At 39.0% G+C, this 285,436-nt stretch overlaps 7 protein-coding genes across 10 annotated transcripts; 4 read left to right on the top strand and 3 right to left on the bottom strand.

Moving 5' to 3' along the window:
* Positions 1-135,204: 135,204 nt before the first annotated feature.
* Positions 135,205-138,663, bottom strand: adcyap1b (adenylate cyclase activating polypeptide 1b). 2 transcript variants are annotated; one of them, XM_072364201.1, is made up of 5 exons: positions 138,364-138,663; positions 137,847-137,951; positions 136,815-136,949; positions 136,293-136,397; positions 135,205-135,739 (listed from the first exon to the last, which is right to left on the bottom strand). In XM_072364201.1, the coding sequence occupies exons 2-5, from the start codon at positions 137,948-137,950 to the stop codon at positions 135,556-135,558; spliced, it is 528 nt and encodes a 175-aa protein (XP_072220302.1). In that variant the 5' UTR covers position 137,951; positions 138,364-138,663; the 3' UTR covers positions 135,205-135,555. The 2 variants fall into 2 exon arrangements, with proteins under 2 accessions (XP_072220302.1, XP_072220303.1); XM_072364202.1 differs by lacking the exon at positions 136,293-136,397.
* A 4,397-nt stretch (positions 138,664-143,060) lies between these two features.
* Positions 143,061-167,521, top strand: yes1 (YES proto-oncogene 1, Src family tyrosine kinase). Its single transcript, XM_072363142.1, has 12 exons — positions 143,061-143,464; positions 153,191-153,481; positions 155,168-155,267; positions 157,008-157,106; positions 158,095-158,198; positions 158,865-159,014; positions 159,323-159,478; positions 161,622-161,801; positions 163,374-163,450; positions 164,190-164,343; positions 164,952-165,083; positions 166,799-167,521. Exons 2-12 carry the CDS (start codon positions 153,196-153,198, stop codon positions 167,005-167,007), a joined length of 1,647 nt encoding a protein of 548 aa, XP_072219243.1. The 5' UTR covers positions 143,061-143,464; positions 153,191-153,195; the 3' UTR covers positions 167,008-167,521.
* Positions 167,522-168,592: 1,071 nt separating this feature from the next.
* clul1 (clusterin-like 1 (retinal)) lies at positions 168,593-172,286 on the bottom strand. The gene is made up of 8 exons (XM_072363143.1): positions 171,964-172,286; positions 171,565-171,713; positions 171,295-171,465; positions 169,954-170,392; positions 169,590-169,712; positions 169,300-169,514; positions 168,962-169,140; positions 168,593-168,770 (listed from the first exon to the last, which is right to left on the bottom strand). The coding sequence occupies exons 1-8, from the start codon at positions 172,064-172,066 to the stop codon at positions 168,755-168,757; spliced, it is 1,395 nt and encodes a 464-aa protein (XP_072219244.1). The 5' UTR covers positions 172,067-172,286; the 3' UTR covers positions 168,593-168,754.
* A 4,100-nt stretch (positions 172,287-176,386) lies between these two features.
* Positions 176,387-219,022, top strand: LOC140269169 (collectin-12-like). Its single transcript, XM_072364194.1, has 24 exons — positions 176,387-176,863; positions 180,283-180,333; positions 197,898-198,020; positions 200,558-200,644; positions 200,793-201,836; positions 201,978-202,520; positions 202,651-202,802; positions 202,891-203,000; positions 203,116-203,258; positions 203,327-203,361; positions 207,249-207,348; positions 209,257-209,341; positions 209,552-209,627; positions 210,975-211,070; positions 211,162-211,308; positions 211,498-211,588; positions 211,750-211,945; positions 212,303-212,397; positions 213,356-213,444; positions 213,678-213,765; positions 213,889-213,943; positions 214,058-214,211; positions 214,529-214,656; positions 216,046-219,022. Exons 1-24 carry the CDS (start codon positions 176,857-176,859, stop codon positions 216,275-216,277), a joined length of 3,927 nt encoding a protein of 1,308 aa, XP_072220295.1. The 5' UTR covers positions 176,387-176,856; the 3' UTR covers positions 216,278-219,022.
* Positions 219,023-220,287: 1,265 nt separating this feature from the next.
* tmem236 (transmembrane protein 236) lies at positions 220,288-224,282 on the top strand. The gene is made up of 4 exons (XM_072364499.1): positions 220,288-220,541; positions 221,144-221,216; positions 222,430-222,553; positions 223,603-224,282. Exons 1-4 carry the CDS (start codon positions 220,288-220,290, stop codon positions 224,238-224,240), a joined length of 1,089 nt encoding a protein of 362 aa, XP_072220600.1. The 3' UTR covers positions 224,241-224,282.
* Positions 224,283-227,571: 3,289 nt separating this feature from the next.
* Positions 227,572-267,090, top strand: cacnb2b (calcium channel, voltage-dependent, beta 2b). 3 transcript variants are annotated; one of them, XM_072364282.1, is made up of 14 exons: positions 227,572-228,853; positions 255,723-255,788; positions 258,006-258,128; positions 258,564-258,703; positions 259,426-259,487; positions 259,578-259,603; positions 260,503-260,583; positions 260,707-260,765; positions 260,876-260,985; positions 263,467-263,618; positions 263,762-263,857; positions 264,261-264,434; positions 264,721-264,751; positions 265,113-265,192. In XM_072364282.1, the coding sequence occupies exons 1-13, from the start codon at positions 228,806-228,808 to the stop codon at positions 264,733-264,735; spliced, it is 1,152 nt and encodes a 383-aa protein (XP_072220383.1). In that variant the 5' UTR covers positions 227,572-228,805; the 3' UTR covers positions 264,736-264,751; positions 265,113-265,192. The 3 variants fall into 3 exon arrangements, with proteins under 3 accessions (XP_072220383.1, XP_072220381.1, XP_072220382.1); XM_072364280.1 differs by lacking the exon at positions 264,721-264,751 and having other exon boundaries at positions 227,580-228,853; positions 265,113-267,090; XM_072364281.1 differs by lacking the exons at positions 227,572-228,853; positions 264,721-264,751 and adding an exon at positions 240,328-240,848 and having other exon boundaries at positions 265,113-267,090.
* A 528-nt stretch (positions 267,091-267,618) lies between these two features.
* Positions 267,619-284,566, bottom strand: LOC140269167 (macrophage mannose receptor 1-like). Its single transcript, XM_072364192.1, has 29 exons — positions 284,455-284,566; positions 283,853-284,209; positions 283,504-283,671; positions 283,092-283,247; positions 282,799-282,918; positions 282,394-282,531; positions 282,109-282,291; positions 281,105-281,259; positions 280,008-280,121; positions 279,783-279,898; positions 279,470-279,618; positions 279,186-279,385; positions 278,810-278,933; positions 278,534-278,601; positions 278,273-278,414; positions 277,327-277,490; positions 275,272-275,333; positions 275,046-275,146; positions 274,280-274,422; positions 273,973-274,078; positions 272,553-272,755; positions 271,220-271,337; positions 270,708-270,937; positions 270,013-270,178; positions 269,558-269,722; positions 269,358-269,474; positions 269,041-269,199; positions 268,423-268,452; positions 267,619-268,348 (listed from the first exon to the last, which is right to left on the bottom strand). Exons 1-29 carry the CDS (start codon positions 284,516-284,518, stop codon positions 268,083-268,085), a joined length of 4,284 nt encoding a protein of 1,427 aa, XP_072220293.1. The 5' UTR covers positions 284,519-284,566; the 3' UTR covers positions 267,619-268,082.
* Between the last annotated feature and the right edge of the window lie 870 nt (positions 284,567-285,436).

Here is a 285,436-nt window from a genome sequence, read left to right as displayed (position 1 = left end):
AGTAGTTACACAAGAACTTCGGTTTTTCAGCGCTCGAGGCATAATTTCACTGTCAGTAAAGCACTGACAGTGAAATTATGCCAGCGCTGTGGGAAAGTGTGACTTTCCGCACAAATGACGGCTTTAAGCATTTACCTCCTATTTCAGTGTGGTTACTGTCTGAATGTCTTCTGATCAGACAGATCATGTTAGCTGATACAAAGCTGTTTATGATGGGGCGAATTAGAGCTGAGATGGTATTGGAAGGAGGGGTCTCAGTAACCAGCAAAGATCGAGATTTTAAATAAAGACAGTGAGACTTCAAAAAACAAGCAAACAAACAAAAAAAAACAGTAAAGATTCCGAGGGATAGCAGCAACAAACATGACTCCAACCCATTCTCACCCCAAAGAACCTTTTGCCACAGAACATGTTTGTTTTGTCTGAACTGCTGTCAGACCAAATATAGCCTTTCCCAGAATAACACAGCACTGTTTCACCAAGAAGCCAGTATCAGGTCAGCAAAGTGAAAGACACTGGAATATGTTATGCAAGAGGATGATATCTGCTTTAAGTTTAATTCTGGTTTACAACATGAACAAGCAGCGGGGAAAGCAAGTGTGCCATTATTACCCTCCACGCCTTTGCAAAAGATCCTGAACGAGATTATTGGATTTTTCTCTTCATTTCATGTCTGAAGTCCCTTCCTTATTTTTAAATATATTTTCATTCATGATCCCATCTCATATTCTGCAACAAACCCCAACACGCGGGCTATTCAGATATAGAATTTTGTCGTTGATAGATTTCATGCGAGTCGAATTTGTTACAAATTTGTTGTCTAGATTATTTCTTTAGTCTCCAGAAGAGGGCAGCACAGCAGCAGTAACGACAGCAAGAACTCCTTGTAGTCATGGCAATTCCTTTCCAAAGTGCTGGAGTGAGAACAGGATATTTCATTACTGAGGCTGGATTTCCAGTTCCAGCACCTTGTCATGCTACACTCATGTCAGTTATCTCCCACTATGCGCTCTGTATTCACCATCCCTTATTTATTACTGAGAATTTTACTGGAATCGTGTTATCTCTCAGGCTAAATCACTGTAGGCCGTATTCCATCTCTAGCTGTTTTTGTAATTGGTAATCATTTCCATTTACAGTCTGTTGTCACAAGTGATCATTTTGTTTTCACTGCTTTAACTGAAGATGGATTTCAGCTGTATCTCTTTACCTAGTTTGCCGTTGTGACATTATCAGGCTGTCTAAAACGTCTATATTCTACTCAAGTCAAAAAGAGTCATTAACTTCATGTATGCCCTGACATTCATAGGGGGCAGAAAGCTGGATGAGTCATGACTGAAGGAAAATACCAAGCCAAACCTTTTATTAAGGAAATAAATAAGAAAACATTGTTTCACCCATAAATCCGACGAGCATTTCCACATTTCACCTCTTCTGGATCGATTTCTTATTTTTCAACTTTGCAGAAGTTGGAAAATGGCTTGTAAGTGAACGAGCCTGTGTTGAGCCAGGGGAGGATCCTTTGCGGAATGCGAAGCATTTGTCATTGAGACATGCATTTTGCAAGGCCACCTCTCGCTACACAACAACAGCTATGTTTGATTCCTTTCAAATTCAAAATAAACCCACTGAGGGTGTGACCTTGATCTTTACCTTAAGTGCTGGTGTGCTTGTGGGGGTGAGGTTGCAGATACTGAGGGAAAAGAAAACAGATTTTTTTTTTTAAAGGACTATATTTGTACTGTATTGCAGACCTATGAGACCCAAAATATTCTGAAACGCACTGCTCCAAAGCATGTGGATCCGATTACATTCAGTCAGAGCTAACTGTAACATACAGGCACCCTGTGGACTTTGTGGGCACTGAGACTTCTTAACACTTACCCTTTGTTTCTTGCTTCTGACTTGTCACGTAGGGGGAGTTAGCAGTGCTGCGGGGATCTCTTTGATTTGGCAGGCAACAGCTATACGCACTGTGTGCATCATAGCAGTACAAGGGCTACACTTCCACTGGATGACTCAGTGGGAGAACTCGGGCCTTCATGCACTGCCTACACAGGTGCTTTTCAGTGCGGGGTCAAAGGGCCGCCTAAGGGTTCTGTGGTGGGGTTGTTTAATTTTAATCTCATATGGTTCCAAACAGTGTGACACAGAGAATGAGACATGGTACTTTGATTACACATTCTGTTTTATTCACTCACTGTGAGGTGGTTTGGAACTGAGATAACTTGAAACGAATTAATCTGAATCCTTGGATGGACAGATGCTTGACAATTTGTCCCTTTAGAATCCACACCATCATATATGTACACACACGTAAACACATTTTATAGCACAATGAAGCAGTTGAGGACTCCCAGTCTCTTTGCTTGCTGTTACTCCCACTCTCAGAGGCTTTTTGAATATGTGCTCAGTGTAAGGGAAGCAGAAATTTACTACACCTCAGAGAATCAACTCTTCCATATAGTCTTCCAGCATTATTTCAGATCTATCCCTCTTGTCTCCTCATCTCTCCTCTCACTTCTCCTGCATTATACCAAGCAAACAAAGGACTCAGAGACCAACATGACCGTCAATTTGTAGTAGTCAAGTCAATGAGAATAGAACCCTAATCTGTCAACCTTTCCATTATCTGTAACACTTGCATTTGTGTGTGCTTAGCTTCATTAGTCTTTGCAGATTATTAATTGGCATAACACTGTGAATTACCTTCTTGTGATCAGGTTAAAGGCTGGATTTTTCTTGTTTTGCAGAGGTAGGCACAATTCACTGAAATGCCATGATCAGAACATAAGATTGAGAGAAAGTTCAAGCAAAAGTCATGGTCAGAGACAGATGTGAAGACAGGCTTGGAGACAAAGAGAGGTATAGTTGGTGGATGTACACAAATAATTCACCCACCCACACATGCACACGCACGCACGCATACACACACACACAAAATATCCCCCCTTGAGTATCTCTCACATGAACATAGACATGAACCTGTGCATGCAGACACGCACAACAGATTAGGGGAAGTGATTTATTGGTTGTAAAATGTTAATATGGCTATAAGCCCGGCTCATGAATTGTTAATTATGGCCTTGACATACTCGTCACCTAAAATGTTAATGAGGTGAGATTGCGTCGGGGCTGAGAGGTCTCTGTGAGCTGCTGAGCAAATACAACAGATGAGCTGAATCCACAAGACCCCCACACGCTATATTAAGAAGCGCTGAGGGCACCTGAGATGGGTTGTGCCAATTCGACCACTGAGTAATTAAATTAATGAATGGCAATGTGTGAATTAACCATTGAGCTAGTGAAAGGAAATTATGGATATAGTCTATTTCTACCCCTCGCCGAGCCTATATTTGTCCTGTTTTGATAAAAAAAAGAAAATGGAAGCAGTATTTATTAACTATTTAGTATTTATAATTTGAAGTAAAGATCAGAAATTTTCTGATAATGCTTGATAATATCAGTCCAGACTGATAGTGACTCAGATCAAAGATCTCCTGTGCTGTTAAGTGCTCAGTTGAGGTACAGTTGATCATGAAAATGAAAAAATTAGGTCTCATCCCTTTTTTCCAATTTAATGATAAGAATCCTCCGATTTCACTCATGAAATTTAATGGAAAAAAAAAACTGCTGTGGAGCAACAGCCGGGTTGCAAATCAGATAATTCTTAATCAGGTACACATGTGTTTGATTTGTCAAAGTCCCCTTTATGAGACAGCTTAAGAGATTTAATAGTATTAGCTTTACAATTGTGTGCAATGGCATGACTGATTATCCCGGTCGCTGTCGCAGCAAAAAGGTTTGTGGTTTGAAACTCGACTGGAGTCTTTCTGTGCCTGCGTGAGCTTTCTCTTGGTGCTTTGGTTTCCTCCCACATTCTTAAGGCGTGAATGTTAGCTGAACTGGTGATTCAAAACTAGATGCAGGTATAAGTGTGAGCATGAGCTCCTGTCTGCTGTGGACTGTCAACCTGCACAGATTGTAGCTGGTGGGAGATGATTTGCACATTTTCAAACCCATAGAAAAAAATATATGTGGATTATCGGCAACTGTAGTTTTATTTTTTTGTGTGTTTGTTTTGATAGCTGACCTAGAATATGGTGGTAATTGCCCCAATTCAAAAGAAAAAAAAAGTTGTGCAAGATGTAAATGGGAACATAATGGAAAGATTTACAAATCTCATAAACCAATATTTCCCTCATAATAGCAAAGTATACGAAAACATCAAATGTTGATAGTGAGACACATGTTTTAGATATTTGTTTAACTTAGATTTGATAAAATGAAATTTTATGAATTTTATGAACAGCTGTCAAAATCTGTGAGTATATCTTAATACCGTGGAGTTTTTTTAGGGGGGTGGGGGGCACATATAGTAAGGTAAGAAATAGAGTATGATTAAACATTTAAACATTGGCAATATTGAAATTTGGAACAGCATTTGGGTCACAGAATCTAATGGGATACTGGATTTAGTCGAACACCTAACTCAGCTCTAACTTTCAACTCAACAGATGCAGTGCACTTGCAAGGAACCTCACCAACCTGATCATGCAGTTGAATTAAAACCGTTCTAAAACAGTAGAGATAAAAAAGTGAAGTAGGGTTCATGGCAGGACTGCAGGAAGCAAGTACAATCTTTAACATTTTGTATTACATTTATTGTTGTTGAAGTTTTTTTGTGCTTACTTAAAGTGCATTGTTTAATGCAGTATTAAACAAGTATTGTTTAAGAGATAAAAAACATAACTGTCATCACATTCAATGACTAATGCCCTCACGACAATCTCAAACGGCATTTATTACTGTCATGATAAATTACCACAATCCCATTTTCTCCTTATACACTTGACATTTATTCAGCCAATGCAGGACTATTCCCATTCAAAGAAATAGGATTAAGTGACAGCTTGCTGCTTTGTATCACAATTATTTTTAAACTGCTAAGCTCTTGTTCACACAGCTTCATACTGATTGTTAACTGCTGCTTATCAACGAGAGACTGTCTGCTCCCAGGCATGAATGTGTGATTGTACAGTGTGTGTTTGTAAAGAATCTTCGGCACAGCGTAGCGGACAATTCTTTGCCTGCTGGTTATGTGTGCTTGGTTTTCAGTTATCCAACTTAGCTCTTTATATATTCTCTGCAGTTGCTATGATGGCTTTGCTGGGGAATATGATGGCTGCTGGAGACAACATGAAAACAGAAAATCTGCACTCAAAGATATGTATTTCTGATACAATATTGCCCACTTTCATCAAGATATGTATACACAGTACAGCATAAAGTATATGTCAAAGCTTAGAATTTCTGATAAACGGGAAAAAAAGCTGCTATTATAATTAGATTTTCTGTTTTGTAGTAGTGGCCATCAGTGCAGCTATCGCGTGATACCTTTCACAGATTGATCATTTTTATGATTGCAAGTGCACTGCAAAGGTTGAAATACAATGTCATGATTAGTGATTTAGTGTGACCATTTCTCATAGATATACTTGCACACAGTTTCTCTCGCTACTCTACGCGTATGCTACTTCATTGCGGCAAGCATCCTCTGTGAATTACCTCAGTTACTCCTGTCTTTTTGTGTAATGTTGATAGAATAAAAAATGTTGAGATCAGAGCTCTATGGGAACCATACAATTTATTAAAGGACTCACTCTTCTCCTTCGTCATCTAACTGAAAGTGGTTGTTGTCATATGCAGTTGAATAAATATGAGACTGATCTGGTGCTTCCTTATTGTCATATATTTTTTCATACTTTCTGAAACTCTCGCTACCTAAATAATAACAAACAGCAAGACCTAGAGGAGTCTCTAACCACAACTGTGTGTAACAGTCTCTTCTACAGGGAGGGGCTTTGGAGACAGAGCTGAAGCACAGCAGAGAGGGTTGAGAAGGGACCTACAAATTTTAATAATCTAGAAAACATTTCCATATGCACTTCTGTTCGTGGATAGAGCATAACCCATTGTGCTTTAATCAGACTGTTCTCTTGAAATATCACACTAAGTTATAACACGTGAAGTCCTTGTGTGTGCTATTACTACTCGTGTCTTTTCAAGCTATATACTGAGAAGGAATGACATCCTTCTATGTACTTTTATTCTGACCCCAACCTTTTAAAGTGTCAAGTCAACAGTATAAAATACACAAAAAGCTTAAAATATGCATAATTTAAACATTTAATATGCCTGAAATAAAAAAAGTTTGATTAAATTAAATTCAGGTCAATTATACTTTGTTAATCCCTGAAGGGAAATTATATTGCTGCGGGATTAGCTATTATAAAATATATTTTATTGTTATATATTGATAACAAAATTAATAATAAATCAGCTGACAAATATGCTGACAAATATGCTGACAAATATGTAGAAATATGTCCTCATATGGGGATCCAAGCTTGTCCATTTTATCTGTCAGTAATCTCCCACTTCCCATGATGATCATGGGAAGAAATAGTTTAACCCTCTTTCACCTTTTTCCCTACTTTAGTCATGTTCTGAATCCTAGATGGCTCCTCTTAAACTCTTATGGGTTTTACTAAGCTCAGTCAGCTGCAGAAAGATACAGCATGTCCAGAGCTACTGCAGCAGGCTGCCTGCCTCTAGGGTGGCGCCATTCTGGAATGATATTATATTCTGGATTTATATAGAATGCCTCGAGATCATGCTGACTTTCAACACTTACAATGGACTTAAATGGATTCTCTGTTCAGTATAAATAATTTAGTAACTCTTTTGATGAACAAATTCATTGCACAGTTCAACTGCTTACTGGTCAAAATTGGACTGGATTCTAGAAGATATTCTTTTTACTTGTTTCCAGAGCTGTGTGCCAGTTCAGCAAGGAAACATGAAAACACAATTTCATATTTAAGATGGTAACTTCTTGATCAGGCTTCCATGGTGGTCACACAAGAAATTTTGTTGACAGAAATTATACACTCTCCAGATAAGTTTACAAATACATGCCCAAGACTACAGTAATACAGCTTTTACAGAGGACTCCAGATTGGGGCTGAACATAAGATAACTAAAACAAACAGATATTAGTCCACTGCACCAAGTAGAGCCTTCATGATCTTGGCTGTAGCTGGGTTTAGCGAGTTCATCTTTTCATAGGCTCCGTCATAAAGAAAAAAGGCTCTTCCTTCACATATAAGCTTTTCTCTTGAACTTCTCAAGTAGTCATCTCTCATCCTCTTTGGTGATCTTCTTTTATTTAATATCTGTTTTTTAATGGCTTTGCCTTTATTCTTTTGGAAGGCAGTCGAATCCCTCCATTTCAACGTAATTTAGTCAAGGACTGCTCTGAATCAGATGCCAATGATGTAAGTCTCTCTCAGAGTTTTTGCTTTTGTTTTTCATAGGGAACAAACACTTCACCTTCTCTGCTTTGTGTAAAAGTGTGAAGAAAAGGAGAAAAGTGTGAGGAAAGACATAACCTTGGCTTGAATGCATTCATTGGAAAATGTGACGGCCTTCCAAATACCTGATGTCTAAAGTTTGGTTTCACCTAAAACTTTTACAAAGTTTGACATTTTTTAGAGCACACACATTGACATTTAGATATGAAGCATGGGTTTCATTAATTCAAACTCTATGAATAATGATTAAGTCAACTTAAAGGCACATGCTTGTCATTCTCGCTCATAAAGTCAGATGTGTATTGATCCACAACTTCCTGCTGCAGTATGAGTCAGAATGATGTTAACATTTTTGTCGGGTGTGTAGCGGATGGGACTGGTAGTGATGATGTCAGCATGACATCAGACACGACTTGTAATGCTATGACTTACATGAACTGCTTCTTTTTACTGTACATATTCCCTCAGGGTCTTTATTCTTCCTCCCACAAGCCTCCACACACACTCCCACTGTGTGCAAAGCACCCAGTAGAGCCACACAAACGTAGTCATTTCTTTAGTAAAAAACACCACAAATCTTCTGTCCTTTGGCAAGACGAAGAGCAAGGAAAAAAGAGGGAGCAAAAATGCAGATCACCAGTGGCATCTGATCCATATTAGTGTGGATGTAATTGATTTCCAGCAGGTCTTCATTGTAGCTATGTTTTTAGGGAATCTGTAGACAAATTATCAAATGGGTTGTCATATAGGAAAAGCAAACAAAGACGATATAGCTATAGATGCTGGTTCTTATTGCTCCTAAGAGACTCACACTTTTGAAACCTCTAAACAACTATTCTTTTTTGCCAAAGCAATTGCCAGTCATTAAAACAGAAGGATAGCAAACTTACTAACACGAGTACAAGCTTAGTCAGGACTGTCTTGTAAAGTTGTCCTTGCCTGTGGCCATTGAAGTACTTGTTCTTTTCCCATTTGGGTTTATTGAAGGCATACATAGCTGTTATTGCACCCATTCAGCACCACAAACCTGTATTTACACCTCTGTCAGGCTTGACTCAACACAGCTCCTGGTAATTTAGCTCTCATGCTCTTTTGGAAGGACAGTGAAGCATAATAAGAGCATGTGGCAGAGTTGCCTGAGCGCTCTGCAGCCTTCCTCATGGATTACACTCGGGTCTAAGAGGCAGCTGCAGACTCGCACGCTACTTGTCACTCCTGTCTATATCCATAGACCTTGATACTGTGGCCAGCATGAACATGCACTTCTCCTTTTAAGACAGGCTTTGTGGCTTACTATGAAGTGGACTGAGCCTCTCCTCGACTTGATGTCTCTCTGAGTTCTGACATTTTTTTTCTTCAAATTGCATTTAAAGTTTACTTCATATTTAAAAGTAAGCAAAAGTCACTGGAAATATTAGTTGTTTTTTTAAAAAGTTTAGTTAATACATCATGCATTGTTAATGAGTGATCGTGTTAAATATTCAAAGCTGATTTTACCACAGTCAAGCATTCTCACTCTCTAAACCGTATAAAATGCTAATATTGTATTCATATTCATGACTTCATGAGGGAGTCTTGTTTAAAAACAATTTGAGTTTATTTGTTCTACAGTTATTTGTCCAAAGGAAATTTGAAAAGTGTGTCAGATGCATTCTTATGAAAATCACTGATTTAATAAAGAAAACTTTTTTTTTTTTTTCTGGTTAACAAGCAATCTCTCTTAAAGTGCATTAAAGTGCATTGAGCCGGGGCAGCTTGTCATTGGAGCTCCTTTTATGTATATTATTTTTTTTTTTTAAAGAGAGAATATTCCCTTCCATCTAAAGAAACCTAATGCTAAATTTAAAAGAAAGAGGAAAGAGTGAAAGAATGCAGTGTACCACATCTGTAAGTCTCAATCAGGAGGCATGGTAGCACAGGCAGGATTTTAGAATCTGAAATTCAGTATTGCCATTTCTTTGTGAAACTATCACTGGCTCCCCTAAGTACATACATATTTCTCTTTTTCAATGTTCAGGAAACAAATACCCCATCACATCTCTAAACCAGGCAGACAGAGATGGAGAGCTAGGGAATTTACAGCCAAGGAGTATTCTACAGTGTGCTAGAAAAGTGGCAAAAGCAATAATATCTTTCTTTGTTGTGTCAAATAAGTACGGTGGATTTGACTGTCATTACAAAAATCTCCAGAAGGTGGCAAAGCTGTATCTTGATCTCTAAAAGTTTGGTGAGAATATCTAAAACAAAACACCCAAACTCACTGAGTTTAGTAACAGGCCCAAAACATGTTCAGAAAATCTACTTGTGGATGGCCACAATGCTTGCATCTTGAGTCATTATCTGGATATAATCTAATCTACTTTTTTCTAAAGTGCATCATATGGACAATTTTCAACTGAAAAAGGATAAGTTTGGTACAATCCTTGTTTGCTTTAAAGGTAATTTTGCATTTACATAGACCTGCAACTTGGCTTGCCAAGTTTTGCTGCTGGTCTCTACATCAGAGGTGGAGAGTAAAAATGAGCATGACTCTATTAACATTGCCAACTCTTAGAATCAGGCCCAGACAGTATATGCAGCTCAAGCTTTAAAACTTTCAGTGTTAGACTTAATTACAAGTTTCTTCACCTGTTCTTGTGAGTACTCTTCTGTCTTTCAGAGTTGTGCCTCAGCCAGGACTTTATGTGGCATAAACCCCTCAGAGTGCAGGCGCTGCTGGCAGTAAAGACTTATCTGCAACACTGGAGACAGTGATTAGAGAGGGAATCAATAATACATGGAGAGGGACTGCTAATGTACCACAGGGACTGACAGACAGACTGCGACGCCGCAGATACCCATGTCTCATATATGCTGGTTTCACCACATTCAGAACAAGCACATGACGTATGAGAAGCAACAGGGGAAATAAAAGCTGGGAAAGAGAAAGGTTAGACAAATTGAGATAAAAGAGCTTGAAAGTAGAGAAAAAGATCTGCTGGAGTTAAAAAAAAGAAACTGAAGAGTAAAGAGCCTAAACTTTAATAACAATGGAAATTATTTTCTTGACTGAAGAAGAAGAAAACCAAATGATGGGGCACAACACAAGGAGCTTATTACAAAACCCTTTGCTCTGAAGAGGGCCCCATCATCCTCATTCTGACATAATGTTTCAAAAATCAATATGATGCTGTGAAACTGGCCAAAATGAAATAAGTGTGCAAGCTATCCGGGAAATAAGATTGGCAGGCAGACAGAGACATGCCAGCAGTCTCTAGGGACAGATGCTCGCCAAGCGATCTCTCATCCAGAGGGACTGGGGTTAATGTCTCCTCTGCATTAGCACACTAGCACCACATCAGCCTATCTGACCTCAGCTCCAGCAATCCTAGATGAACCAGCACACACACCAACAAGAAGATGAACAATAGAAGTATGAGAGAATGATGATGTAATTAATCAGTCACTGGAACAACTGCGTGCAGCATTTTCCTGCCCCCACCGTTCTCCCTCTTCATTACACCCCTGCCTCTCATTTTCAAGCACTGCTTATCATTAGGCTACATATACAAATACACAAACATAGTTTATGGACTTAGACACAAAGATATTTGCCCACAAGCAAGGGGCTGATGTACTGACACAGCCTCTGTCTGAACAAAACCTCATTACTGGGTTGACACTCCAGACTCATGCACAACGACACCACAGGTGGCTCGTTACTGCTCGCCTTTCTCCTCGCAGCTTGAACCTCTACATCAGCAGACCAGCCCCTGTTAGCTCCCCATTCAGCATCTCTGCCGGTGACCTCCTGCTCATCATGACAGAAACACTGCTAAACAGCGATTACTCAGGCCAGTACACAAACATATATCTATTCTATATATATATTCTTCCTGTCCTTGCACACTATTTGGTTGTGGAATGTCTCCTTTGTTTTGTGGAGGATACAGACATGGCACTGAGCAGGCTGAGAGGTTAGAGCTGTCTGTGTTGAGACAATGGCAGAAGCGTTACCACGGAGACACAGGTGAAGTTACTCAACCGTTTTAACTCCTAACCTCAACTCAGATACCGCTAATGTGAAGCTCAAGAGCCACGGAAAGCTAATTCTTGTGTTCACAGGTCTATTATGGAAGAGTGAGTCAAGCTCAGCACATTTGTGCCCATCTTCAATTAATTCATCCCGTTCAAAACTCAAGGCCACAGAGAGTGGAGGGAGTTTATAAGAACAGTCTTAGACATTGTTATAGAATCAAAGAAAAGGTGAAGGCTGCACCATTCAAGTTGCAGAGTACATAGAAGTTATGTAAATATTGAAGCTGCAACTAACAACAACTTTCATTTTATCTATTTAATTAAAAGTTACAGTCAGTTGCCTTAAAGTCCAATGTGATGACTTGCTGTTTTTATCTAGTCATCTGTCTGGTCTGCTCATTAGTGGGATTTTTTTCAGTTCCAGAAGTTGCTCTAAATCAAAATAAATAATAGATTTTCAGAACGTAATCCAGGTATTTAAAGTTGTGAACGTGCCATCTCTTTTTCTTTTCTCCAGTTGTGGTTGCAGCAGCTGAACATTTTCTAAGAGAGTGTGTTTTTGAGTTCTGAAGTGCTATTTAAGTTGAATATATGGCCTGGACACCTGCTTGTGACTTGATATGAAAAGGGCTGAGGAAGCTGTTTTCTTAACTTTTCATATTGGAAAGGATTGATGCAATCTAGAAAATTTGGCAGGGGGGCAATTGCTGACAATTTGGTGTGGACTTCCACATTCACCACTCACACACGAACATCACAGTGGGAGGTTCTCAGCTGCAGATGCCGTCTCACTGCTGGAAATGTCAGGGAGGGGATGCAGAGAACATCTGTCTGGAGCGCACAGGAGGCAGGGCATGATGCAAAAAGTGTGTTTTTGAAATGGATGTCTTTTGTTTACACACTGTCAAGAGTGGCAGATGAGGCTCCTTGATTGCTTTTTTTTATTGTTATAACAATACCACTTGTATTTGAATGTACAGAATATAACAGAAAATCCACAGAATAGAAAAATATGTGTAAAGAAACACAAGGCCTGGCAGAAAAGATCACCAGGCAGCAACTCTTTGGAAAAATTGTCACTGTGAAGCTGGCTGGAAAATGTCCACTAGACTTCCATGGTGACTCTTTGCATTCTCAGATGCCAACCCTCTGGAACATCATTAGAAATATTTAAGGCAGAAGTGCATGAATAAAGATAACTACATGGCAGACAGCGTGTAACATTAATTGGGTTTCCATTTGCCATTGACATTTTTTATTTTCATTTTGAAGATTTGAATAGAAAATGGGGAATGAGTATGGTGAAAATAAATAATGTGCTTCCACTAATGTGCAGAAAACTTTATAAGCTTGTCTGAGGTGGCTTTTAGACCTTTTAAATCAGCCTTGATAAATAATAAATGGACTGTAGCCATTTGTGTTTTATTATGTTTTTACAAATGTTTTCTTTTTTCTCCTAGTTTGCTTTTTCTTGTTGTACAGCACCTTGGTGTTACTTGTTTTAAAATTGCTTTAGAGATAGAACTGATACTGCCATTTACAATATGATGTGATTTACCAGATGATTCCAGTCTGACTCCACGAACAATAAACTTACATGACAGATGGATGTTGTCCCAGGATTAGTATTCCAGATAATCCCAGAGATTAAAATACCTCCTGAAAGAAAGCTCTTGCTCCATTTTCCTCTTGAACAGTTTTTTTCCTCTTTCTTTTTTCCTGATGAAGGTATGTTTCCAGTTAGAACAATTACTTCTTCTACTGAATTTTAGAAATTAGTAATGGAGCCGGCACTGCTACTACACAGCCGAGCTTCTTTGCTTCAAACCAGTCTATGGAAACTTGCGATTGCGACAGATTTGCTTTGCAAGTAAAAGAAAACCTGGTTGAAATTTTGAGTTGGTAATGACCTCTGAATGAATCTGAGGGTCAAAGACAGGTTTCCACCTGTATTCCATTTCCTTTTTTTAAAATTACATTTCTGTTTTTTAATTTCTGTGAACTAACACAGAATAAAGTGTGACAACCCTGAACAGAACACCCTTGAATTATGACATGTCAGTAACACCATAGCAAGCATGTAAGGTTGTCAAAAACAGGCTGGCTGGCACCTTTTCCATCACTCATGCACTCTCTCCTCGTTATGTGCCCTCTTTGCCGAGCTCCATGATTCATATCCCAGGAGAAGGTGTTTAAACTGTAAAGAGCCGTTTGTCTGTCAGAGAGGACCCCCTCCTGCACAGTCTCTGCTCAGCCCATGATGACATTTTCATTTGACCCATAGCCAGCATTCCTGTAATGAGAATCCATCAAAAAGCAATCTCCTAAAATAGAAAGAGATTTCAATTTGAGGATGCTGATATTGATATGCAAAATATGTCAAAAAAGGCCTTTCAGAGTTAGATACAGTGGGAGCCATGTGATGATGCATGGGATTGGTTTGTTCAGTGTATACTAGAATAGAATTATGCTAATGGATATGGACTGTGAAAGAGAATTTTTAAAAGGAGAAAAAAAAATTAATCTCACATTCGATTTTATTGAAGATGTATGAAATTGATTCCTTCCCAAGGGTGTTTCTAAACTAAATCAGTTATATATTCCACATAATTGATCCATAAAATACCACTTTGCTACGTCAACTCCATAAAGCTGTTTTTGCAGGAAAGAAGTGTTGGAAGAGGACTTCAACTAATGTCCCCAACTTCTGTGATTTGACAAAGATGTTTCTTTCATGAGCTATAACTGCTAGTTTTCTCAACTTATGACTGCTATAAGAAAAGAGATGTCTCCATTTCCTTGTGCTCATCCATAGATTGAGTTAATTTTTCCCAGTATGAATTCCATAGTGCAATTTCTCATTTGATCTTGAAAACTGGGTCAAACAAGAAATAACTTTTCACAAAATGAATAATAGAAGATTGCAGCCAACTTTGCTGTTATCATGACCATTGCATTGATGTAATTAGTTCTCAAAACATAATGTAGAGGAAATAAATAGAGCCAGATGGCATATGATACAGAAATAAATACAGGGATTGATTGATTACCAAAAGTAAAGAAAAACATGCATTTAAAAAACAACAACTTGTGATTGTGAAAACTGAATTGCAACTTAAATAAACAGTGGTATTAATACATGGTTATAATTTATTAATAGGAATTATTATTTCACTTTCTCATTCTCAAATGTATTTAGTCTATTGTAACTTTTGTTTTCAGTCACTGCTTGATAGTGAAATATAACTAGGTTAGATTTAGACACCAAAAATATGTGATTAAATTTAATAAAATGTTCGCTTGGAAATCTAATAGTATCTGAAAAATTACAATAGAACAATTACAATAGAACATTTTTGCTTTTCTAGACACCCTGACAGCTAAAGAGGCTGTTCCGGCAAACAGACATGAAATTACTTTGACTTTTTTTTTACTTAATGCAATCAGTGCAGAAGAAGCTTTTCGTGTTTTTTTTTTAATATTGGCACATAAATATTACACATCATGTGCATCCACCAGGTAAAGCAGTGTCAAGACATACAGCTCATTTCACACATTTCTGTTAGATTAGACTGCCTGCACCTGTGATTTGGAGAGACAGGCTGTTCTGATGTACGAGTATGATGCCAAAATGCAGCCTCCATGCAGAAACTTTACACAGACACTTAGCTCATGGCATGCAAACTAAATAAGTTGTAAACTTTGTGTTTTCTTATCAGTGAAAAACTAGAAAACTTCTATGCCAGCATGTGCATGTGTAAGGCTATGATGTTTCTCTCTGTGTTGATGTACATATAACCTGAACGTTGCTGTGGTTTGTGAGTTAATGTGAATGGCACAGGATCAGATATCTCTGAGACCAGCCTGTATCTAGAAACAGCAAATCACACTCTCAAATTCTTAAAAAGATATCTGAGGAACTGTCTGTATATTTTATGAGATTCAAGAACATTGTCAAGCAAAGAAACCATCGGTTGTTTTGCAAAGTACAGTTTTTTTTCTCCCTCTTGGTAATGAATTCCTTAATTTTAGGCATTTCATAAAAAGGCAATTATTAAAATGCACATTCTGTTATGTCCTACGACATTGTTATGTCCTGGTTTTTTTTGTCCAAGTCTTATTTCTATAGAGACAAATTTTTAAAACTTTAAAACTCAGTCTCACCGGCCTGTAAAATTTCAAAGAAATCCAAAGAGATCTTTGATATCAGCAACCACTACAATTTAGATTCATGGGCAGTGAGGATGTGAACAAATGTGTAGGACTGTTTCCCCCTGAGCAAAGGAGCAGTTTGGATAATTTAAAGCTCAACAGGTGGTTGTGCAACTATAAAAGAATGATCTAAATGTAAGATATCACTATTCATTTCAGCTGCTGTGAAGGAAGCAATTTGTTACAGAGGAAGTGAAAAAAAAAGAGAGAGAAAAAACATGCAATGGTAATTTTCATTTAATTTTCCTCCACGGGTAAAACCAGATGAAAACATTACATGCTCGACTGTCATCGGAAGGTTTCATTTTCTCCTGAGCCTCGGATGAAATCTAACTTATTGCTGCTTCCCTCCTCCCCCACACTGTGCGTAATGAGAGAATATTTCCCCAGAGTGTGAAAGAAGATCCAAGCCGTACTTTTAGAAACTTTATTAAACCAACCCAACCAATTATATTTGTGTTTGCCTTCCTTCTGATGAGTGACAATCCATTCAATAAAGATGGTAAATGTTAATATAAAACCATAATTTCTGCTGAGTTCGGTTAAAGATCTGTAAAGTATTTCTGAGTTTCCAGCAATGATGCCAACACTAGTGTCATATCTTCTTGCAGGCTTGGTTTAGCTGTAAAGGATGTAGAGATGTAAATGGCTAGTTGGAGCAACACATCAATACCTCTGACTAAGAGGAATTGTATTTTAATACAAAAGTCTGGCAAGAATCCAGCTGGGGCAGAGTCTGTTATTGAATTGCCCAGATAGCCTGTGATCAAACATGTGGGTGGGAGATTGCATTCCTTAGCTGACATTTATCTATTTATCTTTACAGCAAAAAGGGAAAAATGGTAGGAAAAAAGTCAGTCAAGCTTTAGAAAGAAGACAGCAATGGCTGCAAGCTGATAGATGAGTTGTCACTCGCTGTTAGTAAGGACTTCAGCATTCAGCTTCAAGAGATACCCAAGGTTTTCTCACAAGTTGAAAGAGCAGAAACACAGGTGACAAGAAGAACATGGACAGAAAATGTTGCTATGGATGCACATGTGCATGGCAACCCTTGATGTGACAGTTTCATATGTTCAGACCGTGGCACAGCTCTGTTGAAAGAAACGAGTTACTTTGTTGATGCTCAGATCCATTGCTGGTACTGTTAAACCATGCAATCTTTTTTTTTAAATTTTCAGGTCGTCTGATAAAAAATAAACAATATATATCTCTAATCGAGTGCTTCCTTTGTTTTCAGTTACTTTGAACAAGCTAGAAGACATATGGTACTTTATTGCCACTAGAATTCAAACAAGCATTGAAGCCCAGAACCCCTTTAATACTGTGAGATAATGCCATATGTCAGAGCTGTTGTTCCTCATGGAAAAAGTGTAGTTCACATTCCCTGCATAATGGAAATGCATCAAACTGTCACGATTCCCACAAAAGAGGCTTGGAAGAGTTTCTATACTGTAACATCAGAGGGATGTCAGGCTTTATGAGAAGTTGGTTCACTTTTGTAAAAGTTTGCTTGTATGTGTTTAAATGGGCAATTTATCCTCTTGATCTCTAAACCAAAGAATTGATGCTATGTAGAGAGTAAAGCAGCCTTTCAAAAAAAAAAAAAAAGTTAGGTTAAAATGCTCACCATCAGCAGCAGTGGTCCTCTCAGACTGAAGCAAAGATCCAGGATAAACCCACATTTAATTGGGGGTGTAAATTAAATAATATGTCCAGATGTCTCATCTGCTGGACTGGGTTCCAAACCAATCCTCTGCTTTCATTTTGTAGGAGAAGCTGAACAAAGGCTGTATAATAACTGTAGAAACTGAATAAAACTTTAGTTAATACTGGGAACATGTCCACGTACGTCCAGCTATAGTTTCTGATGAAAATAAAGCTGGAGCTGAAAATTAGACTATGTGGATATGTGTGCGGTATAAAGGTACAGTAGGTGTTTGGTTTTCAATTCTGTTATTCAGATATTTGTTCCTTTAAAATGTGGAAATACTTTGTCCCAGAAATGCATACCTGACATCAGTCTCACTAATAGCAGTGAACAACATGCATCAGTTCACCTGTTTTCAAAATGTGTCTCCTGCTCTACCAACTTTTCTGCCCCATTTGTAGAGTTCACATCATTTTCAGTAACTTTTATGGAAATACATGCCTTAGTACTTTGACACCAATGCGAGGCCCTTTGCTACTCTGCTCTCTTCAGTCTATGGTGAAGAGCAGTGAGGAGCGACACCGAATTAATTCTTTGCACATGAGCAGTGTTCTCCTTTGTGTGTTCCTTCTAGGAATTAGGTAGCACACCACCTGAGAGAAAGAAAAATTACGCTTTTTGGCTTCAAATTCTGAGTGTGTTAAGTCTGAGTCTGAGTGACACGTACAGTTATAAAAGACAGCACTGCAGTTATCTCCAACTTGCTTGTTTAATTATCATCCACAGATGTTTCTGTTTCTTTAGTCAGACAGCAAAAAGTATCAAAAACTGTGATTTAGATCAGCTTATTAAGACTAAATGTCAACTTGTGGTCATTTGAAGAATCTCCGGTTTGATAAAATCCTGAGTTTATAACTGCGGTATATCTGACAAAATAATTACTCAAGTAACTTGAAGACAACTTCTGTGTACTGAATTCAGCTATATTTACGTGCGTGATGATCTACCTCAGAGAAAGTTAGAAACAGTCAAATATTTTGAACATTTTACCACACAGTCCACAGTGACATGGCAATGGACATGCTTTGTTTGATAAATCGAATCCACTCCTGTACATGTATTGCGGGACAAGACAAGCGGTGCAATTTAAAGTCGAAGTCGAGATATATCCTTGGCTTTACTCAAATGTGCATGTAACTGAAGTGAATCATTTCAATAGCACTCAGTCAGTCTTATTTAGCATTACATGATTTAAACCATGTAACTTCCTGAGATAGAGAAGGAGGTAACAAGGTATGAAAGTCCTGGTGTGGAGGTCAGAGTGAACAATTGGCACACAGCTGGTGGTCAACGCCAACATTTGTGAGAAGTTACTGTCTGCTGCACAATGTAGAGTTTCTGCATCAACCTTGTGACGTCCGCACATGCAGTGGCCATCACAGATCGGCCTTCATCACAACAAGTAAAACAATGACTATATTAACATTCTTTTTTTCTTTTCTTTTTAAGTTGGTCAGTAATGCATTCTACAGCAATCTAATGTCCTTTCAGGGTTAATAAAGTATCAATCAATTCCATTACATTTTCAGAATATAGCATTGATACAAATTTAAGGTTTATTGGGTACACTGGGTTTTATAAAACTTTGTTGTTGCTTGTGAGCTACATACAGTACTGTGTACAGACACTGAAATGAGAGAGAAACAGGAGGAGAATGAAGTCATAAGGTTTCAAATGCAATCTGGAAAACTGAGTCAGTCCATTAATCTAAAAGTAGTAGCAGAGGAATATCAGACTGTTTTCTGTTAAACTTGCTCCAACTGTGGGCCAACTAAGATTGAGAGACTGTGGCTCTCTCCCAGTGGTCATAGACATGAGCTGGATGGACCCATCTTATCTCAGTGCATCAGTTTCAATGCTCTCCCACTGACAAATCACTATCCAGAATGGGTGTGTCATCGCTGCCCTCTCCGTCCCTGATTAGAGAATGCTGAAAAAGTGCTACAGTTCTGTGAGCTTCAAAATAGGCAAAACAGAGGGGCTTTTTTCCCCAGGATAATGGAGCACTGAAACCAACTGTGCAGGGATACATTAAAGAAAGGGTTCATATATTTTCTACGCAAATGCATTCTTCTACCTAACCACCCCAACCAGTACAGGATAATTCATTCTTAAAGATTAAAAGAGAATTATAATAATGATTTTTTTTTAAAAAGGCGGTACAAGTCATTGAATGCTTCCCATGTTTGTCATAGAGCAATATGTTTTGCAGAAAAACAGAAGCTTTATCAGTCTCTTCCTCTTTGTGCAGGGAACACAGGAGCTGAAATTTTTCCTGTAAAAAGAAATGTATATTTTTGACTTTTGACAGAATTAGGTGGAACCAAAGCTTTGGTGAAAAGCATGAAAAGCACACAAATCCACTCACATTAAGCCCAGACATGCACCTTTTTTTTTTAAAGATACCTTTACTCATTGTATATATATATATTGATACTACTTATAATTTTCATACTTATAATTTTCCCATAAAAACAAATGATTTTTTTGTCTCATTGTTTTGAGACCAAAAGTTATTTATCTTATTATTTAGAGATACAGAGGCTCATCTTGTGGTGATCATGGATCATTTTATATCGAAGACGAGAGCAGCCTTGCCTGAAATGATTTCTTTTGATGCCGTCGTCGCAACGTTATACGTGGATTATTCTGATCACAAGATAACAAAGCTAACTTTTGCATGATCACAAGTAAATTCATGTAGTTTTCTTGTGAAACGTTTTGAAACTCATCACATGAAAAAGAAATAAACAAGACAAACAACCATGCAAGCTCACACCAAATCCAAGGGTCCATTTAGAGTCAGTAATTAGCCGAACTTGCATGTTTTTGTCTGTGGGAGTAAACCAGAACACCCAGTGAGAATACACGCATGCAAGAGGAGAACATGAGGTTTGAAGAGAATGAAAGCAAATATTTCACGGGCAGAGTTGCAGTTGCAGCTGTCAAAGTGCTAGTTGTGCGGCCAACCTTTCAAAATCCTTTTTGTTTCGGTGGTCCTTCAAAGCTCCCCAAAGGTGATCAACTCAGTTAACCATTCTTAATTAAGTTACATAACGGTTCTATTCAGTTACCACTGCTGTTTTTCAAGTAACAATTTGGCCAAAGACTTTTGTTGTTATTCAGGCTTTGTGCTTTCTGTCCAATTTGGATCGTCTGTCTCGACGTAAGTTAAGTCTCATTAGAGACTTTAAGACTAGAAAAGGCTAGAAATTAGACTATGAATTTACATAGCTGTCAATAGTGTATTTTTCAAGGGTAAACAAGACATTGTATATACTAAATAGAGATAACTGAAACATTTTTCAGTTTAAAAATTCTATGTGTATGATGAACTGCAATGATCATTTTAAGAGACGTTAGATGCAAAAAATATTGACCTTTATGTAACAGTTCTCATTAATGAGGGCTTAATTCAAACCACAAGAAAACGTAGAAGTCAAGAAGCAGTAAATCTATAAGTGTAAACACAACAGTATTTGAATACATTAAGAAACTTGACAATAAATTATGAATATAACCACGAGATAACTGAGGATGCGATGTGTTGGATGTCATGATCACATGTCAAGACTCCAGAGATGTTACATGAAGGCGCATCTTGCCATACCTATTTTCCTCATTAAAAATTGTAGCAGTGACTGCATTAACAAACTCAATTCGCACTTTGTCTGAACTCCACATAGCACAACCTGCTGTTACCATGGTAGCCATGGGAGTCATCAGAGTGTTATACACCATAAAAGGAATTTCAACTAAACACTGTGCTAGAGTCCTTGAAGCCAGTCACATAACTCACTGAGTTTTAGGGCTGTGGAAAGTTTTGTAGGTGTGAATTGTGCTTAAATGACGGTTGAGTCTTCAAGAAGATTCTGTACTGTGGAAAGGTTTTACAGTTGATGTGATAATCTGCAATGAAAGGAGGGAACATCAGGGGAAATGAGGGGCTGAAACATATGGAGATAATTGTTTCCTCCATTCTTCCGGTCTGCACACTTCTCTGGTCTTCTGTGTCCCTTCTGTGGCTGACCGCTACTCCTCAGAGACCTGTGTTTGTTTGAACACACAGTATGTATTTAATGTATCATTGTGCATGTGTGTGTCTACATTATATTGCATGGTAATCAATTGTTATGGATTAACACATGAAAAAAAACAATTAAAAGCAAATTTAACCTGTCAGTGATTACAATTGTTTTATATTGCCTTATTATCTAATTGGCTGCATTTCTTAAACCAAAACTTTACAAAAACCTCTTGGTAGATGGTACATTTTACGACTAGCAGGAACTACACACAATACTAAAAATGTTAACGTTAATGAAGCTGTTTGGAAAATATTCAAGCAATGTATTAGGGATGTCAGTAGTTAATCACTGTACCATACATATCATGATGAGCCACAGTTATACTCCAATTTTGTACACTTATCTCTTCTTTATTTTTTTAAAATACTGATTAGAGATCCTCTTATTTCTGTTTGTTACTTACATCCTGCAAATCTAGAAACTCTGTACTGTCAGTTGTCTACGTGAACACAAGATTAAAATGCAAGTATGCTCTTGTGAGACAATCTTAGTTACATGTTATACCCCATCTCATTTTTCGCCTTTCACTTTGCCTGAGAGGCAGGTATATTTCTCTTCCCTGTCATCCTGCCTGTCAAATATACTCAGTCAAAGTGCTGGAACCTTACTGGGGGAAATATGAAGCACCTTGGTATCAAAACTATAAGTTGCTCATGCAAAAGTTTTTGTGCCTCCACATTAAATCCCCATGAAATAGCTCGCTCAGTGACGTTTGTTTTTCTATGTATCATTTAGTCTTCTAGGAAACTGAAGGAAACTTCTCTGAAGTCTGCTCTTATCCAAACTGAGATCACTGCATACAATATCACTTTAATGATGAAAATATCATATCTAAGAAGGACATCACCAGCTCTTTCATTTAATATTAAAAGTTTTGCAAAGCATCTCTATGAAAAGCTAAAAAATTTCCAAAAATCTCAAAAAACAGCTAAACCTAAATAAACCAGCAACAGTTAGAATTACTTTGACGCTTAATGCATGCAAGGCGTGGCTCCACATGCTCTCAGGTCATCAGCTGATTATTTTATTCAGCTTGCAACTCCGTGATCTTGATTACATTTTCCAAACATCAGGTAGCTAAAAGAGCTAAAAAGAGAATGAGCGTTTAAACAGGTAGCAGGAGATATCAGTTAATGCAAATGTCTTTCATTTCAGCTGCATAGATATCTTTCAACTGAACACCAGCACCTCATAAGTCATATAAAATCTCACCAAACGCCATAGCCATCTCGTTAATTTAGTCTAAACATGTCATTCGGTTTTGAAAGGTGATGGGCACGAGGATGAGGGATTATGATGGGCTTCTCATGACATGGCAGCACTGTGAATATTTCCACCAATATGGGGTGGAAGGGTCATCCATCTTTCTGTGGAGACAGAAAGACAAATAGGCCAACAGTCTCCTGTGACTGGCTGTCATATATCTATCTCATCATTATAGAGCTGCTGGGGACCAGCACCCCATCAACCCATGTCACACTGCCAGTATTTTCACACAGCCATAGTACGCAGGATCAGACCCAATGATGTTAGATGAGAGGCTCTTCAAAATGTGTTGAGAATCATAACAAAAAGGCAGATGTTCAAAGCTTTGGGGAAAAAAAGCTTGTTTGCGCAGGTGTCGGCTTGAAGCTTTGATGAATTGTTTCATTTCACAGGAAATCTCTCATCATCTGGAGATTTGTCTTTAATTTGCTTGTTTGCTCTTTTTTGCTTTACAAATTCTTAGCAACTGCAAATTTATCTTCTATAATATGAAGATTTACTTGATTTTAATTCAGCATCATAACACACTGACCTGAAAACAATTAGTAAATGAATCGAGTAACTAAACAGCAAATAGAAATTAAACATAGATAAATTAATCAATTATAAATTCAATCATTAGCTGGCCCTAGTTTAATTAATTTCAAAGTCCTTTAAAGTATTGCATGGAACAATTTAAATTGCCTCATTTCTGAAAAGAGATTTACAAATAAACATGACATTTGAGGATATTAAACTGGAGTCATGGACAATTTTGTAGTATATTCTAGCATTTAACCAACAATTAGCCTGTTAATTGTTAAAACTACAGCAAGTACCCAAAGTTCATAGCAGTTATTATATCACTATGACTGTTTCAGTGGCTTTTGAAGACAAACTATTTTGGCCTACTTTGTAATTGCTGTATAATAAGCTCTCAGTGCTTTTATGATACTCTCCAAACTTCAGGCGTTGGAGAAAATGGCAAGGAGGACACAGTTAAGAATAGACTGAGGCTGCGAGGGTCGATCTGAGCAATCGGCCCATCAATGGGCATATCCTGCCGTCCTGATCGTTTTTGTTTCTGGCCGGTTGCTCGGTGTAATCACCAAGCGCAAAGAAATCTCATTATCCCAGGTCCTGATCTCAGCATGTCAGGCTGAATAGCAAATACAGCCAGCTACTGTGTTAAAACTTTGACCCCGGCATTAATTGGGCATGACTTGTTGGATGCCTGCCCCAGGAGGGGAGAGGGATTTTCACTGCGAGGGATTCTCCTCCCCTCAGCAGCTGGTGGGCAGAGTAAGCAGGGTACCAGGAGGCAAAGGTCTGAGAGTTCATCATTGTGGTGCATGACCACTGGAGGTGGCATCCTATTCCACTTCTTTGATACACAATGTGAGCAACCAGGGTATAAACCTCTTGTGTTGGAGCACTGTCTCAGGTAGCATTTATTGCAATAAATGAAATGCCTATCTATTTTTCAATAAGCCAATCCTCTATGTAAAAGGTCAATGAAATGTATTAAGACAAAGAAGGCAATAACAATGCTAAGCTATTAAGCAGGAGCCTTTAGAGGGTAGAGCCAAATTCTGAAATCACTGTCCTGTGGATATCACAAGGCTGCCTCTGTGTGTGCTTCTATTAGCAAGCTCTTATGGATTTTACGTATTTATCCACGCATGTGCACATCCACAGCAAAGCCTAAGGAGCAGACACGGTCTCCCCTTGAGATTAGAGTGCAATAAAGGAGGATGAACGTGTCCGGAAAGCTCTAGAATGCGTTCCAGACACTGCCTTACTGGAAATCAATCCACTTGGTCAGGCCCCCTGCGTACTGGGTTTAAGTGGGAGTGACGAAAGGATAGAGTAAAGGAACATAAAGAAATAGGGAGGGGAAGGATTTGAGGGAATGGGGGGAAATGAGAAGAAAAGCTAAGTGAGGAAGGTTGGTTGAAAGCATTGTAGTTAGCTAGATTACTGGGCTACCTCTCAGCACTCAAGTCTGAGCAGAGGGCACTGTGAGCCAAAGGGGACAAGAGGGCATGGAGGCTGCTGCATGGTCTTGTTTGTTTTCTATAAGCATCTCTGGCTGAGGCTGAGATTCATTGAACTCCCGGGTCCAAAACACCAATATTTCAACTAGTTTAATAACACACGCATACAGAGGTGAGTCAACTCTCTTGGTAGGGAACAAACAAAAAGTGAGAAGAAAATAAAAGAGATTTTATTTAATCCTCCTGAGAAACTTTTCTCCACTGTCTGAGTGCTTGTTGTGGCGAGGTTAAGAAGGCCAAAAGTCAACAGTCATAGCTGTAGTGTGGACGCATAACCTGGCAAGCATGAAGTCTCAGTAGAGGAACATTTGCAAGGCTTCATCTCAGGACAATCATTTTCAATTGTTCTTTGTTTTAAATGTGTCAGAGGTGTTAAATGCGCCTCTCTAGCAAACTGCATGCTGATTGTGTCTACGCTGTCACGTAGTACCCACACTGAACACAAAGTGACAGAACACAACGAAGATGTGGGTGCTCATCCAGAAGGAGAAATCTGCTGTGGAGGTGTAAAACACATATAGTGTTCAAGCACACATTAGAGTGTATTGTTTTTAATTTCTTCAGCTTTATTGATGTGAGTTAATCAACAAGAGGAAAAAAGTGACAGGTCTGTCTTGGTGACATTGGTGTGCAGACATATTGGCAACTGGCTGAGCTCCATGCAGCATACTGATAACTTAAACACTGACCAAGGACAACAGCAAAGGAAAACTGCTTGAAAAGCACTAACATTATCCTGCATACAAGGGCTGAAAGTTAATTTCTGTTTCAGATGTTATATGCATTACAATTTTGTTTCCAAACCATCAGTTCATTGTTTGAAGGATGAGGTCAGTTCCCAATTGGTATTATCAATGAATCCCTTGAACTCTTTTGTGAATTCAGTGGACCGTCTGCAGCTCTCAGCCTTTAACCCCACTGACTCTGGTGAAGGATTTCAATGTTTTAAACAGGTTAATGAATATATAGTTTGATCTTGATAAATTCTCTATAATTCACAAAAATATTCTAATTTCCTACATTTTGTAGCAAGTTTCACTCTTTAGTTTTGGTCATGGGTTGGGGAGTGCTTTTATCTATGGATGAAAACGAGCCAATTTCCATTTCCAGCACACCAAAAAAACAAGTTTGTCCAAACCAGGAGCATCTGGGACTTGGTGTTTGGCTGTTGCATTTGTTGTCAGGAGAACCTGTTGCTATATCAACAACTAAACAAAATGGAAACCAGTGTTCAATTCTTCCTGGAGACTACATTTTTTATTTTCCTTGTTTAGCTTCAGGGGCCTCAGTTGTGAGTTCTTCTTGAGTGCAGTGTAACAAAAACTCTAGGTTTTGGCTTCATGATTGGTTTGGCTTTGGCAACAAAACTGGCTAGGGATGACAATTTGGTTGGGGTTAGGAAAATACACCCTTTCACAATGTTTTTTCCACATGTTGAAAACAACATTAATGGATAACTGCAGGGTGTAAAATCTGACTTCTGAAAGTCTTGTCACAGCATGAAAATGTGATACATCGGGAGTGAAACTAAGCTCAACATGTTTTTTCCAAAGTGGCCTTGTAGGTTAAACTTAAGACAAGCAGCATTTTCCATGATTGCTGTGATAATAAACACGAGAGAAATGAAAAAAAATTGTTTAGTCTGGTGCTTTTGAGCATTTCTAGATATATCTGGATTTCCAAGACAGTCTATACTTGATTGGTGGATGAGTGCACTAATGATTTAGTTCTTCTTGAGTTCCCAGTGGTCAAACTGATGCATTTAATTGCTTGTTTTATCAAGCAAAAAGCCAGAGAAGTTCATAATAATATTCAGTCAAACAAACAGCAAGGCCTTGCATTAAATTCACAGCATCGACTGATCAGGTCATTTCAGCAGCATAAATACAATAGTTCCATTCATTACTCTGCAACCAATGCTTATGAATGTATTTAATAATACTCTGTCTAATACGCCCATACATAAAAAATCCTCTCATTGCAATATGATCAATAAAATATTTTTTTCTGGTTTCATATGATTCTTAATAACACCAGTTCCCTTTGTGTTGACTTTGTCTCTCACAAATATTGTGAATTTTTATTAAACAATGGATTGCTGTAGTTGTTGTCTTTTGATTAAATTCCATGAGGCTGCTACCCTGCAATTTTATGGTCCCTAATGGAAGATGAAATGTCAGTTGTGGCATTATGACAGATCATAGTAATTAGATCAGTTGCCATAAAAAAACATTTCCACCAATAATAAAATCCCAGGTTTCATGACATTTTGAAGTGTATTGTCGTTTCAGGGCCCTCTGGAACATACACCTATATCAACTAAATAGTGAGAGTGGCAAGCTAATATTTGGACTGTCACGCATGTCATTGTTTAGTGGCAGTCAGTAAATATTGATGTGTGACTCAGGTATTGATATTGATAATAAACTACCAGATAAAAACTGAGAAAGTGTTGGATAAGAGTAAAGAAATAGAAAAGACTTAAATAGCATGTGTGTGTTCTCTGTGTGTTAGGAATAATGTAATCGAAGATTTTCACATGCACCATACTGGGGTTTATTCATAAGCCAAGCTGTCGCTTGTCATTTGGCCAGGGCCACTTAGAGCTTCTGGGAAAGAAATGATCCATGTCTCCATCTGAATAGAGGACCACATGTTGTCAAGTCAATACTTTGCTATTGAAATTGCAGACAAAGACGTTCCTGTGAGGCAAGAAAGCTTGACCTTCAACAAACTGCAACTCTTTCACCACACTGTTAACAGCTCTGTCTATCTGCTCACACGTCTGCCTGCCCTTATGTTCACAGAATCAAAGGAAAACATGTTTTAGGTTTAACCAAAGTCATGGCTGCCATGATCTGTGGGTTCTTGTTATGTTTTCAGTTCTGTTTTAGTGTCATTTAGCTGCACATTAGATTTTAGTTAAGTTTATGTTAGGTTTTGATGTTGTATGACTTGTTTTTGTCTGTTTCTTGGGTTTTCTCAGTTAGTCTTGCTTTCGGCTCTGCCTGCACACCTGGATCCTATCAACCCTTGTTTGTCATTAGCTCCCTCTCCATAAATACTCCCTGGTTTATTTTGTTCACTTGTGTCTCCTGCATGTTGATTAGGCTTGTGGTTTCAACTATGCTTAGTGTGTGTTTTTAAGGTTTAGTTTAGTAGAGTTCATGTTCTTGCTGCACCTTTGGTTTATCTAATAAAGTTGTGGTTTATCACCTGCTTTCCTGCTGAGTTTGGTATTTAGGTCCTTCATCACCATGAAAAGTATCACTAGCTGTGTATAGAAGTTGGATACCAAGCATGTACATCTGCCCACCCTTATTTTGCTTGAACATTTCTAGCATCAACTCTGCTGATATTTTATAGCCTATTTTTTCATTTGTGGTTCTTTCTTCAAGAGGGGGTATATGTAAAATACAGCTAATATAAATAAGTTTTTATGTTATTACATTACATCATTTCAGTTACAGTCCATGCAAAAGGTTATAGTGTGCAGAAACAGGACTGTACATGAAGTCTCATTCCATCCTCCATGCGTGAGAGGTTAAAGATACCACAATGATGTCTTTGGTAAATTGCGCTGTATTCTCATATGTTCAAGGTGTGTCTAAAAAAGCAGCAAAAAATAATAATCTGTGACCAGTGGCAGGTATTGTATCTGTTGCTTCCTGTTTCAGCCTTCAGTGTTGTAACCTTGAGCGATAAGAGGATTTGCTTGAGGCAAGGGCTCGAGGTAAAGCCTTGGGCATTGCTGAGACATTATACATTGTCAAAGAGAGAATCATGGGAGTATGTCATCAATCATTACTCCACCAGTTTGCTTTACCTTTTTCTCATGATCAAAGATAGTAATTTCATTATGACTCCAGTGCTCTTTTTATACTGTTTCGTCATAAACTACCCAGAAAATTCACCCTGAGTCACTGCATTGCACATGTGAAGTTATTTAATATGACCCGAATGAAAATAACAGCTTAAGGATCTGAAACATGTAACAATAAAACTGTAGGGGGATAAAAAGTGTGTGACTGTTGGTAAGTCTGAGGCTGGCTCAGGAAAACCATCATATCCTGGTGTCCTGCCATGGCCTCTTGACAGTCCACCCCCATGAACACAGGTAGCCACAAATGAGCTCATTTAAAACGAGACTGTTGCTGGTGCAAGGCTAAAAGTCAGACAGCCAGCTCTGACAGGTGTCAAGGCACCCAATAGCATCCTAACTACTGCACCTACACATTTCTTCATGTACACCGTGGGCTGTGTTTTAGAGCAGGAAATGGAAGTTTTAAGAGTTCTATGTGAAGTTGTGAAAAAAAAATAAAAAAATCATACCACGCATTTGAGGGACACTTTTTTTCAAAACAGATGGCTGTCTTTTCGTTATTATTTTTATGTTTCATCAGGAATTTTCCACAAGGATATGGTGTAGCCAGTGGGGAAAAAGTTGCCAACTAGGGAGGCGTAACACTAATGAGGCAAGGCTGTCCTGCTTTGCTTTAAACAAGAACACGTCTTAAAAGTGTAAGATGCCCACATAAATACTGTTTTCCTTTCTGATGCAGTTATTGTCACAAAGGATGTCACTTTTTTTACACTGAGCACTTTTAAAGGGGTCTTTCAACAGAGCTATGGAGTAACCAGTCGAGAGGAAAAAGTTGCCAGTTGGTTAGACTTGTTCTTGTGGACAAAAAGTTTGTCTTTGAAAGCCCAGATTTGTGGCCTCTGATTCTAAAGCATCCACACCTTGATTATTGCAAATTTACTTTAACTACCAATTGTAAACATAGTAGAAAAATTTCTGGTCCAGTTTATCTTGAAATAATTTCTCATGTCTTGAATAGCATGATTTGTTGTATCTGTTTGTTAGCTTGTATTATAAGAGTCATGAGAGGCTGATATAAAACATTTTTCTTTCCCAAGCTGTCTGTTTAGGAGTAAGCTTCCAATATTTTGTGTCACCTGGGAAAATCAGTTTGAAATGTGATCTGGTTGCTCAAAGTACAGGCTTCTCTTTAGGCAATGCTTTGCACTGTCAGCCATTCATCTTAGCTGGATTCCCAGCTGCTCAGGACTTGCTGGGGAAGGCATAAACCAGAAGCTATGATCAGCCCACTCTATTTACAGGAGCTTGACTAGTTATCAAAACAAACAGGTTAGTTCAGTGGTGCAGAGCTGTGTTTCTAATTAATTTAGCTTCCTACAACGCTGGTATGGAGAGTTATTTCTAAACAGCACGTAGTTGGGTAAACCGTTGATCACTACATACCATAATAGCGAGGCTAAGAGTCCGATATGTAAGGTTGCCATCTCTCACTCACCAAGTGAGTCTTGCAATTCCCTTTTTTCTCAGACTCTGTCCATACATCCATTTTCTTACACAGTGAAAAACTGATGACTGATAAATAATGAAAGAAGAGAAAGCACTCATACAAACAGGACAAAGCAGCACGGCGCAACATGAGCAATGTTTCAGAACAATATGGAAGAAAGTGGGAAATATCCACTGTAAAGATGCTGCTGGAATATTCTGAGACCAGTTTTTATAGCCGTATCCCCTGGAAGTGTCTAGCTAACTTATCATAGCCGTGCCAGTCAATTGCTGCAATGTCTACTCTCTGCCGAGGTAGCAGAGGTAGGCTGAATAGTGTGTGTGTGTGTGTGTGTGTTTCTATGGCAACGCTATGTGTCTGCGCTGCCAAGAAACTTTCTCAGCTTTTCCATTTAATACATATAAATTCATGGTCCTTTTAGCTTGTATTTGAATTTGAAGATGACCTAGTAGGTATTGACAATAGTTATCCTCAAGTTTAATACTGTATAAACAAGTTTAATTATCCAATTCATACATTCTGATCAGTATACAGTTGTATATGTTGTAAGGCATCATTGGGTCATTTGGAGCTGCAGCTTCAATGTTTTTTTCTGAATACACTAACTAACTAACTAACGACCGAAAAATTTTTAAAAGCAAATCCATTACAGTCATGTATTAACCCTTCCAGAAATGATGCTACAATATAATATGCTTGCTGAAAAATTAAGCTCTGTTTGATTTTTTTTCATTTCATAAAAGATTCATCTACTTCACACAACCACATACTGTCTATATCTGGCACAAGCATATATAGCCCACTGCCACGGATGGAGAAAGAGAGCGGGAGCCCTGGCTAACAACTCCTCACATCTAGTATTAGTTTGGTTGTTTTGCTGGGTTTTTCTAAGGCAGATGAGGCTGGAGGAGGTGGAGAAGTTCTCTCCTGTTGCTGCAGCAGCAGAGCGATGCTTCATCTGCAAACTCAGGTTGGTGGGATGGAGAGATCTTTATCGAACAACAATAGCTCAGTAGTTCTGAAAACAATTTTTGGAACAAAGCTAACCATTAATGAAAACAACTGCCTCCATCTTTACAAATGAGCAAGACTTTTGGTCAAACTGGGAAATTCTTATAATACAGCAGATGAATGTCAAAATACACTATGAATATTGAAGAAAAATGTCCAATAAAATAATACAGGTCTCAAAAAATAAATAACCTTAATATGAAAACAATATATAAAATAAATTAATACGTAACAAACTAGGATCCAGCTAAATTACTTAACCAAACCCAAGAAATTTGATAAGATTTAGACTGGAGGACGAATCCAGAGAGGATTGTGGATAGAAAGAGCACAACAAAGGGATGAGATACCATAGGAGTTGGACAAGTGAAGGATCTATTACGGTAGATAAAACACAAAATGAACAGTTTGTCATAGCTCAGAAGCATCCATGCTTCAATTTATTGGTAACATTTACAAGATTTATACCTTCTTGAGTTTTGATGGGACATCCAGCATGTGCCAGGTATAGTTGATTTCCACATTTGTGTTATTGTGAACAGTGAGCATAAACTAAGCATCAAGGGAGTTGAGGGACATCAACACCACCCCACCTCCCACCAAGGCTTTTTCGCTCCAAACTGAAAACACCAAGCCTGCTATTATGTTCAAGCTCAAATTTATTTGAAAGAAACATTAAAAAAAACTGCAGATAACCAAAGTGCTGTGCATTTAAAAGGGTAATCAAGGCACAGATATCAAAATAAAAGACAGGAACATTAACACAGCTAGAATAAGCAAAAACAAAAGGTAAAATGGAGACAAAAAAACAATATTTGAACTCTTATATGGAATTAAAATCAAGACCAAAAGGAGGAAGTGCCAGAGCTTGCCAAAAATGCAGGTACCGTTTGTTCCTTAATTTTGAGGGCTACAATAGCAAAGGCCTGTCTCATCTGTCTCATTTTGATCTTAAGACAACTAAAAGGAAATGATCAGTAGATCTGAGTGATATAGAAATGTGTTTGTAGGAGGATTAAATGTGTTATAAGTCAACAACAAATCCTAAAACCCCAGTTATCGAATGTACAGGACACCAGTACTGGGGAAATTTGCCTACACTTACATGCTAAAACTTGGTGTTAGATTAACTTCAGCACTCTGGACCAACTGCAGCCGTGACAAGGAGGCCTGGCCAACACCAATATAAATGGCATTACAGCGGTTTATTTGGGATATGATAAACACATCAATAAGCCTTTCAAATTTATTAAAAAGGATTTGACTTTAAAAATAACCTTCAAGTTTCTATTTCTATCATTTAAAAACAATATTCAACCAAGCTATTGTTTCACCCATATCCATATACGAAGCAATGACACCACTGGGTCCAAAGATCATTACTTCAATTTTTTTAAAGTTCAATGCCATTGAACACTTTATTTCTAACAGTGGTTTTAGTGAAAAAGATTATAAAATGTAAGTAAATCTGAGTATCATCAGCATAACTGAGATGCCACATTTTCACCATGGATGGAGCTAAGGGGGAGCATTAAGATGAAAAATAGCATTGGCCCAAGTATATAACCCTGGGGTACTTCACAAGAGAGGGGGGCCGAAGAAGAGACACTCACCCAAGCTGACAGCAAAGCTTCTGTTAGACAAGTAAGACTCAAACAATTCTAACGCAGCACTTTTAACCCACGTAACCCACCAGACCTGAAAATTACACTATAATTTTGTGTTTGTGTTTGTGTTTGAGTAGAACAAGCATATGTTATATCAATATCTGCTTCACAGAGAGATTTAGTGTTGCTGGATGACCTGGAGATAGCAGCACAGTATAGTTTGTTAGAGAGTGTTTCTTCCTGTAACAGAAGTCATACTTTCAACCAACACCAGACATGAGAAAACAACCTTTCAGTGCACACACACACTTCCAGAAGCTGTGTGGGTGCAACTGATACAGAGAAATCTCTCTGTTATCATGCTGACAATGAAGTTTTTTTTTTCCCAAGGACTTGTGGTCATACAATTTGTAGATATAATAAAGTAACGAGCTGAACTTGTTGGAGTATCTGGCTCTTGGACAGATGGACCTAGGGAATTACCAGTAGTCTGATTCCACTTTGTGACATGGTAACAAAACTGGATTCAGAGTCCAATTTGAGGTCCAGTTTCTTGCCTATGCATATTTTGATGTGTGAACTGGGGATAGCAGCTACTGATCTAGTAACCTTCCAGTTAAAGGAGAACTTTCCTACCTCATGCGTTACAGCCGCTTCCAAAAATTCAGTGATGCAACATGACTAGGTCCACAGATGACATATTTAACTGCCGGGAAACATTTTCAAATATCTCGAATAGCGTGAGTTGTCTGACAGAGGAACCACCTATCACAGATGATCCACAGCTGCTCAGGCTGATTCTTAGGTATGTTTCTGTTTAATTTGCTATTCATCTATTTATTAAATTTTTTTTATGCTGGTTTTCCTGGGACTCTAAGGTTTCATGGAGATTATAGGTGTGCTGTCAGATTAGTAATTCCTGTTCTTGATTTATCTTATTTTATTATTCTGACCGCTTGTTTTGTGCGTATCTCTCATACTCTCAAAACAGATCTCTGGGATTTAATCTTGATTTATTCTCAACGTGAACTCTGGATTAACATCTTGTCTAACATCAGTTCCTAAAAACATTTCAAATCACAACTGATCTGCTTGTGAAAAATGTGATGCTGTGAATGTCTTCCAATCTATAAATTTGGGGGTTCTGGAGTACATGAATATATTCTTTGTTTTATTAGTTGAGCAGCCTCAGCTGGCCGCATCTGCTGTGCTATAGACATCTGAGGCTGAACAGATAAGAAATCTTGACTATCTCCTCTAGAAATAATCCTGAGAAAAGATTATTCCATATGTGACAGAGAGCTTTAGTTCTACTTCATCAGCATCTAATCTACATCTACATAATGAAGTATTTTATCTTGTATTTTAAACACATCCTGACAACACTATTTCAGAAATTTCAGTGTTGACAGTACAGTCAAGCTTAATTTACCTGATACTACCTCTGGCACAGAGTGTCAGTATGAATTAGGAAAAATATTTTACCCATGTTCTTTACACTGGCAACAAGTCATGTGATAAGTGTCCACTCTGAGTAAAAATGTGCAGGGAAACATCTTGACATTTTCAAGCCTGTCTGCTTCCAAGAAAACAGAGGCCACAAAGAATCAACTCAGGAGTCTAATTAGGGCCGCAAAGTGCTAACAATGGAGCTCTGAGATACCAAGAGACATTTTGGCTGCCAGCTGGTTTATTTAATGTTTTTTTTAATTTGTCTGTTTTGCTTCTCTGTGAACATAGTGAAAAGTTTAAATGTGGCATGCACCAAAAACCTCAAAAATAAAGAGATGTCCTGTAAGCTGTCAACAAGTGCAGGCAAAAGACAACAAGGTGCATCCAATTACAGGTTTCGAAATTATCGTGATAAGGCTGAGTACAAAGTAAACAGATTATGAAAAGTAGAAGGCTGGTCTGTAAGAGTGCCACTTAGTTAAGAAAATATTTCTCAGTATTTTCTTCCTGATTTCCAAAAGTTAGATTTCTGTATTCTCAGGGAACTACAATCAAAACAATTACAACTACAATTCAAAGCATCAAATGCGACAAGAGTTTTAATTATTTTCCTTTTTTGTTATTTAATGTTCAGTGTCATGGAGCCAGTAGTGTCTCATTTAAATATATTGCAAAAATATCAAGTCTTAGACTGCGAGAAGGAACATTTGTTGAGAAATTAAATTCTGGTCCCCATGTGTTTGTGTTTTTGTATTTATCTGTAATAGAAGCATTGCTGGAGCACACACTGGGGCTGTGTGTTTGTGTGCATGTGTCCATATATGTGTGTTCTTTAACTCCCCTGCTGACAGTGTGTGGGTGACGGATGGCAGTTGGGCATACTGGCTGTTATGTCACACAGACACACACTCTCACACATATTTGGTTTGCAGTTTCAATACCCAGCTCTGTTCTATGAAAACAACCGAGATGACAGTGCTCTTAAATTCAATAGTGCTGTGTCACACCTTTTTCTTCAAGTAGACATCTGAACAGTGCATGTACAATTTTTTTTGTTGGTTAATTTTGTAAAGATGAACTAATATGAATCTGAACCGGATTTTAAAGTTAAAGAAGTTATTACATCAACATGCAGACCCCCTAAACCAATTTTAATCTACTATAAACCAGATGATGGCCATATTCCATAAATTAAGGATCATGCACTGCACAGTCAGTTCAATATTTCTATGTCAGCACAAGAGTAAAATGTTCAAATGGGATCATGCCGCGACTATGCTGCCACATTCTGTGTTGCACCAAGTGAAATCTGCATGCCATTTGAACAGTCGCCCCAAGCATCAGATACACCAGTCTGATCCAGTGGCATTACATAGTTTATGTCTGGAAATCAGCTGAATTTTAGAACATTGGACAAAGGTCTTCAGAGCACAGCTTAAGTACAGCAGCAACATGACAGATCTGAAAACTCTGACCTGGTGAGATATCATGGTGAATATCTGGATACTAATATAGCCTGCACAGTCAAGAAGGAAAAAAAAACATGGAAATTGAAGACCCTTTAAACTAGAACTTAGCCACAACTTGATGAAGTGAAAGGAAATTACAGCATCTATTTAGAGTTTTAGTTAAATTTTAAGAATGTTAGTAGAGTGTTTCTTATTTATGAGAAATATTAAATGAGTATTCTTGCAGTGACATGTAAATAGCTACAAGAAGGACGCTAGATACAGTAAGTGAGAATGACATTGCTGCATTCACTGTACTTGGCATCTGATCATACTTGTATGTTCTTGTCCTGGTCGCGTATGTGTGTTTTTATAAATGTGACTGGGTATCTTTTGATAGAGTGACTAGAAATAGAAGCTGACCTTAAAAGTGTGATGGATGAGTGGGTTGGATGCAGAATACTAAAGCCAGCGGCGTCAAGCACCAGCCCCCGTTGGCTTAGAGTTTAAGGTCAACATGCAATGACAGAACTGGGAATGGGGGAGAAAAAAAAAGACGGTTCAACCTGAACCTCCGATCCCTCACTACAGCTATGTCTCAGCCTTCTTGTGTTCTTTGCGTAGCCAGACATGTCACGGTAAATTAGGCAAACTCACTTGCCAGTAATTGCTTTCTGGGGAAAGGTTTTTAGGTTGACATTAGGAAAAGGGTGGCTTCCTTCTCTTGTTAATTAAGTCTGTGGTTAAAGTCAAAGAACATGGCAGTGTTATTCCTTCAATGAACAATGGCATTAAGTGGATCTGCACTTAAAAAGTTTCCGCTTCTCTTTGTCAGGTCACTAAAAAGCTGCCAAGCCTACCTGCATGTTTTGTAAGGATTTGCATGTATCATTACCAAGAAAGATTAAAGGATAATGGGTTGAATAAGCAGCACTGTAACTCTTGATGTGATTGCTGCCAATTTGATCAAAATGAAATAGAGCCATTGTTTCAAAGTAGATTGGTCTGCTGGGTGTGCAACAGCTTGCGGGTGTTTAAACTTTTATCCTACCAATGCATTTTGATACCTTGACATTCCTAATTGTTGGCAAAGGAAATAAAAGAGGAAGCCCACACTAATATGTTTCCGTACATGCATCCATTATGAAATCATTATGAGGAGCAAGTTCAAAGATATTGACTCACCAAACAGTATTCAGATTTACAAAAGGATTTCCTAGAGGCACAGCTCAAATGCCTATGTGTCTGTGTTTGTTCTTGTATACTGTGTAAACACAGACACATAAACTAAAGACCTGATTGTAGGTTCAGGGTTAGGCACTTAGCTGCTATGGTTTGGATTAGGGTAAGTGGCTAGGAAATGCATTTTGCCATTGATGAATCGGGACACGGATGGACAAATAAACATAATAAATGTTTGTGGATGTGAGTGTGTGAGACTCAAAGGACAATTGAAGTACACTTTCCACAGTAGTACTATAACCTCCTTTGCTGCTCCCGAGGGGGCAGTGGAAACGAGCTGCAAACTGAACATGGATGGGCAGTTTATTGACAGTTTGATTTATATCGATATTTTTTCCAAGAGATTTTCCAAAAGATTTGTTGATATCCTTTCTGAAATTGTTGCTTGCTTCAAGGATCTGAAGATGGCATATCAGTTTGATTGTTTGATTTCTGTCGTTACTTCACTCGTTCACACATTTGCTATGCTGACCAATCAGAGTGACCTCTCTCTGTGACTGATCTAATGCATATTTAACATGCTTAAATTCCGCTTAAAATGTTTAAACTTATTGAATTGTCTTAAAAAAGGCAAGAGTAACGAACAACAGCTGATTGTTGGGTTGACTCAAGAAGTGTTAAATTATATTTTGATTGATCTTGAATTTTTGTTTCATGCAATGCGCTCCATACATCTCTTCAATGTCAATATGTGTTCCAAGAAAGAAGGTGGTTTCATCATTTTCTCTCAGCTTTTTTTCCAGAGTTGATTTGGTAACTACTCAGGAATTTCATAAATGTATAGAAACAAATGGCACTTTGTACACCAAACCATGAGAACTTCTATCTGAAATTGGAATAAATCTATTATGTTTGCCGAGCAAAATGCAGACTATGTGTTATATGTAATATAGTCTTTTTTGGGGGAGAGTGCTAATTAATGTGGTATTCCTAAGACTTGTGTAAGAGTTGATTGCTGATTCAGGGGTCATTTGATTAAAAAAAAAAAAAAACTGTCCTGCATGGTTGTGTTGCCTCTGATTCCTGCTTTCTCTGCCCATACAAAGCATGGGACAATGAAGCCAATCTGGCAAAGAAATGTGCTGGACTTGATGGATCATACAGAGAAGAGGGTGACTGTAGTTAAAATGAAATAACCAACAGTTTACAAAACTTTCAAATTGGCTTTTGTTTGAACTTTAAGACTTGCTGTATGGAGGTTTGAAAATGTCGGCTCTTAACTGATATTGAAAGAAATCTTTGTAAAATTTTGCTCTTGGCTGTTCTCTCACTTTGTGTTCTAGTTTATGATACAGAGGAATTTTCTGTCACAAATGTAAGTCAGAAAGTTAATTTTAGACACTGCAACAAGTATTGTTAAAGACCAAGCTATCCCGTTTCACTGGTGGAGGCAAGAGATGAGGACCCAAGTGCAGACACGGAGCGAGAGCTGGGAGGCAAAAATGAATTGAAACCATTTATTTTGAAAAAAGGCCGGATACAATTACCAAAACAACACTAAAACAACAAAATCCAAGAACTGACAAAAATTAATAAGAACCGGAATGAACTGGGGAAACCACTAGCTAGTAAGTAGTAACAGCAATATGAGGGGACAATCTGAGGAAAACAAAGGATCTGACAAATGATGTGAAACTTCAATGAGACTAAATACTATGGGGAGAGTGATCGGTGAGTAAGTGCGGCTGAGGATGAATGAACAGAGGTGAGGGGAATGGAGCTGATGACTGGGAGAAGGGAACTAAGAAAAAAAAGTGACAAAATGGCAAAATTGAGACCAGACAGAAAAAACACAAAATACACAGATTGTGACACAAGCACACTCTCCAAAATAAGCCTCCCCTGCAACTGCCACAGGAAAAAAACAAACAAACAAAAAAACTACTCGAAACCATAGAATAATTTTATAGGGTAAATTCTTCATGATGTTAAACCTCCATCCCAACTCTATAAGCTGTCTGCTGTGGTGTGAAAACACACACTGTGTTTGTTGGTCCGTCCATCATCATGTCCTGGCAGTGTGCTTTCCCACTCCCTCATTAATTTGTCATCCATTTCTTTTTACTGATGTCTGGACTGTTGGCCATACTGGAACCTCCCTGTCTCTCTTGACTTTTAGTGCCTCATTTCAGATCAGTGTTTTTGACCTCCAGGAGATTTTGCTTCTCTTCTTGTCTCTTTCTTGTTGGTGCATGTTGTCTTTATCTGTCTGCAGCTGTGCTTTGGTTTCTTTTTGCTGTAGGTGCATGGTGTGTTTTCCCTCGTGGGTCTCCTCTTTTCAGTTCTCCATTGTGAAGAGGAGGTCGTTTAGCTCAGGTCCTGTCTGTTTGCCCAGTGCCTGCAGACAGTTATTTACCTACAGTGTTGTCATTGCTTGTATATCTTCCTGAAGATGGGAACCCTTGATATTTCATTCAATTTCTCCCTATCAGTAGAGGTTTGTAGAGACTCTTGTTTATCTGAATTGATGCTAATGTATTATCATTAGGTGTTGTTAATTTTTGTAATTACAGTAAAGTACATTTTATCTCGCCAGAGTAAAACGTAAAAATTTGGCTGCCTGCAATGTAGGATCCTCTTTCCCACCATCTAATCATCCAGCATACGTCTCTCAAAGGTGAGGTTTTCCTTTCTTGACCCCATTGAAGCTATCTAGTAAACAAGTTCTCATACTTCAGAATGTTCTGTCAGCAATTTACATGGTCCAAGAGTTAGTTAGGTTTGGAAAACAGATTCTAACTTTGTGATGTGAAGATTCTCTGTTATCCAGGTTACTTTTTTTATTTCAAGAAAGATTTAGGCAATACTCATTGCAAGAGATAAAACAGTTAGTTAACTGATTTGATTATGTCTTCTCCTATGATGCCTGTGAATATTTACTGAATTTATTTTTATTGAAAACAAAAAGTCATACTTTCTTTTTTTTCCTGTTTTGGACTGTTGATTTAAGTTGTTAATCAACTGAGCAACAAATTATTCATGCTTCACCTTTCAAAAACCCTCTGCTCACTGCTTTCCTTAGTACAACAACATGATTGCTTTCGGTAAATAATAATGGTCCCTCAGTATAAGTCACAGAGGGGCCTCTCAAGTGGTTTGTGGGTTAAACTAATTATAGAGCACTAAATATCAAGTATAAAATTTTAATTTTGTATTATGATTGTTTTAATCCAGGTGCACTTCTCTATCATTCAAGAACAATTCATTCCTAATAAAGATAATTAAGTAGTCTTCTGAAAATGACATCTTTTTAATCCAACCCTCCAGTCTCAGTTTTGATCCAAAGGAATGGTGCTTTTCTTACAATATATATCACCTGTGCCTTTATTTCAATAAAACCTAAGTGGATCCACTTTGTGCATACTAATTACTTCTGCAGATCCACAATACATTTTCTTACCCACCAACCCCCTTTTCCATGAATATATAACAAAGTCGATTCAATTATTAATGACAGTTAACCACATCACAGTAAATAATTAACATATCTAATTTAAAGATAATTTAAAGATATTATTATTATTAACTGTGCAGGCCATATGGAATAGAAAATGTATATAATTGTACTTTTCCTGGTTTATTTGGAACTTAAATTCTTAAGTTTCATGCTCAAGAAAGAGGATAGTACTAATAAACTGGTGCAAGAATACAACTTTGGTGAGCTTGCATACATGTGACTGTGTGTACAAGTAGGTGTGTGTCTAGATTGTGAGGCCATGCCTGTTCTCACAGGTTTATGGTAAAGCGTAGACTAAAGAGAATTGAAACAAAATGTCCAGATACCATCATGCTTAACATCTGGGAAACAGTAAAGCTGCAGTCATTTTTGGCTCACTGACCACATTCATCATGCCACAATCTCATCGCATATCAGTGAAGTGGTAAAGAGAGAGGTTGGATCAAATACTCCTTTGTGAAACAAGAGCATCCAGCAGGCCTAAGGGATGCAGCCTTAATGCCTTTTGATAAGCAGATAGACAAGAAAAGAAACTGACAGATGAAGGAATGATGGGTGGATAAGTCCTTAGAATCAAAGGATGGCTGTTAAGACACAGTGCTTTTCAGGATTTACAGGCTCTCACTTTTCTCTGGGTGGGCTTCTGTGTTGTGAATGGTAATTGCAGGTAGAATTAAGGGCTTTGGGTGCACTGATGTCATCATTAGTCGGGTGAAACATGAACTTTTAGAGAATGACGAAACAAATAAATGGCATAGAAAATTAAACCACTCCTTCCCAGAGGTTAATTTTAAAAGTCCGATGCTGCTGTCTCCCCAGAAAATTGTGAATGACTTTTTGAGTGTAGCAGCAGCTGGATGTCTTCACATTGTGGATATTTCCTTTTACACAGTGACTATGGCCCATGTTTATAAATCATTTTCTATGACAGGTTTATGTGAAAATTGACCTTATACTGTGACTGTAGACTGAGTTTACAGTGTCTGAGATATTTTGCCTCCTAGTTCAATAGCAGTGAGAGCTGGTTTTATTTTTAAACTGTGGTGAATATTTGGTCAACTCATTTACTCAGGTTGTTAACACATTGTCATCATTACTGGCTCAGAGGGATATGTATTGCATGCCACAACCTATGCCATAGCAGATGCATGCTATAATCAAAGCCATAATCAAAGTAGTCCCACCAAATATTAGTAACTTTTTAAAAGATTTTTGGCTCACTGTGTGAGATAGTCGGCTTGTTCAAAGACTGTAAACAGAGTCTTGAAATGTTTAAAATTTTGTCTACCAGTTCATATACATTTATAAAATTCTCCATGAAAGTATATTGAGTTCAGGCTGTAGTCTAATTGTATGCAGTAAACACAGTGGCGCACATTTTGAACCTTCTTTTACAGGTGTGTGTGGGAATACATCCTCACATCCTTTATCACCGTGTAGCATGGAAACTGCTCTGCTGCAGGCAGGAAGGCTCTGTAGCAGGTAGTGAAATCAGCACAGAAGACCATTGGTAGCAGCTTTCAAACAGTCAAGGACATTTACATTAGCAGATGTAGGAACAGGACTGCCAGTATCATGAAGGACTCTTCCCACACTGCTCATAGACTGTTTACCAACCTCCGCTCATGTAGAGGACTGTGTAGTATAAGCGCCAGAACAACCAGGCTAAGAAACAGCTTCTTCCCAGAAGCTGTCAGACTCACAAACGCTGCTACATACTGAGACTCATTCATGTGCAATAACTGTCACGCACTACAGACTCTTTCATGTGCAAAAATAAACAGTCATATTAATCAATACTTACCCACGCCTTCACTAGCTCCTTTCATGTGTAATAATACTCTTTATGTGCAATAATTCTGAAGACTTGAACTCATACTTTATCACATAACCATACTTTTCTCTATTTGTACTTTTTTGCACATTTTTGTAATAACTCTACCAATAAATCTACATATTTATATTGTTTTTTATTCATTGTATATTTTTGATTCTTCTTTGGTTTTATATTTCTATGGCCTATTTCATGCTCCCCTCAGGGACCTAGGTACCTACATTCAATCAATTTCATGTACCTTATGCGCTGTGATGATCTTGAATGTTGTGCCTTTCTCCATCAATATTCACTGATGTGGTTATGGAAACATTCTGATTCACTGTAGCTAATATTTGCTTATTGAAGAATGATGTCCCTCACTGGTGCATGTAAGTGTACAAAGGCTGGGTTAGTTGTTTGTATTGATTTGGTCAGAGTTGTCATTTGCACAACTGCTACAGGAGTGTTTTTCTGCCTTAAAGTCGTGCAAATCATTGCAAACACTGTCTTAGATCAACCCCAATCCAAGAAGACATGATCCTGTAACCTAGGGGACTCAAAAGGATCTACAGCTAACTTCATGGTACCAGACACCACAGGATACTCTGAGGGGCTCCATGTCCATCACAGCAAGAGAGAGACCTGCTCAATATTGAACAGGTGATTTTGATTTTGTGGCTGACTGGTGTATACACCAGAATCAGTGGTATTCCAAAATCAGTCCAAGTCCCAAAGCAGAATATGTCAAAGTGAAGGTTTCTTTTTAACTCCCCGAGTCTGATGAGATGGTTAGACTTGCATCTCATCCGAATGTTACAGGGTACCAAATTTGAACATCGACAGGTATATCACAGATGTAATTCCACATGTGTATGTGCTTGCAAGACAATCCATGCTTTTTAGGTCATTGGTCTTTCTTACTTCAAACTTCTTGTGTTGCCCAGCTTTCTGTGTTACTGAGTGGTGGATTTGCATTGTCATTACAGTGGAAGAAGTTTGCTAATTTGGTTATCTACTGTCACCAGAAAATAGCTTTTATTCAAAAATCAATAACTAACAACTGATATTTCAGTAAATCTTGTTCTGTTCTTAAATGACTAAAATCTGCTTGTTTTCTAACAAAAGTTGATGACAAGTTATTCTTATGGAAAAATATAGAAACTAATGGGTAGGAATGTCTATCAAACCTGCATTAGTCAAAGATGTTTTTCTTTTTCTTTGGAGGCACCAGATCTAAGCATCTCATGCATTTTGTAAATATTGACATGTTTTTTCAAGTCTGTGAAGTCAAGTGAAATATGTCTACATCTTTGAATATTTGTTTTTTGTTTTATTTTTATTATTATGTTTAGACTCTGTCCTGTATCTTGACTGTCAAGCAGCTGCATGTCATTAAAAAGTCAGAGCTTTCTGTGAGAAAAGTTGCTTTTTTTTTTTAGAATCACAGAATACTGTTGAGACTGAGGGAATTTAGTAGTTTGCAAAGCTGAAAGTGCAGAGCTACATAAGCACCAATAAAGAGGCAGCAATATAAAGTAGAAATGGGAATCTGCAAACAGAGGATAGTTGTGCAAACATGTCTGTGTTTTTCTCATTGTCTCTTCACATGATATCAGCACCCAGGAAAGAAGATTAGACCCTTAATAGGTTTTTAATAAGCAATGAAGTCATTGTGAGGTAATCACTCTCATTTCTCTTCCTTCCACTGTGCAAAGTGATAGCTGTGTATGAGAATTTGTGAACTGACAGGCCTATCCTAAACTGATGTATGTATGTGTGCGTTTGTCTGAGAATGTTTGGTGTGTGGGTGGTTGAACTGGCAGTTGGAAAAAGTGTGCACGCGTGCCTCTCCATGAGCACACATCGGTGCGGTTGGCTGTGTTAGACTAAGTGGGATCCGTTTCAGTGTTGACGGTAAGGCGGGGTTTCATGTGGCAAATCTAAATCGTTGCCAGTACATCCATGAAACTGGTAGCAAACAGCAGACATGGTGTGATGATAAACATGAATAATAAACAGGGTTTTTGCAGACGCAGTGTTGAGAGACACAGAGGGTGCGAGAAAGCCGAGCATCCACAGTGATTTGTATGTGGGCAAAGACCATCCTCTGAAGGTGAGCAAGCTGCCGTCTGATTGCCTCACTTTTTAATCAAGGTACATACAGCTTCGTATCGGCAGGAGATTTATGGTTGAATTGCTCACAGTCAGTTACCTGAGAGAAAGCTCCATACTGTCTCAGGCAACTGGACCAACAGAAAGCCAGTCTGTGTGCAAACACACAAACCAAATTAAGTTGCCAAATTACAAAAACAAAATGCTTTCTTTCCCCAGTAGTAGCATCTAAGCCCTTAAATGTAACACATGGGATAAATAAAACAGCACTTTGATTTAGCTTTATTTTCTCGATGGTTCTGCCATTAAACACACAGACAGCAGAGCAGAATTCACATCATGACTTATGTCGCACTTAGTTATTGAATCAACATATCTTTGCCAAGAGAAAGCTGTTAGGGCTTTCAGCTGGGACTGCAATATAAGTTAACAGTTTACTCTCCTTTCTATCCTCATTAGTGAAATCTCGAGGCTATGGTGCTGAAGATTATTGTTCTGTTTTTGTGTCAAGCACTTTGTGGGAACCATTAGAATACAACTTCCTCTCCAAGAATCTGTCAAAGCCATTGTGGACCAGTGTTTACTGCTCGTCTGATATTTTTATGTTGTAGTCATTTAAAGGATGAAGTGTTTGTTTTGGTGTTGACAGAGCCAGTGAGTTTACTTTGTGTGAAATGCAGTATAAGTGGGCTTGATATTAAAATCAACTTTCCAAATTCTTGAAGGCACATATCTTGTTTCCAGTATTAGACATGTCAAAGTTTATATTCTATTTGCAAAATGTCCCAGTACCCTCAACATTTAGAGTTGATGCTGTGAGTATTTTTCAGGCATACCAGCATGGTTGTCTAAAGTATATTATTGTCCATAAATTAAATTATACAGCATGGCATTTCATTGTTGCCTTTTTGTGGTTCAGCATATTGCCACTAGAGCTCACTCTTAAGCAGAACAATAGACTCGATGAGTGTAACATTATTCTGCACAGTCTCCAAAGCAGTACTACACTTTGATACCTTTACATATCTGCTTACATATGGAAAGGCAGTTATACTTTTGGTAGTGAGATTCCTCCATACTATATTTGGATCCATTTAATAGCACTCCTGCTACTTAATGTACCTATTAGGTTAAGTGCCTTGCAACCCTTTCAAGCCCATGGTAGACTGCAGTATTCGTCTCACAATAGATTTTATTCCCTTAACTTTCCTGCAAGATTGAACTCTTTGCTAAACATAATTTTAATTCCCCCTCCTTATTAAACATTCCAATATGCCAAAGTCACATCTCATGAACTGACTCACTAATCCTCTAAAGATCTTTGAATTGCATTTAAACCAAATAAAAATCCTTATTTTCTGTGGTTTCTCCACAGCAATTAATACATTTAACCATTCAGACCCGAGGCGTCTTCTCAACATCAGAGCCGGTATACCTTTTAAGTTGTTTCAGGTGTGAATATGTTAAAAGTATTGTTACACCATACTAAGACTCAGCAAAAACCAAGAACATTCCGGTGCTTTTGTTTATCCAGGAATATTTTTTGTGAATTCAGGTGCAGTTTTTGGAGTTGGGCAGTTGGGAAGTAAAAACAAGCAAGTCAAGGCACTTCTGAGCCAGAGAGAGTCGCTCTGTCACGGAAGTAATATGACAAGTGTTCACTTTTGCCGTCACAAGACCCAGGGAAACGATCCCTTGTTACAAGGCAATGACAAGTTCAGGCAACAAAGGACAGGTAAATTGACAGGCCAGTGGATAGGGAATGAGCTGAAATCGGTTTACGGAGTTGGAGAACACCCTTGGGAGAGTGTGGGTAGTGGGTAGCTGGAGAGTAAGAAGGTGAGAGATAGACTTAGAGAAGAGTAATAATGAAGAATGAGAGTGAGTGGGAGGGAGCTGTCAAAGCAGAAAGAAAGTGATCAAGTAGGTGTGCCGCTCTGAGGGAGGTTGGGGGATGAAGGGACATGGTTGGTGAGAAAAAGGCGAGAAGCGACTGTTTTAATAACTTCAACTTACCACGGGTCAGTTGAGATGAGATCTCCCAAAACACAGAGGTGGCTTAATAAAAGCCTTGCACATCACATTGAATAACTCACTATGAAAAGCTGCTCAGTCTGTGACACATATGAACGAACATGGGGATCTTCTCACCTTTCTAAGGGCTGGTGTTACAGCCGTCAAGAGGAGCAGAGAAGAAATCGATACCAAACAATGGCAAAGTGACTTTATTAGTTCTTATTTGACCAGGTTAATGAATCCCACTGCAGTGACAAAATGCATTAAAATAGGGCTGTATGGATTTCTCCCTTTTCAACGTTTCCATAACTCCATTTAAGTGTTTTTCATCTCCTCACTCACATTGACTACCACTGCCATCGCAATTCTGTAATGCCCCTGGGTGAGTAAAGCTCCTTGTTGGATGAAGGCTGTAACGCACAACTATTTTCCACGTTGAGCTGCTTACATACGTGTTGACAAATCATGGTAAACAGTAGCGGTAATGGTTGTTCAGTTGGGTATTCTTACAAAGGTCAGTGTATTCAACTAGTTTCAAGGTAATAACTGAAAGGGAAATACAATCATTACATGCAGCAAAAACAATATTTTCAAAAGATGAAAAGACTATATCTACCTGTTTTATCTCCCTGTAAAACCACATTGCATTCCCAGATGAACTGACTCCTGTAGTCAGGGGTGAAACCAATGTCTAAATTAGCTGCCTTCCCCAGCTCTCTGGTTGTTTGTATCTGGGGTCCTCTGGGTAATGCCGCTCTGCAGAAAACCAGAAACAGCTTTACCTGATTAGGGCTGGGGACAGGTTAAAAAATACACATCCCATCTCATGACTATTTCATCAGCTCACCTTTTAATTAATTATGACATGAGAAATGCTAGCAAACTATCACCTTGAAATCAGTTCAGTGGGCCAGATCATGAGGACAGCATCACTTGGTGTTAAAAATTAGCTTTTAGACTTAATCTCAGAATAACAGTTTGGAGACATTTGAAACACATTTTTATTTAAGGTTGCTTCAGTAGTATATCATTTATGATACAATACATTTTTCTGAATTTGATTAGAAATTGATACAGTTTGCATTGTGTGCCATAAAGCTACCCTCAATAAACTTAAATGCCAAAGTAAGAATGTGAAAGAAAGGCAAATAACATTGTCTCAATATATCATTGACTTAAGAAAAGACAAGCTGTTGGCTTATACTGTGGTTTTCAAGAAAGTTCAGAATAAAATACAGAGTACTTCAAACAAAACAAAAAGGGCTATCAGAGTTATTTTAATACCAGATGACTTGTTCTTTACCATGGGTGGTCTCTGTGCTGGTTCTCCACCAAGGTCTATTTAATGGAGTGCTGATGAGCTGCCTGCTCCTTTGGCAGGATAATCCCTTTCCTGCAGAGATCCTCTTAAGTTACAGATAGAGCAACTAGTTGTTTGCTTCCCTAATCAAGGACTTACTATGCAAGCTTCCTTCAGCTTGCATTGCATGTCATGTGAATTATAGGAACTACATGTGCACAGGTGTGCAACTTTCTAGAAGAGGTCCAATTAGTTTAGCACAAGTGGATTCTAATGTGCTGCTAAAAACCTAAAAAAGAATTAAAAATATAACAAGGCAGCAGCTAAAAGTTGACAAAAACTGAAACTGGTGACTGATCATTTAAGATTTGCCATTTAGAGGCCCACTAGGTTGTGCTACATGTATATGTGTTGCACTGACCCTGTGTGGATTGCAGAAAATCCTAATAAATCCAATTATTTTTCAAAAAATCATTGAAGATGTTCACATAAATCATGTAAATTCACGCCCATGATTAGTGTATGTAAACTTCTGACCACAAGTGTACCAAATGTAACAAACTGAACACCCTCCACATATTCCCATTAACAAAATATGTTTGGGGTTAAGTGGCGCCTATGGTAAAAACATGCAATGGTCCATTAAAAATCATTGTTTGGTTTGTATCACAGGAGAAACTGTAGTAATATGGCTGTGGAATATTTGAAAGTATTCCTACTGTGAGAATCTGGTTGGTTTTTGTTCTCCTGGCTTAAGTTCATCATCATTGTTCCAATAAAATCCCAAACAAATGACAAGGAGATAAAAATTCTCATCTTACAAAGTAGATAATTACAGCATTCACATATTTAATTGTTTGTTTGATTTAATGTTTAGCTTGTAATACTGTAAAGCCTGAAATGATATCCAAAGGTTTTACCTTTATTTTATGTGATTTCTGTACCTGAATGTCCATATTAGATTTCTGAAATACAAGGTAGACTTACAGACAAAATATGCTTTAATTAACACATCCACCAACAGGCTGTCATGTTGTCTTAGATCACACACACACCCACACACTTCTACCATAAATCATAAAAACTTCTCTTGATTAAATAATTGCATTGATTTCTATAAAAGGTTCTCTAAATACTTAAATGTGTTTTGTGGATTGTTGATTAAATGGTAAAACTGTACTGTAATGAAATACATAATTTCTGGTCTTAATATCAAATATGTTACCAAATTGAAAATTGGTATTTAATTTTTTTGAAAATGTCTCATGATACCAAATCATTCCTATTTACAGAAGCCTATGCTGACACAGAGTCAGCCTTTTAGAACAACTCTGCGTGATGAACTACATAATATAATGCGCTCTAATCAGAGGTGGTTGGCTAAAGATCCGCAGCCCTTATCGCTAAATGGGAGTCTGTAAAACAACACTTTCATTTTAAAAGAATTATACAGACTGAGAATCTTAATCTCCCAAGTTTATGCTGGCGTCATCATCATAACATCTGCACTGTGTTACAGTTTTTACCCAAGTACAAGTTCTCTGTACTTTACCAATGAGAGACTGCTTCTCTTCTCCTGCCTCATCTAAAAAACTCTACCTTCAGACATTTTGGGGGCAGACATTCATGTATGTCAAGAAATTCTGGATGAGGTGGTATCCTACATCTCAAAACAACACTCCGTGGCAAGTGCCGTTCAAAATATATTAGTGTTTTCCTCATGAAGGGGCACAGAATTATATTTTGGGATTTTAGGCTGAACAGGCAGCCCTGGCTTTTCCCCACTTGTGTTTCCTTATCTTCAAGTTGAATAAGTCATTCAGTCCGCTTACATGTACAGCTCAGATGAGCCATGGTTATAGTTCAACCTTTCTATTAAACTGAGCCACCGTCTTTGACCCACTATACATGTGTGGGAGAAGGATCAATTACACAACACTGTGGACTATGTGAGAAAACTTCAAAGACTTTCTGCTGCTTCTAACTTTCTCTGTGGACAGACTTTTTCTTGAAGTTACTTAGATGGTGATTTTGTGTAATGATGCTGTGGTTTTAAAAGCAGGATTTTATTAGAACAGCCCAACAGTCTTTAAATGCTTTAAGTGACTGTGAATTGGCATGTAGTTTTCATAGGCTGATTTTCAGTCACAATTTCTGATAAAAGAAACTTAAAGATATGTGAATGAGGGCAGCTTTATTATTATTAGTACTAGTAAGATGATAATAAATCAAAAAAAAGTCTAGATAAAAAGGTCATGAAAAACAGCCAATGCTTGGGAGTCTAATGACGATCCCCCTTCTTCACTCCACCTGCCTGATGCAGGCTGTGCTTAATGTTGTTAAGCTAGCACAATAAAACTACATTTTTTGCCATGGAAAACAATCTCAAATTGAATTGTGGTTAGAGAAAGAACAATATTGTGTGTTTTTACACCATGTCACTTCTGCATCAGACAGTTTACTTTGTTACAACATTTTCTCAAATGCTTGAGGTCCATGTAGGAACACGATCTGTGGTCTGTGCCAACACAAAACCCCACCAAAAAAAAAGAAATAAACATTTAAACGCTTTAATCCCTCTTTAGTCTGTACCTAATTTCATGGACATCCAATAACTATGGACAGTCTAATAGATTTGACTGATTCCTTTATCTTAAAAGGCTAAAACTAAACATCATTTAATTTTCTGCTCAATACTTTAAATAGATAGCGATAAAAGAGGTTTGGAATAATGTATTTCATAAAACTTGAAAGTCAAAGCGTGATGTGCAGAAAAAAAAAGTAATCCCATATAGAACTGAACTATAAAAGAGGCCATACAAGGAAAGTTCAAAGGTTTTCCGTAGTGCTTTTGTAAAAGGCCACATAAAAGTCTGTGTGGGTGTTGTGTTTATAGGGTGTTCTGCTTTTAAAATTAGAAAGCGAAGTAAAATTTTATTTATTTCGAAAAAACGTAAGCACGCCCAAGTGTCAGAAGTAATGTGGAAGTATGTTATGTTTGTGCTGTTTGGAGAAAAGGGAGTTCAAATTATTTTGTTGTGTTATTGGTTTTCCTGACAGCTTAGCCACATTCTTTATGTTGCTTTTGTGTTTCTCCAAGGGTAACAGAGCTGAAAAAGAGAGGAGAACTGTCTGTATCACTGAAAGGATGACTTGGATGATCAAAGGAATGTAAATGCACTGCTGATTTAATGAAACCATAAACTGATTGGGTTTTCTTTTTTTGTTTTTGCTTACTTACCGTGCAGCCAGCATTATTTGGTACCGATGTGCTAATAGAAATAGTATGGCAGCTATTTGCACAGAATCTCTCACCACTGTTCACTACTATGTCTTGAATTAATTAGAGTGAAAGCTCCCTCAATAAGGCCACCCCCACACCGTCTTTCCCTCCTCTTGATCCCAGCTTATCTAATCAGCTGACCAGGGGCATTTTCTCGTTGTACGTCTCCACTTAAACGGATCACATTTTGTCGTGTGCTCATCACCAGTATGGCTCCACATCACATCCATCTCAATCTCCAGCACTGCTCTTCATTCTGTCACCACCCCACTTTTCCAGACTACATCAGGAAACATTGCAGTGCACATCACGGCTAAACTACTCTCTAAAATTTGATGTATTTCTGGTGGTGGGGGGGGGGGGTGTCTTGCCGAAGATGACTGATCTTTTTGTTCTGTGGGGACATTTGCTAAGTTGACTGGTTTTGGGGCCGAAGGACACTGTCTAACAGCACAACTGAAAACATTCACAGGCATTTGTGACTGTTCTTTAAGAGTACAAAAGCAAGCTCTAATGCTGCTTGTTTGTGTGGTTGTCCTTTTCATGTGATACACACAGGTTCTAATCATTTGGAGTCTCATGGCTTTATTTGAAGTTGATTTTTTTAAAGTTCAAAACAATTCTGTACTAAAGAAAGGGAGGGTAATTCTACGTGGCTTTTACGTCACCTTTTGAGCACCATATCCCTGAGTCCTGTCCTTTGCCCAATGAACTGCAAATAGAATTTAACTGACAATTATGCTAAAGGGTTTTGATGAGCCTTTGTGTGACAAACAGGGAAAAAGAGTGAAAAAGTATGCAGTATTTTAAGCCTATTTCTAAAGAAAAAAACATTTCTTTGGTTGTATTCATGTGGAAGTCTTTAACATATGCGAAAACAATTAAATCAACTAATAATTTATTCACCAACATAAGTACATGTTTTTTGTGTGTTTTCAAGAAAATCAAGAGCTTTGTGTGTGGTAACCTAGGACGTGTGTTTGTTAGCTAGCTTCATTTGGTAGTAAGCTTGTTATTCTGTCTCACAAACATTAGTCTTTTGGTGATCATGTATGAAGTATTATCAGTTTATCTAGCAAAAATACAAAAAAAAAAATATTCAAAATGTACCCAACTTTCACTTTGATTTAATTTGATTTGGAATGGGAGAAGATATGACTCAAACAAACAGGTATTTTTCATTCATGGCAACTATTCTATCGTCTGTTGTCCTTGCACTCCTGCTCTCCAGATTTGATTTATCCCTACACAGGATAATACATTCAATAGTAGTGGACAGAAGCAGGCAGTCTGCTTCTGCTTCTTTGAATGTGGTATGGTGACAGCAACAGGCATGTTGGGTCACACACTGAACCTGTTCACAGTAGTTCATGCACACATTCTGAGAGCACATTGTTTAAAAACCATCCTAAAACACATATTTGCTTTTCAGAAGAATTTAAACAGATGTTAAGTATAAATAAATTGCAATTAAAGGGCATAAAGCATAATTGCACTGATCGAATTATTGGTTTACAAGTTTACAGTGACATCATTTTCCTTCTTTATTTCACAAAACTAAGGAGCAAGAGAAAATCAAAAACCTACTAAGTATCACTAAGCGTTTCTAAGTGGCCAGACAAGTGTTTTTGATGTGTGACTTAACGTATCACTTATGATTCCTTTCCTTATGATTTAACTGGGCCCCAACATGCTGTATTAACCTACCTTAAGGCAGATTAATGCTTTTACTGTAGGGATTCCTTCAAGAGGGATAGCTTCTTGGTCTCAGAACTTTCCAAGGATCTAACCTTCCCCCCACTCAGAGGACGCTGGGATTGCCCCTTGACTGTGGGTAAGTAGGTACATAGACTAAATAGAGAGATTAAGCCTTATATGTATCAAAAAATGCTATCAGTATGGAATTCTTCCTTGCCAAAGAGGGTGCATACTTCATCTGAAGAGGTCAGGTGTTTTTGAAGAAACAAGACAGAAGATTTAAAACCGTATGTCAAACATTGGCTAACAAAATTAATTCCTGCTCTGGGTTGGAAAGAAAATGATCAGCATTGAAACTCAAAGTATGCTTTACTTTGTCTGAAAGGTCACCTCCTATCTGTAATTTGAACCTTATTAAAAGCCTTCTGTTTCGACCTTGTTCATCATCCTTTAGAAAAATACTGCCTTTTGAATTTTCTACTCAGTGAAATAGGAATGTGTGTTGTACCTTTTCAGCAATGTATATGTGCTACACGTTGTGCAGAGACAGAATAACGAATATTTTCACAGCTTCATGATTTATTCCTTTCTGTTGACTTCCATCAAGGTGATTCAATTAAACCAAAAGTCACGTCTTAGCACATTACTGAAGTAAACAAAGAGGGACGTGGGTGAGAACCACAATTCATCCAAGCTTTTCAAAAGGTTTGCAATCATCCTTGGCGGCGATTTTCTCTTAAATGTCATTACAGTTTAGGAAACATCTGAATGCCGCAGTGCAGAAGAATGGCGTGTCCTTGGTGTTGCCTAACAACCAGAGATGTTTTGTCCTAATTGAACTTCTATTCTTCCCGATAGTAAGGTTTGCTGCTTCTCTGCCTCACGTAGTCAAAGGCTTCCAGGTATGCAGGTCTGACAAAACAATAAAAAAAAAAACCTTTACAGATATGCACCACTGAATGAGTTGTCTCTTTTGTGATGTTCAGTTGATTTAAATGTCACCTAATGTACTTCTGAAATTGACCAGAATATATTACAGTTAATCAGTTTAATTGTTATGCTCAACAAAGTTTTCTTTTCCGATTAAAATGAGTGATGAATTTTCTTATTTTTAAGCCATTGATCATTTTACATTGTCTATGTTTATTGACCTTTGATGGCCACCTTTTTGCAGAAAACTCTCATCTGCCAAGATATTCTGCTTTCTTTTATCATTTGATATTAGAAAAATCAAGTAAGCAAGTTTAATGCCTGGAGATACAAACGATGATGTCCAAATGTAAATATGGTTTTCTGTTAGATTTTTTCTGCTTTTTTTTTTTTGTAATAATTATGCTAAATGTTTGCTGTTAGCCGCAAAGTCAGCTGCAGAGTCTGTTGCACACTTTTTTTGGTGTCCTGACACATAAGCTGAAGAAACATGACTGACTGACAACAGACATCTTATTGTTATTCAGGAGTTTTTACTTAAGTACAACATCAGGAGGACAGTTCTTGTAAGAATATTTGCATTACTTTTTTCCTCATAGTGCGTAACTATCATTTTGGCCTTGAAAATCAAATAAGCAGTAATCAAATCATCCAGAAATTAATCTGTTATTATGGAGAATTGAATCGTCCGTCACTGATTTTGTTGCAACACAAGATCAGCAAGAATTTACGTTATCCATTCACGTTATTTTGAACTGAGGATTTCAAGACAAACATTATACCTGATTTCTGTTTGTCATGAAGAGAGGCTCTTCAAATTCATGGAAGCGCCAGAGAGCTAAACACCATTTAGTAGCCAAATTAAGTAGCTGAATTAATGTAACTAGCTTATGTTAGAGACGTGGTAAGCATATTGCAACATTCAAAGCACCGTATACCGTAAGTTAATGCATTTTCTGAACATTGTGCATGAAAGTCTTAATTTATAACACACTCGTACTGTAACAAGTTACTTTTAAATCTTCTTAAAGATTAACTTAAAAACAATGATACCTAACATGGTTTATAAATCCAGATCCATGTCAACTCAAGCATGTTGTCATGATTTAACAAATAGTCTTTGGAAATAGTCTTTTAGATGAAACAAGTGGATTGTGCACGTCATTGTCAATTTCCCAGCATTTAGAGTCAGTCGACTCATTAAAGAAGTTAATGATTACAGCCAGATTTGTCACAGTTTGAATGCAAGAATAAAACAATGCCATACAGTAACTTTGGTGAAATTCATCTGACAAAATAACTGTTTGTTCTACATCCTAAGTATCATAATGTGAGTATCCACTTATAGTTCTATAGTAGCCAAACTACTGACATAGGAATGCTAATAGTTGGCAGGAGTGTGCTTATAAATCAAAGTGTTCTGCAAATTAAAAAACTGACCTTCAAAGTGCTTATGGGAAGGGTGGAATTCTGCACCACATATGATGAGATATTTCACAGTTAGTGAAAACTTTAGCCTGCTAGAGGTACTCTGGTCAAGGTTCTTATAAACTTTGCTTTAACCTTGAAGGATCACAAGCACAGCTGTGCAATTTGCTCTAATAATGACACAGTAGTTCCATGTAGAATAGTAGAATAACTGCAACAAGAAAACACAAGTCTTTTTAACTTTGAACTGCTCAAGATTCAGAGTCAACTTTTAATAAATACAAATCAATATGCTGACAACTTTTAAGATAAGTCAAGAAGTGAATGTCATGATGACAAGCTTCTTATGCAGCAGACTACTCCTGTTATCAGCAATCTGACCTCCCCCTGTAAACTCCTTTCTATTTTCAGGCTTAGCCCACTCACAGTCTTGGCAGCAAACTCAAGCAGAGGTTAAATGAGATATCACATATCGCATCACTCGAGTCTTCTGAGACACCAACACACTGCTGCATCATTCAGAGATGAACATGGGTAGTTTGAGAAGAATTTTCTGAAAGTGAGAGGGGGGTGGGGGTCCTCACAACAACAAATGAGCCAGCAGATTTGGATTAAGGTTCATATTTTCACATCATGTTCAATCAAACCATTTTCCTTCAAATGAATGATCCTGCCAGTAATTGTTCATTCATGTGTTTCTTTGGTTTGTACTGTGTGCCGTGAAAGGCTGCTGTGTTATGTTATTTTGATATTTTACCACCAACCTCTGAAATATCAGTCAGAACAGTACAAATCAAGTGCTCATAAACTTTGTTAGAGGAATTTCCGCTGCCGTTGCGGTGACCTTTCTGTCTGCAGGGATGTTGGATTTTTGGCAAACACACGACACGCAGTAGTAGTGGCACATTCTGAATGACTTGCAAATACAATAGTTTATACTGGCATAGATCCTGAAATGTTGAAACCAAACTTCCTCCCTGCTGACAGCTGTTTCAGAGTGTGGCATCAGTGCTCTCTTTGAATGAACCAGAAGAAGTGTGTGTTTAGTTTGTGATAAAATGTTTTGTATTCTTCTGATTACCTCTCAGCCAGCTGCTCCCAGGAGTACTTGCATCGAGTTTGCTTACAAACTTTTAAACCCGGCTGGGATCTGCATGCTGTCGCATGGATCTGTTTACATGGTGTTCAGTGGCCCCATGTGGATAAGTTTCTATGGCTTTTTGAATTCCCTGTGTGAGCTTGCCTCTGCTGATCTCTGCTTCTGTATTTTAACTTCTCTCCAGTATGTTCAGTCGTATCTCACAGATCCCCACGAACATGAAAGTGGTTGGAGTAATGGATGTCAGGTGACAATTTGGGCGGGAAAACTATCATTTCTCAATAAAACGTCTGATAGTAGTGTGTCACTTTAGAGTTTCATCTTTTTTGCTAATAAATGGTCTATACAGTAGGCTGTTAATTAAATATCTATTATTGATATTTATTATTATAATAATTATTATTAATAATAAATTAATTATTAATAAATCAATTATTATTTATTATTATTAATATTTCTTATATATACCTCTATCTCTATTGCAGAAGACGGCGAAAGCATATTATTTGAAGTTTGAAACATTCAGTGAAATATATATAACACACATGAGGTTGCATTATGTGCAGAATTGATCAAAAATTCACTTTCAGAGGAATTAATTAAACATTCTGAACCCCTGACAATGTAGCATGTGACATTTAAATTGTATCACGTGACGTTATCCATCAACTCTACACATTCTGACATTTGGAGAGTTCTGTTGTGTTTGGTGCAGAGTCAATCATGCTACTGTTTTGCTTTCTCTTCGCTCACATATTTTATCATTCCCAGACAAAGGCAGCAGTGAAAAAAAATGGAAAATCGAGGAATTTCACTCATGAGCCGCTGGAGAGCAAAACTAAAGAGTAAAGAATATTGCACTTCCTTTATACTCTCTCAAGGTTAGAATCCTGATGTGAATGACAATCATCAGTTATTGGAAGGATTTGGATAGCGAAACTGGTTTCTAATTAAACATATTTCCACAGTCCCTAACTGCTGAAAAAACTGGTTAGTGCAGGTTTATGAAATAAAAAGCTAAATATCAATCTTGAATGTATAACTGTCTTTCTTATATTTCACCTTAAACTATTAAATGTAATTTTGGTTGAGGGAAAGATAGAGAAAGTTGAGAGAAAACTGAGCAATATAAAATGTTTCAGACATAAAAATTGATGCTGTTGTATGTCTCATGCAATTGTACATCTTTTGGTTTCTAAAACAAATTATGTAAAGGCTTTTTTTTTACCAACTTGTAGATATTTTGTAGATTAATCTTTTATTAATAAATGTTGTTTATCCCAAAGGCAAACTTGTATGTAATCTTCCACACTGCATTTGTTGTATAAACTTATTCTTTGGTATGCATGAGCTGCTCATCCCACCACTACATGTTCCGTTACAGGAAGAAATCACTTATGCATTTGATATTTTTATTTATTTATTTTCGTTAGATCTTTAGTTTTTTCATGCTCGCATCATTGACATCTCGTCCTGGTTGGATGGGGATTTTTAATACTGGATTGTGCATCGAAGTTGTCCTCATCACACTGAGCAACAGCTTATGAAATGTCTTGGCATCAGAACAATGAAAATGCATCCTTTGTAACGGTATAAAATATTAAAATTATTCTTGGATGATACAAAAAAGCTTCCAGGCGGATTTGTAATTCAAATTGGGCCCGCAGGGTGTGTTTTATCCTAAGCATCCTGTGGTGACACTGCAAGGTAAACAGCTAAAATTTTAATATCAACTTTCTGACATCAAGTCATGAAAGTTGTACTCCATGTTCCCCAGCGCAAACCTCTGCACACACGTGGGTAAAGGTAAAATGATAACCTTCTTAAAGCCACAACAATCCCAAAAGCTCTGGCACAAGCTAAGATTTTATAAATTATGTGTGTAGTAATATGAGCTTGGATTTATTTAATTATTACTAATATTTCAATTCTAGGTTGAAATGCAACAAAACAGGAAAAATATTGCAAGGTTCTCTCTTTGTATACAGCCAACATCTTTGTGCTGTGGTTGTTTTTGTTGTGTCATTACATAACTGGAGCAGCGCCTTCCCTTTTTGCCCCCGCCGTAAATTTAACTTCACCTCAATCCAATTACACTGAAGCTTGTTTTGTTGCTGAGTGTACTTCAAACTTCCGTCTTATGTCCCAGGTTAGTTCACTCTCATGTTTTATTGATGCATGGCTGTTACTTGTTTTCCCCTCCTCTCTGTGGCAAAATGACGCATTTCCTATGCAAGAAACCTGAAACCAAACAACAGCTCACGCACACGAAGGGACACTTGAGGGCACATTGGAATGACAAGAGTTGCATCTCCTATTTAGTTGAGCTTTGAATTATTCTAAACTCAGTATGCAAGATAAGCTGTAAGACACAAAAATGGCAGCTCCAGTAATATCGATAAGTAGTGACATATAGATATTGTATTTATTCAAAAGACACTAAACCCTCGGTGAATGAATCTTGACATGTGAAACCCAAGTCACTGGGTAGGTGCCAAATTGTTCAATAAAAGTGAAATGCAGTCTGACGGATGACATTAGCATGAGTCAAAAACTAAAAACAGATTTTTTTCTTTTTTGTAGGCTTTGTGAAGAAGGTTCCCAGCACAGATGTGGTGACGTATACAATTACGTACACGAGACGAGCTTTTAGAGAGCGGCTAAATGGGAAATGCCTCAAAATTAAATTTAGCTGTAAATTGGCTGGAAACTGAATACAGAGAGTGAGAGGAAGAGATTTATTCGAAGAAAATTGAGAAGGGGAAATGTGAAAGAATACAAGAATACATTTTCCACATTGAACCCTCCCTGACAGATTCATCCTTTGGTTGACGCAGAGAAATAGCAGGCTTCCCCACAATTATTCCAGTAATTTCTCCTCATTTCTCCACGTTCACATTGCATTTCAGATACTTCTTTTAGCTGAAGACATTAAGTATAATATATCAATGTTCCTGCACACAGAAGATATTGGCTTGAGGTGGCAAATTGAATTGATATGTAATCACATATATTGTTAGTATATATACAATTCATACATATAACACATCCCTGAAATACTAGAACAAAACTGATATATGCTCTTCAAAAATTATATGTCCCACTGATTTTATTTTCTTGGGTATTTTTAGCTATAAAAACGTGATAATGAAAACCATGACATTATCCTACAGAGTCTGTCTTTGTGTCTGGTTGTTAAATACTTCCCCTGTGTTGTATTAAGCTGAGCCAGAGTATGACTGCAGAGTGACAGAAACAGTTAATTGGAGCAGCTTATGTGTTAGCGCAGTGGTAGCCTCAACAGAGCAGCAGTAAACAGGCACTTCCATCCTCTTCGCACTGTTAGACCGATAATGGGAACCACCATACAACCAAATATCCAATACAGTTAATTTAGGCTAAAAACCTGTAATGCAGCTGAATTGGAGATCGTGTTGTGATGCCCACATCGACATATTACGTCATACAGACAGTCTTTGGAGAGTTAGTAAATAATATGTTCAGTTACTGACAGTGTAGAGGTCTCTAATACATCTCGGGGATAACAAATCTTTTTTGTTTGCAGAACAGATTTTTTCATTTTAGACAAGTCCTGTTTCAAATTCTTCATGCATCTGTCTTGAAAGCGGGACTGGCGAATAAAGACACTGAAAAAAAATCAGCAATGTCAAATCTTATAAATAGTTATAATCCTGTGTCTCTGCATTTGGCTGACTACAATGGTAAAATAGATATCAGTCATTCTTGGCATGTTTCTTTGTAATAGAATTCCTCCCCTCTTATCCAGATAGCAGGATCCTTATACAGAGCCAATCAACTCTGTAGGATTTATGTAATTCCCTCTTGTAACTAAACCACGCCCACGTGGGGATGCAGATGCTACTTCAGCCAGCATCCTATAACACACACACTGAAGGCCTGTATGTGTTAAACTACACTGGTTCCTTTGACATCATCATCATCATCATCATCGTCATCATTTAATGCACATACATATATATATATATATATGTTCCATGAATGGAACTGGAATAATGATACTTATAGATGCGAACACGAGAAGCTTGAAAAATACCAAGGGCTGAGGGAGGGAGTTAAAAAGATATGGGAATTGAAGGCAGCAGTGGCACCAGTGGCACCAGTGGTAATCAAAGCAACCAGGGCCATGGCCCCAAAACTGTGGCTCCAGCACATCCCAGATACAACATCAGATATCTGTGTCCAGGAGAGCGCCGTTCTAAGAACAGCTAAGATACTGCGTAGAGCTCCCAGGCCACAAGATGGGCAAGTGTGTGTTTTATATATATATATATATATATATATATATATATATACATTTATATATAACTGATGTTGCATGATCCACAGATTTTATAACCCTCCTCAATATTTTGTAAGTTGTGGAATAAAAAAAGAACAAGAAGCTCTGATCTGTTCAAGGCATATATAACCTAAAATTGGGGTTCTACATTACTCCCAAAGCCAATTTTGGTCAAATTCTAGAAACATACACTGAAGTAGACCAGTGGCTCTGTGTTCAAAACTTCGACTACGGTGGTTTCAGAAGGATTCCACTAGGGGGCACCCAAAAGAATTCAGGCAGTGTGAAGTCCTCACATTTCCTTACTGTTAACATTAGTACTTGGTTGACTTTAAGAACACAGCAGCAATGTTCCTTTCATTGTTGTTGTTATGATGGTTACTTGTATCATCACATTCACATCACATTTTATTGTACATACAATTACATGGAAAACCATCTAGCCGAACGAGTCTTTTTGTGTGGTTGCTGTTCTGTAAGATTTTCTCTTGTCTCACACTCCTGTACTGTTATGTCATGTTTTCAACATGCTTTGCATAATAAAGGAGCAGCAGAAAAGTGACTCTTGTTGTATCTCAGATGTCAAACATGAAGTCACGTTGGCCACCCACACTGCCCCCATTAGTCAACTGTACAATATTACATCCAGCTTACGAATATCTGATGTACACAATTGATTAAGTGAATGTTGGATATATGAGGCAGCCATCAAACACCATGTAAGCACATGATTAAGAACAAGTCTCTTTCTGGCATTAGTCATCTTACATTTGTAACAGAACATACATGTTCTGTGAATGTATATACTGTATATATACATATAATGTGTCTATGTGTGTTTTTATGTGCATAATTTCACAAAAATACAGGATGGTGAAAAATATTTCTTTTTTTTGTTGTTGCTATATCTCCAACACATCAAGGCACAAGGCTGTGCATAGATCCTGTCTTTTGCTTTTTACTTCTGAGCAGCAGCTGGAAGTTAAGCCTCGCTCAGTACTGACAGTACTTCTCCTGCAAGTCAGAGGATTTGAACAGACATGACCATTTTGCAAGACTTCTTCTCAAACTTTCATATTTTACCTTTGATCCTGAAACTCTCTCTAAATGACGTCTAAGTTCTGCTAAGTTTGTTTTATTCTAAGCTGTATTTCTCTTTTCATGGTAGTTTTCTTCTTCAATCTAAATTCTGTTTTCAGATGTTTGTTTGTGCGTTAAGTTTGAAAATGAATCTGATTTTGTTTTACGCGATGACTTTGCCTTTGTCTCCAAATTTCCTGTATCTCAGACTGATCTCTCGATACAGTATTCATATTTTATGTATGAATTTGATAGAGGCCTTTCTCTTTGAAGCGAGCACTAGTTTCTCCAGAATGAAACACTGATCTGAATATATGATTTACAAATAAGACAATATATATAAATAAACTTGTAAAGAAGCCAGGAGGTCTTTCCAGCATTTAATACTTGGAGCCCTGTTTCATATTTTCTTGGATAAAACGTACAGAATAAATCACCATCGATATTCTTTCTGTTCTGTTTCCCATTTTACCCTCCTCAACTTCTGTTCAAGCCACCTCCACCAGATATGTTTATTTATAACAATGCCTCTTATGCAAACAAGGGATTGGCGAGCTGAACACTGAGTAGCTGGGAAGCAGATTCACAGACATCAGGCAAAGCAAAGTCTCAAAAAGCATGGTTTGTGATGGCTCTTTAGATCCCACCCAATCCTGAAGGGGATGGGTAATAAAGCACTGCCCAGCGGAGGCCTCAGGGGATAGGCCGGTGCCAGTGTGACTCATCTTCCGAAGCTGATCTCGTCCTGGTTCTTTCCATTAATAACCATCTGAGCCCATCTGAACTTTAGTTTCTAATAGATTCACACCCTCTGCTTGGCCTAGAAAAGAAACTCTTCCACGTTAAATGGTGTAGCTCAGAGGCATGAGCTTGTAGCTTTGCAACTAGAAGCAAATTTAAGAAATCATTTGAATATACCATGTGCTGCCAGCTTCAGTCTTTAATTTATGTGCATACGTGCTTTAACATATGTGCTGTAGCAATATCAAAAGGATCTCCATTAAAAATAAATTGCTTTGGAAATTAGTTGCATTTAAGGGAACTATGCGCAATTCAAAACTGATTCAAGGTAGCTGGTGTGTATATGGTGGAGAGTAGGGTGTGTAACAATTTCTTACCTGTGTGGAATCTGTGTTCTGAAGTATTCCTAAAATGAATGTTTCTGATTCATAAAGAACTTTCTGTTCTGGAGAAAACAGCAGAGTGAAGCCCACTTGTTTACATGTTAAGTGTAAACAAAAACGGTCATTCAGTATGCCATGAAATAGCTGTTTCCCCCTCATTTTTCATACAGTATACTGTACTGCTGCCAGCAGCAGGAAAGGAGGATTCCCACATTCTGTGATGATGCTCAAGGAGCCTATTTATGTCTGTGTGTGGGCAAATTTGTCGATGCTTTGATGAAATTTTACCAGTGCTATAGTTTTCCTTCCCACCAGAACCATGAATAAAATGTTTTTTTTTTATGTTTAAATATACTGAATGTTGAAAGTCCACCGACAACATGGGTATTTATTTTTTGAGAAGGTAAAAGCTGCTTGTAGCTATTGACCATGATGGGCTGCTTTTGTAGGAAAATCTATCCTGTACTTTATACTTTATACCAATAGCAAACGTCTCGACTTTCAACTGAACAAATGTTTCTGCCCCCAATTCAGTTTGTCTTATATAACACCAAATGTTATCTCAAGGCACTTCAATACAGTTCAATTCAAGCCAATTATAATCCATTTCATTGTAATATAATCATAATACCATCAAATCAAATGAATTAAAATCCAAATTAATCTAAGTCATAGAATTAAAAAAGATGTTGCCTTGCTAAGGAAACCAGCAGATTGCATCAGTGCTTCTCTTTGATTTAATCATCCCGTCCCGAGCATCCATGAGGCATGGGCATGAAAACAAAAACTTTACAAAAACAGGAAGAAACGTCTGACACAACCAGACTCAGGAAGGGGGCCATCCGCCTCGACCAGCTGGGGGTTCAGAGCACAGGAAAGAGGGGACAACAAGCACCACGACACCAGGCCAGGGAAACCTGCTGAGAGAGATAAACACCAGCTAACGACAACAATAATGTTTTATGTACACAGAGAGTAAAGAGAGCAGATTGAAGAACGGTGCATCGTGGGAGGGTCCCTAGTAGTCTAGGCCTACAGTAGCATAACATGAGCCCTCCCCAACTATAAGCTTTATCAAAAAGGAGGTTTTAAGCCTAATATTTCAGGTGGAGAGGGTGGCTGCTTCCCGAACCCAAACTGGCAGCTGGTTCCACAAGAGAGGGGCCTGATAACTGAAGGCTCTGCCTCCCATTGTGTTTTTAGAAACTCTGGGAACCACAAATAAACCTGCAGTCTGAGAGCAAAGTGCTCTGTTTAGAAAATATTGCACTATGAGCTTGGTAAACAAGAGCTTTACATATGAGGATAATAATTTTACATCATAGTTTAAATTTAACAGGAAACCAGAGAACAGAGGCCAAAATTGGAAAAATATAATCTCTCCCGTTAGTTCTCATAAGAACTCTGACTGCAGCATTTTGGATCAGCTGGAGGCTTTTCAGAGAATTTCTGATATAGCCCTAAAACTAATTACAGTAATTCAATGCTAAAGTAACAAATGCATGGACAAGCTTCTTTAGATCACTCTGTGACACAATGTTCCAAATTTTGACAATATTACGGAAGTGAAAGAAGACACTCCTAGAAACCTATTTTATATGTAAGTCAAAGGACCATTCAGTCAGAGGTAACTTCAAGGTTTGTCACGGTAATACTGCAAGCCAAGGTAATGCTCTCTAGATTAATTATGTAGCTAGATTTCACAACAAATGTTCTCTCAAGGCACTTCAGTGTACAGTTCAATTCAAGCCAGTTCTAATCCATTTCAATTATATATCCAGACACTGTCTCCTCTGTGATTCAGCTTTGTCTGAATAATGTTGACTTTTAGGACAGTCACATAATATGCCACAAACTTAGAAGAATAAACTATTCATTTTCATATTAAATTATAGTGAGCATTGTGTTTCAGACATGCTGTGGATCAATTTAATGTGAGGGAAAGGCTTCCGTATAAATTTAATTCACATTAATTTGCAGGGAACATTGTATCATCTTTGTCATATACTGACATAATCGCATCTTCATAAGCAGGCTAACCATGGGTTTGTATGTTTTATGAGAAAAGAAAGCTGCACTTTCAACATAGCTAGGTAGCTAGTCAGAAGAAGGGTGGAGCATTTGTGTGATCAACAATAGAGATAAAAAAGGAAGTAAACAGTGGAAAAATATATACAATATTGTGTAACATGGTTTATATATATTCCTAAACAAAATGATAAAAAAGAATATAATACCTTATTTCTTCTTTTCTTCTTGAGAGTGATACTAATGGAGAGGAACACAACTGCAATTCATACATTATACAAAAGCTTGACTTGAACCGGAAAGTTGATTACCCACAATATTATAAGAGCAACGCCTGGCTCATTCAGTACAAATCGACTGTCAGCATACTACCAATGCCATTTTCTCACAGCCACATTTAAAGAAAAGCCCTATGCTGATTACATGCAAATCTGACATCTGCTGAATATAAATAGAAAAATATTTTTATCTTGAGCAACAATTTTCAAAGGAACTGCCCATGCTGACAATGAAGAAGATGCCCTTAAGTTGCAGTCTATCTCATCAAGGCTGACTTAAGTTTGAATACTGCAGCACTACATGATAAATGTTTTGCTGTCATCTATCAGATGAAAACAAAAGTGACAAAACGAGTACTCTGTGTATTAAACTCAAAACTTTTGTGATTCTTTGAAGCAATTATTGATATAAACAGAAAGTGAAATTTTCTGACACTCTGACACTATCTCCAATTAATTGTTTTAAAACATTGTGAAGATATTAATCTCTAACTGCACCAGTTTTCATTCAAATATGCCATGACATGAAGAAGATCCGCAAAGCCGAATGGGAAAAGGGAAGGATGACTACTGTGTACTCATGGTACGTTGTAGCCGTAATTTTTATTTGCAAATATGTCTTGGCATGCAGCAGGCGATTTAATGTTTCTTCTTGATCTTACTATTGACAGAAAATATAAAATCTTGTAACATTTACCAGTACCTAAAAAAGAGAAGGTTAAAAAAAATCCTGAGCTACAGATGGAGAGCTAAGCTAAACTCAAAAAAGGGAAAGGTACACATTTTCTAAAATATCTCAGACCTCATAAACTTATAGCTTCAGTCTGGCCTTAAAGAGGAATTTACAGTAGTTCTACATTTTCTTAATGTACAGCTATAGTAAAAATGATTGACCAGTGGCTGTGCACTACCTGCACAACACTGTTATTCATTTGTAAAAAATTCGGTGACAAAAAGAAAACCATGTAATGTAAAGATAACTGGTGTAAAATTTACAATAAAGCATTCACTCCAACTACGGAAAGTTTCGGTTTTGATGATGAAATTTCACTCTTCCACTCTTCTTCTGTCACGTTATACCTGCTAAACGCCTCCTTCCGAATTCCTCCCTGATTCTTCAGACGCAGAGCACTTTGACTGCTTTATACTGCAGATAAGACATGAAGACAGAGACTTTTCATAAGGACTCATAAGTACCCTACCAGACAAAACAAAAACAAAACAAAGAAAAAAAGCATATCCCTTGATAGAGTGAGCCCCTGCTGTGTGTTACTTCAGTGCAGGTACAAAATAATTCTGTAGCTTCAGGAAACCAAGCAGGACTGTAAAGAAGATTAAAGACACTTCCAGACAGTACCATCATGGTAACACCACCAGACCTCAAGAGGCTGTGGGTTCATTGAGAAGAACCTTTGCAAAAAATATTTTCATTCCTTACCCAACTTTTCCATCTGTTGCCTTTGAGAGACTTAATACTGCCAACGACTTTCGATTTTTATTTTTTCCAAATTTCTTGTGGAGACAACAAGAAATCCTCAAGATTAACATGGTGGGAGATGAACTTTGTAAATGTAAAGTCTGCTGAGAGCTTTCAAAGATCTTTAATATTTTTGTCAATATACATATAGGTGAGAGAGGCAACAATGCCTCTAATTGCCATTGATCGTCCATGAGAGCAGCCTTGAACAAATTATTTTTATAGGCATGTCTATAGCCATTTCTAAGGGTTCTCACTGCGCAGGCTGTTACTGATTAAAGCTGCCTCTTGTGCATCTCACGTCTGACGTCTCCAAGGATGAACATGGCTTGTGTTCGGAGTTTATATCCAGCTCATTTTAACTTTTAATCAGATTTATTAGCATTAATTCAAAAGTCAATAAGTTACAAAGGTAGTGGCACATTACTCTCCATTATCTCACCTGGCTGATTGGCAGAGGGATATATAGCGTTTGTCAGGCTAATATCATTCTCGCTACCTTGAGGGATCACAATTACTGGGCTGGAGCGTCAGGAAGAATAACAGTGGAAATGTATCAAAGGGACATGAAAATCTGCATTAGTGAGGAGCACGCCACAGGTCTCGCTAATGAATCCCGTTCTCTGACTAAAGATTAGTTTAATAGATGTGTGTATGTGTGAGATCCCTGATGTGTGCAAAAGCGTGGGTGGATGTTTGTCATGGATGGACTTGCTGCTGTCGTGGTGTTTTCTCTTTGATGCTGGGTGGTAAATGAGGTGCAGCAGATGATACTGCCACAAGTCATCACAGCAAGTTGCCAGAAAGGAGAAGGTCCAGCAAGGGTCCTGACCTTGGCCCCTTATAAGAAGTGAACTGTCCTCCTGCAACACCTGTGAAATCAGACAGGAAACATAGTGCTCACTGGGGAGACTAAAGCTTTCTACTCATAAATATAATCATGTGTTTATTGCAGAGTAAATTAGACGCAGTAACTCATTTAAAAATTCAATAATTCTTGTGACATCTCCCATTTGCATCAAGTCCACACAGACTGAACTTTTCATCTTTTGGAGAAGCTGACTAAACTGTGTCTAACTAAGATTTGTGGATAGTAAGACAGCAAAAGGAAAAGCACAGTCTTTTTATCTTTGCTCCTCAATGACTGTGTCTGGCTAAAAACAGAAATTATCGCAGCCAAAAATAGTTCTACGAGCATTGATGCTCTTCTACACTCCCCACGAATTCTCATTATCCAACGCATACACATCTGTTGCTATGGGATCCAAAGTTTCTAGGGTACTCCAGGAGTCGTTTGTTGTTGGCAACGCTCCAATGGAAAAAGAAAAAGAATTCAAACACTTGAATTGCATGACACAAATCCAAGTGCTTTGATTTTTGAAAGATAATTTACAGATAAAGACGGAGATTCAAGTCTTTAGCATTTTGGAGGAAATTGCATTGCCTCACAAGAGCGTCACATATTTGCATATCAGTAGAAAATAACCTCTTTCTATCCAACTTTGTATTTTTACAGGCATTGTATCTCTTGTTGCATATAAACTTGTAATTATTTTCTCAAGTAAGAGCTATAACACAAATCAATAAAATGACTCGAAAGCACCACACCGCCCCCACCAGGCACCATTATGCAGTCACGTATCAGCCAATGATTGCCACTTTAGCCACCTTAGATGCTCCTCAAATGACCAATCAGAGAAAGCAAGTGTCATGTCAACGGTTATCAACTTATCAAGTTTTCTTAATATGATGCTTCTTACTCTCTAAGTGCACCTATCTCGTGCCACCTACTTTAGTGAACAGAACCAAGTTATAATTAAGGAGAGCTTTGAAGAATATTTTTAGGAAATTAAAATAAAAGCAGCACTGATGCTCCTGATGATGCAATTAGGCAAAGAAGAATCGATGTGCATTTGCAAAAGTAAGTTTCTGTCCCATAATGATCTTTTTGTGAAAGTCAATGTAAAACTGTCAATACTCATCTTATATTCTACATCTTCATTACCTATAGATTAATCAACTAAAGCTGAAATATCAGCAAAACTGACTTGGGAACAAATCGAGATCAAAGATGAAAACATATTTGTGTCAATTCTGCATCACCAGCTGAATATATGTTGGTTTCTGGGGCAAGAAAATGTAGTTTTCACTACTGTAACTTGACATCTTACTTTTGTGGCCTTACAAAATGTAATTACCTTAGCTGAGCATTTATAGAAAAGCATAAAAAGACTCAGTGGAAAAGTGGCTCTCATTCAATAAGTCCTCCAATTTAAAAGATCATATAGATCATCCATCCATACAAGGCCGGAATATATTTTTCAACATTTTTTCTACATGCAAAAAAAGTTAATATTCAAAGTTTGTGTGCTTGAATAAGCTGCAGGGTTTGTCTTGGTCCAGAAACACATTGATTAATAGTTTGCCGTAGAAACTTCAGCTCTAATTAGGCACCACAGCCCACTTTGACCTGCAAAGACAATATGTTTGGTTGACAACTTGCCTTTGGGGACTGTGACCATGGGTTAAAATTGTAATTTTCCATGCCGGACTTTAGTGTTCCCATTTATACCTACGTATCAAAAGGTTAGACGAAACAATTTTAAGTATTTAACAGACAGAACTATTTGCCTAGGGAATTGGCTTAGCTACACAAATATTTAATGCTTTCAGAGATGTCTGTTAGACTATTTAAACAAGCCACCCATTACTTGACCCCAACTAAAGCAGAGGGGGGGGGGGGGGTGTTATGTTACTCAGTGTGATGCTGATATTTATACTAAAACTAAAATTCAACAGGTCATTGTCTTATATACCAGTAAATTCATGCACTTCACATGCCTGTCACACCTCAACATTCTTCAGTAAAGCACAACAGAAACTATATAAACAGGTTTTCTGCTGCATATCTTTAACTTCCTTCTATATCCTTTGCATAATAGAACTGATGTCAGAAAATGGCAATTGAATGCTAATTTTACCGGCAGGAAAATACATGCATGTGAGCTGTTTTATGTGTGGGTGTGTTTGGAACAGAAAAGTTAACTCAAAGAAAACAATTATGAAAGCTAGTTTCACACAAACAGAGAAGATGAAACCTCAGATTAATGAGAGCACCTTAATGCTTCCTTGTCTCAAGATATTACTTGTGTCCTCTATTGTATTATTTGGTATTACATAATCTCAACTCTGAAAAGAAATGGCATTAGATGGTAGGATTGATTTAGTTACAGCTCTTCTCTTTTACTAAAAATGAGAAAGACATAAACTCAATTTCAGCTGTCATAGAATTGTTTTTATAGTATTATCACAGACAAATGCCCAATATCAAGCTGGGGGAGAATGTCGACCAAAACTGAGGGGAAATCTAATTATGGTGGAGTGATTGACCATTCAAAATAATGCTTCTCCAGGTATGGCATATCTTGAGGGCTAAATGCGTAGCCTTGACAGAAGATCCATATTACATCTTGCATCTGTGTAATGAAAATGTGATATTAGATACATAAAGCAGATGTAATTGGCAGTGCTTTTTAACAAAATCACTGCAAACCTGAAAACAAAGCCACAGCCCTGTCCAGAGAACACCAACATTTGTACAATTTGATATTTAGCTTAGGCTTTCTTGAAGATTTCATTAGTTTTTACACCCGTTTGCCACTGGAACTCATGGCACCTTGACATTCATTAGCTCAGAATGCTGCAGGAATTTATTAGCTGCCAGTTGACAATACATAAACAGTGATTGTGGAGCTCAGGTTCGACTGAATCAATACTGGTACTTTCACAATTCTAATAGAAGTTGCGAGATGCACTGTAGCTGCAGTCAAAGCTTTATGATATCTGCCTAAAGAAGTTAATTGATTTATGCATGGTGAGTCACATGATACTTTTTCTTTCGCATGTGACAAAATAAAATATAGATAGTATATGTCTCTAATGTATGTATATATATACAATCTCCATATGAATACTGATCAGCCTCACAAATTCCCCAGTGTGTGCTGTATAAAGCTGGACTTTTTTATCATATGATGACTGAATGTAGGTTAGAGCTTGATAAAATAATTACTACGATCTCAGTTAGTGGTATCAATTTGAAATAATACAACATTGAATGTTAATACCACTAATAAAGTGAAATTATCAGCAATCATTGTTAATCCTTATGCTCTAGTGCCCTAAAGATAATACAGCTTAGTCTGATGTTTCCTTTATAAAGACAAAAATTCCTCGATGAGATCCACAGCTGCTTGTTAGTGTTGCTTGTCAAGAGCGAGTAAGCTGCGGAGGGGGAAACAGGCAGAATACGAAGCCACACTAATGAGCTTCATTATCAGTCAATGATTTTAAGAGGCTTTGTTAGGAGATCCACGAGGGAAATGAATTAGCAAAATTTAGATTAGAGCACACCAGTGCTTCATGTCTAATACCCTTTGATGCATGATACTGTCGAGGATCCAAAGAAATCCAAAAACAAAGGAAGAAAATAGTGCAAAGAGTGAGACTAAACCACACCAACGAAGAGCGGCTAGTTGTTTTTACTGTCATTAGTCTCTCATAACAAAAACAACATCAGAGCTAAGCTGATGAGCAGAAAGTGCCACAAGAAACTAAAAAGAAAATGCAAATTATATATGAATATATATATATATGTGTGTGTGTGTTTATGTGTGTGTGAAAAGAAATTGTGTTTATATGTGAGTCATACTCCAGTTCCCTCACTCGTCACTCCTCTACCACCTTCTCATATCCTTTGCCCCTCCCTTCCAGACAACCTCTCCCCATCCATTTCTCACCGCAGCAGTAGGTATTGAGCTCTGGATCCCTGCAGCACTACAGAAACCTTCTGATCTAATTGTTTTGTAATACTGGGATTTTGCTCAGAATGACTCATAACTTGGAGTAAAAAAAAGATTATATGTAGCCAAAAATATGAATGAGTGCAAAATAACACAGGGCAAACTCAAACCAAAGTAGAATGCCCTTTATAGATATCTGTGTCTCTTCAAACTTATAGTCTTCCTCAGTTTTTGATTTTTCCTTCCCACCGGCCCATTTTCCTGTTTTCCATCAGAGCATGTTATCTTATTTCATGATTTTCTTTTTATCTCTTCTCTGAGGAGCTAACTCGATGAAAGGCTTCTGTGCAAAATTACAACTGTTAATTCTAAAGGAGCACTATTATGTTCAATCAGAGCGAGTTAAATGTCCTAATAAAATTTTCAACATTCAGCGCAGTTCAACAAATAAACACTGATCTGCTTATAAAACTAAAAAAAACGGCTCACAGGAAATTGCTGAGTGGGATTAAAAAAAGTCTGTTATTACCCTGGAAACTACACCAAAATGTTTTATTACTGGGTTTTATGAAGTAAATAATGGTTCTTTTGCTTTAACATTTCCAAGCATTAGGCCTGACAATGCTCAGAATAAAGTTTAATTCAAAGCTAAATTTCCTAAATTGTCCCCAACAGATAGTTACCTCAGCCTTCTCCCCAAATTTATGTGAATACTATATACAGCTTGACTGAACTTCTGAAATTATAGAAAGAACAGTCTATGTAACAGCAACTGACAACCTTGGTTTTGCTGAGCTCCACTGGTATAGCTATTTTCATCACTATATACAAAACCCTTACATTAAAAAAAAGACTTAAAAAGAGCTAACATCTACTCTGCAGTTTTCAGACTTGTATTGTCTGCAGTTGCAAAAGGTTCATTCATTATTAGTCCAGCTTCCAGCGATTTTCAAACACAACACCTTGGTGAAGGTGTTAATTTTTGGTTAGTGTTCTGTGCCCAAGGCAGCACGACTGGGCACATCTAATTTTTTCTTTCATTAACATACCGACCGTTGAGTCTTCCATTGAGGCTCTAAAACTGACCGCATCAACAATCAGATTAAAAGACAGGCAATGGATCAAATTTGCCGGACTTAAAGACAGCTCGCAGCTCACTCTCAGTCGCACTGTGTTGGCCTGACTCCAGCAATCCAGTCGAAAACAATTAATTAATCATCGAACCATCTCAGAGAGTCTTGTTTGTTGGTAATTATGACCCATCACAGTCAGTAAAAGATATAGCATATTGGAATTTTTTGAATATTTTTAGCTTAAAGGCTTGTAAATACATGCTGCTACTGGCATAAAAAAGAATAAAGAATTTGATCGCCTTGTAGTCAAAGGTGTGAAATCTTTGACTTAATGTTGGTGGAAAATAGCATAAGTGTACTCTTAGATATGTCAGTACACAGTCATAGAGATTTCAACACGAGAGACTATAAATCTTTTAATTATCAGACATCAGAGTGAAGTGTAAATCTCATTGTTAGATTTTCCTTTTGTGTTAGAGTTTTGACTTTAATTTGTGAGTACAGTGACAAGCCACGTTCACTCACATTGGTTCTTCGAAGTGTTCCTGAGCCCATGCAGTGATTTTAGTTTGTACTGCAGTGCTGCCTGAGGACACTACTTAGCATTACAAATCTTTTCCAGGATTTTGTTTTCCCTCTCTAGATATTAAAACATGTAGCTGTTCAAATTAAAGAACAAATTGTGGATTTTAATAGTAACATTTCTCAGTTGTAACATTTTTTTTGTTTATGTTGACTGAAGTATGTGGTTGACTGATTTAAAATTCATTACAAGCTGTTTTGATTTACGATTTACACTCATCCTGATTTTATACGGATAAGGATTTGTAACTATACACTGACAATCAACTCTTGGTTGTGAAAGACAATAATCAAGCAATTATTTTAACAAACTGGCAGATTAACTGATAAACAGTTTGTTGTAGATAATGACAATTGACTCCAAATTTAGGTGTAGGCAACTACTAAAGATGTAAGACTGATGGGCACTTAATACATGCAGGCAGCAAACTGAGAGAAAAAAAGACCATTCCACAATAGAAATGATGTGTGAAATTACACTGAAAAATTAAAAGTAGTTCTTCCATATGTTTGTAATTTAATGAAAATGCCCTGTTCCTTCTCTGCAATATGATGATACAGTCACCAGCTGATGTGATCTAAAAAGCTCAATGGCTTTAAGTGTGTGAGTGGTCCTTTTAGCGGCTCCTTCTGCTAATCAGGATGTGGGCTGCAGGACACTTTTTAGCTGACAAGCTCATTATTCCTGAGCATTAACTTGTCTCATGGTGAATTGCATCCTAATTGTTTGCAGCTAGCCAGAGACTCGCCCACAACGCAAAATCCAAATTAGCATATCCCTTAATAGATGGATTTTCAGCAATGTAGAACACTAACAGCTAAAATGTTCTCATTAGGTGATATTACACTTTTGATATATACACGTGTATCCAAGCTACAGTACTTGCTGTTGAAGGCTTGTTTTATGAAAGGAGATTTCTTGGTCAACATTGGAGGATTATTTTTTCTCTCTGAAATTGGCTGTGAAAGCCAGTTGATTGAGAATCCGATCTTGACAGCAAAACTTACCAGTTCAATAAAAAACAGTCAAGCCTACCTGTTGATCATTTAAGCTCTTTCAGCAGATAGGAAATTGAACACTTTTTTTATTTTTCTGCATTCTACCCCTCTGGATAGCTTGTTTGTGTATGGTTAGTAGAGCTGCTTCTCTTATTACATGACAAATGTCACAGTAGTCCCCATCCTAAACTAGAAATTAATCTTGCTTAGAACATTCCGCTGTGTGACAAGGCAGATTAAGAAAAATGGCTGTTAGCAAGAAAGCATGTGCAACTGCAGCTCGGTTAAACGTCTTGCCTTAACCTCTCCATCTTGCTTTTTCAATTCCCCCACCCAACAGACCACAACCCCGTCCTCAATTGCCCCGTAGGCTCGCTGTGCTCATCCCCAATACCAGATGTTAGGGAAGTGTGTGATTTATAGGCCAGACTGGGCTGTGAGGTGTGTGGGTATTTGTAAGCATAATTGAGCTGTGGAGTTTTATTGGGGACTGTGTGTAAATGAATGCAGAGATCAAGGATATGTACAGGCTCATGTGTAAGAAGATGGAAACATGCTATCTTTGCAGGTGTTTCCTCCAGTTAAAAAAAACTAGTTCATGCCTCATTAGGCTGTGTAAACTGAGGATACCGTAGGTCACTTGTCATGAAGCAACATTAAGACAATAACTGTCTGGTTGCAGCCAAACTCCTGCCCAGAGTAAGAGAGAGATGGGTTTTCTGCAGACATTTCATATTGTTATTTTTGATTCAGTCAGTTAACAACTTAACAAAAACATAGCACTGCAATTTGGAGACAAAATAAGTATGCATACAACAACATCCTCTTTGCAAATGTAATGCTTATTTGCCCAGATGTTTACTCAGGCAAAGCCTCTGAGATCTGTTATTCAGATCTGCAGGTCCGAGTCACCATTCGTGTCTACTGATGGCTAATTATAAGGCATATGAAAGGGAGCAGATCTCCTCTGACATCCATACACCACAGAGCAACCAGCAGGAAGCTAAGGCCTATTAGTGAGCACTCAGTAAGCTTGTGTCTGGATCTGCTTGCCATGCATCGTACCTTTTCCAAACCATGCTCATCTTTGAAATCCCACCGATGTCTCATGTTGCACTTTTACTCTAACATCTGATTTATCAGAATGCAAAAGTAGCATCTGTCAGCAGTGTGTCTCAAGATAACATGCACAAACTGGAAAACTATTAGTGACACTTTTTTTTTTCAGTAGGTGGACATGTGAGCACAAGGAAATGTTCACACACAGGCATAAGGTTCTTTGATCTGTTTAACTTTAAACTTCACTAAAGCTGGAGATCAAGTGGAGTAGTACATGGCTGCAATCTTACTCCCCCGTCTCTTAGTTTTCATTGAAGTCTCTGATAGTGAAGGCACACTTGCCCTAATAGTTTCAGAATGTCATCAAAGAAACCTCTGTGGTTTCAACATATTCAGGTATTCTGGTATCTGGCAGCTGTGATGAATATTTCACGTTTGTTCATATCTTCACATATGGAATGTTAGGAAAGAACATTGTGATCGCTCTAAAGTGCTAATGCAACTGGAAATACTTTGTGAGTGTGTAACTTTTCCTTTTAGATGTTTTAATAACAAGTACATATGGCTCTGAGAATGCACTCTTGTCCACTATGTAAATTTAACAAAAAGAAGATATAGCTCCTACCGCTAAACACTGACAATTTATAGCAAAGACTGTACTCTATTTTCTGAGATCCAGTATCACAATTTGCATAGGATAACAGTCCCGTGCATTTCAATCAAGTGCATTGGATAAAGATAGTTTTAATATACAAATGCATGAATAAAGTGCATAAAAACAGCAGATACTGCCAAGAGTTAAGTGCATCAGTTTTAGCATGCGAACATCTAACAGCCATTGTTGTTAGATGACTGCTAACATTTCTTGTCAATCACAGCAGTAAACTGCACATATTTAGGCTGTAATTAAGATTACATTCCTGATCTCTCGTGCTCTCTACACTTCTGCATTGCTGATTTGTTCAGCAGATAAAATTAAGAAAATGAAATCTCTCTGTGCCAACTACTGGCTGTAGCATGACTGACTAAAATGTTAATATTTTGTGGTTTTGTATTTTTTGCTATTTATTTCTCAATTCACTGCAGACTTCTTATTATTTATCATCAAAAAGAAAAATAGTCTTTCTCCCAAATTGTCACACTTTTACGTCTTTGCATCACAACGGTCACCGGTACCCCTTGTGACATGCATGTAGCATAATGGTTTTACTTGCTGTGTCACACCTGGTTTTCATTACTCACTATCTCACCTGTTGTTCATTTGTGATTTTCTCCTTCAGTATATTTACTCCTGGGTTTCAGTTGTTCCTTCTCGGATCACTCATGTTACTTCCCTTCATGTGGTATGTATTTGTTTTTCCTTCATGGATATTCTGTTTTACTTTTTTCCTCAGTGTACTCAGCTGGTTTAAATGAAAGCTTCAAGACCATCACCAGCCGAGCCTCGCTCTTCTTTCCTATAGTCCTGCATTTGGGTCTGCCATTTCCAAACCCGTGACAACAGCATTACAAAATGTGTTGCCATGGTAAAGAAAATGGAAAAGAATCATTCCACATGGGTAATTTCACCTAGTGATGTTTTCCTAAACTTAACAAAATACTTTTGTTAACTCAACCTAACAAGACAGTGACAGGAAACAATAGTGTAACAACAACAGATAATAGAAATCTTATTGAATCTAGGTTGCCTAATTAGAAGTCAAGTAATTACAGGGTCCAAACACTGGTTTTGTTATTCAACTGGCTAGATGAAGCTGTAATTCAGTTACCTGTACATTAGCCTTGTGGCGAAGGGATTCTAACCAACAGGGAGTGAGAACACGAAGCTAAAGACACAATAGATTTCATATGAATGTGTGTGAGAAACACATTCATGTTATAAACCTTTCCTAAAACAAAATCTGAAAAGCCATATTGCAGGAATATTGCAGAAATATTACTCCCTCTTGTTATTGACTTTTTTTCTCATCATTTCTGTTTTCAGATAGATTGCTCAGTGACATAATGAATGGCTTTGGTAGTCTCAGTCAGCCATACCAGAGAGCCTGCGCAGACTACCCAGTATACACCTAAGCTATGATTTCAGGAAACCTGAAGCATGGGCAAAGAAAGAATAATAAATCTAGTCAAGTCCGGCCTTGGGGGAAAGACTGTACTCTCCATGTACTCATCAAATTAGTTATATGAATTGCACCTGTGTATTTTTCTTTATGACATGTCTTTCCCATGAGTTCTGTCTGTATCTGTTTACTGCACTGACAACCCCACGTGTAAGTTCACAGATTCCTCAAGGTTCTCCAAGTCTCTGAATGTGGTGAAATTGCTGTCCATAGATTGTAGATCTGCAGCACTCTTGTTATACGTACTTTGCTTTAATGAGAAGTCTGTACAAGCACTTTGAATCCTAATTTGAGAAGTAATGCATCTCTGTTTTTGGCCCCTGCATCTTTTGGCTTTAGTGGTCTGCAGTCACTGCTGGTATCTGGACCATAGTTAATCAGTCTGGTGCCAAGTGGTACTGCCTCAGGTTTGTTGCCAGAGATTGGGACAAGGTCAGCCAGAGCACCAAGCAACATTGCCAAAATTGTGCCAAAAAAAACTCTGTTTGCAGCCTCAATTAACCGCAATTAGAAACTATACTGAATGCAATCACTTCAGCTTGAGGTTAGGTTGAGTAAAAATAATCATAAACCCTGATCCAATCACCTGTGGTGATTGATTTGAGAGCATAATTATATTTATCCATCCATTTTCTATACCCTCTTAATCCAATTTAGCGTCTCAGGGGGGCTGGAGCCTGTCCCAGTTGCCATTGGGGTTGGAGTAGAGAGGGTGAAGAGGTGGAGTACACCCTGGATAGATCACCAGTCCACCACAGAGCCAAAATTAACTTTAGAAAAGAATGTTTATAACACATCTAATCCTTTACTGATGTAAGTATGTGAAATGAATAAACCTACTAACAACTCAATGATTTTCTTTTCTTTTAGATGTTTAAATGTTTTATTTTTGATTTGATTCAGATTTTGCTACACTCTAAAACTCTTTAGGGGCTCAGACAGACAGTTGGACAGCAGGTACAAACACTGCATAGAGATACAGTTTACATTTGTTCTCCCGGACCACCAACATTTATTTTTCTGCCTGACATTCCAGAGGAAACAAAGGATCACCCTGTCCAGTTTCTTTGCAGCACTTAAATCCAACATAAAACAGATGAATAAAAAAGGGGAAGAAATAACAATTAGACCTTGTGTTCTGCAGAGACCCTCAGTCCTAAACTGTGAACAAGGTAGGCTAAAATTGGGTGTTTTTTTTTTTTTTTTTCACAAATATGAGAGTGTAAACAGTTACCTGACTGTATAGACAATAAGAAAGAAATCATATAATTGTATTAAACATTCTTTGGTTTTTTTTTCACATGTTTCATGAGACTCCCTATGTTTTTCAGTCAGTTTGAAGTTACAAAGTGTGAAAAAAAAACCTCACAACTGCAGGTGAACCTGTGTGATGTTTCTACAACAGTCCCCTTAAAAAAAAGAGAAAAAAAATCCTGTGGATTTGTTTTTACCGACAGAATATATTTGTACAACCAACAAATAAATTCTCTTTGAAACAGTCTCCACAGATAAAGGTGGCACACAGAGAACACCACCAGGTAAATGTATTTTTCAGCAAATACTTTCTTTGTTGAAGAAAGTAAAGTACATTTCTACATTATCCCATCTAAGAAATTGGACTCTTTGTGGGCGTTTTACATAACTGTCCACCAGTCTTTAATTTGGTTTGCTAAAGTTTTGCCCCGTTTGTAACATGCAAAATTCAGTTTACCACATTTTACAAAACCACTTGCACCATTTGAATGAGACTGAGATGTTGGATTTAACATAGGTTTGCAATAAGCCTCCATTCTTGTCTTTTTGAGCCATTTCTTAGTAGATTTTCTCATATCTCTGAACCAGAAGTGAACGTTAGAGTAGAATGCTTCTTTGATTGGACTTTCAGACAGATACGCAAACACTGACTTCAAACACTCCAGTGGCGTTGCCAGACTAAAAGCTCTACTGCAGCGGTAAAAGTTGTTCTCCGTCTCTCTCACCTTTTCTCTTGTTTGGTCTTCATTTTGTTCCTTCTTCTCCACCAGTATTCTACTTAATTATTCTACAGAGTCTAATGAACTACAGCCTTCATCAATTCATACAATTTGTAACATTGTTTCAAAACACTGCTAAGTTATCTGAAATCATTGAAAATTCTTAAGCAGAAGTGGGTTAAACAGAAGCTCCCTTGGCGTTATAACCATGTGCCCACCTTCTCACCAGGCTCCTCTTCCTTCCTCTTCCTCTTTTCCTCACTTTCGCTATCCTCCCTTCTCCCTGTGTGCTGTCATCCAAGAAGCAAACAAACAGCAACAACCAAGCAGAATTTAAAATCTAATCAGTGATATAAATGGTTCCATATGAATTTATATTTTTCTAACTGAACGTTACAGTAGCCTGTAGTGGGAAATACAGTCATTTAATCTAACTTTGATCCTATTCACACACAGAAAAAAAACGAACATTTCCAAAGAATCAATGTTTTATGAAATTCTACAGCATACTCTTTTGTACATAAAATATGCAGCATAGCTCAGCTATATCAGAATAAAAGACACTGTGACAATTTTTACTAAAATAATAAAGTGCACCACTTAGCTTATCTGGCAAGTGTGCGAGCAGCTCAGACAGAGCCAGAGCACACAAAAAACCCAATCACAATTTAAAGTATAATCACATATATAAATCTTATGAGCCAACAGGCGTTGGATTGATGCGTGTGTGCTGCTCTTGTGTTTAAAGATGCACAAACTGCTGTTCGCGATGCACAAGGCTGTACAAACATAAACACTGTTGGTGCTGACTTTAACTTGAATTGAATTCAACTGCATTGTCTGATATTATAGAACAGTGACAAATATAAAATCCTCATTGCTATTGGGCCTTTTTAGACATTCCCACACTACCAGTTCATTAAAACTCCTATGTGAGAGTGAGATTATAGTAAGGTGCAGTTGACCAATATTGGGATTCATTTCCCAGCGACACCTATGAAACACTGTTAGACTACCCAGTGTCTGAGGCAACAACGCATCATAACATTTACTCCCCACGCTTGTCTATTTGGAAAGAGATGTCTGGTATGGTCAAAACATGTCTCCTCTTACAGTGTCCAAATGCTTGTTTGTTTCATCTGTCCAGATTAAATTATCATAAAAGGCCTGGTCTTTACCCCTTTATTCATTTGCAAATTGTAGTGTTTTGCTCTAATGTTCCTTTTACAGAGTGAATGCTTTTTATCAGTGTAAACTTATGTACTTCGACACCATCAGTTGCAAGTTACCTGCAGATTCTTTGATAGCAATTCAGGGTTCTTGTCATCTTCATTTGAACCAAACTTTCTATTTTCTCAGGTTGTATTTTGAATCATATTTCACGAAGGAATTATTTTCTTCACAGAGGGGTGACTTTTTAAGTGCCTTGACTTTTCATCTCTTAGATACAGTTCATCCAGAAAGAACCGTGAACACTTTATGCTTGAGGTGTGAATAAGACAGGTTGCATGTGTGACTCTAAAACTAGGTTCTAATTGGCATCTATCCTCTGATTCTAATTTTATGAATATGAAGATGTTCCTCATTCTTCTGTATGATTGATCTGCGTTATCTGTTATAATGAATGAAACTACTTCTAAATATAAATTCTAATCCTCATATTAATAGGATATGTATCAATTAGGATCAAATATTAGGTTGTGGGAATTTATTGTCAAAGGTTCCATTGGAGGTACTAGACTTACTTTTTAATACGATAATACATTTGCAGGAACAGGCCAATTTTGCTTGTTTTATCTACTTGTAATTTGGTTTAAATCGGTTTTATTCTAGTACTACAATGCATCTTACTGTTGAATCCATACTCCAACTTCTGGCACACGTTTTCATTGAGAAGAATAAATCTGCTCCAGGATATATTGAAAAAAAATATTTGTGATGTGAGGTCTCTTCAATCCATCACCGAAAAAATCAGTATGGAGCTCACTCCTTTGACCTTTTTCATGTCTCATCCCAGCAACATAGCCTAGATACATATCGATATTGTCTAACTGCAGTCTCCCAGGCGCTTTGGTTGTCCTATGTGACGAACGCGCTTGATCTTAGCAATAAACCTGCGTGTGGTTCAGCATTAAATAAGTGCACACACACACTCTCACCGGATCAACCCTCATCTGATGTGACGTGCTTATGGCGATGCTTTTCACTGCCAAAGACTTCTCCCTGAAGTTACTATGTTAGCAATTCTTGTCAGCCATTCCCAGTTGAAAGAGCATTGAAATATTCAATGTGGAAGCTTCCAGCAAATATACTGAGCTCTGAAACTTGGTCCAATCACTGACATCAAATAAAGACTGTAGTGTTTTTGGTGGAGCGTAGATTCTTGTTTGTGGTGTGTATATCTATGGATTAAAAGATCTTATGATTAGCTGTGAAACATTTTTCTTTGTAAAATATGTTTTTGACTCCCTGCATCTTGGTTTCATGTCATGAGTATATTTACCTTTTCAAAAATTATTTTTAAAAATCACATTGGGTTTGACTCTTCATTTATTTTTTTTTGCTTTTATGCTTGGATTAATTCATTTGAGCCAACTAAATTAAGTTTGAAAACTCAGTTTTATTGATTTCTGTTTCTTACTTTTACACTCTCAAGCAGAGGAGAACTGTTTTTTAGCATTTTTCAATTGTCTTGGGGCAACAATAATCCAAATCAATGTTTTTTTTGTGACCTACCAAATGGTAGACCACAACGTTGAAGGGTTAAAAACAAATGACCAACTTGAATACTCAACATCCACTATTTTTTCTATATGATAGATAGATAGATAGATAGATAGATAGATAGATAGATAGATAGATAGATAGATAGATAGATAGATAGATAGATAGATAGATAGATAGATAGATAGATAGATAGATAGATAGATAGATAGATAGATTTGTTCAAAAAGAACAGAATGTACAGATGGTAGTTCAATGAAGAATCGTAAGAATGTAGAATATATTCAATATAAGGACAGCATTTTTTTTCACATCTCACAGGCAGATGATATATTGTGAAATTGAGAAAGGAAAGAATGATTTCCTAAATTGTTCTTTATGACTGCAGAGCTGAATGAGATTGTTGGAGAATGAGCTTCACTGTCTGTAGTGTGTCATGAAGGAGGTGGGATTGAGTGTCAAAGCTGAAGAGCCCTTCATGCAGGGAGCGCCTGTTCCTCACTGGCGCAGTATACACACAAGATGCCACTTAAAAGCCAAAATCACATGACCAAGTTCTCAGGCTGTTATAATGAAAGTCCTGACACGAGAAAATTTCTTTTCTTTCCAGGCAAGCAAATTTAAGGACAGATATGAGACAGATATGCCATAAAGTTGTTTGGAGTAATTACTATTCTTGGTTCTAAAACTGATAGAAACCCCGAGATGGTGTTGATATGAAACTAAATGTATATTACCTCCTTCTTTAATTTAGCAAATGAAAAAGGTAAAGTGGAAGCTCCTTAATTACCTAATGGAAACATGCCCCAATTGTCATGTTTACTCTGATATTAGTGCTGAATTATCATGCTCATTTGATTAGTGAGGCTGATGGGCTCTGTGGATTACACTGGTATCATCACCCTGTACGTGCAAAATCTCAAGATAAAGATTCCAAAATGGACAGATGCACATTCCCTCTGTCCTGTGGACTCAGACTGACTGGCGTGCCAACATTGCTGCAGGCTGGCTGCGGGTGCAGCTATGAGTCACACTTGCCCTGCTGCAGTACACACTCACACACACCAACAAACACACACCAACAGATGCACACCTTTTCAGCAAGCAAGACTGCCTGTGTTGTCAGATTGTAGTACCCTCCCGTAACGTTGGGTTTAGAGGCACCGATGGGACATTTGGGAATGTTTATCATTTTTATTAATACAAATAAAAAAATCTTTAATTTTCTCACTTTTCACTGCAGGATGTGGGAAATTATAAAAAAAGAAAAAACACCAAAGTATGATTTAAAAACCTGACTGACAATTCAGCGAGCAAAGATGCAACAAAAAGAAACAACTGTCTGTTTCTTTTATAATGAGACAGACCCTACATGTATGAAAGTTATAGTCTCTTTTTCTCTCTCTAACATCTGAGTCAATGAAAAAGAGAGCAGTCACACTGCATGAAACTGAGATCCAAAGAAGGGAATAAAGGAAATTTGGAAAGAATATGTTTCAACAAAGACATTCAGGTTCAAATATTGCATCCTTCAGTTTTCTTTCTTCTTTTTTTCTTTTCAGTGGCTTGTGCTCCATATGAACTCAAATATAATAGATTTTTTTGACAATTAGACTAAATTAATATCCTAATGACTATGTCCTTTAGACAGTTTCATACCACATGGAGTCAGTCACAACCAGTGAGGAATACGTAAATTTCCTGAACACAGCTTTACATGCAAACACTTATTCCCTTGTCAAATTGAGGAAGCAAAAAAAAAATCCTCTATTGGTGGAAGGCAGTGTCCAGTGGTCAAGAGGAAATGTGAACCTAGAATCCCTGGTTTGATTTCTGAGAAGAAATATTATATTTCTCTTTGTGTTTTTTGGCTATCATTCATTTTGTTGTTATTCAGCAAATTATTTTCATTGAGGCACCAAAAATACTGAGTTAGAATTAGGAAAATATATATATTGTTTGTAAGTTCACAAAAGTTGTAGCATCAACACCAGCAAATGGGCAGGACTTGTCACCGTGGTAATTAAACAGACTGGTTTGAAGGACAGATGTGAAACGAGCGCGCTACAGTCAATGAAGGAAAAGCTGGTTACTTTAGCTGGTACCAGCATGTATTTTTACACGAGTCAGATGTGATGTTAAGACAATGTGCTAATTCAATGCATTTCTTTGAGGCTACGCAGATTGACTGGATTGTTTCCAGTAAAAGATCTAAAAAAGACTAAGTCTTTCAGAAATAAAGCTGGGAATGTATTCTGCAAAGATTCAAATAGTTTGACAATTTAAGAACAATGTTTGAATGCAAAAAATACAAAACAAATTAGATGATAATGATAAAACTGACTGCTGGGATAGGCTCCAGCCAACCCGAAACCCGACTGACGGATTGACGGTATAGAAAATGGATGGATGGACGGATGATCAGTGAGCAGTTTGTTGCTACCATGCCTAAGATGAATTGGAAAAATGTCCTGTTGTCTGAAGAATCAAGATTTTCAATTCTTTGTGGAAATCTTATCCTCTAGGCTAAAGAATCATACAGCTTGTTAGTGATGTACAGTTCAAATGCCAACATCAGTGATACAATGGGGACGCACATCTTAGAATTGATGCTGATAATGTATTGAGATTTTAAACCAACATAGAATCATAACAATAATAATAATAATAATAATCTTTTTGTCAGTCTTATTTCAGAAAGACAATACCAAACCACATCCTGCTCACAATACAACAGCATGACTCCATTATTAGAGGGCAAGTGGTAAACTTGCCCGCCTGCAGTCCAGACCTGTTACCCACCTAAAATGACTAGTTGAAATCCTATTACAAACAAGAATAAGATTATTTTTTGTTTTTAACATTTAATTTGTTAGAGTCATCAGTTCTGTGTGAAATGTTATTAAAGAAGAGATTATGTAACACATCTGCTTTTGACATGCTTCTGGCATCAAATTCGAAATCACAGTTAATTCTATTTTGGAAATAGTACAGTTTCTGTAGATGTTACACGTGCACTTAATAAAAAGATCATCTATTAATGAGTTCAGCTCTGTCAGGTAACATAAACAGTGTGTCAACATTGTATCACCTTAATAATTTAATTAGAAATAGTACCTTACTTAAATGCTTGTTTCAAAAAGATCCAAACACATGATCATTTTGTGCATGAACTGACATTGTCAGCTAATAAAAGCCAATGCTGTTGGCTAACCTGGCAGGAAAACAAGATTTGGGAAAAGCCCTTCTTCATGTCACCAGCACAGTTACTGTAGAGGGACCCCGCAGTCCATAGTAGTGATTCAGCTTGTCCTGAGACCTTCCCTTTTATCAGCTGCCCCCAGGAGAGGAGCAGCCACCATAACCTTTATTCAGCATGAGCTCAGGTCTGCCCTTCCAGACACAATCACTGCTTGAGACAGCCTATAAATGAAGACAGATCTCCCTCACTGTCTCACTATAAACCCACAAAATTGTCTATTGTTTGTCTGTTGATCTGCCCCCACCTCCCCTCTTATGTTCTAATATTGCCATTCTCTCAAAACAGGTTAGCTCACTGTCAAAAAGTACACACTGGGCTTGCCTTTGGGCAACTTGTTGAACTTTAGAAAGATATAGCGGTGAGAGAGTGCAGTGTGCATTTTAGGATGTATGTCATGAATTTTACAAACTATGTGGCTGTTGCTTTCACCATTTCCCTTCAGCTTGATGTCCTGTTCTCACCTGAATGACAATAGCTGGAGTGACTGTATGGCATACTCTGATATCAGCCTGGGTAATAGTTACTTCCTGTGCAGCTTTGCTTTTACAACTTTCAGAGATTTAAAAGTATATGTCTCATGCCGAATATATCATGAAATCGGAACTGACTGGAGCATTAATAGTTCTATATTTTACTGGAATATTACAATCTTGAACTATAGTCATTAGTTTCCAGGCATGAATACAGCAGATCATTTGCACTTCAATGGGGTTATGTGAAGTATGTTTTCACATAATATACTGACATTTCTGTAATAGGTTCACAGAGTTTGATCAATGTTGGTGACTCAACAAACGCTTGTAAAAAGCTTTGTTTTGATATAGTAGTATCTTATCTTTTTAACATTTTGCAGAGTGTATGTTTGTTATATGTGTTAAAATGTCTGATCATTGAGTCAAGTTCATAATGACTGTTTTTTGTTTAGAACAACAGTGACTGAATGATCTTTTTTTCAGTGTTTGTTGTCGATGAATGCAATATTGTTTAGAGTACATGAGGACTTTAAATGCATCCTGTTCTGTTCACAACTGTTAATGTCATATCTGGAATCTTAAGGAGTCCTGACCCCCTGTGTTGTAAAAGGGCAACACTCAAACTCCCCCAAAGCAATCCTGATCGGCAGGTGATACAGAGAGTCCTGGTGTTGTCAGGGTCGGACTTGCATTGATAAGCATATCAGACTGGTCGAGTACTCAAGATCTTCCCTCCACCAGTTTCCTCAGTTACCTCTTCGTTGATCTTTGCTGTTATTCATAAAATCACAGGGATTGCTCTCGCTGTTGGTAAAAACAACATTCAGACTTAGCCATTCATTTCACAGAGAGAGGGAGAAACAGATGTTAGCTACAGTGGTGGACTGAGCTGGACAGTGAAGGGAGAGAGCGGAATGAAGCCTATCAGTAAGAACATAGCAGCCTATCATTCTGACATAAGGAGCACAACGAGAGGAGAGATGTTGAATTTGCCTTAGGGCAGAAGTCACATGTACATGTTTCAGGCATCAGCAGTCTCACTTTTCAAGCACTTTGAAAAGGTATCACCTTTATTGGCAAAATGATGTATGGGTCCATTGCTTTGCTTTGCTATGGAGCTTGAGATAGAAAATTAGGAATAGTTCAACATGCTCAAATCTTCTAAATGATAGCGTCTCTGACCTTTTTTAAGTATAAATGAATTAGGTATATATATTAAAAAGAAAATTCAAAATAGTCTTTTAAAAATCATCCACACTTACACTTACATGTTTTTGCCAACAACTGTTAATAACAATGTGATTCACTGTTGTTGCAGTTTAGCTGGAGCTGTTCCTCTCTGACTGTCAGGCTATTCTAATAAACAATCTGTGAAGTTCTGGTTGTTTTTCCAGCAAGGGAAATACTCATCAATGACAACGCCAGCAGACCCCTTTACAGAGTCAAAAAAACTGAGACACGGACACAGGTCGTGGGCTAATTAGGATAGAAATTCTGACGACTGTGTGTGGAAAACTTACAAGGTTGTAAAGAGTCTAGTTTAGTTTATAAGTGAAACTCTGCATCAACTGAACAACAACCATCATAAGAACTAATTAGCTTTCTTTTTCACTCTTGACGGCTTTCTATTTATTCTTATCATAGCCTTTAAGAAATAGTGGGGAACTAAAACTTGAAAACTTTCTTACTCACTGCTTTATCCATGTTTCCTCCATACTGTTTATTCTGTTAGCATTGTGGAACAAGGTGGAGAAGGAATGCATGAAAAATTTAATATATTGCAGGCAGAGACATGGAAATCTTTCACAGGTGGAAATGATGTGATTTTTATTAATTTGTCACTATGTGAAGAGAAGGACTGCTAAAACAGGTCCTTTGTCCATGTTAGTGTGGCCTAATGTGATAGGAAATCATAATACACATGTCTATATGTGTGCTATTGTTGCAACTGTTACACCTTTAGATTAAATCTTACCTCAACTATTTCTCCCTGCAAATTGCTTTTGCTATTCAATGCTGAGCTTCATGGCCTAGCTTGTCAGTGTGGATTGGGTTAACAACGAAGTATTGACATTCATACAAGCTGGCAGAGGAGGCGAATATTAACAATTCAGATACAGCGTCATTGTCACATCTTGTTCCATATGCCTCTGTCTTAAACCGTCTGGGAGGACCAGATGGTGAAAGAGATGAACAACACTTGAATCCTCATCTGTCCCCTGGTTTTACTCAGAGCTTTTTTGCTGACATGTTTCTTAACATTGCATCCTTTGCTACAAAATTATTTTCTTTTGTAGTGTAAATGGAGTGCATACATTTTTATTCCTTTAACTGTGTTGCAAGGGAACCTGGAAAACCATTAAAAACCGAGTTGCAATGAAGTGTTTGACCAGATACAGCGTATTCAAGCTGCAGACATAGTCTAAAATGATAGTGGAAATACGCCCTTTCTTAAAGAAGTCAACTTTTACAAGATTCCTATCTATTTTTCATCACCACCATCATTCCTTGATTCATCTGGCCATAACCCTGGCGCGTGACATTATCACAGTCCTGAGGGTGCCAGGGACATTGCAAATTCATGCGCCCTGTTGACTTTGGTCACTGCATCAGAACAACCACCTGCAGACACAGAGCAGCAAGCTCACAAACTACTGTAATGAGACAGAGAGAAAGTCTGGCAGTTTGCAGTCATTGTGGTGACTTGGGATCTCTTGGGTTATAAAAAGCACCTTCATTATCTGTAAAAAAAATCGGCCTGTTATTATAAAGCCACTTAAATGTCAAGAAATGCATTTGTGAGGGTTTGTTGGAAAATTGTGCTGTATGGTGCTCTGCCATGCACACGTAAAAGAATGTGCACAGGCAAGAGCAGCAACTGTTTCTTCCAAACAAACGCTTACACAACAACTTTGTTTGACTATTTACATTTTGTGAGAAATGCCATTTGAAATGAAATGGTAGCCCACTTTGATTCTCACTGGTATTTTGCAATCCAAGGTGCAACTCACGACTCTCACCCTCATGGCTTGTATCTGCTTCACAGTTTGTGCTTGAATCCTTTTTTTTTTTGTAGTTTTAAACAGGTTTTTCGGAAGAACGATTTGAATATCTTTTGAACGAGATCATGACCACTCAAAGGTGTAGGGCTTAACTAGAGTGGGGAAAAAAATAATAACCATATGTAAATCCATTTGCTTTTTCAATACACATGCTCATGGATTCATAATTCATGCAAAAAAAAACATACGATCAATGTGCTCAAAAAACCTCTTTCCTAGAATACATATTTGTGTTGGACCACCAGATGGGCGTCTATGTACATGAACTCATATCCATAAGTGAGATACTTAGATTAGAAAATTATTTTTTGATATTCATCTTTAAATGAAACAGGTCTGCATGGCTGTGCGAAAGAGAGTAGCAAATTTTCCATTAAATCAATAGATCGTGAAAATTCATTAAGAAAAAAAAGAGAGAAACAAATCCCCTCTGCTGATTAAAATGCCACAGAGTCTTCAGCTAGAGCCATCTGATAGACATAACCTTTAAGTGGGCCATTAGGAATATATTAAAAAAGACTCATTTCCTGAAGCGATATGTCACTGATGAATTATTAAAACACCTAAAACAGGGCAAAACCTTCCCTTCCTTCTTCCCTAACAAAAGATTGTTACTGATGAAGTGTTAACACACTGAATGACGTACAAATGAAAAATATTGAAATTCACACTTGTAGGAGAAGATCGTTGCCTGGATCATGTTCCACAAAGCTCAGTTGATGGGGCCTCTGATACAATTTTCTCATTGATTTAGGGCCTGGCTCTGCTGACTGAGCCAAAGTGAACCTCTGCTCTGGTCAGTATGCAGTACCGTACACATTCAAAATCAATGAGTTGAGCAACCAAACAAGGTTTAAGTGGGACCTTTAATTGTGCAACAGCAAAGATATTCTGTAAAAGGAGTCAAATGCTGAGCTTAAGTCAAGAAAGCGATCAATTTCTCTTTGAAAGACTAAGTCAGGAATAAAGCCTGAGCTACATGATCTCCTTTACCTGACTCCAGTCCTAATAAGAACTTGCGAATAGTTCTGCCTTTTTTAACATACAATTTAATCCCTGAATACGTTTTTGGCAACCCTGAGCTCAAGGCTTGTTTAATTTTACTTTCAATTCAAATGCAGGGAGAATTTCAACAACACAAACACTTTTTTTCATTTAAATATATATATATATATATATATATATTGCTTTAACAAATGGTTTAGTGCAATGGTAACATATTTTTTTCAAAGCTGCTGATCCAGACTAATTGTTAGCTCTTAATGAGTGTGTGATCCTACACTATGCCACAGTGTGTTCACAATTTGAAATGTTACATTAAGATCTTAGAAAACATTCTTTCTTTTCTCTATTCCCAGCCTACAACAGAAGCCCTTTGTTTTTCACTTCTCATTGTACAGTGTTATTCACATGCATGTCGTCCTCCCAGTGTTCGCTCCGCATGTGGCTGGGGTTGCATGGGCTTGCTGGGGATTTAACTGATGTCAGTCCATCGTCTGGTTTCCAAAGTTGCGATTCAGGCATGCAGGAAGCAGACAAACAAGCTGAGAGGTAGAAGCTCAGCTGTTTGAGCTGGCCGGCAGGGGAAGGATTATGATTATAGCATCATTCCTAATCAGATTGGGCTGAGGGAGCGTGAGAGAGACCAGCAGCTGTTCCATGGGGCCCACAGATGGAGCCTCTGGATGAAGAGAGGAGGAATGTGTTGAATCATTTCAGATGCACTTCTGAGTGAATCAGAAGCCCTCAGCATGCCATACACCTACTCAGAGTCATGAAACAGATCGTTCTTGTCCTTGTGGTACAGTTTACAGGTTTTGTTTACTGATGGACAGAAACAGGAAATGTAAGTCATTATTTCCTCTGACTGTCTTCCCAGAGTGCCTTCAAGTAAGCAGAATGATATATGACTGTACTATTATCAGGTTAATAATGTGATTAACAAGTGTGAGTCTCAGCTAATATGGAACTGTTAAAAAATTCATTGTCTAATTCAAAAAACTATTTATACTTCTTTTATCTATCTGTGTCTATCTGTCTGTAGATTAGCACAATCCAAATTCTTTATCAATTCTTATCAATTATTTAATCATTTAACCTAACCCAAAATCCTAATTAGATAAAACGGGACTCTTTATATGTTTTTGTTACCCATAACTTTGGTGGACTGGAACATTTTTCTTGACAAATAAATAATAAAGTATTTAAACTGAATTTTGCTTGTGAACCAAGTGCAGGCATGGCACAGAGGAAAGGCATTCAGGTGAACTTATACTTTAACTACTGAAAAAACAAACTGATTCTAAAGACTGGAGAAAAGGGGTCCTGACCTGGAGGGAAAGTAGGCAGAAGCGAGGAAGTGACACTTTCAATCACAACTGTTCATGATCACACAAATGAAACACATTTAATTCTCATTGCTCACCCAAAAGTAAAGTCAACCGAGGGAGTACCAACTGAGTACAATAATCATACAGGTAACTCTGTACTGTAATCTTTCTCTGACACCTCAAGAGCGAGTGCCCTATATGTCACTGAGAATATTAATACAAACCGTAGGTGGGTGTGAGTTAACTGCAAACAGCAGTGGGTTATTATTACTGTGGAGGTGAGAAGAGCTTCACAGAAGGGTTGAAATCAAGAGATGGTAAATTGAATTTAGCTTCACAAGTGATGGTAAGTGGCCACTGCTGTGGTGTCTTAACACCATGCTTGCAACAGGTTTCTTATTAAATCATTTTGACCTGTTCCGTGAAAATGTGTTGCGGTCAAGTAAGGATGGGACATAGTCAGTTATATTACTTTGCAAATGTGGATGTGTAACTAATTTATTTCTGTACAGTGCAAACTGTACACATGTTGTACAGTGAGGGGAAATGTTCTCCACAAAGACAGAAACACTGATAGTACATCAAGCGAGTTTTTTCTTATATCCCTATATTTGTTTTTCCAAATTAGGAAAAAAAAATTAACCCTAACCCCAAACTTCTGATATGACATGAGTGTAATCTAAGCTAACTCGAGTATTTTTGTGTTTTTGTGTAGAGCAAAAAAAGAAGGAAAAGTAAAACATTGGAGAGGACTGTCTTATCCCACCACAACTGACAAGTAACTGCAAACATATGAGTATAATAGGTATATGGTTATATATCAGAAACAGCACAAATGTTTCCTGTACTGATTTAAAAGCAGAGCGGCAACCAGCTCATTTCAAGCATGACTAAAGCAGTCTATCTTGACCTGAGCAAATTAGCATAGACTCACCAACAAACAGATTTGTCTGTTTATACTTTTTCTTCTTTTTTAATAGACTGAAAACTGGTAAATAAACTCCTACTTTACATGAGTCATACGACTTCATTCTTAAATTCAGATACATTCAGAGTTGTCATTAAAGCCCACACAAGTTTCGTGTTGTAAAACCAAACATGAAACACTGCAAATAGCTTTGAAGCGGGTTTTATATGTAACTTAGTAAGAGGGTCAGCCTAAATTTCCTCCAGTCAATACAGAATAAGGTTGCCAGATATTCATTCGGGTAGCATCTTCTGTTGAATCTAACGTGGATTGAGAATCTCTCATTTCACATATTTTCTCCTGCCACTAGTGTTGCACAACACCTGTGCACCCGTCATGCAGCAACAATCATATCAGTGTCAAGCACACAATTTAAGACATGCACTTTTTTTTGTTTGTAAATGATGGCACAACTGCTGTGCATTGGGAACAGAAGCTTAATCTAGAATTCCCTTCCAGAATTTGGCTCCCTGAAAAGGGAGGGGGTGTACTAGTGCTTATCCCAGATGCCATCAGGCAAGCGGGAGTGTACATCTTAGAGAACTCGCTTGAACATCACAGACAAATAAGAACAATAATTTCTGAATGAAAGGTTTGCACAAAGCTGTCAAAACGGAGGATGAGGTAAGACCCAAATGCAGTACTTTCAAAAATAACAAGATTTATTAACAAAAAGGGGAGCAAGAACTAAAGGCCAGATCTAAAAAATACTCAAACTGTGAATTCACAAGACTATGGAAAAGGCTAGGGAAGAAAAGATAAAACAAGACTATGAGGCAAAACCAGACTTAACTTTCGTGAACAAGACATGAAGGGTTGGTGAGGTTTCCATGATGAACATGAGTAAACCAGGAAACTAAGGAGGAGGAAACTAAACCACTACTGAGGAGGGTGATTAGTGAGTGAGCGCAGCTGATGACAATGAAACAGGTGACATGAGTGAGACTAAGTGACAGGGGGAAAAACATGACCAAAAACATGACAAAAGACCTGAAACAAGATTATCAAAACATAAACTGTGACAAAAGCGATAGTAAATTCCTTTTCTTTGGAGTAAAATAGAAAAAAATATGGTGTTCCATGAGGTGCCAAGAAGGCCATTGGGATTTTCATCCTTGATCAAGTTTGGCATGCTGCTGCATTGTAATGCCCGCAGTTTGTGTTCCTCCTACTGTGTGTTAAATCTCCAAATGTAATATATGTGTCACAGCTAGCTGGTTTAGTTCAGGTTCCCTGCGTGCTTCAATGTTTCAAAACATTATGGACCATGTCTGCAGCCCCAGTTAATCAGTATCCAGTGCTCTGTATGGGTCATGCAAGCCAAGACTCTTCCACCAAAAATAACCAAGACACTGACACACAGACCTCACTCTGGTCTTCTACTATTGGTGTTTTCTTGCCCATTGTGGCCAGCTGTCATACGTTTCTGCCACTCAAACAGAACCAAGGAGACACTGAACCCTTCAAAGACATGTCGTGCATATTTGAAGGCAGATCATTTGTCCCATTAATAGCATGATGGCTAAATAATTCACAAAGCATTTGCTGAAAATACCCAAGTAAGGTTGTGTATTTAGAAAAGGGGTTGGATGTCTTCTGTCTTGGATCAACTGCATGTTTGTGCCTTTTTCTCTGTCTAAAATGAGCTCACATCCCTTTTGTAAACAAAGCTGGCTGGAGATTATAATGTAGTAAATGGGAATCTTATCATGCATTTTTCTATCTTAGATGCAGGAAATATGAATTAAATCTTCTCTCAGATATAATCAGATGTGTTCTTAGCTATTAGCACAAATACCCATTAAGTTAATAGGCTAATAGAGCATCAGTGATGTCAATGAGTGATGATTTTCACTTTGCAGTTGATAAGTTGTTACATAAATAAATCATAAACAAAGATGACGATGCTCTTGCTTCCTTTACTCATTAATGTGCTACACTGGCTAAAAATGTCTCTGTACATGCAGAAACTAAATTGAGGGAAACACCAGTATATGAGCATCTTTTCTGGTTTACAAGTGTTATTCTGTCTCCAGGAGTTTCTGTTTGAATAACAATCAAAAATGTTAGTACTTATAAATCAAAGCCCCATGAATTGGCCGGGTGTGGCAAATCCTGCACACATATCACAGTGAGCATATACCTCGGCTTATATGAAAACTGCTTTTTCACAGAACACATGATGGTTGAGCAGACAGTGGTGTAGAGTTAAGTGGTCTTTATGTACAGAGGCTACTTGAATCAATATTTTAATTTTCTTTAATGCTATGATCTACCAAAGCATTGCTAACTTCTGCCTGCTCTCCAGCTCTTTGCACATGAACAACAAACAAAAAAAAAAGCCAAAACACGTGGTCTGAACCGAGGGAAGTCCTGTTCCTGTGACGAGAAAAGTGGAGGCTAGTAACCAAGAGATCTTTCAAAAGGTCATCAACTGGTGGCAGAACTTACCTGGCAGTTGTGATTATACTCAACCCGGGAGGATAGTCACGCCACGTTGTTTGATTGGAGCAAACCTCAGGAAGTGAAGAGCTTGTTCATGCTGTCCCAGCGACTGTCCTTGTTTAGTGAGCGCCTGTTGCCAAGTCTTGTCTGATTTCCTTATTGAAAGATCCATTTTTCTTGTGGCCAGATCGTTCTGTTAAGGGAAACCAGTAGGGAAGGTCCAGAAGGAGAAGGAGCCAGAACAAGTAGGTAAATGGTAAGTTATATATTTACAGAAGTGATAATGGAAATTGATTTGTTGACAGGCTCTGGCTTCTCTGATCTGAACTTGATCCAAAGGTAGGTTTGTGACTTTATGAGAGGAGAGGCAGGTTAACTGGAGTTTAAGAAGATTACTTGGATGATAGTAAAGGTTAGTGACCAGTGACTTGGCAGGCTGAAACATGAATACATTTTCCTGATAATGTCCACAAGATGAAGGCAGTACATTGGCGGTACAGGGTGGCTTCTCCTTGTTGTGGCAGTTGTACTTAAAGGGATTTAATCCGTTCTCCAATTTCACTGTGAATATAGCAAATAGTCTTTAGAGAGTTCTCCAAAAGAATGTGAGTTGACTTGGAAAACTTGTGAACGCTTAAATATATTTGGCCGACGTAGTTCCCACGAAAGTGATCAACGATCTGGCACTGAGCAGAGGAGAAACTGGAGCTTGTAAACAGGAGCCACAAGATCAGCCACAGATAGAGGAAAGCACCGCCACACCCAGAGCCACAGACATACAAAACACACACACAAAATACAAAACATGGACAGGGTGATGTGAGTGGCTGTTGTGGTCATATTGTCCATTATATTAGAAAAGAAGATAGTGTGGAACAAACAACCCGTAAGGCAGATCTCAGTACACACAGGCAGAAGGAATCGCTTTTGGCCTCTTTGGTGTATGAGAGGGTGTTCCCACAAGCTCGATCGATAGTGTGCTGATATACTGCTCTGCGTGTTCACCAAACTGGGTGTATTTAGCTGCAACCTTGTGTGACTCAAAACTCAAAGCTAATGGATTTAATCAAATGCAAAATTAAAACCTGATTAAGCCTGCATCTATACACGTATTAGAAACGTAGTTGATGATTCACTCTCTCTTTGATTCACATTCAATATTTTTTGAAGAAAGGGTTTTATTTCAGAATTAGATCATGTACATCACAAAAGTGGCAGGTCCACAGCCATTTTCATGTATGTGCTTGATTATGGTGATGTTATATACAGGCATGCGTCACTGCACTGCTTACATGCAACAGCTAAACATGGAGCACTGCGGTTTATTACTAATTTTAAATCTCTTACTCACCGTTGCCTGTTATATGCTGGAGTCAGATGGTCTGTCCACCCGCAGACTCATTGCATATTCTTATCTATAAATGCTATTCTTAGACTGCTTCCTTCATGTTTACAAATCTAAATCCTCCAAAAAAGCATGATAAGTAAAAACCCTCCCCTCTCATGACATAATTCTACCATCTGCTTCCAAAGCAAGTACTGAATTGGGTATTTAAGAGTGCTGTTCCCTCTGTTTGGAGGCAGTTGCAAAACTATTCACATTCAGTTCAGCTTAGTTTTATCTATACAGCCCTAAATCACTACAAATAACCATTTCAAGGTACTTGAAGGATACAGTCCAATTTAAGCCATTTGATTGTAATTCAGTTATAATCCAATGAAAATCTTATTCATTAAAATTCAAATGATTAAATTCATATAATGCCAATTTAATAAAAGTTTGACAAAACAACAGATCTCAGTAAACGAATTGAAAGCACTTGGAGGACACTTACAAATGTAGTTTGGATCCATTCACAGGTCCCCTCTATGATCACTCATCGTGATGAACATGTTTTGACGAAAATTCTATGATTTTGTAATACATTCTTTACTCTGATCTGCATTTTACGCTGTTGTTGCATGCTTTATAAACACAGTCTCACTCTAGAGTGTATAGATATGCTTGTCCACATAACAAAACGTTGCAGCTGCATATTAAACGCTCCAGAATTGTTGTAGGCCTGCAATTGGCTTTAATAAAAGTGACATGCCTATGATATTCAATATGTGAAACTGTCAGGAATATGATGTTTGCCACCTGTATCGTGTCAAATACAGTTGTGAAGTTTTTCATTTTGCTGTCGCTCATAACTGATTAGGTTTTGTCACAGTTTATGTTTTAATATTCTTATTTTCAGGTCATTTGTTATGTTTCTGGTTATGTTTTCAGGTTGTTATGTTTTCAGGTTTCAGGTCATGTTTTTTCCCCTGTCAGTTAGGTTCACTCATGTCACCTGTTTTCCGTTTCACAGCTGCACATCATCACCAATCACCTCCCCACAGCATTTAGTTTCCAGGTTCAGTCATCGTTTTGGCAGAATCCTCACTACCCTTTCATGATCTACATGAAAAGCTAAGTCTGGTTATGCCTCACAATGTCATAGTTTATTTGTTCATTTGTAGCCACAGTTTTCATAGTCTTGTTTTGTTTTACTAACACTTAGTATTTTTTTTATATCTGGCTCAGCCGCGTCCTATGTTCTGACCTCTTTGTCTTTGGAAATAAACCTTTTGAGTTTTTTTGAGAAGTCTGCATCTGGGTCCTACCTTCCTGCATCGTATTTGACAGGTTTCAGTGTTTAAAAAAACATGGTTAAACTTAGCTATTAAATAATACACGATTGCCGCTACCCTTTATGTCGAATGAATGCTCCTTGATGCAAAACAACAGCCAATATGAAATGTTGCCAATTCCCTATTTTGGAGCCTTTTTAAAAACACAGCTATATATTTTGGGCTGTTGACAAAACTATTACTTGTTCTGAAGTAAGGTTGGACTGGTTCTATATCTCCCAGACTTTTGTAACTGGTTTAAAGATTTAAATTGGAATCCTTTTGGTCTAGTATCCTCCGTTGTATCCTTTAAGCTGCTGCAGGCTTAGAGAAATGTGTGCCATTCCCACCTCTCTGTCTGTAGTCCCAAGTTCTACAAAAGATACGAGTTTGTGGAGAAATGGAGAGTGCTGTAATAGGAGGCATGATTTTATGGCATGTAGTGTTTCAGCACACAGGGGCCAGATCAGGTTCAACTCTGTTTCTCGTACAAGGGGAGAGAAAAGAGAAATTCATTTTTTACTGCACAAGCCTGGCCAAGAATGGAAATACAACCCTGGTGTACCCTCAGTTTTTTTTCCAACATCCAGATTAGATCTTCTTTCCCACACACACACATTCATATACACATAGTATATTCACATTCACGCTTATGTACACGTATGCATGCACTTACAGATTCAGCTGGCAGAACTGAATAATTGAGATGCCTGGATAAAAGGAGTGGAGCACATTAGAGTGAGAGATGGTTGTGGAAACAGAAAGTCCAGGGAATGGCTGCAGGTGAAGGTAGCATGTGAATACTTGAGTTCGGTGCACAGCAAACAAGCCAGATGAAGTAGAATATAATTAACTTGAGGGTTTTATCATTGCATCCAAGACTACTATGTTATAATATCTGAACATACAAATGTTGAATTATTCTGTATCAAATAGGATTTAGGAAATGTAGTTTGTCATGACACTTACATCAGAACACCTGGGCTCATTTGAGCCCTGTTTGAGCTCATGTATGCAGGAGTGAAGCTTGATTTTGTTTGATTTTGGTCAAACTAACATGTTCACACACATTTTAAAAGTACAGTTTTAGTCAGGTTGACACAATAATTCGTTTTTTTAGTTGTATGAAAACATGCTTTGTGTACTTTATCAATACCTACTTAATACAACCTCAACAGCTTTTTTTTACTTTACTTGTAATATCTAATAATAACATATGACAGTATAATGACTCATAACGGTAGAGAGGGACTGTTAATGCAAAAATAGAAGTCTGTGAGTCTTGTTCATAAGATGTAGTGGAAGAATATGTGTGCATTCAATTTACACCAAGTTAATATGTGTTTTTTCAGTTTCACTTTGTTGGAAACTAAATGTCTTCAAATATAACAAAAATATCTTTTCAGCTTGGGAGAGGTTTAAAACTTGTCATATTGATGAAAGGTAAGAGCAAACAAGTGCAACAGTGTCACTTATTCACTGAACAGGTGAATAAATAATGATGTACAGGAAACACATGACACAGTAATAACATAATAATATAATATAATAGCTGCACAAATTTTAAGAAAAATAATCAACTGTACATTGTGCTCTTTACTGCAAGGCAAGATTTTCTAAAGCGCTGTTAAAATGTATGATGCATTTAAGTAGAATCCTGCTAATTAGATCATCTGGGTTTTAGGATGCACATGTGCTTGCACAAACATAGGAAAATCAACTTAAACAAATGTGAACATGCTATGAAGCTCCTAGACATGCATTAATTCAATCCTTTATTGTCGGTGTGTCCGATTGCGTGTTGGCAAATAAATATTTCAGACTTTTTCATTTTGTCTTTCTCCCTTTCGGTCATGTATGAAAACAGTTGTGGACCTTTGGCTAATAAGTTTGAGATCCCCTGATTTTAGAGTACATGTCAGGAGATCCGTACCTGTTCGTCATCGTCAACGGGAAGTCAGTCATGCAATGACATCTAAAAATGTATGCTGATCTGTACAGGGAATGGGCTAAATGGGCTTCAAGCTGGCATGCAGGACACAAAACGTCCCATCTACTTCTTATGGCATTAAGATTCACTTACTTTTTCCACTCAAAGTTATGTAACACAAGATCATTCTTCTAAATGAAGAAATATATAAACAAACAACTGACTAAATAAATAAAGTATAAAACTCTGGGTTCATTTAAAGAATGGAGTTCTTTTTATCCATGTTAAGGATTTATGTGACAATCCAGTAATGTGTTGGGTCATATTTCAATGGGCTCACAAACTTTCAAATCCCTCTGATACGCACATGCTACCTCCCTTGTAACCATCATTACAGTTGAGCTGTGCAAGACTAGAAGCTGCCCGAAATTCATTTCATGGTATATTATATTAGTCATTTAGCCAGAGTCATTTCAGCTGAGAGGGAAGACCAAAGCATACTCTTCAAGTCTGAAAACTTTACAACTGATACAACTGGATATATAAATATCCTTACTGACAGAGAGCAAACAAGTGTTAAAATCATTCAATATGTTTGGCAGTGGAATTGGCAGCACGTTATTTGAAAAGCTTTACTAAGACTTTATTATTACTAGTATGACAGAAATAACTGTCTGACTTTGAGGTTATACATAATTATGATGCTAGAATCACTATGGCAATGTAAACTTTACGAGCTCTTCTTTGATCAGAGCTGCCATGACAATAATGCTCCAGCTGGTGATGTGCAGCTATTTACAAGCAGCTTTGGCTCTGAATAAGTAATGAGTTCAGAGGAGTCTGCAACAGAGGGCACCTTTGTGCTAATCTCATCAAGTTCTTTCAAATTTTGCCTGAATTCTGAAATATTCAAGTCAATATAGCTTTGTGTAATGTGAAATTGTGATACCCAGCTTACTTTTGAGGAAAAGCCCCACACAGCACATTTTTTGGATTCCAAATGCGCTGCGTTTTATGAAGCGTAACAATTTTCTTTCATGTACTTTCAACTCTAGCTGATCATTAGCATATCAAATACTTTGTGTGGATGTTTGACACAAATGGGAGGAGAAGCGGCCTTTCAGAAGGTGGCTTTGTTTTGTAAGGCGCACATATGAGAAAAAAATATATTATTTTTCAAATTATCCTTCATCTGGTAAGTAAATGTTACGGTACTGAGATGCCTTTACGTTACTTGGAAGCTGGGAGTATTTTTTATCTCATTGCAATAATAATTATTCGATAGAGGAGAACTATAACAGACAGTAAGTTTGCAATCTTTATGCCCCAATGATCTGACGATTCTGTGGCATATTATGCTTTAAGGAGCCCTGAACTTCACTGATCATTCTCTCTCTCTCTCTCTCTCTATATATATATATATATATATATATTGTATATACAGTATATACAGTGTATATATATATATATATATATATACTGTATATACAGTATATACAGTGTATATATATATATATATATATACACCTAAGTTTGCAATGTCTTTCCCACTAGAATAAGGTGACATTGTTGTTCTTGTCAACAATCATATAAACACTGATCATTATCACTGCCACTTAAAGTCGTCATAATTAATGATTAATCAGTTTCAGCATTTTTAGTCAGTGACACACATAATTTTTCCGGGACTTAGTTAGGATCAGGACAATGCCAAATGTAGAGTAAATAAGGAGAAGCAAGAAATGCTAATGCTTGTTTTACCTTAATTACCGTTTGCTAAGACATTAAAACCAATGTCTTACAGCACAATACAAAACAACACAGCTTTATTGATCCCCCAAAGGAGAATTTGTCTATAGGAGCTTGTTGTGCACAAACTACAGTAATATACAAATACATAAAGTAGTAACAAAAATATAGATATAAATGACATAATGCTAGAAAAACAACTAAAATTGCAGAAAGATTTAACTTAGTAATTTTACAAAGGGTAAAACATAACAGCAGCCTGATGGCAATGGGAAAGTACATCTGCAAGAGGAAGTCAAAATACCTGCTGTTTTCTGTTGGTTGCAAAGAGAATTCAGACCTCTTTGTTTCTCACTGCAGATCTTAGAACAGATGTTAACAATTCTGCTCATGCTGTTTCTGTCTTTCACCGCGAGGCAGTGAAACCAGCAGACAAAAGACTCAATGAAAGATTGATAAAAGTGACAGAGGATGATTGGACCCACAGAAAAGGAAATCGGTTTGCAGAGAGGCCGAATTACAAATTTAAGATGATCATTGGAAATGTAGCATTTCTGTTATACCTGACATACATCATTATCTCATTGGTTTTTGATAAATTCACTGCTGATTAGTTAGAACACAGCAATGCCTAACTTGATGTTGATGTCAGGGTTTATCCAAGAATAACAGAAGGCCAGCAGAGAGACAGCTGTTGGTTGTCGTTCTTTCAGACACAACTTCAAGAAACCAGAGATGCTGTGATAAAACAGATGTTTACTGTTCTTCTTCCTACACATGATGTAAAGCTCCTTGAAATGCCTTTGTATATGAAACATGCCATTAGAATAAAACTGCCACGTCACGCTGGTTGTTTATTAACTAAGGATATATGTTGGCACATAAAGTCATGGATTTTTTTAGCTTGTGAATATACTGTATTTATATGGGCATTGGTGAGAGTGACAAACCAAATCAATGTACAGGCAAAAATAAACAAAAATAAAAGTACGCCATGTCTTGATTTAGAAAGTAACTACCTGCTACTCCAGTATGGTTAGTTCAAAGAGCCTGCATGTAATATTTTTAGTTTAAAACATTTGGAATTAAGTATAAGTTCTCAACAAATTGTGAAAAAAAAAACAGGTTATGAAAATATGCTAATAAGAATCATCTCAAATTAGCAAATGCTAACCAGCTGGCACCATGATAAGGTAAGAAATCATCGGAGAACATAGAGGAACATAACATAGTGTTGCCCAGAGATTTTTTTTTTTTATTAATTCTCGACATTCTGGATCTACCCAAGGGTTAGTTGGACATGCCTGAAAAACCTCGAAAGGGAGGCTACCAGTGTACATCATAATCAGATGCCTGAACCGCCTCACCTGACTCCTTTTGATACAGAGCAGCAGCAGTTCTGCTCCAAGTCATTATCCACCCATCCTTCACCTGAGGTAGAATGTACATGCTTCTCATCTTGTCTCGCACACTCAGTGTCCTTCAGAGATCCACTAGTATCCACAACCTCACCAGTAAATCGAAAACGTTGTCTTTCAGCTCAGCTTGCTCTTTACCACAATGGCCTGGCACAGTGCCCTTATTACTGCTAACACAGCCCCAATCTGTCTGTCCATCTCTTGCTTTATCCTACCATTACTCATGAACAAGATCCCAAGATATTTCAAATCTGCTTGCAAAGATTAATCTGTGACCTTCAGGGAACACTCTTACCCTCTCTAGTTGAGAACCATGGCCTCAAACATGTAGGAGCTGACTGTCGGACTTGGAGAGGTTAAAAAGAAGAAAAAAACCACAACAATGGCGGAAACTTGTGTGAATATACAATTGGTGAGCAATATGGACTTCTTTTAAGCTTTGAATAGATTCCTGTTCACCTCCGGCACTTTCTGCTCCTTACAGCAAACAAAGATCAGCTGGTCTCTCTAAGAGAAATCAATGTAGACTGCATGTTGGATGATCTCTATGCTGCACCAATGTGAGGTGATGGCAGACAAATACTGGTTGTTCTGCAGGAAACAACCTGCAGAACAACCAGGAAAAGGTCCATTTTTTTTAACCTTTTCACAAATTACACTTTACATTTGTTGGAAGAAATAAATTTAAACTGTGACAACATAATAGCTTCATCTTCATAAAAAAGAAGTCTGTTTGTTTCTGGTATTTAAAGACACTTTCTATTTCACGAGCTTCTGATTAGTAGCAGGTTGCCAAGGGAACTATCACTCCGGTCCTTTCCAATGTCAAGGTGAGCTTTAAGTCTACAGTTAAGTCACAAACAGTAATAGTGAATTAATGTATAGTGTATAACTGAAGCAAAATGGGAACATGACTCATTGCATATAAAAACATGAGTAACAGCACCATGAAATTCAGGACTAGATAATTAGATTACTGCATGTAGAGATGTGTGCAATTGTGAATATTTGTAATAGATAAAAAAGTTAATGTGATAGAACTTAAAAGCATTCAGTTATGACATTATGTTAAGATGTCTTGGTAAAAGTTTTGAGTTGCTTCAATGAAAACCAGATGCAACATACTGATGCACAACAACTGATGTTGCAGAGTGCAATAAATCACTGAAAATGGTTCCTTTTCTCATGGACAGTGCAGTTCACTGTTTGAACTTAACTTTAAATAGTGTGCTGCTATGACTTTTTCAGCATCCTTTCAATCCATGATATTAACCACAATCCAATTCTCTGCTCCTGGATATGTAGCCAGTGGTGCACAGTTTTTCTTGCTAGCTTACTTGTACGCACCCTGGTTTGGGGTGGTGGGTCAGATCACTCTTTCTCTTCTTCCCTGAACAGAAGAAAGACTTTGGCAGGGCTTATATTTAGCTGCTACAGTCCTGTTTCAGTCTAGTGACGTCTCCCCCGGTATTACCCAGCTGTTTTTATCAAGTCGTTCTGTCAGGAAGGCAACCCCGCACTGCTGCATTATTCATGCTCTGAGAAGGAGACAGGGGAATCGGAAGTCCCGACCACCACTTTGATGACATGCAAAGTAAGAGGGGGTGAAGACTCTGCACCGCTTACATCTGCTGTCACTGGTGCTTTCCCAGCTGCTGTGATCAAGCTGAATGCAGGAATCACAAATGAGACTATACTACAGCTTTTTTTTTTTTTTTGGGGGGGGGGGGGGGGGGCAATACATAGGTGTTATGTGATTTGTGAATGTAAAGAGGTGTTTATGTAAGTGCAGCAGAAATTTGTGTGCATGTATATTTTTACTATTAATATTATTTTCACCCAGTTTTTCCACTGATATCACATTTATGTGAAATGTGTTCATTAAAGCCATAAATCAGCTTCACAGCTCCAGGTTGCCCTTGTACAGGCAACAAAAAAATAAAGCTCTCTCCAGCTCTATAAATATCTTTCACAGTGAAACACCCCTCTAAGGCTCTGTCATAGACTAATCTAACCAGCAGCTTGGCTAGAATATGTCCATCTACGTTACTGGGTAATTACATAATCTGAGCATTCTGACAAGGTAACAGATGTGATGGAAATAGAAAAACATGTGCCCCTTGTACATCATATTACTCACAGTGTGTGGGTTGCTTAGGTTCAATAAAGATTCCAGCTGTTAACAATGTAGCTGACCCTCGACCAAAGAGATTTTTTTGTCAAATGTAATACCCAAATAGATATACAGCAATGCTAATTTCATTATTACATACCAACAAAATAAAGGTTACAAACTATATAATATTATATTATATCATAATGAATGAGAAATTAAGGCCCATGTACTGAAGTAAAAGTTGTCGTAACGGTGTTTGTACGCAGATGTTTGCTGACTTGCTCGTGTTTGCATAAATGAGCGAGCGTGATTGACAGTATGAGTTGCTGTGTTGACTCACTGTGATTGAGTTGAAGATGTGAGTGCACTCTGCTGGCAGCATTCTCCATTTGTCTCCATCTTGAGCCATGAGATGAGCCAGCGGGTGCCCGTTAGACCGGAGAGCTCCTGTCTCCCTCACCCTAATCCCACTTTTAGCATGTACAGGCACGTCTACGGCCTCCAAGAACACCCATCTCATGGAAACTAATCCATTGATCCCTCACCATGTGTCAGTCACAAAAGCATTTAGAGCTGTAAGCTACAGAGCCACGCTACGTCAAGTGTGGCCCTCATCACCCAAAGTGAAAATAATTTGGAATGCAAATGGTCAAAGAACGACTTTGTGTCAGTGTGGCACACAGGAATCAAGGGTGTGTAGTTGAAACTGATGCTTTTGGAATCAAGACCGAACCACTTTATGACATTGTTAAAGAAAGTTAAGGCTAAGGAATGTTTATTTTTGTCAGGAATATTTGAAAGTAACTTATGTCAGAGCAACAAATACCATCGGGAGATAAGAACAACATATTGTTATCTATTTTTCTAAGGCAAGTTGTCTGAGGCAACATTTTTTTTCTTCTATATATATCATGTCTAGGAATAAAACCTAAAAATAAAGTGATATAAAATTATTTATTAAAGAGGTTCATTGGAGAGTAGAGCAATGAAAATGCCATCTGCCTGAAAATCTAATAAGCACCCTCTCTGAATCAGCGAATGAGGCGGTGGCATGTACAGGAAGCCGTTCACAGGGTGATCATGTATTAAACAGACTTCCCCTCCTCAAATATTCATGGGTAGAGATTTACTCATTAATCTTTCATTATCTTCTATCTCTTTTTTGCATATATCGAGAGCTTGGAGCCATTATTGGTTACAATCACCTTCAGCTCACATTCTCCGCTGTCAGGGTGTGTTGATTATACTGCCTGCATTCAAATAGCAAGTCAACTAAATATTTGAGTTTCTTATTTTCCTGTCACTTTTTCTGTCTGCTCCGGAAATCAAATCTTAAAGATTTTGGATGGAAGAGCTGAAAAGTGAGTTCTCTGTATTCCCGGTTGGAGGACTTAAGTGGGAGAGGAGCTTGGGAGACCACACATCAGCTGGCATACTGGAGCTTAACAGATCTCTACATCAGCACAGATGTTTGTCTCACTGAGAGGACACACTTCCACTTCTCAATATGGCTCCAGACTCCCAGACAAATGGAAATAAACAGGAGCTGGTGGAGGAAGTGGAGATAATTTACTGTTCCAGTGCCACCTGTTAAGAAAGCCCGTAAATTTCTAGATTCTAGAACTAGATTTATATTTATATTCAAAGTTCACCTTACATGATTCAAGCCCACAAGAGCACCTTTAAAATTCTCACATTTCCCAGGTTGCTGTGACGTGAACGAAGCATTTCAAATTAGACTTTTGGGTGTGAGAAAACACAATCTGTCACTATGAGATGAAACAAGATGGTAGTCCACAGAGGTCAGTAGTTCACTGACTGCGCACTCTGTTTCCGAGAACCACCCCCAGCATGATTAAGGATGGGCTGTGATGTGATCCCCCTGATTACCATAGATGACTCTAGGCAGGCAAAGCTGGGAGATGGCGTGTAGGGCTTTAGGGGAACACTGGTGGGCAGGGGTTTTATCGACCTGCTCCCTTGGACTCCTTTTAATAATATACAGGGACTTAACACGCCCACACAAGTGCACAATGTGCAGACAGAAATACACGGATATAAGAACCAAGAACCAACAAGGCACAGAGAATACCACATTTTCACCATCAGAAATAGACAAAAATCCCTTTTTCTGGAAAGAGTAGAAAACAGTTGTAATTAAGGCAAAAATGTTGCTGCTGGTAATGACTTTTCTCACTGCCGTCAGCATCCCGATGGTTCTCAGATGCGTCGACCCTGTTAGTCTGTCAAATCCCTTTCTAACTTTCCCTTTCTGATGTACTGTTAACAGTGTAATTAAACTGAGGCTTACTTTATCAGAAAAATAACTTTTTCAAGTATCTTCATAAATAATGCATTTCTTCACTATTGTATCACATTCTTACACACTGTTTAATTACATTGGCTTGCACTGACTTTAAGATATTTTTTTTCTTGTTGCCGTTGGTCCTCTTATAGTTGAGAATTAAAAACAAAGTGTTCATCACATCAAATGTTCCTGAATGTATAGAGCAACAATGTAACTTAGACATACACACAGAGTGTAGCATTACTTGTTTTTTGTAGGGCTTGGCAGCTTTATGTTTAAGCATCTGATTGGCCCAGTTTAACAAGCAGGAGTCTCTTCTAATGGGCTTAATGAATGTGGGGACATCTTTATTGCGGAAATGAATTGTAAGCTCAGGTCTTCACCAAGATGTATCCACTCCACAACACAAGTTTGCATGTCTCAGTCTTGAGAGCTCACACAATGTCACCAGCACCATTTTGTAGTCAAAATCAGCAAAAATGTTCCATAGATCAATGTGTTTTTGATTCTGTGTGTCAGAAGATTTTATTTGAAAATGTAATAATTATAATATAATAATAATTACATAGGAAACTTTTTGTAAGGTTTGATCTGAAGAATTATCTGAAACAGTTAAGGTTAAGATTGGAAAAAAAATAATTCTTTCTTATAGAATATTGCTGACATTGATGTTCATGTAAGAGCCTGATCCATGCAATCCAGTGGTAGCTCATGTGCTGCAAAAGGTACATAAATAAAGGTACCTCCAACTTCAGCCAATCAACCAGTGACATGGCTACACTCGAGGAACAGACACCAAGTTTGAATGGGTTCTCCTTTGCCCATGATCCACATCTCCATTTTCATTGATATTAACCTGATAGTGTTTGCAATATCAAACAGACAGACAAATAAATTCTATATGAAAAGTGTTCTACTTTACTGTGTTGGGCCCCCTCTGGTAAAATTTCATGCAGTAACCCAATACATAAAATATACATAGCAAAATAATAGCTTCATTGTAAATTATTGTTCACAAACAGACAAGCAGATAAAAACAAAAGTCTAAACCATAAGAACCACTTAACCTGAAGGCAGAAGTGACCAGTGAGAAAATCAGTTTAACTACCAAAAATCTGAAGCATATATTGACATCACAATTGACCTATTTATACATTGCACTAAACATAATGTTAAATCAATAAAACTGATTAGAGATACTGGCCAACTGTAACTCCTAGCTAATATGCTGGTCATATGTGGTATTCTACCAAACTGGGAAGAGGAACAGGCAGATCTTTGCTGTCCAAACAAGCAGGGCTTCAGTCATTTGTCAATTTTTCAGGCCTCCTTGCTATTCTTCCAATCCATTGGTATGACTCATGTAATAGTGAATCAGTGTTGGGCAGAACCCAGTTAGGCTCATGCTGCTCTCACTGGTCGTCCAGCTTTGAAGACATATACATGTCTGCCATCTGTTGTTATTTCAGCACCTGCTGACACCATAGAAAGATACACTGATTCATATTCATTGACAGGTTGACAGAGCTTTATTCAGCTCCTCCCAATATAAAAAAAACAAACAGAAGATACAAATAGAGAGGAGGTTGATGAGTCTCCACTCTGACAATCAGAAGATAATTTTAGTCAATGTCTCTAACTAATATCAGCCAATAATAAAGTTGCTGTGTATGCAGACTGCTGACCTTCTCAGCATCTCATACACAGCATTTACATGAAACTGTGTACATGCATGAAGTGGAAAACTTGTATCTCTTTGTTACTGTCATAGGTGTTCATTTCATTTGGCTATTTACCTCAAGGCCATTCGGTTTCTCTTGTGCTGAGGAGGGTGTAAATCAGCATGCAAAGAAAAGCTGGACTTGTTGGAGGTATTCAATTTTCATGTGAAACAGTCCACTTGCTTTAACTTCCCTCTCACTCTGTTATAAAAGTCCCCTTGTTTTCAACCCCTCACTCTGTGTGCAAAAAAAAAAATTAACCCGGTTTACAAAGTGGGCACTTAGCCACTCATATGGAACGCATGAAGATTAACGTAGGGTCAATAAAAAGAAGGACCAATGACATTGGTCCATTAATATCTATAGTAAAGTGTATACTTTTGAATGAGACTATGTTTATCAGTTTGTCACTGTATCTAGAAAGAAGAGCAGAATGAAAGTGCTGCAAATGATGAAAAAATGTTTTTACATATTTTCATCCCTGACAAGGTTATATGAAAGAAAATATGTATAAGGAGCTATATGAAAATATAAAAAAGTTTTTTATGACTGAAAAGTCAAGTTAGGAAAAAGAAAAAGAGCTCTACACTAGTGGGGAATGAAGCTGTGTTGGAAATGCATGAGTGGCAGTAAACTGACTGGAAGGAGGGGGTCATGTCATGTGAAACACAATGCAAAGTAATAAAACATGTGCCTTTGACCTGACCTAAATTTGATTCCTAGCAGACCTTGACGCCATAATTGCACCATGTCATCTGTAACACAACTGACACGCCCACTATTGTGACTCCCCTCCCACTTCAGCACTAATCAACACCACAGTGCGTCTCAAAACACACCCACACACACGCACACTCACAAAACCCTTTGTGTGTTTAGTGAAAATGTCAAATCACTTCCACAAATCCCTGTGTGGCTTACACTGTATGCTGTCATGAAACTGGAGCTTAACTTGTCTCTCAGTGTTCAGTCATCTGTGCTTTCAACGACCTGCTAGACGTCCTGCTCAGTGGCTGAAGTACACTTCAAAGACACAATGACAGAGGACACAAAAAGACCCCAGAAGTTTATTTGCCAGCTCCGGATGCATTCGGGCAATCACGACTTGGCTAAGGAGAACTAATGGAAAGTCCCAAGATTAATAGAGAGAACAACGAATTGGATTTAAACAACACACACAGGCTAGTCAGTTGCTCAGTGCCAGCTAAAACAGATGGGCGGATGAAACAGCTGTGTCTAAATTAATAGGGTGTGCAGCATCAAGCTGACAGCCTGTCTCAGTGGACATTGTGTTAGTCACTGATTAAAAATGTAATCAGATTACAAACACTTTTTTAAATGATAAACCTTATTGAAAGGGTTTAATCAAATACATTTGGAGGTAATATTCATGCTGAATGTGACATTATAAATAGAATTAGTCTATTTCCATGCTCTCTTCTGCTGATTGCAAACAGGACTCCACAGAGTTGTGTTTTGGTGTCCACATCTTTTTTGTAAGGTTAAATAGGAAGAGCAAGAACATGATTAATCATGCAACAAGTTACACGTCAAAAATTAGCAGAAGTTTCAAGATTAACATGCAAGTGGACTAGTTAATGTGCACAGGTAAATGGCACCAGACAAAACCCACGGCAGCATTAATCCGGTTTTTGACATATATTTATGAGGGGTCACATTGCTCGTCATCAAATAAAAACAACAAACACTATCTTTTTAGCTTTCTTTTGGATTCACCCACTCCTGGCTAACATGTTTAACTCTTCAGCTTTATGTTCACCAGTTAATCACTGTTTCTTTTTCCTGAGCAGACATACAGTGTGTTTATGAATACATCAAATGACACTTCTTCTGCGAAAACGTTCCAGATCACCCAAATCTTCATTCAAAAGAGGAGCAGGTTATAAGGATGATGAGTTTTGAAAAGTATGAAAATGATTACGGCAAAAGCACAACTCCTGCAAATGAAACAATAGAGGGCAAAGTTACCATTGTGATCTAGCCAAGTTAAAAGAGAGTCACCTTCATGACACAGAAAACTCTGACTTTCAGCTAAACTTAGCATGCTAAGCCTCTCATCTTGCTTCATAGTACACCCCTCTGCTCTGCTGTGACTCAGTATGGCTTCTCATTTATTTATTGAACCTAAGCCGTTTCCCTGGGTGAATCTTTGTCCTTTGTGCTAGCCCTCTGACTTGTTTTTTTGTAGTTTACTTATGCTGAGTCTTTATTCTGTACCTTTTTTGAGGGCAAGAAAAAAAATGAATAAATAAAAGAAACAGTAGGCTCATTATTCGGTTTTCTCAGCTACTTATTGTTAAAAGAATATCATTCTAGAAAAGTAGTGTAACCATTTTAAGAAACTTTTCCTTATATAATGAGCAGTGCAGAATGAGGTGTTGTCTTCTTCAGCAAATACAACAATCTTTCAAGAAAAACAGTCACTTTATGTTTGCGCATGGCAGACAATTAGTCTGAAAGAAATTCCTGAGAAAGCGTTACCGCTCACAAAGAGCATGAGGTTAGTTTATTTACTTACTTGAGTTGTGGCCCAACACTTCCACCAGATAGTACTCATTATTTTACATGGTAACAAGGGCACATCTTATTAAGCAACTTAAAAAACACATCAGATATGCATGATTCAGCAGTCTAATTTAACATAATCTTTTAAAGTTCACTTTCTGCAGCTTGCCAACGTGTTTTATCCCACACCTCACAACAAAGTAAAGTATTTTCGTGTAAACTTAAGGTCACCAACAGAGACCTGATTTAAGCCTATATTTAAACACTTAGCATCTCTGTGATTCCCTATCATCTCAGGCTGCTTTGTAGCAGTTGCCTGCAGCAGTGTAACCTTCCTGCCTCTGTATCTTGTTGGGTAGTTTCTATTTTTTTTCTATTAGATTGCTTTCTAATAAGACTGAAGACTCTGTGACATGCCCTGTGAGCTTCACAAAATAAGCATCGGGTTTGAACATTTCTTTTGTGAAGTTAACACTGCGACTTATAAATGCTAGCTGTATATGCAGTATTGTGGGCAATGAAAAAAAAATTGGGCAAGAAGATGATGCCCTCTATTTACAAAGGAGCTCTCTGCTCACTGTCTGTGGGATATGCCTTATTCCAAAGTTTTCTTGTGGCTTGAAACTGCTAGGATCATTGGTCTGAATGGGTTGGATGGGGACTGGATGTGTCACCAGGTTGATGTCACTGAGAAATGTCTCTGAGGACACAAACATCTGACATGTGGTTTTCATACTGTCTTAAAATTTCTAATGAGAAGAAAATCATCCTGAGACAAAAACTCTTCATGTCTATTATTTGGAGAGAAGAAATGGTTGGAATTCAGTCTCTCAAACTCAAAGTTATTTGAATTTATATAATTTTTTAGTTGACAAGAGATGATCTCAAGTAAGATTGATCAGCGTGATGTGTAGCTGTCCATATCAGGGCACTAGTTAGCTAGTAGTTGGTATTTATTAAAGTGTCATAATCCTGGAATAAATCCTTGCATGATACTTATTAAGCTATAAAAAGCTCATGTAGTAATAAAACTATAAAATGGGACTTTCAGGTGGGAGGTGATCAATGCTCTTAATCACAAACCCTCCTGCCTCTAATACAAAAGAAAAACACAGACTATTCATAGTTGCGTAAGCAGTAACCATGGGAACCTAAATTAAATTGTACCAGAGTTTCATGAGATGTGAACTATGATGTGATATCAGCCATTAACAATGTATATTCCTCAAAGTTTACAGCAGCAGAATAAGATAGGGAACACATGTGGTTTTAGTCCCAGCTCACTAAACCAGAACTAGAGTTGTTTACTCTATAAAAGTCTTTTAAAATCTTTTTCATGGAAGTGGGTGTGTTTTTCTAGCGTACATATCAGCACTAGTTATCCTGCCTCTGTGTCCACCCAGGGCACCAGCACAAATCTATCAAATCTAAGCCAGCATAGTCTCAGGTGAAGCTGTGAAATAGTAAAGTTTGTCCACAAGTCCAATATACAGTGATTTCTTAATCCAGGCTTAAAACTTGTAAGATGTTAGGCAATCGTTTTATGAAAGGTAGTATCGCGTCATATGACAGGACGGAAGCCAGAGAATATTACTGTTTTGTTGATGACCATGTGTAGTTTTCTAACTCCAATCATTTTTTTTTTTACATCCAAACCCAATGATGTACTTCTAACCCTAATCATTGGTGAATATGGGCAAAGTAGAAAAGTAAGAAATCACACAAATACAAGTACAAGTACAGCGAAAAAAACAAAAATGAAAGGAAAACATTGTGCACAACAAGATTTGAACCAGACATCTATCAATCAAAAGTTGGGGGTTAATCCACCAACCCCTTATTGCCACTAAAACAGCATTTTTGATGATCCTCTCAAGAGTGGCAGCTGTTGACATCATTACATCATGAGCATCGGTGCTATCAGGTTGATGAATCGAGGAGGGAAAATGTTGCTATTGATCACATTTGTAGCATTTATTGCAAACTTGCAACATATTTTTCATACATACTTTATGATTTGTCATCAGAATGCGTTGGTTCAACATAAAGTGCCTGGTATTGAAAATTAATTGGACACAGCACAAGACATCCCTTACTTGTGAAACACAGACATTTACAAGCACATGCTGACACTGTTTGCAAATGTCAATAAAAGTCTGGGCTTTCTTATAATTGTTCATAGGAGTATTACATGCACATTTATTGACTTTAGCTGAACTGTCTTTTATTCAATCGATAATAAAGACTGTCATCTGGACATACATTTAACCTGCTGTTTTGCTGAAACAAGGTTTTTTTTCTTTCTTTGAGGAAACACAAATCATCTTAAGCTAATAAATCCTATATATGTCTTTGTTGACAAATCTGCTTCGTATTACTCAATCATTTCTCTGTCCATCATTCACCCTCACTGAAGTGATTTCTTGTCTCACTGCAGGACTTCACCCTCTCTGGCAGACTTGCATTTCTGCCCATATTTGCTCTGCTCACTATTTCATCATTATTGGGCCTTAATTCAGTTTTTCAAGCTCACGGTGGGGCAATTTCATTGGCCCGACGACAAATGTGACTTTATTTTTAGTTTTGTGCCTTCCTTCTTGTATCAATTTATGATACAGATTGTGTTAGTGTTTGTATACATTGTATTTGTAAATGCCATTGGCATGTGTGTATACAGACAAGGATTCGCATATAATATTCCCCGTGCCACTACACATATTCCTCTTCTCCTCACTTCTTTCAAATGATAAAATATTCATACTTTTGACATATAGCAACAGAAGAGAGGATTGAGGAATATCGAGATTATTTTTAGATGAAAGAGAAAATGTCACATCCATTGTGCCTTATTGAACAATGAGCATCAACACCAGCAAAATCAGTGGCTGTTTTTCCTCTAGGTTTGTCTGTCTTGTGTTTGGAGCTATTTATGAACTCACCAGGGAAATGTTATATCAGGTCTGATCAGTCTCTCTATCCGACGGAACCGGCCACAGCACTGCAGCATCAGAGGGGGTTTAACTGTTCCTGCACTAGCGCCAGCCAAATCAACAAATCTTGTTCTCTGATAAAATATCTACACCTAAAATGTCTAGAGATTGCTGTCCTTGGCAATACAATTTTATTCACTCTGACCATGTTTTCTTTTCAACTTGCTTCAGGGTTTCTTATCCAAAATGATGCTGCGAAAAAGGAATAGAATGGAATAGAATTATACTTTTTAATTACTAGTGTTAGGAGTCATTATGTAAAGTTATTGCAGCAGGCAGGAATACAAATGATCTGTGTATAATAATCATGTGAATAATAACTTTTTGTACCTGTCCTTATTGCAGTCTCCAACTGAAAATCCCTTGTATAATAAGTATGTTGTGTAGACAGTGTACAGTGTTATACATAATGCCACAAAGCTTCTTACAACATTTTTCTCTCTACCAAAAGTTTCAGTGTGTTCAGTTTCTTTTGAGTCACTGGCTCTGATGTAGCCAACACATGGCTACAAGAAACACTGTGCTCTCCACCGAACACTCAAAGAAGATATTCAACATCTTGCTGCAAACATTGCAGGACCTCAGTTTCTTCCAATAATAAAGTCTGCTCTGTCCCTTCTTGTACACAAGCTTAGTACTGAATTTCCTGTTCAGTTGTTTCATCCAGGTGAGCACCCTAGTATCTGTATAGAATTATTTCATTATCACTACCTCTTCCTCGAGAATGAACTTTGTGTTCTGAATATTCCTGGTTCTTCTAAAATCTGCAACTTTCTAGTTTGGCCTTCATACCTTGTGCAAACAGGAATTCTGTATGATCCAGTCACGAGTGAACAGGTGTGAACACACTGACCACATTCAGAAGCCCAGGACACTTGAATGCACTTTGTCCTCATTCTTTTGATAATCCATTCACCTGTGACCCGACATGAGTAGTGGAGTCACGACCAGGATGCTTTCTCTCTCTCTCTCCCAAGTTTCCAGAGAAGTTTAATTTTGCAAAAAGCAGCGTCAAAACTCACAGAGTACCATTAACAAACAAAACCTCTAGTTCATCTTTGATGTAAATTTCTGCAAAGAAAGCGAAGACAGCAGCTGAGCTAATGGGCCTCCACCTGTGCAAGCTTGTTTTTACAGATGACTTGGTGTACACGTGGCACACGCCAGAAAAGATGGCTTTTGTAGTCTATGGACACGACATGGAAGGTGAAACTGTCTAAAGTTACATATCAGACTAAATCTGAGGACGTTGCCTACATTTAGAAATTTTAAAGAGGTTATAAAGTTCTGGTCTGGGGCCGGTTTTAAGGATGGAAATAAGGCTTATCATTTTGTTTCATCAAACATGGAAAAATTATCTTTGTTTTTCTGTGATAAAGAAATAACATGTTACATCTATGCATGTGTGGTTGTTAGGTATACAACATCAGTTGAAACTACAAATAAGTCAAAGTAGCACTGCCATAATGAACCTAACCATGTAAATGGTGTTTTCTCTGGTCTCTGCTGACTCCGAGTACTGTAGCCTGCTACAGTAGCCTGCTCTGTTTTACTTTGACTCTTATATGTTGCCCTCATTCCTGCTGTCTGTCTCACCCTGCTTGTCACCGTCAGCAGTGCCACTGGTATCCTCGCTGCCATCTCCACATTTAGTGGCCGTAGCAGGAGCAATAAGTATTATTAGTAGTAGTATTTGATTGATGTTTTTTGAGCGCTTTCTTTTTGACGTTTTTTAAAATCTCTTTATCTCTTGATTTTATTGCACTACCTTCACTTTTTGGCACGTTTCTTTTTCATCTTTCAACTGCTCTGCGATGGACTGCAAGAGAAAGGGACTGGGACAAGGTCACATGGACCATAATTAATTGACTTAGTTAGGAATGCACGAGCCAATAGTCTTACAGGTTAGACTACATTATTTTTTCTTCAATTCTTTTTAAGCTCAAGTATTTTACTGGCTCATAGGGCCTTGTACTGGTATTGGTTTAGTATTGTCGCATTACTTCCGAGGACCATGCTGACAGCTGACTGTGTAACATCAACTATACGTCTGTTTCAATATAGAGCAGGCATATGAGATCTAATCACAAGCAGCCGCTCAGGACGCATTTTTGTATCCATGATCGGATAACACATTATACAGGTTTGCTCCAAATGAGAACTGTCTTGTTCATATACAAGAGGAGGAGATTGATCCCACAGCATGCCACAAAGTGGTCAACCAGTATCCGGTACTCAGACGCTTGTCCATCACTGACACTCTCCACAACTACAGAGTCATCTGAGTATTCCTGCAGATTAAAGCATTCTGACCTATACTGGAAATGTTTGAACAAAGTGAAGAAGAACAGATAGAGTACAGTCTCCTGCAGTGTCCCTGTGATGCTGACCACCTTCTCAGACACACAACCCTTCAGTCTTACAAACCTGTCATCAGTCTGATAAACATAATCAGTGCTGCAAACTCCATCCAGATAAGACGGGGCTTGCTGAAGCAAGGAGTTGATGGCATTTCCAACTAGTTCCCCAGGGCAGTAAGTACATTGCATCGGGTCGAGTGAGGTACTTATTTGATTACTGAGGTAAGCCATCAAGTTTCTCCAGGAATTTTAATGATATGAGATATTAGGGCACCTGGTCTGTAGTCAGTGAGGGAAGATGGATGAGATTTCATAGGTATCTGAACAAGGCAGGATGTCTTCCATATCGCAGAAATCTTGCAGAAGCTCCATACAGAATCTAACTATTCTATATGACAAATAATATTTGATATTTATCTACATACAATCTTGTAGCATTAAGAAGAATATCATTAGCTTGATATTAACATCTTAATTTTGACATGCCATGTATGTGCTTTTTTTTTTTTTTTAGATTTTTCAATATTTTTCAATGTTTTCACTGCAAAATATACCCCTCAGAAATGTACTCGTATGGAGAGATTCTATACAACTCCTTAAAGAAGTTGTCATGCTGTGATGTTGATGGAAATAAGTGTGAATATAAACCCAAGGGATGCAGCAGAGGAGAACCTGACATATGTCATTACATTATTTTCCATCATTAGGTATCCTAGTAGGCTCAGGTTTTAGGGTAACTATCTCCAAAAGTTCCTCACAATGTTCAATGTCTCAAAAGTAGAAATGAAGACACAACATTATCACTGTCTCTCTGTTCCTTCTTGTCAGAGTTGGTCCAGAAAGTGGCAACTTATCAGCTACAACCCAAGCTACAGTAAAGAAAGCCTACCATCCTTAGGAGCTAAAGTTTCAAGAAAGATTGCAAAACATAACACTATGAGGTAACTTGAATATTACAATTTATTGTGGAAAACTGACACCATCCTGTTTTTCACGAAGCAGAAGAGCATATATTCATCAGGACTTGGAACCAACTGCATTTACAACAGTTTTTATTTGAAGAGATGAACAATTACAATTTGTGTTATGAAATTTATAACCTTTTAAATGTTATATTTGGACACCTTTTTAAATTTTTAATACTGCATTGAGATCGTAGCACTTCATTGCAGTTTGAAGCCCAGGGAAAAAGTGGAGCTATTATTGTGTGTTCCCGTTTTCTTTAGTTTTCTCTGAATACATGAACAGGAAAGTTCTGATATTCCAAAAAAACATCTAAAGAAGTAAAGGTTTCTATAACCTTTTTCCAAGTACAACATGAAGATACATGTCAGATATACATACCAAACACAGTTTTGCTGTTCCTTTCTTACCAGTAGTACCACTGCTTATATATTGTGATTAATTTGAATTCCCAGCTCTCTGCACACACAACCACAGGAAGTCAGGAGCACAGTGCCAGGTCTATATTCAGTGCTGAGAACAAATATTTACGATCTCAAATAAGAGCAAAATAAGATATACTGCCATCTGAATACCAAAAGACTTCACCCTGCTTTTAATAAAACTCATATTCCCAAATCAATCTGAATTAAAGTATTTGATTACCAGTTTCCTAGCAACCCAAGACCATGGCCATCTGTTGCTTCTTAAGACAGACAGTCGGCCTGTGCTGTAGCCAGCAGGGAGGAATTCCACCACGCTTCCCATCTCTCGAGCTCATGCAGAGGTATTTCTTTTGTTTTTCTTAACCAAAGAAAGAGAAGCTGTGTCTAAGAAGCGCCTCACAGAGACTGTTTTCCAGAGTGCATTTACTTCAATAATTCATCCGAGCACTGAAGCAAAAAATGCAATATTAATACAGACAAATGTCCAATTCGCTTCCTTTCAGACCCTTGGAGAACTGAGAGGATGACATACACTGTCACTGACACAGTGAGCCATGAGACTAACATGTATCTCTGCAAAGGCAGGTTATCAGAGTTCACCAAATGAAACAATGTAAGCTGCAACAAACATACCTGAGCAGTTTATTGAGATTCTTAGTAATTCATGTAGAACTGCTAAAACTGTGCTTCTTTTCCATTTTTTTGGGAAAGTGACAACCAGTTAAAAATGATTTCAATCCCTTTTATAGATGCTAAAGCTTCTCGACACAGTTGGCTCGGACTTGTAGCCCTGCATGTCATCTCCATCACTCTCTCAAGTTTCAAATTAACTAGCACCCAAAAATCCTTTTAAGAACCCCCCCCCCCCCCACACACACACACACACACACACACACACACACTCCTCTAAGAAAAGCTGATTCTAGGAGAGCAAAAGAAAATAGTTTAAAACATTAGATTTCCCAGTGCATGTTTTGGTTGTCACAATTAAATAAAGTTTAGAATATTTTAACTGATTGTTGTGTCTCCATGGCAACAGTGAGGTGTTCCAGTCATGGCTGAGTATGAAGAGGAAGGGCCTCGAATATCTTCAGTTCAACAGTCTCTGTGTAGAAAAGCTACCAGAGCTAGGTTGATATGAACACAAAAGGCTTTTTCTACAATTTGTCTCTCACTTACCTTGGTCTGGTAATCAAAGTCAGCCAGTAACTTCTCTGGGAGCCTCAGCTTCGTATGTGGAGGTTGACCTCTGGCTGCCATTTGCAAATCTGGCAGATGGTCTGAGTGAAATCATTTTCCAGGTATTTTTCACTATGTTCTCTCTTCATTGTATTTTTTTTCATTCCATATTGATTTTGAGTTAACTTTTTTGTCACTGTCAAACTGAAATTGTACCAGGTGTCTGTAGTCCAACTTTCTTGGCAAATAAACTCTTTTCTGATGAATCTGGCAGTTTTTTGTTTGTTTGTTTACTAGGGGTGTCACTGCTGTAAGCAGTGATAATGTACACGTTCATGTCAGAGGTGATTGTTCATATGTAGAAAAGCAACACAATGTTTTTTTTAGCCACAAGTTCAGTTTTACTATCTTGTCCTCAGGGGTAGTACATTAAACCAATGGGGGCACCAGTCACTGAAACACCACAAAGCTACATAAACCGGAGCTCAGCATGAAAACCATTGGAGTACAGTTCATGGTACAGTGTCTACTTTTTGTTGTGTTGAAGGTTATCGGTCTTAACAAGCATGTTGACTTTCCACTATTGCCTTTTGTGGCAATGAGAAGTATTTCTCAAAATCTGACCTTTAGTCTAAGGGTAAAGAAGATACTACCTAATTATGTCCCCTGTTGTCATGCGCTCTAAATTTCGACTTTTAAATATGTATCAACAATATGGTTTTGAGCTTGTTACCTCCTTGAAATTTCACTTCCATAAGTGTAATACTACTAAATGTAGGCAAAATCCAGGTCAGGGACAGGAACTGGGTGATTTTTAACCTGAAATGACTTGTATACAATTCACAGTAGCTACATAACAATACATTTTCTGCTCAAAATTATATTGCTCTCTGAGAAAGAATAATATTGCCTATACTTGCCTCATCCTGCTGGACACAAACTTAAGGTCTGACCCTCCCCTCCCCTTCAAGAGGTGAGAATCACTACAGCAACCTATTCACTGACTGAGTGCCTTAATGATTAGAATCCTTAATAATATTCATTCTTCCATCTGTCCGCCTTTATCCTTACTGTTTAGTTCTGGGTTTGTTTGGGGGGTGGGAGGGCTGTTATGTTAACAATAATAGATAACATCTCATCATTGTAATTTTTCAAAATGTTGTTATTATTTTGTTTTAAATTTACTTCATCAAGAAATACTTTTCTTTACACTTTCTCTTGATGAAATTAAGGGTGCTTATGAAAGCAGAGGGTAAGTAATGAGAATGACTAGACGAGAAAGAATTAGCTGAGACTCAGCAACATGAAAAGGAAAAAATGTCAGAAAATTTCTCTCTGAACGTTTTTCAGACTTCTTAATGAATGCGGTGACATGATGCAGAAGTACAGCTCGATGATGAGAAAGACATCAATCACGTTCTTAATTTTTCCAGTAGCTTGTGGGAAAACTTTGAAAACATCATATTAACAAGTTATTATGTCCTGTTTTGAATGCACATAAAAATAAATCAATTATAAAGATTTTTTTAAAACTACTGAACTGATCAATTGATACATACAAGAGTGAACTGAAGAGCAGTTATTACAGCTTTATGATAGCATCTTGTGAATTTAGATCTCAAACACAAGCATATCTGTGTGTGATGTTACCAACTTGTTTTAGACACTTATCTGGGCAACGTATCCCCCCAACTCCATATTCTGTGTCTGTTTATTAAAGTTGTGAAATTGAAAATAAGTCATTGTCAACAAGAAAAAGAGAAATGGTCTTTGGAGAAACAACTTTAGGTTTTACTGAATGTACTTGTCAAGGTCAAAGATAAGCCCCATAATATATGTGCCTGCCACAAAGCTGGTGCTGGTGTTTCCAGCTTCCAGTTCTTTTTGTACTTTATTTCAGCTAGGTGGAGCTGCCAGTCAGCCAAGTTGTTTTTTTGTCTTTCATCCTTACCTTCAGAAACAATTGGCATGCCCTTAATTTTGTCTTGTAGTGTAAATCATCGAAGGAATCGTGGATATAGCTTTGTCAAACTGAGAGTTAGTTGCAGATAATGTGGCTTTGGGACACCTACATTAAGTTGTTGAAAAGCTCTCCCTGTTCCTCTTGTTCTTCTCCTGCCTCTCTGCCTTACAGGCAAAGTGACTTGATGCCAGGCTGCGTTTAGTGTACACTGCAGCATCACTGAGATATTCAAAAATGTTCCACTGTCATTAGTAACTGTAGCAGCACACTAATTCCCCATCGTTATCCCTCTCTGATATGCTCTTGGCTGTGTTCCTCACTTGATGATGTGAGCTATATTTTGCCACCATATGGTTACCTGACATATAAGTAAGCTCTGCTTTATCCTCACTTTCAGTAATTTCCCTCCTGATGCTATTTCTGCAATAACATGAGAGGTTAACAGTGGATCGCCCTTCTTTGCTCAACCAAATATTATGTGAGGTATTATTAGAGGTTTTTGCAACTGGCACATACCAAACATACATTAACCAAATTACAAGTCAGGCCCCATAAAGGGCAGTCACTGTAATTTCTTTTTGCTTTTTGTCATTTTGCAGCAGCCACTCACGCAATTTCACATTGCCCTGAACTATTACCCAAACCATAACTATTTATTGTAACACTGTAAAACTTCATCTCATTAAAAATCTATTGGCATTTGATTATCTATTGGGATAATTTGCTGGAGTCAGGGTGGACATAAAACCACTTTATGAATTCAAAAGAAACCACTTAAACATCAATGGAGAAAATCATTGTTTGCATTTGCTGTTGTTTGTTTGCTCAAAAGATCCTCCCTTTTCCTTCCCTCAGCCACCACTTGCATAATTATACCATTCAGCCCTGCTGGTGGTATTAAGGGGGAGACCAGCTCTTTGAAATCCTTCAATGGGCATTACAAGTATTCTATGGGGAAATAAAAGGACCCATCTGTGGAGGCGTTGATGAGGGGGTGACAGGAGGAGCAGGAGGAGCAGGAGGAGCAGGAGGAGGGGAGTAGGTGGAATTGGGGATCCCCTGAGAGACCAAGGGATTAACCACTGACACATGGAGCCTGCTAATAAGGTGATTTGGAGAAACCCCTCTATAGGATCAGTGCATGTATCTGTAACACACACTTATACTTAATATCTTTTTGCGTATATGCTTACTACATCAACAATGTATTTCACAAGGTTCTTAAAGTCTATCACATACCACAGGCAGACACAAACAATTACATCTATGAATCCTTATTAAATTTGTAGAAGGGCCACATCTGGTCACATACATCTAGAGAACAAAAGGGAGAATCGGTAGGGGGGCAGAAAGCCCAGTGTCAGATATGGAGAATTCATTCCTTGCTGCAGAGTATTAATGTGCGTGTGCACGCGCCAAGCATCTGTCACGTATAATTGGAGGGTGTCAGGTGCGGGCATGGGGCCAGATTTGGTCCACCCACAACATGTATTGTCTGCTGCTGTGACTGGTAGAATCTGTGTGTCAACATCTATATTTATTGCGGGGCTGACCCAGAAGTTCGGAGGAGACGAATGCCTGATGGGGAATGAATGACTCTCAGGATTGTCATGAATCACATCACGTCACCCACAGACGAGAGTCTCATCTGCAGTGGCCTCACCGTTGCTATTGTCGATTTAATCAGAGTTCATTGATTGTTCAGAGCTCTTCTCCAGGGAGGGATTTTTCTTGGCTGAGTAAAATTGCTCCCTTCAGTGTCTGTTGTTCGAAGACATGCTTACAGTTGAGTTAATAGAATCGTTGTTAAAGCAGTAAAGCAGGACTTATTTGTTCAGCTGTCCAGATTATCTCATCACCAAGTTCAACACATACACAGGAGTCATATGCATATGAATATAAGATCCATCCTCTCATGAGATGTACCTGTCACTGTCACCACTCACATGCACCCAAGCGTTTCCGATCCCTCTTGATCGCTGCACCCTACGCTCCGGAAGAAAGGTTTTGACATTTTTGCAGCTGTTTTGTTTACAAAATCCGCCCTGATTGTCTCAGTTTAGAGTTCCAGTTTCCACTTTATCAAACTGCTCATGAACATCTGCTGACATGAGGATAGAGTATTGCTCATTACCCTCAAGTTTCAGTCACGCTAGCTTGGTAAGGAGTCAGACGGGTTGATGAGACTGCTTAGGGTGGGGATTTACTCAAGGGACAAGGCAGTTATTGGGGATACAGAGCAGCCTCCACAACAGAACAACATGGAGTTTTGCCTCCTGCAGTCTCTCTGCGTAACCTAAATTTAACTTAAATAGCAATGTAGTTTGGAATACTTTGATAAAAATAGATCACTGGGACTGCAGGAAAGACAAGGTAATGTAATGTCATTCAGCGCTAATCAGGTCTCTCTGGCTTCCTGAGATATAATGTGTCCAGAAATAGAATTTTGCTGACAGAGGAAGTTGTTGCAATCAAAGATCAATACACTCTCATTCTGCCCCCTGTTTTAAAGTGAAGGCATTTTTTCTGAGCGTTGCTTTTAGTTTCGCCTGTTATGCTCTGGCCATGCCATGGCTTACTGCGATTTTGACTAGACCACAAGAACATGGTGTCTGTAGACTGAGGATGAGTCCGTTTTTATGTGTTAAGAATTAGACCCTGAGGTGCAAAAGATAGTAAACATTTGACAAAACACAACTGCATTTGAAAAACGCCATAGTAGCATCTTAGAAGACACAACTACAAAACAGAGCAAAAAAAAATTCCTGTTCCTTTTTTTTCTTTTACAATGTGTTTTGTCAAAGGTGTTTTCTGTTTAGTTTTTGTTTTTTTGTAAAATTTTGTTTTAGTTATTCTTTTCAGAAAGGTGTTATTTTCAGGAATATTTTCATTCTATTTCATAAATTTTTATATGATGTTTCTGTGAAATTAATTTTAACCAGAACAGCTTTCTCAGAAATTCATCTGTTTTCTTTAATGTTTTGCTTTCACCTCTGGGTTTCCTTAAGGTCTGCAGTTAATATTACATCAGTCATAGCTAAGCGATTGTCGTTTGCTTTGCAAATATTGTAGAAAAGGGGAAATTTAAGAGCAGTAGCTTCGTACAATGTGTGTAACCTGCTGGCATGGCCTGAAATTTTTACCATGACAGCTTAATCTTTGGAGGCCTCTGTGTAATTAAGAACTATTTTAAGCATGTGATTTCATCCCAGTGATAAATCTTCGGGTTAAACTGGGTCAGGGACAGAAAAGATAATGAGCATGAGCAGTGCGTCATGTAATGTGTGACCAAATCGGGAGGTGTGAAGATGTTTTTGGCTCATGTGCTTGATGATAGATTTTCATTTAATAATTTTATGCTTTGTGGGTTTTTCCCTTTTTTGACAATGTGAAAGGTCTGGAATGTCACAAAGTCCACAAACTGAACAAGAGTTAGTCTCCCTGTATGAAAAACAGAGAAAAGAGTTTGTAGTCCAAACTACTCCTCCTGGAATTGATGTGTGGCCCTTTAGTGTAAGGAACTTTAAAAAGACAGGAGCCACTGCGCAGTGTTTCAGGCTGAAGCCCACTTTGTGCTTTAGAGTCATACAAATCCAGAACCTATGGCATTGTTGCTTACTGTTAGCCTGATGTGTGCCTCCAACAGAAAGTAACTACATGTCACGGCAAGGCAGACTGCATCAGCTGTGACTGGTCGGCTTGGTATGTTTTTACATAGCATACAGCTTTTCTCAACTATAAAATCCCATGGAACACAAATGTGAAATCTAAGAGGCTGTAACTGAATCAGATTTTCATATAATGCTGACAAAATAACCAGTATTCTGCCTGCCTGCCTCAGTTCGTGTAAAGTTTAGGTTCATTGATCATGCTCATTATCTCCTATAACATCTTATTTTCTGTGTTGTAATGGTTTAAGTAAAAGCAACTGGTGTTAACAATGTGTTTTCTCTCTCCACACTCACAGAACCAAAGTTAAATACATCAACTTTTGCTTTCATTCTTTATTGTTTGATGAGGCTTTTGGAGGGCTAAACTCCAGACTAAATGCTCACACAGGCATAGGTCACTAAATTAGTCTCAGGGTCAGTCTGATGTTGATGCCATGAAAGTCACAGGAACTTCTACATAAATGTATAGTATAAGATAAAATATGTATTTTGAACTTAAAGTCAGGCATCTATTGCATACCAGGACTTCAATTAGGCATCTTGAAACAGGATCAAGGAAACGGTCATACCGTTGAGACGGTTATTGGTCATTTAATTGTGATATTGAGTCAAGCTGTACTGGATGCTGATTGATGAAACAATGCATCTGCTGTTTCAGTTACGAACTGAACAAGGTCATTTGCCACTGCAGTAAAGGTTTACAACTATTTGTTCTTGTTCTAAATGAACAGATAGAAGGCATCTGTCTGGCAGAGAGATGGTTTTTAACACTATATTCAAACACTCAGGATTTTGCCTTTTGCCAACATGCAACACTCAGTCTTTCCCCATATGGCTCTGAACATGCTCACAAGCTGCTGTCAGTCAGTGACGATACCTCCCACACCAAACAGTAGAAATTACATAGGCCTGCCTGCACCGCACGGCCAGCAAAACAGCAGCAGATGGTGAGAATTCTGGATCCACAAGCCTTTCCAATGGACACCTCTGAGGCTCGAGTGAGTGACAGCTGTTTCTCAGTATGCGTCCAGTTACTGTGCAATCAGTCGCAGATCAGGGAAATAACCTGGAGGGGGTATTTGCAGGAGGTTTGGCACAAAAAGATTAATCACAGATGTGAGGTCATCAGCACGCATCCTCAGGTGTACCATTAACTAATAGGGAAATGGTCAGATTCAGCATAGGTAAAATCTTTATCTTTTAGATAACTGTACAAAGTGACTTAAAAACATGAGCAACTTTGATCTGAAAGACTTTTTTTATTTTCAAAGAAGAAAGTTAATATTCAAAGTGCATCATCTAAAAATAAACTCATAGAGTTGAGCTGTTTTCTGTTGCTTCATGGAACACTGATTTACGTTATTGTTTCTAAATGTGAATACAGATACAAAGCCTCTCCACAGTCTGATCTCATGATGTAGTCGTAGCTACAAAGGCACCTGATTTGATTTCTTACCAAGTTTTTAAAAAAAGCACTTTAGTACAACTGATTCATTTTCCACCATGGAGCTACAATTTGTGACTTTTGGGTCAAGCTGTATTAGTGGATTAGATGATACAGATGTCACCCGTTAAAGTCTTAAGAGTGAGGCTTGTTAATCAAAAGATATTACATTTGACTCTATCATCTGCTTGAGTTACAATTAATTTAGCTAAAGAAATTTAGTGCCTGAACCATCTGAGCAGCCCATGTGTAACTCCATATGGTTTATACTCATGGTGGTACAGTGGAGAAGTCATTATAATATGTTTTTAGCGTTGCACACATTTATAGACGTACTTCCAACATTTTTCCTATTCACAGACAACATGAAAGCAAATCTTTTCCTTGATGTTTTTTTGTTTGCGTTTCAACCATCATCAGTTGTCTGTTCAATGCATGCACAAGAAGAATGACAAGTGGAAAGAGGGAAAAAAAGTGTGTTAATGACTGAATTCTAGTAAACACTATTTTTAGCACGGACAAAGGTGTATAATTTATCACTTAAAAAGAGATTAAGCGTTTTGGGCCTTTTTCTTGTGTCTTTGACATTAACGTGACAAGTAATCTGGAAGGTAAATATAAAGCTCCTCCACTGATTTTTGAATGTCCTCAGTAGACAACAGCAATGGTTTCTGAATCCACACATATATGATGATAATGAAACGAATCGATCTTAATCGATCTTTCTTTAAAAGAAAAAAAACCTTTAAAGAACACTTGAGTGAAATGTCCTTGTGTTTCCACATCCTAATACCAGCCATTAAGATAAGCCCAGAATAATCATCAGCAGTGTTTGTTTGTATTTTGAGACATCTTTGGTGCTTAGTTGTCATTGCCGTGTTGTTTCACTGAATTTCTCAGTAATGGCTATGCCAGCATGATGATGTCACTGGACTGGCAGCCGCTGCCAAACCTCCAAACAAACAAGTGTGAGTTGTTCTACTGAGACAACAAATAACAAAGAGGACAGAATGAACACAGTGTTTTGGTGACCACAGCTGAAGACACAAGAATATGAGTAATTTGATTCTAGTGTTTTTCTGTTGGTTTTGTTTTGTATTACTATTTTACATTAATGTCAAAAAGTACCGTTTGTTTTCGTCTATAAAAAAGATGTGGGTATGTTTCCTGTCAACGTGAATAGATGTATTGGTAGAAAGAGATATTTTCCAAACAAAAGCAGGGATGATCTTATCTGTAACTTCTGCCAATTCAGTCTCCACCTGACGGAAACACACAGCTACATTTTAAATTTACCCAGCCATTGGACAAGTTTTATAATGAGCAGGTTAAGGACAAAGGTTTAATTACCATTGTGCTATACCAGTCAATTACAGAGACCAGCAAAATGTTAATGTTACGGATTACTGATTTAAGAGCATAGCTGTTTCAGCAATGTGTCAATCAGTGTAACATAGAATCCCTGATGGGAGGAGTTGAGTTGGAGGGGAGCCCCTCAACAGAAGGAAGAGGGGAAAAAAACTAGATGGTGCGATTCTGATCCTGTACCCCAGGGAGCACAGGATGTCGCTCACAGGTGTGAATGAGAAGCCTGGTTGGTTGCCTCACCTCCCTATGTTTCCCACTCACATGTCTCTCCTTATCACACAGCTTCGTTTTATTTTTTTCATAGAGCTGCCACAGACAATTCCCAAAGAGTTGTGTGTTGTTCACTGACAGGCAGTTCCCTTTATTTCGAATATGTGTGAAAGGCAGGAAAAGCCTGTAACTGCTGTGCATCATCTTCTTAAAGCGAACTCTTACGTTTTTGGTGTACATGTGGGGATTAGAATGCATCTATCTCTAGGATCTCTTCAATGAAATGCTTGCCAGTTTGAGAAGTTTATTAGAATGAAGAAGGAAAAAAAGCTTTTTACGAAGATGAATATTAAAACAAGAAACTGCCCTTATCACGAACAAAAGATCCTCAGATATATTGTGTCTTGATGTGAATTTCCGAGGTTTTAGACCATAAAAAAAAAACTTTTTTTCAGCTCCTTTTTCTTCAAACCTTGTTGTTTTTCATCGTCGATGGAGCTTGCGCTTCAGCTCTGTCCTCATAAGCAATCCCTCCGTCTTTGCCAGAACTAGATTGACGTATTAAACCATTTCCCACCACACATGCACACCCATACAGACACATGCAAACACACACTCTCATGTTGCGTTCATTAAAAGGGGGAAGGAAAGTTAACATCACCACAAGCTGTGTGTCAGTGTGTAAATTTGACTCTCTTGAACAGAAGCTATAAAGCCTGAACTTGACAAGCATCTCTTACAGCTCTCCAATGCTTTTCCATTCATTACCTCTCATCTCATTCAGGAAATCTGTCACAACTTTAGAGATGTATGGGTGAACGATGTGCAAAGGACTCCAACGGTGGATATTGGCAGGGAGAGAGCATAATAGGCTGTCTTTCTCCTTTGTTTCAAGGCAGGTGAGAGGGATGAGGAGGGGAATTAAAGCGCATGAACATGTTTTTTTCCCACAAATCTCACACTGAGTTTTCACACCCAGCTGCTCCAGCAATGATACATAATTCAGTGTTTGCACAACCTCGCCCAAAGCAGGATGGGTTTTGTGAGTGAATGAGCAACAAACAAAATGAAAAATATGGTAAAGCAGCTATAAGTTGTTTTTTTTTTCACCTAACACTGAACTCTGGAGGCCAGCAAGCAGGACATTTAGATGCTGAAGCGCAAAACCTCAAACACCTCTACATCACCCTTTGAAATCCATATAGCTACATAACAAAACTTCCAAGTCTTCAACATCCCTGTATGTTCAAAAGCTAGCAGGCCCTCCTGCTGTGGCGCACCCCCCTCCTGCCACTGTTATCCATGGGAATATTGAGAAGCATTTGGGAACCAACAGTCCTCAGCTCAAGCCTTTTGGAGAGATATGCTGGGAGAAGGGAGCTTTAAAGAAATTTGTTTGATGTTAAACAACGCAAGAACTGACGCTCCGGGGATTTTCTTTGCGTTTAGTACCACTGACTGAAGGGAATGAAAAATCTGAGGATGAGCCTATAAAAAACATGAGTGAACAAATTAGAGTGTGCACTGGTATCCTCTGCGATTATGAACTTACAGGGGGGAAAAGACCCTGCAAATTAAACTGAGGGTGCTCACTGCAAATGATTCTTAATTCTTATGTTTGAACTTGTTGTCCCATTAAGTGAACCAATATCTATGATGACTGAAGCTTGTAAGAAGGAGCTATTATAGCTCAACTTATGTGTTTGTAATTTATTTTTATAATCATCACAAATAATACAATCATTACTATCAACTTGAAAATGTATCAAACTACTTTAAAATATGGAGCGGTGTACATGTAGGGACAAAGCTGCAGGCAATTATTGATCAACACTGTTCTGTCTCATCTACATAGCTTTAGGATCAGGCCTCTGTGGCATGTCTAACATTCAGAATTCAGCTGTTTTCAATAAAAGAGCTCCAGCGTTCCAATTTACATCGGCGACAAACTAACAAAGCAGCCAACTAACTACTACACATCATGGACGATTAGGCAGTAGAGGAAGCCTGATAAGGACATCTATGTGCATCAGATGGAAAGTCAATTATCTAAATGTACGTTATCGTTGCTCAATATTGGTAATTTTTTGTTATGCTTTTTGCACAGCAACTTCAGAAGATGATAATGGCAGTAAGCTAATTTCATAGCTGTTTACTCTGGTCTCTGCAAAGTTCATTAGAATAAGTTTTAATTGTAGCACTTTTATTCAACCCATTTTATTTGTCAATCTTCTTTGTTTTGTCATGTTTTGGGCTTTGAACCCTCAGTGATAGTTATCCAAGCATAGTTGTAACTTGCGATGCTGTGTTACCATCCCACTGTTACTGCAGCTGTGTTAAATCTCCCCAAAGTTAAACATTTTTATTGTCTGAGAATTACTGATTTAAAAACAAAACAAAGAAAACTGAGCCTTTAAAAACTGATTTGGACTTTGATGATTATGGAAATGGTTAAAGCATTGCAGTCAGTTCAGTTTGAATATCAATGGAAAATTGATTTTCATTAATTAAGGTGAGGTACACCCTGGAAAGTTCACAAGTGGATGGTCAACTGAAGTAATGCATGATTTTGAGCCTATCCCAGCCGTCATTGGGCGAGAAGCAGGGCACACCCTGGACAGGTCGCCAATCCATCACAGGGCCACACAAAGACAAACGAGACAAACAACTACACACATACTATTCTGTAATTAGTACTCTCAAAATTTATTTTTACAGCTTATTGCATCAACACAACTCTCACCTTCTAATGTAATTTATTGAGCAGAGGTCAAGCATCGGTCACCACAAGGACCACTTTCGTCCTTTTCTCAGAGAAACTACTGGCTGTGAGAAAATGTCACTATTTGACGTTTTACTTGCTTTTTGTTTTGAATTATGAACACATATAATTCATCATTATGATTTCTTTAGCTTGGAGAGACAAACATGAATTAAAGTAGCTGAGAAAATTTTATTTAGTTGTTTTCCTTCCTGGCGAAATAGTCTCATAATAAATGATGGATGGATAGTTCTGGCCACCCATGACTACTCAAGCAGCACAGGTAAAGTGTTTCCCTAAGCCAGAAGCATCTCTTGATCAGTGGGCCGTGTCTGAAAACCTTCGCCCACATCACCTATTTTCTTCCTCCCTGTCTCTCTTCGGTCCCTCTGTCTTGCGCCGCTCCCAGAGGGGCTGCTGTTCTCTGCAGAGTGCCTCCCGCTCAATGGTAGATGTGACAGAGATGGGATTTAGAGGAGAGGAAGATTGGGGGCTTCGTGGCAGCCACAATCAAGAGTTTCATTGCAGGCATGACCAGACTGACCCCCTCTAAAAAAAAGAAAAAAAAAAACTAAAAAAAACCTGGCCATTGAATGATTCATGAGGTGAAACACAAAGGGGTTGAGAAGGATGATTGCATCATTGCTGTTTCTGGGCCTCTCTTGTGGGTTATGTATTTTAACCCTGGCATGCAAGAGAGATTTGGGGAAAGAGGGAGGAGGTGTGCTGTTAGTAAATAAACATAAACCATGTGGACACTCACACACACACACACACACACAGGGAAAACGGATAACAGAAATTTAAATCACGAGCAATAGATCAGATATCATTCCTCCATGTACACTCCTGGTGTCACATGCTCATCTAATGCATGGATACAAAGGAAGGTGGGTGTGGCTGTTGCACTGGAGGCGGTGTGGGAATCCTCGCTGGAAAAGCCCTGTACACAACCTCCCCTCCCCCCTCCAACACTTTGCACATGATTAAGATGTGTCTAGAGGCAGAGGGAAGATTAATAAGAGTTGTCTAAAGTGTGAGCTTGTGTAGCTTCAAATCTAAGAGCTCTTGCCATCCTCACCTATTAGTCCACACAACAAGAGCAAAAAACTCCCCTGAAAATTTGACATCAATTGTAAAACAGCTCAAAGATGCTGCTGGGGAGATGAGAGGTGGAGCGATGCCACAAAGAAGATGCTGCGATGCAACACTAAAATGAGGGAGGAGCCATTTTATATTGAGTCAGGCATTAATGTACATTTTGTACAAATTGGTTGAGGGTGGCCCCTCATGAGCAGTCCACTGCTGTGCAAACAAATTGGAGAATTTGTCTCAATATCCCCTTGTAGATGTAAGACAGCAGGCATATCAAATCCAATTAACTTGTGAATATATTTATTTTTTATTTTTTGTACATTTCACCTGAGTCATTTGTTGCATGCTCACATATTTTTGTGAAAGCAGAAATGTCGCAGGAGGAATCTTATAATCACGGCTTGTCGGAAGGACTAAGCCTGTTTTTGTTTGTGATAACTGAAAAGCAAGCAGGGGGTATAAATAAGGAATGGAGACACCTATATTTCACACCGGTAACTCAGACTGTGACTATCCATCAGCCTTTTCATAGCAACAGGGCAACTCCCATGAATCAGCATCCTCAGGCAAGAAACAAAGATATATGCCTAACTGTGTGTCTGTGTGTGGCAGTTTGTCACAGCTAATTCATTTTGTTGAATTTCATTAATCATATTTAACACCTGAGCTCCACCATGTCAGTGACTGTTGTTATAACAGTGTATGTGAGAGACATACAGTGTGCATCCCTGTTTCTTCTTTTCTGTTGGCACACATATAAGATGTAACATAGAACCTCATTCCAATGCAAAGCCTGCTGAAAGTCTGCATGCTTGGAGCATACAAATAAACAAAAACACTCAGAAACACTTTGACATACACAATCTCTCTACACTGCTCCCTTTCCACACATATAAACACTCTTGACACATGCGTATACACAACCGTGTCCCTTTGTGGACCGTTGCCATGCAACATTTCTCTGATTGGGTTAGTTGAGCTCTGGTGCATGTGCGCTCTCCCTCTCACACACACACACACACACACACACTTGCTGCCTGATGAGGATCAGATCACACACAATTCGTTGCCACACCCATCCTCCTCTCCCGTGCGACACAGCTGCACTTCCAAGGCCGAGGATGGAGTGAGGAGAAAGACATGGCTGTTCCAGCAGGAGGGAGGCGCTCCCTGAGCTCCAGTCCAGACTCGTAGCTTTTCTTGGTGGTCACCATGTTGGATGAGTTCATTGGTGCAAATCCCAGGTTCATTTCTTTACGTGTACTCACACATTTCCTGTTTTATAGAATAATTCTTAAAATGTTAAACCACATAAGTGTCATGATGTGGTGGGGGTCGATCAGTAAAAAAACAGCTTTCTGCTATAAAGATTTAATGTAAGTGGCTGCTTTAGGTCATCCAATGTACCAGTGCTTGTTTCTGTCATTATAGTTTAATTTGTGTTGATCTGACTTTGGAAAGTTGCATTAAACTTGAGAGGATTTCAGGTTGACATACTGTACCCCACTAGAGTTGTGGCTGTTGCTGGAAGATATTAAGTTTTATTTTCTGTATGATAACTAAATGTTCGTGTCTGCTACAGGATTTGAGGCCCTGTGTGGTCGTGTCCACTTAACTTTTAACGGTACATTAAATCCTCACTCTAATGTAAGCGTCAAACAGAATATTCTGTGTGTGCATGTGTTTGCTGCACTTTCTTTGCTCCACATATCCTCTCCAAAATGATGTATGTCAAAGATTAGACATGGATTGGAAAATTTTGTTGTTTACAAAAATTTATTCATACAAATCTTACAACACTTTCAAGACATTGAGAAACGCAAAACCCCATATAAGGACTCCTGTGTGTATAACGATGTCACTTGTACTAAGGTTCACTTTTAAAACACATTGTTTTCAGATAGATAAGAGAATACACATTGAAGTAAGGCGTTTGGCGCTTTCAGAACTATCAACAACAGGCATTTTCTACGATCTGAACAATATCTCTATTATGCTCTGAAGACCCTTTTATTCTAGATAGTGATGCACAAAGTTATAAATAATATGTAGGGGCTATTTTCTGATTACTGAACAATATCAAAATAATCAACGACACCTCATAATCAACAATAACAAACACTGGTCATTGTTCACAACTCTCACGGACACTGAACACCCCAAAACTCATGCACACACACATATTGCCTGCTCCACCAACATATACATTCTATTCTTGTTTACGTTGTTTACTCAATAAATTACTGGCCATGCTTCAAAAGAAAGCCTAATTCTACTACTCTCGGGGCAGACTAAGCTGAGCAATTAAACAGGGTAAAAGGAAGTTTCAATGTAAGCTAATGGACTGCAGCATTGTAGGGCCACTTAAATTGCCATCTGTCACTTGTGGCGAATTTTTCATTTTTTTCATCTTTATTTATTTTTTATTTTTTTATTTCTCACGTCAAAGCAAGGCACCAAAGCCGAAAGCTGTTTCCACCTCCACGTGCACACTCACTCACTCACTCCTCCACGCACACAAACATTGAACACACTCGCACATGAACACGAGATGCATACATGCACATCCACACAAAGCCTGTGGGATAAAGCCGAATTGAAGAAACAGCATATTGATAGTCTCTAAGGGGGAACACAGGCCGCTGATTGGATTGCAGGGGTGCATAAAGCTGAATTTGCATAATGTTGAATAAATACATAGGATATCACTCGGATAAAAGTCAGAGGGAACATCCCTTTACTAGAGGGCAGAATTTCATTCACCTCTGTCCTAGTGTGAAAGGGAAACTCAGTGGTCTCGTCCAGAATCACTCACATCTTCCTGCTGAAACCTCAGTGAGGGGAATTCAACATCTGATATTCTTCTTATCAGACTCATTGACCCTGATCCCACTGTGGCAGATGAGGCGACACCGATAGGCTCTCATTTCTTTTTTGTCCCCATATCGACGTGCGACACGTCTTCTCTGGCTTGTGAGTGCTGTAACCTGTCTCTTATGCAACAGCTTGCTTTGTGCTTCTCTTCTTTCACACTCGCCCTCTCCAGCTCTCTACTCCTCACCATGCATACATATCTATATCTCACCTAACACTCTCCTCATCATCTTGCATCCTCACTGCACATACACCAGTAGACATCCAGCATAGTTCAGCTTTGTCGTAACAGTTGAACCACATCACTATCTAATCAATCAACAATTAAGCATGGCCATTTAGACAGAAAATAATCTAAACAACCACTACCAGGACAAAAAGCAATCAGCAAAAAGGGGGTCCAGTGTATTTTCTTAATATATCCACAATGACAGCAGTAGAGGAGGTAAAAATTCAACAAGTCAGTGCAGTACCAGTTTCTACCACCTCTAGCCCTCCTTGTTCACATTTCTGTCACTAAGCATCTGAGAGGGAGTGGTGCTGAAATAGGTTTGGCACAGCCCACCTCACAAATAGCAAAAAAAGCACAATGGCATGCAGTTTGTAAGCGAAAATTAGCAAGGTGTAAGTTTTCACATGCACCATATAAAAGTTAAATATGCTCAACTGTAACTCTGATGCTACCGTTCTGCTTCATTTCCTGCTTTTTACTCGTCCTCCTTGAATATTTGTAGTGCTGCCCACATACAGTCAGCAGCTGAATAACAATCTTCCAAATAATTCTGTTGACTGACAACATTGAGATGACTATGTGAACTGTGAAAGTTCTAACCTCTACATAATACACTCTCACACACACACATGGAACATTCTTTACACAGTCCCGTTGAGCATTATTTATCCTCTACTGTAAATTACTTTGAGGCAAGTGAGCAAGCAGTGTTTTCCGCATACTGGTAGCAACTTTTGTAAAGGCAGTGATTCCCTTTCAAAGGCCTGCAATTGAATTTCAGTTGAAAAGAAAGGTTAAATTTTACAACCAGTTACTTGAATGACTGTGTAAGACAGTCATTTATCTATCAGATGAGAGGCTGTCCAACAAAAGCCATCTGACTTTCCCCCTGGAGGGTCAGCAAGCTACACAAACCCACAGAGCTCCCATTAAGGGGAGCGTGGAAAGAACTGGACGAGGGCAGCATCTATCATTTCAGATAAGCCGGATATGCCTGACACATAGCATGCTCACTGCTTCTTTGGGCCTGTTGGAGAACAAATGACACTAAAAAAATAGAACGTTGGTTACAAAAATAAGTATAACATTCAATACTTTGATTGTCTTTTTAAAATCTATTTATTTTCTGCATATGTAGATGACCTTTAAAGATTTCAAGCGCATAATGTTGAAGGTGCACATCTATCTTTTTTTCTTTTCTTTTCTTTTTTTTTTTTTTTTGTTTGGTTTTGTTTTCAACATCTCAACATGAAAATAAAATATTGGTCCACAAAGTATAACTGTGCGGTATCAAGTGCGTTTGTACAAAAAGAAAAAAAAACGATATTATTATTAAAATATTCATTTTAATGGCTTTACTTCATACATAAATACATGTTGAAAGAACACAGGCGCAATCCACTGGTTGGTCAGATATATCTGAATGACTTTGATTTAACGACTGGATGTATATACACAGGAGGGCAGTTTGGGCGCTTTAACAACGCTACAAATAGGCAAGTCGGCGTCCTTTGTTCCTAACTCTCTGTCTGTACCTTCTACCCAGAACCGCTGCCAGGTATTTCTGGACGGCCATCTGCTTTCTATAGCGGCTGTAGCCGTCAGTGAAGATCCCATCTGAATGTCTTTTGGATAAGGGCTCTGACTCGTCCTCCATGCTGTTGTCTTCACTGAAAAACAAGTCGTAAAAATAATGATACTGTTAGTTCAAATCTGAAACTTCTTGACCGATGTCTACTCTCTCTTTTTTTTACGCGACATCAGTCATTTTTTACAATTATTAATAATGCATCCATGGGCCTTTCATCCTATTTATTTTCCACTGGGAGGGGAAAAAAGGCGGCAAGCAAGACAGGATAAAGGAAACTGATTTGCGCATTTAAGAAAAGTTATAAATTATTCATCTCCGGCCCAGTGGATATTCTGACGCATGGTGTTTCATTAGTGCTTTGGCAAACAGTTAATTCATTAATTAATGGTTGAATCACATATCAATTTCTGTGTGTTTTAGACTGACCCTCATTATGAACGCAAAGACACGCCACAACAAAATAACAGAACAAAAACATGTTATGAAAGCGTCTTTTTTCTCAAATAGAGGGGTAAAAAATAAAGTAAGAAAAAAATGCAAATAAAATGACAGACAGTGATGTAGCAGCCTGAACTTTTGTAGCGCATAAACATAAGAAAATGAGGAGTGCAGCTAAAGAGAAATGCCCTTACCCTGCACGAATAGTCATCAGAGAATGTAGATAATGTCTCGCTGTTAACTGACCCAGGATCTCCCTCAAGGCTCTATCTAATTCTTCCTCAGCATTCCTTTCTGGTCTGAGATGATAAAACGCCAAAACACATAGATCATCAGTGATTTAAAAAAAAAAAAGAAATGACAAAAAAAAAGAAAAGAAGAAAAAAGCGCAGACAAAAAGGATCAAAAGTAGCCTAAAATGTCCCCACCCATCCGCAGGTTCAGTATCACACAGGTGCACTTAAACCAGAGCCTAGTGGCGTCTGAACTGAACAGGCTACCCTGCCGTATCCGCCGAGTCCTCCTCATTATCTAATCCTAATATCAACAACGTGGACTCAACATTTTAGGCTACTCGGTATGAAAATAACACAGGACAAATAACATGAGAAACTCTGGGGAAAATAAAGCAAGCAAACATTATCGCAAACAGCTAAAAAAAAAAAAAAGTAATTAAGCCGCTGAAGGCTTCAGCTGTGACCTGACAGCACATTTACCTCTTCTCTGGTGGGTAGTACAGAGAGTACGCGTCGTCGTTCAGTGATGTGGGGCTTCGTATAGCAATTTGGTCGCTATCAAAACCCATGTCGGACAGAGAATTCCCATCCTCATCGAAGGCGTCGTTTTCAAGTCTGCAAAGGGGAGAGCGGTCATCACAAATCTGAGATATGCACAAGTGGGACGCAGGAATGAAAGCATGCCAAATGTCTGCTTCTCAAATCGGTGGGAGGTTAAATGCATGTGTGGAAAAGGAAGAAAACGAAAGAACAATGCTGTTTGTTTGTTTTTTCTCAATGAAAGCAGAAAACGAATTATTTCAGTTTTGATTTTAGATAATGGCTTGTAATGTAGTAAATGTCCACGAGGTATTTTTTTAATTTCTTTGAATGCGTGTTTTTTTTTTTTCTTGAAGAAAAACACTTCATAATTCCAACATTTCAGACCGCAGTCTGAACACAGACTACAGCGTCATTAATTATTTAAAATCGAAACAATGGGTGTGAAAATGATCACGTTTTGTGTAGGCGTGGGGACACAAAACTGACTTAAAGTCTGCTTAAAATAGCCGTGAAATTTTGGAATCAACAAGAACCACGCCTAAATTCCGGATATGCTTTTCGAAGATGGAAAAAAAGGGAATAAATCTTAAATAGATAGAGGTCTCCTATTCGTTTTGCCTCGCCTCTCCTTGGTGACGCCAGCCCACCGTCATCCCGAGGGCTATCCATTGCACTGACTGCACACTCATTTTTAATGAGGGGGGGGGGGGGGGGCTGTCCCACCGGACAGATACCTCTGTGCAATTTCCATTCTCATTTTCCACACAACACTTGCGCTTGCGTGTCTTGAAATCTCTGTACATCTTTTCGCTACTCGTTTCAGTTCACCCATTTAACAAATGCAACTGGTTAGACATACGGTGTCCTAATCACAATGCAATGAACATGGGGGGTAGGGGGGTTAAGCTGCTTTGCAATAAAGCAACCACAAAAACTACCACGGTGAAGATCAAGAAAGCACAAACCTACCTGATCTTAGGGTAACTTAGTCCGATGGGTGTGCAGAACACGCTGTAGTGCATTAAGATTCCGTAGATGAGCAAGATTAAAGTCGCTTTACTCGAACTGGCCATGCTGTTGGAAAACGGAAAAAAAAGAGACGTGATATTAAACATGTTAGTGTAAAAGCAACACGATCGCGCTCTGCTTGATCAAATTCGCAAGATGTTACTACTTCTCTCTGACTACAAACTATAGACCTAAAGACCTGAATGGAACAAAAACCTGTCAACAAAACGTCCAAGCGCTTATCAAAATGATTACTATCTATCTATCTCTTTTTTTCATCCCATTTCGTAAAAGTTTAACTGCGGCACTGATAGAGAGTCCTCTGCATGCAGCGCCAAAGTAATTTAAAAAATTGCAGATCTCCTCACAGTTCAGACAAAAAAACCCCCAAAAAACAATAGTTTCCATTATTTTAGCTTGCTCTCCAGGACTGAAATTGTCCGAGTTTTTCAGACATTCCGCAGATAAATGCACATACCTATAGCAGGAAAGCAGGAAGAGCGCTGTGCAGTTGGACGTGATCCGGGCGCGGCTGTGGTTCTGTGCGTGTGTGTGTATGTGAGAGAGAAACGGTATCTTTCTCAGGGCACTTCTTCCCTGGCTGAAGCGCCTCCGTCGTCTCCTTATGTTCCTCTCAGCACAGCCTATCTCACTTTTAGACACAATTAAGAGGACTCAACCAGTCGCGGGGGCAAACAAAAACTGGGCGGGAAAGTGCGCTGTATGCCCGTCTACATATCGCTGCTCCAAACTTTTGTCCTGTGCCGTGATTGCCTTGGATTTTTATCCGTGGATCGTAAGCCTTGCCCCCCACCCCCCACCCCCCTCCTCCCTCCACTAAGTCACATTAAGGATGCTATGGACGTCATCAAGTCTTCCTCCCGGAATATAATAGTACAGTTCCTTCCTCATCGACGCATCCGTCAGACTCACCCCCACCTCCCCGCCAAGACGGAAGTTTACTTCTAAACTTTCTTCTTTCTTTATAAGCAGAAACCATGGTGAATGCGTGAAGTCGCGAGTTTTCGTTGTGACAGCCACCTAAATCAATTTGTCCGTAGGGCTTTTTGTCTCACGTTACCAATTGGTCCAATTACGCTCTAATGGTCATGACTGAGCAGGGAAATGGTCATCCTTGCTGCTGCTGGTGGTTTCATATGACTGGGTGGTTTTGATGGAGGTGGCTCGAGCTTCCGCCGGACCAAGTTCAAGGCCTCTGGGGAACCGGGAGCTGTCCGGTGCTGAAATGAATCGTCTCAAATTGTGGCTTCCAGACTTTTCAGTCACTCTTTCTGATCATTTCCAATAATTACCCGTTGGATAACGAGGGGGTGGCTTTAATGGCCGTGCAATAACAGCACCAAGGTTTCGACCTATTCGTTAGATTGTTGAGGTAAACGAGGCGAGTAATCAGATTTAAACGCTAGTGACGCAGGATGCCGTCTCAGATAGGTATCAGCCTTTAAAGACGACTCAGGCATTGTCCTAACATTGTTCTGAGATATTGTGTTTTGTGAGAATGTGTTGTCTGACGCGTGAAAACGAACAACTAGAGAGAAGGCTTGTCCCTACTGCCACATATCAGTTGATGAACCAAAACGCAATCAGGCCTAACTCTTGGCCTAATTTGCTTTTAGCAACAAGTAAAATGCACTTGATGCTTGCTGCTTCTCAGTAGTATGTTATCTCATTCTGAAGTTATACGCGCCTCAACTTTAGTGGGTTTTTATGTTTTTATGGGGGAGTGTCTCGGATTTATGAGACTTCATTTGAAAGGTGGATGCTTGAATAAAAAAAAATAATAAGATAAAAACATTGCATCAATAGATCTGCGTTTGGGGCTTGTTATAACACTAACCATAGATCAGCACATCTTTCAGTTAAACAACGTACGAGTGAATCACACCTATAGCTCACCGACCAATTGAGGAGTTTACCAATCACGAGCGAGATTCACGTCAGCGTTTTGTTTAGGCTGACGCAATATGACGAACGGATCCAGTCACTGCCAGAGGGGGCCTATCCACAACTTCTTTTCACGGGACGTGATTCCTGTGAAGAGCACAACTTAAACCATATGTCTGAGCTGGAGCTTACTGATTCTGGGCCTTGTGCAGCAGGTAGAGATACAGTTCAGTAAATCGGGCAAAGGGCGCCATCATGAGGAAAAAAGTGAAACATGTTGAGACTCTGCCGAGTTTCATTCATTATTGATCAACACCAGCGAGGTGATGATGGATATAATTCTTCTTCATGAGGGTAACAAAATCATTGTTTTTTTTTATTCTATTTTTGCAGCTCATTAAATGTATAATTTTATTTGTGAGCTGAACAGTTGTATTCCAAGCCACATACGTCATTATGGTTTGACACTGTTCTAATGACAAAAAACCCTAACCCTCCTGGTGCATATTTACATGCACCTATGATAAAGAGTCTTACGGCCAGTGTTTCTCACCCTCTACAGTTGTGATATTTAGTCTACAAGCAGCAGCCATTTATCTCACATCATTTGATTTCAGGAGATTTGAAGAAACAGAACGATCAATATTCTGCAAAAAACAGTTAGCATGCCAGAGATTTGTCATTGTCTGTATCTGGGACCTTGTAATGGCAAAACCGAAACAAATCAGTCAATGGCAACTTTATTTAAATGGCAGATTTCATTAGCAGTAAACTCAGTGCACTGTACGTTTAAAGACATAAAAATCAAAGTCAAACAGGTAAAAGGAGCTACAATACATTTTTCTATGTTGTTGCTGCATGAGATGAAAAGAAAAATAACAGAAAGCAACGGTTTACAAGTCATTTAAACTGTTTTTATAGTTGAAGAAAAAAAAGAAAATATTAATGTCAGCACCACATTAAAAAAAATATTGGACAGTGGAAACAATGCTTACAGTCTGTGGAGTGGTGAGGTTGTTAGCACTGTTGCCACACAGCAAAAAGGTCCTCCAGTCTCATTTTGGCTGGGGCCTTTCTGTTTGGCACTGTGTGAAGTTTACATGTTCTATATGTGTGTGCATGGGTTTTCTCTAAGCACATTGTCTTTCTATTATTTAGTAATTCCAAATCGTGTGCACACAAAGTTCTTTGTCTCTGTGTTGGCCTTGCAACAGACTGATGACCTGTTCAGGATGTATGCTCCGCTTTTGCACAATCAGTGAGCAGTTCATTAAAAAAAGAAAAACTACTGTAGTTAAATCTCTTCTGTGCTGTCAAGAAACAAACAAACAAAAAAAGCCGTATTAAAATGCACTCAGGCAAAGTGGATTACTGTTCTGTGGTCTGAAATATTTTTGGAAATCATAAGCAACAGAGGACATGGATGAAAAGCCATGATCGTTGGTGGTATGAGTGTGTGTTAGTGAACATGGTGCAAGTAATTGGCTCATCTCTGAAAGTGCTTCTTTTGCGTGTCACCATCAAAGCATGTTCCAGAAAATAACTAATTTCTGGAGCAATATTTGAATAAAATGATGTGTCTGAGTACTAAACTGAACTGCCTGCAGAACAAATCGGTGACCAACTGAAAACATTTGGTGTGTTTTTAATTAGAAATTGTTTTAATATCATTTTAAAATTTTTATCATTCTGTGTCATTCAGCCAAATTGCACATATCGTCCCAAGTTTTTGATAAGAGTGTTGTCACTGACCTGTCATCTGACCAAGTTCTACTGCAGACGACTGGAACACAATCAGAAATTCTGGTAATGAACAAGTAATAGTAGAGTTGCTCACACAGATAGGTAGAGCACAGGTATGTGAAGCAGAATGTTTTGAGCATTTAATTTCAGAAACATTGGTGATTCTATCCATGTGCATGTGTTTGTAATTAGGCACAGGTTGCACTCAGGCGACATCTTGTGAAAGCTCATGTGTACAGCGCAGTCCGAGTCAGTAGGGGTCAGTGTAACACTTCAAAAAACTCTTCAAGCACCCGGTATGAATTCTCGTGACACACATACAGATGTACCTGCAGAGATCTGCTTGAGGTTATTATCTTTTTTTCTAGTGTTTCAAGGTAAAAATCGCAATATTAGCTGACCTTCTTTACACGAGTGTTGTCAACCCCAAACGTTCAATAAACACAAACACCAGTTGACAAAAGTTCATAACTGTGGGAAAAATAAAATAGAGCCTAAGAGCTTGAACAAGGGAAAGTTATTCAAGCTCTTATGATTACCATGACCTGAATGACTGATTTTTTTGTTTTCGCTTTTAAAATGCTCTGATAGGTAAGTATATTTTTCTCTGAGTTACACAATCAGTGCTAAGGTAAGTCTTCAAAAAAGGTTAGCTGGTAATGCTAACAGAAGTTTCTGAGCAGATTCATTAAATATACTGTAAAGCCTAGAGGGCGACAGACGCTTTCAAAATGGGAATTAGGATCAGAGGTTAAACATTATGATACAATGTTTCTGTTGGTTTTGTATCTCTAAACTATTCAATTTTAGAATGTCTATGCAGTTTTGGATTGAATACAATATATTCGAATAACTTTATCTTCGTGGTTCGGACCCAGGAGGGGGATTTTTCTCCTAAGCAAGACATAGGGATGTCGGCCATATTGGGCACACGGGAAAACCATTCTATAGGACGTGATGTGACCTTCAAGTGCAGTCGGAAATAAGCAAACATACCTGCAATATTTAAGAGAGAGGGAACACAAATCCAGAAAATGAACACATATAGGCTAATATAGGGTACCCAGATATTTAAGATGTTATTCAAGATGTTTTTGCCTCTATGGTGTGTCTTTAAGTGTCGATACAATTACACAGCAGGACCTTTGTTTTAACTATGGGCCTCAATCAGTTATTTGAGGAGGGAAAAATCATGGACAAATTACTCCCAAAGTAGAAATTAGTTAGTCTTCCATGCAAAACAGCAGTGGACAAAAAACATGTCTATATTTCAGACCTGTTAAATATATGTTCAAGAACCAAGAATAACTATTTTCAGCGTCCCAACAATCATTGTTACCAATCAAATAAATAAAAAAAAAACACGATTTGAAAATTCGCTTTTTTTTCGTGAAAACAGTAAACCGTTAAGTAGGCCTAGCTGTTGTTGAAATTCACGCGTTAACATTGTTCTCACGAGACTAAAAGTGTTAGGTGCCATCAAAGCCAGATATTTCCGAGTCTAATCTGAGCACTTGAATGACGCATGATTCCTTCTTTGGCCTCGTTGGCTCCTACGTACTAGTCCGGCTATTGTTGTGTGTCTTCTTCGGGGCAACCCGGGTCCATCAGCAGGCGGTGATTTCTGATCATTTAATTGTTGTACTTGGCGATTGCAGCGCCACATTTAAGCCCACGTTTGTGATCGGGCGGCGTGTCCTCGCTGTGAAGAAATAAAAAGGATCCCAGTGAAGGACTTTGGGCTGGCGAAGTAGTTAATCGGTATGGGACAGTCTGAAGACTGAGATTCCACGTTAGAGGCTGTTCGTATCGGCTGTGTCCATTTATTTGGATTGTCGACGGCAAATTTGGAAGAAAAAAAACCCGTGGAGGGGGAGAGGATCACAGGACGCATGTAGCCGAAGTACAACGCTGCCGAGGTTGGTTTTAAGGTAAGAAATGCTCGCCAAAAAAGAGCGAAAAAAGTCACATTTTGTTGTGGAGGTGGAGTGAGCAGGGCCTTGTGGTGTTGTGACACTCGGTGAAAGTTGGGAAAGAACCAGAGGAGTTTCTTCGGTGTTTTACAGTTTTCTGAAAACCCTCTCAATTTTTGATCCTGATGCAGGACTCGAGTTTTAGGATTATTTGGTTGAATTTCTCGACGGGAGGGCACACCAGCGAGGAGAAGACTCCCCAGCTGTCCTGGAAAAGGACGAGAGAGGGCTCTTTTACAGTTTCAGTCATTAAACTGAAGGCAAAAACGGATCCGAACACCTCGATGTTGCCCCTGAAGCCTCATTGAGTTTCCCCTCAGCGTGAATTCCCCTCACATGAAGAGTTTAACCCCTACACTTTCCTCTCTGCCTCACCCAGTTTCTCTCGTCTCTCACACACACGATCAGCTGCTTTAGGCCTCAGCTGTAGTAGGCCTTTAATTGCAGCACACTCAAGGCTTTCCAAAAAAGACGGCGTGTGTGTAATTTAAGGAGTCTAAATAAGTTTCTGCCTGATTGTCTTTGCAAAGTCGCAACTCTACGTCCCAGATTTAAACACTTTGCCGTGAAGCATGCTGCTGGAGTCTGGATATTTACTGTCCATGTCTGCATGTATTTGGTGTGCTCGCATACTCCAGTGGCACAGTAATACTTCGGTGGCACAGTAATCCTCCTCCACCGTAATCCCTCTGTTAGTACAGCCCCAGTTGGCTGGACAGTTGTGTCTCCCTCACTCACACAGCTGGAAAGGACAGGGCTGTTGGCAGAGGGGTGAGGAGCCCCGACAGGTGGCACTGGCCGGGGTTCAGGGACTTGGAATTAGAGCAGGAGGCATGGAGAATCCTTGCATACTCCTCAAGTGTCCTCATGGCTCAAATCAGACTCGGCATCATCATCAGTACAGTTTGCAGATTAGAGGCTTTCCCTTCTGCTGTGCATCGGGTGGAAAGGCCAAAATCGTAAGGCAACATGCTCGTATGCTGACCATCCAAACAATTTCACATATCCACACTTGGCAGCGTGGGTGCAGGGAACAAGAGGAGCTCTTCTTTCTTTTAGCTTGAAGATGGTTTTCTTTCACCCAGTCTCACTCCAGCCTTTGACAGGCACAGCAGGTGGCCTCAATAGCATGAATGGATTCGGAAGGAAGTTCCTCTCCTCCCCCTGCCGGTCCCCTCCACTCGCTGTGATTGGCAGAGATGGCAGACTGCCCTGAAGATAAGACAGAATTGTGCCTCTTAGAGTGTGCTAGGCTGAGTTCTGCTTCGGTGGCGGGATCCCTATCACGTCGGTAAATGCAGCTTTCAGGTTTGTGTGCCAGTTTTTAATCTCTTGACTGCAGTGTTTGCAAACTTGAGGTGCTGCTGTTTGTCCTCGGCCGTGTTTAAAAACTTCATATTGCGGAAGCTCGGATGGGCTTTCTTAGAAATGCTGCGGGGATCAGTGAAATCCCTCAAGGCGTTTCATTTGTCAAGCGGGAATGCCGTTTTCGTGACAGACAGATTTTCTGTTAATGGATGATCTGATCACAAGTGAACGACTCTTAAGTTCAGATGGGATTGCGCCCACAGATGCCTTGAGAACACGTGGAAGTTTAATTGCTCAGACCACATTTGGGAGCAGCATATGGCCACATTTTTGGAGAAGTCCAAATGGCCCCAGCAGTGCAGAGGGGCCACTTACTTAATTGACTTGCTCTGTGCAGGCAGATGTACAGATGCAGCACAGAACCTGGAAGATTCTTATCACTGCCTATTCATACCGGCCTGTTCATATTATTTTAATTTCCTCATATCCCACTGACTAAGTACGAAAATGCTTTGCTGCCGTACCATTGATCAAACACAACAGGAGGGTTTGGTCTTTACGTGTGGAAATGATGTGCATGTTGTTTGCATATAATTACACCCAATCACAGGTCCTTTTCACTATTGGTTTAGTCATGCATCCAGGATGATCTGATCTCACATTGACAGCGAGTGTGTTCATGCTTGGATGTAAAAAGCATCCTGAATGACTGCTTGTGATTGGATCTCAGCGGCCTGCTCTGCATGCAAATAATCAAGTGGCTTATGTTAAGCAGTCAGTTGTCAGCAGAGCAGCAGAACCTCACCGTGTTTGTGGGTGTTTTCAGTGACTGAACAATGTTCGATTCATCTGAGTCGCACTTATTGTTTGTTTTATTTGGGGCAGCACCGATCGACGTCTCCATTTTCTGCAGCTGTTCTCACACGTGGAAATCTATAGTGTCGGGTGTGGGCTTTTCCCACTCGCAGGTGCATTAAACTGATTTATTTATTTTTCTTTTTAAATGGAGAGATATGACGTCTCTGACAGTTCAAGATTGAGATGAGACAGTGCAGTTATGTTTTTCCCGGCTCTAAAATCTTACAGTTACTCGCATGTGACAGAAACGCACGTCGAATGCTGACAAGCCTAAAAGCCTTGGACACATTTTGCATTAATGCAATCGTCAAAAACATTTACTGTGACAGATTTTACTGTAGATTTTTGTTTCCCTGTCCAAACAAGACCTATTTTGTTCGTCAGAATTCTAATAACATCATGCCCAGTCAGTCAGAAGCGGCAGCCTCAGTTTATGCGCTGCAGTGTCTGCATGTACAATCCAAAAGGGCGGTTTGCGTCATGTATTTGTCCCAAGTGACTGTAAAGGTTACAAAAGGCGGAGGCTCAAGGGTCAAAGGGCCTTTTGGAGAGTTTGGTCGTGTCCAATTTGTCACGTCGGTAGGAAGAGCTGCATCAAGCTGCATCTCCCTGAATGCATCATCCAAATATAACATGTCGCTGTAACGTGGTTAGATTTTCAGCCGTAGGTTTTACACTTTGGCCTCTTTCTGAAGCGCACCGCTTTCTGTAAATCAGGAGGAAACTGGACGTGTCTGTGTCATGTGTGAATCCCCCCCCCCCCCCCCCCCCAAACACGAGCCTGAACTGCAGCGGGTACATTAATGGACGCACACCCTCAGAAGGGGTGGGTTGTCTGAGGTACACTGCAAAATTTGCTTCACTATTATAATCCTCACCATTTGATTTGAAACATTGAAGTGATTTTATTTTTTTAAATGGACCACTGAGCATCTCCAACTGGAGAAGGAAGAAGATAGAACGAGTGTTGGGTATCCAGAAGCGTAGGATCGAGAGCCAGGAGGAGATTGTCACACTGCATTGAGGTTAAGCTTCCTCTGGGCAGGCAGGGCCTGGGAGTCATGGTGTCCACACACTCCCCCAGTGTCAGCTCTGTTATGCCCTGTGAGCAGGAAGCCAGTAATGCCATTGTTCAGGAAGTACAGTGGCCTAGAGGCTTCTTAATTGCAGGGAATCTGTCTCACAAAGGTATGATACATCCAGGGTTTGTCACTTGGTGTTAAAACTGAATACTGTTGTTTTTCTTTAACATTCTGTGCTTGTGACTGTGTTGCATTAGCTGTTGCATGGCAACCCCGTGATGGAACTGTTAGACACTGGTTCAAGGAAGTAGATCTACATCCGGAAAAGCCAAAACCATCACTAATATCTCAGCTGAAGGAAACCAGGTTACAGTGGGCTAAAGAGGAGCAGCCGTGGATGATTTGATGGAAGTGATATTCTGCTGTGGAGAAGGAGATGATGCTGGAACTTTTGTTTGGTTCAGGTCTGCTGAAACATGAAGATGACTGTCTGTTTGAAGGAAAAAAGGGAAGATTATGTTGGGCTGATTAGAGGTGAAGGACCGGGGAAGAGGCATTGCCTCTACAATAAATATACTGGGGTGCATTAAATGTTTTGACACTTTAATTTGGTAATTTTTTCTTTATGATGATAATGCATGATGCTGCAGAGCAAAGAGCATTCAAACTGTTCCTAAGGAGAGATGTCACGTATCTGCTCAATGACGTGGCCAGAAAACGGTTCGGATCTCAATCCGATTAGGGATAGCTGTGGCGAAATTAGGTGGGGAAAAGGTCCATGACGAGGCTTCATCCTGCAGGGCTGATCTGTCAACTGTTGAGCAACAGAGTTGGGACCTGATGAGGAGCTGCAGTAGAGCTGGGATTTTCTTTTTTTCAGTCATCATCATTGCTTGCCCGTTTCTTTTCCTCGTGACAAAATTAGAAATTGAAGTTACTGAACGAACCTCCTCAAAGTGTGATGATTCCTTTTCTTTTTTCTCAATATCGCAGTTACAAATTTGCAGTTATTGCGACAGACTGTGTCTGATTTTACTCGGTATAAAAAGGTTTCTGTAGAGAGTTTGGGATGATAACGGACAGTGCAGGGCTTTTTATTTCCTGAATGGCGGTGTGTGAAAGCTACAGAAAAGCTTCCTGCCTGCAGTGCTGCTGCGTTGTTGTTCAGCCCTGTGGGAAGCAACAGCCTGTGTCTCCTTAATCTGACACGGCATCACTGGCAGTCTGGCACACAGCTTCACATGTCACATGTCCTTGGATGGAGTCTGGATCCAGCATTTGTTTGAACAAATACCAATGTCCTTTGTGTGTATGCCTGGGAGTAAGATTACTCCTAAATATGTGTTGGACATTCGGTGGACTGTTTACAATGTCTGCGGGACCTTCAGATTATTAACTGCATTCATTCTCTCAGTTAGTCAAATGTAATTGTTTGGACTATAGAATGGGTTCTAAAGGTAGTTCATATGCTGTTCTTGTAAAATATGGAATACAGAAACTGTTTTACTTATCTGAAGGGGCTTTAGATGTGAGATTTCACAAATCATCATGACTGTAACTCCATCAGAGTCACTCATTTTTTTTTTTTTTGAGAAACTTGAAGATTTAGAGCTCCTTCGGCCATGGGTGGAAAATATGCTCTGATTTCAGAAGCTGGATAAGCTCATTTGAAAAAAAAATGAAAACGTAATTATTAGGAAAGAAAACGCTCAGAGCACGCAAAAGTTTGCTCTGAAGATCTGTGGCTTTGCCAACGTCCACTTCAATAAGAGTCCCTGTTATTGGATGAATAAAGTATATATCTAATCTAAATGGGATCCCGGCCCACATCCGTGTGTGAGCGCGAGGCATGATTCACTCAGAGCCACCGGGAGAACGGCACATTTCTCCCAGCTAATCTCGTTGTGCGTTTTTAAAAGCCTCAATTCGGAAGTGATCTGAGAGAAGACAAAATTATCCGCCTGTAATTTGATTTGATGTGAAGTTGATTTGAGCTACATGTGTCACACTTGGAGAGGGGGGGGCACCACACCGGTCCCTGTCTTTGGCACAAGCCTTTCATGCTTCTTTTCTAAACTGTACATCATGTTCTGTACGCGGACTTAATGCAGGTCGCTGTGATAAGAGCGTCCGAGTACCATCTGTGGAAGTGACTGTTGTGTATCTGTCTGTTTTGAATATGTAATTAGAGCACTTTGTTTGATTGAACGTTGGGCTTTTTGGCACCACTGTAAGGGGTGTCTGTATCGCTATTAGCGTTTATGCCACAGAGTCTGTGCATGTGTGAGTGACTGAATGGTTGGTGGAGGAGATCCACGGCATGCAACAATACAGTAGATGGAGTTGATGGGAGCAAACCGAAAAGCCTTTCTTCTGAAGGCCTAAACTGCAGACACGAGCTTCTTGCTCTTTCTCAGAGCAGTTTCCAGTTGGAAATCTGGGCTGAATGCTGGTTATATGAGGTGGCTTTTTCTAGGGAGGGCTGACCCCTTAATCATGAATGAACATCTTTGAAGAGTAGTCTTTGAAGACATCTGTTGCATATCTTTTGGAACTGTTTCTTTTGTATGATATATGACTCCACATTGTGTGGGCTTGTTCAAGGTTGTAATGTGTTCATTACCTTCTCAGGAGCAAATCAATCTGTGGACATGATGGTGTAAAGAAGAAAGGCTGCTGGTCAGTACGGAAAAGGGGAGGCTTTACGCACAGTTCCGCTGCTCACTCTTACCACACTGAGTGGGTGGAGTATGCATACCAGCCAGCTGGCTAAGGGCCCCGTTTAGATTCAGGGGGGCAAGTGGCATGTAGGCCCACCTGATACAAACACTATAGGTTTGTTTAGATGCCAAGAAGCAGGTTGAATGAATGAATGAAGCCAGTAAATCTGTCAAAATTGCTGTTCCGGATTGTTCGTGTCGAGCAGCAGGTGAATGCCGAGTTGCATTTATCTTGTGACCAATTTATGACGCAGTAAACCTTGATTACTTGGACAGATAGTTCCGGTTTTAAGGTGACGCATTATCTTGCCATTTCAGAGATGCACTTCTCCCACGCCATTTGTCATCACTTTTTCCATAACAGGAAAATGAATGAACGAACGAACGCACTTTGGAGTGCATCTCATCAAAAATCAAGAGTCTGGGTGTTTTAGCAAAGGAGGAGTCTTCGCTTTCCCTAAATACACTCGTCGTGCTTTAGAAAAGATTGAGAAAAGATGAATTGAAATGGCTACTTTATAAATATTATGCTCAGATTCGGGCAGCTTGAAACTTCCATTGCGAATCAGTTGTGACGTGGTTAACATGTTCTACTCGCATGACATAAACAATCTGCTGCCTTTCTACAGAGTAAACATGGCATAAAGTTACTGACATGAAGAAAAGTCGTAATTTCAGTCAGTCACATGGTCTGTAAAGTGTACAGTTTGGATCTTAAGGCAACACTTGAGAAGTTTGTGAACCTTAAAACTATGTGCCTCTGATCCATTTAGACGTACACGGACTTTTGTTCTCGGGCCTGAAACTCCTTTAGAGCGCCCGGGGGTCGAGATACCGCAGTCCACGACTTTAGTTTCCAGCCCTCAGTGTTTTGCTTTACTGTTGCTCGTCATTTTGTGGCATTTTGATGGCTTCTTTATGGCTTTTTACACCCCTCCACCCTCCCTCCAAACAGAAGTTTACTATCCCACAAGAATACAAGAGAATTCTGGAAATATTTAATTAAATTTTTGCAAGAAGTCATGTGTTAATACTCAGTACTGTTAAACATTTGCCCATTTCTTTTTTTGTACGCTTGCATTGAAGTAGGTCATGGACTATACAACTTTTAAACTCCCCGGATAGGTATTTGACTGAAAAAAATGGTCTTCTTCATCCTGACTTTTTTTATATTTGTATTATTTTCATTTGAGCAATTTCCAACATAAGAGGAAAAAACCTCCAGAATTTGATCTGTACCTCTTATGTATCCTTTGTTTTTGATGAGCAGTGAAGGATGCTCATTGTTGTAATCGATTGTTATAAATTATTAACCATTTTCCTGCTCAGACATGGGAGGGGGAAAAAAAAAAAAACTTTACTAACACAAACACCCAGTTCAACAGACTCGTACAGCAAAATCTAAATAAGAGGAACGATGAGAGAAGTTTCGTGAATCTGTGATGTGGTTTTTGTTCATATCAGACACGGTTCTCTGTCCAGCAGATTGTGGCAGAAATCCGTCATGTGTTCTTGCATATTAATCATCTCACAAATTGCCCGACTAAGTTGCACGGCGGTGCCCATGCGGGTCGTCTCTCTTCTTCTGTGCTTCTCTCTCAGTAGCTGCCTGGACGAGTTAATTTGCCAGTGGACATAAGTTTGACTAATTGTTTTGTTTAAATAAATTCCAGCAGCATCAGTTTGCAAGTAAATGGGCTATTATTGTGACATATGCAGTGTGAAAAGCACACAAGATTTTAATTTCACTTTATGGCTTACCGTTCAGGATCACGTTTTAGAAATGCGCTGTTCCACCGCCGTGAGCCGAAGTTTGCAGCGTTTGGGTTTTATGCCACTTAATTCCATCCATGATTTTAGTTTAATTAACATGGATGCCACCTGAACCTCTCTGCGAGTTCTGCCGACCTCCATCTTTGTCAACATCGGAGCCCAACCAAGAAGCTGCCAGAGCTGCAGCCTCGTCTCTTAACTTAGAAGTCGACTCGTACGTGTTCCGCTTGTTGTGTAGTCGCATATTAAATATTTATAGAGCTATATTGAGGGCAATAAAAAGAGGAATAAAGCCCAAATATTTTAGTAGGAATAGAACCGTAACAAAACCCTGCACTTGTGGATCCTTGAATTATTACAGCTGCAGTTGTATTGGCGCAGCCTGTAATTGGGTTTCTATGGTCAAAGGGATCCTTTGATTAATCAGGGCTCTCGGGATTTCAGTTTTTAATGAAAAGATCTACTATGGTAATTATACGTTTTTATTTATTTTTTTGTCTTAACAAGCTGGAAAATGTTTACTGAAGGTTCAACAACCATCTGTTATTTTAGCTCTGTGGTGTGTGGTCAGCTGTTTCCAATTCATGCCAACACTACAGCTGGCCCCACTGCAAATGGATGATTACTCTTGGAAGAAGTAACTGCGTCATTGTGATGATTGTACAGTAGGAAGCGGACTCTGAGTGTGGAAACTTCATTGCTCCACAAAATGTTCCGACCCCAGATTGTATGTATATAATTTTAGTGAGTAACCAACATATTTGGTATCGTTAATGGATCTGGAATCTGGACTGCATCTTCAGGATAATTGCAACGATCGAGAAAAAATAAAAAGCTTTATCTTTAGGAGAATCGACTGTTTCAGTGATTTTTCAGAAAAGTAGGATGAAAATGCAATGAATAAAGCATCAGAAAGACGGTCTTTAGCTTATTTTCAATCATATAGAGCAGACAAAAGTTAAAACACTTGAACATAACCTCTAGTATGGACACATGTGAGGCAAACTGAACTATATCAGAGCATGTTTGTGACAGCGTTCAAAGATGGTAACAGTTATGTTTGGGATCCTTTTTCTTTAAATATATCTGTCATCCTGCAAGCACAGACTCTGTGGGTTGCTGCGAAATCTATTCTCCTCGGTGCTCAGCCTGAGCAGCACCCGGCTCAGTCTCTCTGTTACAAACACCGGTGCGAGGAGTCACTGACAGGCGCTTCAAACTGTGTTGTAAACTTTTTCAAATGCCAGCATATGAGTCACCGAAAAGTTGAGCAGCCTTGGAGCTGATGTGTTGCGCTGTGGAACGAGCAGACCACACAGAGATAATTTGACAAAGAGGCCAAAGGTGACAGAAAATTAGTAAAGTGAGTGCTCTGCTGGCAGCTCATGATGACACACGCATTACATTAAATGCACTCATCTCTTACGGGATACTCCTCTGCATTACTGATTTGAAAGCAGACTACACGCGGATATTGGGCTGGCGTTTGCTCTTCTGGTGCATGTTACAGTCTGCATCCCAGCGGTGTGCATGTGTGGATGCAGCCTGATGGCAAGATGTAAGATGTGGCTCTTTTAGAACTGTTGGAACTGCTGTCGCTCTCACTTAAAACGTGAGGCCAAACCTTACATTTTTTTTGTTATAAAGTATGAGGAGCACTTTTTTTATTATTCCTTCTTTCAAATCCATAGTTTGCACACAGTATTGCTTTCATTCTTACACACACTTATGCTCAGACCTTCATTAATGCTTAAGGCTACTTCTAACAATGTTAGTTTGTGACACTTGGTGTCCTGATTTGGATGCATTTCTTCATTGGCTTAATTGGGCAAACATTTGTCCTGTCGCTCCTGTTTAGTCGAAACTCACAACCTGAAATCCCTGCTTCTGAAACTTGAGTCATTAATAGCACAAGTCAGATTTATGACCCTATGAGTTCGATAAAAGCAAATGTAGCCTTGTACTGTAATTTGATCTTCCTTTTCTCCGCCTCTTCCCTGCAGGCTTGATGATGGGTTGCGTCAGGAGTAAAGAGGATAAGGGCTCGGCACTGAAGTACCGACCCGACAACTCGAATGCCACGCCGGTCAACACTCACCAGGGCCCCTACGGGCCTGACCCGACCCTAATGGGCTATTCGCCGGCTCTGAAGACACTCAACAACAGCTACAACAGTCACAGCGCCGCCCTCACGCCCTTCGGTGGAGCCTCTTCGGTAATGACGCCCTTTGGCGGAGCCTCCACGTCCTTCACCTCGGTGGCTGTGAGCAGCCCCTTCCCCACTGTGATCACAGGTCAGTGTGTGGGTTCTAAGGCTTCAGAGGACGCACGACACCAGGCATGCTGAATATCTGATAGTTTTCTTCATGCTGATGACTTTTTATTCCAAACAGTTGGGAGACCAATCATGAAGATTTGCTGCTTTTTTTTTTTTTTTTTTTTTTAATGCAATCAAAGGCGTGAAATGTATTCCACTAATTTGCAAGCCTAAATACAAGCTGAGATTTTCCTGTGCCATGTTCCGGCTTTCAACTCTGTTGTCGTTAGGTGCATAACAACTTTTGAAATGCATTCAGATGAACATTTATAATACACGGGATGTTATGAGAAGCAGATGTTATGCAAATGAGACATTTGAAACGAGTCAGCCAGAGCATCAAGGCTGAGCAGAAATCCAAATCAGGTCTATAATATGGGAAGCAATGCAGGCCCCTCCTGAACCCAAAAAGCCCAATTACATGCACAGAATTCAATTTCCTTAACTCATGCAGAACAAAAGTTTTTATTGTCAGCGATACTTTGACTTTTTGATTTAAGATGTGTCTGGATTTGAAATGACTCTGACATGAGCATCTCCACAGGTAAATTATGCCACAAAAGTACTCGACAAAGAGGGTGCGTTCCTCCGTGAGTACGAACCCATTCGCACACTTCCTTGTTTTTTCTCTTTGTGAGGACCCGCTTTTGATGTGCTGCGTTCCCCAGCCCGTTACTCTTATTCCGACCGTGTAAATGGTCGCGTAAATGCTTACCTTCGCTCTTAAAAGAGAACCTTCAGGGGTTTTGTGTCGCTAATTGGGAATCTGCAGATGTGCAGGCAATTCTGTACAAGCTAACTGTTGGGTAATTTGTTCTGATGCATGTAATGAGGCTACTATACATCATAGAGGTGTAGATGACAGCGATTCTCCTGCCGATCCTCGGCGAGCTCAGGCTGCAGGGCTACAGATATTTGCGCTGCACGTGGTCGGCCGGAGCGGGACCCAGCAGACCCTCACGGTGCTGATGACTAACTTTTGGCCACAAGGCCTTGCAGCCAATCGCCCACAGCCCTTTAAGCTTGTGAGATCCTGCAGAAGTGTTGTGCATTCCAAATGAGAGACACCCCTCCATCTCTTTCTTGCTTTCACTGGGAGGCAGCTGTAGATCTTATCCTGCCAGTTCATTTTCCTTCACACCTCGAACCCTTCAGAGTCCCTTTGTCTTTCTGCACTTTGTCACTTTTACATTTTTTTCAATGCATATAAAATATTAAATGACATTTGACACGATAACCACAGTTTGAGAACTGTGTATGGAATATGTTTCCCTGGGGATTTTTAACAGTGAATCACAGCGGAGGGAGCTGGTTGTATTTTTAGACGGGGCTCTAAGGCACAGGAAGAGGGATACAGCAAAAGGGAAGCTGATGTTTTAAGCAAAAAAAGAAGACCCTGCCTGTGTTTTTTTTTTTTTTTTTGTTCATCTGTTCAAACTCAATGAGATTCTTGATCAGTTTAAACATTTTATAAACTTTCATTTAGTTTTTCTAAAGATGAAGGTTGAAAGCTGCAGGTGCTTTTTCTCTTTGTTCCAAAGCAACGATATAGAATGAAAGAAAACATTAAGGGAGCGCACAACATTTGATGCCAGTTCACCCACTTTCATTTGTGCGCTCCTGATGTTTTTTCTTCTTTTTTTCTTCTTATTTTATTTTTAAGGTGGAGTGACATTTTTCGTAGCATTGTACGACTATGAAGCGAGGACGTCGGACGACCTGTCATTCAAAAAAGGGGATCGCTTTCAGATTATAAACAACACGTGAGTACACATGCTTGGATTCTAGAAAACTGCTGTGCGGGAGTGCGTGAGTGTGTTTAATCCCTCGTTGGATTCAGGTCTGATATTAAGGCTACGATCTGTCTGGGTTGATGGCTTCCTTTGATGGACCATCTGTTAAGTTGCCGTCGCTTGTTGCTCAGAAGACCGATCTTTCCTGTAGTTTAGTGAATGAGATTTGGGCTACAGTGGAAACGTACTGTGCAGCCCTCACCACATACAGAAAAACACATATATCCACTTAGTAAAAAACTGAAGAAGGGATATACTCTGGATTTTTATCTTTTGATAATGCACATCAGTTGCCATGGAAATCACATTTTGAAAGTTACATTTCCCAGTCCACAACCTGAATTGTTTTTGAAACTACTGGTGAAGTTGACCGAGATACTTTTAGTGGAAGTGCCAGTAGATTAGACGAAGGAATGCATTTTACCCTTCAGTCTTTTTTCCCCACGTCTACACAGAATGGGAAGCGCTGAACAAATCCTGTTCTTTTCATTCATCACATGCCACATAACATCCAACCATTGCTTTTGCAGTGATGAAAATGCCATCTGCTTTCAGCGGAGAGGTGAGAACAGGGGAGATTAGATTAAGTTTTTCAAAATGCCACCAGACAGATTCTGTGTACTTCTCAGTTCGTCCTCGCTGAATTTAAACCGGCACGTCTGCCTTTGGAAGTTTAAAGATGAACTGCAGAGTATTTTTTTAAGAGCTTTTATTATGCTGCCTGAGTTTGTTTGGTGTTAGTTTGCGATCTGCCAAGAAACGAAGCCCAAAGTCCGCACCTGACATGATGCAATGCGCTGCTCCTGAGTTACTCTAAACATCTCATTCACGGCCCAAGCTTTCTGTAGTTTCTTATCTACATCACTATGTAACACATTGGAGCGCCGCCTATCTTCTGGCTACATTTGCTCACCTCAAAGAAAGCGTAGGTGCCTGACACTCCACTGTTTTTAAAAAAATATATATATAATAATAATTATTACTAACCAGCGGACAAATCGGAGAAAACTAGGTCATTTGGGAGGAGGAGGCCTTATAGAGACGGGAGAAAAACAATTGAGCATCTCGGACAGAATGGGACCAGAAGTGCTGCAGCAATGTACATTATGAGGAAGAATAATGCTTTCAGAACGTGAAATCAAATAGAGATAGTAGTAGGCCATGGTAGAAATCTGTCATCATGTATAATATTGGCTTATTAAAGTCACCTTGTTTTTACAGTGATTTATCGGTTTAATGACATTTTTTATACAAATAACCTGGTAAAGTCCCTTTTATATCAAAGATTATGTTTGGCATAACATTGTTGGATAACACAAGTTGCTAAATACAACTAACAGAAATGTAATAATTTCGATCAAAGCATATTTACTGCTGCGTAAAGTAACGCATCAGGACGGTGTGCACAGCTACTACTTTTCTGTATTTATCTGCACTTTTGTCAGTTTGTGTTCGCACAGCATGATATTGGGAGATTCAGGTGACCAGAGGATTATATGACTTGCACTCATTACCAGACTCCGCCTCCTGGATGGTGGCTTATATTCCCAATGCAACTGGATGACGTTTGAAGCGACCTTGGGTTTTTTTTTAATCTGTGTATATTTCATGTCAGCAGAGTTCATATGAGAGTGGGTGGATTTTCTGGCATGCTTTTGTGTGTGTGTGTGTCTTGCATGCTTCTGATTATTAATATACTTCCCTCCCCAGGGAAGGTGACTGGTGGGAGGCCCGCTCCATCAACACTGGGGAGAAAGGTTACATCCCCAGTAACTATGTAGCCCCAGCTGACTCCATTCAGGCTGAAGAGTGAGAGACCATTTTCTTATCTATTCCAGAATTGTGTTTAACCTCATTTCTGTCATCCTCCAACTCTTGAATTCTCCTTTCACTTTCATTTTCTCCCTCTTTCTCATTTCCACCCTGTTCACTTAGTTTCTCTCCAGTTAAAATGAAAGAGTGATCCTGTTGGGCTGGCGTGCCTAAATCATGCGCACAGGGCAGAGCATGAAGAGAAACAACACAGCCCAGTATTATTGTTGAGAGCCGGTGGCTTTCTCATTGTTCATCCAGTATGACGGAAACATGAAGGCACTGTGCTGCTGTTGCTTGCATTCGACCTGTTTTTTTTTCATTGGCTCTAAGCCCTTTCTACCAATTCTGGATATTTTAGCTACTCACCTGGAAAATAAATGAATATCTAAAACTTTGGGGTGAAAAGAAACAGCCAATTAGCATGCATTGTGTCTTTTAAAAAGAAACCGAGTGCCTATTATTGACTGTTTGGTAAGATTGCCTCTAAGGTGAGACAGTTGATCTTTTTTTCTAACATGACTGAACATGCAGGAGTTTCATGAAACAGGCAGCGCGCTCGTTTCAGAGAAGAAAAATGTGTTTACAGCCGGGAGCTAATGTTTAACTTTTTTTCATAGTGATGAGCGTCTTCTGAAACCTTTTGAATATTTAATGGAGCAAACTAAAGACTTCAGTTCCCAGAGCGATGTTGAAGCCAAGCTAGTAAAAGGACTTTTTATTGGATTTTACAGTATTTAGTCGCCATCGAACGCAATCTCTTAAATTCCACCCCAAGCAATTGAATGTCTCATGAATATGATCAACTATATTTAATTTCCCTGATGTTGAACTTGCCTGTGTTAAGAACGAACATCATCTCACGATCTCTGGGTGTCCAACATCTCAACGCCTCATCAGTGCCCATTCCTCCCACATGAATGATGAAATCTCATATCCCGTGCAGTGCATCGAAGTGTCTAACTAACTTCCTCTCTTTTGGTAGGTGGTACTTTGGAAAGATGGGCCGCAAAGACACCGAACGTCTATTATTGGTTCCAGGGAATCAGCGGGGCACTTTCTTGGTGCGAGAGAGCGAAACGACCAAAGGTAAAAAGAAGCAAATCAAAGATGAATTGTTGATGTGAAAGTGTGAAATGAAGGCAACAAGGCATGCTGGAGTTTCACGTCTCATTTAGTCTCCTATGAGGTTGGTGTGAGTGTTGTCTGGGTGTTTTTATGCTTCAGACAGCAGCAGACTTGTTTCATTGGCTTTAAAAAATTTTTTTAAAAAAAGACGGCCACATGTGCATTAATATGGAGCATTTATTTTTCACATGCAATCAGTGTGGCAATGGTACTGTCAGTTTGGGTTTGTTGCCGTGCCATTATCGAATCCCACTTGAGATGTTCCCTTTGCTGTCCTCACACTCGCGTCTTAGCTCCTCGCTGCCAGAGAGATGCGAGGAAGAGACGAGCGGACAGAGGGAAGCACCAAGTAAACACGTGTTTGCACCCCTTAAGGCGTCAAATCGGATTTCTCTTTGAAATCTGAGCTTTTGGACATATTTTCTACCCCGTCTTCTTCAAGCGATCAGTTCATATTGGTCTGCTTCGCCCTGACGATCGGCTCCGGCACGTTTAACTGAGAATAACCAGTTTTGTGTAACGGAAAATCGCTAACACTGAAGTGAATGACTTGCTAACTAAACGATTTTAAAGTATTTCCATTCCTAAGAAAGAGATTTCACTTCATATGTCTTGGTATTTATTAAGGCGCCTACTCTCTGTCCATACGCGACTGGGACGAGGTGAAGGGAGACAATGTCAAACACTACAAGATCCGAAAGCTGGACAACGGTGGTTATTACATCACCACGAGAGCCCAGTTCGAGGCTCTACAGAAGCTGGTGAAGCACTACACAGGTATGCAGCCGACTCGCTCGCAGCACTTAGACAAATTGTTGTTTACAACTTGAACAGATCATTTTCCCCAGCCAGTTTCATCTTTTATTGTCGGTGGTGGTGTAATTTGGGCAAATTAGAGCTGAACTAGACCTGTAAGGCTTTTTCAGGGGGGGGTTATCCCACTGTTGTTCTGTGAAGCTGTCGTGTCCCATCAGGCCTGTGTACATGCGTACGACTCCTCTCACACTGTATGTTTAACACTAAATGGTTTTAAACTCGAGTTGCCGTTTCTCCTGCTTTTCTCCCTCTGTGTCGGATTGGTGCAGAACATTCGGATGGTCTGTGCTACAGGCTGACGACCGTGTGTCCCACAGTGAAGCCACAGACTCAGGGACTAGCTAAAGATGCGTGGGAGATCCCGCGAGAGTCCCTTCGACTGGAAGTCAAACTGGGGCAGGGCTGCTTCGGGGAAGTCTGGATGGGTAAGAGAAGGCTTGTGTTGGATTCCAGTAAACACTTTGTTGTTTTTTTTAATAAGCCCTGGTGCCACAGAGTTCACTTAATACAAATGCTTATGTCACTACAATAACATTTAGGAATTTTATATAGATCCTAATTGCATAAAAGCGTCACAGCTTAACTTATTCACATGACCTCTGGAGATGAGTGACGCGGGCATTGTTGTATAACTTAAATGTGACCTTATTTTTAGTTTAAAGGCTTTAAATAGGCAGAAATGTCTTTTACTTTTGAGTAACTTAAATCTTTACTAAAGAAATAAATTTGAAGGAGCTGTTTGGGAAATTTAGATAAATGTTGGTCAGTTAAGTTAACTGAAGGGGACTAACTATTAAATTACTATAGCGAGGCCAGCGCCTTCTTCTTAAGTCTTGATGCTAAGCTCCAATAATCACCTCCTGGCTGTGGCTTCGTATTTATCCCACACGTGAGAGTGGAATTTATCTGTAGCTGAGTCTTGGCTAAAGAAAGAGTTTATGTATACCCCAAAATGTTTTTTCTTTTTCTTTTCTTTTAACGATGTTTTTTTCTTCTCTCTCTGACTGACGACAAGCTACACTGCAGTTTAATACTGGACTGGTTTTTCTACTCCACCGGTGCAGGGTTGGATAACTGTGGTTGGGGACAATCGCATGCCTTAAAGTTCCTGAAAGTCCCCATGAGATCAGATAAGATGAGATTAGGTTTTCCATCCATGGTTCGCTTTGGGTTAGCTGTGCTGAGGTTTCCCATGCAGGGGCATCTATTTTTGCTCGGACGGGTGAATGCAGAGTCTGCGCCGCACGTGGTCAGCTGCAGAGGAACTTGGTGGACCTTTGGAGCCCACAAACGGAAACCCTGATGTGTCTTATAGCGTTTATTGTTCAAACGGGTCATTTATTGGAAAATCTCTCGGCAGAGGTTCGAAAGCCTCATTTTGCTAATGGAGTGGAAATGGGAACTTTATTTGGTGGAACCACATCGCAGTTGTCGAAGGCGAAGCATCTTCCTGATCTGCGCTGCGAGATGCATTGAGATTCATCCGTGGCTGTTTTGCATGCTCGTTATATTTCATGCGTCAGCGCTCATACATGAATCCTTTCTGTAGGACTGATGTTGGACACAAAGACTCGTGAATAAGTCATTAATACAATTAACACTGTTGGCATATACTCGCTCATCCATTAAGCTTCACACACAGAGACAAAGCATTCATTATACATAGCTATTGTAAATTTAATGTGGAATATTGCTGAAAAGGTGGATGCATGTAAGCCGTTTGACGATCGGTGGACTTTACTAACGAAGCCAAGTGAGGGTGGCCTGAGAGCAGTGCTGGTACACATACTGATGTGAATGCTGATTTCTCACTGCGGTTGCTTCACGCACAGAGCTCGGTGATCGCAGGTCACTTCCTCCGCTTCACTTCTCCAGTCTGCATGTGTGACTGGCCCCCTGAGCGAACATGACTCTCGTCTTTCATCGCTCACTCTCTCATTAAGCCTGGCCGGCAGCAAGCCTCGACCTGCAAGCCCTCCCCTGTGCTATCCCAGGAATCCCTCTCTGCCTCTCCCTGCAGCGCTTGTACATGAAGACTTCCTGCTTCGCTGCAGCTTTTCATTGGAAATCTCTGCTGATGTGCTCGGTCTTTCAGGGGTTTTTTTTGTTTGTTTTTTTCAGATGTGTTGTTTTGGTTTGTGATCCCACCCTGACCCTGTGTTGTACTTATGTTGTACTTTTTATCACATATTGTCATGATCCTGCTTTGTCCATCGGCATGAGTTTGCGTGTGGAGAGTTTGTTCAGCATGATTCATTCATGAAGGTCAGCCTTGTGAGCTGGGAGCTGCAGATCTCCTGCCTCAGCTCATTGTATGTAAGCAAGGCGTGAGTAAGTGGCTCTCAACCAGGAAGTAGCCGATTATTTAAGCCGTCACGTTCTTTCTCTCCTGAGCTGCACTGTGCGCATGAGAACACTGCCAGAGATCAGCAGTGTGATGGTAGATTTTTAGAACCAACTTTGAGTTTTGTATTTCATTTCATTATGATTTCCTATATTGGAAATGTTTTTTTGTTCCAACATTTTGATTAAGACTGACCGTGTTGTATTTATTGTGGTTTTATTCAGGCACGTGGAATGGTACCACTAAAGTGGCAATAAAGACCCTGAAGCCAGGCACCATGTCTCCAGAAGCTTTCCTGCAGGAGGCTCAGATCATGAAGAAGCTAAGACATGACAAGCTGGTGCCCCTCTATGCTGTGGTGTCTGAGGAGCCGATCTATATCGTTACCGAGTTTATGGGGAAAGGTAAGAATGGTTCAAAGTCCCAAACAAGAAATCACATGGACACATTTAAAAAAACAAACACATACACATATCGCTTCATTAGATGATCAGATTATTGATGGGTTTGTGTAGTACATCAGACTATGCGCTGGACAGCCATTGTTTAAGTCTTTGAGTAGAAAAATAGGAGAATTTTAGGTGATCTTGGAAGAAAATCATCACTCTTTTTCCAAGTTTATTTCTTGGTTTCTTTGATTATACTTCAGTCGAGTAACACGAATGATCTCTGGAGCCACTGCGAATGATGCTGTGCAACTAGCACCTGTGTAGTCGCTGAATTAGTTCAAAGCTGGGCGTGTACTCCAGAAAAAAAACACAAACAAACTAGTTTTACAGCTTTCTGAAATATTGGCCAACATCGACAAACCTGCAATCAGTGAGTTCTGATTTGAATATGATTTAAATATAATTATATATATTTTTTTGCCATGTTTACTCATATTTAGCTCTTCTTTTAACAACACTCTATATAACCAGTTGGCACCTGTTACACCTGCTGCACCCACTACAGATGCACACACGGCATTTTTTTAGATGAGATGAGACAGGCAGACAGTTGGATAACTGCATACTTTCCTGTTTCTTTCATCAAGATGGCTAAACACATCAAACTGGGACTGAAATTGGCACCTTAAGCATTTCCAAACCGTCGCTCTGCTCCAGTACAGTCACGATTTAATAATTGCAGCATCATCTGACAAAATCACTATTCAAACAACTTAAAGACACCATCTGTGCAGTGAATTTGGCTATACTTCCATGCACACTGTTGTTTTCTCACACAGTCTAAAGAGTCACATTGTTGGCAGTACCTCAGTCAATATCTCGATTCTCTTCCCGTGCACGTAGACTGGGACAGTGACTATAGTGCCATTAAATGGCCAGGTCGAACTCTAACTGTAGCACAATTCAGCTGTGTATGGAAACATGCTGACGGAGTGCTGAATCTGCCACATCTTTGCTTCAAAAAAGGCTTAAATTTTCTGTTTGCTCTTTTATACACAGACTGTCAGACGTGTTGCCAGTTAACCTCGTTTGCTGGGATGATTTAGGATATCTATCATTTTATAACAGTTTCATAACCTCTCCGGTCCCTTTTTCACTCCGTCTAGTTGTCTTTGAAATGTGGTGCTGATATCAAATCCAAAATGACCATTTTCTCAGTTTCAACAACAGAGACTTTCGTACCGTTTTCAGTTCAAATTTGCATATCAATGCATTTTCTTTTTGTTTCCATTTAACACACTGTAAGATTGTACATAACCTCTATTAATGTCACTTATGACTATAGAGGCTGACTGGATGTTCTATTGTAATTCCAGTTAGGAGTAAAAATAAAACGGGCTTTGGGAACAATGAAAGATCAACACGAAACTTGAGCGTGATAATGGAAAAATTCAAAGAAGACTCCATGATGCTGAACTATTGTGCCAGCTGCTGCTGTGTTTTTTTTTTTTTTTTTCTGTTTTGTTTGTGCACTGCACACATGGATGTATTGATTCTGCTTGACTGTAATCTTTTAAACTCTGACAGGTAGTTTACTGGACTTTCTGAAAGAGGGAGATGGAAAATATCTGAAGCTGCCTCAGCTGGTGGACATGGCTTCACAGGTAGGATTAAAACCTGACGTCTAAACGCCAACACAGGTGCAGCAGCTCCCTTTGTCTCTTACCTGTCCAGCTGCTGATTTAACTCTGACTTGAGGGGAGGTGTATTGTGTATCAGCAGTTCAACAAAGAGTGCTCCATGTTTGCAGCCACATGTGTGGGTGTGTACAAGTCAAACACTCGGGTCCTTCTTTTTATTCTCCTTCTAGCTGCCATATTTATTTAGTATCTCCCACGCCCTCTCTCCTCCTCCTCCTCCTCACCCACAACTGTGTGTGCCTCCCCTCCTTTGCCACCACTTAATGGCCTGTAGTACTTAAACACTTCTCACCAGAGGCCACTTAAGCTCGCGAGTTCAGTCACCTACTGTGATCTGCTCTTAATTCGGCTCTCCAAGCTCTCTGGCGCGATCCTCTCTCTACTCAGCAGAGCGGAAAAAAGTGTTTGGGAATCAGTCTGACTCGGGCTGAAAGCAGAGACGCCTCAGAGGGAGTTGACAGACAGTGTGGGAGGGTTTTTGATAGCTGTGTTTAACATTTGTCTAATTGCTCTGGTTACCGCAGCCTGACTTGGTCTCTTTTACTTTCAGTCTGCATTAAAATTGTGATCCGATTTAAGAGCGATGTGCATGTTTCCTCTTAAATAACACCTAAAAGTAGTAATTCTTAATAGGATTTGGTTTCAACCTAATGTCATTTTCAGTTTGCTGACTCCTTTTCCCTCCCCGTCTGGTTTGCCCCAGATTGCAGACGGCATGGCCTTCATCGAGAGGATGAACTATATCCACAGGGACCTGAGAGCTGCCAACATCCTGGTGGCTGATAACCTGGTTTGCAAGATCGCTGACTTTGGCCTGGCTCGGCTTATCGAGGACAACGAGTACACCGCCCGGCAAGGTGCGTGTTTGGACCTGGATGCAGCTGGTGCACAGGATCTTCACAGCCTACAAATATCTCACATTTGTTTTTAACCCTTAGCTTCTACACCAACAATAATTTTGACTCTGATTACAATGATTTCCATGCAGAGCAAAGCATAACACAAAAACAGAAGAACAGCGACATGTTGGAGAACACAACATCAAAATGGAAAATACGCTGCCAGCAGAGCTGAAGAACATCGGTTAAATAGTTCCCTTGTTCAAGCTTCTCCCTTTTATTATCTCTCATGTAATAGAAAGGAGACTGTTTGTTAAACAAAAGAGCGATTAGAAAGTAGTAAAAGTAGAATTCGAGTTTAAAAATTAAATAATGGGTTTATCAGCATCAAAGAGTACACCATCAGGATTTGTCCCTGTAAGGAACCAATAATTGGTCCTTGATTGATTGAATTGAAAATAAAGAACACAGTTTGGTCATATTGATCATATTTCAGGCTCAAAGATTCCATTCATTAAACAAACAGTAGATTAAACAAACTGTGAGAGTAACTGTTGCAACCCCACTTCTATCCATACTTTCAAGGCCCTTTTCTCCTGCTAAACTCTTCATCTTATTTTTCCCAGGTGCTAAATTCCCCATCAAGTGGACAGCCCCTGAAGCTGCGTTATATGGTCGCTTTACCATCAAATCGGATGTCTGGTCATTTGGTATTCTACTGACAGAACTGGTGACCAAGGGCAGAGTGCCATACCCAGGTGGGAACAGTACAGACACACTGAGGATGTTTAAAAGTTCCTCTTAATCTTCATTATGTTGCACCCAAAGAAACTTAAATGACTTCTTCTAAGCAGACAAAAATAAATGATTCAGTCACCTCAGGATTATTCCAACGTGCGATTTCTGATACTCAGTCATCACGTGTGGATCAGAATAGAAATGGGTTTATGTGATGAATGAGTCAGTGCTGCTGTCCGGGGGAAAGTACCCTGTCAATTTTTATCTCCCACTCCTTGTCAAGATCTGCCACCTCACATCTGCCCCCTGCTGTGGCAGAGCAAGACTGCAGTGTATGTCTAAAACGGTGTTCCAGTGGCGCTGATGACAGTCTGCCATATGGCTGACTTAACCACCATCTCTTTGTACACTACCATCTGGCTCTGGTGGCCACCTTGGTTTCAGTGGAGATCGTTCAGCTGCTTTAATTCACCCCAAAGTGCAGATACTGGGGTGAACTCACTTGTTTCTTCCCTGAAATTGTCTTGTGCCTCACCAGATGCTGGAATCTAAAGATTTGTTGTTCATATTCTAACCCATTCAGAAGACTGTGTGAATGTATTTCCAGGCAGTTTTATCTTCATGGGGGGGGGGTCACATCTCTGTTTGAGTGTGTGTGTGTGTATATATATAACTGTATACACTCGGATATATGTCAGACATTTAATTGGAGCTCAGGCTCAGGTTTTCAGATGCAAGGCATAAATCAGGCCCTAGCATCTGACATATTGCCTTGTTGCCATGTCCCAGCAGCTGCTCTGAGCCCAGCCTCTCTCTCAGAGTGTGAGATAATATGATCCCCACTCTCCCACAGAGAGATGAGGAGGGGGTGGGGGGGGGCGGTGGCTGAGACCATGCCACTGACTCTGTGTCATAACCTCTTTTAGCTGCAGTTGCGCTCCCCACGGAGCCGTTTCTGTGCTGTGTCACAGGGTTCAGGATCACTGTCTTCCCATCCTGGGAAGGAATCCACAACTCTGGTGCTCCAGTTCAGGAGGGAGAGGCTTATGGGTGAAGCAAAACTTTCTGCTTCAAACTGACACTAATGGTGACAAACTGGAGTTTATTGACCAGTGTGCTCTGTAAGAACACAGGGGTATTTTTTTTGCACCCCCAACAATGCTTTCATTCTGTATGTATCACAACTTTCAAAATACCGACTGCACGTCTCACTAGAAATAATAATCCAACGTTTGTTTCTTTTTTCCTACTGTCCACTGAATGCTGTCGAGCTTTTCCACGGTTGCAGGCTGCGTTATGCGCTAATCACAGCAGTTATGTTGATGTGAAATCCATCTTTCAGTTTTTCCTCGTACCTCCGTTTTCAGCTCTTATTTGCATTTCACTGGATTAAAAACAAGTCTTGACCAGTGATTTGACGCAGTCTGTTTGTTGACATTAAACTAATGTAAAAGTTTAAATCTACCGGATCTAGCATCTCAAATCTGTTTCTTGGCTTGAACCAACTCAAAATCAGCAGGCTACCTCGTCAGTGGGATTCTTTCAGATGCAGATATGAATTTCACTCACTTTGGAGTGGAGATAATGTCTTTACAAGCATCATCTCTTGTAAAACGGGTGGCTTGTCTTCTGTGTGTCCAATTCCACTTATTTTGTGAGTGAATCATTGAGAATAACCTGTGAATGTCACCATAGAGATGCTGTTTATTTATGTTGTGTTTCTCTGTTTGTCAAGGTATGGTGAACCGTGAGGTACTTGAGCAGGTAGAACGAGGTTACCGTATGCCCTGTCCCCAGGGCTGCCCCGAGTCCCTCCATGAGATGATGGGGCTTTGTTGGAAGAAGGACCCAGATGAAAGGCCAACCTTCGAGTACATACAATCCTTCCTAGAAGATTACTTCACAGCTACGGAGCCACAATACCAGCCTGGAGACAATCTCTAGTCTGGGGGATTTGGGGTGAGCTCCATTACAGAGGTACATCTGTGAAGATCAAAACGTGGGACGACAGAGACGCTGGCATACCTTGAAATGTGCATCCCTTTTGTACTTGGGAACCAAGGGTCCATGTGTGCCGATTGAAGCTTGTTTCTTAACCTCTCTGAACTCTGCCAATCAGAATAATTCATGTGGGCTGGCCACAACACTGTGATTTAATGAGTGGGGGTTCAAAAATATTGAGTTTCTGCAGATGCTGATTTATTATTTTATTTCTTATTTTTTTAACTTTTTTAAATGATAAATTCCCCCTCCTCCTTCCTCGAATTTCCCACTTTTTATTTTCATTGACACAAGTCTTTTAATATTGGAGTTCAGACCTTTGCTATGTACATGGGTTGGGTTTGAATTTGTAGGGTGAAGAGGATGTTGTGTTTTTTAAGTGACCAATAACTGTGGTTGAATCGTCGAGTATGTGCTGTAACTGTAAAGCTTGGACGGGGAAGCGTGGCATAAATGGGGGGGGGGGGGGAAGAAAAGGTCTGCTGTGTGGATGCAAGAATGTACTGAGATCAAAGCAGATGTACATACAAGATGTATAAAAAGATGTATTTTTAGAAGGTGCCATCAGGTGAACGATCGAGAATGAGAGACTTGTTTTGTATGATTGTTTCTAACGTGCTCACTTGAATGGCAAATGACGTTAGTTGATTTTTCTTTTACTTCTTCTTTTCTTTATTTTTTTTTATCTATCTGGAAATTTTAGATCATTAAGAGTTATCTTGAACATTTACAATAGTTTTTCATAATTAACATTTTTATGAATGTCTAGAAGTGGACACTTTGGCTGTGAAATCTTAAAGAAACATTGAATTAATTTGTCAAAAATAGGATTTTTTTTTGTATGGTGCACAACTCTGATTGCTATAAAAGACTAATATATTTCTCTTCATATAGCACACTTCTACGCAGTTAAATGTCGCAGTAGATCATCCATGTTAACAGGAGTCTGTTAGATGTGCAACGTGCATGAAGCCGGAGCATTTCTCCTTATCTGTAAAATCTCACCGACCTGCGATGTCATCTCTGCTGTTTTTTTTTTTTTGTTTTTTTTTTTGTTTTTGTTTTTATCTGTAACTTTAGCCTCAGAAAATGCTTTTTTGTTTCGTTTTTTCCTCATGATACCATACAGACCCATCCTGTGACCTTCAAAAAAAACATCTTAAACCAATAGTCCGATGACAAACTCTTAGAGGTACTACTATATCCACTGCTTGCATTTCTCATCAAGATGTGAGAAACAAGGAGACAATGAAAGCTAAAAAGATGTGATATAGATATACTTTTTTATTATTATTTCTGAGCATCATTCACTTAATTAGCAAATGTTTTTGAAAATTGGGACTCGAAACAGTGGGGTCATGAGTACTGAAATTGATGAGAATTTTGTACAGAATAAAATAAAAGGATGAAAAGTTTCCTGGTCTAGTTGTGTTCCTGCTGACTGACAAGTGTAATCTTCTGAAACATTCAGATGTCAAGTTTCATTTTTGCACTTGGCCAACAAGTCTTTATTTATCATTTATTATTTACACGGTGACAATAAGGTTTTCTTCTTTTTTTTTTTCACATTTAGTACATGGCAATGGTAGTTACAACTGCAGCATATTTGTATTTCAACAGCATATCGCCTACTATACAAACCCAATCTAAGTTCTGATAAAGTGCTGAAGATAAAGAAGACACTGTAGTTTCACTCCTCCTCAATCCTGTTAAGACAAATTGATAATAAAAAAAAACGCAGGTATTAAATTCAGGTATTCCTTGCTTCTTGTATCAAATGACAACATACTTTTGTTTGCTTTGATAAGAGACTGTAAAGAGGAGAACTCTGTGTGTACAATTCTAATTTCTATCATCAGATGTTTGTACTACAAAAGATTTAATTACTAAAACTCACTGGACTATCTCCTTGTACTTGTCCAGAGCCTCCTGGGCCACATACTGGATGAAGCCTGGGTCTTTCAGTTCCAGTTCCCCAGGAACAGAGAAGATGAGTGGGGGAGAGTTCAAGACATTTACCTCCACTTTGGTCTCAGCAACAGACATGTTCTCTTCGTCGTGACTCTCTGGCGCCACCTGGAGAGTAAAATAAGTAATGTCTTATTTCACTGTTGACGAGGAAACCTCTCTTACCTATAATTTCCAAAGCTGTTTTGTCCATTTATCCTCTAGATGCAGATCATATGACTCCTATTACGTTTGTAATGGACTCCTCTGCCGCTTGTCTCGACTCACCATGGTGATGCGGAAGATATTCTGAGGAGCGCTGCTGTTGCTCACAGCCTTAGCCACCCAGCTGAATTCAGCTGCCATGCTGCTGAGCCAGTTGACCGTTTCATCAGTGTGCCGCTGAACAATAGACAAGATCTCATCGTACTGCTCTTTGGACACATCCAGCAGCTGGGAAACTTCGTCCAGCTCCACATGCAGCTCTCGAACACCGGGACACTCTGGAAACAAAGAGGAGATGAGCTCCAGTTTGTGAGAGTGTGAGCTGAGATAAACGTGAGGTGGTGGTGCTTCACCTGTGAGCAGATCTCCCTGACAGGTTTCACACTTGTGCTGAAGCTGCCAGCACTCTGACGTCTGTTTGCGAAGATCTCTGCACAGCTTCCTGTTCTGCAGGAAAAGAGGGAAACTTTCCCTCTCTAAATCAGACAGAAAAAAAGTTTCACAGTTAGATGAGTGTTGAGTGGATTATTACTGGACAGAGATATTTTAAAAAAAAGAAGAAAAAATATTCCTCAGAATGTAGCTGTTTTTAACAGTACAGTTGTGCTAACCCTGTATTCCCCCACCATGTGCCACTGACTTTCTTTTATAAACTCACATGCAGCTTTATTCTATTCTGCCATATTCAGTTAGAGTGGCACATGTGCCATGCATTACCTTTCTTCTTCTCCTCTTCCACAGCCTGATGGAGGTCATCAAACACCTGGGTCACCACAGATCCAAACTCCTCCACCACACTCTTGCCAAAGTCGAAGAAGGATTCCAGCACCTCCTCCAGGCCCACGCCCTGCAGGAAACCTGAGTCTCGGCCAGGGTAGAAGGGATCAGAGGTGGTGTCTTTGGGCTGGACATCGGTGTTGTTCAGGAAGGCTCTCTGAAGGACTTTGTCGAGCCTGTTGCTCATCCTGGAGACCAGGGTGATGCTGCGGTTCACCAGCGTGCCCACTTTGCTCATCACACGGTTGAAGGAATCCTCAATTTGGACAACATCCGTGTCAGAGTTGTCGGGGCCCTGGTTCACCACGATGTCTCCTGCTTCCAGGTTGCGCTCACGAGGCCCAAAGCGCCTGGAGACTCTTTGGAAAAAGTTTTCCACCTTCAATACAGAAGTTTCACAGGTGAGTGTATTTATCATTACATACCAGTGGATTCATACATTTCAGTTTGGAGACAACACGATTACTAGAGTCATGGATAGATGACTGAACAGGGGCCCCGAGTGTCAGAGGGCCATTAGTCTTTTCCCAGAAATACGATACTGTTTGTATATGTGTAACAGAAAGTGCCACACAATGACCAAAATTTGATGCTGAAGCTGTAAAATGAGCAAAAAGAGACAGAATGGCCAGAATTAGACCAAATATGTTTGAATTGAACAATCAGGCCTCAGGGCAGACCCAAATTTAACAGCTTGTAGTTGTTTTGTCTCTTAAAGTGTGAGTGTCTTATTACTTTGTGGAGCAAGTGGGGCCACTTTTTACATGCCCAGGACCAGTTGTTTTATTTTCCAACTATGAATGGGGTTCAAAAATGAGAAAAAATATCCTTTTTCTAATTTTTCCTTAATGCTTCCTGGCTAAATACCACACAGTTACACATTTTGACACATGTAAAGGCCAATCAAAGTTTTAGAAATAACCAAACAAACTGTGAGGAAAACAAAGCTGTGCTTGGTCTAACTGGACAACTGTTGTTGTACAGAAAAATATATGATTAAAAAAAGAAAACACAGTTCCACACCTTGATGTTTTTTGTTTTTTTTTAAACAATGTTTTATCATAAATTGTGAGCCAATGGCATAATCATTATAAATGCATGTAGGTGATTTTAGTCATTAACACATTGCACCATCTTATTTTTCAATGTAGTGTTTGAAATTACCACGATTGGAGAGAAGATAGTTTAAGATATATATATATATATTCTGAGATGATGCCTTCAGCCAGACAAATACACATTGATTCCTCTGGCATCTCTGTGGAAAGAAATATTTTATACCTTAGCGTGGAAAGTAGCAAAGCCCCTGCGGCAGGTGGAGGTGTAGAAGGTTTTACATGCATCCTCCAGACAGGGTCTGCACTCCTCCCACTCTGACTGCAGGGCATCTTTGCACTGCTCCTCTGCCTCCCCCAGCTTCTCAGTGACCTCTTTTGCCAGTTGAGCTGCCCCCTAGTGGGATAAATGGGAACACTTATCATATTTTCATCATGCGTTTAAATCTTTCTTTTTCTAATTCTCTCTCTTTAAGTAGAATTGCCTCGGACGTACCCTCTTCTTGTCGCTGCTGTGTCTCAAAGATTTCATAAGGTGCTCATGCTTCTGCTCGTTCCTCCACATCACCTCCCTCATCTGCTTCACTCCATACAGGGCCCTCCTCACCTCCTCATCCACAAGTTTCTCACCATCCACAGACAGCTCTGTAAAATGGCAGCAGAAAGCAATTTGCTTTGCACTAAACAGTTGAATCGTCAGAGAAGGAAGCAGAGGAAAAAGGTTTGAATTTACAGAATACACTTAATTCAAATGTATTTAGGCTAAAGCTCTTAAAAATGCCCATTGATATAAAGAAAAAAGAATAAAGGGGATAATAACAAACACTCTGATTAACAGTGTAAAGACTGATGTGTAAAAGCAGTTATTAGAAAAGATTCTGCTCTGCCAACTCACGTTTTAAAGTGTCCTCTGAAATGACTTTAGCTTGGTCCGCAAGAGCAGAGTTGAGGACACTCAGCGTCGCCACCAAAACCATCAGACCGAGCAGGAGCTTCATCCTCGAAATCAGTCGCAGTGTTTGTTGGGAGAAACAGACTGAAAGAAGCGAAAAGACGAGACAAATGTGGTCTTGGAGTTGTTGTGACTGATGCAGACTCACATTGGCAGACAAAGACCTATCAGCTCTGCAGACATACACAAACAAGTACGACTTAAGAAACTAAGAGGACACGTGATGTCAAGTCTGATCCAGATAGTTAATCGGATTTGAATGTGAGATAACATAGACGAGCCGAGTGTGGTCATGAGGAATACCGCCACTTGGTGGTGCTACATATCTATCCACAAACCTGCAAACATTCATTCCAGTTAGAAATCACATTTCAGGGAATTCTGGAACTGATGATTTTAATTGGTTAGACCAAGAAAGTCCGATTCATCAAAACTTTAGTGGTGTGTGTGCAGCTTCTAATCACAATAAACCTAACAGAGGCTTCTGGTGCAGAAATATGAGTGTGCTGGTGGCAGTAACTTACATGCATCAATAAAGTTTCTGCTGTGAATAGTGATCAATACATTGTAGAATGTTTAAAAAAGCCAGATCAAATGACTGTATAGATCAGTTTAGACAGCCAGCAACGCATAACCCCGTGATTTCTGTATTCCTTTCTTCTTGTGTGATCTTTTATTAATTCAGCTGAGTTTTGTTTTTACTGTAAGCAACACCATTAAGAGGCCAACAGCCGTATGGGAGCTCTGAAAAAATGACATCATGGGGTTCATCTCTGTCAGGGAGCTGTGTTTATGTCCGGGCCATCTGCTGTGCCAGGAGGCCAGGCTACGCCAAGTCACAGAAATACACACACACAAAAAGAAAAAAACACGAAGATTTTCAACTGTGTTTACTCACCAGTTTGGTTCACCAGCTGAGCTCACTTGCACGCCTTTACTGGAAACTTTGCCTCGGCTCAGCCTTTTGAAGAGTTATACAAGTTCGTATCCATCAGGGATTTACAGTAAATGGGGATGTACCCACTTGACTTATTTAATTATGGGTTTAAGTTGCTTATAAAAGCTTCTCTGTTATATCCTGCTGCCTTCATGTCCAATCTTTGAACCTCAAACTAATTGTATTGGGGGAAAATAATGTTAGGAAAGGTAAAACTAAAATATACGCCAGTCAGGTTTACTGAAATAGTCTTAAAATTGTCTACTTGATCAGACTATACGTACACAATTAGATAATAAATCAGAAAACATCACTTTTAGGAAGCAAGTTGAAATATAAAAGTTGTCAAGCGAACACAAACAGAAAATTAAACACAGCTAAAGTGTGTGACAAATTAAAAGGTTATGGCCAGTGACAAAGAGGATAAAAATGCCCAGCACAACCAAGAAAACTCACCAGCAGAAGACTGAAGGTGCTTCTCCGATGACAGGCGTAAACAAAGTGCTCTTTGTGGGCAGAAGTCGACAGGTTATCTTGACCTGGTCATGTCTATTTGTGCTCGTTCCACTTGAGCTTTATCCTATTACTGTCTTCGCTTGATGTTCATGCCCATTAATCCAGCATTTGGCACGTTGAGAGGGAGCTTTGTTTTACAGAAGAGATTGCTTGCACACATCAAACGTACCGTTTGGTCGTAGCAGATTTAGTAGGTTTTGATGTTTTTTTTAACAGGATTTCAGCTGTTTGTCAGACATGACTAACCTGAAAGGAAAATATATTTAAGTGGATAAAGGTCAGATATATAAAAATATGTATGTTTGACAGTAGATGTCATAATGGAACTGACATTATGTCGTTATGTTGTTTTTTTTTGTATATCATCAAGTGACTACATTTGGTAACACCGGGGTCCATTTTGTGCATCATGTGTCTGGAAATGATTGTCCGACACAAGAAATATTAAAAGATGTTAAATTAGCATTGATGGGTTGGACTGCTCTGACATCAGTTCTTAAATGATCTGTCAGTGGAGAATCCTTAATGCAGCACCCACTAACACAGCTTACAGAAGCAGTTTCATCACAATAAACTCCTCTTTATTGTTTCTGGTGATTCTTGAATGATCTCTCGAAGTGATTTCATCAAATCGTCTCCATAAGAATGCTTTTTTTTTTTTTTTTGGAGAGTGGAGATATGAGGATCACATTGTCAACACTGTTGTTTTGCTGGACCTGAACCAGCCTGATCTTAATCTCACCTGACTGCTGCAAAGCTACATCCTTTTTACCATTTTTATCCACTGAAGATATGCAGCTAACCTGCATTTCCAGCTATAAGCATACACACTGAACATTACTTGATAAAATCAGCATTATTTATAGTCCTTTTCCTTTTTAGTTAACCACCAGGTATTATTTGACCAGATCAATCAAGCTTTTTTGTGTCAGTATTAGGAAACTGCTTGGTATCCTCTTTCCTGCTGAAATGTGAAGAGGTCAGGGGGGAGAGGGTTACTCTATCTTCATCTCCCTGCTACTGCCCCATCTCCCTCAAAAAATGTGCTCCCTTTGCATTCTGTGACCCAGAAAATAAGAGTTTTTACTGCACAGTAATCAAAACCAGGCAGTGTTTCAACGTCTCTGACACCTTCAGCACCTGGTTCCCATAATCCTGCTGCGAGAAACGTTTCTCCCATGTTCTCCCATGGCCGACCTAAACATAAAACAGTTGACAATAAAAAGGGTCCTTGGTTGTGTAAGAATGCAGGCACACGAATATTCGCAGGAATGACTATAAATCAGCACTTACACAGGGATGAAATGTAGAAAATGATCCTAGATTTTTGTTTAGTTTGTTTTTTGTTCTTCGGACATTTCTCTGCGAGTGCTTCCAAGTTTACAGGAGCTCAATAAACTCCCTCAGAGTTGTGCAGCAGATTCAAATAAGCAGCTCATGATGTGGTCTTGTGTCAAGTTCTGTGGGGCTGATCAAAGTAGGGAGTCCAGGCCAGAGGGAGACAAACAGGTGCAGGAGTGCAACAGGGTTTACAGAGAATGGAGGCATGATGAATATAACAGTTCAACACACATCTGAGAGCTGTGTTAAGTGTTTTTTTGAGGAAACAGTCGGTGTAACTTTTGTCTTATTGTAGCTCAGTTGACAGGGAACCTCATTTCGGCAGGACATAGTTTCCATGGCAACTTGATCTGATCATGTATTTTTGACCACTGTAGTGAAATTACACTTTTGACGACTTTGGAAGGAGTCCATACATTAAATTTGCTCTCAATATAAAGTACAGAAATTAGAAGAAGGAAAGTCATATTAGAAAGAAAGTATCATTGGTTTTAAGTACCAAGATTTAAATGAGGGAAATACAACCTCAGTCATGTTTACGTCATCTTTAATTGATGCTAATTTTAGATGACAAACTTCTCTGTCCTCGTGTCTGTCCTCAGCTCCTCTGCTTACATCAACAGTGAGAAGGACTGATTTTCTGAGGAAGGTAGAGAGTCAGTTTCAACAGATAAGGGAGGACAGATGTGATATAATCTGCTGTTTGACAGCACTGATTAAAAAATCAAAAGTCCATCTGATAACTTTTCTGTGGCTTTGTCTGATGACCATTAGTAACCTGTCTTAGTGAGCTATTTTGTACTTTTTCAAAATATCCAATAGGGCAGAAAATCTCACCGAACATTTGAATATGTATTAAGAAGCTTTGATCATTGATCCAAGGAATCTTCAGGGTTCAAAGTTCATCTCCAACCGGACCTATTTGTTGTTTGCTCCAGTGATTAAAAAAAAAGAAAAGAAAACTGTCACAAATGAATTTGCAAAATTACAAAAATGTGCATTGTATCATTCTGGTAGCTGTTGTAAACAACAGAAGAAGAAAAAAGACAAAAAAGAAAAGATGTATTAGAAAAGGCAGAGCAGTTTGGCTCCTTACCTTATTGTGCGTTTCTACACAATTTTCACCGCCCACAACTTTCAATTTTTGGTCCATTATTTGTTTTCGCCAGAAGTTGGTGGAAGCCAAGAGAGTCTTCATAGAAGAGTAATTAAATAAATCATCATATCATCAGGAGAAACCTCAGTCATACAAACCCTTTCACTGCCCCCAAGTGGCCAAAATAAAGTAAACAACAAGAACAAAACTCAGTGTCGCCTTGTTGTGCAAGTGGTGTTTCTCAAGTTTTGGAAACGCATCTAAATTACTAAAACAGTGCAGTTTTGTGTTCTGTAGTGATAATGTAGCTCTAATCTGCTTTTCTCTGTTTGTGTTAATTTGTGCTTGTTCAAAAGTTTAAGTGATATCAGTTCAACAAAGTGTGCACAGCAGTAAAAAGAGAAAAGAGTCGCATATGCACACACAACAACTAGGGTGAATAGGGTGCGCACAGATGTGTGGAGCACGTGGTTTCTTCAAGCAGCCCTACGGGTGCACCACTTCCTTTCACGTTTGGATTCCTTCACTTTTTGAGCTTCTCCTGTCGCTGCTGCGGGTACCGCTGCGGTGCTGAGCTGAACAACGACACATACTCATCTCAGCATCTCTCCAAACTACCAGTTAAACAAGAAGAGAAGTCGCCAAGAAGGCTGCTCATCCATCTTTTAGTATAGTTAACTTTTATTTTCTTTTTGTTTTCTTTTTTTCCCGCAGCACAAAAGTTACCTGCGCTGAAGGAGTTGGTACCCTGCGACGTATTTACGAATGGACCTCTGATTTCTTTTACCACCTTCCCCCCTCCCCCCGATAAACTGAGGTTACAGAGATACCCGCAGTTTCAAGGTGCCGTGGAGTTCATCGGGGGCTTTCGGGCAAATGCCAAAGCGATGCTGTAGATGTGACTTCAGAGAACAACTCCACAACTGTTAGAGTCCTGCAAACCACAATGAAAGGTAGGCTCAGTTTGAAGCATTATGATCAGAAGTACAGTCTGAGACGCACAGACGCCACGTGTCACTGATGACAAACTATTATCTGCTCATACAGCATCCCTCTCGCTCTCTCTTTGTCACTTTCTACACTCTGTCCATCGTTGTGGGGACAAGAGGAATGTGTGGGCTACAGCGCTCACATCTGGTTTCAATCACGGCGCTCTGTTTGGGGTTGTTTTGCATCTGTCTACTGATGCACATCAGACAGTAACCTGCATAGAAAAAAAATACATATTCCAAACACATGTGGAAAGCGCGTGATTGAACCAGCCAGTATTGCACATACTCATATTCATTTTGTTCTCCTCCAGTTACCTTTTATCCACATTTTGGGCACTTGTGTTAGGTGAAAAGTGTGCCTTGTCTCAGAATGCACTGGAGGGACCACTGAGTCAGACTTAACTTATATAAAAAGCTTTATTGTGGTACAATTCGGCGCGCATGCACGTACCTCCAGCACTCACCCGCACGCTAAATCTAATTACCTGCTTCTTTTCAACACACTGTGTGAAAACAACAGAGGAACTTGTATGAATCATGGTGGTCAGTGGCTGACAGCTCATAGTTTTAAACAAAGGTCTACATCAGGCTTTCCCGCATCTGGGGCTCATGTGGTTCCCTGATGTTTTGGACTTTGCTAAATTAAGATCGTGCATGCCCGCCTGAAAAAGAAAAAGAGGCCACACTTGATAGGTCAGCGAGCTGGTTTCTTATTGCAAATGATAAATAAACGCATGGCTGCTGCCACCGTGTGGTTGGTTTAAAAAATCTCTGCTCACATAACAGACTAAATCCTGGCTGTTACTGGCAAGCCGGTCACCTCCTGGAGCTTATTTTATTGCTGTGAGAGGCGATGGGATTTCAAGTGGAAAGCACACGTGATTTCAGTCCAAGGGAATACAGGTCTTCGCTGTTCATGTTTCAATATGCCTCTATTTGAGAGCACTTTGGAGAACAATCCTCTCTTATACTAAAGACTATGTTATTTTGAATGACTATGATGTGAAATAAATTATCCAGCTTGTCTGCCTTCTAGATTTTATATTTGCCAGTAGACATGAAAGAGTTGTCAATATTTCGACTCTTGGCAAGACACTGTGTCTGGATTTCCCAAAAAACAAAAAACAACTTGTGACCTTTTTGATTAAAAACTTTTTTGGAAAACTTCTGGCAACTAAAACTTTTTTCTCAGTCTCTGAACAATAGAAATGTGCTTTTATTTGATAGATATTGACTCTACCCTCTGACTTGTCAGTATTCATTTATTTAATTGTTTTCTGTGTCTCACAGGTAAACCGCAGTAAAATGCATGTGTTGCATTAGGTCTGCATGGGATAAAAGAATTCTGCTGCAAAGAAAATGTGCATTGTGATTTAAGGCAACCAAAGATATGAACTCCTATAAGACTTGACACAGGACTTTCACTCGGGAGACAGGGGTTCATGCCCCATCCAGATCCATCGTGTTTTCAGACTTAGACACATTTTTTATTATCGTTAGGTTTCCTCTCACTTGCCGTTATTTCGCTTTCGTGATAATTTCAGACTCATATGTATTGAAATTTACAGCTGTTTTCCAGCCCAGTCACTAGAGAAAAACATTGGCATTTCTCATCTTTAAAAACCACAAGGAATCCTACTCTGCCTGCCAAAAAAACTTTGTGTCAGAACCACATTGTCACATTATGCTTCATGGGGAACATGGAGGATTTTGAAAAGCTGTGTTGGTACAGAAACATGTCCAGAAATAAACTGTTATCTCACACTGGACCTCCTTGGGTCTCTGAGATGAAGGTCTTCTGACTTACTCCATCACCACCCCTCCAGCCTCCACCTGGGGACTTGACTGCTGGTTGTATTCATGCATGGTGGTGCAGCCTCTGCTGAAAAACAGTGAGCTCATATGTGTACTTGGTTTAAAGAAAATTAAAACTGGCAGCATTTTACTCAGCTGGCTGGATGTGTTTTCATCTACTGTTAGATTTCATTAGCACTTGTCACCATCCATTTTCAGATGCCGTTTGGTTCGGTTTATGCAGAAAAACTATGTGGTCAGGTTGAGGAAATTATCATAATTTGGGTTTACGTATAGACATGTCAACTCTCCTACAGTATGAGGAGTTCTGTCCCAACAAATCTCTAAAAAAACACAATCTTACGAACAGATTTAAAGTTTTTATTGTGAAAGGATCTCATTTTGAATAATGCACCAAAGTAATCCATTAGATATATATGAGACTGGGCTGCATATATTATTATTGTTGATAAAATGCAATCCTTTTTGTATTAAGTACACTGCAATCTTTTTTGTAGCGTGATGCAGGATTTAACAGTGCATTATGTGGAAGTGTAGTTATTAAGATACTTGTGAAAACACATATTATTAAACTTAAACATCTAAACTTAAACTTGAACATCAAGATTGAATTCACCAAACCTGGGCTCTCTGTTTGATGTGGTGGTGAAGTTGAGCCTCTTTCTTAGAACAACAATAGGCACAGGAGAAACACAAAGCACAGCATCCTGGGTGTTCCTGACCAGTTGATGAATCTCACTTTGACCCAAACATTTTAAATCTGCTGTATGGGTGAAATATGGAACAGCCGAGCATATTTATGTTGGTGTAACCAATGTGGGGCACGGTTATGTTGCTTGAAAACATACACGGGAAACCATTTGCTGGGGGTGCTGGAAAAGCTAAATTATGTAGTTGGATGAGGTTTCAGTTTTTTTATGACAGTTTGAATTGTTGTTGTCACCTCTTAACTCACGCTGCTCTCCATTATGTGGTCTGCTCAAAGGTCACCGTGCTTATTCTCAGAATCGTCACCTGGAGCACATCTCTTAGTTCTTCTGTTTGCAGCCAAAGATTCATTTCATACCTCTTTGGAAGACAGTTATTGCTCTCATCTCCTCACATCCCTTTGTTGTTTTTGCAGATGAAAGGTTTTTTTGTGACCTGTGGGATTTCTTTATTTTCAGTGGCAAAGGATAATGACAAAAAGAAGAATCATTACCAAAATGCTTTCCCACAGATGTTAGGCAGCACTGAAAGGAGACGCCACCGAGGGCCGGTCAGACTTGTAAGAGATGGATGTAATCCCACACTGTGAAAGAAAAATAGAAAATTTACAGTAAAGAGCTGCGCTGATCCAGCTCAGACAGGTTGAATCTGCTTTTAGATGTTCAGGGCAGAATCAGTGGGCTGTGAGTTCAGATTTCAGATAACTCTTGTATTTCTTTTAGACCACAAACTTGGTAATAATGAGGTAACATATCCTTGTTTTTCCTGTGCTATATATCTGCAATAACACTAGTTTTATTCCTCTTAACATTACAGTTTCTCAACCGATTTCATTAATTTTTCTGTTCTTGTTTCAGACGACTTTGCTGATGAGGAGGAGGTGCAGTCCTTCGGGTATAAGAGATTTGGTAAGTATCAAGTAACTTCTTGACTTCCAGCTGTGACCACCTACACTGGTTCTTATTCCTTATAACACATAAGTGATTCCAGTCCAAATTATTGCAAATCAGGAATGTAGTATTTTTCTTGGCTGTAAACCATCAACAATAATCATTGAGGTTAAGGAGCGGCCACCTCATTTTCCAGAAACAACCTTATTTTTGGCTCCAGCCTTCTTTCTTATTTCTCTTTCTTAACACAGCAATGGGTACAGTAGAAATGCAAAGCGCAGCCTCCTGGGTGTTCCTGACCATTTGATGACTTTGCGACGTTATCAGCATATTGGCGCATTTTTGTTTAACCCAGCGAAAAACTTGGTCTTAAACCAAAAATTCTGTTTTCAAATGGGTCTACACGTTCCCGTTTTCCCTGAGTTTAATGGGTTTTCACAGCCACATTTTCCAGACAGATTCATAATCTGACACTCATCAGGCAGTAGAAATTATACCCACTGATCAGATGTTGGTAACTCCTCAGCTGTGTAAAGCACATTCAAGATTGTTAACACATTCCTTTAATTCAAACCCATTTAATCAAAATATGCAAAACCAACTTTTGAAAATGATCAAATAGCATATTTGATCATTTTGATTTCCAGATCAGTCTTTGTTTCTCTGCTGACTGAAGCCAACCTCTGTAGTCGAAAACCTTCTGAACTAAAAGCTTGTCAGAAACTTATTGCAATACCTTCTCTGTACTCCACATCTGTAAGTCACTTTGGATAAAAGTGCCTGTTATGGCCATCCATCCAAACATTTTCTATACCCACTTGATCCAATTCAGGGTGGAGGGATGGAGCGTATCCCAGGTGCCATTTGGCGAGAGGCAGGGTACACAGTAGACAGGTTGCCAGTTCATCACAGGGCCATCTGTTAAATCAATATAATGTAATATTGGGATACTGTGATATGACTGGGATATAAAGTACTAGGGTACTGTGTCAAACCGTGTTGTACTGTAACATACATTGTAATAAAAAAAATGTGCACCAATAAAGTGTATCCACAAGCAATAGTTTTCCTCTCCTGTGTTGTTCAGTGGCAGTGCGCTGTAGCCTCTCTGCTTCAGTGTTCAACATTTTGAGCATTCAGAGAAGCTCTTGTGTTGGTTGTAGTGGGTGGTCATTGAAGTTTTGTTACTTGTATAAAAAATGGCCATAAACAACTCATTATCATGTAGTTGCTCTTAGGATATTTATTTTCTTTGGACCTTTCTGTGCTTCAGACATAGAGTTGGTTATGGGTGCACGTTCTGGTAGATCAGCAATTTTTGAAAAAGGCAGCCTCTGTGGCACCAACAATAACTATGCCATGTTGGAGCCTGTCCCAGTTGTCATTGGGCAGTAGGTAGGGTACACCCTGGAAAGGTCGCCAATCGAACACAGGGCCAACATAAAGACAAACAATCACACTCTTTGGTCAATTCATGATGACACATTAACCTAACATTCATGTTTTTGGACTGTGGGAGGAAGCCAGAGTACCCGCAGAAAACCCACAGGGAGGACATGCAAACTCCACACAGAAAGCTCCCAGCCAAGATTCAGAGCAGGGATATTCCTGCTCTAAGGAGCCAGTCACTTACCAATGCACCACTGTGCAGCCCCAGATATAATATGTTAATACAAATAGCTATTCTTCATTTTTAAACAAATTTAAACCACTGAAATATTCATAATTTGCACAAATTCCATTTAGGTGTATTTTTCTTTCTTTGATAGCAGAGTTGTGAAGATGTATAGCTTCAACGTTATGTATGGGTGGCACAGACAACCTCCTGGCTACAGCTTATAGTTTACTTCACTAAACCATATGAACGTTTAACTTGTCTGCCACACATAAACCAATGTCCTCAGTGAAGAGAGGAATGAAGTCCATGACTCATTTTGACATCTGCTCTCCACAAGGTATCTATTATCCCACTGAGAATCCAAACCTGAGAAATTGCTGATCTACTTCCTGTGTCTACATTGGAAGTTTATTCAGTACAAACCTATATAATCAGAAGGACGGGAGAGGTGGAGAATACAGTAAGGGGCCTTCATGACTACAATGTGCTGTGTCAGCAAAATGCCAAGGAAAGGGAGGGAAGGAGGGGTTTAAAAAAAAATTGCCAAAAACATTTTTTTCTTCTAAATTCGACTACAGCTTTCTTTATCTTATCATATTTTGGTGACCTGTGCTTGGTTATGCTTTTAGCAATCCTCTTTCAGTTTTGCCTGATTCTAGAGAGACATTTTTCAATAATTTTGAGTCGCATTCCCTGCCTGACTTATTTTTGGGAGCAAAGCAGCAAGTGGTTTTAATTTACGGGGACTTTATTACCAGAAAAGAATGTTTTCAGAATGCCTGCCTGTTACCCCCCCAGGGCATGCATGCAGTTTGTGCTCTGTTATCCTAATGAAAGATTACTGGCTCATGTTTTCAATAAAGAGCAGTGGGAGTTAGAGGAACAGAGACGAAGAAGGCATTAAAGGATTGCAGAGAAGTGGAAAGAAGTTGACCGGGGGGGCAAACGACAATGACAGATAAAATAACACTTCATGCTAACTTGTTTTTTGTCCTATAACAGACCTGCAAAATCTACAGGATCAGTCTGTTACTTGTCACAGGGGGGTGGGTCAATCCTGGACTGACCAATAAGAGGCAGGCAGGAATGAAGCCCAGACTGGGCAGAAATCGCTTTGTCCCATTTGGGGCTGATTGTAATCATGCCGCAGGGATTTCTTCTCAGAGAATTAGTATAGGTCGGCTGCAGCTCAGCTGCATTGACCCCTGTCTGGATTAGATCCTGATTTAATTCAGATGAATATTGCTGACATGCAGACATAAGAATGAGGCAAAATCATGTTTTCACACAAACACGTTGTCTTCAGCTGGTAAATAATTGTGTTCTAGGTAAATGTGAGACTAACTAAAACATCTTAATTGAAACCATTATGACTGTGAAAATAATCTAGTGCAGTGACACTTTCATTACATCCTTAGTTGTACTAGTTGTAACCCAGAATAATCCCAGAATCCCTACAAATATTATTCACATTACAGAATACTTTCAGGCAAATTTAGGCTCTGTCGGCATTGTTGGCCTGTAGACCAACATTGGCAGGTCTCTACTGGCACACAGCCAAGTAGCTTTTTACACACTATTGTTCTTAATTAAGACCCGGTGACTCTTTTGAGCTAGCACAGAAAATGTAGCTGTTTTATGTAGTTAAGTTGGTAATTACAAACTTCACTTCACTTCACTTGGGCATACAAACACATGCTACTAGTTGTTGGCACCTCATCGGTCCAGCTGTGATAACCAGCGTGGTAAAAAAGATTTTCCTCAACCACCACCCGAACTACACTTTAACCCTGTCTTAGTCATGTCTCAGCTTCTGTCCCCAAACAAACTCTTCTGCAGTGGCTGAGACATTTGAGTGAACAGGATTGCAGATCCAGAAATACGAATGTTCACATACATCCAGATAAAAGTTCAGCTGTATGTATGTGGAGCTACATCTGGTAGATGCAGCCATGATGCCCTGTTCAGCATTTGTAAGCCATGCATTTTTTATATAGACATTGTAGATCTCAGAGGAAGAGTTCCCTTTCAAACACAGGAAAGGGATCTCAGACATGAAATATGACATTTTGGGAGTTGCAGAGTAGCTTCTGTCTGTGTGTGTGTTTAAATATAGCTCTAGTAGTTTAGACTGGAATCAGTTTAACCACCTCAATAAACCTTTTCACACCACCCCGTGGGATACACTGGCCAATTTTAGTGACACGCCTTTAACCAGCTGTTTGATAGGGTGTCTTCCCTCATAAATTGATGTTTGTCAAGCTCTACATTCACACCAGGTTTTGGCTCAAATACAAGAACAGCACTCATAATATTGGAAGTGTCTAACTTCATTTTTTGGTTAACAATCCCAGACAGGCGGAGAAATTGTGTCTCAGTAACAAACTTGATGGAAGCCTTTTTGGCCTCAGGGAAGGCCAACATCAGCTTTGCTGTTTCCTCTCTTTGAAAAACTACAGAAAGTTCAAATTAAAAACAGGTACTTTTCTTTGTTTTATTTTGAGTCACTGTGCTGCTCTCTTTACGACTTTCAGACCTGGCTGTGGTGCTTTTGTTGCTCTGGCTGTGCTTACATTGGCCCACAACCAGCACACTGTGCAGTGTTATTCTTGTTTATGCATGAAAGCTTCTATTTACAAGATAGTGAAAAATTTCTGCCATAGAGTTTCTCTATTTACTAGTGCTTAAGTGTTTCAAAAGATCGTGTCCAACATCTTTGTGTATTAACATCTGTAAAACAAATATCTGAAACAGTCTGCTGGATCCAACCTTCACCTACTTTTGTGTCAGCAGGATCGACTCTATTTCACTTTCACCTTTCCAACATTCCTCAAAATTAGATATGTAAGATCTAGTTATGTAGAGCAGATTGCTTTTTTTTAGCCAAATTTTCAAATAAGAGGTGAATAAGACTTTATTACTCAGGCTTAAAGACATTATGGTCTCAGAGTTCGACCTCCTCCTGAAGTTCTACTGTACAGCTGCAAACCTTTGACAGTAAAGTTTGACATTGACATAGTACCTTATGTCTTCATTTAGCTCTGTTAAATGTCTCTGTTTAAGGCTGTCTCCCAAAAGGCGAGGTTTGAATCTGCCCGGACTGGTCATATTGTATTTCTTTTCTGCTAATAGATCGCCATAAATGTTACAAAACTTTAATATAAGTTCTTTAAGACTCCTATTTGCTTTTTTTTTTTTTAACATGATTATTCAATCTGATATTAAACACCCTGGATGTAATATTAGTCACATCCATTTTGGGGTTGTTTCCTTCTTGCAGTTTTCGACTCTGCTTCAAGGACACTGTGTGGTCAGCCAATAATGTGTCCAGTCTATATTGAACTGATTAACACAGGAGCTCTGGCAGCATTTTTGTCATAGCCATTAGTTTAATAATATAGAAATCTTATAAGTGTCCTTTATGCACTTTGTACAGTTTTCATACTGTAAAGCATATGTTGATTAAAGAGTTAACTCAATGATACGTTACATAGCTTCTCTACCATTTGCTACATGAAAAACAGGCAGTCAGATACCATCTTCTCTGTGGTCAGTGTGTTATCCCAAAAGTAAAATCTGACTTGGCTGGATAGCTGGCGGTCCACACTGTGTGGTTTTATTGGCTCTACAGGGTGATGAAGCTTGAAAGTGCTGTGTGGGGATGGGATGGAGTGCAGCAGAAACTCTATGCACATCAGACTGGGCGATGATTGCTGCTGATTCAGTATTGTAAATGCTTCTACGTCGGGCCACCCAGCAAGCAGGCGTGACCACACAAAAAAACACAACTGCACAGATGGTTTATGAAGTTAATTGCAGAGTTCAGCGGCGCACTCGTGCTGTGGTTTTGGACTTGATATGAGAATGTAATGAAATATTCACAACCTACGTGACAAAATATGTCTCAGTTTATTTGTTCTCATGTTATTGTGGTGAGGTTTAAATTAGTGTGGATCTGTCTTCCCAGATACAGATTGCATTCTGCGAGCTTTGACATCACACTGCTGCACATTTTTCCTGGTATTAAGACAACTATGGTGTTCAGGAGAAACAATGACATCAGGGATGTTTAAGAGTACCACTCATGGTAACATGTTTATTTCAGTCTAAAAACACAACCTCATTCAAGCTCTTGCTTTTGTGGCCCTTCTGCATTCTGCTTAACCCTGTAAATAAATTCAGCTAGAGGCAGAAAGAGTTTTTAGGTTTATTCACTGTACTGTGCTCGTTTCTTGTGATCTTTTATGGTTTAATTTGCTGGCAGAGAATGAGAACATCTGAACCTCTGGAACACAAAATTAGTTGAGATGCATTTCTCACACTATACATTTACATTCAGTTGGATGGTGTGTTGCTATAGCAACTCTTTCAGGCACAAATCCATAGACCATGTTCAAAATATTCTTGTGGCAACCATGCTTTTCTCAGCAGTTTGACGATGAGCATTTTAAAGCCTCGAGTTTAACATGAGGTTCTTTCCTTCCTCTGCACCTTTTTGGTGTCATAAGTGTTGGAACTGGAGAGTGATCCTTAAAAGCTGTTTGGACAAGCATTCCGATCTTTGTGACATAATGTCTTCTTAATTTTAAAATGTATTTGGAAAGAACCACCAGCACGCTGCTGAAGGGAACAAATCTAATTTATGATACTGTAGTGAAATATTTAAGAGCAATTGCAATGAATTAAGAATGTAGTACTTAAGCTATTTCCACATTGGCTTCACATTCAAGACTGCATCAGCCTTTTTCACAAAGTCTATATACAGATGCAGTAGCATATTAGCTTAATTTGCACATAACCTAATATTACAGTTTTATTCAGAGCAATGGCCCAGTCAGAATAAAGTCGGTCGGGCCATCTGTTAACCTGTGGGGCATATTAACACACATTTTACATGCTTGTTTAGTGTACATGTAATCAGTGATGTTGGAATTTTTGGATTTAAGAAATATTTGTCTGTCTTGATATGATTAAGTTCACTGTATTGTCATGTGTTTCTCAGTGCATTATCATGTTTGTTTCTGTTTTTTGTACTGGCTTTTTTTTTTATACTTACAGTTTTCTTCAAACCAAGTGAGATATCCATGATATTAGAAAATCAGCTTATCTATCATTTGCACATCTAATCACTCTGGATTCATCTAATGAATCTCAGTTTGCGTATGCCTGACCATTCATTCTACTTACAATTTGAATTATATATTTCTGCAAATGTTTATTATGTTCATTATAGAGAGATACACACTCACATATACATCTTTGTATCAATAACTTTGTGGGGACATGAAATTGACCTAACATTTTTCCTAGCCATCACAACTGAATGCCTAACCCTAAATCTTTTCCTAAATCCATGTCCTAACCCAGAAATTCACTTTGGACTTGTGGTGACTGCAGTTTGGTCTCCACATTTACAAGACTTCCCCATAAGTTTGTTGTCCTGTCAGGCTTTGGCCCCCATAATCATATAAAACCAAACACACACACACACACAGCTGCAAGCCAGAATCAGCCTGCTCTGAATTTGAATGTTACATATCAGCACTGCGCTAACTGCTAATTAGTATTGTCATTCCATATTTACTAGATTAATTACAGTGCTGTTCCCCCAATAGGGACTTGATGATTCGTCACTAATATTGCATTGTTTTTTTATAACATTGTGTGGGACAATATAGCTGATGTAGCAGCTGTATAGATAAAGGTTACAGCTGGAATAAGAAAAATTGTAATTACTGCAGTGAAAGACTATTGTAAACATATGCACAAAGGCCTCAAAGAATCTGGTTAAATATATTCTCTAAGAGGTTTATTTATCTAAAACGTTTCAGGTTATATCTTAAAAAGAGAAACTGTGAGGGAAATGTAGCCTTTTATTCAATGTTTTTGTCTTTTCTTTTGTAGGTTTTAGCTGTTGTCATCTGCTCAAACAGCAGTTTGTTTTTGACGCTGAGAAAGTGAAAGTCACAAGACATTATTATTGATTCATTGTGTCTTACATTACGACTGATACGCTGTCAAAGAACCCACAGGGGACTGCTTAAGGCAGGGATATGCTTACACAAGCAAGGATATTGGTGACCCGCCAACTTGCTAGCTTTGAGCTTCATTTCCTTGCTGGAAGTTTTCAGATTTTTATGATATGTTTTAAAATAAAAAGGAAAACATCAAGTTTGCTGATTTTGAATCATTGGCTAGAAATTCCTATTGATTTTAAATTGCTATGCTTGCTTTAATAGACAGAAAGGCAGTTTTTTTCCCCTTAAGTGTACAGAATATCACGGCTAATTTCCTATGAATGCTTAAAGAGTTTCACATCCACATAGCTTACACTTACCATGGGTCCCCAACTGAACAACAACTGTGTCCTTGGTCAGAGTAATCGTGTCTTGTAAATCTATTTTCTTTTATTCTGTATTCCTATTCATTCCTGCAAAAACTGTATCCATACTCTTGTTCATGTTATGCCATCATTTGCTGATTTTTGTTGTGGTGCTTCTTTTATTTCTACAACAAACCTAAAAGACTACTGCTGTCTTCAGTGTTTATTGCAAACAAAACTGTGCAAACATACGTAGTGATGGCAGGAGAACGTTTAGTCATAAGTCAAACCCCAAGGAATTGATACCCCTTTGGTCAAAGTGATATAGTGAAAGTCAGGATCAGTGACCAACCTCTTCTCCCTCTTGCTGAGGTTCACATGGTCCTGTTTTACTTGAAATGACCTCATTCCAACATGCCACTACTGGAACATGAGCAAGAGGAGCCAGGAGGGCTCCTGTCCCCCACTAAAGCCAATAAAGTTAGTTTATAGCTTCCATGTTTTTCTAAATGCATGCACGTAAAATGTCTTTTTTAAAGGAATGTTTTTCTTTTTTCAATTCAGATTTTGTGTTTTTAGAAATATATTGTTCCAGAAATACATAAACTACCCACTTAGTGCATACAGATAAGAGGTGCATGAAATGTAATGTCTGTCTTTCACTAGTTCTTTGCTCAGTTAAACATCTCTTTCCTCCTAAGGTAAAAGACATGTTTGTGCTGATTTGTGTTGTAATAAATTATCTGGCTGGACTGGACTACCTAGACCATGCAAGTGAGCTCATGGCAAATTTATGTTGAGAGGTCCCTTCTCAACACATGAAAATAGTAAATCTATCTTGCATGCTTTAGGCACATTTTTAGAGCAGTAGCTTGTCAAATAGAATGTGATCTGTTTTTAACTTCACACATTTTCATTGTTATTTTCTATGATAAAAGAGAAGAGACGTAAAAATGCTAAGCTGAAAGCCAGTTTTGCATAGGTTTCTACATGTGTGTTGGCATAAACGTACATACATTTGTGTGTGCTTGCTTTAAAAAAAAAAAAAAACACAACTTCTGCACAATGGTTGAGATGCAGGTGCTGTTTGAGTTGTTCTGTACAGCTTTCACAGGTAATATAAAGTCTCAGTTAGACTAAAAGATCCTGTCTGCCAATGCTACCTCTGCTGGGCAGCTTTCTGTGAACCTACAGGACTTAACAAGTTGTATTTCATTACATAGTGGGGCTCTCTAAATCTCATCATGCATTGTGAGACCAAGAGAGTTAAACTTGTATTTAAATGGAAACTGCTGACCTGCAGGAAAGAAATAGGCTTTTTTTGATATCCAATCCTGCAGCATAAAGTTTCACTAACACAGTGGCCCAGCTTTGTTAATGAGGCACACTTGCGTGCTTAAAAGTCTGTCTCGGGGATTACGATATATGACCCATTTGTCATAGCCTGTCTTCTTCTAACCAAGCACAGATGGGATGACAGAACGAGATATAATCAACTCCATGTTCCCTGCTTCACTGGATCTCAACCTCTGTTTTAACAGATCTGTGTTGTTGTTGTTGTTGTTTTTACCACAGCCACAGCATACTAAAAGAACAAGAAATGCACTGCAAATGTTTTCTGAAAAATCAAGTTCCATTCCACCATTTTGGTATAAGTCTTGTGGTGTTTCATGCAAATGTCTGTAAGCATGTCGGTGTATTTGAAAGAACTTCAATTAGATTGTGTTCATTTCGAAACAGAACCATCTTGTCTTTATTTTTAATACATTCTTTAAATTCAGTCTTTTTAAAGACACATCAATACATTTTTTTAAGTGCATTCTTGGTAAGTAAGAGTCCTCCAAACACATCCAACCACATTGCAATATGTATGCCAGTATACTGTTTAGATTATGATATTTGGCCAAGGCCTTCAAAGAAACTGTATATATGATGAAAAAAAAATAGAAATCTCCTGCTCTGTCAATTTTAGGCAATATGTGTGTTTATGTATGTCATCCTGTTCACACGTGCAGCCATTCACTATTTGTTCTTTTCCAGACTTCTCAACATACACATGTTTTACTGTAAACCTCTGATCTGCATTCTAAATGCGAAAAGGAAGTGAGCACCACTGAGAGGGGGCTCTTATAAAAACACCCAAAATAGCCCCACTGACGACAAAGTTAAGACTCAGCCCCTCATTCTTATGATGCTTGGCATGAAGGAATGATGTATCAAATGTTGGCATGCGTCCTTTGATTTGGCTCCACTGTAACAAGGCCCAGATGTGCCTGAGGACTGGGGCCCATTTATAAGAACTATAAACCTGTTAGTGAGGACTAAAAAAAAAAAGCCAAGGCATCCTAGGCTGGCTCAGCAATTCAGGGAGCTTAATGTCTTAGTAATTTGTCGCAGTGGTAACTTCCCCTGTCGGACAGTGCTTACTTGTTAACATTCCTGCATGTAATTGTTAGCTGTAAGAGCCAGAGGGGGACACCATAACTCCTTATATCTCGTCAGCCCAGTTAAAGGTTCAAAATGATCTCAAGTAAGGGGTCAGAGGAACCACGCCTCGGGTACAGAAGGCAAGACAAATAAGTAAAGATACATCAGTCCAAAATAAAACAAAGCAATAAAGACAAAAAAATGGACTGATGAAATGAAGGAGCAAAATACAGTATGTGTTCATTGCTGCTGATCATTTGTTTTTGGTGGGTTTTGTCAGTTCATGACCTATTAATTCAATATTGTTTGGGTTGTTTTTCATTAAGTTTTATAATGGTCACTTTTTGTTGGTCCTGACTTGCTTTATACGGCCTCCATGAGGTTGAGATTATAGTGAAATTTAATAGTAAGAACTGGATGGAGATCCTACGCACATTCATGACCTGCTCAGTGGGAATTACATCATGCGTTAAACAGATTTTTCATTTTATGCCACCTAAAGTGTGGTCCGGTGTATTTTTATGATGCTTACCCATTTACATTAGCCTCAGATGTGCTCTCTGCTTCTTCCTTGGATGTACTTAGACTTAGAACAACTTTGAAATGCCAAAAGGGAAATGGTTTTGTAACAGCAACTAACCAGGTTTCCATTCACCCGAGTAGTAAATCTGAAGCAAACTTTTTTTCCATAAACCATAGGCTCCAATGCTAGAGTTTGGAATTCTCTGGAAGAATTAGTTGTTCTAATTAGAAAATGGAGAGAGTTGTTCTTCAGGAGCTCATATCTGGGAATATATGAGAAGACACCAGTCAGTCTCATGTGTTTATAGATATTTTTTGTCTTTGCCAGGTTAGACAAGCTTCAACAAGTAGTTTCCATTCTCTCTATTACACAGCAAGTCTTCTTTAAAACAGGCAAAATACCATCTCAAGTGAGCATATGAACTTTCTGTGCATTAGTTCTTTTGATTGTTACAATTTTCATTCATATGTTCTTATTTATATCTTGTAGATACAGAGTAAAGATGAATACTGTTTAAGAATTATTAAATCTCACAAGAATACAAGAAACAACAGCAAGGTGATGCAGAGTTTTGTGATCACATGTTGTTAGTCTGGTTAGCCTGGTTAGAGGAGGGAAGTATGTTTACAAGTTTCTGTTTGTTGTGTGAACTTCTCCTTCATTGCCAGTAGTTTGATGTCTAGGCTGCTGGAACATATCCTCGCAGTAGTATGACCAGGATGGTACGCTCACACCAGTGCAGGTCCCCTTGAATTACTCACCAGAGCCATCAGCTCATGTCTTGTCAATGGATCTTAAATGTTTGGTAACAACTGAGAGATTTTACATCCGTCTTTTCCATCAGTCTTTGTTGCTTGGAACCATCTTTGTTTCCCTGCATTCCCTTCCTCACATGCATCTCTGTGAATCATCATTTGATTTTTTGCAGAAATGTCTAGAGGTTGTTATTGATATTCAAAAAAAGGATATTGGGACAGGTTTGTTAAATGAATTTTGAAATAACTCGGTGAAAAAAGCATGCAGAAGTTTTCCAGTCAGTGTATACTGAAGTGCCACAGCTACAAAAGTCCCCAAAGAGGATTCTAGCAAAAGAAAAAAAGTAGGATACATTTGAAAACCAGAGCTGCTCCTCACCTAAATCTGGTGAGTGCATTCATGTCTGTATCCATGTTTGTTGTTGTTTGTAACTGTACATTTTTTGTGTATCTACGCTTATGTGGTTTGCCCGATCATTTTTCAAACCAAAATGCGTCAGTATAACACTGATCATGGAAATTACAAAACCACAATTAGATGTAATCATAGTTTTAACATATGTAGATGGTTACCACACAGTTCTTTAACCACTTAAAAGACAAGTATTTGTGTGCTCTCTGGAAATGTGAGAAAACATCATAATCTATCTTACTCCACCGAGGTGGAGTTGACAGACAAGCACGGCCTGTCTGTGTGACTCCTGCTTTATGGCTTGTTACTAAATTCAGCTTTTCATGAAGTCAAAGAATTCCTGTGGTAGCCAGCCAGTTACTGAATATGACATTGCATTCACACTCTGCACAAAGGCTCTTCACACAAAAAGACTCGAGGTCGTACAGGCTTTCTTTGTGTTGCCATGGAAATTTCCACTACCAGCCAGGAGTGAGATGGCACATGCAAGCAAGTCTGATGGCAGGTACATGGAATATGGAGAAATAAGTGTTGATTTTTTTTTTTTTTCTGTAGCTTAGTCAGATTCCAAATGAAATACAGCTGTTTTACAGACACCGCACTGGACAGCCCCCAGCTTTCTCTCTGCTTTTTTCTTTTCTTCCTGATCCTCTGCCTCTCACTTTCACAACAACAATGAATCTAACACTCCCATTTCGGTAAAATGACCCTAGAATCCCTTTCCCGGCCATATCCACAGTAAATTGAGAGCTGCTCTAGAGTCATATGGAGTAAATGCTGGATTTTGGTTTCTTTTGAAAGGTAACACTTCAAATATTTTTCCCCATACATTCACACTGTTACTGTGAATAAGTTACAGATGGTTGAAGAGACTAATGAGAAAAAGTCCTTTTGAATCCAAAACTGTCTGTAATAGCTGTGGTGTAAAAAGAAACGCAAAAATAAATATTTTCCACAGTTCTTCTAAAGGTATGTTCAGGTGCTTTCCAAAAATGGGTCCACAGAAATGTCAGTCTCTAATATTTCCACCCACAGACTCCTCATGTTTCCTCTCCATCTTGAATGGTAGAATTACTTTTGGTGTTGTTCGTGCCACATTTTAATCCCACAAAGTCTAAAAACTATCCAGAATGCAGTTTACTTCTTCATGAGCAGACACACAGAATACAGAAACGTCACGCTGCAGCCATGCTGCTTTATGCAGTGCTTTCTTCCTTGGACATTTAAAATTAAACATATAGCATATTATAGATGAGTTGCCTCAGTATTGTACTTTTTGTTTTAATTGTAATTTTGATTGTACCTTGTGGTCATAAAATTGTTAAGTGATTTGCATCAGTTGAATCACAAGTATCTTAGCTTTCCAACAGTTTATACACTCGTGAATACCATGAAGTTGTGTAGAAAACAGCTGATTGCCTGTCAGCAGGCCTACTGTATCTCAAGAAGTGTACAATACAATGAAAAACGTATCCATAACTTTGCATACCTTTCTCTAAGTAATGTATGTGATGATACAGACAGACATATTACAGACGGAGCAATTTTTGGTTGTATAACATCTAAAAGGCAAAAATGGGCTGCAGCCACCAACCCTCCTTTTTTTGAAGGCATTGATTAGATGTCCACATTTAGCCTAGATTTCACCACCAGACAACAGATCAACCAATTTTAGCATGACTTCAGTTCTGTATCTTCCATGTTTGCAGTGTTGTTCTGAGCTGAGATTTTTTAAATCCAGTGAGTTTATTTATTTGTCATTTCTCTTCACAGCAGAACTACAAAAAGTTACAGTATCGTCTGTCGCACCTCTCGTCTTTCAAGGCTTTTTTTTCATTTGATAATCCCTTTGGAAATAGGGGCCCAACATAGATTTCAGTTTGTTCTCCGCTGGTGTATCACAAGTGCGCATCTACATATTATAGCGTTTTTCTGCCACTTAGAGTCAGTCTCATAGATATGTGGAGCAGTCTGTGCTGTGGGCTTCTCTTGGTTGTGTTAGCTTTGTTGTTGGACCTTTAGCATTGCAATTATCTTAATTAAGTGTGAAGATCATGAAGATTGTCCAGTGCAGTTGTTATCTGAGCTTTTCACCTGCATTTCTATGTTGTTTGCAGTTTTAGATGCTTTGTACTCTTGGTTGTGAAATCTGTTGTTGTCGGGCCCTCGCAGCTTCAGCCAGCTCAAGCTAATTTTTCTACCAATCAGTAGCCTATTTACTCAACGTGTAGCATCATCCCCGGAGCATTGCGTTGTTTGCTTTTTTATGGACTGCATATCTGTCCATATGCGTTGAAAAAATGTCCGTCTACAGAGACTGAAAGCACTGCAGGCAGATACACTGCAGGATTTTATATGGCTCGAGTTCAGTCTGTTGACAGGGTTGGCCTGGCTGTCTTCCAGCTTGTTGCTCTCAACAGACTCAACCCTCCAGTGTTCTGCATCAGGCCTTGTGTTCTCAGTCAGTCCATGACAAGCATGTGTCAGCATGTTAAGTAATGTAATAGTTTATGTGTAGAACGGAAGAACTAACAGTAGTTCTATGAAATATGAGGCACTTGCTGACTAATGAGGTCTTGCAGGGGGCTGTAATGAAATTTCAGGATGCAGAGAATACACAGGAGAATTAAAAAAAACTTCCAATGACCCCTGGATTTTCCATTCTCACTTTGAAGAGACTGTACATGAAATTTTTGATTGTGAAAGACGTTGCCTCAGTGTTCTTTGATTATCATCATCAGTATTAAAGACAGTATGTGTTTTAACTATATTCTTTCTTAACATAGCTTAACATCCTCTATAGAAAACAAACCACAAAATTGTGCTGGAACTCTTTGGCCCTCATTTAACACGCACATAGAAACTCAGTAGTTTTATTTTCATTCTGGATTCTATGTCATTGAACACAGCAGATTCCCTGGTGGTGATAACTCTTCATCACTATTGTGTGTACCAAATAGGAAAGAATTGTTGTTGGAGCAAAACTTTTTGGAAGGAAATAGAAAACATGTTGCTGATGTGCAGCGGGAAAAAGTTACAACTCTGGAAGGAATCACGAGCAGCACTGGCCAGAATGAATTTCAGTGTTAGTTTAGTGGAAGTATTACTTTGGGGGAAAAAAAGCACTCAGTTTGTAACCTTTCCCGGCAAAGTTATATAATACAGTATGTGTGAAACAGCAATAGAGTTAAGGGGAGAAATGTCAAAATGTAAAGATACACACCATGCTTAAATATACTGTAATCCAGACATGTTTTTTTCTGCATCTTCGGTTTTATTTCAAAGACATTTTTTTCACATGATGGACTAACAACACCTAACACCCACATTCTAGGCCAGGATCCCAAAAATGACTGAGCATTTTCCATAGCTGTCCCCTCACTATGGAGCAGATCATAGAAATACAATTCAAGTCTACTCTTTCTTTGAAAATATGACTTCTGTCTAAAAATGCATCACTTTGCAGTTGAGTTTCCATGTTTCAAGCTTCCATGACCAAGTGCGATCTCTGATTGAGTGCTTTGTTTTGGCTTATTCAATGTTTTTTTTAATTTATTTTTTATTTGGAAAGTTTAATAAATCAGCAGTGAATCAGTGGAAAGTCAAAGGAGTCCTGAACACATGGTGTTGAACCGTTTTCTGAGATTTTTGTAACCAGGCAACTGTGCATCTGTTGATTGATACAGATCGAAATGTTCAGACCACATTCACAAGTTCCACTCATGAGTGAAAACAATCTGAAAAACATTTTAAATGCCAAACCAGCATGCTCCAACTCTGGATCCACTTTGTCCTTACAACTGCAACAAGAGCCCATCTCCTCTCTTCCACAGTTTATTTTTCTGTCAGTATGTGGGCGTCTAAAAACTCAAGTGGTACAACTGTGATATGATAATGAATTTTAAAGTAAGGCGTTTAGGATGTGCAGTAATACCATCATAATCTAATTAACAAAGGTATGCGGGTGCATTGTACCTTGACGAATCTGTACGCTCTAGGGAGGATTTTAGACGAGTTAATCATTAAAATAAATGTTTTTTGAAGGGAAAAAGGGCTGTAATTGGTAGGATATTTTTAATTTACCATCCCAGCTAGAAAACATGTGATACTGCCAGAGAGCAGGTTAATGTATAATGGACACATAAACCTCCCCAGCCTCGTTCCTGACCCAAAACCTGCAGCCACCTGGCTGGTTGTTTGCATGGTGCTATGTTGTGCTTTCAGCAGCATGTGGGAGATTCTCTGTTAGAATTTTTCCACACTCACTCCCGGCACAAGACTCTTGGTACACATAAGGACAACAGTGGCCAGCATATCCATGTCTAGGTCCTTGAACTGGTCTCTTTCAGGTGGTCAGATGTGATGTTTGCACAGATGTTTGGGTCCAAAGCCGAGAGGCCAACCCCCTGGTACCCCTCTGGTGGTCCTGGCCCACCCCTTACTGGGAAGTATGAAACCTCCTTAGGCTATGTTCAGTGCCAATACGGGTGATATGACTTAAAGGGGCAGACCTGCGCCTCTGAGGCTGCTTGAGGGAGGAAGTCATGTAAAGATGTCATTCCAGCTGTGGAATGTTTCCCCCAATGGAAAAAGCTGAACTACCCATAATGCCAGGGGGCATGTTTTCACTAACGTATGGGTTGTCCCTAAGGCATGATCTCCTCTACTTATTTATCATTATTTTATGTCATGTCTGAAAGAGAAATATTAAGCTTTGTTGTCATTATCTACTGTGACCACTAGACAGGTTACAATCTTCCATCTAATCAGCTTGATTACAAAACTGTATTATAGTCTGACTTCTTGGCCAATCACAAGTCTAAATAGAAAAATGTATTTTGGGTTGTCCAAGAGTGAAAGAAAGTTTGACATGACATCTATAAAAGTGTATTCTAAGCAGTTTCTTTTTGCTCTGGCTAAAAATTTATTTCAGAAACATTTTCTTTTCAACATTGTTCAAGGTTTCTACTTTGTTCCATAAAGACCTTCACTGCTTGTTGTGAATATACACCAGCTGCCCTCTTACCAGAAGCTACTCGGTCGAAACTAATAAAGACAAATAGAGATCGTGCCTAATGTTTGGCATTGTTTCACTTTTTGCCATCTGTGAACATCTGTGACACAAATGACCAAAGATTTCATTGCTCCCTTGCTGTAGATCAGATGGCAGTGAGGAATGGTGCTGTTGTGCCATATGGGTCACACATGCAGTGTTTTCAGAGTTTCATAGTGAGTCGCCTTGCCTGTTCAAGATGCTAAATGTTTTCAGTTGAGACTTGGCTGACAAAAAGGTACAGCGTGTCCCACAATAGACAAGACGAAACTTAGTTGTGAAATGAAAACAGAAAGTCCCACGTGCTTTTCCTTTAGAATGAAAACTTGTGGCTCATTTAATGTTATTCTACTCCCATATCCGGTTGCTCAATGTGCAGATATAAGTTACTATTGCTTCTGTTGATATAACTAAGCCAACTCACTGCATACTGTAAACTGATTTGTGATACAGATTCTGTTGTATGTTGCAGGTATTCAAGAGGGTACAGAGTGTACCAAGTGTAAAAATGACTGGGCATTAAGGGCAGCCATTGCTCTCCTCTATGTGCTCTGTGCACTGCTCACCATAGCTGTGGCCATACTTGGATATAAAGGTAAGTCAAAACAGATGTCAAAAGTTGCTTCCTGTTCGATGCTTTACTTTTCTGTGTCCCTGTGGCAAACCTCGATGTCCATAAACCACATTTAAACACTGTGGTTGACAGAAGCAACACAATGTATGCAAACATTTTGGCTCGGTTAGCTAGACGCTTCTATTTCCTACACACTGGATCTTGAGGAACTCAGAAAATCTTAACTTGAATGTGGTGAAGACTACAGTGAGGTGTAAGATGTCTTACCTTCTATGCAGCCTCCTAATTATAATGTAATGTGTTTCCATGGAAACATCGTCATTAAGGCATGTTTAGCTTCGTCAGCATAAATCTCATAAAGCATCACTTGCCTTAGTTCAGATTTGAAGACATGCCACCATATCACTTTATTTTCTGTCTTGTCTCTTTTCGAACAAAAGTGAATAATTATGAAAAAAACTGTATTTTGCGTGAAACTAACAAAATTGTTTGCTCTAATACTTTGGCGTTTACACTGATATCAGGGTGAAATAAAAGAAAACTTCCTTTAACTGTAAATGAACACTTATTCCACAGTATTTGAGAAATGTATTAACTCTGCTGTTTAAAAGAAATTAATGCTTGTGAAGTTATGGTGAAATTTGCCGATGTTTTGGATAGTCTCAACATTCTGTTGTTTCAGCATAAAAACAAGTTGTTTTTTATGAATATTACAGTGAAAACATGTGTGCTCTATTTTAAGCATATTCTTCATTTGTTACTTCATCCCTTTCCTCCCACATGGTCAATCTGTCTCTCTCTGGCTTTGTCTTCATGTCTGATGTTTGATAAAGTTCAAATGATTGTGTCACTGGCTGCAGCTAAGTCAGATAGTTCAGTTTAAGATTTACTGCAGAAAGAAACTCTGACAACAGAACCCATTGTTTATTCTCCACTGAACTTATAGGGTTAAGAGATGAGCCCTAGCTGTAAGAAAGCAGGAAATACATTGTGCAACACTGTCCTGACTGCAAACCCTTTTTGTGGTTTGAACCTCAGTGTGAACCTCTGTGATTCTAGATAGAAACAGGGAGGAATTCCAGTCATCTCAGTTCATTTTGAAGGAAATGTCCTGTGTATTGTCCAATCCTACACATTTGTGGCCCGAATCAATCACACAAAATCTGTCAAAAGATCCTTGAGCAACATTTTGCAAAGTATTACCTGCTCCACAGGCAACATAAAGCTCACTCTTCCAGCAGGGACGTACTTTATTAAAGAATCTAGATCAAGTTTAGATCTAAATCAGAATCTACCTGTCAGGAATATTATGGCTTCCAGCTTTGAGTCTGTTTCAGTGTGGAGCCAATGTGATTTTGACTGTTTGTCTCTAATGTGTACCAGATGATTGTAAAGCGATGACCTTAGCTTAACAACCTTGAGCAGGTTTTATGGCTTGGTTGCAATTTGTTGTCTGATGAACCGCAGGTTGACTCACAAACGACTACAAGTGTCCAAAAAAGTTTGAGTTCGCAGGAAACCAATGCTGGCTGGAGTCTTTATTTGTTTTGGGGTTTTTTTGGATCCTCCATCCATTACACAGCACATACCGCTGGTCCTCAAATGACCTCGTCAGTTGGAGCTCTGTTTGTGTTACCTGCTGTGTCACTAAGTGTCTGCACCAGCTCCAGCACTGATCAGCATTATTCATTATTCTCCAGGACTCAGGTTGGCTGACTCCTTAATGCTTGCTCATAACCTGGCCCAATAGGTAGCCAGTAAGCCTCACTTGAATTTTAATCTTAAATAACTCATAATGCTTTTCCGCTAAAGGAATGTTGGGACTAGGGATTTATGGAGGAGAGCATGAAGGTGAATTCAAGATCAAGGAGGACAGACAGACCCCCCACCCCTGCATACTCCAACTCTCAGCAGTTGGCCAACAGCACTTTGAAACCAGGCCCTTGTGCTTTTGTTTGTCCAAAGTACATGTTATTGTTGCATGTTTGTGTCACTTCTGGAATGATAACTGTGGAAGCTTAGGATGTTTTCCACTTGAGTTTTTAGACGCCCACCTACTAATAGAAAAATAAACCATGGAAGAGAGGAGATGGGCTCTTGTTGCAGATGTAAGGACAAAGTGGATCCAGAGTTGGGAGCATGCTTGTTTGGCATTTAAAAGGTTTTTCAAATTGTTTTCACTCATGAAGTGGAACTTATGAATGTGATCTGAACATTTCGATCTGTATCAATCAACAGAAGCACAGTTGCCTGGTTACAAAAATCTCAGAAAACAGTTCAGCCCCATGTGTTCAGGATTCCGGTTTGACTTTCCACTTATTCACTGTTGAAGAATGAATACAGCAGCGCCATCTGCTGGTCTGAGTAAATCCTCCTCAGTTGAGACAGCTATCCTCTACCAAAGTAACCAGTAACTCTTTTGACAATATCCCACTCTTTGTCTCTCAGTACTAGGGAAAGGTTCCTCATATGAAATGGAGATTGGAAAAACTTACAATATTTACAAAGAATCTTTATTTCTCCATATTGATTTCCTTCTCCTCTTCCCCTTTTAATAGTGGTCCAGAGGATGGACAATGTCACAGAGGGCATTCAGAACTATGGAGGCAAGATCAATGCTGTGGAAACGGACTTAAAGAAACTAGGTAATAGTCTCTAACATGAGATTGTATCCCAAATATGAATAGTTTAAACACACAATGTTGTTCAAAAGTGGGTGTGTTTTCAGTTTGAAATTTTATTTTAGTTGCATTCCTTGCTGACACATGCATTTTTTGCAAACCACCTTTTCAGATGATCAGAATGGAAAAAAGTCAGTCAATGCCACAAGTGAAATTAAGACTTTCAAATCAGATCTGGAAGAATTACAAAGTCAACTGAAAGACATTTCCATCAGGGCAACCAGTAACAGTGACATGTTGGAAGAACTTCGTGTCACAGGAGATGACATGCAAAGTGGGCATGTATCCCTGCAGAGTATTCTGGAGGGCAGTGCAGCCACACTGCGGGGGGTCAACCAGACGTTGGCCTCCTACAACGGAATGATTGACCACCTCCAGGAAGACACTGCACGGCTCCAGTCCGAGATACAGGGTCAAGTCAATGTGCAGAGCCAGACCCAGGTTAGTGTCAGCTCGCTTAATATCACCCAAGCCCAGCAGCGCAATCTGCTCAGCACTCTGCAGAAGACAGTTGAAGATGCAGGCCAGGCGGTCCAGAAGTTAAAGAATGACTATCAGGTTCTACAGCAGACTGCCAGACAGACACGTTCTGACACAGAGTGGCTGAAAGAAAAGGTTCAGAATATCCAGGTCTTGGCAGCTAACAACTCCGCTGTGGCGAGGTCCAACGGTGATGCTCTGGATGACTTGGGAGCTCAGCTCAGCACTCTAGCCAGCCAAATCCAAAACACCTCAGCCCTCTCTGAGGTCCATGACCAGAGCTTGCGTGAGCTGATGGACCACCAGAGGGACCATGATAATGCCACTTCATCAAAGTTTGATGAGATGGAAGCGCGATTAGATAGACATGAAAATGACATGGACCGCGTGACTGGAAACGTCAGCTTTGCCGCGCAGATTCTGGGTGTCATCAGCTCTGATCTGAATGGCCTGAGGTCCTGTGCAGAGACAGTGATGAAACATTCAGACCTGTTAGCAGGACTAAATAGTAGTGTGGAAGAGGTCAAGGCAGACAGCAAAGAGCTGCGCACTGAGCAGGATGAGCTGACAGCCAAGTTGGACAAAGAGGTCAGCAACCTCTCTGTGGTGATGGAGGAGATGAAGCTGGTGGACAGCAAGCACTCACAGCTCATCACCAACTTCACCATCTTGCAGGGTAAGAAACAGAAAATACTTGGTGAGCATGTTGAAAATGATCTACTTTTGATTTGATTTGATTCTGTCGTAAATTCAATGCATGTGACACACAACAGTAACAAAACACACAGTTCACTGATCGGCTCCTTTTATGGTTCAGGTCCACCAGGTCCAAAAGGCCCAAGGGGGGACAAAGGTCCCCAGGGCCCAATGGGCCAGCCGGGGCAAAAGGGTGATAAAGGAGATCGAGGCATGCCCGGATCAGTTGGGCCTAAAGGAGAGAGAGGTGCTGCTGGACAACCGGGTATGACAGGTCCAAAAGGTCCAGTGGGGGCTCGGGGGTTTCCAGGTGGTAAAGGATCTAGAGGGTCTGGAGGTCGACCTGGAAATCCTGGAGAGAAAGGTGAACCTGGGGCTGCTGGGCCTCCCGGTAGGGATGGACAAGCTGGATTGCCTGGACCACAAGGACCGCAGGGGCCCAGAGGAGCAGTGGGACCTGCAGGTATAGAGGGGCCACGAGGGTCCGTTGGACCTATCGGCCCTCCTGGACCTCCTGGTCTACCAGGGCTACCTGCACCTCCTATACTTGTAAAGCAACCTCAGCCCACACTGCCGACTTTAGCTTCAGTACCCACTAAGGAAGCAGAAGGTTCTGTCTCCCGGCAGGTCCAGCCCCCACCTGTCACCACCTCACAAACACCAGGTGAGTTCAATGACTTCAGGAAGTTTGAAATGAGTACAGTAGAAGTATATATTTCCAAATGTTGCTACCTTAAGAAAATTATGCTGCATCTCCGATGATTTTCCGTTTAATGCACAATTCTCATATTTAGATTTTCCAGGTTGTCCACCTGACTTCAGAAAGTTTGGAAACAGCTGCTATTACTTCTCCTCTGGTTCTCAGAGACTCAACTTTAATGAAGCACACCTGTTTTGTACCAACATTTCATCCCATATGCTCATCATCAATGACAATGAGGAACAGGTAGATATTATTCCAGACTTCAAATGATTAAATCAACCAATTATCCACATATTTTCTTGTAAAATATCAGTTTCTCTTCAATCTGTAGCAATTTGTAAGAAATGCAGTGGCAGGGAAAGGCTATTTCTGGCTGGGACTTACTGACAGAGAGGAGGAAAATATCTGGAAGTGGGTGGATGGAACTATACCTGTTTTCAAGTGAGTTATGAATCTATGAACGTATTTTATTGATGTCTGATAAGATACGGTTCTTTCATTTAAACTCAACAAGCTTGAATGAGTGTATCAAATCATCATTGTGGTTGTTTTTTAGAAAGTGGAAGCCCGGCCAACCAGATAATTGGACTCATGGTCATGAAGACGGCGAGGATTGTGCTGGCCTTATACATAATGCCAACTGGAACGATTTCTACTGCACTGACCGCATCGGTTTCATCTGTGAACGTTCCTCTGACTGTGAGTACTTTCTTTGTCTCAAAAACGTTTTAATTTTGAATCTCCTAGTTATGTGTGTGCTTGGGTAGTGTTCTCTATTGTTGTCATTATAAACAAATCCCAAGTAAAAAAAGAGCAAAAACAATCAAGTGTTTGTTAACATGCTGGCACTCCAAATAAAAGGTGATGATTTCTTAAAGCTCCAACTTCATATATAGAACTTTAGGGTGGGCCACAATGATTTGGAACCCTTTAGAACATTCTAATTATTTCATAATGAATATGACCCAAAACATCATCATGTATATATATATATATATATATTTATACTAAACTCCAGGATTATTGGGTCTGTTTTTGTGCCTTACTGGATCCCACCTGCACAGAGGCTGTCTTTTGTATGCAGAGATCCTACATACTACCCTTCAACCTTATGCATATATTGGGAGGCTATTCTCTAAAATCATGTCTAATGGTAACAACAAAATGTTAAGCACATTTTTGACCAAATTTATAAGTTTATATATTTCAAATTTCAAATATTTTTTTAATAGTATAATCAATTATAAGACCCAGCGTCTAAGGGTGTCTAAAATGTAGTTTCCAATGTGCAAGATTCTTTTTCTTGTTCATTGGCAATGCAATACAACTCTCTCTAAAAGGCCCTCTTCCTCTCTCTTTTCTCACCTCCACCACTCAAGATTTGATCTTTCTGACTAACTGTTTAGCCAGTCATAACCGAAGCTAACCACACAACAATGGTCAATGGCCAGTGCAGACAGCCAGAATGTGCTCCTCACAAGATGGTGCTCAGTCCCCAACATGCAACCCAGCATGATGTACCTAACTTTGTCCGGTAATTTGATGACAATAAGGAGTGAGCGGGCACCTTTATCATTCATGAAAATAACAGGGATCCTGCCAAGGCTGGCCCTTATAACACGTTTGTGGGAGTGTATAATGGAACAAAAAAAAAAAAAGAGATCCATGGACCTCAAAAATATCTACTGCTCAGCGCATAAATCTTTATCGTTTGTCATATTTTTGTTGCTTTCTTCACAGTGAAAGTTCCAGTTTCATAGCATCTGAAGGAAACAGTGTGAGCGACCTCTGGAAAACAAGGGTGAAGCTGAGGTGGAAGATGTGACGAAAATGGAAGTCATGAGCCAGGGCTCTAGATGACTGAGGGACTCTGACGCCAGCCCAGTCAGGCATCATTGACACTCGGACTGATATTTGTCTTTAGAGGCACTTTACAACACAGTATGTTGCCAAAGACAGGGCAAGCACAAAGCCATCCCACTATTGTGCCGATTTACATGAGAAGTAATGTGAGATTATAGTAGTGTATTTTGGCTGTACGAGGTCATTATTTGTATGCAGCCAGTTTTTGTACATGTGTATCTGTAAATAGTATTTCACAAAAGTCACAATTTTTTAATTTTTTTTTTGGATTTCATGGTAATGAATTACCCAAACTTTTCCTGAATTGTAACACTCGTGGAAAAAAAAAAGAAAAGAAAAACAGTGTTGTTTTGTTCATGAAGTGGAACTAGTTTGTATTCTGTGAAATACTTAACAGTTTCAGAGATTCAATTATACATAAGCTCCAACAAATAATGTCAAGCATCCAGTCACCACCAGCAAATGACTGCATGTAAGTATGAAAACAGGAAATAAAGCTAGTGTAAATTCGACCTTTTATCAAGCTCGGTGTGAGTGGTGCTGCTGTGTTGTGAGGGACAGTATATCTTTTGCATAAGCCTGCTAGTATGAGTCTGATACATGGTACTGATAAACAATATGTAAATGTCTGTAATGTAGCCAGTATAGAAAGATTTAGCCTATGTACTAAATACAGTATGTGAAACATATCTGTTTATGATTTACATAATCATTCAGTAGTGTTTAATAATTGACTTTAACCATGTCATGTATTGCATAATGACTAAATAGCAGCCTGTAATCTGTTTTGAGGCTGATTGTGCCTTCATTAATCCAACAAGCTACAACGAGTCAGGCCAGGACACTTATGACAATAAAATGTGAAAGATATGTGTGGACTGTTTGCTTAGAAAAACAAATTATCAATAGAAACATGTATTTGACTTTGTATTTTTTGTATCTTTTTATTCATTTGCAGTGTTTAATGTCATTGCATGTGTCTTCATAAACAAAATCAATGAAAAAAATATAGCTGCAAGCAGCGATGGCGGGGTCTAGCAGAACAGCAGGCAAGCCTGCGGCTGCTCAGGAGGGCATCAGGAGTCCACAGACCAAGTTTGGTGTTTGAGATGAACTCGTCTTCATCCAGGGATTCCAACGGTACCTCATTTGTCCAATTTGAACCAACGGCTCCAAAGCTATGAGCAAAATGCAGTTTTTCTACTTATAGCGCCCCCTCTAGGTGGAAGTGCACCAGACTTCTTGGGCCTCTTAAAGACTTGGTCATGAGTCTGTGTTATAAGTTTGATGTCAAAAGATCAAATGGTTGCTGAGATATGGCCTCACGTCCTGTTTGGCGCGTCATCGCTGAGTTTGATTGGCTGCTACGGGCAAACTGAAGAGAATATAAAAATTTCACATGATAGCTCTTGTGGGGCATGGTCTGAAGATTCTATATGTCAAGTCCCGTGGAGATCAGACAATCTGGGTGACCTGTAATGCGTTTTGAAGGTTTTTGACATAATTCAAAATGGCGGACAATCCAAGATGGCGCGAATGACGTCATAGGATTCGTTGACCTCGGCTATATCCACGGATTACAACGGTACCTCATTTGTGAAATTTGGACAAACGGGTCTAAAGATATGAGCAAAAATGCATTTTTTCTAAATATAGCGCCACCTATAGGTCAAAGGTCTCCAAAATTCTTGGGCCTCTTCAAAATCGAGTTATGAATATGTGTTATGAGTTTGATGTCAAAAGATTAAACTGTTGCTGAGATATGGCCTCACGTCCTTTTTGGCGTAGTCGCCGTCAACTTTGATTGGATGTACTGTTTGAAAAAAGTCGAATTTGAAGTAAAAAACGAGCAACTTTTGTGCGGATTGGTCGAAAGATACTGTGTGCCAATTTTCATGAGAATTGGTCAAAATTTGTGACCTGTGAAAATTTTTTAAGGTTTTCAACAAAATCCAAGATGGCGGAAAATCTAGTCAGACGGAAAATGACGTCATAGGGTGCGTTGGAATCGTCATGATCCAAGGAATCCAACGATACCTTGTTTTTTAAATTTGGATCAACGAGTCAAAAGTTATTTAGCTGAATGGGCTTCAAACTTTGTACCGTTGGTGGCGCTAGAGAGTTTTGAATTTGGGCACGAAATTTGTTGAATTTGCTAATGGGACTGTCCTAATTAGATGTGCCAAATTTCACAACTTTTTACCATTGCGTTAATGGGGCTGCCATAGACTTCAATTGCAGCGGAAAGTAGAAGAATAATAATAATAAGAAAAACTACTAAAACAATAGGGTTCTGCAGCTTCGCTGCTAGACCCCTAAAAATGAAACCATCAGCGCTCAGTTGCTCCACAACTACACAAACCAAATCCAAAAGTGTTTCTAATAAATTTTTTATCATTAAAGAAAAGACTCACATTTATATTGTTTATTACTGGAACACGACACTTCACTGAGTAACTTTGCTCTTTATGTAAGTAATTTCCAACAATGAAACGGGTACTGGTGAACGCGATAAGTCGTCACGTGACCACCGTCACCTGACGATGATATGATTTTTTTTTTTTACGGTAAGGCAATTTGTAGCTTATGGTTAATTTTCTCCACTGTACGGTCGAGACAGAGACATTGACCACTGTTTGGCTTAAAGTGTTAGACTGTCTTCTATGACAGAGGTGATTTCCACACAGGACTGACTGCTTCAATTACCCAGAATGCCTCGCTTGTTGCCGTCTGGCGAAAAGGAGTGACTGTGTAGAAAAGAGTCAGCTAGCGACATCAACACCCATCAACTTGTCGTTACTATGCGTATTTATTGTATGAAATAAGAATAAGTGGGGAAGAAAATATCTGGGGAAGGCGAAATCTGTTGTTGTCAACACACCAGCGATGCCTCTCTTCACGACCAACCCCTTTGACCAAGATGTTGGTGAGTAATCAGAACTATGGGCTATTTGTAGCAGGCTAGTACACATAGCTGTGATCAAATAGCCTTGTTTATATTTTCGCAGCATTTCGGTTAGCTTAGTGCGATAATATGTAGTATTCTATATTTAGCTAAAACAGAAAATAGTAATTGTCAAATCTTAAAATGCGCATATGTTATTTTATGAGCACGTTAGTTGTGAATAGACGTTAAACACAAATGCTGTCATTAGCTAACTGTAATAGCTAGTGAGCTTTCTGCCTCATCATTAGCGTTATTTTTCTGTATTCTACCCTCTGTTGACTAACCCGTTTAATGAGCCTGACATCTCCCAATTTAAGTGGAAGTGAAAGAGGATGCGGTGGTGTGTGAAACAATAAAGTCACGCAGTGTTTTCCTCTGCTCTCTTTGTTCCGTTACGAGTGGTTAACCACCCCATTGGCATGTACAGTGTGCTGGGAGCGGACAAAGTACACAAACACATCACCGCACAGCACCACACAAAGCTAATGTACAGCTCTCAAACCCTTCTGTTAATGCTAATCTGGCAAAGCTCCTATTGGGTGGGTTGTCAGGCTGACGATCCTGATTTAAATGGACATGCTGTAAGGTGTCTTTTTATCTATATTGAGACCATATACTTACCCTATATATTGATTCCCAATTTGATATGTGTCCTTGACTTTGTTATTTGTCTAAAGAACCTGACATTTATTATTCTAACACACTGATGATTCAGCAGCTTTGATGTTTATGGTATGATGCACCTCTGGATTAGAAGCAAAAAGGTTCAATCGTGAAAACCGTATTGCAGCATTTTATTTTCACATATTCATCATAATTATCTTACTGATCACCCCAAATACATCTGTAAATACAGTTCTTTGAGTCCACAGCCAACATTAGAGCAATATAATGTCTACTACTACATGATATGAATTTCACATTCTCACCAATTAACTGTTGCTGTAAAGCCACCTAGGTCCACTTTTCCAGCCAAAACATCTCTGCTCCATTGTTTCATGGACCTTAGACCTCTAAGGATGTCCTGAAGTATCACAACGAATCCCTTAGGTCCTGTCGTTTGCATGATAGGACCTCCCTGGATCGGACTTGTTTCAGTCACATCTCCCAGATGCTCTGTCGGATTTAGATTTGGAAAGTCTAGAGCCCAATTGAGTGAATTGTTGTTCCTGAGCAGTTTTTGTTTCATAGCTGAGAGCATTGTCCAGTTTTGAAACAGTCTCTGCCATCAGGATGTGCATTTGGCTATAGGCAGTGTGTTTTGTCACCAGTAACATTCAGATTGGTGGGACATGTTAAAGAAACATCCACATATTATATATAGGACCCAATGTTTTTCAAGAGAACTTTGCTTTGTGATATGATTATTAAAGTCATTCACTTCATGAGTTTAATGTTGTTGTCCTAATGCCAAAGCGGAATTCTAAACACCGCTGAATGAAAGTCTGTAATGTGTTAATGTTCTTAATTCTGTATCCTAGAGTCTCAAATACTTCAGACTAAACAAACATTGTGAGTGGTACTAGACTAGTATTTACTGCAGTGCTGTTTGTTTGAAAGGGGCCTCTGTACCATTGTCAGCTGTCTTTATCTCCTCTGTTTATGCTCATTTGCAAAGGCACATAATATACCTGTGGTCTACACATGAAGCTTAGAAGCAGATGCATTTGTTTTTATCCAAATGAGTTCAGAAATAGCGGATTCACATGCAAACGGCTTGCATGTGAGTTTTTTTCTTTCTTGCCAAAGAAGCTTTATTATTTCTGTGAAAGACCTTTTCCTCTCGCTTTGCATCCCTCTTCAAATACAATAAGTTAGAAAACTTGCTTCTGCTACCTGTGAGATCTCTGCTTTGTTTCTCATGTTGCTTGTGTTTCACCCCTACAGAGAAAGCAACCAGTGAGATGAACACGGCTGAGGACTGGGGCCTCATTCTGGACATATGTGATAAAATAGGGCAGTCACGCACTGGGTAATTTATTTAACCTTCTTAAGTTTAAAGTCGCACACAAACATATTTTTGAGTTGAAACTATTTTCCATCCCCATATTATGTATAAAATTGTGATGGCTCAAACTTATTCTCCGAATAATCACTCTGCAGGGAAATGTCTAACAAAACATTTTCATTGAGCTTTCAGTGTATGTTTTTCAGGCCTTAGATTTCTCCTGTTCTGTTACAGACCTAAAGAATGTCTGCGCTCCATTATGAGAAGAGTGAACCACAAGGATCCCCATGTAGCCATGCAGGCACTGACCGTAAGTTGACTGCAAGCACGCAGCCATATTTTGTATACAGTTTGCTCTGGAAATAGTTGGACACTGACACTGTTTGCTATTTTATATGGCAACAAAAACAAATTCAAGTGATAGTTACAGGGTGAATATTGTCCTAAATTCCAGACTTTCAGTTTAATGGTATACACATCCAGATTGAAGGGAGGTTTTGGAATCAAAGCGCTTTGATGCCAACAAATTTTTTTTATTTTTTTTTCCAAGCAGTTGATTTACAAGCTGTTTTTGAGCTCTTCGCTCTTATTTCATCATGAATTATACAGGAGAAAAAAGTTTTTACCAGATGTGTTGCCATTGACATTTGGAAACTGCTGCTGTGAGCCCACAACTCACCACGATCTGAGTTATCTGTACAAGGGAAACGGCTATTAAAGCAGGAACTTTTAAGAGTGGCTGCAGCAATATTCTGGGGTATCCTGAGTAAGGAGGGGAAAAAAAGAACTCTGGTGAGCTCTGCAACATAAAATTAACTGGATGTATGCTGAAGGCACCAAGTGAAGAACCCTTTTACATGAAAAGAGGTGATGCATTGGGTTCATACTGAGACGCAGACTATTCACATACTTCAAGAACAGAAAGGCTAGCTTAGACTTTGCCCTCCAAAAAACATTTCTTATAAAGACAAACCAGCTCACGATATAAGGAATACAAACTCACCTGTGAAACCTGTGTGATATCCTGGGTGTATGTGGCTTCCACTGGTATCAGCTCAGGATTGTTTATTGATAATGACAGAGGACAGACTCAGCCAGATGAATTCTGAAGTGTATAGGGATATAGAGTCTGTCCACAGTGAGGCAAAGCCAGCAAAGTTGATTCACTGGCCTTGGAACCGTGTTTAAATTTTTTATCTCTACTCGAGAAAACGAAATACAGAAGATCCATGAACAAAGCTTCAAAATAGAAAATACCCGTTCTTTTCGCCTGCTCGTGACTTCCTGACTTCAGGCAGCTATTTCATGTAAAGGATTCCTGACTTGTGTTAGAACAGAACATTTTGTTCTCTGTGTCTTCATTTGTCAAGTTACCTTTGATTTAGTGAAAGATGGGATACGTAGATGTCATTTCCTTCACCCCCTCTCTCCACTTTGGACGTGAATAGACTGAAATTAAAGCAGAGAATAACCAGTCATGTTTTCGTTAAATCTGCTGCTGCTACAAAAAGAAACAGAAAAAAACCCTCAATAAGGTAGCTATATATTTAGCTAGTAGAGTCACCAGTTTACGTCTTATTGTAAGTTATGACCTGATATGGGCTCTTTAACTTCAATCACGAGTTAGATGAATATTCTTTCCTCTTTGTCCTCGCAGCTTCTCGGCGCTTGTGTCTCAAACTGTGGGAAGATATTTCACTTAGAGGTGTGCTCGAGAGAGTTTGCAAGCGAAGTCAGTAACGTCTTAAACAAGGTATGTGGCGACTGTTTTTACCCACGTACGGCACATTAATTTTGATTTCCTAAGTTGTTCTCAGATCATGCTATTTAATCTCTTCCTCCAGGGTCACCCAAAGGTGTGTGAGAAGTTGAAGGCCCTGATGGTGGAGTGGGCAGAGGACTTCCGCAATGATCCACAGCTCAGTCTCATCTCGGCAATGATCAAGAATCTACGGGAGCAGGGCGTCACTTTCCCTGCAGTGGGTTCCCAGGTAGCCTTACATGTAGTGTAGCGGATTAAGCCATGTTTTTTCTTTCATTTATTTTTGAATGTGCATTTGACTTCATCTGCAATGCACCGTAACAATTTGTTATCAGAAAACCCCAGAAGATGAACCGAACTCTGAAACCGAGTGACAAGTTTGATCCAAACACTACAATGTATAATTATCGTCTCACAGGCTGCAGAACAAGCAAAGGCGAGCCCAGCTTTAGTGGCAAAGGATCCCTCCACCTCAACAAACAAAAAAGAAGAAGAAGACTTGGCCAAAGGTAAAGAGGCTTCTAGCTAACGGCCGGACAATGAGACGGACTCTGCGACAGTCTCCGGTTTTGCATAACTCCTTCTTTGCACTGGATAAATTTAACGAGAGATGTTTAGGAGCTGTTAGATGTGTAAAGGTGAAATGCACATTTGTTTCTGTTGTGTTCAGCTATCGAGTTGTCGCTGAAGGAGCAACGTCAGCAACCGCAGACCTCCTTGTCGAGCCTTTACCCGAGCACCTCCAGCCTGCTCTCTACACACAAGTCAGATGGCAGAAAAGTCCGCGCCATCTACGACTTTGAGGCTGCAGAGGACAATGAGCTCACCTTTAAATCAGGGGAAATCATCACTATTCAAGACGACAGGTGAACTTTTACCTGTAACTTTTACTTTTACATAAATACAAATTAGGAATCATCAAATAACTATAGAGAGGAAGGGCACATATGAGGCATTCTTACTTGGTGGCTTTTCTTTGTGAAACCGGTTAAAATTTCCCTTTAGATGAGCAACTAGAAGAATGTGAGCTTCAAGTGTCACATCTCAACCAGTTTACTGAGCCATCCATAGATTTGGTTGCAATGTACTTAAAAACTGCCTATTTCCTGAATTGTGATGTTATACGTGTCTTTAAAACGCTCATCTTTAATTCGAGATCTGTCTGCGTCTGTAGTGTCTGTTTTTAGTTTCTGCTCATATTCGTGTTGTTGTTTGTCTCTTAGCGACCCCAACTGGTGGAAAGGGGAAACGTACCAGGGAGTCGGGTTGTTCCCCTCTAACTTTGTCACTGCTGACCTCACTGCAGAGCCTGAGATGAGTGCGTACGCAAACACACACACATACAAGGCACACATATGCCATAGCTAACTATTTAATAACCCCTTTAGTCGTGAACCATAAGCTTCATAAATCCATGAGTGAAAGACACTTTATTGCTGATAAACAGCTGGGAAAAAACACACAGATCACAGCACAGCTATGAAGAGAGCACAGTGAAGAGATTGGTGACATAAACAGGAAAAGACACAATGGTCCTTACATGGTTTGAACAGCAACACTGTGATAACGTTGGGATGCTTTTCTTCCTGCTGGAAAGAGCTTCAAGTAACTCCTAATTCTTGATATCTGCACTGTAGATATATATTCTCCTTTAATCTTTACATAATCTTTTTTTCTTCTGTGATTACAGAACCATTATTACATCATTCAAATGACAATTACTTTCCATATTCTTGGCACTGTATTTGAAAAATCATTTTATTTTCCAGTTAACTACTTTGCCATCTTCATCCCAAAAGGGATTGAATGAAATTGAAAGAAATTGTCTCAACTCTACAGAAAGGCCTTAGTCATCCAGCATTGTAGATTCCACTGATCATATTTGCTCAGTTGTGTCTTGTGGGAGTTTTCCCCAACGTCTGTGTTGCATCCAAATTTTCTTTGGATGACGCTTCTGCATGTTTTATCCCCTTAAAACATTCATACGGCACAAGTGCATTCTACTGTGCTGCTTTCTCTTCAGTCAGTGTAACATACTTAGACTGCTCTAACCGCTGTAATGTCTAATTTGTGTGTTGAGGTACTGTTTGTTGTCACCAAGCCACACAAATTGTGCAAAGAAATCAATATAATTGTGTTTACGTGTGATTTGAACGCTCCATCGCTGGTTATGGAGTCAATTTATCTTCGGGCCTTTGTGTATGTTACTGATCGCCAGAACTAATGCGTTGTTTTGTTTCCCCGCGGCCGCATCCGATCTTACTTGGAAATACAAGTGAAGACAGAGAAGAAAACAGTACAGTTCAGTGAGGACATCCAGGTGGAGACCATAGAACCCGAACAGGAGCCTGTATATATTGACGAGGTAAGTTCCCTTCTGCATGCACTTTTTTTTGCGGTTCAGACCACTCGGCACATCAGTTACATCAGTGAATAAAGAGCTCCGTTGTGATATAACATTATAAATGGGCCAAAATCAGAAGTGTGTTTTCCAGTTTTTTGTTGAATGTAAGAACAATAATCAAAGTGAAGTAATTCTATCTGAATCTTGTATAGTTCATTCGTAAAACCTACTTTACTTTTACTGAAATGATTCAGGACAAAATGGACCAGCTACTTCAGATGATTCAAAGTGCAGATCCAACCGACAACCAGTCAGACAGCGTCGAGTTGCTCCAGCTGGAAGGTAAACTTCATCTGAAAATAAATAATGATTTATTTATTTATTTGTTGTTGTTTTTTAAGGATAATTTTTGCTTAAGATGACGCCAATAATTATTATTTTTTATTTATTTATTTTTTTAATCAGGTGCTTGCAATCAAATGGGACCCCTAATTGATCAGAAGTTAGAAGATATTGACAGGTACACTGCGTTGATGTGAAAGGTTTACTTGTTGTAAGCTGTGAACGAGTGAGAAGAATAAAGATGCAGACAGGTAGTTGTCTAATTTCTCATTGTGTCTGATTGTGTCATCAGGAAGCACTCTGAACTGTCAGATTTGAACGTGAAGGTGATGGAAGCTTTGTCTTTGTATGCAAAGCTGATGAATGAAGATCCAGTGTATGCCATGTACGCCAAGCTGCAGAGCCAACAGTACTACATGCAGCAGTCTGCCAGCGCCGCACAGCAGGTGAAGTCCACTCTTCTCAGCTTTGACTCACATATGGCCAGGATGTTTCTTTGTCTCCTCACACCAAACAAATAATTCTAAAAAAAAATGCTCAGATGAAGGAAAAATAGTAGAATAATGCAGCGAGACACAGGAAGAATTCAGGCTTTGGCACTCTCTGTGTATGACAGTGATTTAATGCTTTAGTGTGAAATGGTGGGTTAAGTTTGTGCCTTGCTCTTGCTGTGTGGAAACTAAGTGCACCTTACTTGAACTGCTGTCAATCAAATGACTCGACAGCTCATAAAGTATCTATTTGTTTTTGGTCGTGTTTCTAGGCACAGGTCTACCCTGGTCAGCCTGCATCAGGTTCATATGCCATGAGCAGTACTGGGGTACAAGGCTATACTGTTCCTATGGAGCAGCTTCCTGCAGGGACACCCATTCCTGGTCAGCCAACTCCCAGGTGAGTTTCACATACCTGGATTTCTTAGTTTCTTGACACACTTTGCAAGCTGTTGACATCAGCCTTTGCCATCCTTTTCTTCACCACAGTTTGCTTTTTTTTTTTTTTTTTTTGGGAGGTTTAGTATTCCATGTATTCAACCCCTTCCACTATTTAGGGAAGAAAGAAACATTTCATTAAATTTAAACTCTCTTGGAGTGCATCTTCCCTGTTTCATGTGTAAATAAAATGTCTTACGATTCATCCCATTCCTGGTGCCAATTTTCTTCCAAAGCTTTAACATTTGTTGAAAATGGGGAAATTTAATTGATGGTAATTATTATGTTGACTCAGTGCCTTCTTTACAATGTCTCAAGGTGCTTTACTAAAGTAAGCAAGAAATCAGAAGGCTGATGAAATGATAAGTCCAACGAACCTGAGGTAAAAGCATGAAAATGGGCTAGGTTAACAAAAAGATTTATATATATATATATATATATATATATAAAGGGCTCACAAAATAAAAAGTGTTAAGAAGAGGCTTTTAGAAAGGTTGTAGACTGAGCATGAGTTCAGTTGGCAGAGTTCCACAGTGTTGTGGCTTTAATGGCAACAGCTTGATCAACCTGTGTCTCAACTGATGTAGCAGTAACCAGCAGAGCTCCCTCTACAGACCCCAGTGGTTGAAAGAGCACATAATGATCCAATAAATCTGAGACATATTTAGGAGCAAGGTCATTTAGAGCCTCAGAAGTGATCAATAAGATTTTAAAATATTGACGGAGGCTAAATAACTCAGTAACTCCAAACCAGCTCAGTGGCAATTTGTGGCTTTAGCTCCTTTTTTAAAATGTGGAGTCATTTCTTTTTCAGACTGTTAACATTGAATGAGCAATGTCGAAACTTTACTACTCTGTGGTCCCCCCCCGACCTTCATGAGGTGCAAACAAATATAATGAAACTATGCTCACAACTACGGTTATTACTGTAACAACCATTCACAAATTTTTCTTGAGAAAGACACCTACAAGACTGTTATTATACGACCTCTTTAACAAGCTCGATTATCTTGAGAAGCATGAAAATAAAACCTACTCCTGCCATTCACGGCAGGTATGTTTTACATGCTCTGTAGCGCTCCGATGCCATGCTTTATGTTTAACTTGATATACTGCTCAATGTCATATGTGCTCTGCAAGTTATGTATATAAATTTAGTCTCTGTGTCATTGGTTTGTGTGTAATGTGGAACATTTCTATCAAAGTGACTTCAGCCTCAGTGACAGAATGCTGCTGACTTACCATCAATGTCACGCATCCTTTGTCTGAAAATACTTTTTCCCCCCTTTGCTTTTGTTTAATTTAAAACACTGCTTAAATTTTAAGTGCTTTCTCCTCGATCTCCCTACAGTGACGTCCATATGTACATGGGCCAGCCGCCAGTCTACACCGCAGCTCCAGGCGGTATGGCCCCAGCAGATGTTCAGTCCTACCCAAACCCTGCCAGCATCTCGGGCCGTGCACCGTGCACGGTTCCTGCAGGCATGACGCAGACGGCAAACTACAGCACCCCCTCCGGCACAAGCATAGCACCTCCGTCGGACGCCCCTCAGGCCCCCTACTCAGAGAAAGCTTTGCTATAGGGCCCCCCAGAGCTCACAATTGTCCCTGTGCAAACCACATCCAAACACACAGACACATGCACCAGATGTGATCAAATAGTTCTTCATATTTTTTTTTTCTTTTTAAAACATGATGTAGCATCGGATGGTATAAAGAATACAGAGTAGACTAGCACTGACTTTTGGTGCACGTGTGTTTTATCTGGCAGATACACATTTAAATGTACAGTTACTCCAGACCAAGATGTGTTCATTAGATTTTGATTTAAAGAGCTCCAGACACATGGTCAGAAAGCATAATGATTTGACAGGTGCATTCTTTTTCATGTCTTCATTGACTCACATGTTAAGACGTAGAGTTTCTTGCAGATGGACTGATTCAATTTTTGATTCTCATTCAAGCCTGACCAGCTCCACGCCTAGATCTGCCTGCCATATATCCCATTATACACTTTATTTTGCGGGGCTGACATTTTTCACTTTCACTTTAGGTGGGCTCCAGAGAGTTGGCATGAGTCAAATCATATTCCTTAAAATGATTTAGAAATGTCAGGCCAGTTTAAAAAAAGCTTTAACTGGTTGCAACTGTAGCCACGACATAATACATATCTAATTACTATTTGATCAAGAGTGAAATGCACGCAAGCTTTCCTTCACACCCCACTTAATTGCCATATGCTCACAGGAGTGACACACACACACACACACACACACACACACACACACACACACACACACACACACACACACACACACACACACGCGCGCGCACACACAAAATCTACACTACGCAGGTGCATAGCAGTGGATGCACAAACGAACACAGCTGCACCACCGCATTCACACGGCCTCAGTCACACGTGATAATTCACCACCATTCTCACACTAATCCAGGACTAGATTAACAGCACATCACAGCCTTCTCATCCATTAACACCGACTGCATTGCTATTCATGACACAAAAAAGGTGCATTGACTTTGATTCGCTTTTCTTAATTGTTTTTTTCTTTTTTTTAATTGTCATTATTTAAATCGAAAAGAAAAAAAAGGACTTTAAGCTAAGCCGAAAACATTAGGCTACTTCTGCATTCTACGTGTGTCGTCCACTTTTAGAAGTACTGAAAACTGAAGCCACTTTGTTTTTCTGGAGGGAAAAGAAACAAGAGGAACTGAAGCATGCACATCACTCTTGTATATACTGTACTGGACGTTGTAGTAAAGCCACATGATGACCGCACATGGTGGCCTGTATGTTAGCACAGCTCCGGATGTTTGCCTCAGCCTTGGAGGAGAACTCTGCAGTCAGCATATTCCCGGTGTAAAAGCCAAAGAGAACAGAGTGGAGGAAAAAAAATGCTCATATGCCTGAAAAAGCCTGTTTTTTTTTTTTTGTTTTGTTTTTTACTATTACGGGCTGCCTCCTCCATACTGCAGAGTTCGCCTATATAACCTGAGCAGTTTAACACTAGTTGCAGGCTTTGTTCTGTGTCCATGAGGACTGTACTAACATAGTGGCACCGGAGACTTTGCTACAAAGGGGACAACTCTCGGAAATCCAGTGTCTTTAAAGCATCTCTTTAGTCATTGTGGAAGAAGAATAAGTAAATTTTTTTATAGTAGTGCATTTTAATTTATGTTCAGATTATTGTTATATTTTAAATGGCGAAGCATTGCAGGATGTATGTATTCAGAGAATAGAGCAGGGTGTGTGATATTCTGCTAACTTAGTTGTATATTTAAATCTCTCACATGAGAACATGGACATTTCTCTCTGTGTTTGATACATGCTTATTGTACTGTAGGGTGAATTGGTAATGTAAGAACTGACTGAACCCCAACCCATGCGTTTTAATCTTGTCCTTTCTCAGAGCTGAGTAAATACTAAGATGAATTCTGTCTGGGCAGTGCTGAAAAACGTTTGCTATGATTGTAGGAGCTTGACGTTGGGATTCGTAAACAACTCTTGACCAAAGTCCCTAAGTTTGAGTGACACATGAGGCGTTCAGCATCACGTTCAGTAGGTACTTCTCATCTTATGCTGCGGCTGCTGTATTCTTGGTTCTGAGTCATTTATATGGTTTCTACATACTCGGAGTCTTTGGGAAAGAGTTGTTTACAGTCGATCACTAGAAGCTGATGAAACTAAAGAATAATTTGTTGTGTATTTATATTGAATATGAATAACATTTGAAGTTTTAAAAGTTGATTTTTGCAGTTTGAGCAAATTTCTGTGCTCGTCTGACAAATTTGCGTCCTTTCAATTTCTCTACAGATATTGTATTTCAAATGTACTACCAACTGCTATGCCGCCTTAAGAGTATAAAACAGCCCTCAATGTAAGCTTGGTACCCAGGTGCCTAGTTTCTCCAAAACTTGAGTTAAGCATAAATCTAGTTGGTTCTAAGAGGGCAAGTCATTATTTTGCAGCATTCACTTTAAAGCAAGAGTGACATATTGATCATCTTTTTGTTTAGAGGATAAAAATTGTTGAAATTGTTGTAATTCTGGGACCATGGGACAAGGAGCCAGTTTATTGTCACACATCATCTAAAGTGGAGCATCTCGTTGCACCAGAGCGTTGGACTGCAGCCCCAGTGGAACTTTTCTCATTGTACAGGATTGAGATGCTGCCTGTTTTTAAGTTTCAAACCAATATTATTGTAAAGGTTCTGTCTAAACTCGTACCCTGCTGTTTCTATGTATTATTTTAACCATACTTATTAATTGGTATTCACAATAAAAACCAGGCCAAATGTACAGAATATCAGGAATGGCTTCCCTTTGCTTCTTTTTCTTTTTTCTTTTTTACGCTGTGTAGAGCAGTCGAAGACTGTAGTGTTCTTAATCATCTGATCACCTGTTTCAACACACAAAAGGCTGTTTCAATGCATTTCACAGGCTCCAAAGGGGAAAAATGCAATGGTTTGCAAATACTAAAAAATCTGTAAAATGGTAGAAGAATTGCATATTGAATGTTGACACTAAAATGTTGTTTTAGTGTATTTAATGTGAATAGATACAGTGATAGGGTGACATGAAAGGAGAGGGGAAAGGGAGGAGGAGTGACATGCAGTAAATGGCCTGGGGTCATAATCAATATCAGGCCTCATGTGTTGATAAAGTCAGCCTCTTTATTTGGGGAACACAGTCAGCCGGGTGAGGTTTGTAGCAAGTTGAAAGTAAGGACTCTAGGTGGGAGGTCGACCCAAAGAAGAAAAATCTGCCCCTGAAATATATTTAAGATGGAGCAGGCTGAAGTAGAAAACTGTTCCAGTCATCGATGTGGCAACGTCTGGGTAGTGGAGGAGAGGGGCCGTCCCATATTTTTATTACCACCTGAAAGGCCTCCATGCCATGGACAACTTCACCAACTTCTCACAGGATTCCCTTCAAAAGATGAGCTTCAACTTTAAACTTGGGTAAGCAAAATAATGATAGAATATCTTAAAAAAAAAGGGGAACAACAGTTTCCTGTTTGGGGGTGTTATACTGCATGTTATCACTGTGATTTGAAGTTTTCAGGAGCTTCACAAACTGTCCTCTCATTTGCCACTAGGTGGTGATCTGTATTTTAGTGTGAACACGACTGCTGATGGATGTTTTTTTTTTTCTGAGCAGATGGTGAGCTCGTCACTGTTCCTTTAGGAATTCTTTATTTTTCACTTTTATCTTTAACATCATCTTAGTACTGAGTCATGTACACTAAGTGTATTTCTATTCATTCTTATACTCATCTGTAAAACCTTTCAAACAGACATGGTATCCTTGTATTTTTTCAGAACATGTGTACAGGCTAGGATTTTGTTAAACTCTCTCCTTGAAGTTATGGGATGTGACCACTCTTCTTTCTGTTCCCATAAAGAGACCAGTGTGACCACTTCATTACCTCGGTAATAAAAGAATACAGCTTCCAGTGCAGTGTAAGCAATGTCAGTGTGTCAGAGTCCAACAGCCCCACTGCCTCGTTCTGAGAGATGATTGTCAAATTCTTTAGCTCCAAGTCCAGATCAGCTGCCGGTATACAGAGACCATGCCCTCAGGGAAGACCATCAAACTCATCCTGTATGAAGGGCTGCAGTTTGCAGCTCTTATCGTGCCCATCTTCGTGGTCATGGAGAGATTTGCCAGTCTCATACGTGATGTGAGAGGAAGGGATGTAACTGCCTACTGGCTCGTAGTGGCGACCTCTGTTGCCTACGTGACCTCTGCGACTCTGCTGGTGTGGGCTCCTCTCAAATTTGTGATCCTGAAGCAGCGGAGGTTCATCACAGAGATCACACAGTGGTGAGTCCCTGCATTTATGAAATATCACACACGTGCTCTAAATATTGGAAGGAATTGTTGTGGAAAAGTGTCCCACATTTGATTGCAGCTTAATATAAATTACAATCAGGTAGTTAAATCTTTTAGGGTTTTTCAAAGTTTATGCACAAATCATGTGCTCGTCACTTGATTAAAACTAAAAGGATAACACGCATAACATCATACAAATGATGCAGCTTGCCTCAGGAATGAACAATCACTTATTGTGCACACTGTTAGTAGCTGTAACTAAAATGATTGAGTCTGTTTTCTCTGCTACTGTTAATACCATTAACTTCTTGCATTAATGGTAATTAATTAATTGTAGCATGGTCTGGCTTCATTGTACAAACAGTGTGATGCATAGATGAATGATAAACGTGTTGTCAGGGATAATTATTTACAAGTTTAATGATGTCAGTCTTTTTAAAATAGTTTCTGAAAGCTTAATTGTGACCATATGGAAATCAGTGTATAGGCTGAGAAAGAATTCAGTGCTTCTTGCAAAAATAAACAGTCGCTATAACTGCATGACCATTACAAGATTAACCTTAACAAGATTAATTTTTTTGTTGTTGTTTCAGGAGGCCAGTAGCGCTGGTGTATCTCATCCTGTGTACTTTGCCATGTTTTGCCATTGTAATAGCCAGCTCCAAGGTAATGCCATCAATGATCCCGTCTCTGGGGTTGCCCCTGAAGGTGTTTTGTTCCGTCATGCTCCAAAAGGGTCCTTCGACAGGCACATATTTGTTATAAACAGCCCATTTTTAGCGTGTGTGAGAGAGAGAGTGTTAAGGTGCTGTAATTATTTACTGAAAGACGCTCAACACGCCTCGTTGCACCACAGAGAAAGAAAAACATTGCTGCCAGTGGCTTTCCACAGTCTCTCCAGGTTCACTGTGCTAAAGTACTCCAATGCAAGTAAAAGTCCCAACGATGGTAAAATACAGACCCTTGACATATTCTAAAGCTTGACATTGTTAGATTGTTATAATGAAGCCTCAATGTGCATTTTACTGTCACAACCAAAAGGTAGAGCTAATTGAAAACATGTTAAATTCAACAATAATCCCTACAATAGGGCCCTCACATGAAAGTCACGAGAAAGCTGAGAGCCAGTGAAATCCACTTACTTTGGAAAAACATTGGCTAATGTTTGAAGAGCTACCAGCTAATGGAAAACTGTGACAGCAAACTGAAACAACGCACTGATTATGTAGAGGGGAATCCAAGACAACATCACTGGAAGCCACGTGGAAAGGTTGAAGTAATTAAACTGTCAGAAAAATGTGGTGCCACAGAAGGCACAATACGTTCATGATATGGAAGGATCTTAAACGTATTCTTGAGTGCAGTGCTTGAGTTACACTACTAATCTGCCATCCGTTCCCCCCACTGAGATGAACTTTGGCAACTGTACAATTAAAAGAAAGCAGCGAAAAGACAGTCACGAGACGGGTGTCTGACTGAGGTACTCAGTAACCAACAGTGAACAAAACAGGTTGGCCATTAACCCAAACGTTTATAGCATCCACCGCCCTGAAAAGAAAGAAGCTTTAATTCTCATGTTCGACTGTGTTCTTAGTCATTTTATAGTTAAACGGGAGCATAAAATACAGTATCTCTATAGGGCAAAGACTCGCAACATATCCATATATCTAATATTTTAGGTGCAGTCAGCAGCATCTCTGTAATGATGGGGCAGTAAAATCTAATGGACTCATAAAACTTGGAGCTCCTCTTCCTCAGTCCAGCTAAAAATCATGATGAAGAGTTTTGGTGTTGTTTCCTCCTGCCTCATTCCTTGAGATTTTAAATGTGTCGGGTCAATTTCTTAACATCTCATTTTGCTGCTGCTGTTTAACTGCAGATGCAGGTGGACCACGGCCAGTGGCGTGATCATTTCACTGAATTGCCTGTGTCCTTGGTGTTTTTCTCTCTCATCTGTGTCGACATCATAGAGAGGATACGACCCTGCAGGCTCATCGGCAAATGTAAGGCCCCAACTTGTGATTACATCATGTGGATTGTTGTTGTTATTGTTATTGTGTAAACATGACCATCTTAGCATATTATTAGTAACACTTTATTTTATTGGTCTATCATTTCATAATAATTTTACAATGATATCTTAAAAGGTAAATAGAAAGGACTACTACCAGGGAAGTAGATAGTAATTACAGGATAGAAAAAACACAAATTCAGTTGTGTTGATTTTAACACTAGTTTTCCATTCCCCTAAAAAAATGTTGTTCACTTTTAATAAATCCAGAGTCCTATAAGAAACTCAATCTACAGTATGTTTAGTTGTATAATCAACTGTTGACAAACTTAACTGTATAACTGTATAAATTGCCTCGTGTGACCTCATATTAGTGCCAAATTACATGGATTTTTCTCAGAAAACTTTGATGGAATTATTAAGCATTTTGAGACCCACATATAAAAGTGTTTTTCTCTTTCATTCTTGAAATGGCACTCTGAACCGTTTGTTACGACTCTGTTTCCAGAAAAAGAATGACTGGCACCGCTTAACACCTGTATTCAACGAGGAACAACATATCAATATTTTTACATTTTGTACGTGCTGATTTAAGTTTAATACCAGCAAAAAGCCGAGTAATGCTTAGAATAACATCAGTGAAACGTTATGGTGTATAAACATCTTCCGTGGCTTCCTGAGTCATCAGTACATGCACTTTTCTTTTTTTCCAAGACAAATAGTTGAAAGGAAATGCTGCACTAATGACAAAGACATGATCAAACATTTATATATTTATTTTATTTGTGTATTTTTTAACCATAGATTGTATTTGAACTGTTATGCCGATGGCACTACAGCTGCATGTGTAATCTCCTGTTCTTTACGTCGTGAAGGATAGATTCCTCATTTGTTGTTTGTCCTTAAGGCCACTGCTTCTTTTCTGATTATTATTTTGTTTTATTTTGCTTTTCCATCATTTTCCTGACATAAACTGGACTTCATCAAAACCAAAACAGTACCAAATACAGTTTACGTAACATCTGGTGTTGTCCTTTGCAGCCGACAGCCTGGATCCAGATTTCGACATGTCAGGTCTTGTTACCCACCTGGAACAGGTGACCACCGTATCAGCCCAGCTTCATGCTGATGCAGACCAGAACGGTTTGACCCAGGACCAGACAGAAGCCAGAAATGGCGGCACCCCGGGCAGATGGCAAAGACCCGCTGACTCTTCCAGGCGTTCACCTCACAGCACACAAGCATCAAGCTCTGCCTATGTGTACTCCTCATCCTCACGGCCCTTGACCTACACAGGTCCCTTACGCATCCTATGGAAGAGGGATGGAAGGGCAGAGATGTTTGTGGAGAGTTTCTTGTTTTGGTTAGACACTGTGGAGATGGTAAGAGTCGGGGGAGAGCCAGTGGTCTTCTACTCAGCCTGGGTCTTCCCCGTTTACATCTTCACCTTCCTCTCTGCTCTCCGTATGATCATAACTCCTCACAGCCCCTTGTTGTCATTTGCTGGAGTTGCTCTGCAGGATCTTCCTTTCTGCATCATTCGGGTTGCTCTGATTGTTGTGTTTGGTTTTGTAACACCAGTGTTATTTCCACTGAAAAATGCTCTGGTGATCCTGACTTTCATCTACTTTACATTGCTGACCAAGCTGAACATTTTCAAAAGGCAGAGCATGTTTTGAGGAGGAGTGGCACAGTCTGTTGTTGATGATAGAGCTGCTCGGATTGAGGATATTCGAACAGCTGGTGTTTGTGTGCAGAAAGCAACACCAAAGAAACCTCTAACAGCATAGTTTGTGATGTATTGAAAGGTTTTTCCTTTGAATCAAAGCGTAAAAATTCAAAAAAGTTTTAACTGAAAGTCTTGTGTTGGTTTGTGAACATGACTGATGACATATTTTACTCTAAATATATTTGTTGATGGGGCCACATGGTAGTGTGGTGGTTAGCACAGTCACCTCACAGCAAGAGGGTTTGAATCCCTTTCTGGGTTCTCCATGAATTCCCACTGTCCAAAAACATGCATGTCAGGTTAATTGGTGATTCTGAATTGTCTGTAGGACTGAGTGTGTGTGTGTGTGTTTGTCTCTGTGTGGCCCTGTGAAGGACTGGTGACCCGTCCAGGATGAACCCTGCTCCAGACCCCTCCCCCTGCGACCCTAAATTGGATTAAGCGGTAAAAGAAAATGGATGGATTTATTTATTGATACCTAAGTTTATGCTTATCTGCTACATTTTTCTTTTTTTTTATCTGTACATTTCTGATATATCCAAAATAACATAAGAAAAACTGTTAAAACAATTTACTGCCTTATCTGTACTGAATAAAGTTAATTATTTTAACACTGTTGTAAATATTTTGACATTGTTTGTTTTAAGCTTCACTTATTATATATGTATGTGTATGTACATGTAGCAATATTTACTCATTGTTTCCCTTATTCCCACATTTTAGGGAATAACTGCACCCAAACCATGACCACAGAGCACCTCTGTAGCAGCATCTGCGCCTAATAAGCTCAAACAGGACTGATTTCTAGAACAATATTTTTCTTTTCTTTTCTTTTCTTTTTTTTGTTGCCTCTTATATATTGCTGCTGTGTCCTGTGATGTTGCAAATTAGTATCTTGTCCCCGTCATTTGACGGTGGCACAGGCACCATAGTGGTTCATGTGAGGCCCTGGACATATAATTCAGTGGATTGTAACCGTGTCGTGTGTGTTTGTATCAGTGCAGAATGTTACAGTGACACCATGGAGAGATGCTGTAATCTGTGGTCCTCCTCTAGGACAAGTCTGACAGAATCATAACCTCTGTGCAATGGTCTTTGTTCCCGTGATGGATGAGCTGGGGTTGTGGGACAAATTATTTAAGGGAACTGCCAAACAAACTTTTCTGCAAGAGATAAAGAGAGAAAAAATGCTTGAATTTGAAAAATGGAACCAAACACTCTGCTGCACTGCTGGTGACAAATCCAGGAAAACAAACAGGGCATTTATGTTAGAAATCTCTTGCCACATTGAGAGGAAAGATCGTTTAATGGACTTATTAATGGTGTGAGTTATGGGGCACCAGACAGTCAGCTGTTACTCACAGTGACGGACCAAAGCTGGCCCGCTTTCAATTTCTGTTATGAAAAGTAAAGTGAACTCCCCTTAATTTCTCCACAGACATGATCATCCTGCTCCTCAACGATTCATACTGTAATCTGCAAGAAGGCATTAGTGCAGCTCAAGTTATTATGGCTGGTTTGCAGTGCAGCATGCTGGCATGATGTGGAGCACTTTTTCATTCTTTTGACACAGAATGAACATTCTAAATGATCAAAGGAAAACACAACAGTCTGCTTCCATTCCTCTTTATGTGAGGCTCTAAGATCCACATTCAACCACAAAAAGTTCCCTGAGGAAAAGTCTTTCATTTTTTTCCTTTTCTTTATCATCAGATGAACCTTTCATGCATGCCGGCAGAAGCTTTGCATTAAATCATTCACTTTTAAATTAATTTTCAGCATGTAAATCAGCGAACTCTCTTTCCATTCTGCCTTTTCTGTCTGCATCTAAAGTTTTCAGGTCAGGAGAGAAAGTCTTTGCGTTCATGCTCAAGACGGAATATAGACATTTTCCTCCTCCTCTACAATGATGATGACACTGGCTTTAATCAATATCTAGAAAACAAATGAATGACATGTAACTTGCAGAAATGGAGGTTTTCCAGTGGATGAAATAAAAGAAGTCAAATTAGATGTAGATTAAATGTAGAGCCTTAGGCGAACCTCATCACAGATGCCCCATAAAATTAAAAAGTGTTATTAATGTAGTCTAATAGATAGTATAAAAATAGACTACAAAAAAATGCTAATTTTGATAATTGCTAATTTGATATAATAAATGATCCGTAAAAAGACCAATAGAGATGAGATTTAAGAATAATAGAACAAAGCATTAGACCACTAATGACACTGAACATTAGGTTTTATTCAAAGAAATTCAGATTCTCATTAAGCTGATCTCAGTATAATCATAGTATAAAAGTATAAGAGCATGTATATCTTTGGCACGTTTCATTGTAAACTGAATTTTTATTGGTAGTGAACAATATACAGTCGGGTCTAAAAAAAAAAGATTAATTTCCTCTGAACTGTGAACTGTCTCGTATCGGATATGATCAACACAAACAAGTCAACTTTACCAGCTTATGTAGCTCATGTTCTTCCATTGATGGTTGGACAGTCATAAGAGAGGAGAAAAATAGAAGAAAGATGATATGAACGAAGAGATGACTAACTTTGTCTTTTTTTCATCTGTCTTTCAGATGGTGATTTTTGATACTGGTTGCCAGAAAGCTTTTTCCTTTATTTTGAACTCCTGTTGGGATAAGTTTTATTTACTATGATGCTGGCCCTTAAGGTCACAGCAGCCTATTTAGTCTATAGGAAGGACCAAGACCAACCAAAAGAATATTTATTCACTTGAGTGAGTCAAACAAAATGATTGGGAACAAACGTGGGGACAATATTCTTTGTTCACAGTGAATTAATAGAAATGGGTCCTCTGAAAGTCAAATAGCAGTATTTTATTTAGATTATTTATTTAGATTTCATACAGATGCATGTTCTAAAAGATAAAAAATTACCTTTACTTCCTTTTTATTCTTTTGTACATCTTATTTTTGTGGCACTTTTGTGGCTTTTAAAGGAATATTTCACAGTTGCAATCATCTTTTACATCACAAAATGTTTGCTTATATTTGCGTTGTGAGCTTGTTTGCGTATTAGCACGTTAGTGGCTGCTGACTCATAGCTTTGGCAACTTTTCTTCGGGAACATGATCACAGTCAAATCAAAAAAAGTTTTAAACAGGCATAAATATTATTACAACACTTGAAGATTTTCTACCCGTACATCAGTGGCATTTTTATTTTTTTTACTTTGGAGAAGTTTTTTTTTTTTTTTTTTCCCACAGCATCGAATGCAAGCACAATAACCGCCAATGCCTCCTCACCCCAAAACAAGAGAGAGCACGACAGCAGGGAGGAAAAATGGCAGACAATGAAGCAACAGCAGAGGCACTTCGAGTGGACAATGTGGACTGAGACAAAGAGGACAAGATAGGGAGTAAAAGAGAGAGGACAGATAGAGAGATGGCAAAGGAGAGGAAGTAAGGGGAGAGGTGAGGGGACTGATCAGGAAGGGTGGAGGCTTTGTAAATCTGAGAGGCTGGAACCGCATTTGAATTCTGCCTGTGTGTCTCCTGCGCTAGCCGAATGTTACCGGCTCTAGCATGGCAACAGAGAGGGGGAGAGCTTCAGCTGCAGCCTCCACACACACACACACTCACTCTGACACACACGTGTGTGCACCCAGTCACAACAGGAGTGCAATGAGTGACTCAGGTAAGCAGGAACGCCCCTGATGAGACAGGACCCTTGAGAGAGGGAAACTGCGTGTGAAGGGAGAAGGAAAGATAGTTGAGGAGGAGGAGCCACAGGGCTGGGAATATTTCAGGAGGAAGAAAAGAAGAGTCGGACTCAACCTGAAATTCTCTGATTCCGGACTCCCAGGGTGGGCTTACGAAGGAGGGGGATAGAAGAGGAAAAGAAGCAAGATGGATGTGGAGTGATGCAAGAGTTCTGATTGGACACATGTAAGACTACAGAGCACTAAGTGACTAACAGAGAAGAAAATGCCATTTAGTTGTGACAGCAAGACTAGTCTGGGGGTTTAAGCTGGAAGTGAGGCTGACAGGGGGGATGTGGGCACAGAAAAGGTTGAGGTGTGGTAATGGAAGGGCAAATACACAGAATCAGAGATGAGCCATCTGTCCTTTTAAAAAATGAGGTGAGGACACATGCATATTAACACGAGCAGACACACAAACCCTCGCACACTCTGCTCGTCAGACTGAGTCTTCAGGACAGGCGGTGGGTAGATTGCATCCTGGCTCCCTACAGAGCGCATGATTTTGAAGTAGCCGTGAAACATCTGCCATCAGGATCACCTGGACTTAGACTAGAGAAAAACCAGCCACCTGATGACCCCCCTCCCCACCCCATCCCTCTGCGACAACCTGTGGACGTGGCACATTGGATTCTTCATCTTCTGCAGGATCCCCAAACTCCCTGATGAGCTTACGATCAGGTGGATCACCTGTGCCATGAGGGACCTGTATGCGAACCTGTGTTGAAGCGACCCATCCCGGGGGCTCTATCGGCCTGTCCCCTCTTCTCCCCCCAACTTGATGTCTTGATGTATTGCTGTGGGCTGGGACACTGGCGGAGAGTGCAGTCCACCTATGTAAGTGACCATCGCAGCATTCATCTTTTTGATCCCATAGCAACAGTGAAGTTGTGTTGTGACGAGGGGGGGGAGGGCGGCACTAGGAGATCGAGCAGTCACTTCATACTTTGACATTTGTATCCAGGCATATTTTCATCCGCAGTATGGAAGCATGCTAAATAACACAGGCAGTATGTCTCGAGTCTAACTCTCACAAGCTGTTATTTGCCTCTGAGGTGTTCACTTAACGGCTAATGTGAGATAACAGCCGAGCTGTGGTTTATCAGGACAGGTTCTTTCCATTATAAGACTTTCTAAAAACATAACCAAAAAGCTGATAAGAGGTAGCGGATGGTTTCCCATCTGGATTGTTCTCCATCATGAACACTTTGATAACCATGTGAGAAAAGTCAGCTTTTAAAAAATTGCTTTTTTTTGCATACTAAAGATAAGAAGGTTAAAGAGCTGCCTTCCACACATCTTGTGTCCAGGCTGAGGCATTTGAAGGAGGAAAGTTGAGGGAGAGGAAAGAGGATAGACAGGTGCAGGTTTACTGCCCTCTCAAAGACAGAAATGCGAAAGGACAGTCCCACCCCTTTCTTTCCGCTTCATCACTAAATTACCTCATACTTTTTGCATATGCGAGTCTCCTCATATTTTCCGTTAAGTCCCGTCTTAGCTGAAAAAGTGATGTTAAAGCTGTGCATTGTATGATGGCGCTGACTGCAGAGGACCTTATCGTAACCACATTCCCACATGAAACGGGCTTACTGTCAGCCCTCGACACTCAATAGGCTGTCAGTGCAGAGCCTCACAGATTACCACATACTGTACTGCTGCATGCCATGCATGCCCACCTCAGTAACAAGGCAGGAAAGAAGCTTAGAGAATCAGGACGGCTCAAAGAAGTGACACACCAAGTGGGACCTGACGCCTACTCACTGTAGTCCCTCTGATCTGTATGCATGTGTGTGTCTCTATGTGCTTAGTTTGACACAAGTGAAATCCTTGTATTGACTATAAAGATAATACTTCTGCAAACTATGTCATTTAGATTCACTCTTACTGCCTCATGTGCTTCAAGTACAAAACTCATCTGCTGTTTTGGCTTGTTTTGAGTGTCATGTTGCAAAGTACTGTGTCATCAGTAAAATCCAACCTAGATACTGCGAGACCTCTAAAGGTTGGATCTCCAAATAACAAACAGTTTACAATAATGATGTACTTTTTTCAGATTTATTTCTAATTTTGGATTCCTCTTTGTGACAGTATGAATAATTTTCTTTCTCCATGACCAGATAAAATAGCACAAAGACAACATCTCAAATGCAGAAACTGAGAGACTGTCCTTTAAAAATTAGTTGTGAGATGTGTTGGGGCTGTAAAGTATGTAACAGCCATGTTGTTGATATTTGTGCGTAATGTGGTTTGTTGCTGTCTACCAAAAATAATGACGGTCTTCTCTGAGAAATACAACACCTGGATGTTGGCCAAAATTTAAACCTGACACCGCAATGACAGTTTAGTATTTAAGTGACTTCACTAAATTTATCTGAATCAAATAACAATCATCACCCTAATCAGGAATTCTTGGTCTGAATATCTTTTTGTGGTTTTCCTACAGTAATATATCTTGACTGTACAAGCGGCCCATTACTATTGGCTGTTTCCCACAGAGTCGTTACTAGTCGTTATACTATAAATTATGCTTTTCCAGATAAATAAAAGAATGCAGAATTCTGGATAATGCCACAACCCAGCCGGTAATATTGTAGATGGCAAATGAAACCACCCCTAATACCTATTGCCCTTGACTGGTGTTACTACAAGTAAAAAGAGTAAGAGGTGAAAATGAGCCAGTGTAAAAGGTTTACATTTGCATTTGTGAACAAATGGCACTGCTGTAATTACACTGACTGGCCAAAACAAATTAGAAAAAAAATCAATATAGCTTTGGACAGAAATGCTTCAAAGCTTATTGAAACAATGCTACAGTGAATGCTGCCATAATCAAAGCTAAAGGTGGTCTAGCAAAATATTATTGTGAGCCTTTTTTTTTTTGGCATCATATTTCAAGATCTATCGAAGATTGGAACTCTCTTTTTTCCTCATGAACATGTGTTGTTTAGCAGGACCATCTCTTGGTACAAGTGAGCTTCATGATCACCAAGAATGCCATCAGCTGGAGGTGGAGAAAAAGAGATGAGTAAATGCTTCATAAGGAATTTCAGACATATTAGACTTAAAAAAAAACACATTGAGGAACTGGCACTGAGAAAACAGTACAGACAGAGTATGTGGAAGCAGTCTCTTGTGGGGGCCGAGGCTCGCTATCAGATCATTAACCTGCTGGCTACGGCCTATTAGTGACCCTACAGTTAATTTAGTAACACTGACAGAATCATAAATTACCCATTTACTTATGTTCCATACCGATATCAAAATATAATCCACACCACTGGTAAGATTCGTGACTGTGACAGATAAAATATGTGCAGACCAGCGCCAAGCGACAGTGATGCAGCAGTCAGACATTTAACAAAAGCTAGTCTATAATCCTGCATATTCAATGTTTCCAAAGCTAAGGGACATTCTTGCGACTGAAATCAGAACCAAGCCAGGCTCTGTTGCTACTGTACATCTAAGTGCTGCAAGATGGAGTGAACTGCATAGCCTCAAGGAAAATAAAAGAAGTGGACAGTTAGCAGGTGTACACAATGTTAGCAGAGTTTTGGTCACATTGAAAATATGCTGGTTGAGGACACCATGTGACTATGGTGATTCTAAAACCACCATACAGACACTTGTATCTATTAAAGGTGTTTAGGGTGTATTTTTGAGCTTAAATGAGTCATTCTGCCTGTTTCTTGTTTTGTGTCTAGCTCTTGGAAAATGTACACACAAAGGACTCACATTCTTTGAAAGAAAGCACCAAGAAATCTCAGACAGTATATATCAGGTCCCAAGGATTCTGTGTTCTTTAAAGGTTTTAGGTAATATAATTGAATATATATGTTTGAATATAATTAACTCAGAGTATGTAGAGCTGAGGTTTTTTTTTTTTTTGGAGAGGGGGGGGGGGGGGTTGCTTGCAGAGATACTCATGCTAGTCCCATTGCCTCAGGTAAAGTAGGAAATAGCATGGTGAGTGTTCAGCTGTGTGGAAGCAAGTCAATACCGACCACAGCATGCAGCAGGTTTACCTAATCCACAACACTGTGAAGAAGCGTCACAATCAATGTTTGCGCTAGGTCTGTGATCCTCATGTATTTCACCTCTGGGGAAAAAATTCTTGTACATGAGGTAAACCTGATGGCAAAACTGTATGAGTCCAAAAATCCTTGCACTAGAATCGAGACAAGGTCTTGATAACAGAATAATTTGTGCAGGGAGGCACAGCTGTGACTCTCTTACATCTATCTTTTAAAGCTGGTTTAAAATGCCTCCTTGCAATAGTCACTAGCCTAAGAAAGCTTTACATTTACAGCAGAGTACAACCTCTTGACAAAACAACAATATCAATCAATCAATCAGTACGGAGTCAGACAAACCTTACTTTCTGATTCCACTAAATTCAAGTGCCTCAAGCTTACAGATGTGAGGAATGAGAAGTTGTTCTTAAGAAAGTTGATGAACTCTGTGTCTTCCTAAGTTCTTAATAAAAAGTAAATGAATGCCTGATCAGATATAATTAAGGAAGAAGCATTTTCTAGTGATAAAATAAGATATCAGTCAATGATTACCAGATAAAAGTTGCTGTGGCTGATTAACTTAAAGACACTGGAGAAGTATTTGAATGCATATCTGTTTGTACTTGCTTTTAAATTAATGGAATTGTCAACCAGCCTCTTAAATTAAGCAGAAAGGTAGTTGAGATGAACAGCAAATGCCTATGAATATTTCTAGTTCTGAAGGTTTTATCAAATCTACATGATGAGGATGACCGAGCCTCACCCTCTACGTGTCAGCTCAGCAGCTCTGACACTCAGCATTATGAAAACAACAGCGACTAAGCAGAAAACAGTTTGACGTCTCAAGCTGCCTCTCAGAGCTAGACGAACCCTTCAGGCAATCCAGCTCTGCTGTCTGTCTGCAGAAGCCACACCCGAGGGCTTATATGCTCATTTTGAATTTGATGCGAATTACAGGGAAAAGTAATGGAAAAATCATGTAATTAGAAAAACAATTACCAGATGAAATCATTTAACTAATAAGTTTAATTGGCTGATTTGGAGTCATAGAATGATCATGTTGTATCTTTCTTTCTATCCTCTATTCTATTCCATTATCTAATGAAAACTTTTCTATGAAAACACTGATATCTGAGAATTTTTTTTATGTTTGTTGTCTAGTGATTTCTGCTCGTTTTTCTTTTTAAATATATTTTTCTACATCTATTATGATGCATAACCATGTCAGTGGGAAATATTTAACTGTTAAAAGCCTAACTAAAGCCTGGGGTAAGACCCCAAATCCAGACAAGTTTAAGAGGAGACGTCTAGAATTCGTAGCAGAAACAAAATGGAGAGAAAGGATGTTAAACCCATTCTTCCTTTGATTGTCATGGGAAATACTCTACAGGCAGACAGAGAGGTCACAGTGAAGGAGGAGGACTATAGTGCTTGTTAACAACAGATGGTAGAAGTGTCTCTACACCCCAGATGATAAACTGTTGACGGTCCATTTTGCCTAGAAAGAAAATTCACCTGTGTTCCCTGCTGACCTGTCTGACATAATCGGATTTGACGTTTCCAAGTCACTAAAAAAAAACACCTCAATCATGGCAGTCTCTAAAGATTTCAACAACACTTCTCACTCTGCTACAATTCAACTTTCCAAAAGTGTGTCAGCTCATCTTTATTCTGTTTTAATTTAATTTAGTTATATTTCCTCAGTCATTTACACTGCAGCAATACAATATCCCTTCCAGGATAGATTTTGGCACAGACCGAGAATTCATGGACACCAAGATCAAGGCTTGAGCAAATCCTGCAGAATCCTGTAAAATCTGCCCCAGTTCAGGAGTTTTTGAGCCCCCTGGTGGAATGTGGAGTTAGGGTGGGAATTTACCCAGTATTCAAATAAAATTTGCAACTTGAGATGCTCAAAAACTGAACCCTCTGTCTAAAGTTTAAAGTCTATTCAGCTCAGTCTTAAACATGTGCTAGCTAAGTTAGCCCACAATGCAAACATGCAAACAAGTTTCTGAGATTGCAATGTTTTAATTAGCTTATTGTTTTATTCAGGGCAGCATTCACGTGAGATTACGAATTATCAGAATTCTGAATATTTTCATTACTAATATTTATTAGTTAGTTGTTGTTGTTAAAGGAGACAAACATTATTTTTGGTGACAGTATGGAAAGGGCAAATGTAGGCATGTAACAAATTTGGAGCCATGAAATTGTAGCCATTTTATGAGTCTCTATTGTTAAAATACAGCACTGTGGACCAACGGAGCTTTGAAGCGTTTTTGAGTAAAATTGCATTAAAGTCTTAGTTTGATCCAAGTCATAGCAAGGTTTATCTTTGTTAAACTGATCTCTAGCTATAGCACCATTCTTAACAGATAGATATTTTTGTCTTATTCACCAAAAAAAAAAAGAAGCTTTATGTATCTTCCAAAATGCTGAAGTATCCTTTGAGGTAGTTTCATCATAGAAGTACTCCATATCATGTTTATGTCACTGCGGCTCTAGAAAGCTTTCCATTTTAAACAGAATTTGGGATTGCCAGAAAGAGACGATCATCTGTAAGCCCATCAATCTCTTCTGACAATACTTCTCCTTGCCCTTTGACCAATCAGAAGCTCTTGAGCCAGATTATGATCAAAAACCCACAAGCATAACATAACATAAGCAGGAACATAATCATGCAGGATACAGAGAGGTAGCCTCTTCCTGTCTGTTTGTCTTTGTAGGACATTAGGGAGCAAGTTATGGAACAAAATATTATATTTCACAGCAACCTATTTAATGTACCATACAGTTTTTTTTTTCAATCTCATGTCAGGGATCAGTAACCTACCCTCCAATCTGCGCTGCCCTGCTGTGTCCTCTACCAACTGCCCTTTCCAGTCATTTGTCTCGGATCTTCCCTCCTCCCTCACTTTGCCTCAGCTCTACTCTTCCCTTCTTTCCCTCTTTTCTACCGCTCTCCCACCATCCTTGCTTTCTCAATCTCTTTGCACGCAGATGTTAGGACGGCAGGATTGGCCGCTTGTTGGTTCCAGCCTCCAGCATCACAGAGGAGGGGCATCGACCAGATGTTTGGTGTCATATCAACGCAGTTTATGAATCGGAGGGGAGCAGACAACCACTTACAAAGAGGGAGGAACAGGGTGATTTAAGAGAAAAACTGAAGAAACTTTTTGCAAGTTCTATTTCCGTCTGTCAGGCATTTTTGGAGCTTACATCTGCTTCTCTATGACTCCCACTCCTCCTCCTCCTTCTTGAGTGAGTTTCAAAGTATGTTTAGCTGGGTGTGATGGGAAGGCAGATGTAAATCTGGTGAAGTTTTCCGGCGCAAGGGCATACGGCGGAGGATGGAGGATGCTGCTGCTGCTGCTGCTGAAGGAGGTCTGGGATTTGTTTATGTCTGCGGAAGCTGAGTGTATCAGGAGCCGGGTTCTCGGCCCTTCCATCAGCAAGCCATGTCAAAAGTGCTCAAGACCAAAAATGTCTCCTGGGTGAGTGCTGCCTTTCAGGTCGGCAGGTGGGGGGAGGTGTGGAAAGAGGATGGAAAGAGAGAGCTTTTGCTGGATTATCAGCTGGAGTTCAGTTTGAGTGCTTTCATCCCAAACAGCGTTTTATCTGCCATTTAATTTGTCTTTTATTAGTGTATTGTCTAAAGAATGCATTTTATGAACATCGACTTATAATACTGCAGTGTGGCCGCATGCTTACTAAAACTGTTTTCGGCCCAAAAACGTCTGCTGAAGTCAGGATTCGAGAAAGGATACAGAACAAATATAACCATTGCCTGTGATGGTCCTTTTTGTGCGCATGCCTTGATTTGCTTCTCTCCAGCCTACTCAGCCAGTAGGAGTTACAAACTGCTATATGAAAAAAAAGCCAATGATTATACTTACATCCATGAGCATTGAGCTCATTCAAGGCTTCATGATCACAGTTTAAAGTAAAAAATTGAGCAAACCAGTTGGGCCCACATCCTGTCTATAATGGATTCGGTATTTGGATTTGAGGTTTTTTTTAAATTTGTTTTTGTTTTTAGGCCAGGACAGATGTGCAGTGCAGAGTGGGAGGTCAGGGTATGGAGTTCTGCCTTAGAATGTGCGTGCCTTCCGTCTCTGGCCTGGCAATCCTGCCCTGCACTACTGGCCCCAGCTGATGGCAAACACAAACACGCACACTGGTTGTAAGAAGCTTAGGGACAGATGTTTGTTTATGAACACATGTGATGACAAGTGGATGAGCAATGAGATGAAAGGCATGCTGTGCAAATGTGCTGATTTGCACTAGTGGTACATTACAACATTAACACCCCTGCAGTTAAGGTCCAGTCACTGTTCATCATGCAGCCTTCATCAGTAGATTTGGTGTCAAATTTAGGACTTAATCAATATTGACTGGATATCTCGGAAGAGCTGATCATGGGAACCTGTTGAATGTTTCAGAACAGTCAAGTAAGTCTGATTTCACATTTTCTGTTGAAGAAGCTACTGTTTGTTCTGGCAAAGTAGATGTTTATCCAAGAGTTTTATTAGAGAAATGGCAGTGGCCTTTTTTTCTTTTTTCGCTAAAAATATTTTAAAAAATGGCAAAATATTTATTTGTTGTTAGAAAATATATTATTTTTGGTCACAAATAGGTGGAGTTTTCCTTATTCTAAGTGGCATGTATCCAACATGATTTAGGAACACACCGGCCCTAAGGTCTGGTTGAATGGTCCTTTTTGCTTCGGTATACATATACACAATACATATACTGAACATCTCTGCTGCAGTTTCAGTGCTGCAGATCCACAAAACAGCTTGGTGAAAGTGTCAACTTTTTCCAAGTCCTTGCATATTTCCCTAACATCATTCCATATCCCCATGATGCTTTCCAGTAAAGCCAAGCAAAAGAATTTATGAAAGGACAAAGCCACACTTACTGCAGCCTCAGTGAGCCTGAATCAGCTGGCCTCCCAGAAGGGGCAACTTACTAAAGGTTGTAGAAGCCACTTTTGTCATATGTATATGTTTGTATTTTTTTCAATTTACTCTCATGACCAAGAGGTACTGTGGAATGAGAAATATGTATATTATGCTGTGTGCTGTGCTCCAGGCTTTGCTGTTGTTTACTGTTGGTTTTTCAAATGGAAAGATGACTTCCAGAAAGCCAAAGTAATGACACTTAAGCCAGCCCAAAGTACCGTATGAATAACACCCCAGATTTAGACTAAGAACACTGGTCCCAGTCTGGGTGCTAAAACCAAGTCCAGTTTCTTGACCAGCTTCAAGTTAGCGCACATGTCATTCGTCAGTCAGAATGCAGTCATATATGCCACTTCTCAGCCAAAACTGGCCTAAATACTGAAGCAGAGCTGGTTTACCAGAAATGAGCCAGTGCCAAACCATAGCAGAGCATGCCAACACTTACACAGCTATCGGGACAATATACATACCAGAAACGGACTCTGAGCATTTTGATTGAAAGCAAATGTTACCATAGCACCTTTAGAGCAGTCCCTGTGTACAAGTGTGTCATCATAGGGCTTGAAACATTTTATTTATTTTATATTGTTTAATGATCTATTTATTCGGTTTGGTTGGTTTGGGTTGAATCAATGCTGTGTCTAAAGCAGTTGCTGGCTCTGATGTTTTTAGGTTTTGTCACCTGATTTCTATGACCAGATTACATTTATTGTTTTGACAACTTGTTGAAGAAGACAGAACAATTTGGAAATCAAGAATAACACAGAAACTTGATTCTGTGATGAGGATCACGTCATATTTCACAGTTTTGTTTTGTTTCTTTGTTAAAGTGTGCATGTAATCTTTTGGATATCTGCGTCTGGCATTCTAGTTAACTTTATTTGAAAATGAGTTTTCCTCTGACTCCTCAGTAAGCCTTTGTTGCCCTGCACAGCCTGTTTCAATTTTCTTCCTGTACGTGTTGCTTTGCTCACCTCGTCTTAGTTTACCCATTGCCACAAACCCACCTCAGTATTTTTGCTTCTTATTTTATCGTCTTTGTTTGTTTGTTGATTTCCTGCCAGGACCACAGTATTTTTATTATTTATTGCTGAGATAGGTCTCAGTCTCTAAGGGTGAGGTCTTAATTTGCCATCTTCTTTCAGCTACTGTGGACTCTCCTCTTCCCAACTTAGTCTGTCCAGCATTCTTGTTGATTGAATTATGTGTGTGTAGCGTGACAAATTTATTCTTTGGAGTTTTAGCTAGTTTGACATTTCATACTTTTATTATACACCTTTAGTTTATTTTTATTTTTTTTTGGAGAATGTCAGCCCATGGTAATTAGTTGTTGTTTGTTTTTCTTGTGAATAAAACATTTAAATGAATCCAAAGAATAGACTTAGGCTACTGGCTTATGATGTTTGGGAGTCGGAAAATTGAGAATCTCTTGTTGTCCATGTTGCATAAGGTTTTCCCTTCGGCCCTTTGTTAATAATGTAGGAGCACCTTTGAATAGAAAGGGTCAGACTGCTTTATGTAGCAACTTCACAGTCAAGTCTGTTTATATGTTGCTGTCATTTGTGTTGCTGGAAGTGATTTGAGGGGCCATGGAGCAGATTATGGAAGGATTAGAGAGTGGCCTGTGAGGCAAAGGCTCAGGGTCCCAATGAGTAGAGAAGACTAAAAACTACGACAGAGACTCTGTGACGCAAATAGACTACAAAGGGAGTCAAAACAACCACAAAAGGTCTATAATGGCTGATATTAACTACAGAGAGTCTCAAAATGTCTCTAAACATTGACCGAATGAAAACTACTTCAAAAGGCGGGTGGGACAAAAAGTTTAAAAATACATCCGTCTAATTTATACTTTCTTTTAGTCTGTATGCCTGGCCTCTCTGTTGAAGCTTTTGTGTATGCCCAGGAGTGGGTTGACTAGAGTATTATCTGCTCTGTCCTGGGTATCGTTTTAAACGTTGGGACATAAGGAAACTTTTACTCCTTATATTTTCTGTCCCAGCTGACATGCCTTCAGTGGTCCGGGCACTGATTGGTGACGTCTGTTTCACAGTAGAGCCACTGATCAGGACATGTACAGTGTCTGCCTGTAGTCTGTGTTTGCGAGCATGCAGCTGTGCGTACTGTAGGTCCAGATGTGTGTCTGGCCCAGAGGTCACAGGCTGGCCCAGCTGACTACAGCCCTGCATTTCCTCTGCCATTCTCAGTTATGTAACACTCTCATCTGTGTCCCCTACCTCCCAAAGCTCTCTCCCTTGAGATTTCTGTACCGCGTCGTATCACCCATCTGCTGATATCCCCAGCTGATCTGGTTGTTCAGGTTACAGAGGATAGTGACGAATAGCTAATGCTGCATTACTTACCTTTAAACAATGGTGGAGGAAGCAGCCAAATTGTTTCATTTTTATTTGAGGGAGGAAAACTACAACATAGCAACCAAGAAAAAAAGAAAAAGAATTGAATCTAATTGAAAGCTTCACTTAAATAGTAAATGCAATAATTGTCAGCAAAATGGCCATGAGCAACACAAAGTGAGAACTGCTTGTGCACGACGTCTCCTCTGAGCGTTGAGAACTATGTGAGCAGCAGGTCAGTCCACCTACTTTACAAAAAACCTGTTTTCTCCCATTTGATGTGTGCCAACTTTTTGGTTTGCCACATAAGATGCCCTAACTGAAGTTTGAATTGCACATTTTTCACACGGGCACATTGTGTGCACTTTTGTAGGCGCATGTGATATATTAGAGGATGCCATAGACTTGACAGGATAACATTTAACATTTAGTTAATACATTTAGTACAAAACTGTTTTCTCTTGATTAATGCAAGGAATATAAATCTCCAAAAAATAATAACGATATCTACTGAAAGAAGAGTAGATATAAAAACTGTCACATCTGAAGGATTATACAAGATTATTTTACAGAAAAGAGGAATCAAAATTACCCAGTATTTCACAGAAAAATAAAGTCTTTAATCGTCTCAGAAAACACGATCATTTGATATTTCATGCATTCGTGGAATATCTCACCACATGTAATCAGTGTGGGGGAAAGCTCAGGATACAAGAAGCAGCCTCCATGTATGATGATATTTGGTGCATTTTTAGTGGTGACATAATGACACTGATCCAAGTTTGGTGAGGAAATCTCATAATTATGCTCTTTGGGTGATGAACGCTCTTTTTAATTGTGGTTCTGCGCTGTAAATCAGGCGTACAAAGGCATTATGTGCTGGCTTTTTAATTCCACCTTTCTGTTCTGGAGCCAGGCCAAAATACTCCCATATCTGCAGCCAAACCTCAGGGAAATTGTGTAGATGTACAAACACATCATTGAGCCATGACGCGCGCTGAGAACGGAATCTGGTCAACTAAGTAAATGAGACTTCCCCCACTTTGCATCATTTGGGACTCGTGAACCTCGCAGGCGGGTTGGACACGCTGTTGGTGTGGTCGGTGCTTGAGGTCAGATTGAGCGGTGTGCGGAGCAACAGATGCCCTACCGAGAAATAAGCCTTTAATACCCATGCGAGTCGGGAAAGGGTAACTACACTTAACGCGGAGTGCAGTCTTGAGTGGAACTCTTAGCGCAACTCATCCTGTCTCCGGTGCTGTCCCGCGCGTCGCGACTCCTCCAGAAATATCTCGCCTTTTACGCACAAATCGACGCTCAAGTTTCTTTTGCGTTAAAGAGCATTCACGGATTTATCCACCTGACACCCTTTGAAATAAAAGCAGTCTCATGGCATGCCTGTCCATGCCTCAATCACTGGAACCAGGTGAACGGTAATTTTAGCTGGTTAACCGTGGGATAACGCAATTGGAATCCTTTAACCATGCCGCCCAAAAAGAAGGTAAACATGTTTAATATTCTTTTGTTTGTCATGTATGTGTGTGTGTTTGTGTGTTGAACAGGAAGCGTCGGCAAACACACCATCTGTTGCATTGGGCGATAATCCTTGTGTGAGGCCTTTCCACATCACTGCTCTCACTATAGCAGTCGCAACGCCCCGGACAGATAGAGACTCATATCCACATGCTTGCATCATGAAATGTGTCCAGCTGAATAACAGGCTTCAGAGAGGGTTGCATAACTAACAGCCTGTGAAGATCAGATGGATTTAATCTCTTTTCTTGATTTTTCTCTCACATATAGCACGCAGACTTGCAGTGAACTGTGTCTAATATTGAAATTTAATTCACCTCAGGTAAACCAGGTTATACAGTTTTCACCCCGTTGGTGATACGTGCAACATTATAACAGCAACCGGTGTAGTTGGATTGCTGTGCAATCCATTCTGTATGATTTGCTGAAACAAACTTATGCCTGTTATATCATTGTTTTCAAGTAACATACCTTGTGAAATTCTCATCATTTGCTGGGAAAAAAAAGGATTCACTAACAGCCAGAACACCAATATCTGAGCCACATGAAGTGACTGATTTCCTCCTCAGTTCAGGTATTGCCTTTCGCCTGTTATTTAACAGTACACATCACTGTGTTACAACAATCTGTAAAGACTAATACACAGAAATCTTCATCCACAAAGATAAGTTAGAGAAATATACATTCAGCCACCATTTATTTTGATCATGTGAACTGAGATTAAGAAAATTTTTTATTTTTGGCCATGCCTGTCTGCTTATATTTGTTAAATTATATATAATTTCACTGACAATTTGCCAATATTTTCTCTTGTGTGACTAAAAGCAAGCAATGACTTGGGATATCTGAAAACCATTTTTGTGCTATGGGCAGATGTTTCACATTTAGAAGAGTCTCTAAAGCAGCAAACTAACTCCATATATTAGACTCATTTAGCTTAATGTCACAGTTTTTTTTTAAGGCCTGCAGTTTCATTGTTCTGCCTCATTCTTCCTGTTTTGAACGGAAGACAGACAAAGGTAGGGAACAGCTCATGCACAAATAGGCAGGGAAAGACAAGTATTTCACTCAGGTGTTGGTGGAGCCAAAGGAAAGCAGAAATTTGAGGACATCACCTGGGCAGCCATAAACAGGACTAAAGCCAAACATTGTACTGACTAAATGTTTGGCTGAATAAGCAATGGTTTCAAAACCCCTTACCCACATGAGCCACTACGTATTTGAAGTACTCTCTTTTATCAACCAAGACTGTGTAAAATACAGCCCAGTCTCCCCATGTCTGAAATGTAGCAGTGTCACAATGAGGGCAGAGAAGTTGTGAGATGAAAACATTTTCCACTGCTTGTCATTTCTGTACAGGTGCAATCTGATTCCCACTTGTGACCTCGTATTGTTTTTTTAATCCCAAACCCTCACCAACCATGACAGACAGACAGTAAAGTCTTGGTCGGTCTGTGGTCTAATGCCACCATCCACCCACAGCAAGGTCCTTATTTTGAATTTTGAATATGCAATAGTTGTCAAAAATTATATATTTTTTACAGTTCCAGATGTTGCAAAACATGGAAAATATTACAGTGTGAAAAGGAAAATGCAGGGATTTTACAGTTTCTAAGCAAGTGTGTGTAGAAATGTTCTAATTTTGAAAGGCAGATGTAGGATTGTAATGATACTGGAGGTGAAAAAAATTAAAACTTTTACTTTTGTTTGTCTTTTCTCTTAATGCTGTGGAACAATATGCCTTTTACTCTTTATAGTATGAAACTGCACTGATAAAGGCTGAATGTAGAGTGTAAAATGACCACCACTCTGGATGTTATCATGACTATTCTGTAGGAATACACACAGTGCAGTCTTTCTGTTTAAGACAAGCATGTGAATGGTTGTTTTGATGTGCCATGTTGTCTACATGGTGGATTTAACATCACAGCAGCTTTGTGAAAGAATGCACTTTGGGCCAAACCATGATATTTTCTTAATCTTAACCAAATAGTGTTGGTTTCTAACTCCAGCCAAGCAGTTTTAATGCTTAAACCCAACCATGTAATTGTGAAGCGTAAACAGTGAGTAAAACAAAAACGAAAAAAAAAAGTGCATGAATGAAAGAAAGGTTGTATTGGGGTCTTGAACTGAAGTCCCTTACATTGAGATCACTGTGTGTACTTGCGACATCCAACCTGCCTCCTTTATCTAATGAGGTTTGTGTGGCTCATTCAAGTAAATCTTTCATGATGGCGCTAGAAAGCAAGTTGTTGCCTACTTGAAGGCAAATTGTTGCCTGCTAGAAGGCAGAGTAAGTACCAACTGGGCCATATGAAGGACCAGAATGTGTACAAATAACACTTATTAAATGTTACAATGTCAACAAGATGATGTGCAGTTGAAAATTATGGTAGTGTGGAAGTGTCTTGCATTACCTGCGAATGGCCAGCAGTGAATTAATCCTCCGTCGTGGTTGGCTAAAACATTTACAGGAAAATGACCCTCCTTTTCACTTGATTTTCATGCTTCAGTTGACATGTTTCTAATGCATTTCTGACCTCAAGTGTGCTAATATAAGTTTTCCTCAATTCAGGAGTTTGGTTTAGAGTCTGTGTAAAGCTAATTCATGGAAACGTGTTATGTGTTAGACAGAAATTTTTTAGAAACATTTTAAATGGCAGAGAACTGTATTTTACTGAATTATGGAGTTGGGTTGTTAATCTTGTTATTTTGTGTTCAATATTTTTAGGACAGGTCTAAAATCAAATTTTAGTGAATTTTAGTGGGATTGAGTATACAACGTGAGCAAAAGCGATCCCATTCTCTATACTGGAACGCTATGAATAGCTCTTAAACATATTAGCCTTGAACTAGCAAATAGCCAGCTAATTGTTCTGCCGTCATCATGGAAATGCTTCTTCCCTGGATGGCAAAATTTGCCGAACTTGGGCCGTCTGCTTAAACTACATAAGAATAATGACAACAACAAAAAAATATTACATTTTGTGAAGAGAGAAAATTAAATGTGGCACCACCACATAACTACAACACAACCTGGAAGCCAGCAGATTAATGCTCGGTATAGTGAAGGGTCAAGTTAACCATCTCATACTGAGATTGTTACAACTATATAACTTTTACAAGAGACAGCTGGGATTAGCAGATATACCAATTCCCTGCTGGTGACCCTGACTTCCCCGCCGGTTTGCTTATGTTGCGCTGACATATGCATGCTGAATTGTTGGCAGCTAGGATAAGGTCACCATGAGAATGAACTAATCAAACAATGTTCATAACTTAATCCACAGCTGGAAGGTGACCAAAAAATTTTGTCTTTAGTGCACGTTTGTGTTTTCACGTCTAAGTTTCTAGAAGCAGCTAATTTATGATCACCAGGAAGATACAAGATTTTTATTTTTTTTTTTAAATTCGATTTTAAAAACTAATTCAAAATGACAAAGGCCAAAGGCTAAAATATCAAACTTGTAGGTAGTCTACAACTTAATTTATTATGTTAAGGTGACTACATCTTTCTGTTCAACCTTGGATGCAGTGGTTTGAGATTATAAGACTGTTGTTTTAGTTATTTTGTTCTTCTTTTACTATTGCTCTCAGTCACTTTTAGATGAGGCTTGGGCACCTAAATTACAATGTTTATTACGAGTAAAAGAAAATTGGTTTAGCTGTAATTTCAGTCCTACATGCTCCACAGTAATCATCACAATCTGCCGGGTTGGAAGTGGCACCAGGCTTATGTGACTTGAAAATATTAAGACTGCACCTGTTCATAGTTTCTAGAATTTTACTCTGTCTGGGTCTCAGGCTGGGTCAAATAATTCTTGAAATAGATTCAGAACAGCAGTAGCTGTGCAAAAATGTTATGATAGGAGATCAGAGGCAGACACTTGGCAAGTAGAGACCTCACACTCTCTGGATGACCTACTGTCTTGGATTGCAGAGTGATAGCTCACTGCTTGTTGCCTAGAATAGGAAAAGCCTCTTAGTAGTTGTTACTAGGGCATTACATTCCTGCTCTACTCCCAAGCAGGAAGTGGACTTTTAAGATTTCTAAGCTGTCCTGAAAGTTCTGGATGGTCTCTTGTCAGATCTATTTCCTCTGTCATTAGAAACGCATCCATTTACATAACTATGTTCAGCATTTTTTCCTTCATCAGTTTACATCCATAAGTCTTTTTTTATGTTTAACATAGCAGTACTTTTCTGTACTTTAACTCCACCTGAACTATAGGCATTTCCAGCTCCAGCGATAGTGGTGTCTTAATTGTGAAATAAGTGAGAAATGATAACAGGAAGGGCAAGCAAAATAATTTTTGTCATCCTCGTTCTCACACATTCACACGCACCCCTCCTTTTACTAATACTAATCATGTTGCGTCATAATGCTGTGCAGGGCCAAGAGACTTCTATAGATGAAATGTATCTATTACAGGAGCCAGGCAAGTGAGGAATTAACTCATATTGATACAATTAATGCAGCGCTTGTATCTCTGTCTGATGATGGAGCTTGGTCTTGAGCACATCCAGTCTAAGCAGCAGCGTTTGGCTGTCTGTGATGAGTTTGTATTGGTCTCCCTGTCTCTAAATCCTGGATTGACGCATGCTATCTTAATCTCCTTACTCAGAGACAATCATTACCCAGGGGAAAAAGAAAGATCCAGACACACACTGCCTTCCTCATGATGAGTTTTTTTTTCAACCCAGTCTCTGATGCTGATTCTCTGATTTGTTTAAGGCATATACCAAATATCCTTTTCCTTTTGATCAATAAATAGTTTTGAACAGAAAAATGATGAAGAAACGGTTAGGTGACAATAAAGTAAATTACTTTGCTTTTGTCATTACTTTACAAGTAGGGTAGAAATGGCAAAATTAATTAAAGAGGGATTGGAAAGTCCCCCTGTGTTATACAGTCATTCTTTGGAAACCATAGAAAGGCACAACAAGCCGCTCGAACCAATTTGGAGCAAAATGATAATGCACTCTCAGAGTATCCGCAACAAATCATTATTTAGAGAAACTACTGCAATTTGACATGAGAGTTTTTGCATTTTGAACATTGATCTTCCCTTTATATCCCCTTTACTTTAGATTTAATTACAATTTTCTTTTACATTCCATGAAAAATGACATGCAGATTGTTAGACATCTAAGCTACTGTTGACAGTGGTGAGTGTCTGTCCTGCTTCTTTCAACTTGGAAAGGTTAACAATGAAACAACCTCAGCCGTAGTTGTTATCTGGGATGATGTAAAGTACCAAATACAGTGTTTAGTCAATACCTGGTTCAATGTCTACCATTTTAAGGACTTCAGTATTTTGTCATCACCATTATGGTCTTTGCAGCCTGAACTGATCACATAGTGGCTTCCAATGGACTTTTGCTGTGTTCAGAGCTTGAGTCAATTTTTATATCATCTTTAGTGGAGATCTAATGGCTTCTGGTACAATTTATGTACATAAAATTTTATGTTGTATTCGTAAACTCACAAGTTCCCTTTGAAAGCAGCAATAGCTGGTAAAGGAGGAAGGAGCGCTAAGTTATTGGCAAATGCTAGCACAAACTAGCTAGCTTTGTTAACAGTTTGCATTCGTTCATATCAACTGGATTACATGTTACCAGCTTTGGAGTGCATTGTAAACATTACTACCACAATTACACAGAAACTGTATTTACACAAACAAAAACAATTTGGAAACAATTTGTAAAAATGTTGAAATAAAAATGTAGATAATGACAAAATGGAATTCAGAATTCTTTGAGAATCTGTTGCAATTAACTGAAGAACAAGCAAGAATTACAGTGAGCAAAAAACTGATTTAAAAATTAGGACCGTAACTGTCTTTAGAGAACAAATGATGATAGCTTGGCTGTCATTCAAACAGTTAACTTATCAAACAGTAACTTGAGTTAAATGGTAGATAAAACTCAATGCAATCACTTCCATTATCAAAGTCAATCACTTCCATTGCCTCCCAGACATGTGAATGAAGGTAGTAATGATCTCCAGATACAAATCTTTGAGTCCTATGAATTAATTAATTATGGACCTTTAAAGGGATTACCAGTATACTGATCTTAAAGAGTAAAAAGATCCAATCACATTATACAAATGAAGATTTATTGATGTTATTATTTCATGAGATTAGTGGAAGCATTTTGAATGGAAGCTAACAGACATGTTCAATTGGGCTGCATATTATTTAATAAATGCATTGTCATGATGGTTCTAACATGTGCAATATCAAGAGTGCTTGGACTGCAGTAAAAGTTAACCTGTAGACGTTTTTCATGGCAGTCATTTTGACTTGATATACTGTAGGTGTATTTATGAGTACTGCACTGACGTTCTTCTTTTGAACATACATGTATGTATATAAGTGTGTATAAACAAAGTAGAGTAAGCTTTCCATTCACTTGTATCAGATTTCCTCTTATAACTAGAGAAGTCACCACTTGTTAGCAATTAGAAAGAATGCAAGTTTAAGGAACTTCAGCATTTGCTTTACTTCACTGAGCCAGAAATTAGTGTACATTGTTTTTCAGACTATTGTTTATTCACAAATCCCAACAATATGCAGCATAATATACACTATGAAGCACTATGCAACTATGAAGCATCAAAGTAAATATTTAAGATCTCTAAAATGTTTCACTAGAAATGAAAGGTCTGCTTTTGTCTCTTTCTGTCTGAAATCAAGGAACCGTTATTTAAAAAATCACTAGTTACTCTGGACTGGTACCCTTGCCAAAGTTATTATTGTTAGCAATAACTGTATGGGAAAGTGGGAGGTGGAGCAAGTGTAGTATAAGAGGATGCTGGTCATTGAACGGTCATTTATGTTATTTCCCCCATTAACTCAAACTGGCAGCATCAGTAATAATGATAAAAGTCATATTAACATACAGTACAAGATCATTTACATTTAGTGCTGTACAGATTTAATGCCTCTTTCGATCTATAATTGAAGAGCTAAAGGGTTGTGATGCTGCTTTAAACTCTGCAGACGGAGACCGGTGCCAAAGTAAAGGTGGCAGTGCCAGCTTGCCTTAGCTGCCCCATGGTAGCATCAGGCAGAAGGCATGGAGCCAGTATCGTTCAGACAGATGATGCAAAGCAGCTGATTAGACCGTGCTTGAAGAAAAGTGGATTGGAGCACACACTGCATGCAAATGGGTGAATGCATGAAAAACAGGCTGATAATGACCAAGAAACAAAGGAATCATCTCAGTGTACAGTATAACTCATCAAAGTAAATGAACGACAGATGAACTGTAGAAGGATTGTTGTAATCAGATAAATTTCCAATATTCCTCAGCTGCAGAAAGAGCCAATACAGGAAAATATTTGAGTTCACAAACAGCTGAGTAGTAGCACTGCATAGTGTCTGGGAACTGGCTGTGTTTTTGTCCTTTTTGATGCATCACCACTTATTCATTAGCACGGATTTTGTAGAACATCAGTCTGCAGATCCAACAATTTCTTGAGATATAAGAAGAGGTATTAGATTTATTTATCTTTTCTCATGAACATTTTCTACTTGCTCATACAAGATGACTCAGTGTCATAAACTAGAGAAAACCCTGTGTAACATACATTAGTTTCTAATTAAAATAATAGCTGTTGTCCAAAATTGAAAGCATAGCACTATTGGAAACCAGTGTATGTTAGAATTTGGGAGGAATTATTTTGGGGCAGAAGGCAGCAGAAATATTAATCTTGCTCATTTGCTGGATGGTCACATTCAAGGGAATGGAGAGTGGAGGCAGGCTATCTGTTTACCTCTGGCTTTCTCCCATAAATTTTGGGCAAACCTGTAACTGACTTCGCCAAAAAATGCACATAGATGACACAGGCATGACAGGTATATGACAGTACACTGATTAGGATTCATCAAATCAGTAGTTTTGATTTGATTTAACCATAGTTTGGCTCAAAAGACTTTTTGTGTTGGTTCGTTCTTTTACCGGATGTGGACATTAATAAACTGCTGTGATTAAATTGTAGAAACTTTCAGCACAAAGGTTTCTATTGTTGGTTATGTATATCACTTGCACAGCGTGGTATAGAACTGAGTACTAAATAGCTTAGAAAATATATTAGATCAAAGACAAAATTGATGGGCGGGCAGGACTGAGAGAAAAAGCTGCAATTAAAAAAAACTTCTGCTTCTTCAGCACCATGGACAGCACCATGGATTTATCAATACTCGGCTCAGTTAAGGTTAGAAAGCTTGGCGGTGTGATGCCTCACTGAATTTTGCCAAGTGGTAGACGGGCTTTAGACACTACAGTATGCAGCCTTTGTCCTTTGTTTTGGTCACTTCACTATTGTAATTGGCATTGTTACTCCATCTCAAAGAGTTGAATTTAATTTATCTAGCTTTTTACAGTACATTTAAGTCATTGGGGAAGACTTTTGTTGTCAATTGTAACTTTTTTTCATATACTGGAAGAGGTCTTGTGATGCATAATACGTTTAGTTTAATTGTTGCTCTGGTGGCAAGCTGTATTACTCAAAATGGACAGATTTGCTTGAAAGGTTTATCAGACATGGAGTGGAACTGATTTTGACCAAAGGCAATTCAACCACTGCAAACAGTACAAAGATCAGGTGTATTCTTTGCCTTTTGGTTCAAGGCTTTACACTGCCTTATAATGCAGAGCGACTTGTCATCATAGGCATTGTCAGACTTCAACGACTGCTTGACAGCAGTTACAATCTGAAATACAAATGAACGCATCCTTGCAAAACCCTGTGGGACTGTGCACTTTAGGATTGTATGTGAAAAGAGCCTTAACGTGTTTTGAAGCACAAATGTCTACACAAAGAACATGCAGGGAGATGGTGGTCTGAACTTGAATTGTTTTTTTAAAGAATATTCTGCTCTGCCTCCCTTTAAGATATTTCTTAGCCATAGTTGGGGCCTTAGAGTCAAATAAATATTGCATAATTCTCAGTCAGAAAAGGGATCAGTGAGTCAGTGAGACAATGATAACATATATTAACAAACAACCTCATGGTATCAGGTTCCAACAGCATTTCTAAGCTGACCCAATTATGACATTTATGTATAAAGCTATCAATTCAACAGCTCTTTTAGGGTCCAACAGTCTTTTAGTGTACTTCTCAATCTTTGAATTAGTCTGTGAGGATGTAGTGGATCTCTTGTGCATTCAAGGGATGCACAAGAGGAGGAGTATTTTTTCCTCATTTGTAGGCCTGAGTAGGTCTCTTATGATGTAAAAAGAGATAAGTGTTTTCACCAGTGGGAGTCATTTATGCTTAGGTTGTGAATTTCTCTCAGATGTTGCTATGGAAACATCTCCCCATTTGTGAAGTAAGAGTGCAGCAGGAATATTATCTTTAGAGATAAAACCATAAACTGTTTACTCTTATAGACATTTGATAAGAAAAATTCAGATGGGTAGAGGATGCTGGTCATTTCTAATACAGTGGCAAGATAAGCTGTGATTCATGTGTATTACAGCTTTATATCAGATGCCACTTGAGTAGTTGAAATTATTTAATTAAAAAATCTTGTTTTTACAGCATCAGTCAGACTTTTTTAGTGGAATTTGACCATGAATCACATTAGTCATCATGGTATTATACTGTCTGCATACTGAGATTAACACATACACACTGATCAATAAGATCCAATCAGGAGGTGAACTGCAGGCTTTCGTGCTTGATGTTGTCCAAAAGCTGCTGTGAAACTGAATTTGCACGTGGACGAAAGACCAAACCACAACTGGAAAAAGCTAGGTTTTAAAAGATATCCACATATGTCTGACTCTGGATAAGATCTTATGATATAGATTATTTTTCTACACAATGATCGATGGAAAAAGGTTGAATGAGAGATTGTGGTCGTGAGAGCAACTGCACATGAAAGGGAAAAGTCACGTTGTAGAAAAAGTGTATGTTACTCCTAACCATGCTTGTTTTTTTTACCCATCCGTGGCAGTCATATTTTTTAAAAATATATATATATTGTGGCAGCTGTAGCTCAGGAGGAAGAGCAGTCGTCTGAGTGTGTGAATAGGTGATTGTGGCTTGCAGTCCATAGCTGCAAAAAAACACTGTGATTGGTCAAGTAAAAAAAATGCTAAATATTTTGGAAAAAAGTCCAAGTCACTAGCAGAAGTCACTAGTTGACAAAAGTGTTACACAAAAAAACAGCCCTTGTAGAGTATTTATGTTGCTGTGTGTGCTTAAAGAAGGAAGGGGCCAATGTAAGATATGTGTGTGTGCAACAAATAGTTAATTTCTTTGTATAAATCTCCACTGCAGATTGTGCAAGTAAAGTTTTAATTGGGGCAGCTATAGAAATCAAAACTTCTTGGTTGGGGTTAGAAAAGGATCATGGTAAGGAAAAATATACTTTGCATTACAGCCATGTCAGACCGTTTCGACACATCTCGTGGTTTTTCTCATGTGTTTTTTCTTTCAGAGGTTGATTTTGCGTAATTAATTTTAAGCATGTCAATGTGATTTAGAAACTTTAAGATGGACATGTTTTGATTGATCCTTTTAACTACTTTGGCATTTTTTTGGGAGGAAGACAGTCTTTTTTGCACACATCTCTAACATTCATGTGAATTGTGAAGCAGGGCTTGCAGGCAGTTGTCATGTGGGCTGGTGCTGCATGTGTCCTATTTAAGTAGACCAAATATTAAGCTGGATTTTGAATCATAGGTCAAAGTGAATTCACTTTTCTCCTGGTTGCTTAACTTCCTGTCTGCAGACTTTAGAGTCTGATGTTCATACCAGATGAAAACAGACAAAGAAATATAAGTTACTGTACTGCAATAATACCCAAATCCAGTGATGAATAAGACCACTTGCAGTATTTCTTATGTGGAACTGAGCTGTATCGGCACCCAGTCCACAGTTCAGCTTGTCCTCTGGCGAATCGCAGTGCTCCAGGCCAGCCAGCTGGCTCCTGGTGACTCAATGGCTCTGATAACTTCAATTTAGAGACAGCGTCCATCTCCCCAATCAGAGGCTTCTCTCTTAATGCACTCCCTTGGCGTGTGGAGAAAGAGCTGTGTAAACACATTTGAGCAGCAATAGAGTCACCTTCAAGGAGCACACGAGAGAACCTGGCTTACTTGTTCACATTATGCTTGTCCTTCAGCTTCCTTTGCCCACTCTTTAAGGCATATAATCACGGTAATGGGTCGGTGGGGAGACGGAGAGCAGAAAATGGCTGAAAAGATAGAGGGATCAATAAAAGAAAAAAAGTTTGATTAAAAGAAGGAATCAGGAAATGAAACTTGCAGAAGCTGTGTTGGACAGTTTTTGCAGTGACTAGAGAGAGATTTCAAAAAAGGATCTGGGCTTTTGGTGTCATCTGACATATCCATTCAAATACTTCTATTTTGTGAGTACAGAAGATGCTCTGTGAAAATGAGTGCAACCAATGATTATATTCAGTGTCAGTTTATCTCATAATGAGAATAACTGATGACAATGAAATACAACTAGAAAAAGCCTGAGTTTCAAACTGTAATGTAGTCACTTATATGAAATCTTCAGCGACCATGCTGTTTAAGAAGCTGCTTCAGGTACCCAGAAGAAAGTAGTTAAATCCATTCAGGCTTCTATAACTAAACTGTAACAGACACTGTAGATAGTACAGCGATATCTTGTATTTGTGTAATAAGTTAAGCTCTGTTAAGTTCAATGACACTTTTATGTTGTCCATCAAAGCAAGACATGCTTAACCTGCAGTAGCTTAGCATTGTTTAATACTTCAGCGGGGGCGTTTTGTACTGTTGGCTGGGTGACATTGGCGTGCAGGAGAGGCGGGTGCTGTGCGAACAGATGTCTACACCAGGCATGGGTAAACAAAAAAAACCATGCCTGGGCATAATTGCGCCCTGAGGAGATTTACTTCCTCCTCCTCTCTGATTCCATTCTCATCATGTTTAATTCTCTGTTTTGACATCATCTCCACATTTTTTGTATATTAGTGCTTTCCCACTAATCTTGAAAGCTGTTTGGCCTTCAGTCAAAATTTTTCCATCACTCTATAACCTCTAAATTCATCTGTGTCTTTCTTCTATTGGTTTCCTGCTTTGGATTTTCAAGTTTCTTTGTTTTCTTTCCATGTTCTTGTAAAAGAAACTGCTGCATTGTTTATTCAGGATTCAGGTTAAGATCCATCTTCATAAGGAAATGTAAAGTTTTCAGTTTTATATCTTATAATACATTCACAAAACATCATTCTTTGTCAAGATTTTATTTTCAAAGGAAAAACGCATTTTAAAAGAGGCACTACAACAGATTTTCAGACAGGATGAACTGAAGGCCCTAAACAATAGATAAAGATTTATTTTTTAGATGTATATTATTCAAAGAAGCTTCAATGAAGCTGAAGCTGAGCACAATATATCTCAATTAAGGAGTGTTCAGATTCCTGTTATCCACTCAATTGTCTTTCTGTTGGTTTATGCAGCCTGTGTCTCTCTGAACAGCTGATGCACCCACTGTGCAGACTTTACCTGTAACCTAACAAACAGCGGATGCAACTGCGCCTGCATGTCTGTGTTCATCTTAGCCTCTGACTGATCTCATCACAATCTCTTGATCTCTCTCTTATCTCCCTTGAGCCTTTGTCCGTTGGCTTGTGTGTCAATGAAAGAGGTTAAAAAGATCATGGGAGCACGTGCAAATCTTTTCTGAAACTATTTCATCATGTGGAAATGTCTTTGTTTAATTTGGAGCACCACTTTGAGTTTGCTTTTGTTCTGTCTGAGAACAGGGTCTCTTCTTTTTTCATTCGTAATTTTTCACTTCCCTGTTACATTTATTTTCCTTTTAGTAACCTCAGTTATACCTCCCCGGCATATTTTCCTTATCTCTGCCTCATCAGATCATGATACAAAATAATCAAGTCTTTTTAAGTCCATCATAACTATTGGTCGATACTAATCCATCATCATCAGTGTCTCACAACTGTCAGACAGCGCAGTGTGCACTCATAAAGGAAGGGAGAGCAAGAGGGAAACAGTTATCTACTTTGCAGTTTAAACATGAACCACAGTCTGAGCTGTCAGTCATATTCACTGAGTGTATTCTTATTAGCCTCGTGAATGAACATAAGCCAGTTATGCTGTCTCAGAACAGGTGCAGTACATTTAGAAGTTTTGCTCTTTAGTGACTTTAGCGTCAACATTTTTCTTCTGGGAACATTTTTCCAGGTAAGAAAGTTTGTTGTGAGTTTACCTTAATGTGGACACTAAAGACAATCCAATTCCCAGTCTTTGCACAAATGCTTTAGTTTAGCTAACACGGCAAGCTTCTCCTCTCCTCTGGTTCATACCACTGTTAATCTTTTCTATGCAGTCTTTCTAAAAACCTTAAACAGGAGCTTGGTGTTACAATCAGTATCATCATTCAACATGCCTTTGTTGCCAGAAGTCGAAATGTGAGGAAAACTTAGAAGAAAACCTTGATAGTAAAACAGATTGTTATATTACATCCAGTTCTTTGCTGTGTTGTCCTGGCTCGGCCACAGATCAGAGCAGTCAACTCTGCCATGCTCCACTGACACCACCTGATATCCTTTTGTTGCCAAAGACTCGTGAAGTCAGATTACCTAAATGTTTTCTTGGTAAGAAAGCAGCTTTTTCGTCAGTGGGATTTTTGATCAGCACTTTTCTCACATCATTCAGAGTATGAACACTATCTAGATACATTTTGCAACATTTTGTCTAATTTCCAGTGTTCCAACTAGCAAAGAATGAAACACTGAACCTCCATTGTTTTTGTGCAGCTTGTCTTGTCAATACGCTGCTTCGCAAGCATTTTATTGTAATGTTATGAATGTGCTGTTCAGTAAACAGAAAGAAAATTAAAGTAAATTAAATTAAAATAAACATTATACATAATTTTAACATGAAACATTGAATTTGAGATGAGACTTGATGCTCCAAGGACTGTTTTGTTGAACTGCACCAAACTGAAGTTATGCGGCTGCCTGTAGTGTGTATCTTCAGTGCCAGATTGACACTGGGGGTTGTGCCACCTCCTGGCTGTCACGCAGAGGGCATTAATTACCATCTCTTTGAGGGGAAAATCAAATCTCAGGGACACACAGCACATAAACCCAAACATCCCTGAAGGGATCTTCTGCAACACATCCTCACAATCAAAAAGTAACTTGCCTGCACCACATTTTGTGTTGTTTGCAGGACATAGAGGTTGTTTTTTATTTTTGAAAAATTGTGTTTTTGAATTTGCAACACAATCATTTTTCCTGACCAAAACCGAATGTTTTTATTGCCTTAACCTCACCAAGATGCTGAAGGACAGTGTCCCTTTAAGTGTCCACTTTTATGACACTTTTTTTGTGGGCTGAATAGAACTTCCTCACAAACATCACTTGTGCAATCTGGACTGAAAATTTCAAAACTTAGGAGAAGTTGGTGTTACAAACGGGGCTTGTTAGAGTGGTGAAAGAAGTTGATATGCAGGTGGGGAGAGGTCACATATTTGTGGAGTTGTATTATAGTTAAGTGCTTTTAACACTTGAGGTATCCATGTTACAATTGCAGTTTCATTGATTGAGACACTTTGTCCGTCCCTAATGTGATGATGTAACTGTACATGACGTGACTTAACAATTTAATTGGTTTAATTCCACCTAAAATAATTAAATTGAGGGGTAAGTTTGCCTTAATCAATAAGCAATACACTGACAAGTCTACCCTGACGGAATCACCAATCACATAGATGTGAAGTGTGGTGATACTTCCTAAGAGTTTTATGCATTCATGTGGCTGAGTGTTGTGCTGATTTAACATTGTGTTGTAACTCTGTCTCCTGCAGGGAGAGCGTCAGGACTCAGACGTTGTTGAAGAAAGAAACGCTCAGGTGCAGTTGGAGAAGGCCAAGGTACTTTTGCACTGTTGCATCATTATCTGACCCACCACAGCCTGCGCAGGGCCATATTTAATATAAGCTGTTCTCAAGGACATAAGTACGTCAAAGACAGGAAACACACATCAGGACATTAAATTAGTGGCGCAATATGCTACTATTAAAGTTAGTCTTTGTCGTCTTTTTTTGCTCCCGTCATTCCTTTATGTGCTCAAAATCCAGAGAAGAATGATATTAAAGAACATTAATTTGTGTTGATTCAGTTCAAGTGAATTTTGTCATTCCTCAGCTCAGTGTTTCTTCATAATTAGGCAAAATGTTATCTTCTCACAGAAGGAATCAAAAATCGAATGCATCAACATTTGACCCAACAAACCTGAGAAATATGCTATGCTATGTAAAAACTGTTCATACAACCAACCAAAGTTTATTCATTTACTTTATCTAATTTAATTTTAGTATTTAAGTTCTGTTCCACTGTCAGTAATAGAGTAAGTCATGTGAATATCTGGCAAACATCTATTGAAAAAAAATGTATCATTTCTGCTAAATCTAAAACCAGGATTTTCAGGATTTGTTTATCACAGTTCATTGATTCTCACATACACACAAAGTGTGGAACATACATTTTTCTGTGGGCATAATAAGAGTGAAGGTCATTATACGATTATTCACGGGTGGTTTCAAACTCCCCCTATCTTTGCCGGTTAAGCAGCCCCTGCTGATACGTCCTGTTGAATATTGAATTAAATCCTCCATCACAGATTTCATGCGCTCCCGCTGGTGCTGTGTAATTAAGGCGAAGATACTCGGATTTCTCGGCTTGTCCCCTGCTGACCCCACAGCCTCATCTTCCCAAAGTGGAGTAATTAGCAGGTTGCTTGGCATACCACTGACATTTAACTCTGTTAGGAATACAGCACCAACAGGCATTTAGTCGGGAGGGGGTGCATACGGCTGCTTACGTGCAGGGTGGACGAATAGACAACAGGTGGTTTGTTCTTGTTCATGGTGGACAGTATTTATTTCTCAAAGTGGTAAAAGAACAGGTGTTGCCACAACTTTAGCAACGGCTGTGCTGTCCCAGTTAGTGAGTGAAACAGATGCAAATTCAGTTTCCATTATTTTCATCAGGACGCTGCTTCTCCTACTTCAACATGCATACATATATATGTCTACGGCAGATTGTGTGCCTTTCCGTATGTGGCAAATTTTAGCATAACTTTTGAATAGCTGTTAGTTATAAAAGCAGGTGTTGGTATATTCATACACTGATTATACATTACGAGGGTTAAACACAGTTATCTATTGTAAACCGTTACCTTATATATGAGGAAATTCAATTCTATTGTACTTTAAAATTATTTTAAAATACAATAAGATGGTGTTGTTCATCCAACATGACTTGACAGAAATTTCATATAGTGTATGTTGCATCGTGCATTAATGAATTTACAGTCCATTCAACATATCTCCTGATCACCTATTTTTAGATTTGCTTTAATCCTCAGTAAAAGTCTTAATTTTAACCTGCAACAGGATGAACAGTTGTTTTTCTATGCACATCAAAGCAGTAATTCTGACCACTGTTGCCGACCTGATGACCATAAATTGTATCTGCGAAAACAGAATTTCAAACGAACACACATATTTAATGACGTCCCTTACCTAATGCTGTAAATGCGTGGCACTTCACTTTAAAACAGTCTGACTAACAGATCCTCCCGAACGGACTGCAGAGACCACAGCTGTCTGTAAATCTGTGCCTTGGCCACAAACAACTGATTCTAAATGAGCTGTTTTTTCATGCAGTTTTGAGTTGTCTTATTTTGCTACATAGGCCTGTGTTTGACTTTTAAATATTTATCATTTAATCCAGAGCATGATTTTATCATTTTTTTTGGCCACAAATTGTTTTTAAATATCCTTAATAAATGTTATATTTACAGTAATTTTCTTTTGGCTAGATATTTTTGTAGTTTCATATTTTTCTAAAAGTTAAGAAAAACCATAATTGATATACATCCCATATTTCAGGACATTTACACACAATACATGCATCAAACATACTGCGTATGGACATACGTGTACAGATTTCTCCCCCATTGATAGAGAATTTTTATCCTCTCTTTTTTGCTTCGACATACACACGGTGATTACTTCTTCAGACTGTTCTGTTGTGCTGGTGTCCAAAGTTTTTATATAACTATAATACCTGCTCTGTGTCCCCAGTACAAGCCTGTGGCATTTGCCGTACGCTGCAACTTCTCTTACACACCAGCTGACGACGACAACGTCCCTGTACCAGGCCAGGCCGTCACCTTTGAGGCAAGAGACTTCCTGCACGTCAAAGAGGTCTGAAACAAATTACATGTCATGTAAAATTTACATCAAAGTGGTGTCATTACTAGCACTTGGTTGCAGGGGCAGCTGGTGGTGTGAGTTAGGTGCAGAATAAGCTGCAAAGAGAGATCTTAGATCTTGATATATCTAATTAATATGAGAACTTTTTCTTTTTTTTAAAAGCTTTTCATTTTTAAAACTGTGCTCCTGTCTGGCATCCATTTGGAGGTTACTAAAGCCACACCTGCTCAGCAGATAAAGCCTGAGATATGTTAGGATGTGTGTTAAATGCAAGGGGATACAAAGCACAAAAGATAACATTGATATAAATGATAAGATTATTGTTGTTAAGTGTGTCATTGACATCATTAGATTAAAACATGTTTGACACATTAGTGAAAAGCTTTTTAATTCACAGTGTTTGTATATCTACTTCTTAATGTCCAGAAATTTAACAACGAGTGGTGGATTGGACGGCCGGTGAAAGAGGATGGTGTGGTGGGTTTCATCCCGAGTCCGGTCAGCTTGGAAACTATTCTCATCAGAAGGGAGGTCCAGGCGAGGAAGGCTGCCAAGGCCTTAGCTAAGTATGTGCAGCTAGTGCTCTATGTATGCTGACGTTGATTTGGTACTTTGTGTTTCAAGAACCTAGAAATATATACAAATGTTTTTAACATAAGTAATATTGGACTGTGAAGGCATTTAGGCTCTACTTCACTTACTCATTATGCCTACACTCGCCCAGCTCACTGACTTGTTTGATAACCACCACAAGCTCCTTCTGAGCAAATGACTGAGGATTTGAAAATTTAAACTAACTGTTGCCTAAAAATCAGGCATTAAAATGCTTTCAAACTGGGATTTTGACTGAAATGATCTATGAAAGGGTTTTTAGTATACCAAGGTCTGCATAGAGGAGTTACCACCAGGAAGAAATCTGCAAAGTCATCACATCTTAACTGTATAGAATAGAAATAGATGAGAACATACTTTATTCATAATATATATAGATATGTATTATATTGACATATATTATATATCTATATCACAGTTATTCAGCTGTGTTATGGTAAATTCAAGCCATGTGCTCCCATGTGCTGTTAAAAACATTACAGACTTGAAATTGAGCTTTTAATTTGATTTTACTGATATGAAAACTTTGGCTTTGGTTTCAAATGAGAGATCTCAGTCCAGCTAAATGTTACATAGTTTTGTCTCAAGGTAGCCAATATTCCATTTCATCATGACTGCAGCAGTAAAATTCGATCGAATCCTACTGAGCTAATAAAATATTAATTTCCAATTTCAGCAAAGCCGCATCTCAAGCAACTCAAGATATGAATTCAAAGAAATATACTCCTCCATCACAAGGTCGGTTTGAGTGTTAGGAAGTAAAATACATGCTTTCATCTGAGATGACTGGTGAGTGAACTGTTGCTTTTTTTAATTTTGTATGAGCAGCCAATCAGCAGGTGAAAAAGAAACCGGTAAGTGATTGAATTCAATTTCTCTGTCTTTGATGTTCAGCCTATGTTTGTACTGCATGCAACATGTGCACAAGCCTTGGTTTGGGCTCATTTCTATTGTTGCATGTATCAAACCCTTTCTCTCTAATTTGTTAAATAACATGAGAAAACTTAACAGCACATACTTTTTTGGCTTTGTGAACCTGGAATTAATTTAATTTATTGTTGCTTTATGACAGGTTTTAGAGTATTTTCTTGTAATTATAGTGGTTTTAAATCAATCTTTCTTTTTTAAACAAATATAATACAAATATAATTAATTCAGGATAAATTAGAGTTGAGAACCAAAATGTTTTTGGAATTTTGGCTTGAAAAATTATTAAAATGAATTGACTGTTGTGCTAGTTATGTCCTTTGGTTAAGGAACATTTAACTTCTGGTCTAATATTCATACAAAAATGGTACACTTTAGTGCATTAACAGTGATGTGAAAGGAGCAACCGCTCTGCACCTGTGTCCTGTGTGGACAACAAAAATAAACTTGGCTCTGACAACATTACATTACAAAACACAGCAGAACTTGTGTTCATCATCCTGCAGCAAACACAGAGCCTGTGTGAAGAAAAGATGATTAAACCATTAGATAATAGCTGCAACTGCAGTTCTATATGTAATCTCTGAGGAGAAAAAGAACATTTGGAGAAAGGAAGAAGCTTGGAAGCATTATGGAAACCATTTTAAAAAAAGTTCTCTTTTTTGGCTTTCAAGCTTTTTCAAAGCCTGTGTTAGGTATGAACCTTACAAAAGCTTTTTAACAAATATATTGCTCGAAGTGTAAACGTAAACTTAGAGGGAGACATTTAAGCTCTCCATTAAAGCACAAGATATGTTTTGTTGATATTCTTCCTTTGTTGCTACAGGGGGAGCAGGTGGCCATGTATGATGTAGTGCCTACAATGCGTCCAGTGGTTCTAATGGGACCATCACTGAAGGGCTTAGAGGTGAGTTTCCTTTGACATTTGATCACCAGCTGTAAAAAGCTGTTTAGAAAGAATTATGAACAGTGGTTGCTTTTTTATAGAGGGAAGTCTTTAGTTAAAATCCATGTTTCTGTATAATTCCAGGTTACGGATATGATGCAAAAAGCACTATTTGATTTTTTAAAACATCGATTTGAAGGCAGGTAAGTTCTGATTTAATCCCTCAGTCTCACACCACCTTTTTAAATATACTTCAATCCACAATGAACAGCATAACTGTCAAACAATCCCTGTTATTTTGTCTCTCCTTCAGGATTACCATAACACGAGTCACAGCTGACATCTCTTTGGCTAAACGGTCCATTCTCAATAACCCTGGCAAAAAGGCCTTAATGGACAGATCCAACAACCGCTCTAATTTAGGTATGTTGTTTATCATGCTGCAGTAGTTGATTATCAGTGCCAATTATTTTCCATTATTGGACGATGGTTGGTGTTTACAGCATCAGGACAACTCAAATAGTATCAGTCACAGAAAAGACTGATGAATCAATTTCTGAATAACCTCTGATAATTGCTTTCTGGCACATGTGTTGTCCCTGATGACAAACCTCCTCTACTTAGAACCCTAATTAGGTTGAAATGATATTGTCAGACCAAGGTTTGGAATAAATGTGTCAGACCTGTACTTTTTTTCATCTCACCACACTGCAGTTTGTGCTGACAAGCTTTTCTTGTTTACTCTAATCAGGCACATCTTTCACCCAAAACAGCTCTCACTATTTTGGCTCTCTGGAAAATGTGCGTGTTATGAGTTAAAAGCATGTTGTGGCTTTTACATTGAATATGCTGCACAGAACCTCTTTCATATAAACTGTAATGGCTGAGATGACTTTTGTGCACCATAGTGCTTATCTCAGCCTTAGAAATAGGGTGAAGAGCTTGCATATCTGCAGAGAACATGGAGTAGAGTTGCTAATCTTCCGTATTGAAAGGAGTCAGCTGAGATGATTCGGGCATCTAATAAGGATGACCAGGAGGTCACCTCCAACTAGATGTTTTCTGGGCACTTCCAGTTGGAAGGAGACCCCAGGGCAGATCCAGAAGCCTGGGATCCCCCAGGAGGACTGGCAAGTGTCGCTGGGGGGAGGAATGTCGTGGTTTCCCTCCTGGACTTGATGCCCCTGCGAATCAATCTCAGATCCTGCAGAAGATAATGGATGGGTGGAATAGTTTGAGAGATCAGCTTGTTTGCAAGAAATCATTTGAGAGGATTGATATCACTTTCATTGTTTTGCTTTCAATACAGCCAGCACTCAACTTAACTTGACTGAACCTGGCCAACTCAGTCTTCCTCCAGAATGTGGGATGGCTACATTGGGCAAAATATACCACTTTCACAGAAAATAAAAATAAAAAATTTAGATAACAACATACACCAAAATTGTTGCATGCCTTTTGAAATAAGTTACATTGCACAAGTACAACAGTATCTGAATGCTTTGTAAGAGGTAGGAAGGGTTGAAGGTGATGGACTGTCATGCCATGGAGCCAAGATCGCACCATCTGACCTCATAATACTTCTCTGTTTCCTACTTTGCTGTCAGTCACTGCTGGTTAGGTTTAGGCATAAGAAATACATGGTTAGGATTAGATATTTGTAAATATATGGTTTGGGTTAATGATAGAAAACACATGGTAAGGTTTAATAATTAATAAATTAATTGTTAATTATTAATAATGCATTAATAAATGCAACCAACCAGATTGCTCAATATATTGTCTAAGCATTAACATTTTATTGGGAAATTGTTGTCTTTTCCCTGGTGACAATGTACAGTAAAAGAAGTGCAGTGGAAGGAATATTCCCCCATCACTACTCTACCCTCATACCTGCTCAGTTTTTTGGAAGAGGAAAGTATTTGTATCAAACAGAGAAGGGACACGATTTACTTGGTTTTCTCTACTCTTGTTTCTCTCATTGCTGTCTCATCCCAGATGCTGCCGGTATGTATGACTGAAAGCACTGGTAGTCCTTGTGGTTTTGTCCCCTGTTCTTCCTTCCATTGTCTCACATACCTTATAGCCATTGCTCCTTCACTCTTATGTGCTTTATACATTATATATTGACCTTTACAGTTGTTGGATATGGAACTGAATTTTGGATTTCAGTTCCATGTAGGTTCAGTTATTTGTGTTAGTGGGTTATCAGATATCTTGATGTAAATGGTTGTTATGTGTGAGTATTATAATCTTCTAATTACTCCTCCTTTGACTGCAATGAGTCTTGAATCACTGTAGTATATTAGTTAGGCAACAAAATTTAAAATAGATCGCTTCATTTGCAGGGGCTTTCTCTACATCTTATCACAATTGCAGCAAAAAGACGAAGTTTCACTAATTATCATAATCTATTAAGACAAATAAAGACTAATTATTTATTTTGTGTTCTCAACATGTTTGTCTGTATATTTACAAAAATTACACATCATTTCTTTATTTTTTCCAATATCTGACTTTTAGAATGAAATATATTTAAACATTTTAGTTGAGCAGTATTTTTTATACTTTATGCTATTTTTGTATTTTATCATTTTTGCTGCTCTGCTTATAAAAAAAGCATTATAGAATTAAAAAGATATACACTAATCATCACCCCTTGTTGCGATGAAATATGACACAACAAAAAAAATGCATTGAAAATTGCACACTGAATTATTAGTAAATGATATTTAAAATTGATACGATTTAAGATTATATGAAATTACTATTCTTGCTGTAGAAGAATCATCAAAATACATTTTCGTAAGTTGTCTGTGAGATCTGGCAGTTTGTTTTCTTATTTCAAACAATTTCAAGTCATGTACCAAAACAAAAATCCTGCTTTTGCTGCCTGTTTCACAGCCCAGATCCAGGGGGAGGTGGAGCGCATCTTTGAGCTGGCCCGCAGTCTGCAGCTGGTGGTCTTGGATTCAGACACTGTCAACCACCCGATGCAGGTGTCCAAGACCTCCCTCGCCCCGATTCTTGTCTATGTGAAGATCTCCTCACCTAAAGTATGTTTCATCAGCAAGAACTGTGCAACCAGATAAAGAGCATTTTCCTTAAAGTCAGCCCTGATTTTGGTCTGTCTACTAAAGGATTTTCAGAAGAAAAAGCCACCACTGCACCCTTCATTCTTTCCCCCCTTGTTGTGTAGGTGTTGACGAGACTGATCAAGACTAGAGGGAAGTCTCAGACCAAACATCTTAATGTTCAGCTTGTGGCTGCAGACAAGCTTGCCCAATGTCCGCCGGTGAGTGCCATCTTGTGGAAAATCTAATTACTACCAGGTATTTTCCATTTTTCATTCCACTGCAGGAAACACTCAGACAATTTTTTATTTCTCAATTTGAAATGATAGAAGCTATTTACATTTTTTTCTCCTTTTTTACTGGTTTCAGTATTGTTGAACCGGTATAACTGACTTACTGTTCCTGTTTTTAAACCACTGTGGATTGAACCATTTAAAAAATGAACTCACTGAATGATTATATCACTGCATTGCATACATTGCATTTAGAAATTACCTTGTTTCCCTAATTTCTGGTTTTAAATGGTCACAAAAATACAGCACAACTGCCACGCTTTCTGTGATTTCAGTATGTTCTTATATTAATTTTCCACTTATTCTTGTCCTCCTTTTAAATTTCCTGTAGGAAATGTTTGACGTCATCTTAGATGAGAATCAGCTAACAGACGCCTGTGAGCACATTGCTGATTACCTGGAGTCCTACTGGAGAGCCACACACCCACCAGAGATGGAGCCTGCAAATGCACTGGTGGCACAGCTGGCTGAGAACACACTGCCTGCCAGTCCTACAGCAACACCGGTGCATAGAACACTGAAACACTACGAGGACAAAGACCCTACACAAAAATTTTTAAAAGATAGGATGTAAAGTCTCCCTCTCATTTCATCCCATCCATCCCACTCATGTCATATGTACAGATGTACGCCTGAATGTGGTAAAACTTTGAATTGTGAACGATCAGCTCTCTGGGAAGTTGTTGTTTGTTGATAGTGGAACTGCTCACATTGCGCTGCATCTGTATTTGTTGCCACTGGTCCATCTAACATTTTCATTTCATGTCTTTTCATCCTATTACACTGCAAAGTTGAGGAAGAAGTGAGATAGGCCTTCCACTGGTGAGTGAGACACATACAAGGTCTACTGTAGCACCAATTTAACAGTTATTAGGACAAATTATAGTAGCAAAGAGCCAGAAAAGACTTATCTATGTTATGTCTGTAAAATAGATACGTATTATCAGAAATAAGACAAATGCCAGAAAATTTAAAGCAATGCAAAACCTCATAGCCAGATGTGCTTACACCAATCAGCCATAATGTCATGACATAACAAAACATAACATAACAATCCATGCCATAAAAAATATTTAATTTTGTTCTGTCTAAATGATCTCCACAGCCATTTGAAAGCATGTTTTATGTATGAAGCATGGTATGACTAGTCAGATGACTTGATATTGTTCTTTTTTTGTTCAAGGAGGACCAGAAGAGTAAGAAGTCAGGCGCCCCCAAGAGGAAGAGCTCCCGTGAGAACCACCCAGACAAGGAGCCCCCTTCAGCCCCAGCTCATGAGCAGAGAGCTGAAGAAGGCCAAAGAGAGGAGGAGGAGGAGCGACTACTGAGAACTGAACCAAAGAGACCCCAGCACATCCACCACCATCATCGCCACCATCACCACCACCGGATGGAGCACCACAGCCACACCCAGCACAGCCAAACATCGGGTGGCGGAGATATACAGGCGAGCAGAGATTACAGCCAGAGGCTATCACGGAGGCACCTACCGGAGGAAAGGGAGGACGAGGTGGAGGATGTGGTGGAGGGGGATGAGGAGGAGATACATTATAATCATAGGGGCCATAACCATCACCATCATAACAGCAATCATCATCACCACCACCACCACCAGCATCACCGTGGGAACAGCCAGCTACATGACGGTGATGACTATGAGCAGGAGCACAATGAACGCAACCGCCAGCAAAGGCACCACCATCACATTCCACCACGGACACACCATACAGGTCACTATCCCGCACATGCTCATCACAACTACCACCAATACCACGGTAGAGACAGGGACAGGGACAGGGACAGGGACAGGGACAGAGACAGGGACAGGGACAGAGACAGAGATCGAGATAGAGATCGGGACAGAGAAAGACACAAGGACAGGGACAGAGATAGGGATCGAGGTAGAGACCGAGATGCACGACAGTGGCACAGAGATTCATAAATACACCAACAATGACTGTTGTTTCTACTACGGGTTGGTGCACGGTTTTATGCTGCTCATTTTATAATGCACTTATGGGTGGAATGGAGTGAGTCATCTTTCCAGGCAGTTTTCTCCACATATTGTTTGCCATTCTTTTTACATCTTTACTCTCTGCCACAGGCATGGCCATTGTTTTTTTTTTTGTCTTGCTCTTTACCAAAAGGAAATTAAGCACTTGTAGGAAAAACATTTTTCTGTATTTTTTAACCCAATCCTATGTGTGTGTTTCCACAGAAACAAATATGTCAATTAGCTTGCTCTGTTCTGAAATGGATAATGCTTACATTCACTTCAATGGCCTGTTCCTGACAGCTTTTTCTTGACCATTTGTCCATAGATTGTCCAAAAATAATAGTACAAATAGTACAAGTACCTTCTACCAAAAATCCCCCTGGCTAAGATTACTTCTTGAACAACCTGTCGTATGTTAATCCATCATCTGATCTATCACAAGTTTCTCAAAAATCTCCCAAAAAAACAAGATTTCTTTCTAGAGTTCAAACAGCTGATGAGCTGACACACAGAAAAAGAATTTGTATCTAGGATTTCATTTCAGCTTCTCAGATGTTTGGATTTGCAGCTTTATGTCTGTTTAAATGTTCAAACAAACACAGGATCAACTTGTTTCTGGGTGTTTTATTGTCACGTCTTCCTCTGTCCCCGTGTGTTTCATTTGTTGAATCTTCAAAAGCCAGCGCTTTATTTACATTACTTTATAACATTGGTATGGAAAGTCTTACTATTTTTCTACATTATTCTACAACATGGAAGTCGCACTTTGCTTCCTACTTTATAAAATGGTGTTTAAGCATATTTACTGACTTATATTTGGTCTGTCTGCAAGCATGAATAATCTTATGGTGACACTGACCTATATGCTGGATACTCTATGCATTTCTTGTGTCTCTTCTTGCGATAAAACGTATTGCTTGAAAACAATCTCTATGCATCTGTATATACTTCATAATTGCCTTGTTATGTAAATGTACGAAGAACCAGAGAGCCTGTTGCTCTGTTTGTTTGGCCTAATCTGTATGACTGCTTTGATTTGACAAGACTGTACTTTACTCTGGTTCTTTCAAGATTTGTTTTGGTGATATCGTTTTGTACAGCACTCAGAAGTTAATTTTGGAAAAAAAGATCTGCATTCTATTGTTTAAAATTCAATAAAATATAAACTGTGTTCAGTGGTATTTCATTTTGGGATGTCAAGACCTCCCTGGCATTGTTGGTTGTTGGGGATTATTGGTTAATTTTAGTATTTTTAAACTGTATTCAATTCAAATGTTTTTTTGTTTTTTTTTGTTATGTTTGTTTTAAACAAACATTTAAATAATCAATTAGGAAGGAACTTTAGAGATGAAATTCTCTAAGGGAAGTAATTTGCCACAGCTGAAACTTGGCCAAAATATTCAATATTTGCTGCGTTTGTTTGTGATTTCTCATCTAAATCCCATTCACATGCTGGTTGCAGTTAATCAGCACAAAAAAGACCACTCTTGTTCCTCTTTGGTAATTCCACATGCCAGACAGATGTGGAACAATCCCACTTTGGTGTGAGCTTAAACACTTTAAACCTGTGACGTGGATTTGACTGAGTTTGGCTTGTTCCACACTGGCTGATCACAACTCTAACTTCCAGCCTGATTTAGTGTAGAACCGGGCTTTCGAGCAATTGCAGCTCTGGAGTGATAACAGGACAAAGAAAAATGAGAGAAAGCACATTTTTATTTATGTAGCTGCGCTAACAGAACAGAAATTCTTGAGCCAGGTATCCTCTCAGAACAGTCTGATATGGCACCACGTGCTGTCTACCCAGCCAGTTTTACCTGGTGACCGGCTTGTTTTTTTTTTATCACATGTTAACCGTGTCTCCAATGTTAAAAGACATAGAAGGAGGTGGCATACTTTGCGCAACTCAAAATATAAAGTGAGTGTTCATGTTCTCAGTATAAATGAGTTTCATGTTTCCGTTGCGTTACTGAAAATATCTCGAACCGTCACCATAAAACTGACCTGTATTCAGAACGGTGACGTTTTGTGCGTCATTACAATTGCGTTGCTTGAAATAGCCCATCTGTTAAAGGTATAAATGTACATATCACTATCAGTAAGAGTTATCACCCTAAAAATGGGCCAAGAACCACCACAAGGGCCGAACATAGAATGTTAGATTGTCACAATTTCAGAGCCCTCTTCCTCTGGATTCTCTGTCAGTTGATGGTTGTCTTCCACATCCGGCTCTGAATTCCTTTTGTTGAAATAGACTAGGTTGTCAAAGGTGGTTAATATGTCAGGAATGGGTAAGTGACAACCAGACTTCTTGTAGAAGAAGGAGAAAATGGCTGTCCCCACTGCCATCCCAGCAATGGCTAGCACAACTGCCAAAATTATGTTTCGATAATTTCGACGAGTTAATCCACCATCTACTGAAACTGAGAGAATAGACAATGATCAGCCAGTTTTTTCTGCTTCTTTTTTTTTTAGGAGATAATGAAGTGTTACTCACTTGTTGAAGGTGATGGCTTTGGGAGTAACACTGGAAATAAAGAGAAAGCTGATAAACTCGAGCATTGGGCCAGTTCTTATACTAAGTTGCTTGTTTCACCTTTTAAATGTAATAATATGAATACCTGCATAAACCCTGCCCTTCTTCCATTCATCAAACTAAACAAAACAAAATATCAATTTGTCAGTCGGTCTCTTGCGCCTTCCAATCAGAGAGTCAGTTTCAGCTTGATTTACAAGATTTTGAGCAAATCTGTTCTGTGAGACATGACTTCAGTTGCATTTGGATTGATTATATTTACTAAACTACAGTTGATAACTAACTGGCATGAAAGTTCATGGTCATTGATTAGTGGTTTCAGACTTTCTCTTTGAACACCATAGAACTGGTCATTTCTGCTGATCTAAGCATCACCTCCTGCTGGTGATGCCCTAATATTATCTGTCAGATGTCTTCTCACATATACGTTGGTACTGTCTTTGATTATTACACTGCAATTTTTAAGTTTGTTTTCCTTTTCAAAACTATAAAATCTGGCACCGTCAGTAGTCGTTAAAACAGTCATGAGAACATCAAACATCATTCCACTTCAAATTGAGATCATGAGGATCACTTTACCTTTGGCTGTCTTGCAGATGTACGGCCTTCTATACAACGGATTGTCAGTCCTCCATATCCCATTCAATGTTCTAATCGCAGTGTAAGAAGACTCAAAATATTCATCTGCATCCCAGTTAGTGTAATCTTTTACTGTTTTGTCCAACCACAGCCACTCCCCTGGAGACAGACAAATAACCAGTGAGATTGCCACAATCTAAAAAGCATCAACAATTTGTAAACAACAAAAATGTATTGTGAAAAGAAGAATCAGGAAAAATGTGAATAGTGATTTTAAAAAATAATAATAATGACTTTACATATTTTGTTTTTTCTACCTTTATGAGATTTAAAGAGGCCCACCCAGAAAGACTCGTGACTGTCTTTAAAAATTTGCACATTATTTTTTATAAATTCTTGCTCAGAGGGATCTTCAATGCTGGCAAGCATTCCACCTTCACAAAACAAAACAGCAGGTTTTAGTAGAAGCAACAAGTCATTTTAATAACCTAAAACATTGTTCACAGAAAATGCTTACCGTGTCTTACACAACTGACTGAAGCATCTGTCCATCTTTCTTCCTCTGTGAAAAATATGTAACAGTAACCCCTAAAAGGTCTCCAGAAGTAACCATGACTGTATACTGTTTGTGGGTCCTCAGGGCAAACTCCTGGGAAAACTGTTGGCTGCATTGGTGGTACATCTTTGAATAAGAAAGATTTAGGACACTGGGATTTACTCCTTTTTTAAAAAAAAATTCTGTCCATTCAAATACAGTGCATTAAAGGCACTTTGTGTAGTGTATTATGTGGTTGTTAGACAGCCATGTCAAACTTAAAAGCTAACATAATATGAATGCATGCACTCTGTATAATTTACACAGTGGGACAGCAATTCAAGAGTCAAGTGTACTTATTCTAAAACAAATGGGAGGTATTCCAACCATCAAAGGATAAAATGCACACTTGCGAACATTAGTCTGTTTGACTGTACCTGTGGACTTCATGCAAACACTTTTGGTGGTCTGATTACAGTAAGCGGTCTTCCATTTTCCATCCACATCCACATAAACACAATCTCGATCTCTGCTTGGCTCATTTTCACTCCAGTGAGGAAACGCCTTGGGCCAGCCATCAACGAAACTGAAACGGCCATTTGTCTGGAAGCAAAGATCGGCACGAAGCTTTGTTTCACAATGTGTTTTGTTCTCAACATGCACACATGTATATGCTCAGTATCTCCATTGCTTTTACTCTATGATCATAAACCAATGAGCAGATAAGGAGTGCCGTGTGGTTCAATGTCTGCCCAGGGACATCCCATTAGAAATATATATATATATTATATTAGAAATATACACGGTTAATGCCATGAATAAGTGTTTTAATGCATCTTGGAGGCTGCTTTTAATGTATGTTTCAGACAATAGCATTTGTAGTTATGACATTGGATTTTATGTAAAATGTATGTTTTAACAAAGCATTGCACAATACCTCATAAACTCCTTACATTTTGAAAGTGAGCATCATATTTTGAAAAGCAACTAATGTTTAATAACTTCTGAAATGATGGTTGTTATGGTTAGAATTGTTCACCTAAGCAAGGCAGTGTAGTCAGAAGATATTTATTGCAGTCAGTTGTTGCAAGCAGGGGTTATCTGTGTTATTTCCAGGCTTAAAACACTATACCTGTGCTTTGTTAAGTCCAATCCAAATAGTAGTATTGAGACTCATAGCCAGCAGATCAATGTAAGCCTTTGTCCACTCAGTCCGCAAACTAGCCAGGTTGGCATCATCATCTTGACAGAACTTTTTGGCTGCATCCCAGCTCATTTGTTGAGGAACAAACTTGATGGAGTCATTAAGTATTTTTACGTAATGAGAAGTTGTTGGTTCAGCGGAGTCAGAGAGAGATGGATCTGTTCAGGATAGAGGGTCAAACAGATTGATTTTCATGAAAATCAAGTTTTGAAATACTGAGTAGAAATTCTGAAGTCTTGGCTAACATGAATCACAAAGTTTTCATAGACTGAGGAAAGAGATGATAAGCAAGTCAGAAAGAGTCTGACTGACGAAGTTGACGAAGTTGGTTGATGACAGAAGTGCAGCTTTTATATCGGCTTGTGGGAATTATGGATTTAATTTGATCCTTTTTACATATTTGATATGTCAGCAAATTCTTTGAGCAGAAATGGGCTTACCAATATCTCGCAGACATACAAATCCATTGGTGTCATTGCAGGACTTGGCTACCCATTTACCAATACCAAGTGGAGGGCTTGTATTGATAACAACACAGCTATCCACTTCAAATGGATTCTGTGAAACAAGACACAAAATGAGCACTATTAATGGAGATGCACGGACTGATCTGAATACCAGTATAAGTCTGTTTGTATGTTCATAATTAAGGTCTATGATCCCTTGGAGAAAATAAAGAGAAAATGTTCACTGTCATTCTATGTAGGAATGTTGTCGTTAAGATGATCTAATTCACATAAAGACCAAAGACGAGATTAACGGTCCGAAAGTGTTATTTCAGAATTCAGAATAATCTAAAAATACTTTTAAATTAGGTGTCCTATATATAATGATTTCATAAATAATAGGCCTGTTCATTTTTTCCACATTTTCTGTCACGACTTTAGTTTTTTTTTTCATGTTTTTGGGTTTCTGTTAAGTTAATAGTTTTGCCATTGTTTTCCTGTCACTCTTGTTCATCGGTTTACCCACGTCACCTGAGTTTCTTTTCTCAGATGCACTCCATCACTAATCACCTTTCCTCAGTATTTAGTTTCTCATGTTCACTGCAAAATCCTCACCGTCATTCATGAGTCAAAGTATCAGGTTTGTCAATGTTTTCGTCAAGTTTTTTCATAGTTAAGTTGTTTGTATTCTGTCTCAGTCGCGCCTTTTGTTGTTCCTTTTGATCAATTAAGTTTTTTACTTTGAAATATCTGAGTCTGGGTCCTACCTCCACCACAACCACACCACGTACACCTCCATACGTGACATTTTCTATCTCTGACACATCTTACATGTGAGTTTTCACACCCTTTACTGAGAACTGAGTAAAGTACTTTACGTATTATTAAATGTAATATATATTACTACATCTTATAATGACAAATAATACAGATAATTATGTTGAAGCTCAACCAGGCAGCATGGGCTAATATATTTATATCTATACATTAGTTGAATGTTTAATTTTTCATTTTGAATCCTAATGTTTTTTTTCTCTTGTTCATGATTTTGGGATCAGGTTGTGGTCAGAACAAATTTTAAAAACTATCTACCATAATACTGCTAACCGTATCGTACATTCCATCAAAGCTTCCATCTCTCACTAACCTTTGCAGCATATAGAAGAAATTTCAAATTGTTCTTCACCAATGTATACACAGAATTAGTCATAGTTTCAAAACACTTAAAGTTATAACGTGTACTTGATGTCACAAATGTACAAAAAATGCAAAATTATTATGTAGCCTGTTGCAAATTTTCTAAATTGGACAAATTAGAACATTTTACACGTAAATCATTAGAAATACAAAACAATCTACTCACTTCCCATTTAAAAGCACAAAACATATGATGTCTACTTACCTTAATATTCAAGTTGATATATGTTCTTGGTTGCCCATCTGTCCAGTAAAACATAAAACCATAGAGACTATGCAAACCAATCCATAGATCTGTAGTCGGTGCATCAATCATTTGAGACATCAAAAACACTGAAAATTGAAACAAAAATATAAAGTTAAAATTTAAAGTTAAAAGCACACCAGTGCTGGAAAAGCTCATTGTAAATAATGTCATCAGTGTTAGTTATTTGTTGATAATTTAATAATTAGTTTCAGACTTCCAAGTGGCGTCCCTCAGTGCTCAATTCTGGGGCCTGTTGTTCACCATTTATACAGATGGACTGTCCTAGTTGCACTGGGTGAAATGTTCATCTCTAATCTAAATATTGTGTACTGTAGAGCAGGTATTCATTCAGCTTTTAAATCTTAAACCTTTGCTGATTTCTAAGAAGTTCCTAATAATCATAAACTAGTTTTCCTTGTTGGACTGGTGACCTGTCCATAGTGTACCCCGCCTCTCGCCCGATGATCGCTGGGATAGGCTCCAGCCCCCCCGCAACCCCACTGACGGATTAAGCGGGTATAGAAAGTGGATGGATGGATGAATGGATAGTTCTCCTTGTAAATTAGATTCAACAGGCGATTTTCTCTAGTAACAAATATGTCATAATAATTCTTGACTGTGAATTGTATGCAAACAATGCCGACTTCTCAATGGAAACGTCTCAATAAGTATTGGTTGAAAAAAATGTTCATTGCTTTGCACTGAGATGGCTGTTAATTGCACATATTGTTTTGCTGCTGTCCTGAAAAACATTAATGATAACCTATTCGATGGAAAAGGTGATGTTTTAGGGACATTTACATTTTTAAATTTGTCATATTTTCTTTTTTTAATGCTTTAACAAATTTTATTTGGCTTTGCAGTTTAACTAATTTTCTACTTTGTTTGATGTTTTTTTCTCTGTATTTTACGCCTTCCCTCAATTTATTCAGATTGCAAATGATAAGGTTTGAATGACTTTGTAATGTGTGTACTATAAACTATGTGTCTACTGTAAACTGCACAACAACAGAAATGAGTAAGTATACAAGTATGATGGTAAAGGCAGTGCATGGCTCATTTAAATAAGTTTACTTGTTTATAGTTTAGGTTGTATGTAAAGCTTAAACATTAGTCATATAGCTCTTAATTTCCATTGTAATTTTTGAACTTTCATCAATTTTGTTAATAAATATTTTGGCAAAAGAGGAAAAGAAGAGAAATTAGTTTGAGTTTCGCTGTAAGCTGAATTCAGTACATAACTCTAATAAGAAGAGATCAAGACAATGTGAAGGATTTTGTAAGAGGAAATCAGAAAACGCACCTTGTTCCTGTCTTGAAGAAATGGAGGCCAAGTTTCCACCCATTTCTTTGCATTTTTGTCTTGCTCCAGACCATGTTAACATATGGTTGTTGACAATGTTGTAACACTAGAGTTGAGGCATAAAAGGCTTATTTACAATCTCTTAAATGATCATGATTGGATTCCCAAATTTCACCTTACATCACAGATGAATGGATTCCCCCCACACCATATTAGAAGCACTAAGAATTTAATTATGTCCTACAGTCATTATTCCTCGGATCTTTTTTTAGTTATATATGTTTATGCAGGGAAAGTGACATCTCACCTTTGAATTGAACTTTTCCCAGGGGAATTGACAGCCACCTTTAGGTGGCACTGTAGGTGCCACAGTGATGTTAGCGTGTGGTGAGCTACTGCGCTTACAAATGGATCTGTGCTCATATCCGCAGTTATAATCATGCCAGAACCCTGTGAAACAAGCAGATGTATTAAAATAAGATCACATCACAGTCAATATACACAATAATCTTCATTTTTTTTCAATGTGGTATTCGGATTAAATTTTCAAACCATATGATTTGTATTAAAACTAATCAATGCTTGACACTATAAATGGGCAGCCATTAAAGGATCAGATTCAGTTAGCTAACTTTAACTCTAACTTTAACTGGGTGTGAAACATAAAAACTTATGTTTGTATTTTTGGCCCAGTGGTTTTTTGCTGTAGTATTAAACCAAACTAGTTATCTCGGTAACCACAAGTTGTTCCTAAACCAACCATGTTTATAATGGTAAGGATTATACATTTTATGTTCTGGTTTTCATTTCTGGAAATTAAATATGGAATCACCTTGTAATGTGCATTTCTACAACAAATATTTACACTAGTTTATATAAGCAAAAGAGTCTGCAGTTAAAGGGGAGTGTGTGTAGAGCAGAATTAAACTTGCATCTTGAATAGGAAATGAAAAAAAAAAAACTATAGCTGGTAAAACTCTGCCTCTACTAGTAATAACTTTCTAAGACCAAAATGACAGAATCCACCTTTATCATATGCATTTTTGTTGGTGAAACTAAATCGTATTGCTCACCATAATAAGATGCTATGATGGCACAGTTCTCATCAAAATTCTTGAAATCAGGCTGCCCTTCATTCCACCGTTGATATATCACTTGAGAATCATCCATCCATCTTAGTGCAACACAAGCAAAATAGTTAAAACATTTGTGAAGAACTAATTATGAAAACGACAGGCTGAAACCGTATTCCCTGTGAAGTTTGTGTGGAAACTTAACTTGTATTCAATTCATACTCACTGAAATGTTGCATCAAGATCCACAGTCAGACCGATCCAATAATAGTAAATTGCTGTGGGCAACTGCACACAGATATACTTTTTTGTTAGAATATTTCTACAAACATTTATTAACCACTTAAAATTCCATCACTTTTCATTGAAATTGCACATTTTAAGTTTTTTTTTCCATGACAGCAAAGCATGAAGAGTTGTGCCTTTCTGTATGTTGTCTTTGCTTTAGTTGATCTAACTTAAGAGCGACACACCAAGAAGGTCAGGGCTCTATTTTTTGCCATCATGGAAGCATAAGGAAGCAATATATGACCTGTTGTGTTGGTTCGTGCCACTATTTTTTCATCAACAGCATTGCAACTCACACAGAATCACATCTGTCAATATTACATGCCCCAGGTGACTTAAAAGGGGTGTGGGGATGTAAGTTTGAGCTCACCAAAGTACCAGGGTGAACCATCTTTCTTCAAATAAAGGGTTGGATAGAGATAAGGAGTAACTGTGCTGTACTGAGAGTACATTGCCCCCTCTTCATTTTTCACTGTTTTCAATGTCCTTCAATTTTTCTAGCTTAGTTATCGCTGTCGCTAAGGCCTGAAGTGTTGTTGGTGATGTTGCTTTTGAATACATTTACTTTTGCAGGAAGTGGGGATTCTTCTGATCTATTTTGCTCCATCTTTTCTCTTCTGTTCGCTTTGATTTATTTTCTGTAAACATCTCACGTCATGGACCGATCCACTTAAAGGCTGGGAGAAGGCTGACAAAGGAAATTCCCACACTTCACAGGACGGGTAGGCAGCAGTGCATACTGGACAATACAACCCCTAATTCAGGTGGGCTGCAACAACTTGGTCAAAATTTTTTCAGCTCGTTTTTTTCCCCACATTTCTGATGGTGTTTTAACCCACTATGTGGGCTGACCCATTTGATATTTATCAAAATTGCAAGACTACCAGTCCTGTCCTGCATTCAGCCAAGTAATATAAGCCATCAACTTGACAATGTTAGGAAATGGCTAATAAAGTTTCTCTAAATGCAATGCCAAGTCTTGGCAGAGTAGGAATGTGGGTGGTTTGGGATGATTCCCAGTTGGCTGCTTAACTGTGGGACTGGTGTTCTGGGTAAGGAAAAAAAAAAAGAAAATTAAAACGTTGACTATCATTCTTCTCCTTAACCTGCATCATCACAAGTTCTCCTTAATTCATGTTCATGACGTTGCAATTAAAATCTACCATATTTCAGATGTTAAAAAAAAAAAAGTGTTGCAGTTTGATGCAACATAATGTGTTAAACCAAGAGATGTATTTCAAATGGAGAAACAAGCGCCAGATTAAATGATCTATGTGAAGTTATTGTAGTTTTAGTAGAAAACACAAGCAGCACAAATGGTTTTTATATTAAATGTTCAGAGGCTTCTGATAATTACACTATACATACACAGGACAACAGAGGTCAATCTTGTTATTCAGAATAGCACATTGATAGCGTAGCCCAATTCAATTTATACCTTTCACTCATGTAAATTCAATGTGCTGCATTGTAACTTTGATATATTTCAAATAGCTAAATAATATGTTAAATCTTTATCAATAGTTCAATAACTAATGCAAGTTGCCAGTGAGAGAAGCTTCTTAACACTTTGTGAAAAACAGAGGAAAGTCTACCAGCTAAGCAGCGCTTAGCACCTATTGTGTGTTTGAAAGAAAACCCTTGACCTTCTCCAAACATCATTAGTCCCTTGAAATTGGGAGTCCAAGGCTAAAAAATGAGCCCCATTCTGGTATTGCTGTAAAGTAATATGATTAGTTTATTTCCTATAAGTTTTTCACTCACAACGCTTAGCCATGATGTTAATTTATTGTTTCACACTCTAATCTAAGATAGAAAAACATCACATGGACATGCAAACATGATTTAAAACTTTTTGTTGGAGATTGTTTAAAAAAAAAAAAAAAAATGGGCACATATGTTTAAGTTTGTGCTCATGTGTAATGCCATTGGGGTTGTACCCTTACCGCTCTTTGCTTTAATTGTTTAATGGAGGACAGTCGTCACTGCTCACCTGTTTCCACAAAAAGGTGTTTTCAGCTTCACTCTGAATAGATACCAGGTCACCGTGCCTCTGTTTGCAGAAGTGACGAGCTTTTTCCATGGCCATCGAATTTTCATTAAAATAATATTGGTTCCCTTTCCATTCCAGCCATCCATCAGAGGTAATATTGTAATCTGTAAATTTGTAAAAAGTTTGTAATACAGCATCAGTACATATTCATAGTCAGGTTTATGCTTGTTTTTTCATTTCTGCTTGTCTTGGAGATGAAATGTAGTTATGATGAGCAGACTTAACCATATTAAACAGGTTAGAAAGAAGTGAGGTCTAATGATTAGAATAGATGTAAGAACAGATTGCATGTGGACTTTTATCTTTTACATTTCACACTTTCACTCGAGTCAAAGAAAAGCCTTAATATGCAACTACTCTTCATCAAGAAAAAATTATTATTGACATGGTCAGACACTGCCTGAGGTGAACTGATTGTAGAAAAACAATTTCCACATAGAGCATCATACTTTAAAAAAGAAAAAAAGTACTCATAATTGCAACTGAACGTAACTAAAGCTATTCAGTGTGCAAGATCAGCTTAATGTCCAGTGCAGCAGTAAGAAAGATAAAATAAGGGTTTAAATCAGACTACACACATCCAAGTGTTCCTGCAAATGTCACCTTTTTCATACATTGTATTCTCCAGTGTATTCACAGGTTGCATTTATAAAGTGTAGTAAATACAGTTATACTGATGTGCTCACCTAGAGTAAAATGGGTTGGAGCCGACTTTGGGGTGACTCCTTTATTTACATAGAGAGAAGTCATTAGTGATTACATTTGAGTGGTGAGCACTTTGATACACAAGGAAAATAATAATGCTGGGTGCAGTGACCGAGGCCACTAAACTCTAAAGATATATAGCAAAAGCATTATATAATCACATGAGGCAACCATCCTTTACCTATAGGGATCTGACAAATCCAGTTATTGTACTCCTCACATTGATTAGCTTTCCAAGTTTTATCGTATAAAAGCATTTCAACACAAGATTCTGCATCATAAACATAGTCTGACTCTCCATATGTCCAGTGTTGAAAGTTTACCTGTAAACAAAGCAAAGTAATAAAGCATGCGATGGTCAATGAATTTCTTACTATTCAAGATGTAGAAACTACACAGGAATGAATTAACCAACTCTGGAGACAGAAAACTATGAACTTACTGGGGACCCATCACTCCACACATAACTAGTGGCTGGATCAGGGGCATGTAGTCCAATCCAGGCGCTCTCTAAGCTACAGTGGACAGATTCGTATAGACAGTACATGATTTAGATATGTAACCTGCATATTACATTAACAAGAAATTCTGGTGGGGAATTATCATTTCCAGTCTTTACTCAGTAATGTGTCAAGTTATTTCAATTGATGATTATCATAATGAGTTTCACTGGCAAGCTGTTGACTGTTTATGCTACAGTATGGGCTCAAGCTGATACTGTACCTTTGTGGTAGAATTAGCCTCTCAGCATCATCATGGATGCTGAGCAGGTCTCCTCCGATGGCTCTGCAGTAGTCATAGGCCTCAAACCACGTCTTCCGTTGAGAAATGTCTAAATAAGCCTTAAAAACAAGGCATGCAGTTCAGCTGTGATTGTGTTCCCATGAAGAGGTTCCTTAATCCTTGTTTTGTTTAGTTTCTCTTAAACATATACTTTTTTCCTTTTTAATCAGAGTGGAGCAATTGTTTAGAAGTATAGACTTTCTATGTGATACAAATATAGCCACGGCAGTGTGGCTAAAGATTCTCTGTACAGGCCAAAACAGTCTTAACATGAGCCAAGATCTTTGTAGAGTGCCTCCTGTAATTTTTACCTTAAAGCAGACGTTTCTTGATAACACTTTCTTCCAACCATCTGCACAATTGATGGAGGGAACAGTTGGTGGGGCAGGGGTTAAAACCGCCCCCTCAGCCATGTGTTTGCAGATATACTTCTTCTTATTGGTACAAGGCAAGACATCCCAGAGGCCAGCAAAAGTTCCAGTTGTCATAGCAACACAACCCTGTCGGTGGCCTTGTTTTGTCAGAGGGGAAATTGTCAGCTGTTATGTGTAAAGTCACATTCAAACACATCCTTAAGAACTAAACCTTTCAATACCTGGCATTTCAGCATTCCAATGAGTAAATCTCACAGAGTTTGTGTTGGTCCACACAAAATAATCTATGTGTTTGTGGTTGGAGAGCCCTAACCAGAAATGCTTCTCTGGTCTCAGACCCACCAAGCTGACAAGGAAGGCATTATCCAGCCTGAAAATATTTACAGTGAAATTACAAGATTTCTCAGTGACCACAGTTGTATTTTTTTGTTTGTTTATATTTATTCATTTTTTTATTTACATCGAAATCAAAAAATGTACAATGTCTATTAGCATTAGCTTGTTATGAATCTTAATAATACCAGTAGTTCTTACCAGGTTGAAACATCAGCCAAGTAGGAATCAGAGTGCTTGCATTCTTCTCTTGCTTCCTCAAACGTCTTTGTCTCAGTCCCAACAAAGTAGCAGTAGGAGCCATGTTTTTTCCAACCCTGGATTATAGGGAAGCAAAACAGAAAAATTGTCTGCATACATGATTTTTCTTGTGTTAAAACTGATTTTTCTTGTGTTAAAACAGCACAAATTACTATGAGAACTTACAGTCTTGCAGCCTGCATTTTGCACCACTTCATCTCCAGAGGGTTCAGAGGCACTTCTTTTCATACAAATGAAGCCATGTTTCTCCTTACAAGCACGGTCAGCCCATTTCCCATTCTATAAGAAAGAAGTACAGACAGATATTTTACTGTGAACAATTCATGTGCCAACTTTTAGTCAAACTAAAGTGTGCATCATCATGCAAGTTTATTCGTATGGATGTTGTGTAGCTCAAAATATATAGATACCAATGCAATTTTTTATTTTGTTTCTCATTGTTAATTGCATGTTCATATAAGACCATGTCTAAAAAGACAAATTGGACAGAATCTCCCAGTTCTCACTCTAACTGCATTACAAAAAGCCCTTATATCAGGAGAGGTGTACTGTCAATACAGAGGGGAGATTGTAGTATTAGCTTTCAATACAGAAAACTTCCACACCTTTTTACAACATTCGAAAGAACATTCTGAGGTAGTTTATTTCAAACACTAAATCTGACCTAAAACCTAACTGAGTTACTAAACTGAACCAAGGTGGTGTCAGTCTCGAGTCTCATGTTTGGAAGTCCTGAGACTTTCCCTTCCTCCCAGCCTCCCTTTATAACAGTGTTTCTCAATTCCGGTCCTCATGACCCACTGCCCTGCATGTTTTCAATGTTTCCCTCCTCCACCACACCTGATTCAAATGAATGGCTCCTTATCAGGCCACTGCAGAGCTTGATGACGAGCTGATCATTTGAATCAGGTGTGGTGGAGGAGGGAAAATTCGAAAACATGCAGGGCAGTGGGTCATGAGGACCGGAATTGAGAAACACTGCTTTATAATAACCTTAACATTTCTTTACAAGGAAATTCCGGCGTGGTGATGTCTGCTTTCAGCAGCACTGTCAGGGCTCAGACTCCAAAGGACTATTTGTGCTTATCTGATATGTGACACCTTTGGAATTAGTACAGGTTTGATTAAACGATGAAATCCACACCTAAACTTGTCAAAATACTTGGAGGTATTGTAAGTATCAGCATTGTTTGCTTGCGAAGCCTGGTTAGATTTTGTCACTGGAAAAAGAAAGAAACAAAAACAAATACAATGCTTCATACCTCTCCTCTTATGAGAACACAGTCTTCTTGGTCTCTGGAGAAGGCTGGTTCCCCAAACTCCCAGCTGGTGAAGCTGACAGTAGAGTGGTCACTCCACTCAAACCACCCTTCTGTTTTCCTGTCGTTCAGTCCAATCCAAACCTCATCAGTCGATGCTGCAGACAAAAAAATAAATAAACAAAAATCAATGAAAAAGTAACACATTTGTGATTTTTCATATAACTACAAATACTACAAAGTACTATAAATTCTGCTGAATTTTAATTGTTGTTGAAGTGATTTATATGTCAGTATGTTGTGTGAGGAGACTTGTATTGTGTCTTACAGACAGATAATTGTGTTGAGATGTGCCAGCCTGTAGAGGGCAGAGAAGAAACTAAAATGTTATAAGAAGAGTAAGATGTTAAATTGGTTGTGTGCCTAAAACAGTAAGAATCCCCAAAATTATATAAGAAAAACATCCATTTTCTGCAAGCAGAATGATTTCCTACTCATTTAGGGCCATAACTCCAGAAATCTGGACGATATATATATGTATATATTTTTTTTCCTTGCCATACGTACTCTGGCTACATTGGAAGTTCAGAAATATTTGTTGTAGTGTTCAGAGGAATAGTAATTATACTATGGCTGGTGAGCTCTGACATGAAATGGACAAGAAAATAGGTCTCTTTTTGTAAAGGAATCACAAGCTGAAAATACTAGATCTATTTTTAACAAGGTCCTCTATTTCATATGGTCATGCGTTTTCTTTTTGTTCTTTTTTTCAAAACGTTTTTTTCTAAATTCAAATTCAGTGTGCCAAATAAAGTGAAACAAAAGATATTAAAATGGATATCAAACAAAGTAAATACATTTTACCACTGAATTAAATTGTGGCAGAGTTTTAGAAGCAAATATCTCAATCTAGCTGGTGACTAACTGTAAAGAGACTACAAAAGACTACTAGAGATTGCACAGGTGGAAAGGCCAGTTTGCTCACATGGGAACTGTTCATGTCGTACCATATCCAAGCTGAGAGATGATAAAGCTTTGCTCTTCCACATTGCGGATGCTCACAAGGTCCCCTCCTTCCCTCCGGCAAGCCAGCTGTGCATCCAACCATGTTTTCGGAGTATGATCAAGTTGGAAGCAGTGGCCATTATATGGAATCCAAGGTGCTGAACAAAAGCCTGTCTCAGTAGTTTCTTATGAGAGAAACAAGAAATGTAATTAAATAGTTACAGTTGATATCATATAATTTCAAGACACAGTCGTCATACTTTCAGAAAATAACTTTTTTTTGTTACCTTCAGTTGGAGCAGCCAAATCTCCTTTACTGTAGCAGATGTAGCCAAGTTTCTTGTTGCAATTTGAGCTTTGCCAGGAGTACTGCACAGAACCATCAATGATTCCACATGTATGTCCAAGACTGGAAAATGGGTATCCTAAAGGATGATGGAAGTTTAAAAATGATGTCACGTGTTGCTTATTATCGATATTCATTCTCACAGGCTTTTTATTTTGTAATGTACTGAGCTAAAATCTTAAATACACCAATAATTGCTGGTATAGGAGGTGGTATACATATACTGCTGTGGTTTGTTAATTTGTCCTCTGGTTTCACAAGTATCTGCAATGTAGCTGGAGTCACCTGCTGGCTATAAAGAAAGCAATCACAATTCAACTCGTTGCAGATGGGCACCGCAACCTACCTGAATCCCAGTTCAGATAAGGAAAAGGTCTCCCATCAGACCACTTCCAGCCACCTTCTGGATCCTGGATCAGTCCAATCCAAAGCTTGTACCTATGCCAGCTCCCTGGTCCCAGTATTGCTGTGAGTATATTAACAAAAAAAGGAAAGAAAGAAAAAAGAGATACAAAGCAAAAGATCTATGATGCACTTACAATCATCGTCAGCCTGAGTGACGCACCAGTGAATGTACAACATATTTTTGATTGAACTGTAGCATGTCTCATCAGTACATTTAGGTCCATAATACCTTACCTGTGATGAAAGCCTGTTCATGAGGATCGGTGATACTGAGCAGGGAGGCACTCTGCTGTTTGCAGCTGGCATCAGCCTCCGCCCATGTCAGAGCTGACTGTGTGTTCAGCTGGTAGTTCGCTCCCGTTGTTGTGTATTTGATCCAGTTTTCTTTAACTGTGGTGCATAATAGATTAAAAAAACTTCAGTTTCCTATTCATGCTCCTTTTGTCTGTTTAGTTTTTTCGAGGCAGAGATACCGTACTGTACATATAAAGCACAAATGTTGCTCTCCTGCAGGCAGTATGATGATTGTAAAAGCCTCCATTATTTACATAAATCTGTGTATTTGAAGTAAACAGACATGCATCGTAAATGTGCCCCTCTCTCACAGCTACAGAAAAACTGGGTGCCTTAAACAAGCAGTACTTACTATTAGTTGGGCAGTATCCCCAGAGCCCATTTTCCATTTTAGTTTCAACTCCGCACCAAAGTCTGTGTGGGGAGTTGACCAAAATACAGCTTGAGTACCACTGGCTTTCATACTGGAAAGGAAACATGCAGGGCCTTCCAGCTGCGTTTCCTTCAATAGTGTAATGTTCTGACAGAGAAAACAACAAAACAAAGAACTGCTTGATCACTTAAACTCAACTACACCCACATTATTTTTTTAACTAATATATCGTACATAAATTAATATTAAATCAGACTACCATAATCACTCCTGTTTTGAACTTTTTTTCTTTTTTAGAAGAATCAATAGTTACTGCAAACAAGCAAACCTCTGTATGTTCTTGTGCAAGCACCACTGGACGTCTCTGAAATTGTGAGGTGGTTGTTGGGTCCAACTGTTCTGGAGAGTACGGCTGTGGCATCTGCATTAAGTTCAATGTAAAGCTCTTGGCCTTTGAGAGCTAGCACAGTTTCATTCCTACATTCCCACTTTTGGACTTCACTGGTTTCATCACAATCGTAAAGGGTTACTTCACTCCCCACGCTCTTCCCTTGGACTCCCAGGCACTTATTCAAGAAGGGAACCAGGAGTCGTTCCGCAGTAATCCAGCGAATCTCTCTGCAGGCGCCATGTGTTTTAGCCAAGCAAAAACCAGTCGCCTTGTTAATTAATTGAAATGGTGAATCTGTAGAGATGTATTGTTCAGAAACAGTTAACACTCACCAATGCGTAAACCATCTTTTATTTATATAAACAAGATAGTTGTGAATTATTTACTGAATAAGCTTGCAATCAAACAATCTGTCACAAATCCTTATAACTAGTGTATGAAGGACACAAAGTCTACAAATAGGTATATTGTGCTGTAAGCATTACCTACTCCTGAGAAACCTCAGAAGAGGCTTAAAATCAAAAATTGGAATACTGTACCATCTGATGCCGAGCATTGTAATGTTTTCAAGAGGAATACAAAAGCCATCCATGTGATCCTCATTGTCACAATTCTTTTGAGGTTTCTTACAGCCAGATTTGATGCATGTGTTGTCTGACAAGAATGTCAGAACTGTGTTGACGATTGTGGTGAGAAGTGAGTTTAACGGCACTGCCTTTTTACGTAACATCAACTTTTTTTCATTCTTACCTAATAGTGCCAGCACCATGTCTCAGATGTATTCTTCAGTTATGTACTACTTTATTTGCAAGCTCAGTAAGTGAAGGGCTGCATGGAGCCTTTAACAGTGACATTTAAAATCAGTTATGTCAGCATGTGAATTAATTAAACAATTTTTTTCCCATTTGACAGTGTAGTGATGATAATGTTATCTGTAGCGTACTGCTCGGTATTGCGTGATGCTTAGGGTACTAATCCCAGTTTCTAGACAAAGGTCTGGAACATCCATTTTCAATACTCTTATTCCAATTCAGGGTCAGGGGTTGCTGGAGCCTATCCCAGATATCATTGGGTGAGAGGCAGGGTACACACTGAATAGGCTGCCAGTCCATCACAGGGCAACACAGAGACAAACAACCATGCACCCTCACACTCACTCCAAGGGTTAATTTAGATTTACAAATGAACTTAACATGCATGTTTTTGAATGGTGGGAGGAATCTGGGGTACCCAGAGAGAACCCACACAAACAGGGGGAGAACATGAAAACGCCACACAGACAGAACCCAGTCAATTTTTAAACCAAGAACCCTCTTGCTGTGAGGGGACGCAAACTCATAACATATCTTCATAATTTAACAAGAATTAAATTGCAGAACACAGTATCAAACACTTTTCATTCATATATAATATAAATTCATTGAGCTGGGGTGGAAACTGAACTGAACTGATAGGTGTTTGATTAGTTCCTAAAAGTAAATTATATTGTTGCGGTCACTAGTTATTCGTCTTTATAAACAG

This window comes from Leuresthes tenuis, unplaced genomic scaffold, assembly GCF_036924035.1.
Source record: "Leuresthes tenuis unplaced genomic scaffold, fLeuTen1.0.hap1 SCAF_14, whole genome shotgun sequence".
Lineage (NCBI taxonomy): Eukaryota > Metazoa > Chordata > Actinopteri > Atheriniformes > Atherinopsidae > Leuresthes > Leuresthes tenuis.
Note: the sequence above shows the minus strand (reverse complement) of the source record. Positions and strands in the feature narration are given on the sequence as shown.

Bases quoted from the DNA above. Each gene is read 5' to 3' on its own strand.
- adcyap1b (XM_072364201.1), bottom strand. From the start codon at position 137,950: ATGGCCAGTTCGAGTAAAGCGACTTTAATCTTGCTCATCTACGGAATC. The intron at 136,950-137,846 runs GTAGGTTTGTGC...TCCCCTTTGCAG, and splicing joins CTAAGTTACCCTAAGATCAG to ACTTGAAAACGACGCCTTCG. The intron at 136,398-136,814 runs GTAAATGTGCTG...TTATCATCTCAG, and splicing joins TACTACCCACCAGAGAAGAG to ACCAGAAAGGAATGCTGAGG.
- yes1 (XM_072363142.1), top strand. From the start codon at position 153,196: ATGATGGGTTGCGTCAGGAGTAAAGAGGATAAGGGCTCGGCACTGAAG. The intron at 153,482-155,167 runs GTCAGTGTGTGG...TTTATTTTTAAG, and splicing joins CTTCCCCACTGTGATCACAG to GTGGAGTGACATTTTTCGTA. The intron at 163,451-164,189 runs GTAGGATTAAAA...GGTTTGCCCCAG, and splicing joins TGGTGGACATGGCTTCACAG to ATTGCAGACGGCATGGCCTT.
- clul1 (XM_072363143.1), bottom strand. From the start codon at position 172,066: ATGAAGCTCCTGCTCGGTCTGATGGTTTTGGTGGCGACGCTGAGTGTC. The intron at 171,466-171,564 runs GTACGTCCGAGG...TTATCCCACTAG, and splicing joins ACAGCAGCGACAAGAAGAGG to GGGGCAGCTCAACTGGCAAA. The intron at 169,141-169,299 runs GTGAGTCGAGAC...TTTACTCTCCAG, and splicing joins ATATCTTCCGCATCACCATG to GTGGCGCCAGAGAGTCACGA.
- LOC140269169 (XM_072364194.1), top strand. The intron at 209,628-210,974 runs GTAAGTTGACTG...TTGTCCTCGCAG, and splicing joins TAGCCATGCAGGCACTGACC to CTTCTCGGCGCTTGTGTCTC. The intron at 211,309-211,497 runs GTAGCCTTACAT...ATCGTCTCACAG, and splicing joins TCCCTGCAGTGGGTTCCCAG to GCTGCAGAACAAGCAAAGGC.
- tmem236 (XM_072364499.1), top strand. From the start codon at position 220,288: ATGCCCTCAGGGAAGACCATCAAACTCATCCTGTATGAAGGGCTGCAG. The intron at 220,542-221,143 runs GTGAGTCCCTGC...TTGTTGTTTCAG, and splicing joins ATCACAGAGATCACACAGTG to GAGGCCAGTAGCGCTGGTGT. The intron at 222,554-223,602 runs GTAAGGCCCCAA...TGTCCTTTGCAG, and splicing joins CTGCAGGCTCATCGGCAAAT to CCGACAGCCTGGATCCAGAT.
- cacnb2b (XM_072364280.1), top strand. From the start codon at position 228,806: ATGTATTGCTGTGGGCTGGGACACTGGCGGAGAGTGCAGTCCACCTAT. The intron at 258,129-258,563 runs GTCTGAAACAAA...CTTAATGTCCAG, and splicing joins ACTTCCTGCACGTCAAAGAG to AAATTTAACAACGAGTGGTG. The intron at 260,766-260,875 runs GTAAGTTCTGAT...TCTCTCCTTCAG, and splicing joins AAACATCGATTTGAAGGCAG to GATTACCATAACACGAGTCA.
- LOC140269167 (XM_072364192.1), bottom strand. From the start codon at position 284,518: ATGAGGATCACATGGATGGCTTTTGTATTCCTCTTGAAAACATTACAA. The intron at 277,491-278,272 runs GTAAAGGATGGT...ACAAATTTACAG, and splicing joins GATTTGTCAGATCCCTATAG to ATTACAATATTACCTCTGAT. The intron at 272,756-273,972 runs GTGCGTTTTCTG...TTCAATTTTCAG, and splicing joins TTCTTCAAGACAGGAACAAG to TGTTTTTGATGTCTCAAATG.